The sequence below is a fragment of the Aedes albopictus genome, chromosome 3 (assembly GCF_035046485.1).
Source record: "Aedes albopictus strain Foshan chromosome 3, AalbF5, whole genome shotgun sequence".
Classification (NCBI taxonomy): Eukaryota; Metazoa; Arthropoda; class Insecta; order Diptera; family Culicidae; genus Aedes; species Aedes albopictus.
In genome coordinates, this window is record NC_085138.1 from 178,739,812 (window position 1) to 179,013,372 (window position 273,561).

Genomic DNA, 273,561 nt, shown 5'->3' on the forward strand with positions numbered 1-273,561 from the left:
GCACTAATCAAACTTAAACTCATTTTCAGGACAGACAATTTGAAGAGGTTCTTAAGTTTACTGGAATCCTAAAAATCCTGATAATAAATCTCATCGTTCTGGAATCGATTCTAGTATGAAGAAGCTACAGTGTTCTGTATGCTTCGGACTATAACTCATAATACAGAAGTTTGGGAAAATTAAGGAGAAAACTAAGAGTTTTTGTTAGTTTCTCTGACATAAGCTAAGAAAGCTAAGGTAGATATTTATTACAAACCTTCGCGACCCACTAAAAATCAGCCCGCGACCCACCAGTGGGTCGCGACCCATAGTTTGAAAAACGCTGCTAGTTTGCAATAACTATCAACCCTTTAATGAAAAATTATATGTCAATTGGTTAGTGTACATCTTTCCCATGCATTTTTCATGCATTGCTTAAAAAAATTACAATACGACTAAACACTAGAATGTTAGTGCTGTTTAATGATAGCTAACTTTACTTCATGTCCTGTGTTGCAAGTTACCCCACAGATGGGGAAACTAGCAACAAGCATGTATTTCGCACCTCCTGATTAGGTGGCAACGAATTTATGAAAATCAAGTGCTGCATAGTATTCTGCTCGGGGTAATGAGCGTACACGATGCTTTACAGGATGTTTCAAATGCTTAGATTTTCAATGAAATTGCTTCAAAGTCGAAAAGTGTTGCAAGTTACCCCATTTGACGGATTGTTTTGAAAATTGATGCAAAATAAAAATTCGAGGGAAAACAGGTTAAGAAATTTGACCATTCTGAGCTGTTTGGAAAATTTTGAGGCTCGAAGTCGGCTTTCCAGAGAAAAAAATCGTATGTTAAGGTTTTTGGAAAACTAATATTAGGCTCAGTGTACCAGTTTTGGCTATAGTACCTCGAATTCGTCATAGTTGAATTTCAACCTTTCACGATGCAAATCAACAAGAAAAAATCTGTGAACAAAAGATCACATTACCAAAGAGGATTGCACTCATTCAAACTTCACAATTTGCTCAAATTGTAATAGAAATAAATCATTTTCCTTTAAACTTTGGCTTCCTTTCACCCTATTTCGCCATAGTGTACCAGCCTGATCCCATAAGGAATGCATGTAAATAGTGCGAAGTGGAACCAAAATTAAAAATTGTGTCCATAACTGGTACAGGGTTCCTATCATTGACACACGCTGTAATAATTTTTTTTTCTATAAAGTATGAAAACTAATCAATCATTTGACATATCGACGACATGCGTCGGTCTTCATCTTATTTTATGTAGAAATAATTTATCTTAGGGTGGATATTGAGGGTGATAGCTCAGGTAAAATATTATCTCCTGGGCGCCCATTAAAAACACCACCCCCGGCGAAGACTGGCGCTCGAGCCTAGCTATTTAGCACTGTAGTTGGAGGAAATGCCAATGCAGAACCCGTAGCTTCCGGGAAGGTAAGCCCAGCTCCCTGGGTTAGTGGGTTGGTGTCAGGCCCTGCGAGCCAGCCGTAAAAAAGACTAGCACCGGAAAATCAACAAGAGAAGAATGCGAACCGATACCAATGGCGACGACCACAGCGACGAAAAGGGACTTGCGATTGGAAGCTCGGTACGTGGAACTGCAGATCTCTCAACTTCATCGGGAGCACCCGCATACTCGCCGATATACTGAAGGACCGCGGGTTCGGAATCGTAGCGCTGCAGGAGGTGTGTTGGACAGGATCTATGGTGCGAACGTTTAGAGGTAATCATACCATCTACCAGAGTTGCGGCAACACACGTGAGCTGGGAACAGCTTTTATAGTGATGGGCGACTTGCAGAGGCGCGTGATCGGTTGGTGGCCGATCGACGAAAGAATGTGCAGGTTGAGGATCAAGGGCCGATTCTTCAACATTAGCATAATAAACGTGCACAGCCCTCACTCCGGAAGCACTGATGATGACAAAGACGCATTTTACGCGCAGCTCGAACGCGAGTACGACCGCTGCCCAAACCACGACGTCAAGATAATCATAGGGGATCTAAACGCTCAGGTAGGCCAGGAGGAGGGATTCAGACCGACGATTGGAAAGTTCAGCGCACACCAGCTGACGAACGAAAATGGCCTACGCCTCATCGATTTCGCCGCCTCCAAGAACATGGCCATTCGTAGCACCTTCTTCCAGCACAGCCTCCCTTATCGTTACACCTGGAGATCACCACAACAAACGGAATCGCAAATCGACCACGTTCTGATTGATGGACGGCACTTCTCCGACATTATCGACGTCAGGACCTATCGTGGCGCTAATATCGACTCCGATCACTACCTGGTGATGGTTAAACTGCGCCCAAAACTCTCCGTTATTAACAACGTACATTACCGGCGGCCGCCCCGGTACGATCTAGAGCGACTGAAGCAACCGAACGTCGCCACCGCATACGCGCAGAATCTCGAGGCAGCGTTGCCGGACGAGGGTGTGCTCGATGTGGCCCCTCTAGAGGACTGCTGGAGTACAATCAAAGCAGCCATCAACAACGCAGCTGAGAGCACTATCGGGTACGTAGAACGGAGTCGACGAAACGATTGGTTCGACGAGGAGTGCAGAGCGGTTCTGGAGGAGAAGGATGCAGCGCGGGCGGTAATGCTGCAGCATGGAACCCGACAGAATGTGGAGCGATACAGACAGAAGCGGAAGCAGTAGACCCGTCTCTTCCGGGAGAAAAAGCGCCGCCTGGAAGAAGCGGAGTGCGAGGAAATGGAACTGCTGTGCCGTTCACAGGAAACACGCAAGTTCTACCAGAAGCTCAACGCATCCCGCAAAGGCTACGTGCCGCAAGCCGAAATCTGCAGGGATAAGGACGGGAGCCTCCTGACGGACAAACGTGAGGTGATCGAAAGGTGGAAGCAGCACTTCGACGAGCACCTGAATGGCGAAGAGAATGTAGGCACGGAGGACCAAGGCAGCGGAGGAAATGACTATGTTGGTGCAGCAGAGGACGGGAACGAACCAACTCCCACGCTGAGGGAAGTTAAGGATGCCATCCACCAGCTCAAAAACAACAAAGCGGCTGGTAAGGACGGTATCGCAGCGGAACTCATCAAGATGGGCCCGGAAAAGTTGGCCACCTGTCTGCACCAGTTAGTTGTCAAGATCTGGGAAACCGAACAGCTACCGGAGGAGTGGAAGGAAGGGATAATCTGTCCCATCCACAAGAAAGGCGACAAGTTAATGTGTGAGAACTTTCGAGCGATCACCATTTTGAATGCCGCCTACAAAGTGCTATCCCAGATCATCTTCCGTCGTCTTTCACCTAAAGTAAATGAGTTCGTGGGAAGTTACCAAGCCGGTTTCATCGACGGCCGGTCGACAACGGACCAGATCTTCACCGTACGGCAAATCCTCCAGAAATGCCGTGAATACCAGGTCCCAACGCATCACCTGTTCATCGACTTCAAAGCGGCATACGACAGTATCGACCGCACAGAGCTATGGAAAATTATGGACGAGAACAGCTTTCCCGGGAAGCTGACTAGACTGATAAGAGCAACGATGGACGGTGTGCAGAACAGCGTAAGGATTTCGGGTGAACTATCCAGTTCATTTGAATCTCGACGGGGACTACGACAAGGTGATGGACTTTCCTGCCTACTATTCAACATCGCCCTGGAAGGTGTTATGCGACGAGCCGGGCTCAACAGCCGGGGTACGATCTTCACGAAATCCAGCCAATTTGTATGTTTTGCGGATGACATGGATATTATTGCTAGGACATTTGGAACGGTGGCAGAACAGTACACCCGCCTGAAACGTGAAGCAGCAAAGGTCGGACTGGTGGTGAATGCGGCTAAGACAAAGTACATGCTGGTAGGTGGGACTGAGCGAGACAGGACAAGCCTTGGCAGCAATGTTACGATAGACGGGGATACTTTCGAGGTGGTAGAAGAATTCGTCTACCTCGGTTCCTTGCTAACGGCTGACAATAACGTGAGCCGTGAAATACGAAGGCGCATCATCAGTGGAAGTCGTGCCTATTATGGGCTCCAGAAGAAACTGCAGTCAAAAAAGATTCACCCCCGCACCAAATGTACCATGTACAAGACGTTAATAAGACCGGTGGTTCTCTACGGGCACGAGACGTGGACGATGCTCGAGGAGGACATGCAAGCACTCGGAGTTTTCGAGCGACGGGTGCTAAGGACGATCTTCGGCGGCGTGCAGGAGAACGGTGTGTAGCGGAGAAGGATGAACCACGAGCTCGCTGCACTTTATGGCGAACCCAGCATCCAGAAGGTAGCCAAAGCCGGAAGGATACGGTGGGCAGGGCATGTTGCAAGAATGCCGGACAACAACCCTGCAAAGTTGGTGTTTGCTAACCATTCGGTTGGTACAAGAAGGCGTGGAGCGCAGAGAGCACGATGGGCGGACCAGGTGGAGCGTGATCTGGCGAGTGTTGGGCGTGACTGACTGCAGCTGCAAATCGAGTATTATGGCGGCAAATTGTTGATTCAGTATTATCATGAATTTGATGTTAACTAAATAAATGAATGTTACAGAATATTATTGTCAAAGAAAGCCATTCACAATATTATTATCAGCATCATTTAATGCTGGAACTGAATAAGGATATTTTTAACCCTGCACTTACTGGTTCTGGTTAAATCATTTGATATTCAAATCACTGTTCAAATATTCTATCAGATTTGAATAATTATAAATTAAAGCTTTAGAATATTGCTTTAAGGTGTCTGGAATTCCTCCTGACGAAACAAAGCTCTGAAATAAATATGTTGGCGCGTTTCTGAAAAAAAACTCTTGTCAGTTAAATTATATACTTTACCCTCGAGCAGTCACGTCTTCGACCACAATCTGTGAAACAACGCACACGCCGAGTACGACAAACGAGCAACCCTATTTATTTCACTTAATCATTTTAAAGTTCATTCACATTTCTACTGCAGCAAAAAAAAATCGTGATCAAGTCGCAAGTCTTACTACGTCACACTTAACCACCTTCTAGTCGTGAAACCCATTCATTAAAATCCACACACAATGACCTACACCGTGAACCTCAACCAATGAAACCCAAGCCAAGCTTCAGTGTAGAATGCGGAGGTGCACTCCGAACAGTTCTTAACCAGGTCAATAGCGCCACGCCGACTAAGAACAGCCAAGTCGTTGACTTCACACAATTTGCGGTTGATCGGGTTTGCTATTTGCTATACCGCTTTACCCAACATACCACCGTCAGCCAATTGAACTAGAAGTTATGCGCGCTCCAAAACCTGATCTGTCGACTAACCACATCACGAAAGTCTAGCACAGCACGGTTGGCCCTTCTAGAGAGAAGGTAAAAAGACATGTTAGATAATGCACCACGCACATGTAACCGCCGTTTTTATTTGCGTTTGTCCGAGCATAAGTTAGACCAGCAGAGCCAACCAACGCAGCAGCAGCAGCAGCAGCAGCCGCAGCGCAATCCCAGAGCTCTATACTTGGCTCCGTATGCTCGATTACGATCGAACATTAGCGCTCGGACCTGGTCGGGAGCCTTGCGCAGCACTGGCGAGCCGGGTGCAGGTATCTAATAAATGGTAATGATCGTTTGCGTGCTCCACTGATTGGGTACCTAAACTATTATTAAACAGGGGTGCGCTGAGTTTTCGAAGCTGACCATCCCATTAAATACTCGTTACTCGATGATGCGGCGCGGCGCACATGATCCTCCAAGATAAAAGCCATCTACGATTATGAGTATTTTCGCCTACATTATCGCGACGAACCATCATCATTCGGATGGCTTTAATCCAAAAATGTACGCACGTCTTACCTCGGTGGTCCCCACTAGAGAAATATTGAGTCAATCAATAATATTACGACACAAAGTAATTGAACTAATTGTGCAATGGAAATATGCGAACGAAAATATGGAAAATTCGCGTAACTGCGTTTAGATGTGTGGATATATTTGTAATGTTCCAGTGAGGTTTATCTTGGTAATTTAGACAAGCCACATGAAGACAGTGATCGACGACAGTTTACGCCTTTCCAGCTGAAAACACAAAAATAAATGAAGTGGTCAAACTTGTGGTCAAAATGCGGAGAAAACTCTTTTGATCGAGGAGCTGAATAACTATGCTACAGATATTTCGGAAGGTCACATAGAAGATCAATATTTCAGAGTTCCAGAAAAGTTATCTCAAGCAATAAAATGTCCTAATAATTTAAGTTCTTTTTTCATAATTATCAAACAATTTTTACTCGAAAACCACAATAAATTCCACCAAATATTTCTCCATTTTAATCTTATCATTGAATGTTACCAAATAACAAGCTTAGTTGAATGGCTAAATTTAGTAATGTTTATTCATGGAATACCAAAAACAACATGCCAAATTTTCCAGATACGCCGGAACCAGTTCCAGTAGGGAAAAACAAGAACTTTTGTTTCAGGGTTTGTTCCAAGAAATGACCCAGGAATTCCTCCCACGCACACTAAGACCGCTCAGCAGTGTATAATTTCCTGACTACACCAAAAATGTGTAACACTTACACATTCACAAAATCAGCTCCTGTGTCCGCAATATCGTGAAATTCGCAAAAAAAATGTACGGCAATCTAGCTAGGTTTACTAGTGACCTTGGTAAACAAAAAAAATATCGAAATTTCGCGTCTCGAAGAGTGTACGAGCTGTTTTTTAGCATGTGTAACTGTTACACATTTTGTGTGGTCTGGAAATTATACACTTATGACACATTTTAGGTGCTGAGCGGTTTTAGCGTGTGAAGTATTTCTGCAGGAATATCTTCCAGCAATCCTTTCATAAAATTCTGGAGTCCATCCAAAGATCCATCAGATTTTTCTAGATAATTCTACAGAAGTTCTTTCAGGAATTTGTTTAGAAGGCTTTCTTGGTCGAGTGTAGAATTAGCATTTAAGTTAAAATACACATTAATAAAAACTAAAAAAAAAAAGCTTTCTTGGTATTTCCTAAGGTATTCCTCATGAGATTGCTTCCGGGTTTTCATCCAAGATTTTCTCCAGGATTTCACCCGGGAATTCTTTCTATGAATCTTTCAGGAACAACTCCAGAGAAAATTTAAAAAAACCCTCCTAGGGTTCCCCCAGGACACTTTTTAGAATTCCATCAGGAATTAATCAGGAATTAATCCAGTACTTCCTCTAGAAAATTTTTAGCTATTCCTGGAGGTTTCAGGGATTTCTTCAGGATCTGCTACAGGGATTCTTCAAGGAGTTTCTCCGTGAGCTCTTCTTAGGATTCCTTCAAGATTTCTCCAAGAATTGCATCTGCGATTTCTTCAGGAATTCTTCCTGGGATTCCACCAGGAATTCCTCCAGAAACTTCTTCATGGATTCTTCCAGAAATTCTGCCAGGGATTGCTCTGGGAATTTCTATAGGAATTTATCCAGGAATTCTTCAAGGGATTAGAAGCATCTAGAGATTCCCCTAGGAATTCATTTATGGATTTGTGCACATATTCTTCGAGAGATTCCTCCGGGAATCCATACAGGCATTCCTTTAACATATCCTCCGTGGATTCCTCCTATATTTTTTCCGTTCTCTCGGGAGTTCATTCTGTGATTCTTTCAGGAACTATTTTAAAAATTCCTTCAAAGATTCCCCTAGGAACTCTTCTTAAATTCCTTCAGGAATTTCTCCTTGTATTCTGTAATGAATTCCTCCCGGAACTAACCTCAGTACTTTCTCCAGGAACTGTTTAGGGAATCCCTCAAACAATCCTCTTATAATTGCTTCCGGGAATCTTTCTGAGGTTTGTTCAGGAATTCCTTTAGGGATTTCTTCAGGAACTACTATAGGGATTCCTTAAGGCTCAAATAACCATCATTCAATCATCAGCAATAATTGAATATTAAAAAGCAGTTTTTTTTGCTCAAATTCACAAAGCCACTCTTGAAAATTATTTCACTGTTATCTAGATGGTAAATAGAATGCAGTGAATTTTTAATGACGATTGGTCGAAATTTGAGCGAAAAAACTGCCTTTGAGTTTTTCAATACGGATGATGGTTTGTTTCCTCTTAAGGAGTTCCTCCACGAACTCTTCTAAAGATTCCTTCAGGATTTCTCCAAGAATTCCATCTTTAAAAAAATCCTCCAAAAAATTCTTCAGAAACTCCTTCAGGATTTTTTCAGGAATTCCTCTGGGAATTGCTGCAGGGATTCCCCTAAAAATTCCTCCTGGAAATCATCTAGAGAATCCTCCAGAAATTCCTCTAGAGACTTTTCCAGGAGTTCCTCTGGAAGTTTCTCCAGGAAGTACAACAGGCATTCTACTAGTATATCCTCCAGGAGTTCCTGCAGAAGCACTAGCAGGGATTCCTTCAAGAATTCCTCCAGGGTTTTCTCCATGCATTCCTTCAGCACTTCCTTCAGGCATACCTGCAGGAATTCTTCCTGACATTCTTCCAGGAATTCCTCCTGGAATTGTTTCAGAGATTCTTGCAGAGATTCCTCCTGAAGTTCTTTCAACGATTCCTTCAGGAATTCTTACAGATGTTTCTCCAGGAATTGCTCAAGAGATTCTTCCAGGACTTCCTCCATAAGTTCCCAGGAGTTCTTCCAGGAATCCAGGAATTTCTCCAAGAAATCCATCAGGAATTGCTTAAGAATTTTTAGCAGGATTTTCTCTAGGAATACTTTCTGATTTTTTTTTTTCAGAAATCCATCCAGGTGTTCTACCAGATTTTCCACCAGGAATTGCTGCACCAGATTTTCCTCCACGAATTTTCTTAGGAATACCTCCTGAAACTGCCTCAGGGATTCCTCCAGGGATTTCTCCACGAATATCTCCAAGGATTCCTCCAGGAATTATTTCGAGGATTTCTCCAGCAATTCCTCCAGAAATTTCTCATGAGATTTTCTCCAGGGATTTCTTCCAGAATTCCTCAAGAGATTCCTGCATGAATTCATTCAGGGTCCTCCAGGAATTCCTTCACGGATTCCTCCAGCAATTCTCACAGGAATACCTACAGGATTTTATTCAGGAATTTCTTCAGGAACTCATCCAGGAATTACCATAGGATTTTTTTTAGGAATTCCTCCAGGAATTGATCCAGAACATCCTTTAGAAATTATGTCAGCAATGTTTCCGGAAAATCCTCTAAGGATTCCATAAGAAATTCTTCCAGGATTTTCTTCAGGAATACCATCAGGAATTTTTCAAAGATTCCTCCAGGCATATCTCCAGAAAGTTCTCCAGGAATTACTTCCGGAGGTCCTCCAGGTATTTTTCCATGAATTTCTCCAGAGATTTCCCCAGGAATTCCTCCAGGAAATTCGCCTGGTATTTATCAAGGATTTTTTTACAGAATTTTCTCCAGGGATACCTCCCAGAATTCCTCTGGAGATTTCTCCAGGAATTCCTCCAGGGATTCCTTCAGGAATTCTTCCAGGGATTGATCCAATAATTCATCCAGGGATTTATCCAATAATTTATCCAGGAATTTGTCCTGAAGTTCCTCCAGACATACTTCCATGATTCTCTCTAGAGGTTTTGCCAGGAATGGCTCCAGAGATTTCTCAAAGAAATCTTCCAGCAATTTCTCCAGGAATTTCTCCAGAAATTCCTCTAAGGATTCCTTCAGAAGTTTCTCTAGGATTTCCTCTAGACATTGCTCAAGAGTTTTCTTCTAAAATTTCTCTAGGGATTCCTCCCAGAATTCATCCAGGAGTTCCTCCAGGTATACTTACAGAAATTTCTTTAGGGATTTCTACGGGAATTCCTCCAGGGATTCTGCGGAATTTCATCCAAGCATTTTTATAGGCATTTCTTCAGGGATTCATCCAGGAATTCTTCCAGGGGTTGCTCCGGGGAATTCTTCCAACGATTGCTTCCGGAACTCCTCAAGTGATTGCTTCAGAAATTCCTCTCAGATTCTCAACAAAAACTCATTCAGGAGATCCTTCAGAAAATTTTGAAATCCTTCTATCATCTTTTCCAGGGATGTACCTAAAAATGTCACCAGAATTACCTACAGATTTGTTTTGAATTACTTTAAGAACTTCTAGAGAATATCCTCCAGCGAATTATATTGGAATATAATTTAAAAACGATGCATACAAGAACCTGGAAATTGTCCAGGAATTTCTCCAGCAGTTTCTTCAGAAGTTAACTCAGGGTATTCTCACAATAAGCGAGACAATAAGTCCTCCAGGGATTCTCCCAAGCTACACGCATGTCACAAAACAGTCACGGCAGCCCAGGATTTGGTTGCGCGGAAGTAACTGTGACTTGGTTTAACCCTCAGCTCAGCGAGCCTGTCGGGGTCATATTGACCCCAACATCCTACAAGGGTTAACCATATAAGTACTTGCATGCTAAAAGTGCTTTCAGACATTTCTCCTGGGAATCCTTCGGGAATTCACCCAGGGAAGGCTTTTTCGGAATTCTCTTAGGGATTCCTCCCGGAATTTCTCGGGGAAATGCGCCAGGAATCGCTCTAGGAATTCCTCCTTAAATTCTTCCTGATATTTGTTTTTGTATAAATTCCACAATTTTTCCAAAAAAATCCATTATTTGAGAGCTTTCCGGAAAGACATGAGCGTCCTGAAAAAAACATCGGCCTCATTCAAGCACCCTACGAGGCATTTTCGTTCAGAGTGTTGCACAATGGTGTCTTGTTCGATCCCAACCGGGGCGTACTACTGCTATACTCGGTCAACCCTTCCAGTTTTACAGTAGAAGGCCAAGTAGTGGCGAATGTTGAAAGCTTCAAATATACATATTGGTAGCCAAATGAGGTGCGCGGACCAAGAAGGCAAGCTGCTTTTGCAAGATTAAGAAATGTATAGAACTGCAACCAGATTAGTTGACGCACCAAAATCCGATTTTTTTTAGTCAAACGTGCAATCTGTGCTGCTATACGCCAGTGAAACCTGGTGTGTATCTGTGGAGAATACTCAACGGATGCAGGTCTTCGTCAATAGATGCCTGTGGTATGTTATTCGTGTATAGTGGCCTTATAATTGAATCTCCAAAGCGAAAGGGAGGTGGATCGGCCGCACTTTCCGAAATCTACAAGCATGCTTTAAATTGGAACTAGACAGGGAATCGCAGCAGAAACAAACCCAGGGAGGAAGTCGACCTGGCCACAGGTTTAGGCGATGGCGGACAATCTTCCAAGATGGAAATCTTACATTTCGGCCCTCTGCACCACCATGTAATAGGGTGACGATGGGTATTCTCGGCAGGTTTGTTCTCTTCGTCATGGGGGGTTTTTGTCGGCCAAATTTCCTGAAACTTGGGCACATAATTCAGCTTGGTTGGGAAGGATTTGAGGTCAGCTCTGAGTACAACAGCTTTCAAAAAAATCCCCATGACGAAGGGAACAAAACTGCCGAAAATATACAATTTCCCCTATATCATATTAAACCAAAGAGTAACTTTTGTGTGAAGAATTAGCCTAAGTTAAAACTCACGAATAAAAAGAAATATATAAAAAAAGAGTAAATAACATATAACTTTGTTTTTTGGCAATTAAATTTTCTTCTACACATAACATGTCACCAGAAGAAAAAAATAACTCGATCATCCAATCCTGAATTACTTTAACTACCCGGATAATCAAATAAAACTTGTGCTTATAAGTTCCATGCATTTAAGTGACTTTCAACAACATGTATTTGCAAAGAGCTACCTCATCTTGCAAAACACAAACAAAGAGACCCAAACAACCCACTCGATGAGCTACGGCTACGTGAAATTCGTCACGGCAGGCCAATTTGCGTCTGGTCATGTACATACGTACGTACGATCTATTGATTGCGTGGAAAGCGGACCAAATTCCTCAGCACCACCACACCGGGTTGATTTCAATGTCAACTTCATTGCGAATTCCTTTTATCACGTAACCCATCACAGCGCTATCCAATTACCATCACTTCACAACTCGCATTCGGTTGAGGAGATCCCATATGCTTCGATTTCGTCGCTTGTGGTTTACCCTGCTATCATCATTCATTGTTTGATGTAGGCGAAGAGATAAACGGTACGGTGCGCTTTGAATTTCCAAGATGAGAGCGACAAACAGCGCGGAATCATAATCGTATGCATGTGACAAAAGAGCAGCAATTTCGCCGGTTAGAAAATTTATAACGAGAGGGGCCGAGACAGAGTGAGAGAACGCGGGAGGCTTAACGCGACCTAAACAGACTAATAAACGATTTTTACCTGCTTGCAGATTCATGAAACTATGACATAACTCGAATCCATCTCGACTGGAGAGCTTTTGCCATTGCACCAGCCCGCCGACCGAATGGCCAAACGACGCAGCCGTCTCAGCAGCACACACGTTGTCAGTGTGCAATCACGAGAGCATGGTTGGTGTTTTTCGAGAAAAGTATGCCACTCGCTGCGACTGACTTACCCCGTGCTGTTGGTATGGTTGGTTGTTCGTTCGTTCAGAGGTTACGTACGTGTCGAGTACGCGAACGTGAGCGATGAAAGACCGAACCAAACGTACGCCCTACCAAATGCATTGACTGCGTCGCCGCCGAGTGTGCTTTGGCGGGTAGCTCGACGACGAAAGGGGTCAGCCGATGTCTAAGGCTCAACAATTGACCATCCTTGGATTTAAACGGTAGGCCGGCGCGGCAGTTTATATGTGCAAATCTCCTGAGCAGCATCTCTCATCAGTCGGTGTGGTGGCCTCACAAGTTCAGTCGACCATTAGGGTGATCCACATTTGCATCAAAAAAAAAAAAACAATGTTTAGCCAACATACGAACAGTGCTATCTACATAGCCGTTTAAATCATGCACTCTATCTACAACTGTTTGAAATAAGATAGCTCCATTAATGTTAAAAATACGTGTTATAATCAAAACAGTTTTATTTTTGTTTAACTATACTAGATAAAGCCTGTATCCGCAATAATCGGGACACAGAAATACAGCTGTTACTCTGCAATAGATACATTGAAATTGTCAAAATTTGACCTAATAACATCTTCAGATGTGTTCATTTCACTTACAAAATTTCATGTGAATCGGTGCAGTTCTTTTTATTGTAGCAATGAAAGAGTAGAACTACCTTCTGTGATAATTTCATGAAAATTGACAGATAAATTCAAAAGTTATGATAAGGCTAACATCGCACATGAAAAACACGAAAAATTTTCACTAACACTCACCCCTATCAACACCAGTAGCTTTCAAACCAATTGATCAAAGTTAATGAAATTTTGCAAGAAAATGACTCTATAAGTATCATAACTGCTAACGAAATTTCATAATTATCATCACAGAACTTTGAACTGTAGCGTTAAAGAACCATCTATTATGCGAATGAAAATTGGCCATGATTGTACAAAATGCTGACAACAAACAGACGTGGTTTGTTTTTCATCCACAATTAAAAGTAATGCATCGATTTTTATGAAATTTCGCACAAATAATAAACATACACCAAAGAGTTCTCAGTCAATTATTTGGCCAATTTTACCGATTCATTACAGAGCTACAGCCGTGCTTCTGTGCCCCGATTATTGCGGATACAGGCTTTATTTGAAAAAATCATAACTTTGTATGTAACAGGGCTGGTAGCAGGAACTGATGGTCAAAATAGTTATTTTAGTGACCAAAATCTCTGCAATGGTGACCAAATAGTGACTTTCAGATGGCAAAAAAGTGGCTAAATAGTGACTTTTGGCACAAAAATATGCTTAGTGAGGAAACATTGTAGAACGAATTTGATTCAGAAAACCCTGGAGTACCGCATAATGAAAATGTTCAAGAAAAACTTTCATCTTCCATTCCTCAAATTGTACAAAGCTGCATGTATTTACAATTTAATGGAATACATTGTGCAGAACTATATGAGCATGGCATGAAAATTCTGTCAAGAAAAAATAAATAAATTATGAAACTCTTGGAAAACTTGTTGGATGTTTTCTGTCATGAATTTCACCTTATTGGAAACTTAGATAGACAAATGCTTAAAAATGTGCGAATGAATTTGAAAAAGAATTTTTCAAATATGATTTCTTGAATATTTTTGCAAAAATTCTCTCAAAATAAAATAAAATAAATAACAGAAAGTAGTTAAGTAATTTTGATGTAATATTTGAAATATTTTTCTACGTACCCCCTTGGAAATTTTCAGAATAATTACAAGAAGAAAATAACGTTTTTTTTTTGAATAACCAATGAAAATGTAATACAGTAAAACCTCCATGAGTCGATATTGAAGGGACCATCGACTCAAGGAAATATCGAGTAGTGGAACAAAAATCCTTTGGGAAGCTTTTTAGGGGGGCCATCATAGTAGCCCAGAAATTATTTTTCAGTATGGAAAAATTTACCTCCATGAGTCGATATCGAGTCAAGGAACATCGACTCATAGGGGTTCGACTGTAGAACTCTTAATTTCTTCAAAATGTCCCATATTTACTAATTTATTTGAATTGTCTCATAGTTTCTGGTTAAATTTTCATAATATGTAGTTACAAGCATTCTGGGAGAAGTTGTTAATTTTATTTGGGGACTTAAAATAATGACCAAGCCAGTAAATAGCGACTTGCTATTAGGCCTGCATTCTCACCGACGCATCATGGGGCGGCCCCATACAAAATATGTTTGCGTTAGTTTATAAAACTCTCCAAACTTTATGGAACTCAGTCTTCCAGTATATATAAAAGTTGTTTCGATACACACGTACAGTGATTGGATTCCATTGATGTTGTTTTTTAAGGCATATGTTTTGAAGATTTCTATAACAGTTTTACAACTTTTTGTTCTACATATGATCTAGGTCGTCCCAAAACTCCATGAAATGTAGATGCAGGATTTACGAATGACTATTCTATACGCCCTAGACCAATGACCCTTCTAACAAGTAAATGGAGTATTATATTGAACTGTATACATGGTACAGATTTTACAAGATCTCCATGGAATATAAGCTTTTGTGTCCAGTCCACAAAACAACCAGTGCTTGTGCAGGTCTGTGAAGGTCCGTAATGTCCGTAATGTACTAATGTCCGCGAAGGAATTTAGAGGGCCGCAAAGCGCTGTAATGGTCTTTAAAGATTATTCAAGGCCGTGCATGGTTCACTCTCATTATTTGAGGTGTTGTAAACATTTAAATAAACAATTTTAACACAACAGTTTCAACACTATGAAATTACAAGGGCATTGCTCACTTTGGGGCGTTTATCTGTGCTGTTCCAGTTTACAAAATAGATTCCAATTAGTAAAAACACGCTTCACTAAAAAATCTAATACCAGATTTAGATTCTGCAATGACTGATCTACCGTGAAAAGCGGTCATGACGACCAAATGTTTCCTCAGAGGTATTTAATGGCTAATATAGTAATTTTATGTTGGAATATTTCAATCATCGCCGACAATTTGATTGAATTAAAGGATAGGAGCAAGTAGTAGCCAATATTCTTTCAATGTCTCCCATGGATCCTAAAGAAAGACATAAAAGTAGTTGCGAAGCGATTTTTTTTGTATGGAACGGTTTGTATAGGGAAAATTTGTATAGGGAAAATTTGACTTAATGTGGCATCATTTGAAGGTTTAACATTTTTGAATATTTTTCAATCCGTATTTTATCAATTTCCCAAAAAAGTTGAGAAAAGTGACTTTTTAGGTGAAAATAGTGACTTTAGTGACCTGACCTTGAGAAAAGAGACTTTTTAGTGACCAACCCAAAAAAAGTGACTAAGGCACTAAAAAGTGACTTGCTACCAGCCCTGATGTAACCATGTGATGATGCCATTTGTCTGCACGCCAGATCTCCTAATCGATGCATTCAAATGCAAAATTGAACAGTACATTTGAAAGTGGACGACCTTGCACAATATATCTTAAGTCACAAACGAGGTAGACAGTTCATCTGCGATTCAAACACTTGATCTTGATCCAACAAATGTCGCACGTATCAACCCAATGAGTTTCGTCGGAAAACCGTGTTCTGACATCGTGAAAAAAATATGAGTTTGCTAATGATTCTTCCTCTTCTTCTTTCTTCTTCGACAGTCATTGGGGATGCCTGACCTCGGGCGCTTCAATATGCCGGCATTTCTGGAGCGATTGCTTATGGAGGATAACACCGATAATCTAGTTGGAACCCAAGCCGTGCATGCGACGCCGCGACGGCAAGGTGATCGCTACCCAGAAATGGACGCAACCCGGTATACTGGTGGTATCCAGAAATCTCAAAACTCCGCGCATTCTGTCTAAGAGCAAGTTTACCGGGGGCTACTATCTGGGCGAGTAAAATGATTGCCCACAGAGTTGTCATTTTAGTTTAGTTACTCATCTCCACACCGGTCGCTACTATATTTAGTTACCGGATTGCGTACCGGTCGTTGCCAAATACTGTTGCGGTATAAACAAAATATTTTGAAAACCTATTTTGGAAGAATTTCTTCTGGGATTCCCCAGGGATTCCCTCTGAGATTCTATAATGAATTTTTACTGAGTATCCTCGAGCAATACGTACTAGGATTTCCCCAGGAATTCACCGGGAATTCCTCTAGGAATTCCTCCGCAAATTCCTCTGGGGATTCCTCCGGGGGTTCCTTCAGGAATTCCTCCGGGGATTCCTTCAGGAATTTCTCCGAGTAATTCCTCCGAGGATTCCTCCAGGAATTTCTCCGGGAATTCCTCCAAGGATTCCTCTGGGAATTTCTCCGAGTAATTCCTGCGGAAATTCCTCCAGGAATTTCACCGAGGATTCCTCCACGAATTCATCCGAGGATTCCTGCGGGATTTTTTCCAAGAATTGCTCCAGGAAATCGATTAGGAATTTCTCCAGGAATTCCTCCGGGGGTTCATTCAGAAATTTATTCAGATGTTCCTTCAGGAAATTCCTCCGTGGGTTTTTTCCAGGAATTCCTCCGTGGATTCCTTCCGGCTATTCTCCGAGGATTGCTCCAGGCATTTCTCCAGGGAATCTCTGGGAAAATTCCTTCGGGAATTAACCTGAGGTATTTCCGGATGAATTTCTAGGGGAATCTTCGAAGGAATTCTAGGAGGAATCTCCACAGAAATTTTATATGAAATTCCCGGAGGAACTTCCGGATTAATCCCCGGATAAATTCGTGAGTAATCCTGCAGAATTTCCTGCAGTAATCCCCGTAGGAATAACCGAAAGAATTGCTGGAGAAATTTCCGGAGGAATTCCTGTACGAACTCTTGCAGGAATGCCAGAAGAAATTAAAGGAAGAATCGTAAAATAACTCTAGAAATATTCCAAAAGGAATTTCTGAAGAAATTCCCGGAGGAGTTCCTTAAGGAATCACAGGAGTAATGGCTACAGGAATCTCTGGAAGGATTCCTGGAGGAATCCTAAGAGAAATACCTGGACTGATTTCTATATCAATCTTCGGAAGGATGCCTGAAGAAATTCCCGAAGAAATTCCTGGAGGCACTCTTTGAGGAATTTATTGCGGAATCCAAGGAGAAAATGCTATAGAGTTCCCCGGAGGAATTTCTTAAGGATCCTCCGGAAGAATTCTTGGAGAATCCCCGGAGGAATTCCTGGAGGATTCCCTGGAGGAATTTCTGGAGGATTCCCTGGAGGAATTTCTGGAGGATTCCCTGGAGGAATTCCTGAATGAATCCCCGGAGGAATTCTTGAATGAATCTCCGGAGGAATTCCTGAATGAATCTCCGGAGGAATTCGTGAATGAATCTCCGGAGGAATTCGTGAATGAATCTCCGGAAGAATTCCTGAATGAATCCCCGGAGGAATTCCTGGAGGAATTTCTGGAGGAATTTTGGTCAGGATGGCCGTTTAACTCCGGGTGGACCATTGATCTTCTACACAGTTCCCGAACCATTATTTACCGAAATCCCCTCGACGGGCAGAGCAAGATTTTCCGTTACTCGCTCACGCCCCGGGAGACATCCCACAGCAGTGACACTCATTTCTTCCAGCTTGTCCTCCGGTCGTACTCTGCCCCGCTTCCACTCCTCCTCTATTGTGATGTCGTGCTTCCTTCATGGAGGCTGTCCCTTCCGTTTGGGAGTGATAGGTATTTTCTTTTGATTGTTCCAGCACTTCACTCACCCGAACGCTGCTACGGGTACTCCTGGGCATTTTCGCTTGTGATATTTATTCGCAGCAGATTTTCTCTAACTGCAAGTGTTAACAAAATTTGTTGCTTACCACTGGTGCGTTTTGTTCGAAACAAACAAAAACAACACGACACTTTTGACATATATGAAATAGCAATCGTTTCCCGCGCAACTATCGGGCGCCTAAATTTGTGCGCTCGATGTTCCCCGAAAGCCTCGCTGCTATTTTAGTAGCCCGGTTAGTAGCCCCCTATAAGGTATAGCGCTATGATACTGCGCTATGTAATTTAGTTTAGTCGCGCACCGGTATAGGTGCTCTAAGAGCTAGGAGGAGGGTGCAAAGAGTTCGCACCGATGAGTGTTGAATGGAGCGAAGTGAGCCCTACAGGGTGGCCAAACTGGCACTGAACAAAGGGATTAAGGCGCATATGTGGGCATGCTTCGAAAATCTCTGCCAGGCAGCCAACACGTCCCCATAAGATTATGCCTACAGACTAGTTATGGTCAACTGAAGGACGTGTCAGCAACCCTAGAACGCTCCCCGAAATGCTGCAGAAGATCGTGGAAACGTTGTTCCTGCGCACGGGGGACCATGGGAACCCAGCCCCTATTGGCCAAAGCGAGGTCACACCGGTGACGAACGCCGAGCTCATCGCAATAGCGAAGTTGCTTAAGCTGAACAAGGCTCCGGGTCTGGACGATAGCCCTGACAGGTGTACCTAGACAAAAAAATTGATGGTCTATACCGAGAAATCAGATGGCTCTGGCCTCTCGCATAACTAGTTCGACTTCCGGAAGGATCGAACGATGATGGACGCCATTAGAGCTGTAACCAAAACAGCCGAGATAGCGCTTCAAAAGAAGTGAACGGAAATCCGCTATGCGATGTAAAGAATGTGTTCAACAGCGTCAACCGGGCCGCCATCGAGTGCGCCGTACACCACGTAGGAGCCCCGGTTAGCCTATGCCGGATACTGGAGAGCTACTTCCAGAATAGGGTGCTAATCTATGACATCGAGGAAGGCGAGAGGAGGTTTAACATCACCGCGAGGGTACCTCAGGGCACCGCAAATCTGAACAACAGGCAGTGGTCACCACAGGCGGGTGCACGATCAGCTCTATGCGCTCATTGAAGCAATTGGGGGTTATGATCGACGATATGCTGAAATTCAGAAGCCCCGTAAAATATGCCTGCAAAAGGACAAACATGACGAGGCGATAATGACATTGTCAAAGATAATGTCAAATAACTCGGCAAAAGTCTCGAGTAAGCGTAAGCTGTCGCGATATTCGCGTACGCCATACTACGGTATGGCGCCGCTGCATGGTCGGATGCGCTAGTGGTGAGCCGAAACGTAAAGCAACTCGAGGGTACCCACAGGCCTTAGAGTGGTTAGCACATACCGCACGGTCTACGCGGTATATGTGCTAGCAAGGGTAGATGGACAAACATACCGAGGTGAATGTGTCTGAATGGCGAGGTGAAATTCCAATTAACACAATGTCTGTCAAGCCATGGCTGCTTAAGGTGGTATCTGCACAAATTCGGACATGCAGGCTATCTTGCATGATCAGCAGATTTCCTCATTCTAGCTTCATTCTTCTTCTAGAAAATCTCTCAAATTTACCATACGATCTTCAAATTGAACCTGAACTCCAACAAATACTAAAACAGGAACACATGCAGCACATCTGAGCCATGACAAGCTTGTTAACAGTTGTGTAAAGCCTCCGCATATCGTTCCGATCCATGTTTTCCTGCTTTTTCAGAAATCACGCACTCTCTCCATGATGGCTGGCGACGTATTCTTCTATCGCTAATTCAAATCACTCTTAGTCACATCCCTTTCATTTCACAGCTAAAATTTTAATGTCAAGCCAAAATCTCAAATTTCGATATTTTTGCGTTGCGCTTGAACCACTCTAACGAGCTGTTTAGATAAATGAAAATGGTACAGCTCAAAAGAGACATGGTATAAAAGGATCCGAGTCGTTATTTCCAGAATCATCTTACAGATGGATAGACAACCAACAACGTTGTACACAGCAATTGACAAATTAAGCAACACCCTAATGGACATTTGATGGCAGAAAACGACACCGCAACGTGGTTCTGCGATTTTTTTTTGTTTCGGGTAAGGTTAAGTAAGAAAGTAAGTCATTGGGTTTTTCGCCTTCTTTGCATCCTTTTCGTAACATAAACTTGTCGTCATCGTAGTCGTCGTCGGTGGCAACATCGAGAGCCTGCCCCTACGCTAGCGCTGCTGCGCTGGGTGGATTCACGAGAAACGAAGAGGGGCCCGTCCATCAGTAGGTACCTACGGATTCAGTAGCGGCGTGTGACTTGGAGCACGTATGCCAAAAGTGCGACGGCTAATTCCAGCAGCAGCAGTAACGGTCGGTTGAAGTATGAAAACCGAAATGAAACGACAAACGATTGATGAATCTCTTATTTGAAGAAACGGCACTGTTACTTTGCATATTGCCACACATAGTGCATACAGACATATGAAATGCATGCTGCGTACAAAACGACGTAAAGTACAACTGTTCGGTTATCTATGCGCGCTGTAATGGTTTTGTCGTTTTATGGCTGCGGGCATCGTTATGCCCGCTCGTTTGGCACACCGCCCAGGTCGGTATGAAAACGTATTTTATTTTTCAATTTAGTTGTTGCTCTATTGTTTTTGTTTTTTTTTGGCGAGCATGTGTTTGTATAATAGACTGCGCTGTGGGGGAGTATTTGAACGTAACCCAATGTACCACCGCCGGTTAATCATTCGAAACAGTTGAACATATCGGAGGACATGATCGATAATGGACTGGTAAAACGATGAATTAAGTGGAAAAGACCGTTTGTATGACAAATGTTCAGACAAGAATGACATGGGGTTTCCAGCAGGACTGATGTTGCAACTATTTTGAGTATTTTTGCTAAATTATCACGTGAAGATGACTACAGGGGTTTTTCGAATCGTATCTGACTCCAACAACTCTATACTTGTGAGGAAACTATCTAAGGAAACTATCTAAAAAAACGGCAGATCAATTTCGACCCGGGGATCAATTTGACCCCGGTTTACAGTACCATTTGTAGCTGCTACAAATAAAGTAATTTATGCTGGGAATTTTTATACTTGCCTTTTCTTGCTATGCAAAGCTTAAAATTCATTTTATTTCTATCAGAACAAATTTTAGAAGATATTAGGAGATTTCAGAAGATAGTTTTCAACGTGGCGATTCATTCAAGTGATACCGTATATTTCATCAAATCAACACTTACAAATGCTTTAGAGGTTTGTTGACACTTTTCTGAGAAAAACACAGTTTTTTCGTAAAATTTAAACTTGTACTTCTAGACCACTATACTTCTCAATAGTCTTGAGAGTAATTTGGTTGCAGAAAACAGCAGAAGCATCTCACTTTGAAAATATTTTCAACCTGATGACATGCTTCTATGAAACGTTTAAAACACGATTAAGACAAATCGATCAAATTTATGCTGCACGGATTGATCTGCATTGGTGACCTACACAAAGTTACTGTAAATTATTTTGAAAAATATTGACGTTGAAGTAGTTCATACTTTGGACTTCTTCGAATTATCTTCTTAGTCAAAACTTTGGAGCATATACAGGGGGTGGTTAAAATGTTTGGGATAGGCAACTTTTTTTTTCTCTCACAAAAAAGTTCAACAAACTGTAACTTTTTATAGAGTGCATAAAAAATCTCATTTTGACTGTTTGTCAACCTGTTATTTCATTTATTTAGTTAACATCAAATTCATGATAATACTGAATCAACAATTTGCCGCCATAATACTCGATTTGCAGCTGCAGCTCTCCAACGTCGGTCACGCCCAACACTCGCCAGATCACGCTCCACCTGGTCCGCCCATCGTGCTCTCTGCGCTCCACGCCTTCTTGTACCAACCGGATGGTTAGCAAACACCAGCTTTGCAGGGTTGTTGTCCGGCATTCTTGCAACATGCCCTGCTCACCGTATCCTTCCAGCTTTGGCCACTTTCTGGATGCTGGGTTCGCCGTAAAGTGCAGCGAGCTCGTGGTTCATCCTTCTCCGCCACACACCGTTCTCCTGCACGCCGCCGAAGATCGTCCTTAGCACGCGTCGCTCGAAAACTCCGAGTGCTTGTAGTTGCAGGTTATCCTCGAGCATCGTCCATGTCTCGTGTCCGTAGAGAACCACCGGCCTTATTAACGTCTTGTACATGGTACATTTGGTGCGGGGGTGAATCTTTTTTTACCGCAGTTTCTTCTGGAGCCCATAGTAGGCACGACTTCCACTGATGATGCGCCTTCGTATTTCACGGCTCACGTTATTGTCAGCCGTTAGCAAGGAACCGGGGTAGACGAATTCTTCTACCACCTCGAAAGTATCCCCGTCTATCGTAACATTGCTGCCAAGGCTTGTCCTGTCTCGCTCAGTCCCACCTACCAGCATGTACTTTGTCTTAGCCGCATTCACCACCAGTCCGACTTTTGCTGCTTCACGTTTCAGGCGGGTGTACTGTTCTGCCACCTTTCCAAATGTTCTAGCAATAATATCCATGTCATCCGCAAAACAGACAAATTGGCTGGATTTCGTGAAGATCGTAACCCGGCTGTTGAGCCCGGCTCGTCGCATCACACCTTCCAGGGCGGTGTTGAATAGTAGGCAGGAAAGTCCATCACCTTGTCGTAGTCCCCGTCGAGATTCGAATGAACTGGATAGTTCACCCGAAGTCCTTACGCTGTTCTGCACACCGTCCATCGTTGCTCTTATCAGTCTAGTCAGCTTCCCGGGAAAGCTGTTCTCGTCCATAGTTTTCCATAGCTCTGCGCGGTCGATACTGTCGTATGCCGCTTTGAAGTCGATGAACAGGTGATGCGTTGGGACCTGGTATTCACGGAATTTCTGGAGGATTTGCCGTACGGTGAAGATCTGGTCCGTTATCGACCGGCCGTCGATGAAACCGGCTTGGTAACTTCCCACGAACTCATTTACTTTAGTTGAAAGACGACGGAAGATGATCTGGGATAGCACTTTGTAGGCGGCATTCAAAATGGTGATCGCTCGAAAGTTCTCACACATTAACTTGTCGCCTTTCTTGTGGATGGGACAGATTACCCCTTCCTTCCACTCCTCCGGTAGCTGTTCGGTTTCCCATATCTTGACTACTAACTGGTGCAGACAGGTGGCCAACTTTTCCGGACCCATCTTGATGAGTTCTGCTGCGATACCGTCCTTACCAGCCGCTTTGTTGTTTTTGAGCTGGTGGATGACATCATTAACTTCTCTCAGCGTGGGAGTTGGTTCGTTCACGTCCTCTGCTGCACCAACATAGTCATTTCCTCCGCTGCCTTGGTCCTCCGTGCCTACATTCTCTTCGCCGTTCAGGTGCTCGTCGAAATGCTGCTTCCACCTTTCGATCACCTTACGTTTGTCCGTCAGGAGGGTCCCGTCCTTATTCCTGCAGCTTTCGGCTTGCGGCACGTAGCCTTTGCGGGATGCGTTGAGCTTCTGGTAGAACTTACGTGTTTCTTGTGAACGGCACAGCAGTTCCATTTCCTCGCACTCCGCTTCTTCCAGGCGGCGCTTTTTCTCCCGGAAGAGACGGGTCTGCTGCTTCCGCGTCTGTCTGTATCGCTCCACATTCTGTCGGGTTCCATGCTGCAGCATTACCGCCCGCGCTGCATCCTTCTGCTCCAGAACCGCTCTGCACTCCTCGTCGAACCAATCGCTTCGCCGACTCCGTTCTACGTACCCGATAGTGCTCTCGGCTGCGTTGTTGATGACTGCTTTGACTGTACTCCAGCAGTCCTCTAGAGGGGACACCGAGCACACCCTCGTCCGGCAACGCTGCTTCGAGATTCTGCGCGTATGCGGTGACGACATCCGGTTGCTTCAGTCGCTCTAGATCGTACCGGGGCGGCCGCCGGTAATGTACATTGTTAATAACGGAGAGTTTTGGGCGCAGTTTAACCATCACCAGGTAGTGATCAGAGTCGATATCGGCGCCACGATAGGTCCTGACGTCGATAATGTCGGAGAAGTGCCGTCCATCAATCAGAACGTGGTCGATTTGCGATTCCGTTTGTTGTGGTGATCTCCAGGTGTAACGATACGGGAGGCTGTGCTGGAAGAAGGTGCTACGAATGGCTATGTTTTTGGAGGCGGCGAAATCGATTAGGCGTAGGCCATATTCGTTTGTCAGCTGGTGGGTGCTGAACTTTCCAATCGTCGGTCTGAATTCCTCCTCCTGGCCTACATGAGCGTTTAGATCCCCTATGATGATCTTGACGTCGTGGTTTCTTTCGTCGATCTGCACATTCTTTCGTCGTTCGGCCACCAACTGATCACGCGCCTCTGCATGTCGCCCATCACTATAAAAGCTGTTCCCAGCTCGCGTGTGTTGCCGCAGCTCTGGTAGATGGTATGATTACCTCTAAACGTTCGCACCATGGATCCCGTCCAACACACCTCCTGCAGCGCTACGTTGCCGAACCCGCGGTCCTTCAGTATATCGGCGAGTATGCGGGTGCTCCCGATGAAGTTGAGAAATCTGCAGTTCCACGTACCGAGCTTCCAATCGCAAGTCCCTTTTCGTCGCTGTGGTCGTCGCCATTGGTATCGGTTCGCATTCTTGTCTTGTTGATTTTCCGGTGCTAGTCTTTTTTACGGCTGGCTCACAGGGCCTGACACCAACCCACTAACCCAGGAAGGTGGGCTTACCTTCCCGGAAGCTACGGGTTCTGCATTGGCATTCCTCCAACTACAGTGCTAAATAGCTAGGCTCAAGCGCCAGTCTTCGCCGGGGGTGGTGTTTTTAATGGACGCCCAGGAGATAATATTTTACGTGAGCTTCCACCCCCAGTCAACCTGTTATATGTGCATCATTGGTACAAATTTGAGCTCGATCGGTTATTCTTTTGCGAAGCTAGAACCGTTCTCGTAAAACACTATTTATTTGACAACTTATTTATAAACTGTCATATCTCGGAAACAACTGAATCGAATTGAATAAAATTTTGAACATATATCCCTTTCGTGACGGAGCTCAAAAAAGTGAAATTTCCATACAAATTGCTCAAATTTGGCTCTCCAGAACTCTTAGACTTTTTAATACATCAGCACTTTTTCTTCAGCATTCGCTAGAGCTACTCCTTGTCTTTCGATTCCAAACTTTGTCCAGTTAGATAAATCGAAAATTAAAAATTTGCGACAGATAAAACTTTTTCATGTTTTACGATTTTTGCTCACTTTTTGTTTAACTTGTAGTGGTAAATTTCACACACAACATAAACAAAAGTTTGTTTGCACACATGCAAGTATAAGTAAGGTTCATCTATCAAAATAATTTACATCAGGTAAACCAAAGACTAAACAGCTGAAAAAAATTCACAAAACTGTTATTGCTCAACAGCACAATTGTGCTGGTTCGTCACGAAAGGGATATAAACAATATATTAATGCTTCACAATTCATTGAAACATAGGTACATTTTGAACGTAAAAAAAGATATCATAGGTTTACACTTTTTGGATTTTTCTCTAAAAATTGTAAATTTTCTACACCAATGTCATTAAATTTTTGTATTGATATCTAAAGATTTTCTACTTCTGTTCTCAAGATATTTCTAATAAGGTATGTTAGAGCCTATTTGGATTAAAGGAAGAACACATTTAGTAATTGTTGTGTGGTACTGTAAATTTGACTTTTTTCTATATGAGTGTAAACGTCAAACCAATATAACTTTATTCGTCGCAAGAAAATATTACATTTTATAACGTCGTTTTTAACGTATCAATATCGATTGAGCCATAAATAAATGAACTAGACAAAAAAAAACGTATCAATATATTATTGATAAACGTTAAAAATTTCATCCAATTCAAGTTATTGGTTTCCAAGATATGACAGTTCAAAAATTAGTTGTCTTAAAAACAGCGTTTGACGAGAACGGTTATAGCTTCGCGAAAGATTTGCCGATCGAGCTCGAATTTGTACCAATGATGCACATATAATAGGTTGACAAACGGTCAAAATTTGAGATTCTTTTTTTGTGAGAGAAAAAAAAGTTGCCTACCCCAAAAATTTGTGTCACCCCCCGTATCTATTAATCACTTCCTAAATCGCACGGTACAGTAAAATTCCAATCGGTCAATAAGTGTAGATTGTCTGATTGTATCTTTTCCTAATCTTCGGTACGTATTGTAGGGTGATCCGTTACAATGTTTTTCTCATTAAATGCCGTCAAACAGTTTTCCCAACGTCTCTTTGACATTGTTTTTTTTATATAAATAGCTACATATTCTCGACATAGCAATCATAATAGAACCCAAATCCGGCATTGAACCTCTTAGCAAAGCGCATTTTTATGGAATGGAATTAATTTAGATTGGGACCGATGAGGGGCCCAGAATCAAACGGGTGTAAGTGGCCATTTTGTCGATTTTAAGCTGGCCATAGAGCGTTATTCAGCCAGTTGTTATCCAAATTGGAATAAATTTATTTTTTACGAGTAGATCCTAATATAATATTTTGATTAAAGAATGGTTGAAAAAAAAATCCTTTAAAAATCAGCTCCCATGTTTCTCTTTTGGTCAGGGTGCTTCTTTTTTGGCCACTCCAATGAGAAATACAGCTGATTGGCCAAAATAGAAATCAAAGTTGAGAATATGGCCAAAACTGATACAGTGCTTCTATTTTGACCAGTGCCACCTTTGATGCAAAAATCAAGTATCATCTTGATTCCTGCATTTTTCCTTCAAAATAGATTGAAACCATTCATTTGACACATTGGTAGTTTTCATAGGATTATTGGCTAATATTCTAAAATTTTATGGATCATTCTCCTATTTGATTTGATATTCTCCTGATTAATCGTCGCGATCACCAAGGCAATCTTGATGGATTATTTCATTCGCAATTTTATAAAACATTGTAGGTAAGGCCGATGCAAATAATTAATTTGTTTTATGTCACCCCCCCCCCTCAAAAATCCCAAAATATTGAAGGGGCGAAAAAAAAAAACATGGCGTCCCATGAATGAAGTCAATAGAAAAAATGTTTACAAGCAACTATTTTTCAATAGTTGAAAAATTAATAAAACAATAAAACATAAAACAAATTAAATATTTGCATCGGCCTAATCAGATAATCATGATTAAAACAGTTATTTAATCTGTTTGGTAAATCCCCTAAACATTTAATCAGCGGTTTACGCTGTAGAATGAATCCCTCCAATAAATTATTTGTTTTATATATATTCATAATATTTATTTAGATTTTTTTGTTTTTTTTGTCATTTGTAATTTTTTTTTTTTGGAATCGATATCCATTTTATAACTGCAAACGTTACTACAAGGCTTAAAAAGCATCCAACGGTACATCTACTAATTTGTAGAGAACAGATGAACTGAGCACTTTGTCTCTCTCTCTCTCTTCTTGGCGTAACGTCCTCACTGGGACAAAGCCTGCTTCTCAGCTTAGTGTTCTATGAGCACTTCCACAGTTATTAACTGAGAGCTTCCTCTGCCAATGACCATTTTGCATGTGTATATCGTGTGGCAGGCACGAAGATACTCTATGCCCAAGGAAGTCAAGGAAATTTCCTTTACGAAAAGATCCTGGACCGACCGGGAATCGAACCCGTCACCCTCAGCATGGTCATGCTGAATACCCGTGCGTTTACCGCCTCGGCTATATGGGCCCTTTGTATGGCCATTAGATCACCACTCTCCATAAATTTAGTTGCTAAAGCTGAAACCAAAACGCACCAATGTTGTACCATGCCTTGGTCAAATAATGCCGTCACAGTTTCTGGTCTGTCGTCATACCAAAACAATGATGCTGCTTGTGACCGACCATATCTAGGGGTTGTGTGCTAGTAGTGGACCCTGCGCCTATAGTGGACCCCTACAGAAAAACTCAAATATGAATGCCCAAATCAACTAATTCGAGGCAACTTCCACCGGGGGAACATCAATTACATTGTTCCACAGCAGTTCCTGACAAACAAATTGCCAAATGGTCACAAAAATCGATTATTTTAACTATTTAATGAATGTAAGCACTCAAAAGGGTCCACTATAGGGCACATTCAGGAGGGTCCACTATAGGCTCCGTCGGCAGCATATGACAGATAACATGGAAATCAAATGGGGGTCCACTATAGGCGCCGAGATATGTGTAAACAATCCTATAGTGGACCCCGATGGGGTCCATTATAGGCAACATCGATGCATATTTTCAAATGCGTATTTCACTGGAATAATTTATTATGGTTGTATGTTTGACGATCATAACATAAAGAGGGGACATGAAACTTGTCATAAAATTCCACTTTAGAACAATCCACTGACGTAACATAGCTAAAATCCCGCAGAAGTAAATGTCGATGGCTTAGGGGGTCCACTACTAGTACCCAAACCCTATGTGTAGTACGTGTGCTACATTACATCACAGTCAGAAGTGGGTCCTTCATTGTGGAATGTTTCTCTCACCCACCGCCACGCCGCACCGTGCAGCGCCTCTGTTGGCGACGGTACAGGCTGTGCCGTACTAGCTTTTTTCAATTTTACCAACAAGACAGCAATCATCGTCACCATGTTGCCCCCGGTCCGCTGTCCGTGTCGTTGTACTACAGCGGGTATGTTTTGTTTACATACAGTCAAATAAGTAGTAATTACGACAAAAAGAAACACACAAAAAGAGTCTACTCCAACGACCAATGTTTCAAATGAAAGTGTCTTACGCCTCCTCCAGTTGGAACTGGCAGTAGACCGAATGAATCAGTATGCCTCTGGGTATGCTCTGACCTGATCGGTGTATATATGCATCTCATTTTCAGCATCGTTGATTCTTGAAATAAAACTTACTAACAGGGTTGGCTCTAGCAAAACGGATTCTGAAAACATATTCCTTGATTCGAGATTAGATACGAAATCGTAGACGTCGATCGTAACAATTGTCCGCTTTCATATTTCTCTGTATCGAGCAATAAGAAGGCACCCAAGCCTACGGTGATACGATATAGTCGGGAAGAAATGCGAGTGGCTCGCCACACAATTCTAGACTCCCCCTTCCCCCAAAAATACTACTCGAAAAAACAACGTACTTCTCGTCGAAATAAAATCACTCGGAAAAAGTTCTTGCTCACTATTGAATAAACATGATCAAACAAGTAAATGTCCGCCTAGAAACGACCCTGCCTTCGCGGTGCACTGCCCGCGCGTAGCGACCTGCCACCTGATGATGACAACTTTTTTCGCGCCAATTTTCCGGCTCTCTCCATGGTCACACGGCGGCTTTGCGCAATTCGATCCTACGTGCCTTGCGGCGTGGCCTCGATCCGTAGAGTTAATCCATGCCACTCCGGCAGAACCAGTTCGACTGATCCCGACTGACGCCATCGTCGTCATCCTCCAGTCCCAGAGCGCGCAACGGGTAGCCAGCCAGCCAGCAATCTTAACGGGTAACATTTAAACGAAAGGAAAATGAATTACTTAACAACCAGTCTGGCCAGTTGCAATCTAGCCGTCGTTTGTACACCCATATCGACCAGTACTGTGTGGTGGCATTGGGTCTTTTGTTTACGGTCCCCAACAGAACGAAACGATCTGGGCGATATCCGTGATAGCGAGCGATCGAGAAGTGAGAGCGTAAGGGTTCCACTCTTCTAAAACCGCAGCGAGCCAGCAATGCACAACCGAACAGTCAGATCTGTTGGAGCTCTTCGAAACGCGAAGCAACATAACTAGGGTAAGTGTACCAATTATGGCTATAGTACCAATTATTCGCCATAGTAGATTTTTCACTCTTTAACGATGTATATCAACAAGAAAGAATTGTGAACAACAGATCACATTCACAAAATATAGTTGCACTCATTTAAACTTCACATTTTGTTCAAATTATGGTAGAAAAAAATCATTTTCCTTAAAATTTCGGCTTCTTTGCACCCTTTTTCGCCATAGTGTACCAGTTATGGCTAATCCCATAAGGATTGCCTGCAAATAGTGCGAAAAGGAACCGAAGTTAAAAAATGTGGCCATAATTGGTACAGGGTTCCTATCATTGGCACACGCTATAATAAATACTAAAGGTAGTTTTGGCTCTGTTTCTATATTTTTCTTGTATAGTATGGAAACTAAGCTATCTTTTAACGTATTGATGACATTCGTTGGTCTTGTCGTTATTTTTGTACAAATAGTTTTCCTTAGGTAGTGCCATAATTGGTACAGGCACCCTAATAAAAATATCGTTGTTGACATTTTCCTTATGCCATTGAGTGTGGACAAATTTCTTTCCCAGCCGGTATGGAATTGTGCAACTGAGGCTTATTTGCACGAATGATGTCACTATTGTTTGCTGATGGGTGGAGTGACATCATGAAATGTGTACACACAGTTATGGCAACAGGCATTTTCGTCTATTGCAGGGCCGAGATTGGCTTAGTAATCATTTCAAGACGTCGGAAAAGACGACCATTGTGAATGGAAGACAAGTAAAGAAGCGGTAGTCACATCAGAAAATCAGGTCGCAGCTTATTATTGGATTAGTGATATTTAGAAGAGTGCGCTTAGTATACCTACCAGAGTGTAAAAATATCAAATTGGTACTAATGAAAATTTCCATTCCCGCTCATCAACAACACTCATTTCATAAAAAATGCCTTTGTACGACGTCCGGTTTGATAGCGAAGAATGAACCAATTCTTGGTTCATGGCAGCAGTCCTCCATTCTCAGCCGCGTCTCACATTTGCCAGATAGTTCCACACCTAGTGCGCCCACTTTGCACGCTGCTTTGAAGGTCCTCTTGGATCATTCGAATCTATTGCGAACAACAACTTGGCAGAGCTGTTGTCCGGCATTCTCATCAGATGCCCTATGACAGGGCCCCTGTCCAGCGTTTGATTCCAGCTTCTACCAACTTCCGGATGCTAGGTTCGCCGAAGTGAGCAGCGATCTTGTGGTTAATCCTTCGCAGCCACACACCGTTCTCGTATCCACAGGTCTTTTCAGCGTTTTGTGCCATTATTGTATTTGGTGCAATGGTGAATCATTTTGGACCGCAGGTTCTTATGGATCTCATAGTAGGCAAGACTTCAACTAATGAGGCTTCGTATTTCACGGCTAACTTTGTTGTATGCCATTAATAAGGATCCGAGGAAGACGAAGTCCTCCACCACCTCGAAAAGTGTCCCCGTATATCGTAACATTGCGGCTTAGGCGTTCGCGGTTCATCACCGACCACGAGCTTTATTGATTTTTCAGGCGGGTGTACAGTTACACGGTTACACGGTGTACATGCCACCGCCCTAGTGGGAGTGAAGATTGTCGGAATTGTCGACGACATTATACTTGAAGTCTACGGTGAAACGATCGAGAAGGTGACGTTGACTACCGACCACTCGATCAAGATTGTGGAGGCGTGGATGCGGCCCAGGAAACTGGAGCTGGCTTACCACAAGACTGAGGTGACGGTTGTTAACAACCGAAAGTCGGAGCAGCAAGCGGTGATCAGTGTAGGTGAGTGCACTATCCCATCGAGAAGCGCTCCGTCGAACACTTGGGCGTGATGATCGACGTTAAGCTTACATTCGGTAGCCACGTTGATTATGCCTGTAAAAGAGCCTCCACAACTATTGCGGCACTGTCCCGGATGATGTTGCTCTGCGGTGTACGCCAGTAAGCGTAAGTTTCTGGGTAGTGTCGCTACGTCCATACTAAGGTATGGCGGCCCGCCTTGGGGTACTGCGCTAAGTAGTGAATGCTGCCGATGGAAGCTGGAAAGTGCTTACAGGCTAATGTGCCTGAGGGTTGCGAGCGTGTACCGTACCGTGTCACACGACACTCTCTGCGTCTGGTATGGTGCCTATCGGCAGCCTTATCAGGAAGGACATGGTGTGCTTCGAAATACGTGGCACAAGAGGCATACGCAGGACTGCCAGGAGGGCCTCTATGGTCAAATGGCAGCGCGCGTGGGACAGTTCCACCAAAGGAAGGTAGACCCATAGGTTGATACCGAGGGTAGATAGTTGGATTAATAGGCGCCATGAGGAAGTTACATTCCACCTGACACAGGTCCTTTCAGGCCATGGTTGCTTCCGACAGTATCTACACCGTTTTGGGCATGCGGATTCTTCCGAATGCTCAGTGTGCACTGGTGTAGAGGAAACAACGGAACCCGCGTTTTCGCACAATGCGTGACCGTATGCGGTACAAGAGGTGGTCCAGGGGTTCGGAGTCGGCTTTGTAGGCCATACCGGTGCCCTGCGGTCGAGATCGCAGCGATTAAGAGGCCGTGGAGAGGAAGTCCCGGTAGCGATGCTGTCGTGGCATCGGTCTACTGGGTTGGATCCGAGCCCGCGGTTGGACAGGGGTCCCCGGTAAGGGCCGGGGCAGGTGGAGACCCTGCTGTCTGCAACCTTCTGGTGCATCTGATAGGGCCTGAAGGGTAGTGATACCCTTCCTTTGCGAGCAGGGCAGGTCGGGTTGCACGTGGGCATCAGCCCTTGATGTCTGCTAAGCAATTGGGCGCGGGCGGGGTTGACCCTGCTCGCCTTCCGAGGACAAAGGGAGTGGTGAGGACCACTCGAGAAACTGGCTAAGCGCCAGCCAGCATGCTACCGTGATGGACTCTCCAAAGCGAGCCATCGATGCTCGTTGCTGCAGGCTACGCAGCTAACCTTGAGGGTGTGATGTGCACTAGCCCCTCTCTGAAGCAATGCCTTCTTGGTGGTTCCGGAGAGACGTAGGGTTTGGCAACCATAGGAATGTGTTTAGTGGGTCGAGGAGAGAGTAGTCCTGGCTTTTACTATTGTAGTATGTAATGTAGTATGTAGTAATATGGAACTTTGAATTGATCATTGTTAAAATTTCAGAAGTGCGTTGAAAACTACAGTGGCGCTTACGTCGACTATGCGAATATGGGCAGCTCAGCCCCACACTACCCTAACCTTTTTTAGGGTGCCTGTTTGCAGATTATCCCCCTATGATTTTGAAGGAAAAAAAGGTCACCGTTCCAAACGTTCAAGCAATAATATCCATGTCATTCAAAAACAGAAAAGTTGATCGGATTTAATGAAAATCGTGCCCGGCTCATCGTAAAATACATTCCAGGGACATGTTAAATAGCAGATATGACGGACCATCACCCTATCGTAATTCCCGGTAAGATTCGCCCGGAACCCTTACGCAGTTTTTTTACACCATCCATCGTAGCTATGATCAGTTTAGCGAGTTTCCCGGGAAAGCCGTTCTCGTCTATGATTTTCCACAGCTTTGTGCGCCGATAATATCGTACGCCGCCTTGAAGTCGATGAAAAATGGTGCGTTAGGGCATGATATACCTGACATTTTTGGGAGATTTGCTGCACGGTGAAGACCTGGTTCGTTGTCGAGCAGCCGTCGACGAAGCCAGTTTAATAACTTTCAAATTCACTTTAGGTGAGCGACAACGGAAGATTATCTGAAATAGCACTTTGTAGGCGGTATTTAGAATTGTGGTCGCTCGGAAGTTCTAATAAAAATACAATTTTCGGAGGATTTTTTCTTTTCAAGGAACTTCCGAAACCATTCCTGGAGTATTTTATAAAGGAACTCCTGAGGAAAGTCCTGATGAAACTCTTAGAGGTAATAACATCACAGGAGGATTTAAAGAAAACTTCTGAAAAAAACAGGAATTCATGGAGAGTTTACTTACTGAGCCCCTGAATTAATTTCCAGAGAAACTTCTGTAGGAAACCAACGATTCCTGGTGGGATTTTTTCTACGAAACTCCTGTGGAAATTCCTGATTCAATTCATGCCGAAATTCCAGATGAAACTGTTGAAAAATTCTCGGAGATACGTCTGGAAAATTTCTTGAGAGAATTCTTAGTAGAAGGAAACAAACAAATTCAGAAGAACCACCTGTAGATGTTTTTTATGAGGAATTGCTTAATAAATATCCTAAAAAACTCTTGGGTGTATAAAACCTTCAATTAGGCAATGAGTCGGGACTGCCTAAATATAATTTTACCTAAATGGAATCAGTTTATTACCTAAATGAATTTGAAGATTGCAAAGAATTTTAGGAAGGGCCTGTGGCCTGAAGATTTCAAGGGGTCATGAGGGGTTTCAGAGGGCTTTCCAGGGAGTTCAGAGGCGTTGCATGGGGGCTTCAGGGGCGTTTTCTGGGGGTTTTAGACGATCTCAGATGCGTTACATGGGGTCCGAGGGGGTTTTGGGGGGATTTCGAAGGCATTTCAGAAAGGTTCAGAAGATTTTGGACGGGTTTCAGAGGCGTTTCGATTGTTTCTGAGGGTCTCAGGTGCGTTACAAGGGGTCCGAGGGGGTTTTAGGGAGATTTCGAAGGCATTTCAGACAGCTTCAGAGGGTTTTGGGCGGGTTTCAGAGGCGTTACGTAGGCGTTTTCGGGGCTCTCAGAGGGTTTCACGTGTGTTACATGGGGTCCGAGGGGGGTTTTATGGGGATTTCTAGGGCGTTTCAGGAAGCTTCAGAGAGTATTTGGCGGGTTTCAGAGCGTTACGCAGGCGTTGCCGGGGGTTTAAGGGGGGCTCATAGGCGTCACAGGGGCTTTTGAGGGGGTTAAGCGGGCCTACAGTTTCTGAAAATACAATTTGGATCATTGCTAATAAGTAAGCTTCAGGGAGATTTCAGTGGCGCTTTAATGCGTTTCATAAACGAGGCGGTTTGAGAAGAGGTTCAAGACGTTTCAGACTGTTAACGATTTTAGATCCGATTACCTATACTAAAATGAGCTCTTAGAGATTCTTAAACGAACATTGAACTTAGCATTTGCCAGCACACAGTTACATGAGGCTGTGTAAGCATGACTTTCGTTCAATCATTCAACCACACAATGCATGTAAATTCGATGACTTATGCTCAGGAAAGTTTTTAGGAAACCTTAAACAGTATCCTCCCCTCATCACTCCCCCTAAGCACGTCCTGAACTTTTCTTTATTCCATGCGCTACTTATTTCTCGTAAAACCACCTAATCCCTAATCTAAAGCACTCAAACTGCTCTGAACACAATCAGATTCCATTTAGGTAACCTTTTGTGCGGCTCTGTGGTCGTGTGGCTGAGGTCACCAGGCTCTTAGTCGCATCGTGCTGAAGAGCGCGGGTTCGTTTCCCGCCGCAGCTGTCAGGAAAAGTTTTCAGCTGTGCCACTGGGCGTTGCATGCTAGTCCGTTGTCTAGTGTCGTGCTTCCTTCAAAGAGCGAAAAGCTCACTGGAAGCATTGAACGTGTCCGTGTCTTTTTTTAAATGGAGTGACCTACATAGATTTTACCTAAATGGAGGTTTGGGTGTATGCCGAAGGAACTGCTTGGAAATTCCCGATGTAACTGCTGGAGGAATTCCTGATGGCACTCCAAGAGGAATACCTCATAGAACTCTTTGGGTCTCCAGTTAGCCTAATGGTTAAGGCTATGGACTGGAGAATTATTGAAGTATTTAATTTTTGTATTAATTTTTGAAGAAACTTTCAAAAAATACCCCGAAGGAACTCCTAGAGGAGATTTCTTGAGGGGTTGCGTATCAAATTTCCAAAGAAATTTCTGGAAAATTTCCAATGCAATTCTCGATTGAACGAATGGAAATTTTTCCAAAGGTATTCCTTGAGAAATTCAGGATAAAACTCCTGGGGGATTGTTGAAGCACGTCCTGCCAAAATTTCCGAATCCTGGATGAACTACCTATGGAGCTCCTGTGGGAATTCCTGATGACACTCCAAGAGGAACTTCCTATGGCACTCCTGGAGTGTTTCTGGGATGGAATTCTCGATGTAGCTCATGGAGATTTTCCCAAAAGGAAAGATAGTCCTGGGACATTATTGGAACATATCCTGCCTAAATTCCCGAATCCTGAAAGAATTACCAATGGAACTCCTGGAGATTTTCTCAAAGGAACTCCTTAAGGAATCTACGAAGGAACTCCTGGCGGCTTGTTGAAGCACCTCCTGACAAAATTTCCGAATCCTGGAATTGCTAATGGCGCTCCAAGAAAAAAATCCTATAGAACTGCTGGAGTGCTTCCCAGCCTCTTCTGGAGGAATCCCGAAACTGGAGGAACTCCTGGAGAAGCTTTTGTGGGAATTTATTAACACATTTCCGAAAGGGGATTCTTGAAATTTCTGGGAAATTTCCGATGGAATTCTCGGTTGAGCTCATGGAGATTTTTCCAAAGGAAAGGTAGTCCAGGGGAATTGTTGGAGCATCTCCTGCCTAAACTTCTGAATCCTGGAAGAATTGAAAGAAGGAATTGAAAAGTCCTCCTGGGAGATTTTCCCAAAGGAACTCCTGGACAGGTTCTCAACCTCTTCAGGGGGAATCCCGAAGAAACTACTGGAGGATTATTGAACTAATTCAGCAAAAGTTCCGGAAGATACTTAAAAAAATATCCCGAAGGCCCTCCTGGATAAGTTTTTGGGGGAATTGCTTAACGAATTTCCGAAGAAATTCTCGATTGAACTTCTGGAGATTTTCCCAAAGGAAATCCTAGAGGAATCCACGAAGGAACTGGGGGATTGATCAAGCACTGCCTGCCAAAATTTTCTAATCCTGGGAGAATTTACCGATTACCGATCATTGAGGAATTCCCAAAAGAGATTTTCTCAAAGAAACTCTTAAGAAATTCCAAATGGAACTTCTGGAAGGATTCCCGGTGAATTCTCGAAGTGAATTTCTGATTGAAATCCTGGAGATTTTCTCAAAAGAACTCCTCCAGGAAACCCCGAAGGAACACCAGGAGGTTTATTTTTAGAAATTTTTTATAAATTCCTAAAGAACCTTTTAGTAATATACTGAAGGAAGTCCTGAAGAAGTTCTTGAGAAAACTTCTTAAGGTATTTTCGAAAGAACTCCAGGAGAAATTCTCCTTAAAGAAGAGATACTGGAGGAATTCCTTATGTAACTCCTTGTGTACCCTATAAAACTCCCGATGGAATTTATGGAGAGAGAGAGTTCTGATGGAACTCCTGGAGAAATTCCCAATGCAACTTCTGGAAAAAAAATCCAAATGAACTCCAGACGGAATATTCGAAGAAACTCCTGTAGTATTTTTAAAGAAGTAATTGTTGAAGCAAGTCTCGAAGAAACTTTTGTCAAAATCTTGAAGACATTCCTGGATTCTTAAGGGACTTCCTAAAGAAATTTCCCGAAAAAAAAACTCCTTAATGAAGAGATGCTCAAAACTTCTGAAAGAGCATGAGCATGAGCATGATTGACCGCCCGCGGTTACTCCTCTGTTATTGCAAGGACAACTGCATTTACACAAAGAACCAACAGATGATGCTTGGGATTAGCTTTCTCTTCATTGTGTAAATGCTGGAATCCCAATACTTTTCAATAAGCAATACCAGCGCCGGCCGCGTCCGAATGCAGGTCAATTAAGGATAGGGAAGGAAGTGATGACGTGATTTTCGCTTAGGCCAATAACCGAGGAATTCTCTGCGTTACTACGAGAAATCACTAGGAGTTTGGACAGGGGAAATGGAGATGTGTTGAGGATTTTGTCGTGGTAAACGAATGTAATGTTTTGATTCGCGATTAATAATGCGCTCGCGGAGAAATACCCTTCTAAACCTTGGACGACGAACGCGATCTATTGTGCCTCAAAACTCACCCTACATAAGTTATTCATTCGCAACTAAGGAGAACACAAAGCTAAACACCGACGCATCTGTAGTTTGCGTTTCCGCGCGCGACAATGCTGAACGCGATCAATTCACAAGTATTAACAAAATAACACGTGATAAATAAATCAGAAAGATCTTACCGCATGGTTCACCGTATATCTTTTACTGAGCCTCTTTTTTTCCAGAAATTCATGCAACCTTTATTTGAGTCAAAACATTTATTCATTTGGACTAAAATATTACAAATGTCGACACCGAAGATGACGAACCATTCAAATTTCTGTGTACATGCAAAAAATGAAAGGAAATTATTTATTATCAACTAAATGTGCATTTGGAACTAGCGCCGACACATGACATGACGAACTTTTCAATATTTGTTAGATAAATACACAAAAACCAGAGCAGAATTGTATAAATCCTTTAGCATTAATTATTATGATAAAATGGAAAGAGCTCACCAACTACTGAAAGAGTTGCCAAAGTAACTCCTGGAGGAATTCCCGATAAATATGCTGAAAGAATTCCCGATGGAACCCCTGGATAAACTGTAGTGAAGGGATCCCTAGATTGATTTTGAGGGATCTCCTGGAGAAACTAGTAAAAAATAAGAAGTTTTATAACCGAGAGAACTATTGGAAAAGTTCCCGCATAAGTTTATGAAGAAATTAAAAAAAAACTTCTATTCTTGGAAGAATTTACGAAAGAATATCAAATTGTATTACTAGCTAAACCTCCGAGTTGCAGAGTCATTACTGCATCACTTTAAAAATTCTACACCACTAGCGATCAAAAAATTGCAACAGTTTGAGCAATAATGATTATAATCATGATAATTATCAAACTATTTCCTTTGTGTACACTAAAAAAATGTTCATGGTTATTTGTGTAAGTATCAATCAAACAATCATTGGTTTTAGATTTAAACTAAGACTTTTGAATCTGTAACTTCAACAAAATAACTTCTACGTTACAATTAGTTTCTCTTTGTAGTTGTGTTCGTTTCATCCTGGCGAATTCGTAATTCACTGACTGTTTTATGCATTTGTTAAGTTTCATCCACCTCAAACATGTCAAATAAAATCAAATTATTTCCATAATTTAAACACAATTGGAAACCTTCGCCGAATGGAGTATGCATTTTGAAACAAATATGATAATATATTGGTTTTCTATCAAAAATAATCATGAAATTCACAACACACTTATAGCAATTGCAAAATCCAAGAGAAGCCTGCAGAGGTAAACTCGCAAAACCGGCTAACAAACCACCATGCGATCCACTCTCTTGACATGCTTCTTTAATTATAATTCTACCACTCAAACGAAAGTGAAACTGATGTCGCATCACACACAGTCTGCAACACCGTTCAGCCGGTTGCCCCATGTCGCGCAACAAAACACCGTTGAATCACCAGCCGGCTGAGCAACACAACAACAACAACAGCAACCACTTGCAATGCCCGATCGAGCGAGCGGCCTTGCGCTGCACATGACCGACTGACTGCTGGAGCTGGAGCAGAAGCAGGAGCCGGAGCCGGAGCCCGAGCCGCCGCCGCCAAAGAGCCAACCACGCGCAAAGGTATAGGCGTTGAGCCACCACCATCATCATGAGCGAGCACCGGACTGACTGACTGACTGAACTGCATGCGGCGAAGGCGCGCAGCTCCACCGGCAAGCGCGCGCTGCGGCCGAGGACCAACTTGAGGGATTCGGTGGTACAAATTCGTTAGTTTTATTTCTGAACCCGTGGTCTCAAGACGTACATCGCGGACGCGCGTTCGCGTTCCTCGGAATCCTTGGAACAAAACCCCCAGGCGATTGTTTTCCACTAGAAGAAGTGTGTTGCTACGGAGGGGGATATTTTCTTTATGAGGATCAGGCTTCTAGAACGATTTTCCACTTCTGGATGGGAATAATGGCACTTTTGGAGGATAACGGTGTAGAATGTGCAAGGATGCTGCTGGAAATGGGCATTTGTGAATGTTTTTTTATGGATTATGGAGAGTGCTTGTTCGCAATGGTGTTATGTAATGAAACCTTCTAGTGCAACTCAGACCTGATTGCATAACGATCATAAACAGTGCTGATTTTGGAAGTGTGGTGAAATAACTGAAAGGAGAGAATGTGAACCACGATGAAGAGTAGTCGGTTGAAATATAAGTCGAACAGGATTTGCGAGTAATGATCTTATAAAAGTGATGTTGCATAAAAAATGATAAATAACGATTATAACGTTTAGTGGAAGAATCGATGCTAGTGAACATAACAATTCAGTGAAATGCGGTCGAAACTTGACGATGAGGAATGTTGAACATCTTCGTGAGCAAAATAAAAGTGAATTTGTAGATCGATCAGTATTGACAAAAAGGCATAGCAAAATGGATTTTTATGATAATTTTCGAGTATCTAATGTGCGCCGGATACTATTTTGGTGCATTCCAAGAAACATTGAGTTGACCTGTATCTATATTTCATTTGTTGTTTTTTTGTTAAGAACACATCAAATTTACGTTGTTTCTTCTACACACCGCAATGGTCTTAATTTTATAGGCTTGGGCCAAATTATTCTTTCATAAAAAATATATAAACTTTATTCATTTTGAAACGTTGCAGAGCATCTATTTGTTTTAGAAAAAATATTGGATTAGACCAGGTTCATGAAGATAATGTCAGAGAATAATGTCGAAAATCCTGCTCTCGAAAAAATCATCAACGGAATTTCAATATATTTTTTTCACTCAATAGATAAAATTTATTAAAACTGAATCTAAAGTGCACATTTAATGAAATTTATAGATGTTAAAGCAAAATTCTTCACGAAATGCTCAGCAAAAATCTTGAACAAATTGGTGAAGGTGCAAGAATTTTAGGAGAAAATGCCATATGAAATCTGCTGTCTTTATGGAAATAACATAAAGTAGAAATATCTTTGGAAAGATTCGTCAATAGTTGTAGCAATGCCTCATGAAACACAATGGACTTCTTTGTTTATATCTCTATACTTCAAGCAATACCATTTAAAACGCTACATTTTCTAACAAGATTTTAAAAAACTAACCTATCAACCTATCAGAATTTTATTCAGATGTTTCAACCATTTATTCTGAGATTTCTTCCATGAATTCGGGCCAAATTTTCAAATTTCATGTTTAAATATTCTTAAAAGTATTGTACCGAAAACGTTCAGGGCATTCCTTGAAAATATTTATTAGACACCTAGCATTTATTCTTTTAGAAATCTCTTGAGGGCTTCTCCAAATCTTCAAACATAACTTTACTTAAACTAAAATTCATAATGAAAAAAGAGGTATATGCAAAAGTTGCCTTCACTAACAATACACCCGGAATGTACCACGTTTATTTGTCGAAGTGAATTTCCAAATCCTCTCACAGATTCCACTGAGAACTCTTTTGAAAATTCTACAAAAATGTACTCTGGAAATCTATCAAAACTTCCATAAGCGAACACTCTATCCTGAATTGCCTGTTCGGTACTTTTTTGACAAAAATAGAACAGCAGGACTATTTCGGTAGCTTTGGTAATCGATTTTACGAAGGTTCACTACACCAACTGTCAAAAACTCAACAACAACAAAAGATAAACAATCAATTTTGCAGCTGTTCTATTTTCGATAAAAATTTACCGTACTCGGTATTCAAAATTAAGTGTGAATACTTAAGAAAATTATCCAAGAGTCTCACCTGAAATTCTACTTACAAGCCCTTCGGTAAATATGCTATGGAGGTGTCTATCCATCTCCTGTATTTTACCCTAAAATTTGACTGAGTATTTTTTTCCAGATATTTTATACATACTTCTCTAAAAGTTCAGTACAACATTTTGTAAACAATTTTGCAGAAATTTCTCCTGGAATTATGTCGAAATTCTTCTCCGAGAACAGTCAGAAAGATTTCAAGAGTGCAGAAATTCTTTAGTATATAAGTCTACCAATTTCTTCAGGCCTTTTGTTTTTCTATTAACTTTTTTAAGACATTTCAAGCAATTCGAACTAATTAGCACAGGAATTCCATCAGAAATAATCAGCAATCCTTCTATTCTAGGGAACGTTGTTTTGAACTTCTTCAGAAATTAAGCTTTAACTACTCGGTTATTTCAAGTATAAGAGTAAAAGACAAAGATAATAAGAGATTTGAAATACAAACAATTAAAAAAAAGTTTGCAAATCGTTCAACTGGATTTTGACACAGTTTCGAGGTAATCGCGTTTGTGTTACCCGTTTTACCTTGTCCCCTTGGAGGAGGTGTGCTACAATGGGTTGTAACTTTCATTCTAGAGCTCCGATCTTTCTGAAATTTTGAATGGGACTTGTCTAGCTACAGACTGGACTCGAAAAAAGTGAGACACTCAAAATAATGTATAACTTTTGATTGCGTTCACAAAAATAGCTGATTTTTTAACCAGGAATAGCATGTTATGTGTAGTTAATGCCCTAAAAATTTCATCAAAATCGGTTCAGTATTGGCGCAAATATTGTCGATACAATAAAATGTGATTTTGGAAATTTTGGGCTACCATTTTAAAAATTGATTAGGCTATAACCTGGCTGTTAGCTCATCAAAACGTCTGAAAATTTGACTGTAAGTTCTTCAAGTAAGTGGTGAAATTTCATTATAATCGGTTCAGTACTTTTTTTTAACAATTCAAAAAAAACGGGGTTTCCAAATGTTGGGCACTTTTTAACATTTTAAAATCAGTGTGCATTATTTTGACTGTAATATTGGCAACACTGTCCCGATTTTTTTTGAAACTTTGACAGTGTAAAATCGTTGTGTTAATCTGTTCTCAGTAAAAAAATTCAGCCATTTTGATTGAACATTTTGAAAGTTAGGGCAGTTTGAATGTCACTATACCAAAAACCACATCTGCTTATTGTGACATAGTGATACATATATGGCTATAACTTTTTAAAGGTCAAATCAAATTGAAAAAAATATTGACACAATACATCTACATACATACTTTTTGTACAGACAAATTTTCATTGAAATCGGTTCAGTATTTTTGGCTCTACAGTTTTAGGTAAAAAAATGTGATATTTTTTAAAGTGTTTGTTTGGCCCAAGATTGTCAAATGGTAAGTCTCTTGTTTCGACGATATCTCCGCCAACACTTAACCGATTTTGATGATTTTCTTTATGGAACACATACCTGGTTAAAAAATCCGCTATTTTTGTGCACGCAATCAAAAGTTATACATTATTCTTTGTGTCTCATTTTTTTCGAGTCCAGTCTTTAGTATTCTTTCAGATTATGCAATACAAAAAGTTCGGGTTTTTTAGGGTTTGTAATCCATTAAAGGAAGTCGTTTAAGTATTCGTAGACATAGATAATAATCGCGGTATTTCTTCTTTCAATGATTTCTTCAGAAATTTTCCAATATCCTCTAGAAATCAAAATCAAAGGCGAGAAATGTTCCAAGAAATGCAAGTATTCATGTGTCTATGAATTTTACCAAAATATTTAATTCATTATCTGGGATATCCACCGGAATTTTTTTAATGGAATTTTGCGAGATGCGAGATGTTCAACGTAAGCTGTCCCATGTTGTAATTTTCATCAAAATCTGTCCCATGTCGAGTTTTGCAGTATAAGCTGTCCCATGTGAAATTTCACAAATGACATCAGAATTTCCGGAGAAAATTCAGGATTCCCTCAGAGATGCTCGGATAGCTTTTTATGCGTATTAAGTGAACATGGGATAGCTTTTGATAAAAAAATAAATAAACATGGGACACCTTATGCTGAAAAAAATGATCATGGGACAGATTATGCTGCACAATCGAACATGGGACAACTTAGGCTGACAAAACTGAACATGGGACAAATTGATTTAATGTCGTATTTACAGAGTTTCTGGACCAAGTGTACTAACCGAGAGTGGTTTATGAAAGTATACGCAATAATAGACCATTTGGTGAAAAAAGTCAAAATCGTTAAAAAGTAAGATGGGTCTATTATGCTGCACACGGCAGAATATGGCTACCACAATTTCGAAAATTTGTAAACAGATGTGCCTGATTTGGCTAATCTGACTCTGTTTTGCAAGTTAGCAAAATCAGGATGAACAAATGCAGCTTCATTCATTGTTTTGTTTGTCTGATTTGTGCCTTTAAAGTTTGTATGAAATATTTAATTGGGATTTTGTAGAATTTTGAGAATCCTATATAACATATGTATTTCAGCAGAATGTTCTGAACGACCAATTGATTGATTTTTTCGACAAATTTTCGAAACAATTACCGCAGGATTAAAAAAAATACATATCTTGAAAAAAAAACTGAACTGAACAGAAAAAAACTGTTCTTCATAGTTTTAATTGGTTGGAGTCTTCAGAGAAGCTGCTTACAATCAATTGGTTTGCAAATCAATGGTTCTTTAACCCTCTAATACCCAACCCCGCCTTTAGATGGGGTATAGTTTGAGATTTTTTTGTATTTTTTCTTACCTGGGCAATCAAAATTTTTATATTTTTAATTGATTTTTAGGACATTAACATTTTTTAAACGTATTAACATTTTTAAAATCATTGAAAAATTGATGTTTTGGTAACTTTTCAGATGTCATTGCTTTATTTTTGTATTTAATCGCAATAATTGACGTATTTTGAATTTTTCCTCAATCATTTTATTATAGTAAAAGAGTTTAAGAGAGTGGAATACACACTAATGATTTTCCCAAAAGTTACAAGGAAAATAAAATTTTCAATGAAAAAACAATAATTTAACAATAATCATAAAATCTCAAAATGTTTCATCCTAAACAATTGGTATGCCAAATAGGTTTCCCGGAAAAATATAAAAGTGTAGGGATATTCAAAAATAAAAATAAAAACAATCAAAAACCAAAATTCACAAAATCGAGGATTTAAAAGATTAATCTTCCAAAACATGCTTAAATAGATTTTAGATGACGAAAAATGATATTTAGATCAAAATTAAAAATTTTGGTATTAGAGAGTTAACCTTCCGGCATTCGCGCGGTTGGCCTCTCCCACCGGCACTACGCTAACGCTGGGTATAAAAAGCGAGATTTTTCCGACGTGTTGTAGAAAATACAACAGGGGTATATAACTCTCAAATAAACTTTTTAATATGCGGCTATTGGCGAGCCAGTTTTTCATTTTCATTTTCATTTTGCAGCATTTGGTGGGGCAATGAGAGCGCAAGTCAGTCCAAAGCCGATGATAAGGAGGGGTAATGGCTGAATAGTCTTTGCTGACCACATAAACGCCATGGGATAGGAAAAGGGTATTTTGGTGTGGGATTAGGGTGTTGGTACAGACTTGACAATATCAATGCTATTCAGATGCAAAATAATTTTAAGGCTCAATAGTGAATCGCATACCTTCCAAAACCAAAAAACAATAATTCACAAAATACCAAGCAAGTCATAGAAAGAAAAAGCGCCCGATTGTTTATTTTGTCAATTATAACAAACGGAAACTTCTACCCTCTCCGACTCGCCAGTCACCCCGGAAAAAATGTCCCTTCAGTTCTGGAAAATATATTATTCCCAATTAAGCCTTTAATCGAATTGTCCGCGTGGTCTTGTAGTACCCCTGCTAGGTAAGAATCAGTCATTGCCATACATATTAAATGCTAGACATGACCCCATGGATAGCATTTGCATATGTAAAAGCTTTGCTGATGTGACTTTCCTATTAGGCAATTCTCTCATCTCATGTTTGTCTTCAAAACCTTATCAAGCTTAGAAAATTGAAGTTGATAAACAATACATTACAAGGTTCGAATTCCCATAGAATGAGATCATTCATTCGCACTACAACACCATAGGAGATAATACCACATTGGCTGATTACAGTACAAATGTGAAAAATCTCCCTTTTCCCCCTATCCGCAACCCGGGGACGCGCCCTGTTGGATTTCGAAAGCCTCGGAGAATATTACAAACCTTCAATGGCATTCCCATAAACTAACCCACATTGCCCATTCAGGGGTCTGACTGGGCCTATTACCCTCCCTCAGTTTGTTATATTCTCTCCAACTTGGAATTATATTTTCCCGACACATAAATGACTTCGACAAATGTTCGATATTACTATGCAGCGTCATGATCAGTATAACTATATCAGATGACTTGAAGATCTGATTCTTACAGAATTGTTTGCCATTGATTATACATTCAGCTATTCCAATCATTGCTGCAAAGGCCATCGACCACATGCCTGAAATCAAAGCTTCCTGGAAGATATAATCCAAGCCCAGGGGCTATTGGCGAGCCAGTTTTTCAGTAAAAAAACAATATAATTTCTTCAAGCAACTTTACCAGAGACGCTGTTGATCTATTCATCTCTCAATTCGAACGTACTGGATCGATTTTAACGTTTTGACCTTTTCTATCTTCATCTTTTCTGTTTTGATGATGTAATAATATTTGGAGAGCAAGTAATATAGAATTACTTATATTTGCTAAACATCGCATTCGTATATAGGGGTATGCGGGGCAATATGGACACCCTAAGGTTTTTGCCAACTTTACCTGACAAGATGTCAAAAAAGTTTAGTTTTTTAGTACATGTATCCTTTTAAAGTCTATTTAGCATCTATTGCATAAGAATGCTCACGAAGAAAAATGATTTATCCACTTCAAAAAATGTTATGAAAAATGTTAGTTTTTCATGACAGTCTTCAAGCATACGGGGCAGAATGAACACCCCCATGGGGCAATATGGACACCATGAGACTTTTACGTATTTCGTACATTATTTACACCTATAAAGTCATTTCATTACAAAACAACTATTATGGATGAATAATACGCCGAAGTAGTTCATTTTTGTTAAGTTAATTTAAATTCAGGCTGTTCTGTATAAAGCTTCGTTTTTGTCGGCATGTACAGCTGTGCCTCGAACAACTATTTTCCACTGCTGTCGTTTTTTGACCAATTTGTTTCACCCTATGTTTACTATAGTGAACATTTAACCGAAAATATACTGAAATCGAAGAATTTGGTTGGTTTGTGATTTAGGTTATATTTTTCCCTTGCCGCTTCTTTCAAAAAGGTGAGTGTCCATTTTGCCCCGGCAGCAGAAGATATTTCCAAACTTGATTTTTGATATAATAAAGAAGAAAATATAAACATGTTAAGCATGTAGATACAGCAAAACTACTTGCATGTGTTCTAGAAATATCAGGTTTTAATTGACCTGTAATAAATTAATCACTAAATCTTATTTTAGATGGTGTGAAAATTATAATTTCCATGCACAAAAAACGGAGGACGCAACTTTCTTGTGTAAAATCAAGGTTAATTTTAATTTCGAATGTTTCTTTCCTGAAACTACGTTTTAGACAAATGGACTATATTCTCCATTCATTAAAAGTTCAAAAAAGTTCGCATATTTCAAAATATTGAGGGTGTCCATTCTGCCCCGGGTGTCCATAATGCCCCGCCTACCCCTAATATGGTCGTGTCCTCGATAGATGTTTTTGCTGAACCTAGTATTTAATCTTTGACAGAATTCTTGACCGAATCCATGGATTTCTTGGTGAAATTGCATAGATTTTTTGGAGAAAAATGTATGTATCTTGAGATTATTTATATAGTCTTGTCAGAATTGTATAGCTGTAATTCGTCCATTTCTGTCTTTTTTTTAGAGAACTCATAGTTTCCTCCAAAATGTCTAGAAATCAATACAGAATGTCAATTGCTGTATCGCAAATAATAATAAATAATTTATAATTGCTCTAATTGCTCTTAGAGACTGTGTAACGAATTCCGTCAATATAAATCTGTGGGTCTCAATGCCATGAGCACACTTGCTGAAAACCTTTTTTCACTTCAAATATTTTCTTTATCTAGCTACATTTATGATCGTAGGTTTATTTTCTTTTACAAGAACTTCAAAACTTTTTTGATACGATTATGAAGTTTTTTAAGATTATTATTTTTTTATTTCATTCTATTTTAGAACAAATATTTCCTCTAGAAAGAGGGCACCTCTACTTTTTGGCCCAAGGTCCCACATTTATTTATCCGGCCCTGTGTACAGTCAATATTAATGCAAACAAAGGATTTAAGCGACGAACCCCAACGGGCGAAAGGCAGTGGTGGAAATGGATCGCGAACGTGTGCTTACGCGTTACAAAAAAATGCCATCGCATCGCAAACCTTTGCTGTGCGATTGTGTTCGCACGTTTGTGGCTCACGATCGTACGACACGAACGCCAACGAGTGCATCGCATCTTTTGCAAGCGCGATGCTTTTTTATTTTAGAGGTTCGCGGCCGATATTTTTGTAATGAAATCAAATGTTGGCAAACTTTTTCGTCGATATCATTTATTGGTATGGTACCTGACCAGTATAATCATAAAACACCCAACTAATTACCTTTAAGTGTACAAAAAATGGCAACAAACCAAGTGCTCTACATTGTGATCCTTCTGGTGAACCAACTGCGATTCTGCTCGCTCGACATTTGTTTTGTGTTGGTTCGTCGGTTCGGGAAATCGTGAACCGTTCTCTCTTTTTGGGTTCGCGAGCGCGTGAGCAAAGATTGTGTATGATGCGAACCAAAAAACACGTCAAGCGCATGATGCTTTCCACCACTGGCTATGCTATGACTGTGTGTTAATAATACTTTCTGGGATACGACTGAGGTTATGTACTGTTGTGGTATTGCCTCGCAGTCTTAAGGGTAATGGAAAACGCTAACTTCTGATAATTCCCGTCGTTTCGGTCAAGGGTTCAAGGGTTGTAAAAGTTTTAATACAAACTCATAGTATATTATAATACATTTAACATTTACCATTTCAGAGAGACATGAAAAAAAAGGACCCAAACGAACCAAAAAGTCGGAATTAACAAAAAGTAGCGTTTTCCATTCCACTTAAGACTGCGAGGCCAAACCACAACAATGAATAATACTTAACAGCTTTACAGTCAGGATTCCGATAACACAACACTACCCACTTTATGCTCCAAACACACAAAAATTGGCTCAATTGGATGTGAGATGATGACTTAGAAATTGTGATGGACGTGAAGTAGTTGGCACCGTGTTATATGTTTTCTGATTTTATGTATTAAAATTACGCCGTTTGGTATGAATTTATTAGGCCTAAAACCCGTTACTGCGTACTGCCTGTTTTCTAAGATGGTTCTGAATGGTTCAGTCAGGGCCTACAGGGTTAACAGGATCAAGTCGGCTTCCCGCTTCTTGCCAATTTCTAAGTTGATTGAAGAGTCACTCCCCTGAAAGCAATCCTACGCTTAACACACAAGTAACATTTAAAATTATGTTTTGCTCTATAGAATGTTTTCATTGGCAGTTTTATAAAACTTGTAATAAAACTACATCATAACCTCCCAACAACCTCTTCAGAGTTTTTTTTTTGCCAAGTGGACTACTCTGGAAGAGTTTGAATAAAAACTGTAATAAATCTTTGAACAATTTACCACGTTCTATAAGTGATTATGATAGTGACCGTATTTGACTGGTTTGATGTGTTTCATTTCTACGAACAGTCCAACAGCCCATATTTTTATTATTTTTCCAATCTTGAATTCAAAGATGCCAAAAAGTTCTTCAGTGAGCATAAAAAGTTCATGATTATATGAAACTTGACAATTGAACGTTTTAAAAGTTTATTTATTGTGTGCTTAGACCCTGAGACTTGTCCACATTCAATTCTCTTTTGAACATCAGTGTTTCAGAAGCCTATAATAAAAGTGTCTCAAAAATTGTGGATGTTTTTTTTAAGGTGGAATAAATTTGAATAGAAAATTGGTTAAATTCTCCATGTTTTCGACGTAGTTTTACAGAGAGAGTCCACTGGCAATAATTACAGAACGTTGACATTTTACTCATACCTAAGCTGGAAATGCTCATGAATATCAACAGCACATTTCTAACCATACAGCGTACAATGTCCTCCAAAAGTGCCATTACGTCATATGAACCACACGCATCAACCAATTGTGAACTCCACCGATTCGTAATGCACACACTAACGAGCACTAACAATCGTTGCAAATAAGTCACAATTTGTGCCGATGCAAAAAGAAGCAAGGCCTTGGGTCGGCCATCAGTCAGAACAATCCAGGCACCAAACCGCACCGTAACTCTCGTCACTCAATCATCTTTGAGAACCCTTTTTCCAGGTTTCCAAGCAAGAATCGTACGGTGTATGTGCCCCAAAAGCGCGAAAATCTTCGGTTCGTAGTGGTCGAAGGTGTGATTTCTCCCACAAGAAAGCAACATACCAAACATCAGCAACGTGCACTATTCGTAAAGAGGGTAGACAAGGCGGACTTGGACATACTGTGAGAAAAAAAAATGCAGGTGCGGGACTGACTCCAAAACTTCTTTATGAGCACACACACGTTGAGTGAAGTTAGACACTTTATGGCTTGGCAAAACTTGTCTTGGTGAAAATTGCATCGTGTAACCGCAACCAAGTGGATTCAACCGAAAGAAAACAAAGAAGAAAGAAAATTGTTCAGGGAAGAAAAGCAAGTGACAACTCGAAAGACAGTCAGCAGTAGAGCAGAAAAAACGAAAATCAGCAAGTGTTACAATTATTAAGTAATTCGAGCGATTATCTTCCGAACATACACACACACAGAGCTGGAGGCCCGGCATCAAGCGGATAAGTGGCCGACATTCATCGAGCATCACGAGCTAGTCGTGTGGGGGATCTACTTCTGGAGTGAGGGCGGACTGCATTAGGTTTCACGGCAGCACGCGAGCTTTTCTGGCAACAGCCACAGACAACATGGAGGAAGAAAAAGGCCTGCAATTGTGGATTATCTTTCGAATGTAAGTACCACTTTTGAGCTGAATTCCAAACAGCCGGGATGGGATGAGGCAGCAACAGCAGTGGCAATGGTCGAGCCACTTTAGATCGAATCGTACTACAATGATCGGTAATCGAGCGTAACATTGAAGCGTGCACCGCACAGTTGGACGTTATTCAATCTGTCGGCAATTGCGGGAGGTAACATTAGTAAGATGCAAGTTCGCATTGTGCATAATGTTGTTCCGAGATGCCTGGGTAGTATAGGTTGATCAGTGGAAGGAATGTTAATGGTAAATTCATAGGGCCTGAATCATTTTGTGGTGTGCCTAGTTGTTCTGAACATGGGAACATGAGAGAATAAAATTCAACTGCGAGGCAGTCGAAACGTGTCATAAAGCCGGAAGTTTCAAACACTCGCAAAATTCTAGAATTTTTTAAAAATAGATCACAGCTCTTTCACAGGCCTTCTAACAGGTCATTGACCGAACCGATATCAATTGAAGCTAATTGGAAAAGATGATTTTAATTCCAGTGATGATACGTCAACATGACATAGCAATAAAACTGGGTCATTTGTCACAATAGATCTAAAAACTGGTTGCAGTGACTTATATACCCAACAAGGAATAAAAAATGGTAAATTATCACTTACTTACTAAAATACCAACACCTGCATTGCACTCTGACATCTGAGATTCTTAATTGTACGATTCATACCTGAAATGAGAAGAAAAAACAAAACTTAGAAATTGAGGTCTTTGAAAAGTTTTAAATTAAAAATAAATAAAACTGTAATGAGCATCGATGACGTTAAAAGTATGTAAACAAGGTGGGGCTATTTTGAATTTAAAGTGTGATAAATTATTGCACTCGACCATAGCAATAATATTCTATTGTAACGTTTTTCTCAGTTTCCCATTTTTTTTTAATTTTGATCTAATTCAAACATGTTTCGGAAGGAATTGAGTTCGCGATTTTGTGAGTATTAGTATTGGTTTATCATTTTTCTATTTTTTTATTTTTTTTATTTCTTTTTACTTTTGAACATCTTTAGTCTTTTATATTTTTTCTGGAAGTTTATTTGGTATACCGGTTTCTTTAAACGAAAACATTTTAAAATTTTATGATAATAGTTGAAATATTTTTATTTTTTTTTCCTTTTGAAATTTTATATTCCGTGTAGTTTTAAGGAAAATAATTTTAGAGTGTATTCTTCTCCTCTAAGCTCTTTTACTATAATAGAATGACTGAGAGGAAAAAATAAAATATGTTAATTGTTGCGATTCAACACGCGCTTCTCTAATGAACGATTCACTCCGGTAGTCGACATTTTAAACTATCTGCTACAAATTTGTCAGATCTTGAATTTGTCAAGTTTCATGGGAGTTTCAAAAGGGCTTCGGAAGGGTTCTCGGGGTTTCTTCGGGCTTAAAAAGGGTCTTAAAGGACGTCACAGAAGAGTGCCAAGGCGTACTAAAGTTTTTCAGGGTGTTTGTTCCGGAAGGATTTGCGAATTATTCAGACAACGAAACACCATGAAACGTCCATGATACTCCCTGAAGCCCTTGGAACACCCCTAGAATGCCCCTGGAACATCCGGAAACCCTCTGGGACACCCTCGGATCTCTCAGAAATCCTCTGAAATGGCTTAAAACCCCATGAAACCCAAGAAAGCCCCTGGAACACCCCTAGAATGCCCCTGGAACATCCGGAAACCCTCTGGGACACCCTCGGAACTCCCAGAAATCCTCTGAAACGCCTTAAAACCCCATGAAACCATATGGAACGCCCATGAAACCCAAGAAATCCCCTGGAACACCCCCAGACCCTCTGAAACCCTCTGGAACACCTCTGGAACGTTCAATGAACTCCCTGAAAAGTCCGGGAACACTCCTAAAACCCATTGAAAGGCCCATGAGTGCCCCTGGAACATCTCTGAAACGCCACTGATACCCCCTTAAACCCCCTGGAATGCCTCTTCAACTTTCTGTAGGGGGGGCTTCATGGAACCCATTGGAACTCCTATGAAGCTTCAATTTCTTGAGGTTTGTGCTAAGGTAAGAACCTCGACAATACACATAAAACGCGACGCGAGACAGGACACAACACTAATAGTTCTTACAACAAATGAAAAGGAATTAAATTTACCTTTTAATTTGGCCGGTTTCGGGCTCGACGTTGCTCATCGACAGGACGATGTCCGACCGTAGATCTACATGCGTATACATGTAGATAAGGTAACAATTCACTTGTTTTTACAGTGGACACACACAAACACTCATAATACCTTATTTGGTGCGGCTTCGAAATTATAAGAATTTCACCATATGAAAAACATATAGGGTCTGGGACCATTTGGGCAGGAGCACCTATTTTTGGCACTTGCTGCTTGTTTTTGTTCATTTGGAATAGAATGGAATTAAAGCTTTGTTCACTTAGAATCCGGAATCATGTCACATTTTCTAGTGGCGCTCTCAATAAACATAATCATCATTCTTTTGCAGCACTCTGATCATACACTAATCCTCTTTAAATGGTGAAAATTCCATCGATTTTCTTTCAAAACCATTATGTGTTATGTGCACAGATGTTGTTAACCATGGTATAAGGAAGTGTCCTCATGGGGCCCACATAGCCGAGGCGGTAAACGCACGGGTATTCAGCATGACCATGCTGAGGGTGACGGGTTCGATTCCCGGTCGGTCCAGGATCTTTTCGTAAAGGAAATTTCCTTGGCTTCCTTGGGCATAGAGTATTTTCGTGCCTGCCACACGATATACACATGCAAAATGGTCATTGGCAGAGGAAGCTCTCAGTTAATAACTGTGGAAGTGCTCATAGAACACTAAGCTGAGAAGCAGGCTTTGTCCCAGTGAGGACGTTACGCCAAGAAGAGGAGGAGGAAGGAAGTGTCCTCGGAAGAAAAAAGCTTGGGTTCATTGATAAATCTGCTTTGAATTTGAAGATTTGGCAAGAAGTTCGAACTCTGGGCATAGTTTTTTCGCAACAAGTTCATGAGAACCAATTCATACAAGGATGACAGCCTCAAGAATCGCGTGCTGCTTTTCAAAAACACACACAAGGGATATGTAGAGGTTTTACCTATTTTGATGAGCTGCCATGACAGCCGGAGACGTTCAGTGGTATCGTCACAGATGGGTAGTGTTTATCAACGAAAAAAACACTCAAATTTCGCGTTTTCTCAATTCACTGAGTTGCCCCTCATTTCGCAATAAAAAAAAAGTTTGGCCATTTTTCTTCGGAATCCTAGTCAGACTATTGAAGGCAATCAGGACACTGCTTAGATGACCTGATTGTTGAACAAACGTGCGGAAGGGGTTGTTGCTAAAATTTATCACCGTTGTGCAGATTTTTAGAGAGGTCAACACTGAAAAAGTGAGAAAATGTGTGAAAAAATAAAAATAAATAATTTCAATGATATTTTTCCATGAAAGTACAATAAATAGCCTTTGTTTTGAGGGCTTCACATTTTATGTTTGTAATTCCATCCCTAAGATATACGTGATTTTGTCATTCCGGATTCTAAATGAACATAGCTTTACACCTTTCACTCAATCAGTGATTTTCAATAGTTAGAAAAGTGATATCAAGGAAACTGTGTGAGCATTTAGAAGACAAATCTAGCTTCTTTTCATTCCTGCAATTACTCAAATTGTGTACATTTTGTTGGTTACGGCTTTTTCGCTAATTAGGGTAATTGTTCCCTTCGTTGTGGTAGTACCTAATGTTGCGGTAGTGGCAATTGAGCACTTTTTCGGCTGAAATGTTACCAAAAGGCATTTTTAATAGATGTATGATGATTAATTTATGAGATTGCACCATTTGTGTGCTTAACCCTAAAAGGGATACCTTCATGGCCTCAGTTTCGTCACCTCGCTGAGTGTGTTCCATCAAAGACGAGCTCTGAAAGGCGCCTGGGGTCCAATGGACCCCAGGTATCCCTTTTAGGTTTAAGATTTGCCCAAAAACCTATTAAAAAAAAAAAAATTTCTAAAAATGTTTGCTGCTGTGTTCCTTTTGTTGCGGTATCTCATATGATTTCAATGGGATACCGCAACAATAGGAACCAAAATTAAATTTTACCTCCATAATAGGAACAGTGTGCCTTATGTTGTGGTAAGCGATTTATGATCGAAAACAGAGAGAAACGATAGTTTTTATATTTTTCCAAGCAAATTTGGATAGAAAACTACCTACTAACGTTTTGCAACCCTTTTTTAGATGGTACGATCATTGTTTTTTAAATGAATTTACCATAATACCACAACGATGGGCACACTTACCCTATTACGGATTTGTGCTCTGGAAAATTTGAGGAGTGTCTTCGTCATGTCCACACTATGGAAAAAAAATGTTGCATTTATTTCCAGAGATGAGCCAGCATGAAGTTGCAAATCTCTTGAATACAAATAATTTTAATAACGCTTTTTCATTCACTAACACGCTATTTACTGGATGTTTAAAGGTTTTATACTACAATCATAAATGTTTATGTATACCAAAAATGTCATATTTACTATCAAAAATGTAGAAAACTTAATTTTATTTTGCTTCACATGACTGATTGACTGTTTTGTGTAAATGAATAATGTGAAATAAACCTACCCGCCCACTCTTTTACAGGCCGGTTTGAGAATGATTTCTAGAACAAAACTGACATTACATTGCTGTTTGATTGACTCATGCATGATGAAAGTTTAATTAATCGTGGTAGGATTGTGTGTGGAACGGCAGTACAATTGGATAAACTTAACAAACGGACATTTCCATCGATTGCAATATTGATATCATCTCCATTGCTTTTCAACTTTTCAATACTTCATACACTCCGTACGTGATTGCAAACATTATTATTGATGCAAACAATCTATCCATCGGTGGAATCTTCCATTCCAGTTAAAAAGTAAAGCAGCAACTACAACCAGCCAACATTGGTGCAGCTTGCACCATACATACTGACCATAACGCAAGGGGCAGCAGTAGCACTCACTCGCTCGCTCAGCCACCAGAGAGTCGGTCAATGGGCGGCGTTCGTAGAGCACGGAGACCCCTCTACGTAACTGAATAAACTTTCACGCATTTTGGCAAATATGTTTGTCAAGGTGGAGCTGTTTTGAAATAATTCATCCATTCGCTACGTCGTTAAGCGTCGACAGTCAGTCAGTTAGTGGAGAGGTGACATTCATAGCATGACGGCGACCTTAGGGATCGGCGGAACCGGTTAAAGATGTTTGATGGTGGCTGACTTTGGGCGGTTAATACATGCAGAAATGTTACTTTTTGAAGTCTGTGGTCCGATTTGCATTCGGATTTATGCTGATTTTCATCATATATTGCGGCGAGTTGCTAGGCGTCAAAATTTGTCATTTATTTTCAAGATTATTCAAGATTGTGATTCACCTTCAAGAGAAGATGAGCACACATATGCTGCAATCGATTTGAATTGTTTTTACATGTCGACCCGTTTCTACCGCCAAAAATTTCAGATATTTGATAGCAAAGAAATAATATCACTAGTCTACAAGTGGAGCGGACCTTGTGTGATGGCTAGAACACTTGACTATCACGCCGAGGACCTGGGATCGAATCCCACTCCCGGCAAACTCACACAATGTGAGTTCTTCCTTCGGAAGGGAAGTAAAGCGTGGGTCCCGAGATGAACTTGCCTAGGGCTAAAAATCTCGGTCATACAGATATATAAAAATAAACTAGTTTAGGTACAAACTAAAACGAAAGTGATGATCTTTTACCAACGACAATTTTAAGTAAGAATAGGAATACATTATATACAGCTCGTGAATTAAATTTTCTATTTTAAGGCCGCACGGGACGACGTGTAATTTTTCCTGTCTTCCCTCTCTTTCTAACAATTTTCCTCGCGATTTTGAAGAAGCAAATATCAATTTCCACTGCACTGACGTAGCTGAAACTTTAGTCGATTGTGCACCACAAGTGAGCAAATGAACGATTAAATTTCTAGTCAATAATATGAAGCAGAAGCTGAGATTTGCATCTTCTAGCAACAAAGCAATGGCGGACGATTCAACCACCGTCCCGTACGGCCTTAAACAACTGTAAAACTCGCTTTTCAGGTAAAACTCAAAACCGAGCCTACTTCATAATTTTTGAAACATGATTTCTAAATTGTTATGCATAATAAATGTTGGTCATTGATAGACAGATGTTCATGACTTTCGTTTTATTTTGTGAACAAGTGTAACTAGATTTCTAAAAATAAAACGCAACTTAAGGGGAAGCTTACCGGGCGGGCCGGCAAAACCCGACCTCGGCGCACGTTTCGATTTTTTAAAAATTAACGAAAAGAGATATCGAAATATAAAACAAATCACGCTGTAGCTGAGATGTTGGGCTTCATTTTCATAAAAAAATATTTGATTTTACTCAAAATTTGAAAAAGTTGGACTCTCGAGAACACCAAAATTTTTGGTAGGAAAACCGCTCCCATGCTGCAAATTTTTGTGTTTGCACAACGATTTCTCCCGTAAAAATATGTTTTATCATATAACTATGTACGGTCATTTTGCTCAGAAACTAATAACGAGTCGAATGGTATATAAATATCAGGGGGTTTCATACAAAAATCTACATTGAGAGGCATTTGTATGAAAACATTTCCAAAATTATTGCGCGCCACCGCGATCGAACAGCAGCTAACGGTTTCTTGGCTGGCCTGCGGTGGGCACCCGTGCGGATGATGGGAAAGAACATGAAACGGTAAAATAATATAAAAGATTTGTCGCTATGCTCACATGGAACAAATGCATAGTTCGCGGATGTAATAAAGATGCTAGAACTAGAGGATAATTTGTATTGGTCAATATAGCATATTTTAACGTTTTTTCCGTTGTGTCACATTTTCTACACATAATGTTTAAGAAATAGCGAAGTAAGTTTTCAAACCGGAACATGTGATGGTGATGTGCTATAAAGGTATATTGTAAGTTTTGCTGATTTGTTAGACCATAATCGTCGCGACCAGCCGTCGTGTGGCATAATTTGGGAAGGATAAATTAAAATACTTCTCATACGTTACTCCCAAATGATTTTTTTTATACAACACTAAGAGCAGAGTTGTTGACAAAATTCCTAAAAAACATGTCAAAATTACTGACTTAATATTTTGAGAAATTCAACAGGAGCCTGAATTACTTACTCTAGCAGGAAAACTTGAAAGAATCTTAATAATGTTCATTGAACAATTTTGGTGGCTTTTATGATAAGAGATTTTTTTTAATTTTTATACAGAATAAATACCGATGGGGACCGTGCCCCCCCTGACCGAGCAACTTTATTCTAACTTAACCGAAAAACTTAGATGATCAAAGCTGTTTTTGACTAGTAAAAATAAAATTCTCCGGCATCCTTGTATTTTTTTAATGTATGCAGGAATTCCTTCGGAAATTCTTGGAGGAATATCTTCGAAAATTCCTGAGGGTATTCCTTCGGAAATACCTGGAGGAATTCCTTTGGAAATTCATGAAGGGATTCTATCCAAAATTCCTGGAGGAATCCCTTTGCAAATTCCTGAAGAAATTCCTTCGGAAATTCCTGAAGGGTTCCTTCGGAAATTCCTTGGGCAGTTCCTTGGGAAAATCTTGGATGAATACCTTCGGAGATTCCTAGAGGAATTCTTTCAGAAATCCATAGAGAAATTTGTGAGGAAATCCTTAGGTGAATTCCTTACGAAATTCCTGGACAAAATAATTCCAAACTTCCTGGAGGAATGCGAAATTTCTGCAGGAATTCCTTCGGAAATTGCTGGACGAATGTCATTGAAAATTCCCGGAGGAATTCCTTCGGAAAGTCGTGGAGGATTTTTTTTTTGGAATTCTTGCACGAATTCCTTCGGAAATTCCTGGAGGAATTCCTTCGGAGATTCCAGGAAACTCCGAAGGAATTCTTTCAGAAATTTCGGGAGGAATTCCTTCAGAAATTGCTGGACGAATTCCTTTGGAGATTCCCGGAGGAATTCATTGGGAAATTCCAGGAGAAATTCCTTCAGAAATTCCTGGAGGAATTGTTTCGGAAATTCCTGAAGGAATTCCATCGGAAATTGCTGGACGAATTCCATTGGAAATTTCTGGAGGAATACCTTCCATAATTCTTGGAGGAATCCCTTCGCAAATCCTGGAAGAATTCCTTTGGAAATTTCTGGAGAAATTCCATCGGAAATTCCTGAAGGACTTCGTTCGGAAATTGCTGGAGGAATTCCATCAAAAATTCCTTGGCGAGGTCCTTCGAAAAATCTTGGATGAATACTTTCGGAAAGTTCTGGAGGAATTCTTTCAGAAATTTCGGGAGGAATTCCTTCGGTAATTGCTGGACGAATTCCTGTGGAGATTCCTGGAGGAATTCATTCGGAAATTCCAGAAGGAATTTCTTTAGGAATTCCTGGAGGAATTCTTTCGGAAGTTCCGGGAGGAATTGCTTTGGAAATTCCTGAAGCAATTCCTTCAAAAAATCCCGGAGGAATTCTTTAAAAAAATTCAGAAGGAATTCCTTCCAAAATTCTTGGAGGAATCCCTTCGCAAATTCCTGGAAGAATTCCTTCGGAAATTGCTGAAGGAAATCGTTCGGAAATTCCTGAAGGAATTCCTTCGGAAATTTCTGCAGGAATTCCTTCGGAAATTCCTTGGGGAGTTCCCTCGAAAAATCTTGGATGAATACCTCCGGAAATTACTGGAGGAATTCTTTCAGAAATCTATAGAGAAATTCCTGAGAAAATCCTTGGATTCCTGGAAAAAAATCATTCTAAACTTCTTAGAGGAATGCTTTTTATGATTCCTGGAGGAATTCCTTCGGAAATTGCTGGAATGATTTCTTCGGAAATTACTGGACGAATTCCTTCTGAAACTCCTGGAGGTATTCTTTCGGAAAGTCTTTTTGGATTTTATTTTTGGAAATTCCAAGAGAAATTCCCTCGAAAATTCATGGAGGAATTCCTTTACAAATTCCTTTAGGAATTCCTTCAAAAATTCCTGGAGGAATTCTTTCGGAATTTCCTTCGGAAATTGCTGGACAAATTCGTTTGAAGATTTATGGAGGATTGGAAATTCCTGCAGGAATTCTTTCTGAAATTCTTAGGGGAATTTCTTCGGAATTTCCTGGAGAAATCCCTCCGGAATTTCTTGGATGCATTCCTTCTGAAATTCTTGGATCAGTTATTTCGGAAATTCTTGAAGCAACTCTTTTGGAAATTCCAGGAAGAATTCTTTCAGAAATTGCAGGAGAAATCCTGTCGGAAATTCCTGGAGAAATTCCTTTGGAAATTTCCAAAGGAATTTCTCCATGAATTTCCGATGTAATTCCACCAGGAATTTTGCGAAGGATTTTCTGAATGAATTCATCCATGTATTTCCGAGAGAATTCCTCCAGGAATTTCCCTGGCAATTCCTCCAGGAATTTCCGAGGGAAATCCTCCAGGAACTTCCGGAGAAATTCCTCCAGGAAATTTCGGAAAAAATCCTCCACAAATTTCTAAAGGAATTACTTTAGGAATTTCCGGAGGAATTCCTCCAGGAATTTCTGAAGGTATTCTTCCAGGAATTTTCAAGGGAATTCCTCTCGGGATTTTCAAAGGATTTCCTTCTGGAATTTCCGAAGGAATTCCTTCATGAATGTCCGAAGAAATTCCTCCATGGATTTTCGAAGGAATTCCTCCATGAATTGCCGAACGAATTCCTCCAGGAATTTTGCCAAGGAATTTCTAAAGGATTTTCCGAAGGAATGCCTTCATGAATTTCCGAAGGAATTCCTCCAGAAATTTTCCGACGATTCCTCTACGAATTTCCGAAGAAATTCCTTCAGAAATTTTCCGACGGAATTCCTCTACGAATTTCCGAAGAAATTCCTCGAGGAATTTCCGGAGGAATTCCTTAAAGAATTCCCAAAGAAACTCTTCTAGGAATTTTCAAAGGAATTCCTCTTGGAATTTTTAAAGAATTTTTCATCTGGAATTTCCGAAGGAATTCCTCCATGAATGTCCGAAGGAATTCCTACATGAATTTCCATAGGAATTCCTCCAGAAATTTTCCGACGGAATCCCTCCACGAATTTCCGAAGGAATTCCTCCAGGAATTTTGCGAAGGACATCCTAAAGCATTTTCCAAAGGAGTTCCTCTATGAATTTCCAAAGGAATTGCTCCAGAAATTTTCCGAAAGAATTCATTTACGAATTTCTGAAGAAATTCCTCCACGAATTTGCCATGGAATGCCTCCAGGAATTTCCTGAGAAATTCCTCCATGAATTTCCGGATGAATTTCTTCTGAAATTTCTGGAGGAAATTTTCCAGGAATTTCCGAAGGAGATCCTTCAGGAATTTTCAAAGAAATTCCTTCTACAATTTCCGAAGGAACTCCTCCTGGAATTTCCGAAGGAATTCCTTCAGGAATTTCCGAAGGAAATCTTCCAGCAATTTCCGAAGGAATTTCTCCTGGAATTTCCGAGGGAATTCCTGCAGTAATTTCCGGTGGAGTTCCTCCAGGGATTTTCAAAGGAATTTCACCTGGAATTTTCAAAGGATTTCCTGCCGGAATTTCCGAAGGAATTCTTTCATGAATATCCGAAGGAATTCCACCAGGAATTTTCGAAAAAATTTCTCCAGGAATTCCTTCACGAATTTCCGAAGGAGTTCCTTCATAAATTTCAGAAGGAATTCCTCCAGGACTTTTGCGAAGGAATCGCTCAAGGATTTTCTCCATTAATTTCCGAAAGAATTCCTCCTGGAATTTTCAAAGGATTTCCTCCTGAATTTCCGAAGGAATTCCTCTACGAATTTCCAAAGAAATCCCTCCCGGAATTTCCAAAGAAATTTCTTATCGATTTGCCTTGAAATACCACCAAAAATTTCCGAATGAATTCCTCCAAAAATTTTTGACGGTTGTCCTCAAAAAATTTCCTTAGGATTTTCTCACATAATCCCCAAACGTGTTTCTGAAGGAATGTTTGAAGAAGTTTCTCAAGTTTTCGTAGGAGTTCCACAATACATTTTTGAAGGAATTTCCGAAGAAATTTCTCAAGGATCTTTCGCTAGAATTCCTTGAGGAATTTCGTAAAGATTTATAAAAAAAACGAAAAAATTTTTCAACGAACTTATCAAACAATTTCTCACGAAATTTCCGAAGGTATTCCATAAGACATTTCAGACATATGTCAAAAAAAATTCCAAACGAACACCTTTAACAATTTCCGAATTTTCCTTATCAAGGCATTTTCAAAGGAATTCTTCAAAGAATTTCCGAATGAGTTCCCCTAGGAAATAAAAAATCACAAAAAGCATTTCTTCAGGAATTTCCGAAATATTTTTTCAAGGAAGTTTTGAAATATTTTTAAAGAAATTCCTTATGGAATTTCAGAAGGGATATCTCATGATACTTTTAGTGGATTTTTTTCAATATTTTCTTAAGAATTGCTTCAGGAATTTGGGAAGGAATTCTCACAGAAATTTCCGGATGAATTCCTCGAAGAATTTCTGAAGGTGTTCCTCAAGGAATTTTCGGAAGAATTTCTCACGAAAACTCCGAAGAAGTTCCTCAAGGAATATTTTATATCTATTTCAAAGAAATTCCTCAAGGAATTCCCGAAGAATCTTCTAAAGGAAATCGTATAAGATCCCTCGAAGGAATGTCTCATGGAATTTCTCAAGGAGCTTTAGAAATGAAGGAATTCCTCAAGAAATTTCTGAAGAATTTGTCAAGGAATTTCCAGTGGAATTCTTCAAGGATTTTCGAAATAAATTCCTGAAATTATTTTTTAATTGATTCCTTTAAAAATTTCCGAATGCATTCGACTAGCAACTTCCAAAGATATTCCTCCAGGAATTTCCGAAGGTATTCCTTTAGAAATTTTCAAAGATTTTTTTCCGGTAATTCCTTAGGAATTCATTAAAGGATTTTTCGAAGAAATTTCTCCAAAAATTTCTTAGGGTATTCCTCAAGGAAAGGAATCTTAGTTTGATTGGAATTTTTGAAAGAATTCCCAGAGAAATTCTTAAAGTATTTTCTGGAGCTTCTCAAACGGATTTCTGGTGGAATTAAGAATGATATTTGTAAAGAATTACTGGGGATAATCTCAAAAGAATGCATGGTGAAATTCGTAATAAAACTTCTGGAGGAATTATTGATAAAATTTCTGAAGGTATTGCCAACGGAATTACTGCAAGTTTTCCGAAGGTCATCTACATTAAAATAACCTGGAAAAATAATAGAAAAATTTCTGGAGAAACTGCTGAATAAATTCAAATTCATGATGGCATTTGTTAAGAAATTCCTGAAGCAATATCTTGAGGAATTCCTCAGGATTATAATCATATATGATTCTTCCATTGAACCATTCCTGTTAATCACCCATATTTCATACTTCACTTTTATTTTTTTTAAATGATGAAGTATTTGAACTCCTTACTGCAATTTGGTTTTCAGTGTAAGGGTGCTCGCCTCCCCCTGGCCGAAAAGCTGGCTACGCCCTTGAAAGCAAATATAAAATTGGCATGCGTGCGCATGAAAAAAAGGGTAGAAAAACCTATCACAATCAACCAATATGCGAAGATCCCTAAAATTGTGTTCTTTGGAAATTTAAAGGTAAGTGGCAATTATGTAACAGCTTCTTTAAAATCAGCCTGCCATATCGTTACGGCAACGGAATCAGGTTCAGATTTTTCAAAAATGCGCAATTTCTCTTGGAATTCATGGCCTACTGAAATATTTTTAAGGAAATGCTGAGTAATGAATAGTCAGAAAAAAATCAGATTAGCATGACCATAGTTGACCGAAAAAATCGTAGTACCGGGGTAACATTGAAATTCCTAAAGGACATTCCTAAAAAAAATTCCTAAAGGACGTTTCTAAAGGAAATTCCTAAAGGAAATTCGTAAGGGAAATTCCGAAAGGCAATTCGTAAGGGAATTTCCGAAAGGAAATTCGTAAGGAAAATTCCGAAAGGAAATTCCTAAAGAAAATTCCGAAAGGAAATTCCAGTAGGTAATTCCGAAAGAAAAATCCTAAAAGAAATTCCAAAAGGAAATTCCTAAAGGAAGTTCCGAAAGGAAACTCCTAAAGGAAATTCCGAAAGGAAATTCCTAAAGGAAATTCCTAAAGGAAATTCCTAAAGGAAATTCCTAAAGGAAATTCCTAAAGGAAATTCCTAAAGGAAATTCCTAAAGGAAATTCCTAAAGAAAATTCCTAAAGGAAATTCCTAAAGGAAATTCCTAAAGGAAATTCCTAAAGGAAATTCTTAAAAGAAATTCCAAAAGGAAATTCCTAAGGGAAGTTCCGAAAGGAAATTCCTGAAGGAAATTCCGAAAGGAAGTTCCTAAAGGAAATTCCTAAAGGAAATTCCGAAAGGAAATTCCCAAAGAAAATTCTTAAAGGAAATTCCTAAAGGAAATTCCTGAAGGAAATTCCTAAAGGAAATTCCTAAAGGAAATTCCGAAAGGAAATTCCTAAAGGAAATTCGTAAGGGACATTCCGAAAGGAAATTCGTAAGGGAATTTCCGAGAGGAAATAAGTAAAGGAAATTCCGAAAGGAAACTCGTAAGAGAATTTCCGAGAGGAAATAAGTAAGGGAAATTCCTATAGGAAATTCCTAAAGGAAATTCCGAAAGGAAATTCCTGTAGGTAATTCCGAAAGGAAATTCCTAAAGGAAGTTCCGAAAGGAAATTCCTAAAGGAAATTCCGAAAGGAAATTCCTAAAGGAAATTCCCAAAGGAAATTCCTAAAGGAAATTCCCGAAGGAAATTCCTGGAGGAAATTCCTAAAGGAAATTCCTAAAGAAAATTCCTAAAGGAAATTCCTAAAGGAAATTCCTAAAGGAAATTCCTAAAGGAAATTCCTAAAGGAAATTCCTAAAGGAAATTCCGAAAGGAAATTCCGAAAGGAAATTCTTAAAAAAAATTACTAAAGGACATTCCTAAAGGAAATTCCTAAAGGAAATTCCTAAAGGAAATTCCTAAAGGAAATTCCTAAAAGAAATTCCGAAAGGAAATTCCTAAAGTAAATTCTTAAAAGAAATTACTAAAGGACATTCCTAAAGGAAATTCCTAAAGGACATTCCTAAAGGAAATTCGTAAGGGAAATTCCGAAAGGAAATTCGTAAATAATATTCCTAAAAGAAAATCCTAAAAGAAAAGAAAAAGAAAAAAGAAAAATCCTAAAGGAAATTCCGAAAGGAAATTCCCAAAGAAAATTCTTAAAGGAAATTCCTAAAGGAAATTCCTGAAGGAAATTCCTAAAGGAAATTCCTAAAGGAAATTCCGAAAGGAAATTCCTAAAGGAAATTCCGAAAGGAAATTCCTAAAGGAAATTCGTAAGGGACATTCCGAAAGGAAATTCGTAAGGGAATTTCCGAGAGGAAATAAGTAAAGGAAATTCCGAAAGGAAACTCGTAAGAGAATTTCCGAGAGGAAATAAGTAAGGGAAATTCCTATAGGAAATTCCTAAAGGAAATTCCGAAAGGAAATTCCTGTAGGTAATTCCGAAAGGAAATTCCTAAAGGAAGTTCCGAAAGGAAATTCCTAAAGGAAATTCCGAAAGTAAATTCCTAAAGGAAATTCCGAATGGAAATTCCTAAAGGAAATTCCTAAAGGAAATTCTGAAAGGGAATTCCTAAAGGAAATTCCGAAAGGAAACTCCTTAAGGAAATTTCGAAAGGAAATTCCTAAAGGAAATTCCGAAAGGAAATTCCCAAAGGAAATTCCCGAAGGAAATTCCTGAAAGAAATTCCTAAAGGAAATTCCTAAAGAAAATTCCTAAAGGAAATTCCTAAAGGAAATTCCTAAAGGAAATTCCTAAAGGAAATTCCTAAAGGAAATTGCGAAAGGAAATTCCGAAAGGAAATTCTTAAAAGAAATTACTAAAGGACATTCCTAAAGGAAATTCCTAAAGAACATTCCTAAAGGAAATTCGTAAGGGAAATTCCGAAAGGAAATTCGTAAATAATATTCCTAAAAGAAAATCCTTAAAAGAAGTTTCTAAAGGAAATTCCTGAACAAAATCCTTAAAGAAAACTCCCAAAGAAAATTCTTGAAGAAAATTCCTAAAGAAAATTCCTGAAGGAAATTCCTAAAGAAAATACCTAAAGGAAATTTCTAAAGGAAATTCCTAAAGGAAATTCCTAAAGGAAATTCCTAAAGGAAATTCCTAAAGGAAATTTCTAAAGGAAATTCCTAAAGGAAATTTCTAAAGGAAATTCCTAAAGGAAATTTCTAAAGGAAATTCCTAAAGGAAATTTCTAAAGGAAAATCCTAAAGGAAATTCCTAAAGGAAATTCCTAAAGGAAATTCCTAAAGGTAATTCCTAAAGGAAATTCCTAAAGGAAATTCCCAAAGGAAATTCCTAATGGAAATTCCTAAAGGAAATTCCTAATGGAAATTCCTAATGGAAATTCCTAAAGGAAATTCCTAAAGGAAATTCCTAAAGGAAATTCCTAAAGGAAATTCCGAAAGGAAATTCCTAAAGGAAATTCCTAAAGGAAATTCCTAAAGGAAATTCCTAAAGGAAATTCCTAAAGGAAATTCCTAAAGGAAATTCCTAAAGGAAATTCCTAAAGGAAATTCCTAAAGGAAATTCCTAAAGGAAATTCCTAAAGGAAATTCCTAAAGAAAATTTCTAAAGGAAATTCCTAAAGGAAATTCCTAAAGGAAATTCCTAAAGGAAATTCCCAAAGGAAATTCCTAAAGGAAATTCCGAAAGGAAATTCCTCTGGAAATTCTGTTGAATATTTGAGTTCAATCAGCTTGCTCGAGGGTTCTTGAAGTATTTGTGAATATTTGTTGACGTTAATGATGATCTGGAAATTGTGGTGAATATTTGAGTTGAATGAGCTTGCTCGAGGGTTTGTTGAAGTATTTGTTGATTTTTATGATGACCTGGGAATTCTGGTGAATAGTTGAGTTGAATGATTTTACCCGAGGGTTCTTGAAGTATTTGTAAATAGTTGTTGATTTTTATGATGGCCTGAGAATTCTGTTGAATATTTGAGTTCAATCATTTTGCTCGAGGGTTCATGAAGAATTTGTGAATTTTTGTTGATTTTTATGATGACCTGGGAATTGTGATGAATAGTTGAGTTGAATGATTTTACCCGAGGGTTCTTGAAGTATTTTTAAATTTTTGTTGATTTTTATGATGATCTGGAAATTCTGTTGAATATTTGAGTTCAATCAGCTTGCTCGAGGGTTTGTTGAAGTATTTGTGAATATTTGTTGATTTTTTTGATGGCCTGAGAATTCTGGTGAATATTTGAGTTCAATCAGCTTGCTCGAGGGTTTGTTGAAGTATTTGTAAATATTTATTGATTTTAATGATGACCTGGGAATTCTGGTGAATATTTGAGATCAATGAGCTTGCTTGAGGGTTTTTTGAAGTATTTGTGAATTTTTGTTGATTTTTATGATGACCTGGGAATTCTGGTGGATATTTGAGTTCAATCATCTTGCTCGAGGGTTCTTGAAGAATTTGTGAATATTTGTTGATTTTTTTGATGACCTGGGAATTCTGGTGAACATTCCAGTTCAATGAGCTTGCTCGAGGGTTTATTGAAGTATTTGTGAATTTTCATTGATTTTTATGATTACGTGGGAATTCTGGTGAATATTTGAGTTCAATGAGCTTGCTCGAGGGTTTGTTGAAGTATTTGGGAATATTTGTTGATTTTTATGATGACCTGGGAATTCTGAGAATCTCAGTGAACTCAAATATTCATTAGTATTCCTAAATAATCACAAAAAATCGAGTAATACTCTAAAACTCTTCAAGAATCCTCGGGCAAGCTCAGTGAACTCAAATGTTCATCTGAATTTTTCAATTATCGTAAAATCGAGGAAAACTATTAACATTCTTCAAGAATCCTCGAATAAGCTCAGTGTACTCAAATATTTATTAGTATTCCTAAATTATCACAAAAAGTCGAGGAATATTCTCAAATTCTTCAAGAATTCTCAAGCAAGCTCAGTGTATTCAAATATTCATTAGAGTTCCTAAATAATCACAAAATATCGAGGAATACTCTGAAACTCTTCAAGAATCCTCAAACAGTCTCAGTGAACTCAAATATTCATCTGAATTTTTCAATTATCGTAAAATCGAGGAAAACTCCTAACATTCTTCAAGAATCCTCGAATAAGCTCAGTGTACTCAAATATTCATTAGAATTCCTAAATAATCACAAAAAGTCGAGGAATATTCTCAAATTCTTCAAGAATTCTCGAGCAAGCTCAGTGTACTCAAATATTCATTAGAATTCCTAAATAATCACAAAAAGTCGAGGAATATTCTCAAATTCTTCAAGAATTCTCAAGCAAGCTCAGTGTATTCAAATATTCATTAGAGTTCCTAAATAATCACAAAATATCGAGGAATACTCTGAAACTCTTCAAGAATCCTCAAACAGTCTCAGTGAACTCAAATATTCATCTGAATTTTTCAGTTATCGTAAAATCGAGGAAAACTCCTAACATTCTTCAAGAATCCTCCAATAAGCACAGCAGGCTCAAATATTCATTAGTATTCCTAAACAATCACAAAATATCGAGGAATACTCTAAAACTCTTCAAGAATCCTCGAGCAAGCCCAGTGTACTCAAATATTCATCTGAATTTTTCAATTATCGTAAAATCGAGGAAAACTCCTAACATTCTTCAAGAATCCTTGAATAAGCTAAGCTCAGCAGGCTCAAATATTTATTAGTATTCCTAAATAATCACAAAAAGTCGTGGAATATTCTCAAATTCTTCAAGAATTCTCGAGCAAGCTCAGTGTACTCAAATATTCATTAGAATTCCTAAATAATCACAAAAAGTCGAGGAATATTCTCAAATTCTTCAAGAATTCTCAAGCAAGCTCAGTGTATTCAAATATTCATTAGAGTTCTTAAATAATCACATAATATCGAGGAATACTCTGAAACTCTTCAAGAATCCTCAAACAGTCTCAGTAAACTCAAATATTCATCTGAATTTTTCAATTATCGTAAAATCGAGGAAAACTCCTAACATTCTTCAAGAATCCTCGAATAAGCTCAGTGTACTCAAATATTCATTAGAATCCCTAAATAATCACAAAAAGTCGAGGAATATTCTCAAATTCTTCAAGAATTCTCAAGCAAGCTCAGTGTATTCAAATATTCATTAGAGTTCCTAAATAATCACAAAATATCGAGGAATACTCTGAAACTCTTCAAGAATCCTCAAACAGTCTCAGTGAACTCAAATATTCATCTGAATTTTTCAATTATCGTAAAATCGAGGAAAACTCCTAACATTCTTCAAGAATCCTCGAATAAGCTCAGTGTACTCAAATATTCATTAGAATCCCTAAATAATCACAAAAAGTCGAGGAATATTCTCAAATTCTTCAAGAATTCTCGAGCAAGCTCAGTGAACTCAAATATTCATCTGAATTTTTCAGTTATCGTAAAATCGAGGAAAACTCCTAACATTCTTCAAGAATCCTCGAATAAGCACAGCAGGCTCAAATATTCATTAGTATTCCTAAATAATCACAAAATATCGAGGAATACTCTAAAACTCTTCAAGAATCCTCGAGCAAGCCCAGTGTACTCAAATATTCATCTGAATTTTTCAATTATCGTAAAATCGAGGAAAACTCCTAACATTCTTCAAGAATCCTCGAATAAGCTCAGTGTACTCAAATATTCATTAGAATTCCTAAATAATCACAAAAAGTCGAGGAATATTCTCAAATTCTTCAAGAATAATCGAGCAAGCTCAGTGTACTCAAATATTCATTAGAATTCCTAAATAATCACAAAAAGTCGAGGAATATTCTCAAATTCTTCAAGAATTCTCGAGCAAGCTCAGTGAACTCAAATATTCATCTGAATTTTTCAGTTATCGTAAAATCGAGGAAAACTCCTAACATTCTTCAAGAATCCTTGAATAAGCTAAGCTCAGCAGGCTCAAATATTTATTAGTATTCCTAAATAATCACAAAAAGTCGTGGAATATTCTCAAATTCTTCAAGAATTCTCGAGCAAGCTCAGTGTACTCAAATATTCATTAGAATTCCTAAATAATCACAAAAAGTCGAGGAATATTCTCAAATTCTTCAAGAATTCTCAAGCAAGCTCAGTGTATTCAAATATTCATTAGAGTTCCTAAATAATCACAAAATATCGAGGAATACTCTGAAACTCTTCAAGAATCCTCAAACAGTCTCAGTGAACTCAAATATTCATCTGAATTTTTCAATTATCGTAAAATCGAGGAAAACTCCTAACATTCTTCAAGAATCCTCGAATAAGCTCAGTGTACTCAAATATTCATTAGAATTCCTAAATAATCACAAAAAGTCGAGGAATATTCTCAAATTCTTCAAGAATTCTCGAGCAAGCTCAGTGTACTCAAATATTCATTAGAATTCCTAAATAATCACAAAAAGTCGAGGAATATTCTCAAATTCTTCAAGAATTCTCAAGCAAGCTCAGTGTATTCAAATATTCATTAGAGTTCCTAAATAATCACAAAATATCGAGGAATACTCTGAAACTCTTCAAGAATCCTCAAACAGTCTCAGTGAACTCAAATATTCATCTGAATTTTTCAATTATCGTAAAATCGAGGAAAACTCCTAACATTCTTCAAGAATCCTCGAATAAGCTCAGTGTACTCAAATATTCATTAGAATCCCTAAATAATCACAAAAAGTCGAGGAATATTCTCAAATTCTTCAAGAATTCTCGAGCAAGCTCAGTGAACTCAAATATTCATCTGAATTTTTCAGTTATCGTAAAATCGAGGAAAACTCCTAACATTCTTCAAGAATCCTCGAATAAGCACAGCAGGCTCAAATATTCATTAGTATTCCTAAATAATCACAAAATATCGAGGAATACTCTAAAACTCTTCAAGAATCCTCGAGCAAGCCCAGTGTACTCAAATATTCATCTGAATTTTTCAATTATCGTAAAATCGAGGAAAACTCCTAACATTCTTCAAGAATCCTTGAATAAGCTAAGCTCAGCAGGCTCAAATATTTATTAGTATTCCTAAATAATCACAAAAAGTCGTGGAATATTCTCAAATTCTTCAAGAATTCTCGAGCAAGCTCAGTGTACTCAAATATTCATTAGAATTCCTAAATAATCACAAAAAGTCGAGGAATATTCTCAAATTCTTCAAGAATTCTCAAGCAAGCTCAGTGTATTCAAATATTCATTAGAGTTCCTAAATAATCACAAAATATCGAGGAATAATCTGAAACTCTTCAAGAATCCTCAAACAGTCTCAGTGAACTCAAATATTCATCTGAATTTTTCAATTATCGTAAAATCGAGGAAAACTCCTAACATTCTTCAAGAATCCTCGAATAAGCTCAGTATACTCAAATATTCATTAGAATCCCTAAATAATCACAAAAAGTCGAGGAATATTCTCAAATTCTTCAAGAATTCTCGAGCAAGCTCAGTGAACTCAAATATTCATCTGAATTTTTCAGTTATCGTAAAATCGAGGAAAACTCCTAACATTCTTCAAGAATCCTCGAATAAGCACAGCAGGCTCAAATATTCATTAGAATTCCTAAATAATCACAAAATATCGAGGAATACTCTAAAACTCTTCAAGAATCCTCGAGCAAGCCCAGTGTACTCAAATATTCATCTGAATTTTTCAATTATCGTAAAATCGAGGAAAACTCCTAACATTCTTCAAGAATCCTTGAATAAGCTAAGCTCAGCAGGCTCAAATATTTATTAGTATTCCTAAATAATCACAAAAAGTCGTGGAATACTCTCAAATTCTTCAAGAATTCTCGAGCAAGCTCAGTGTACTCAAATATTCATTAGAATTCCTAAATAATCACAAAAAGTCGAGGAATATTCTCAAATTCTTCAAGAATTCTCAAGCAAGCTCAGTGTATTCAAATATTCATTAGAGTTCCTAAATAATCACAAAATATCGAGGAATAATCTGAAACTCTTCAAGAATCCTCAAACAGTCTCAGTGAACTCAAATATTCATCTGAATTTTTCAATTATCGTAAAATCGAGGAAAACTCCTAACATTCTTCAAGAATCCTCGAATAAGCTCAGTATACTCAAATATTCATTAGAATCCCTAAATAATCACAAAAAGTCGAGGAATATTCTCAAATTCTTCAAGAATTCTCGAGCAAGCTCAGTGAACTCAAATATTCATCTGAATTTTTCAGTTATCGTAAAATCGAGGAAAACTCCTAACATTCTTCAAGAATCCTCGAATAAGCACAGCAGGCTCAAATATTCATTAGTATTCCTAAATAATCACAAAATATCGAGGAATACTCTAAAACTCTTCAAGAATCCTCGAGCAAGCCCAGTGTACTCAAATATTCATCTGAATTTTTCAATTATCGTAAAATCGAGGAAAACTCCTAACATTCTTCAAGAATCCTCGAATAAGCTCAGTGTACTCAAATATTTATTAGAATTCCTAAATAATCACAAAAAGTCGTGGAATATTCTCAAATTCTTCAAGAATTCTCGAGCAAGCTCAGTGAACTCAAATATTCATTAGAATTCCTAAATAATCACAAAAAGTCGAGGAATATTCTCAAATTCTTCAAGAATTCTCAAGCAAGCTCAGTGTATTCAAATATTCATTAGAGTTCCTAAATAATCACAAAATATCGAGGAATACTCTGAAACTCTTCAAGAATCCTCAAACAGTCTTAGTGAACTCAAATATTCATCTGAATTTTTCAATTATCGTAAAATCGAGGAAAACTCCTAACATTCTTCAAGAATCCTCGAATAAGCTCAGTGTACTCAAATATTCATTAGAATCCCTAAATAATCACAAAAAGTCGAGGAATATTCTCAAATTCTTCAAGAATTCTCGAGCAAGCTCAGTGAACTCAAATATTCATCTGAATTTTTCAGTTATCGTAAAATCGAGGAAAACTCCTAACATTCTTCAAGAATCCTCGAATAAGCACAGCAGGCTCAAATATTCATTAGTATTCCTAAATAATCACAAAATATCGAGGAATACTCTAAAACTCTTCAAGAATCCTCGAGCAAGCCCAGTGTACTCAAATATTCATCTGAATTTTTCAATTATCGTAAAATCGAGGAAAACTCCTAACATTCTTCAAGAATCCTTGAATAAGCTAAGCTCAGCAGGCTCAAATATTTATTAGTATTCCTAAATAATCACAAAAAGTCGTGGAATATTCTCAAATTCTTCAAGAATTCTCGAGCAAGCTCAGTGTACTCAAATATTCATTAGAATTCCTAAATAATCACAAAAAGTCGAGGAATATTCTCAAATTCTTCAAGAATTCTCAAGCAAGCTCAGTGTATTCAAATATTCATTAGAGTTCCTAAATAATCACAAAATATCGAGGAATAATCTGAAACTCTTCAAGAATCCTCAAACAGTCTCAGTGAACTCAAATATTCATCTGAATTTTTCAATTATCGTAAAATCGAGGAAAACTCCTAACATTCTTCAAGAATCCTCGAATAAGCTCAGTATACTCAAATATTCATTAGAATCCCTAAATAATCACAAAAAGTCGAGGAATATTCTCAAATTCTTCAAGAATTCTCGAGCAAGCTCAGTGAACTCAAATATTCATCTGAATTTTTCAGTTATCGTAAAATCGAGGAAAACTCCTAACATTCTTCAAGAATCCTCGAATAAGCACAGCAGGCTCAAATATTCATTAGTATTCCTAAATAATCACAAAATATCGAGGAATACTCTAAAACTCTTCAAGAATCCTCGAGCAAGCCCAGTGTACTCAAATATTCATCTGAATTTTTCAATTATCGTAAAATCGAGGAAAACTCCTAACATTCTTCAAGAATCCTTGAATAAGCTAAGCTCAGCAGGCTCAAATATTTATTAGTATTCCTAAATAATCACAAAAAGTCGTGGAATACTCTCAAATTCTTCAAGAATTCTCGAGCAAGCTCAGTGTACTCAAATATTCATTAGAATTCCTAAATAATCACAAAAAGTCGAGGAATATTCTCAAATTCTTCAAGAATTCTCAAGCAAGCTCAGTGTATTCAAATATTCATTAGAGTTCCTAAATAATCACAAAATATCGAGGAATAATCTGAAACTCTTCAAGAATCCTCAAACAGTCTCAGTGAACTCAAATATTCATCTGAATTTTTCAATTATCGTAAAATCGAGGAAAACTCCTAACATTCTTCAAGAATCCTCGAATAAGCTCAGTATACTCAAATATTCATTAGAATCCCTAAATAATCACAAAAAGTCGAGGAATATTCTCAAATTCTTCAAGAATTCTCGAGCAAGCTCAGTGAACTCAAATATTCATCTGAATTTTTCAGTTATCGTAAAATCGAGGAAAACTCCTAACATTCTTCAAGAATCCTCGAATAAGCACAGCAGGCTCAAATATTCATTAGTATTCCTAAATAATCACAAAATATCGAGGAATACTCTAAAACTCTTCAAGAATCCTCGAGCAAGCCCAGTGTACTCAAATATTCATCTGAATTTTTCAATTATCGTAAAATCGAGGAAAACTCCTAACATTCTTCAAGAATCCTTGAATAAGCTAAGCTCAGCAGGCTCAAATATTTATTAGAATTCCTAAATAATCACAAAAAGTCGTGGAATATTCTCAAATTCTTCAAGAATTCTCGAGCAAGCTCAGTGAACTCAAATATTCATTAGAATTCCTAAATAATCACAAAAAGTCGTGGAATATTCTCAAATTCTTCAAGAATTCTCAAGCAAGCTCAGTGTATTCAAATATTCATTAGAGTTCCTAAATAATCACAAAATATCGAGGAATACTCTGAAACTCTTCAAGAATCCTCAAACAGTCTCAGTGAACTCAAATATTCATCTGAATTTTTCAATTATCGTAAAATCGAGGAAAACTCCTAACATTCTTCAAGAATCCTCGAATAAGCTCAGTGTACTCAAATATTCATCAGAATTCCTAAATAATCACAAAAAGTCGAGGAATATTCTCAAATTCTTCAAGAATTCTCAAGCAAGCTCAGTGAACTCAAATATTCATCTGAATTTTTCAGTTATCGTAAAATCGAGGAAAACTCCTAACATTCTTCAAGAATCCTCGAATAAGCTCAGCAGGCTCAAATATTCATTAGTATTCCTAAATAATCACAAAATATCGAGGAATACTCTAAAACTCTTCAAGAATCTTCGAGCAAGCTCAGTGAACTCAAATATTCATCTGAATTTTTCAATTATCGTAAAATCGAGGAAAACTCCTAACATTCTTCAAGAATCCTCGAATAAGCTCAGCAGGCTCAAATATTCATTAGTATTCCTAAATAATAACAAAAGGTCGAGGAATATTCTCAAATTCTTCAAGAATTCTCGAGCAAGCTCAGTGTACTCAAATATTCATTAGAATTCCTAAATAATCACAAAATATCGAGGAATACCGTCGTGCGGGGCTTCTTTATACACTTTTTAATGGTTTTTCAACTTTATGACATTATAACTCCCAGAGTAGTGAATGTATTTCCACAATTTTTACACCTAATAATTGTGAGTATGTATGTAGGATGCATGCAAAATTTGAACTAAATCCATCAATAAACAAAAAAGTTGCCCATACACCAATCGGAGACATCTCATATAGAACCAAAGGGGGGCTACTTTGGACATTTATAATTAAAACAAAGCTGCAGTTAAAATTCCGGGTTTATTTAAAATACTACTTTGTACCAGTACTGTTTTATACTATATCATACATGATTTCAATAAATATATGCGTTTTTAGGTGGTTCTGTGCTACCTTTGGTATTATGAGCAGCGCGATATTTTAATATAGAATTAAAGGCTGTCTGGGCCATCAATCCTTTATTTAGGTTAAACGGTCATTTATAATGTGTATCGATACAAATATTCGATTGTATATGCTACGTCGATACTTTTTGCACGAACTGAGCAACCCTCTGAAATTTATGAACTGTAGAAACAATGCTTACAGAGCAAATGTTCTGATACGTTATGCATATTTTTATGATTCATTCGATGTTTTTTTGCCTCCTGACAAGCAATAAAGGGTTTGTTTGAAAAACAATTTCAACCAAATGAAGGGGAAAATATTGCGTCATAATAGTCCCAAAGACATCAAACAGATTTGAACCATATTTCAAATTCAAAAAATCCATATTCAAAAGTGTCCAAAGTAGCCCCGTGTTTCAAAAGTAGCCCCGCACGACGGTACTCTAAAACTCTTCAAGAATCCTCGAGCAAGCTCAGTGAACTCAAAAATTCATCTGAATTTCTCAGCTGTCGTAAAATCGAGGAAAACTCCTAACTTTCTTCAAGAATCCTCGAATTAGCTCAGCAGGCTCAAATATTCATTAGTATTCCTAAATAATCACAAAAAGTCGAGGAATATTCTCAAATTCTTCAAGAATTCTCGAGCAAGCTCAGTGTACTCAAATATTCATCTGAATTTTCCAGTTATCGTAAAATCGAGGAAAACTCCTAACATTCTTAAAGAATCCTCCAATAAGCTCAGCAGGCTCAAATATTCATTAGAATTCCAAAATAATCACAAATAATCACAAAAAAAGATCCTGGACCGTTCGGAAATCGAATCCAGTACTTTCAGCATGGTCCTTCTAAATATTGGTTAACCGCGCGTTTACCGCTGCGAGATTTCTTCAATCCTATTTATATTCCCCAAAATGATCCTCAGCTGAACTTATCATCATAACTCGTGTAACTTATGATCTCGCCCTAAAAATTATTGGTAACCATGTGTGTAGCTCGTTGTTTCTGTGCAGAATAGCAGGTAAACATTAAAATTTAACCTATTGGCAGATAGAGGACAGTCTCCTCTCGATCAAGCTGGCGTTTAAATTTTTGTTTATTCATTTATCTACTCGGTAGCATCGCGCTACACATTTAGTTACCAATGGCTTTTAGGCCCTTATCAAGAATTACGCGAAATATCGCGTTTTTTTTTCATCAGAAATATCGCGCATTCCTTTCTCAGCCTACTCAATAATAAAATGATTTTTTTTTTCAATATTGTACTGCAATATAAATACGAGTACCATTCCTGAAACACTATATTTGAGTAACCATTGTTTTTTTGTCTAGATGCATTATTTCTATTACTAAATCATCCGTGTATTGCACGTGCATTAACCAACATGCAATCAATTACATATTTTTTCTGAAATCAATTTGTGTCCAACTATTTTACCGGATCAACGTCAGTGAGGCAAATCTGCTGCTTTGTTTCGTTGCATCATCCGCACGGGTGCCCACCGCAGGCCAGCCAAGAAACCGTTAGCTGCTGTTCGATCGCGGTGGCGCGCAATAATTTTGGAAATGTTTTCATACAAATGCCTCTCAATGTAGATTTTTGTATGAAACCCCCTGATATTTATATACCATTCGACTCGTTATTAGTTTCTGAGCAAAATGACCGTACATAGTTATATGATAAAACATATTTTTACGGGAGAAATCGTTGTGCAAACACAAAAATTTGCAGCATGGGAGCGGTTTTCCTACCAAAAATTTTGGTGTTCTCGAGAGTCCAACTTTTTCAAATTTTGAGTAAAATCAAATATTTTTTTATGAAAATGAAGCCCAACATCTCAGCTACAGCGTGATTTGTTTTATATTTCGATATCTCTTTTCGTTAATTTTTAAAAAATCGAAACGTGCGCCGAGGTCGGGTTTTGCCGGCCCGCCCGGTAAGCTTCCCCTTAACGATGGAACTCCTTCTTGGTCGAAAATTGAATGAAAGACCTGCCGAAGTCATCATTTCCCCTGAGAGGGTGGTGGTAGGTTCCAGCTACTTAGCTAATATGGCATAATGAACCTAAATCGAAGCCGATGGTGCAACCCTGGCAGATATTGAATCAACTGATGCGAAAACTTCTCACTGGTGGTGATGATCGCACAAGAACGACCGAGGACTCGTGTGGCATACATTCTACTCTGGTGTTAATTGCTGTCGCTAGATCAACTCAGAAAATGCAAATAAAGCGTGATACAAATTTAATATTCATCTGTTTCGGAACTAGTAGACCGGGAACTCGAGCAGAGTAAAAAAGCTCAATAATAGCATATTTTGATACAGAGATCAAAAAGTGAAATTTGTTTGTTTGAGATAAGAGGTAAAAGTACTGAAAATAATATCTCAATATTACTCCTGGAACATCATCATCATCATAGCACATTTAGCTTTTAGTAAGATCTAACCAATAGCAGTGAGCTATTTGATTTATCTTCAAATATCAAATTTTGCTGTTAGTAAGATGGTTCAAGAAAAAAAAAATTGGTATTATTTTCAGTACTTTTACCTCTTATCACAAACCAATATCACATTTTGATCGTCAGTACTTGATCTCTGCCCAGGAATGGCCTGCACCACTGGTTATGTCTCCTCCAGAAATTACTTCAAGAATTCCTTTATTTATACAGATATGCTCAAACATTATTTCCAAATATTTATCCAACTATAAATTCAAGTGTTCCTTTGTGTTTCTTGCTTTTAGAGACGAACCAGCCAAGGGCTGAAAGTCTCTGAGATAAAGACAAATCAATCAATGCGTTCCTTGCTGCTACCCTAGTAAGAGACGAACCAGTCAAGGGCTAAAAGCCTCTATAATAAAGATACATCAATCAATCTTGCTAATACTCTAGAAATTATTCCAGAGATTACACCATAAGTTCCTTCAAGAATATTTTAAGAAATTTTCCAAGGATTGCTCCAGTATTTTTTTTTTAAATTAGAAATGTTCATTTTTTTTTCAAATAAATTCTGATTATTTAAGAGTTAACAATCACTGAATTCTTTCAATAGCTTTATTTGTAAAACTATTTCGAAAATATGAACAAAAATCAGCTAAGGAATATTTAGAGATTCTTCCTAGAGTTTTATAGGGTCAATTGCAATAATTTACTTTGATATTTTCACCGAAAATGTCTTCAAAAAAGATCTCTAAAGTCAGGAAAGACATTCAGAAGATCAATCATTGATACCACAGACCATGTGACCGTAAAATTCCTAAGACAGTTTTGAAACTGGACTCAAATGTTATCTGTGTTGGTGACGATTTTTTTTCATTAAATCTGTTTTTTATTCGTGAATAGCTGCTAATGATGTAGACATGTTGAGATTTTGATGAAAATACTACGGAAAACTGGAAATTAAGATAGCATATTAACAATTTTCAATAAGAACAGGTGGTATCGATTATCTCGGCTATTCTCAAGAACTCTTTTAAGGATTAGAAATTCTTTCCGATATTTGTTCAGTTATTTGGTTAGAAATAAATCCCGAATTCCTTCCGAAATTGCTTTGAGAATTTCATTGAAAATTCTATTCTTGACTCTTCCTAGAATTCATTCCTGGATTTCTACTTTCCAGTTTTCACAGTTTCTCACAAAATTCTTCCTGCGAACTTTTCCTTGAATTCATCAAAGGGTTTTTCTTCTTCAAGGTTTGTCACGGTTTTTTTCTGGCCTTTTCCAGTTCTCCCAAGTTTCCATCAAGAGGATTTTTTTTGCGTATTTGCTCTCATAAAAACTTCGTTCCGAGGTTTATTCTGTGTTTTTTGGGGATTTCTGCCTGAGTTCCTCCCAGGATTTCTGCAGAAGGTTTCTAGATGTCTTTCAGGGATTTCACGAGTTTTCCCATAGTTCACTTGCAATTCCTAGCAAGATTTTGCCCGTAGTTCCTCCCGGGATTTCCCTTAGAATTTTTCTCAGTTCCTCACAGGATTACTCCCAGAACTTTTTTCCGCGATGTCCCAGTTTTTTTTTTCAGGATCTGCTCTAAAATTCCTCTCAAAATATCTCTTCAATAGATCTTTGCGGAGTTTCTCGCCACCTTCACCTGAATTCCTTTCTATATTTCTATGGGAATTTCTGACAATTATACCTTAAAGTGTTTTGCAAGCTATTTCAGGGGATATCCCGAGAAAAAATGCTGGAAAAATCCCTGCAAGAACTATTGAAAGAATTCCAAAAGGAGCACCCAGAATCTCGGGACTATTTTCGATAAGTATTCCGGGAAGAGTTCTGGGAATAATTCCGAGAAAATCTGTAAAAAAATCAGGAGGATCACTACAATAAATCCTGAAAACTACGAGGAAATGTAAAGAAATCACAGGAAGAACACCATGAAAACTATTATTAATAGCTTTATTAGGGATATTTTCAGCCCAAGGCTGGTTCATCTTCAAGGTTCATAAAAACTATTAGCAATAGCTCATGCAGAAATCTTAAAGGCACCCCGAAAACCTTCTTCAGGTATCAGAAGGCCGGCTCCAGAGGCACGTTATCCTCCATTTGGGACATTTGTGCCATCGCCAAAATAATAGCCCATTTCATCATCTACCTGAGGGAAAAGGAAGGAAATAAGGATAGGGATGGGGATAAGGACAGATAGGGGAATAGGAAAAGTACCCTGGAAGAGGATACTAACGCATAAGGTTCAAACAACGCCCTGAAAAGGGCACTGTAATAACGCATAAAGCGAAAGAGAGCCTATAGCTCTTTACCACAGCGGGTTAAGAACAACAGAATATCCTGAATATTCAGGTCTCTGAAGTCAGTTTCACTTAATAAGTGTTTACCGAATACTCGGAAACGCAGTTGCGCAAAAACTGGACAGTTACATATCAAATGATATGAAGTTCCATAATCGGATACACAGCTATCACAGGCAAATGAATCAGCTTGCTGAATATTCGCCATGTGATAGCTGAGTCGGCAGTGGCCAGTCAATGCTTTGACCAGAATGCTGCAATTCTGCTTTGACAGATTTGTAAGATACTTCGCCACCCTTGGAGATGGCTCAGTACATTACAATTTGGTTTGACGACAGGACTCCAAACTATTCCAGTATTGTCTGTGTTGAGTAGCAGCTCAGGTGTGAATCTGAAGCTTCACCAAACACTTCGATATTGGAATAGCTGGCTCAGGGCCAATAAATTCATGTGATGCTCCAGTGCGAGCAAACTCATCATCCAATTCATTTCCAGCGATGGAGGAATGACCAAAAGGTGAACAGCGTTTGCAGAAATCAGTTCCTCGATTTGAGTTCGACAAGCGATAACTACCTTCGACCTGGAGTTGGCCGAAACAAGTGCTTTAATAGCAGCGTGGCTATCTGTACAGAAGTATATTACTTTGCCCATTACGTGCTGCTGAAGTACTGATTGCACTCCGCAAATAAGAGCAAAGATTTCGGCCTGAAAAACGGTGCAGTATCTACCAAGTGAATAAAACTGATGCAGCCTTAGCTCACGAGAATAAACACCAGCACCTGCTCGACCTTCGAGAAGGGAGCCATCAGTGTAACATACGATGCCGTCTGAAATACTTCTCTCCAGATATCCAGATGTTCACTCTTCCCGGGAAGGGAATTTCGTGGAAAATGTCCTATATGGGAAATTACAAGCAATTGTAAGATCACTTGGAGCAAGGACAATTTTGTCCCAATTCACCAAAAGTGGAAACAACGAGGTGTGTGTTGATGTGCGGTTCACAGGAGTTTCCTCTAGTAGACCGAGTACCCGTAACCGGTAAGTGCAAGAAAGTGCTTCTTGTTTGAGATGAATGTGTAGTGGGGCAACGTCAAAGAGAACTTCGAGCGCTGCCGTGGGAGTTGAAGAGAACGCTCCAGATATCGCCATTAAGCACATCCTTTGGAGATGGCCTAATTTTGATTGGACCGTTCTCACTTCACCCTTTTGCCACCACACAAGACATCCATAAGCCAGTATTGGCCGAACCACAGTTGTGTAAATCCATTTGATATACTTGGGTTTTAGACCCCAAGTTGTACCAAAAGTACGCCGGCATTGCCCGAAGGCCATACAAGCTTTCTTGATTCTGAACTCAATGTGAGGTGTCCAGGAAAGCTTGGAATCAAGAATGACTCCAACGTACTTTACCTGTTCAGTCACATCGATTTCAGAATCAAAGAGACGCAAAGGTCGAACGCCATTATGGTTTCGCTTTTCCGTAAAAAGAACAATAGATGTTTTACTCGGATTAACCGAAAGGCCATATTGGCGACACCAACCCTCAACTACCTGAAGGGCGCTTTGCATCAGGTTGAAAAGGGTGGTGATACACATACCAACTAACAATGCTAGGTAGTCGTCGGCAAAACCATAAGTAGGAAAACCGCTATTATTGAGTTGCCTCAATAGCGTATCTGCTACGAGATTCCACAAAAGCGGTGTCAAGACTCCCCCTTGGGGGCATCCACAAACACTCAATTTCCTAATCCCTGCTAGACGCAATGTCGAGAAGAGATATCCGTTTTTTGAGCATATGATGAATCCAATTGGAAATCATTGGAGATATACCATGACTCCGTGCGGCTTCCAATATGGCATCGAAAGGCACATTGTCAAAGGCACCCTCGATATCTAAGAAAACACCCAAACAAGGTTGATTTTGAGCGAATGCTTTTTCGATATCGTAAACAACCTTGTGTAAAAGAGTCACAGTGGACTTACCAGATTGGTAGGCATGTTGGTTCACATGAGAAGGCACGTTGGCCAGATGAACATCACGGATGTGATGATCTACAATGCGTTCTAAGCATTTCAGAAGGAAAGGGGTCAAACTGATAGGTCTGAAACTCTATGCTTCTTCATACGACGCACGACCCACTTTTGGAATAAACTTCACAGTAATATCCCGCCAGGATTTGGGGATATAGGGTATGTGTGCCATCAGTAATCTCATGCTCCCATTTTCATCCTATCCGAAAACAAGCGATTACGGCACCGATTGACTCCGTTCTTTTTGTTTCCATGGGTGCTCACTTCTAACAAAAAATACAAAAATAAGAAACAAAACAAACAACGCTTCAATCCTTTGTTTTTCGTGGGATGAAAATGGGAGCCACATGCTTAATAAGGGAACCAATACCCTACCCTGTAGCAAAACTGCAACCAAGTAGTTTTTTCGAAACATGTTTGAAATGATCAAATCCCTTCTGAAGTAAAATAGGATAAATCCCATCTGCCCTAGGAGATTTGAAAGGAGCAAAGCTATTAAGTGCCCACTCAATCGATTCTATAGTTACAATACTCCGAGCCGAAGCCAGGGAATCGTAACTACAAGAAAAGACATCAGGTTCATCCGAAGATGTATCCATACATTCAGGGAAGTGTGCGCTGAATAAGTATTCCAGAACCTCCTCATCAGAGGAAGTCAGATGGCCATTTGGCAAACGAATTTCGGTCATTCGGATATCCATAGATTTCGCAAGGATTTTATTTAACCGACTGACTTCAATCAAAGTGGAAACATTAGTACAAAGGTTTTTCCAGCCGGATCGTTCAGCAGACCGGAGAGCTTTCCTGTAGGCCTTGCGAGCCGACCTGAAAGCCTCCAAACCAGCCGAACGTCGTCTGTTCCAACTCTTTCTACATTGTTTCCTGAGTTTCGCCAGATCAGAGTTCCACCAAGGGGTTCCTCTTGTGATCTTCACAGGCCGTAGAGGACATGCTTCTTCAAAAGTTTCCATGATAAAGGTCGTTGTAGTATCAACGGCATCATCTAAAACACTTGGAGTGTCAATAGATGGTGAGTATCCATGAAATTTGGCCGCTACCAAATCAGTAAAAAGATCCCAGTTTGTTGACCGGGGATTTCTAAAACGCAATGTTTGCGAAGTAACATTTAAATGTTCAAAAAAGATGTAGCGATGGTCAGCTAAGGATTCTTCATCTGACACATGCCAATTGGTCAGCTCGTGACTAATTCTACTAGAGCATAGCGTTATGTCTAACACTTCCTCTCTAGCAGATACCATGAAGGTGGGCGGTTGCCTATGTTAAGTAATGCAAGATCTATACAACTTAACTGCCCCTATTCGCATAACAGTCCCATGTTTGCTGGGTTTCCTATTCACATGGGACTGTTGTGCGAATGGGGGCAGTTAAGTACTCCATCAAACTGGAGCCTCTCAAGTTAATGTCTGAGCTACCCCAGATGATATGGTGAGCATTAGCATCACTGCCAACAATTAGCGGAAGGTCTTTTGAAGTACAGTATGCGATGACTTGTTTGAAAGCATCCGTAGGGGATGGTTCATCATGCGGTAAATAAACCGAACAATAGACGTATTTCCTATTGAGGTTTCCAACAGATACATCTATTGTGATAGCACATACATCTCTGGTGGTTAGTTCAGAGATGAGTGTAGCAACTATTGCGTTGTTGACAAGCACACAGGCTCGAGGCATGACACGTGAGTTTGCCATTTCATGTTTACTGAAAGTAGCAAACACCGGGTTCACAAGGTTTCCTATATAGAAATTCCCCTTACGGAAGTAAGGTTCTTGGACCAAGGCCACTTGGGCTGTACCATTTTGCAAGTCTGCAAAGATTGATTGTTGCTGTTCTTTTATGCTGAAGATTGATCTGAACTATCCTAACCGTAGCCACTACCCAAACTAGGCAAGATTAAACTCTTCGCAACAACAGCACAACAAAGAACAGCAGCAACAAAACCAGATCGGTATCGGTTGGAAAACGCCAAAGGCGAGGATACACAGAATACACTGTGTAAATCGCATAATGCGAAGCCATATAGGTGAAAATTTAAACTAATTAACAACATCTTCATAATCCCGCCCTTATTTAGCCTCAAGTGAGACTAAAGAAGGGCAGCCGATTGTCTCGGAGAAACACAAGGTCCACTGCACCATTGCTCCGGTTAGCGTAGTAAGGGCAACATACTGTGGAGGGCGCCCTGGTACTCCACAGGCTCCGTTTGCGGTTAGGTTTTTATTAGGCCCCCCTAGCCATTCATTGCTAGGCACGGTAAGCATGAAGCCGCATCACACCATGAATTAGGGGTCACCTGTTGGTGGACTCTTACCACTGGAACAGGCGGTCCGTAGTGCTATTCTTAGCCAGTTGAACCAACCGCTACCCAGCTGTGTAGTGTGGGTAGCGCTAGGCTGATCGAAAAAAGAAGTTAATATTGATGATCAAGTTCATACGGGCCCGACCAGCCGTTAATTCATTTCCAGCAAGAACTATTGAAAGAATCCCAAAAGGAGCACCCAGAATCTCGGGACTATTTTCGATAAGAATTCCGGGAAGAGTTCTGGGAATAATTCCGAGAAAATCTGTAACAAAAATCAGGAGGATCACTACAATAAATACTGAAAACTACGAGAAATGTAAAGAAATCACAGGAAGAACACCATGAAAACTATTATTAATAGCTTTATTAGGGAGATTTTCAGCCCAAGGCAGGTTCATCTTCAAGGTTCATAAAAACTGTTAGCAATAGCTAATGCAGAAATCTTAAAGGCACCCCGAAAACCTTCTTAGGAAAAAGTGCCGGATTTATTAAAAAACTACTTCAAGAGATATCCCAGGTCCAATACTGGAAGGAATCTTTCTTCCCGAGAAAAGCTCCGAGAGAAATATGTATCAGGTAAAACTTCAACAAAAACACATTTAAGAAATATCCTTCAGGAAGTATCATTTTAGGAAATATCCCAGCTGTAATCCTTAGGAGCTGAATATGAATTAGGAGCTAATAGCTGAAATCCAAGGAGAAACTCTAGAAGAAGGCGCACGGATATTTCTTGAACAATTAACAGGAGAATTCCAGAAGAAATCCCGAAAATGACTCCTGCAGAAAATTTATGAAAAACTTCTTAAGAAACCCTTGGAGTAGCTCTAAATAGTAGAAATCCCAAGAATAAGTGCTGTAGAAACTTTGAGAGAAATGCCGGGAAGATTATCTGGGGAAGTCCCAAATAGAACGCACGAGTTATGTTGGGCATGCTTTCCCACATATTTGTTATACATAACAAGGATAGGTCCACATGTGTAATGGGACCATTAGGTTAGGGCTGAATATAAACTAGTCACCAAACAAAACATAACTGTACAAGTTGAAACATATTCTGGAAAATGGGGGGCGTAAAGTGGGTTACAGATCCGACCGGCATATGTCTTTTTCACCAGCAGTGTCTGTTTCGCATATTATACGTTGAGTAACACCTAAGTTTTTGGCACTTCTCGGACTTGTGACTCAGAAAGTGCAATTAAGCAACAAGGAACTTGAACTGCTTTTATGATGCATTTTGCAGTAGTTAAGTCATAGCTGATGGAGGTAGTAAAGCCAGGTGTAGTCTGCTCATGCTCCATTTCAGAGGCAGAGCTATTTCGCTTTGATAGTTTTTAGGTTAATAGAAGTATTAAACGTGTTATGCGGAGTAGCAACAACGAATTGTGCGTTCATCTATGCTCATGCTCAATAGAAGTATTACACGTGTTATGTGGTCCGTAATTTGAACTATCAATGATTGTCACTGAAATGTATATTACTAACTGCATATAGGATACAAGTGGTGTTGCCCGAGTTGTTTATTAAACAAGATCTTACTACCAAGACCCGGTCTTTTTGTGTCAATAATTATATTATATGGTGTTTATTGATGATAATAACACTGAAAGCTATAAAATTCAACCACGCCGACCAAATTTGATCCCTATGTGAACTATATTTGATGCATCCTGTTGCTTCAGTTAATACCCTACTGTAAAAGCCCATTTATTGCCTCGATTACCTCTAAACATATACTGCGTGCTCACGGGCATTCCGTCTGCATTCACTCATTAGGCATTACGTCGCATCGCTAGTATAATGGAATCTACCCACCGTGCAGCTTCGAGCCACCACAAAAAAACAATAATTGTCGAATTAGCCACCGGTACTTAGACCAGCTGCATTGCGAATCATCGCATTGGCAGGAGAGTTTACTTACTTACTTACTTACATCAGCTGAAAATGTACCCGAAGCAGTACAGACAGAATGGAGAAAATTGGCATCTCTATGAAATTTAGCCGCAGTTGATGGCCGTTGTTCGACGGCTGGACGACCAAATCATTTCAATCATTTCCTGATGGTGATTTTCCCTATCCATAAATCTTGCGAAAGGGTGCATAACGTATAATAGTATCTTTATTTGTAATATGAGTTCAATTTGCTTGAAAAATACATATATATCATTGGTAACAATCTTTCTCTATACTATAAACTCGCTCTTCATCATTCTGTTTAACTTTCTAAACATTATGTCACGTGTGACATAATGATCATAAAGTCGACCATAAGATGCTGATGATCACGGGTTCGATTCCCGGTCATCCGTGGAACTAGTCGTCATGGAAATTTCCTTGATTTCCTTGAAGATAGCATTTGTTTTTTTGGTAAAGAAAGCTCTTAATTAATAACTGTGAAAGTGCTCACTGAGCTGGGAAGCAGGCTCCACTGGACCCCACTGGACTGAAACGTTGGATAAAATAAAATAATCGTGTGTCAAGAGAGAAGCAACAACAACAGAGTTCCAAACAAACAGTAGGACACCAAAGATATGAGAAAAACAATCAAGAATTAGCGATTGGTAAAAAGTTCAATAAACTAAAACAACATAAATAGGATGTCGGTTTCCTACTAAGAATATATACTCTCATTTTCATCCTATGTTTTTTTTTTCAATTGAAGCGCTATTCGTTTTCGTTTGGGTCTCGTAATGTCTTTGTTTTCGAATTGGGTGAGTTCGGGAACGTAAGATAACTATGGGATCCATGGCCCTGTGTTCCTAATTCCTGTGAACCATTTCCTACTCGACTTCCAGCAAAAAAACTTCACTTTCATCCCCAGTCATTGATTGATTTGATTTCCTGGCGCGATACACCAGAAAACAAACCGAATCGAATAGCTTGAAATAGCAAGCCGCCGCGCCGCCACGCGCTGCCTAAGGTGAAGTAAGTGGCGATCGATTGGTTTGGTGTTGGGCTCATGCCGCGACAATCTCAATTGGTACCACAACCTAATCCGATTTGCTTTCGCAAAGGAACAAAAGAGAACGTGACCGTGGCATGATAATGGGCTTTTACCTACTCTTGGGATCAGGTTGTGCGCCCGGCTTCAAGTGCGACGCTTAGCTTATTGAGTAAGATTATGATTATTGTGTCGGGTAAGAATTTGTTTAAATGCTTCCGGAAACGTTGGATCGGTGCAGCGATATCGAAGTGGGATCGTTTCATTGAAAATAGAAACCATATCACTAGAGCTTTCGATATTATTGATCTTAGAAATGATGCTATTGGTGTTAAACATCTTTCTTAACAGATGACTTACGTATTTTCGGCAGTTTTGTTCTTTTTTATGCTTTTTATGCCCAAATTTCAAGCAAATTGACCAACAAAGAAACCCCCATGACGAAGAGAACAAACCTGCCCATAATATTTACTCTTTGTCATCCCATATATTCTTCTTCGGCTTTAGTAGCACTTGCAGCTTATAAATCTCTTGTTAATTCTTTAGCCTCAGAGCTCATGTTGATTGCTTCTCCAGTACCATCTCTCACCAACACGAACGTACTTTGTAGTTTGTCACAGAAAAATTATATCAATCGGTTAAGAAATGAATGAAATATGACAACCTAAAGTTGACTATGTATGGGAAAACAGATTTGGAGCATTTTTATTGTCCGATACTGTAGCTAGACCTTTTCATAAAAAAAATCTGAAATATAGCTAGTCAGTAGTAGTTTTAGTGTTAGGTAAAACAAAGTTTTATTCAAATTTTCATCCAAATTGGTGAAATGTGCTTTTTGTCCAAATTGGTAGAATGTGCTATTTTACCATTTTTCACCTTTAGAAAAGTCCCACGAAGGCTAGGAGCGATATGAAATATCCCGTCAACCACCAAATGGAACATTTTTCCATTCTATACAATCAAAACTTTACTGATTTGAACTGCAGAAAAATAATTTAAAAAAATCGAAAAGTCGTCCGCAAAGTATACAAATCGACCGGATTTCGTGAAAATCGTACCTCGGCTGTTACACGTTACACTTTCAACAGTCATGGTGAAAATAAGCCATGAAAGCTCATCACCTTGTCACAGTTCATGGAGCGATCTGAATGAATTATACACCGGCCAATGGCCATTGCTGCCTTGATCAGTCTAGTCAGCTTCCGCAGAAAGTCGTTCTCGTTTATAATTTTTCATGTATTCCGCCTTAAAGTTGATGAACGGGTAATGCTTTGGGACATAGAATTTTTTGAAGAATTTGCCGTACAGTCCAGATCTGGTTCGTTGACGACCAGCCGTCAATCATGTCGGGTTTCTTCTTCTTCTTTATGGCTCGACGTTCGCATTGGAACTTGGACTGCCTCTCTTCAACTTAGTATTCTTAGAGCAATTGCACAGTTATTAATTGTGAAGTGCCATTGCATGAATTTGTACATTGTGTGGTAAGTACAATGATACACTATGCCTAAGGAATCGAGAAACTTTTCCAGACCGGGAAGGGAGTCGAACCCGCCGTCTCCGGATTGGAGATCCATAGCCTTAACCACTAGGCTAACGGGAGACTGAGGTGAAACATCAAGAAACCCTTTTTTGGCCATTGTGGCAGCCATATTTGTATTCTCTAGTGTTTCGTCTTAACGCTACTGATTTTTTTAGACAATGTTTATCCCCACAGACACCGTGTTCTTTAAAAATGAATAAGACACATTGACACATATACATATTCAAAGAATCCAACATGTGTCGTTTTATTTGCTTAACCAAACAAAGTGTGGGCTACCTCAACATCTAAAGGCAGGTCAGGAGCAATCAAAAGAAGCAAATGCATCTGCAAGATGATGCGAAGCCGCGACCTTCAACGAAATGTCGAGATAATGGTCTGTGATCTTGCTGTATGAATCACTGGCCACCTCGAAATTGTGTTAAACTGATCCGAACCCCGAACGAATGATCAACACAATACAATTTTTCAAGGATTGCAAATGCTTTTTCGGCTATGGGAAACCCGCAACCATGCAATTATTAATCGCCACTGAGAGTCTGCGATGGCAGATCAACATCTAAATAAAAACGACGACATCCTTGCAAAACTGCTAATTCAAAAGCTGATTTCAGCTTTTAAAACACACTGTTCCCATCACGCTAACCGTTTTGTTATGAATCAGAACCAATCCAAATACCAATACCGCATGCACGCGGTACGGTTATGTCACGCCGCGGTGCATCGCCGGCCGACAAGCAAAGGATGTAGCAATAACTGCTACAAAACAACAACATGAACGCAACAGCAACAGCGATTCAGCGAACAACAACAACGACGTGCGACGTGACAAACTGTGTTTGCAGCCGGCTTCTTCGCACGCAGGCGTTAATCTGTTTTCGATGCGGTTGATTTCGTTCGCGCGTTCAGTGGCTTTGAACCGATCACTGCTACTCACCAGACTCAGACACAGTGTTTAACCGGGGTACCGACGACGGGTGGCTATTGGCCTTGGCTTTTTTGGAACTGCTTGCGTTATCGCGGTCAGAAATGCAATCTTGTTTTTGGGCGTTCGTTCGAGATCGACGCCTCCTCGACGGTTCTACGGCGTGCGACAGGTGATCAGTTGTTGCTTAAGTCAAAGCACACAAAAACGCTGTGATGGTGCTGCGAAAATTAAGCAACACTGTCAGGCCCGGATTAAGGATTGTGGGGGCCCGGGGCCCGAGGGGATGTGGAGGCCCCTCGGAGAGATGACCAAAAATGTTTTTCTTTATTTTCAAAACAGTACTTGAGTAATATGAAAAATAAAGCTAATGTTAGCAACGAAAAACGTTTTTTGTGGGGGCCCCTAAAATGTGGGGGCCCGGGCCCCCCGGCCCCCCCTTAGATCCGGCCCTGAACACTGTAAATATCGAGCAATGGCCCAGTCAATGAGAGAAGTCAAGCCGTATTTTATGACTTTATGTATGCATCCGACCCGTCAATAAAATGAAGATTGAAATTAAGAAATGATGATCAGACTGAAATAATCTACATTTTTCACTTTCCTTAACAGCCTTAACTTAAATTGTTTGTTAAAAATAGTGACTGTCTTAGTGCTGTGTTCAAGCTAGAGAATAATGCGAGACAAGTATCATTTTTTTTTGTTTGAGATGCTTGAATGAAATACAAATGCAACTAAACAAACTATAATCATATTCAAAGCTCTTTCTATCTCTTTCGCTTTGAAACCTGAAAAATATGGAAGTTATTCCGCCATTGAAAAAAAAAATCAGGATAAAGAAAAATGTAAAGAAAAAATTTAAAAAAAAATACATGAAAATATGCAAAAAATTGTAAAAAAAAAACATAGACGAACAAGGTCGATTTTTTTCTAACATAGCTTTTTAATTTATATTATTTTTTATTTATTTATTACATATAACAGCAGCGTAAGGACAAACCTTATAAACTACTACATTAGTGAGGATAATGTATACAAAAATTAATTTACAGTAACTCTGTTAACATTAAATCTAATATCCTAATACGTATTATATTAGCATCCAGAACAACTGTGCAAAATGTGTGTAGAACTAGTTAAAAGTAAAAATTTACGAATAAAAAGAGTATAAGACACATTCTACCGTGACATTACAACGTTTCGACGCATTCATAGTAAGATTTTCCACTATAACTCCACGGTGTGTCTAAAACCGTTATTAACAAAATAAAATACCCATCTAAGCGGTACCCACCATTCGAAAGATATAGCATCCAGGTATCATCTCTGAAATTTTGGAAATGTTTCATGGAGGGAATTGATAGTATGAGCGATTTGAAATTTTAGGACGATTTTCAATGAAATTCTCTTTGAACTATTTCAGGCCAAACATGTCTAAAGGTCCTATCTGCAGAAGAGAGGCTCTTTTTGATTTCCCTCTCTTGCGTTAATATATCTGCTGTTTATTTGTATTATGATTGTCTCCTTGCATTGAACGATGATCAAAAAAATCGTCTTTCGATTTGTACTGCAAAAATAGTTAAAAAGTGTACCATTACATTGCAATAATTGAAAGAGAAAGTAAACAAAGAGAGCCTTTCAAATGCAGATAGGACCTATTGAAATGTTTGGCCTGATTTATATTCAACCGTGGTTGTATCACGATCGTGGCCATCGACCTGTCCTTCATAAATTTGGAATTCAACATTCGTAACGTATGGTATTCGAGTATTCTTACTGAAATTTGAGAACATTTTATCTACGGAATCAAAAGTGATCGTGAATTGAATTTATAATCTAAATCCATAGGTTTTCACAGTACAGTCATACCTCGATATAACGTAACTGCAATTTTATTTTCGTTACGTTATATCGAAGTTACGTTATATCGAAGCAAAATTTTTTTTTCACGAATTTCGTTTTAAATACATATTTTGAAAAGAAAATAACCATTATGTTAATCACCCAACAGTGATTTTCTGCCTTTCTTATATATTTTTTTTCATCATTGAATTTTATATATTTTTTTAAAAGTTTGTAAGATCATACATAATTCGAATACTTAGCATATCTCTTTATATTTAACAATTTAAGCCAATGTCACATATATCAAGATTCTTCTTCTTTTTTGCATCTAGACCTGATCAAACGTCAAGCGTTATCTATTGGTGTGATTATAAGTAAGACATGTATGTGACGCAGGCAAAATTATAATCCGATGATGCCTCCAGGAATTCCTCTCGGGATTCCTCTAGAAATAATTCGGGAATTCACCCAGGAGTTCCTGGTTGAGTACCTCATGAAATACATCATGTGATTCATCCTGAAGTTCTCTAAGGATATTTATTCAAGGATCCTTCAATCTTCTATGATTCCTCCATAAATTCTTACTGAATTTTATATCTGCTATGATATATTTAGGAACGCCTGCCTTAATTGCTTCAGATGTTCTTGATATGATTCCTCCACGTGGTTTCTCAAGGGATTTCTGTAGGATTCCCCAAAGAGATTTGCTTTTCAAGATTTATTCTGTCCAAGATTTTTCCAAGGCTTAATTCTGTCGTTCCTCTTAAAATTTCTTTTAGGATTTCTCCAGTCACTCCTGCAAGGATCCTCCAAAAAGTTCCAATATATCAACTATTCCTGTTCGAAGAGTCCCAAGTAACACATTTGTCGCAGAAGACCCACGGCGGCGCAGGTTTTGTTGCGCAGGAGCCACTGTGACTTACTTCTAACAAATGAATTCTTACTTGCTAGAAGTAAAACGCAGTGACTTCTTTTTCTTCTTTTTCTTCTTCTTCTTTATGGCTCGACGTCCCCAATGGGACTTGGCCTGCCTCACTTCAACTTAGTGTTCTTTGAGCTATTCCACAGTTATTAATTGAAGGGCTTTCTTTGCCTGCCATTTCATGAATTTGTACATTGTGTGGCAAGTACAATGATGCACTATGCCCAGGGAGTCGAGAAAATTTTCCCGACCGGAACGGGAATCGAACCCGCCGTCTCCGGATTGGCGATCCATAGCCTTAACCACTAGGCTAACTGGAGACAGTGACTTCTGCGCCATGAAAACCTGCGCCGCTGTCTTCTAAGACAAGTGTGTTACTTGGGATATTCGCCAAGATTCACCCAGGTATTCTTGCTGCAACTCATCCAGCACAATGACGGAGTTTCCAAAAGATTTCCTCTTCAGATCCCGCTAGAAAAACTTCTGTGATTTCTTCATAAGTTTCTCCAGTAATTCCTTGGAAATTTCCTTCTGAGATACAGAAGTAATTCTTTAAAAAAATGCAAGGATTTCTCCAAGAATAACAGATAGAATTCCATTAGAAATTTCTTCAAAGATTCCTCCGGATATTCCTTAGAGTAAGGTGGGGCAAAAGTTCGACCCTAGTTGAAAATTCAATTTTTTTCATGAAATTGAACCAGATATAAATAAATGAATACCGTGTGGTGATTCTACCATCCATGAGCTAAAATTTTGCTGAACAAAGTTACGCCAGATGTCTTTTCAATTTTGGGTTACAACACTTTTTGTATGTGTGTGTCTAATTCGAACTCTTGCCCCACCACTGGGGCAAAAGTTCGAATCTAGTGTTTGTGGAATTTCACTAACCGTAGCACACTATTTCGACGCTTTGGTAATTGGAATACCTAAAACCAATTAATATTTGATGTTGGAACTGGAATACACTTTAAAGTTCGATCTGGATTTTACCCAAATCAGGGTTAAATTTACTTCGCCAAATTCATATAAAACAGCATTTTTTTTTACTTTGATCGAATTTTCTTACTTATTCTATCATTTTTAGAGATAATATGTACATTTTGCAGATTTTTAGGTTTTTGCCTAAAGTTGCTACATGACTCGAACTCTTGCCCCACAATTCGAACTTTTGCCCCACTATGTGTAAAATATGATTTCCAAATCTTTTTTGCAAAAAGTTATATATGCTAAAGCATCTTCAAAATATACCTAGTTACGTCCCAAAACAAAATATCGAATTAGATTTCATTACAATTCCATTACATGCGTTGGAAGGACCATCGCATATTACAACTTTTTGATCAAAAACCAACATTTTGTCATAACTTTTCGAAATATTGATCAATTTTCATAATTTTTGAAGTGAAAGACTCTTTTTCAAAAAGGCTTCGAACAACCTTGACACCCGAAAGATATAATTTGAATTAAGTTCAAAAACTTCAAAAGAAACTCTTACCCCACTCGAACTTTTGCCCCACTTTACTCTATTTGATTTTTCCAGGAATTCTTCCTGGAATGCAGCGCGGATTTTTTTTTAAGTTACTTCAGGAATTCAACCTGAGTTTTTTTCCATGGATTCTCACTGTGACCCTTCTTGAAAATCCAACTAGGATTCCACCAGTGCACGAATTTCTCCAGAATTTCCTACTGAGATTTATACAGAAGTTCCTTATGTAATTCAGGACTGCCCCTGAATGTTACCAGGAATAACTATGTTTATTAGGGTGGGTCATCGGAACATTTTTGTCAGATCAAGGTTTTTTCGACTCCATTTGGGGTCCTTAACAACTGGCCAAAATTTGAGAGGGATCGGTTACGCCTACGTTTTGCGCATCGCGATTGAAATTTGTATGGAAATTCGTATGGGAAAACGTGCTTTTTTGTATTTTTCCTATTTCATCTACTAATTTAACGAAAGTCATAATACTAAACCCGTTAAAGTATAGTTAATGATATACCTTACAACTTTGCCGAAGACAGCAGGGTGCTAAAGTGCTCACAAAAAAAGTTATTATGCTCCAAAGTGAGGTATATCGAAATATATGCTGAAAATGACTTTTTCTGCCATCACTGCCCGCTGGGTCAATTATAAACTGCTATAGCACTTTGTGGATGCATTCTATCAATTTGGTGTCTTCAGCAAAGTTGTTTGGATTTACATGCTCTTTGAATTGCATTTGGACATTAGTTCGAAATTTCACCGCATAGGTGGCGCTGCGATACAAACTTTTTTATTTCGCATCCTAGAGCTTTGGCGTTTTCGGCAATGATGTAGAACATGAAAAGTTATGAAAATTTGTCGAAAACACCAAAGCTCTAGCACTCAACCCAGCGAAGTTATAGCGAAAATAGTAAATCCTATCTCAAAGTTTACGTTTTTGTACTACGTGTGACATATGTACTACATTGCAGCTACCTTGAAAGTAGGTAATTGTACATATTAAAATATATATTTGAGAATACTCCTTCCTTATCTGCCAATATAACTAATATATTACGAATGATATTACTTTTAATCATTATAGTGCGAGGTATACACGGAAAAATATTATAACCCAAAGAATAAGTTTTAAAAACTCAAATTTGGCTAAACTGCTTAAAGTTTTAACTCAAAGTTGGGTTGTTTTCTCCCTCGTCCCACCGCAATGTTGTCGAAAACAAAGAGAGAAGCACCGACGCATCCGCTGCTCTTCCGTGGAAGAAGCCAAATTTGGGTTTTCTTGAATTAACCCAAATTTGCGTCATTTGAGGCCTCCGTTGGGTGAAAATAACTTACCACTGGGTTAATTTTTTTGCCGCTCTCAAACGAGAACTACTCACTCACCACTTTCGCTGTTTAACGCAAATTTGAGTTGTTCCACGGAAGACCGGGATTGCGTCAAAACAACTTAAATTTGGGTTGATTTGTAGTTCAGTGTATGTATGTTCAAGTAGTAAACTCTCAGCGTAAGCGATCTACCAACGCTATTGAGGATGTAGCCCCTTTGATTTGGGGGCTCCCGCACAGATAACTTTGCGAGAAATGTCCCTATGGAGCTGTATGTCAAAAAAACACAGTAGGCAGGCAGTACGACGTTTACGGCGATTACGACGATTCATGGCACTATAAGAAGTATATAAAAAAGTGTAAAAACGTAAACTTTGAGATACGATTTACTATTTTCGCTATAACTTCGCTGGGTTGAGTGCTAGAGCTTTGGTGTCTTCGACAAATTTTCATAACTTTTCATGTTCTACAACATTGCCGAAAACGCCAAAGCTCTAGGATGCGAAATAAAAAAGTTTGTATCGCAGCGCCACCTATGCGGTGAAATTTCGAACTAATGTCCAAATGCAATTCAAAGAGCATGTAAATCCAAACAACTTTGCTGAAGACACCAAATTGATAGAATGCATCCACAAAGTGCTATAGCAGTTTATAATTGACCCAGCGGGCAGTGATGGCAGAAAAAGTCATTTTCAGCATATATTTCGATATACCTCACTTTGGAGCATAATAACTTTTTTTGTGAGCACTTTAGCACCCTGCTGTCTTCGGCAAAGTTGTAAGGTATATCATGAACTATACTTTAACGGGTTTAGTATTATGACTTTAGTTAAATTAGTAGATGAAATAGGAAAAATACAAAAAAGCACGTTTTCCCATACGAATTTCCATACAAATTTCAATCGCGATGCGCAAAACGTAGGCGTAACCGATCCCTCTCAAATTTTGACCAGTTGTTAAGGACCCCAAATGGAATCGAAAAAACCTTGATCTGGCTAGATACGATCGAATTCACGTTTTTCCATATAACCCTTGACCCACCCTAATGTTTATTGCGGTAGAAATTCCTCCGAGGATAAAGTACGATTTTTTTCCAGGCATTCCTCCAGGAGTTCCACCATTTATTCAGGAATATCTTTAGAAATTCCTTCAAGAGTTCTTCTGAGGATTTCTTCGCGAATTTCTCCAGTGATTTCTCAAGAAGTTCCTCCAGGGATTTATCAGAGAATTTCTCTAGTGATTTTCTGCAAAATTTACTCTAAGACAAAGCGGACCGTTACTGGCGTTCTTACACCCAGTATCGCACGAAATCGAGTTCACTACCAATGCTGTCTACTGTCATCTCGTTTGGAGTTTAAAGGCTATGTTCCAGTAGGGATGTGATGTCAATAATGAGTAGAAGATGTAATGTTTGTTCCGGGAAAAGCTATATAACATTTCTTATCAACAGTGACACCGACAATTCTTATAAAACTTTGAAATTTGTCATATAACCCATAACTGGATAGCAGGCTTGGTTCCAGGAGGGGTGTAATATCATATAGAAAATTTTGTAAATCACTCTACTTATTTAAATAGTGAAAAGTTGGATCCAAAAAAAAGTTACGTTATATCGAGGTAAAAGTTACGTTATATCGAGTTACGTTATATCGAGGTTACGTTATATCGAGGTTACGTTATATCGAGGTATGACTGTATTTGTAGCAACTAAACAGTTACTATTTACTACAAATAACCAAAACCAATTCAAATGCCCGCTGTTGTAGTCAATCACGGCATTCAACAGCTGGTTGAAATAGGATTTAGATGTCTGGGCGTACGATATCTCTACCATGTTTCTGAAAAATTGCTGGGAACGCTCTCAGTAGCTTGCTCTCCGAACACACGCAGAGATTTTCCAGTATGTTTCATCTCAGACCAGCAACTTGAACTTCAAAATATGAAACATTGAGAAATTCGGCAAATTAAGGGTCTCCCATATCGTTCTAAACCTAGCCTTAAACGTGGTATAATCTAGATCCAATTTATCTATGAAACAAGCTCTGTAGATGTCTTTGTAGAGTTTTAATGCCTGAAATATAATTATTATTAAACCATCATAGTTTATTAAACGCTTACATTTCAAAGATCGCGTAGCTTAGGACCTCCTTCAAGAATCATCAAAGCGCCCTTTAAATTATGACATGCTTTTCCTGTGAAGCCATACGTTCGTTGCTGATGTCTCACAAGTTGAGTCACAACAGCCATCATGGACCACAACTGTACCTTTTTTGGCGGCTTTGTACAATGCGTTCCTAGAGTTAAGTATGTGCAGAGCAGGTTGGGGAGTGGCAGTCAATATTAATTCCTGATCCATACCGATAACTTACATTTACACAACAAATATGGAGTTTCGCTTGCAAGAATGATGACAATGCTGTTTCACCATGCCGTGAGGCTAATAAAAATCGCCCAACAATGCTTTAATTGCTTCTACACATTACAAAAAATGCTGCTTTTGCTTCGGGTAAGCATTGTGAGACGTCCTTTGACCATTCATATACCACGTTGCTTGCAAAGTTTGATATTTAGCGGTTCTACGTTAAGCAATTCTGAGAATACACTGAGAAATCTCTTGGTGTGTTCAGAGAGCAAGCTACTGAGAGGGTTCCCAGCGATTTTGCCGAAACATGGGGGAGACATTGTACCTCCAAGACATCAAAATCATATTTCATCCAACTATTGAATGCTACAATAGCGGGCATTCGAACTGATTTTGGTTATTTGTAGTAAATGGTAACCGTTTATTTGCCATAAATACTGTAAAAATCTATTGATTTGCATTATACATCCAATTCACAATAATTTTTAAATTCGTAGATAAACTGTTCTCAATTTTTCAGTAAGAATACTCGAATACCATACGTTTCGAATGTTGAATTCCAAATTTATGAGGGACAGATTGTTGGCCACGATCGTGATACAACCACGATTGAATATTAATAGTTCAAAGAGAATTTCATTGAAAATCGCTCTAAAATTTCAAATCGCTCAAACTATCAATTCCCTCGATGAAACATTTCCAAAATTTCAGAGATGATACCTGGATACTGTATCTTTCGAATGGTGGGTACCGCTTAGATGGGTATTTTATTTTGTTAATAACGGTTTTAGACACACCGTGCATGAAAATGATTGTAAACCTCAACTACCGCGCTACAAACATCTTTAAAAAATTCGTTATTCTGAAAATGTCTCCCATCACTAAAAATTATTGATTAGTTCTTCAGTGATATAAAACATATAAATTTCGGATTGGATTTGAAATAATCGACTTTTACATTTCGTGACGTTACAACGCCCGTTCAGTTTCAAACAGGGTTCTGCTCGCGTTGTAACGTCACGAAAATACACATCATGTTAGATTCAGAACAATCAGCCAAGTTTTTCACGAATTTGTGAATTTCGTGCATCATCTTCACTGCTTTGGGAGAACTTGATTGCTATGAAAATTCGTTTTGTGATAAATGGCTCGGAGGGCCAATTTTTTTTTTTTTTTCAACAGCAGGGCGCAAAATTTTCGAGCAGACGAGTTGAAGTTCACCGTGCGGCAATTTTCATTCACTTGCCTGCATATTCATATTCAGCTGCTAGATACTCGTTTGTCAACTGAATGAAAGTCAATGAATAATTGTAAACATCTTACAAAGTGTTTAATTGCTGATGAAATATTAACGTTTCGATTACATTTAGCGATGCTTTACATCGATCTTTTCCAATTTGATTGTTGTGGAGTGTTTTTGGAAGGAATCGTAACCATAAACGTGAGTAATTATGAAGATGTTTCTCGATCGGCTTCATATCCAATGACTACGAATTGACTGACTGTGTGAAAAGACAGAGCGAAAATGAATTTGCTTCTTTTGAATATTCAATGCAGAATCATTCAAATTCGTGCTGTTTTCAGTCAATGACTATGAAAATTTTGCACCCTGGTCAACAGCATGAAATACTTCTTAACGTAATGGCACCCCTCATCGGGCTAGTACCACCCATATTCAATTTATGTTGTCCCAAAGACTAGCCGTAGAGATTTATTACTTCGTACCGATGGATATTTTGAACTAAAAGTTACCTCAATAATCTGTACAATGTCATCGATTTAGGTTAAAACATTTTTAAATATATGCGAGTATTTGATGAACCAAAGGCATACCAGAAGATCTTCAAATTGCTTGAGGCCATCAATATCTGTCATATCAGAGACAAGAAGACCTAACACTGACAAAAACAATCATCCCATATAGCTCAGGGTATTGATTATTTAAAGAGTTGGTGTTTTTGGAAAAGTTGTGTGGTAAGTCAAGAACTTTCAGTTGATTTACCATTAGATGCGAGATTCCGCCATTGCGCGACATTAATAAAGAAAGATGTATTCAGCAGCGCCTTCAAATGATATTTTAGACAAATTTGGTCTTAAACAAAGTTGTCCCTAATAATATGTGCTTCTTTCCAATGTGTCTGAATATTAGGGTGGTCCGGATTTTCAAAGAAATTGGAAACCAAGCTTTTTTATTTGCAAGAAAAGCTACATACATTCTTCGGAAAAGTAGTAGATCTATCAATTTTGAGCAATGAAGACAATTTTTATGTCCGCTTTAAAATTGACCGATCTAGAGATATTTTTCTGAATTAACTTAGGGCGGTTCAAGAAAAAACGGTTTTCTGGCTTTAACATTCGCAGCTTTATTTTCTTATCAAAGTCGCTCAAGAAAACCAAATACTCTGAAAATGCGTCGCTTCGTGCGCGGAGACGGTCGTTATCTCTTTTGGTTCAATAGTTACTGGCGTTTTTTCTCTCTCAAAATCATAGTTTATTGAAAAGGCGTTATTACGGGTTGGGGTTAATATAAAAAATCTTTTTCGCCAGCATTCCAAAGAAAAAAAATAGTGTTATAAAACATTTCAAAAAATTAGAGGGGAGTTATTTTTGTAACCCAAGAAAAAAGTATTAGAAAAGTGTGTTTTTTCTAGAAAATGATCAATATCTTTTGAACGGAATGACGTAGCAACATTCTCAGTGAACAAAAATGTGCGTTTTCAGAAGCTCTAAAAGTGGTTCTTTAACGTCTTCGATAAGGAAATTGAAACAAAAAAGCGATAAAACGATTCGTTCTAGCGTCACCCTATGAAAACTATGGGAAAATGTTCCAAATTTGGGCAAAACAACTTTATCTTTTTTGTTTCAATTCTCTCATCAAAGTCGTCAACCACTTTTACAACTTCCAAAAACGCACATTTTCGTGCGCTGAGTATGTTGCTACGTCATTCCGTTCAAAAGATGTTGATGATTTTCTAGAAAAAATAGGCACTTTTTTACATTTTTTTTTGAGTTACAAAAATAACACACCTCTATTTTTTGATATGTTTTATAATACTATTTCTTCTTTTGAATGCTGGCAAAAGATGTTTTTTTATGTTTGCCATAGTAACACCTTTTCAATAAACTATGATTTTGAGAGAAAACCGCCTGTAACTATTGAACCAAAAAAGATAACGACCTTTCCGCGCACGAAACGACGCGTTTTTTAATGCTCTACAAGTGTTTCTAGGGCGACTTTGATGAGGAAATAAAACTGCAAATGTTAAAGCCAGCAAACCGGTTTTTCTTGAACCACTCTGAGCTAATTCAGAAAAATATCTCTAGATCAGTCAATTTTTTCTCGTAAATCTGGTTAGTGGACCATTGTGCAACGGCGTATCCCCTTCGACAAATGACAAAAAGTTAAAATTCTAGCGGAATGCCTAATTTAAAAAGTGTTCTATGAAATATTCATCATAATTTCATGCTTAATTTCTCATACATTTTTGGGCGGAATCTTCGGGGCATACCGAAACAAATTATTGAGTTAACAAGGTAGCTATTGACAAGGGAATCTTTAAATCTCAAGTTTTCGGTCAACACATTCAATCCTAGGTGAAATGATCTTTACCGAATTTTCGAACCCACTAAGCAGAATACTCTCTTCGAATGAGTGTAATCAGTTATTGTAGCATTTAATTCCGCTTTCTTCCGCTCATCATTTTCCAGATTCGACTACCACTTGCAATCTTTCTCAGTGGATAATTGACACTGAGGAAGATCACAAGTGGCAGTCGAAATACGCGTATCTGTCAAAGGATAAGCAAAAGAGGGGGGAATTAAATGGTACAATAATGATAACACTCATTCGAACCTAGGTGAAAATTCCAAAAAAAATCGAACACAGCCAAATTTTGAACCGCAACTCGCATAATCCCCTAGTTTTGAAAATATATGGGATCAACATTTCTTTGGACTTCTAGATGGAGTAAGGCCGGTGGAAGACTGTGTCAGGTCGGGCAAAAAAATATACCAAGTATGATGTACCATCAAGCCTCACACTAAGTATTTCAATGGAAGTTTGCATATTAAGTTTCTAAATGGTTGTTGGAGTTGCTACCGGCGCGAAGTTAAGTTTCCAATATGTTTTTTTTTTTTGAGTTTTTGGGATATTTCCCACATCTGAACTATCGAAGTCTAAGTCTAACATGCGTTAAGTTCAAATGATGTAAAAAACGAGATGTAGTTCGCGTATTGCCCTCAGATGTCACTACAGTCATCCTCAAAACATCTGTTGTTTTTATAAAAGTCTTTATAATTCTTAGATATCTCGATAGATCGTCCGAAACCGTCTTTACAGAGCATGTGTGATCGAATGAATCTTCACAGACTTTTCTGGCGCCGATATATGAAAAATGGAGTAAATCAACGAGTAAAGCAGAAATCTGGATGACATGTGATGTCTGCCCTTGATTTCCGAGAATTGTAGTTACAGTAATTTGCACGCGAAAAACTAATGTTACCAACAGAAGCTATAATCAGGATTAAGTAACTTTGAAGAAAATGATCTTAAGTATCTGGGATGGCCTGATTGAAGTCAGTCCTTCATCTCCGGTACACATTCACCCGTATTTGAAAAGTTTAACCGGGAGTTCACCCTTCCTAGCAGTCTTACTGTTTATCAGCTTTAGATCATAAATAGAAAAAAAAATGTCTTTAATAAGCTGACGAGACTACGTAGATGTGAATCCAACCACATCATTCCTCTCGACAACCATAACACCTAAGCTTTCAGTTCTCACACAAAACCTTTTCTATCCGAAATACAAATTAAATGCAAGATTCCTATCGAGTATCGACACATTCACATTCAATGTCATTTGATCTTCCCATCACTGCCACAAGCATTGCTTCATTTAAAACAACCAAAAAATCAAGCAACCTTTATCTGTCAAGGTCAACGTCCCCATCAAAAGTTTCGCCATCACGAACCGTTCACACCTGCGTTTGGCAACTTTGTATCACACGCAAACAACGCGTCGTCGTCGTTGCCTTTTCATTCACTTCACATCCAAAAAAGCACAACTCCGACAACGGTTTTGCCCCTCGTCACAGCGGAGCACAACAACGGAGCGCATTGACACAGTGACCGAAGTTTGTTGGTTTCAGTTTCCTTTCTTTTTCAAGGCCGCGCATTTAAATCATCGGCAACCGGCGGCGGTCGCTTTTCGATCACCGCTCACGCCGACTCGCCGCACCGCGTGCCTGCCCAGAGCAACCAGTTTACGAACGGAGGAGCAATGAGAAACCGAAACGACAAACTTCAACCGAACCAAACCAAACAAGCCGTGCAGCAGACTGCAGGCAGAGACTTCAACTAGTCACCAACAACAAGTCTTTCGGTGGTGGAAAGGAGGAGACGATCAAAATTTGACCTAATTTTTCCGTTCGTGGTTCGATGCCTTTTATTATTGTGGAGGCTTGCGCCCATCCACCGGTGCGGTGCTTGAGACTTCAAGTGTAGGGGAGAATGAGGCAAAATGTACTCAAGAATAACGAGGGTACTAATCGTATATTCCAATGAACGTGCATTAAAGGAGCATGATACAAACTAAGATTTGTATTCTTTATCACAATAAATCAATAATTGATGGCAGTGGATGTGTATCGCTATAGGTAAATTTAAAGAACTGTCTTCATAAGATATTGAAGTCCTATACTGCACTCGCGTACTCGTTTCCTCCGCTTTGCTCATCGAAGTGTTACTTCCACCTTTCAATTACCGTACCGTACGTATCTCTGCACATTTCATTTCGTAGAACTGAACACAGTAGTTCTTTTTTCTCACAACCTGCTTCTTCTATGCGGCGTTTTACTCCTGAAGAGGATGGCCCACTCCAGTTTCTATTTTAATCATTTCACATTCTGTCGTATACCATGCTGCAGCATGACCGCCCACGCTTCGTTGTTCTCCTGCAAAACCTCTCTGCATACCTTGTCAACTCAACCGCACCGTCGTCGACTTCGTTCAACATGCCCGATGGTGTACTTCAGCAGTTCTCCCTTCTCGAGCAGAAAAGAATAGCAACAGAATAACATATCAAGTTATTATTCCTAAATACTATCATACCTCAATATGTTCTTCATTTGGTGGACATAAGAGGCAAAATAATAAAAACGAATACAATAATTTTGTTTGAATAACGCCTAGAAACAACAAGTAATGTTATTTTAATAATTAATGCATACCTAACATTTAGAATGCTGTATTTGCTATCCAAAAGGTATTGTTCGGACTGTGATCGGGTAGAAAAACTTCTCTGAAGCGATTGTGGTTTATGCGCTCAAAGCTGCAAATATAGATGTATTTTAATTTCGTTTGAGGTTACGCATTTAGTGAATCTTACATTAATTTTCCCCTTAATCGTTTATCCTACGCACGGCCCGAAAGCGGTTTCTAAACGAAGATCGCACTAAAGATAATAGTGACATGTTAGCTTATTTAGAACCTTTAAAATTACTAGAAACTTACGATTTTATAAGAGAAAAACAAGTGTGAGATTTACACCATCAAATAATTCTTTGCCGCAATCCCTAGCCTACAAAACAAATTCATTTAATATTGCACAAAATCGCGTACTCAGCTCCCACTCACTTCCAAATTTATGCGAACCACCAAATTGTAGACAGTTTTCGCGAAATCATGTAAAATCCAATCTAATTCAATATAAATTCCGCTATCATGAAGCACATCCACATCTCACATGGTCTGCACGTTTTTCAATGCTATACATCATCTGCTTGCTCTCATTGTCAATAGATAGACGTCAGTCTCCTCGCTTACCTACATACTACCTACAATAGCGTGTCAAACACCGAGGGATTCGTCGCCGTACAGGTCAATCCCGTTGGTTTGAACAGTCCCCAGCCCATAAACCCTGGTCAGACTGTCCACCGCAAGTATTCCCAGGTTTATCGCCTATCTCCAGCACCGCTAGTTTTGCCACTGGTCGTCTATATATTCCCCCATCCGTTCTAACTACAGCTTGTCGTATACGTCCATCGACACCAGTGAACACTTCCTCAACTACGCCACGAACCCCTGCAGAACCTTTTCCGTCATCCATGACGAAGACCAGGTCGCCCACCTTCACCGACCTGCCATCCACGTTCCACTTACTTCGCTGATTCAATGTTGGCAGATACTCTTTACACCATCTCGTCCAGAATTCATTCGCCAATGCCAAGGACCGCTTGTAGCTACTCCTCAGTTCTTCTGCTAAAGATACTGGCGGTTGAAAAGGTTGGTGTTGTCCTGAAGAAGACCCGATCAGGAAATGATTCGGGGTAATCGTGTCCAATTCGGCATCTTCTGTTCCCGAGTAAGTCAACGGGCGTGCGTTGACCAAAAATTCTGCTTCAGCCAAAGTCGTGATCAAGATTTCATCGGTCATCCTTCGTCCATCACTCAAAGCCGTCATCGCTTCCTTGATGGACCGCACCATCCGCTCCCATACTCCGCCCATGTGAGGAGCAGATGGTGGGTTGAAGGTCCACTTCGTATTCGTGCCAGTAAAAGTGTTCGCGCAATCCCGGTCGATCCTCTCCAATTCCTCTCGTAACTCTCGGCTGGCCCCCTGAAAATTCGTCCCATTATCCGAGTGCACAGCTCGTATGACCAGACACGTGAAAAGTGCCACGTACCGTTTTTCTTTGCGCCTTCCCACGGTGACGTCGATTGGCCCAAAGTAGTCGAGCCCTACGTAACTGAAAGGTCGAACAAATGGTTGCATCCGCTGAATGGGTAGTGGTGCCATCCTAGGCACAATTGGTTTGGCTTTGCGTAGTCGACACTTCAAGCAGTTACCGATCACCTTGCTCACTGCTGATCGTAGCTTCGGAATGAAATACCCTTGCCGCACTTCGTTCACCACCGTTTCCTTTGAGCCATGGGCATACCTGATGTGGAAGTCCTCCAATAGCTTCGTTGTGATGATGTGATTTCTCGGCAGTATGACCGGGAATCTTGTACTAACCGCTGCGAATACCGCTGGAGCTGTTCTGCCTTCCATTCGAATAACGTCATCATCGTCCAAAAATGGCGAAGTTTTGCACAGCTTGCTCGACCTTTCAATACACACCCACTGCTCAAATGGAAGTTCCCTGTTCCTCTTCAAAATCTTAACTTCGTCCGGGAATGCGTCGGCCTGCGCCATCCGCCACAGCAAACGTTCCGCTTTCGCCAACTCTTCCTACTGTATTTCCACCAACACAACTGGCACAGACGATTTCCTACCCTCAGCGGTTTTCAAAGCTTCGATTGGTAGACCACCACGCCTACGCCTGCAGTTCGAAATAAAGCGGAACACCACAGCCACCGTCCTCAGAAGAATCTTCCATTTTGAAATGCGGGTCACGTCAATGATAGGCTGCGTGATAGCAATATGATGGAACAAATAACATGCTCTGAGCTCCTCGGCCACCGTCGACTTAATCTGAGGTTGCTCCGGCCACAAATCCATCGGTTGATGAAGAAAAGACGGCCCGTTAAACCATCTGCCTTCCGATTCCACTGTTGTTCGCGGCCCCCACTTCGTCATATCGTCTGCCACATTCTGCTTGGATGGAACGTATCTCCAGGTGTTGACCTCCGTCGTGTGTAGTATTTCTGCAATTCGATGCGCTACGTACGGTTTGTACTTCCGGTTGTCTGATCGAATCCACGAGAGAACCGTTGTCGAGTCGACCCACAGATATTGCTCCTGAATCGGAACCGGCAAGGTTACCAGCAGCGTATTCATCATCCTTGCCCCGATTACCGCTGCTTGCAGTTCTAGTCGAGGCGTTGAAGTCAGCTTCAGAGGGGCAACCTTAGCTTTGGAACCCACCAGAGAACAGCGGACATCTTCCGCTACTTGATACCGTAGATATGCGACGCAACCGTAGGCATCATCTCCGGCGTCGCAGAAGATATGTAGCTGAAGCGAAGATATGTTCTTGATGGATTCGTTCCCGAAGAAACAACGCTGAACTTTCACCTTCTCGATGTTTGGAAGAACTCTCGTCCAGCTTAACCACCTTTCAAAGATTTCATCAGTTACCGGTTCGTCCCACTCCGTCCCGCTTCTCCAGGTCTCCTGAATGATGATCTTGCCATGCACCAGCAAGGGAGAGAGGAATCCTACAGGATCGTAGAAGCTCATGACGCACTGCAGAATGGTGCGTTTGGTCGGTCGAATTTCGTCCACAAGGTATGGAATCAGCTTTTCTTTCAGCCCCATAGTGAAGATGAACGCGTCTTCCTGGGGCTCCCAAAGCAATCCTAGCACTCGCTCAGATTCCATCGATTTGTCATAACAAAGTGCCTTAGTGGACCTACTTTCCTCTCCCAGCGCCGTGAGTACTTTAGGTGAATTACTCACCCAATTACGGATGTCAAACCCTCCGAGCGAATGAACTTCCCTTACTTCCCGTGCTCGCTGAATCGCCTCGTCTTCGCTGTCCGCACTATCAAAATAGTCATCGACATAATGACGCTTGAGGATGGCATCTGCGGCGGCTGGAAACTGACCAGCATGCTCACGTGCATTAGTGTCCTTCGTGAAGTGAGCGTTGCACGGTGAGCACTTAGCTCCGAAAATGACGACGTCCATAACGTACACGTCAGGATCTCTGGAAGTGTCTTGTCGGAAAAGAAACTTTTGAAAACGGGTATCTGGTTGACGCATTCGGATCTGTAAAAACATTTCCTTCACGTCGCCTCCAAATCCGATTCGCCGACCTCTGAAGCAGTTGATGATGTCGAGCAGGGATACGAGCATGTCTGGGCCCTTGAGCAGCATATCATTAAGAGAAGTGCCGCCCGCCTTGGCAGCAGCATCCAACGTTAGCCGAATCTTCCCTGGTTTCTTTGGATTGACCACTACGTTTAGGGGCAAGTACCACTCTTGCCCCGGTTTGCTGCTACGAAGTTCACCAGGTAACGCTTTGTGGGCATACCCTTTTTCTATGAATCCTTCGACCGCTTCGGCGACCTTCAGTTGCAGGTCCGGATTCTTCCGGAAACGTTGCTCCAAACTTTGCATTCGGCGGTACGCCATGGAGTAGCTGTCCGGCATCTGAATTTTGTCGGTACGCCACAAAAGACCGGTTTCGAACCGATTTCCGACACGCTTCGTAGTAGCCTCCAATATTTCTCGCGCCCTGCGGTCTTCCTCCGATTCTACGCGATACGGGCAAGCAATCCCAGCCTCTTCCATGGTGAAGTAATTCTTCAACGATTGATCCTTCGACAGATCGCATTGATGCACGCCGCAGTATCCTTCTGAACCGCTTGAAGTAACAGGTCCGCTAATTGTCCATCCAAGCTTACAGCGCAGACCGACTGGTTCTCCAGTTCTCCCAATTCGCGATTCCATCGGAGCCATCAAGTCGATATTGTCTGAGCCGATCAAGATAGTAGGTTCCGCGATCACTTGATCCTCGACAAACAGTTCTTGGAGATGTTCGAACTTCGCAATCAAGTCAGTGAAGTTCACGCTCTGTTTGGGCAAATTCAATCGTTCTACGGTGTGCACATTAGTATGGGACAAATATCAAATCTTCGCTCCAGTCGACTTTTTAGATCCCATTTAGGTCCCATATGAACTGTGCAAAGTTTCAGCGCAATCGGTGAAACTATAATTTAGCGCAAGCGGTTCAAAGTTTTCATAGGATTTACTATGGGAAAAGTTACACTTCCAGATAAAAAATCCCAGAGGGCGTCCCTTGTCCCCTTAATTCAAATCGATCAATGTTTCTTGTAGAAAAATCAATTATGAAACTTTCCTTCGAAGACCGCAAAACAATTGGATGCTTGTGGGAAAAGTTATTGATTTATTATCGATTAGTGATCCAATGAACGGCTTTTTGTTTTGTTTTATTAGCAGCACTGTAGCTGCTGCCTTGGCTGCTGCTGTTTCTGGGGGTGGTGATGCCTCCCGCCACCCCATGCAACAACGGCAGCAGCAGTGCTGCTGATAAAACAAAATAAAAAGCCGTTCGTTGGATCACTGATCGGTAATAAATCAATAACTTTTTCCACAAGCTTCCAATTGTTTTGAGGTCTTCGAAGGAAAGTTTCATAATTGATTTTTCTACAAGAAACATTGATCGATTTGAATTAAGGAGACAAGGGATTCCCTCTGGGATTTTTTATCTGAAAGTGTAACTTTTCCCATAGTAAATCCTATGAAAACTTTGAATCGCTTGCGCTAAATTATAGTTTCACCGATTGCGCTGAAATTTTGTACAGTTCATATGGGACCTAAATGGGATCTAAAAAGTCGACTGGAGCGAGGATTTATTTTTTCCATACAAGCGCGTACCATACTAGTGCACATCTTCCAGCAAATATCGCGTGGGTGATCCTTTCCCTGACACCGTCAGGCGTACACTCATTGATGCCTTTTCAGTCCTGGTAACGCCCGAAGTCCATTTCAGATCCAGTGGTCTGACCGCTCCTTTAAGTCCCAGCTTCTTCGCCATGCTGCTCTCCAATAGTGTTCTGGACGAGCCCTCGTCCAAGAAGGCAAAGGTAGCAACTTCCTTCGACCCGTTGATGAGGGTGACTGGTACGACGCGAAAGACGACAGAGGATTTGTTGATTCGCTGATGCACCATGCAATTCAATTCTTCCGGTTTCTCAGCCTGGTGTAGTAGAGCATGGTGTTTTGCATTACAGCCCGGAACGTTACACAGCATCTTGTTGCGACAACGCATGCTGCCATGACTATACAGACACACGGCGCACAGCTGCCGATCTCTTACTAGTCGAAGACGTTCGTTCGGTGGCAGCCTTTTGAACTCCTCACAATTTCGCGCGCGGTGCCCGGCTTTAGAGCATGTTGCGCACAACTTGTCATCGCCCAACTTAACAGCTTCAGTTTTAGTTGTAACATTCGGCACCGCATCACTGTGCGTGTGTACGAACCCTTTCGGCTTCGTTGACGATTTTCTCTCCGGTTTCATCGCGGGTTCAGGCGGCGTATTTAAAAGTGTCACCTCACTAGCTTCGTCTACCAGCTTCTCCATGAAGTCGCCGAAGGTGCGGATAGACACTTGATTTTCATCCTTCTTGAAGCGTACCCACTCCAACTTGAAACTGGCAGGCAACTTCTCCACCATCTCCTCCAACAGCACGGGATTTCGGAGGTGGTCTTGTTGATTGGCGGCGTCCAAGTGGTCGCACAATTGTTGCACGGCAATCCCGAATTTAATGATAGTATCCAAGCGATCAGATTTCGGCGGATCTATCATTCGTACCTTTGAGATCAGCGAACGTATGAGCACTTCTGGTTTCCCGTAGACACGACGCAAAGTTTCTACAACCTTCGGTACGTTCGCCGGTAGCACCAGCCTGCTGCGGACCATCTCCAGCGCCGGTCCCTTTAGGCTCTCCTGCAGCCTAATGAGGTTTTCCACCTCGGAAAATCCGCATGCGGTGTTCGAGCTCTCATACGAACTAATGAAGATGGGCCACTCCTCCGCCGCTCCAGAAAACGCCGGCAATCGTTTCGGCCATACTTGCCTAGCTGAAATTTGAGCTGGAGTTGGACCACCCTGCAGTCTGATCACCGGACTGGATCGCGATTGTCTCGGAACTAACGACTGATTCATCATCGGCGCTTGCGGATTGGAATTTTCCATACCGGGATGATCCAGCTCAATCGAACCCGGCGGGACTATTTGCTGCCGGGCCGGCATGACCGACGAGCCTCCACGATATGATGCTTGACTTGGTGGTTGACTCCGCCCCAGCCCGTGTGGACTCGACACGGACCCCACAGGGTCAGCAAGGGACGGTATATAACGCGGCATACTACCTTCAAGTGGGATTCCGGCTGCAACAGCATTCTTTCGAGCTGGCAATCTCGATTCCGGGCGACCTAAAGGTGTAATTGTGTAGGACGCTCCGTGGCCTACAACGTTGCTAGGACCTTCATGCGGGATCGAAGGCAAACTATAGGCCTTACCGGGACCAAAATTCCCCTCGGCCTCTCGCTGACTCTTGATCCACTTTCTTGTCCTACTTACGCTGCTGTACACCATACTACCGCCCTCACTATCGTCCTCTTCGTCGTCCTCAAGACACGATGCCATCACCTCATACCGTTTCCGCATGTACTCTTGTTGCAGAGCGTATTCCTCATCCAGCCGTTTAAGTTCCAGCTCCCGGAATCGACGTCTCGATGACGTGGAACTACCTCCGCTTCGATGCCGTCGAGATCTCACCAGCAGGCATCCCTCACAGCACCAGGGATGGTCTTTTATCGACTCGTCGACGTTAGCGCACATGTAGTGGAACCACTTTCCACATTCGTCGCATGCCACCATACCATGATCAGCGGAGGGTGATTGCTGGCACAACTCGCATAGGCAATAGCTGTCGTTCATCGGCTGCTTATGGGCCATCGTGCGCTTCCAAAATTAATCTTTGAGATTGTTCGGACTGTGATCGGGTAGAAAAACTTCTCTGAAGCGATTGTGGTTATTTATGCGAACCACCAAATTGTAGACAGTTTTCGCGAAATCATGTAAAATCCAATCTAATTCAATATAAATTCCGCTATCATGAAGCACATCCACATCTCACATGGTCTGCACGTTTTTCAATGCTATACATCATCTGCTTGCTCTCATTGTCAATAGATAGACGTCAGTCTCCTCGCTTACCTACATACTACCTACAATAGCGTGTCAAACACCGAGGGATTCGTCGCCGTACAGGTCAATCCCGTTGGTTTGAACAGGTATTGAATAACAAAGCTATAAAATGTTTTGTTATTAAGACTTTTTACGGCATCATCAGCATCGGCAGCCATGTTGGATATGAGCCTCAAAATTTCAAAGTGATAATTCTCTGCCACCAAAGCGAATATTCGTATGAAAAAGTATAATCCTATATGCTCACTCGCAGTGATTGCGATGATAATTTTTCTGTTGTGTTGCTGCAGAATTGACAGTTTTTTATCACTTCAAAAATGCGAGGCAAACAATTATTGAAAAGCAAAAAGTCGATGATTCGTTTGAAAATTTAGTGATGCAGTAAGACACCTTAAATTGTTCGATAACTCCATTGTGTAATAGCAAAACATGTTCTTCAATTATTTCTCTGCTGAATCAATAGCGAACTCTGCTCAAATACCTCTAATTGTTATTGTGATGTTCTCATAACATTTTGTAGAACAATATACTAAGAACAATTTTGGGTGTTAGAGCACAGGTTGTTCTTTGCATGATATTTGTAAGGTATACCGGTTGCTTCAGTCGCTCTGGGTTGAACCAAGGTAGTGTAGGTTGTTTTTTGTTGAGCAATAAATTGTTCATTTTCGTTTAAGGACAGACTTGTTAGAATCCCAAAATGGCCGACTTTGGCACCTACTCACGATTTTGAGCGCACAAATCTCTTCGTAAACAAAACCAGCGCACCCGAGCTTCTTATTTAAAGCTTATTACAAGTGAGCAAGAACAGAATAATGAAATGCTTTATTGTTTGAAGCTTGCTTCTTGAGATTTGTGCGTCTGAAGTTTTGATGCACTGCGGAAGCGGGATTTCAAGACGTTTGTCCTTAAACATTTTCTACCAAAAACTTTTCAAAACATATTCTCAAAAGATACTATTTCTAGAATGTTGTACGAAATTCATCCAAAAAAAAACCTGGAAATCTCATACTGTGTAAATAGCAGTTAACAGTCAATCAGAATTTCTCTACGAGTGCCATTAAAGTATATTATTAGAAACAATGAAGGGGAAGCGGTAACTTTCAAAAGGAAGATTTGTCTCAACACAATGTAACAAATTGCTATGCTAAAACCAATTAATACAAGCAGAAAAGTTCTCAAGTGGGTACATTTTGTACCACATTTTCAATAAATGCCAAATGACTAAATGAGCCATTTGTGTGAACGGAAAAAGCTTTGCACGGACTTCACAGCTGTTGAACGTATACATGCACGCACATAGCCATCAAGTGCAGTCTATAGACCATAGGCCGACCAAAGAAAAAAGCTAAACGGTGTGTTTTACATCACATTGTTTACATTTTTTCTCTCTTCGTAGGTACCACGGTGGAGGTGAGTGGTTTTATTCGAGTGTTAATTGATGAATGAATGTTCAACTAGCGTGCGCGGGCAGACAGTTTATGTAATCGGATTTAAACGATCCGCGGCAAATGGAAAATGTACCGGGCATGTGTAGTACATGCCTCCTCCGAGCATTGCATGGTTCATCAAATTGATAACTGGGTTGTTAAAATTCAACACCATTTTGCAATTTTAAACATATGGGTCACGAATTCGTAGGTGTGTAGCAGCTCTTCGTGGATTTGATGCGGCAGACCCTTAGCATGGGGTTGGATAAGCAACACAAACACTTTGTCTTGTGAAATAAATTAATTGGTCGATTTACAATAATGTAGTGGACAACGGGCCGATGATAAATTATTTCACAAATTTCTTTTAAAGACAATGTACGCACCAGTAAATACGAGAAAGAAACATTTCTCGTGGAAAGTTTCGTCGCCGGGATTGAGAATTAAACCCTTGCCCCATATCATGGTGTGCTCGGTGACCTAACGGTAACCTAATAAGCTTCATTATTGCTGTTATCGTTTCTTCTAACTTTAGGTTTTCAAAAACCTCTGGGAAATATTCATTAAGATTTATGTATGGTTTTCTGTCAGGATTATTGTACTGTATTATTTGTTAGGAATGAGCATGATAACAGAGAAAAAACGGGAAATTCTGTGCCCAAATAGTTTGTTTATGTGATAGGATGAACATAGGGGTACAGTATGAAGAAGGATACTCATACCCTAAAACTCTTGAATTATTCATTGCACTGATCAATAGAAATTTATGGAACAAAAATATTCTTATAAAGTTGTTGATGTAAAAATGTCAATTTTAATGCAGTGGGAGTGGGAGAGCATGCCAAGTCAAAGCGACGCGCGAGCAAAAAATATATACAACCAGCGCTAGAGAATTGATGGATACAGCTCATATAAGTTGGTGAGCTTGTTTCATGTTATTGTATTCATGTGTTTTTAGAACAATGTGCATTTTTTATTGTTCTAAATAGTCAATCACGGAGAAGCGGAAAACTACAGTAATTGTACGATCATCAATGTTTAATTTATCTTTATTATAGAGACTTTCAACCCTTGGCTGGTTCGTCTCTCGTGTACGGTCATCATGCTCAAGAAAAGTCGTGAAATATCTTTCTAAAAATATTTGTGAAATGATTGTTTCTGATAATATTGAAAAAAAAAAATACTTCATGAGAGATTTTGGCAGGATTCAGCAAAGGAAGGAAACCATGATTGATCAACAAAAAAGGGGTTTGATTCCATTCCCGGCATTACAGATAAACGAAATTGTTCAACACCTAAATTCACAACGAAACGACCGTTTTCGTCCACTTTTTTCATTTGAATCAGATACCTTATTACGTGAACTTGTTGTTAACAGTGATTGTTGTGAAGATTTTCTGCCGGAAAGATGATTTTGAACAAGTTTACTGCACCTAGTCTAGCACCAATTCTCGCCACCAGTGCCGAACTTCCAGCAAAATCAAATGGGAAATCACTTCAGCGTCCATCTTTGTGCTGACGCAGTGCACTCGTCTGCGTGTAAAAGTTTTTTTGAGCACTTGTGCGGCATCAGAGTGAACGTGTAGCTTATTGACTGTGGATCTTGTTGCGGAAATGTTGCGAGAGATGATTACCCACAGAATTGCGTTTGGAAAATATGCGGCAAATGATATTTTGATTTGTTTTGCTGGTAAGGTGCTGGGAATTGACACGGGTGCCCAAAGTAGTTCTAAACCTTATCGCTACTGAGCATGAGCATGAGCATAGATGACCGCACAGTTCGTAGTTGCTACTCCGTGATTCACCAGAGCAATCGAAATTGCACAAGGAACCAATGAATAGGGCTTGGGACTAGCTTACTATTCTCAATGTACACAGTTCGAGAGCTTAGTTCTAAACCTTATCGCTACTCTCGATAAAACGTGTGCTCCGAAGCACATGTCACCGGCGGCAGCGTTTGTAGTATAATATAAGGCAGCGTCGAAGACGACGTCGTTCGGCGGCAGCGTAATCAGCGTGACTTTTTTGTTGATTTATTTTGATGAATTTCTACTGCTAACTCTTGAAAAATAATCAACACAGAATAATTTGCTTTCTTTTCCCAAATTACAGCTTTTGTCTACCTTGTACGAAAGATTTGAATATAAGGGAATCAGGGGTTAAAAAAACAATCTCCATAAAAAATTGCAATAGATTTTCAAAAGATCCTAAAGGACGTTCACAGGAAATTTATAAAGGATTCCTCTAAGTAGAAATTCCCAAAGTCACACGTCTATTGTAAGGATATTTTGACATTTTAGACTAGTACAGTCATGGTAAAATCAACTGGTTACTCAAGTTTTCCAAATTCCGGCGCTCTTGCGTTTGTTGACGTACAATTGGTCTTAGTTTTTTCATCATAAGGAAAAAACATGACGACGTTATGAAATTATATATATTATATTATATTATATATGTGACTATTTTTCCGCTTCTTAAAAATAAAATATAATTTGATGATTTTTATTATTGATTAAAGAAAATATAAATCGAAGAACCAGCAAGATCGTGGGCCTATGGGTTGCTATGAGGGATTTTCTTAGAAACTTCTCCAGGATTTTTTCCTTCAATTCCTCCAAAAGTCGCTCATGAAACCATTCTAGGAGTTTCTCCAGAGCCATGGAATGGAGAGCTCATGGAATTCCTCTACGTATTCCCCAGGGATTCCTCTAAGAGCTCCTTGAACAATCATTCATCATTTATCATCATCTCTTTAGGAAATTAAAAAAATCTTTTATTCCACCACAGGCATCTTCAAAAACTCCATCAGAAATATCCTTCATGATTTTTTCCAGATTTTTTAATGTAATTTCATGAAGTACTTCTAGTCTAGTCTAGTCTAGTATACACATACACAGCCATTCAATGAAAGAATCCAGGAAAATTATAGGATCGACTACTCCTATCATTTTTCTTGTCATTATAAATTATTGCAGTGCATCAGGGATTCATTTCAAGCATTAAATCGGTCAGGCCTACTGTGCAGCGTTATTATTGTTATTGTAATCAGAAAACGGGGACATCTCGTACCAACCGTTCTGTGAAAAGAGAGAATAATATACCGCTTCGTTGGAAGCGACTTTGCTAAGAATGTTAACCTTCATCCAGCCAACGTACATTTTCCACCTTCGGAAAAGCACAAAAATGGTCATAACTTTTTTGTTTTTCGATGGATTTTAATGAAATTTTCACAACTTCCCGAAAAACTCTTCTAGTTTATGATGCCGGGTACACGGGTGCCTGGTCCACATGGGTTCGGATTTATTCCGGATTGTCTTGGGGTACCAAAATTGGCCACATACTTTGCGCAACGTATATCTCAAGATCCCGATGAGGTAGAAGTATAGTGTCTTCGGCGAATTTGTTCAGCAGCTTAAAAACTAACTGGCAACGGCGACTTTGGTTCGCGATTCGGCCGCTAGGCGGCGCCAGTGTCAAAAATTTTTAAATCCTCATATCTTAGAAACCTGATAAGATAGAATGATGCTGTCTTCGGCAAAATTCTTCAGCAAGCTCAGAACTATCTGATAGTAAAGTCTTTGGTTTGAGAATCATCCGCTAGGTGGCGCCAGCGTAAAAAATCTTCAAACATCTATATCTCAGAATCCTGATAAGATAGAATGATGCCGTCTTCAACAAAGTTCTTCAGCAAGCTAAAAACTGTCTGAGTCTTTGATTCGTGATTTATGCGCTAGATTATTCGCTACACCGTCTTTGATCCCCTGCAGACAAATTTTGTCACACCACAATATTACTCCGTTTTTTCTTCCGGGAATGTCTCCGGGAATTTCTACTGGAACTCTTCTGGGAATTTTTCCAGGAATTTTTCCGGGAATTTCTCTATGAATCCCTTTGGAAATGTCTCTGGGAATTCTTCCGCATTTTTTTCTAGGATTTCCTCTAGGACCAACATCAGGAACTCCTGCGGAGATTCCTTCAGGAATTCCTTCGGTAATATCGCCAGGAATTCTTCTGAGAATTTCTCCAGGAGTTCTCTTGGAATTCCTCCGGATTTCCTCAGAGAATTTTCCCAGGAATACCTCCATGAGTTCCTCCGGGAATTACTTCATGAATTGCTCCGGGATTTTCCTCAGGAATTCTTTCAAGAATTTCTCCAGGATGGATTTCTCCGAGAATTTTTCTAGGAGTTCCTCCAGGAATATCTCCGGGAATGTCTCCGGGAATTCCTTCGGAAATTTATTCAGAATATCCGCCAGGAATTGCTTCGGAAATTTCTTCAAGAAATTGTCCGGGAAATCCTCCAGAAATTCTTCCAGAGATTCCTCCGGGAATTTCTTCAGGAAAACTTCCGTTTTTTTTTTAAATCCACTCAGATTTTTTCTAGGAAGCCTTCCGTGATTTTTTTTTTCAGAAAACCCTCTGAGAATTTCTCCAGCATTTCCTCTGGGAATTTCTCCAAGAATTCCTCTGGGAATTTCTCTAGGACTTCTTCCTTTGTTTTCTCCACGAATTTCGCCGGGAATTTCTCCGGGAATTCTTTCGGGAATGTCTCTGGAAATTCTCCCTGGAATTTCTACAGAAATTCCACTAGGAATTTCTACAGAAATTCCACTAGGAATTTCTTCAGGAAATCCTTTTAAAATTTTTGCTGGAATTCCACTAGGAATTTCTTTACGACTCCTTCAAGGAAATCTCTCCGGGAATTCTTCTAAGACTCCCATCCCATCAGCAATTCCTCCACTGATTCCTTCAGCAATTTCTCCAGATTATGTCCAGGAATTTCCTCAGGGGATTCCTCCACAGATTTTTCCAGAAATTTCCTTCGGAGAATCCCCCAGGAAGGAGGATTCCCTGAAGAATTTTCCAGAGGAATTGCTGGAGAAATTTCCTGAGGAATTCCTGGAGGCAATCCTAGAGAGATTTTCAGAGGAATACTTGGTGAAATGCCCAGAGGATTTTCTGAGAAAATCCCGAAGATTTCCTTAGAAAATTCCCGGTGGAATTTCAGAAGAGTCCCCGGAGGAATTCCTGAAAGAATTCCCGGAGGATTTTCTGGAAATTTTCAAGAAAAAAATCCTTAAACCATTCCTGGAGGATTTCCTGGAGAAATTCTCGGAGACATTCTCGGAGGAATTCCTGGAGCAATTCCCGGAGGAATTACAGGATAAATTCCCGGAGGTATTCGTAAAGAAAATCCTAGAGGAATTCCGGGAAAAATTCTCGAGGGTTTTGTGAAAAAAATTCACGGAAGACTTCCTGAAGAGATTCCTGGAAAAAATCCCAGAGGTTTTTCTTGAAAAAAAACGATCGTTTTCCTTAGAAAAATCCCGGATATATTCCTGGAGAAACTCCTGAAAAAATTCCCAAAGAAATTCCTAGAGAAATTCTTGGAAGAATTCCTATAGAACACCCCGGAGAAATTGCTGGAAAAATTCCCGGAGGTACTCATGGACGAATTCCTGGAGAAATGCTCAGTGAAAATTCCGGAGAAATTCCCCTAGCGAATAAATCACGAATCAACTCAACTAGCAGACAGTAGACATCATTCTATCTTATCAGGATTCTGAGATATAGAAGTTTGAAGATTTTTGACCCTGGTGCCACCTAGCGGACGATTCTCGAACCAAAGACGCCATTGCCAGATAGTTCTTAGCCTGCTGAACAACTTTGCTGAAAACGGCATGCTTGTACCTCATTAGGGTATCGAGATATACGAGTTTGAATTTTTCAAACACAATGCGCCACCTATCGGATAAATCCCAAACCAAAGACTTTACTATCAGATAGTTCTGAGTTTGCTAAAGAATTTTGCCGAAGACGGCATCATTCCATCTTATCTGGTTTCTGAGATATGAAGATTTGAACATTTTTGACACTGGCGCCACCTAGCGGCCGAATCGTGAACCAAAGTCGCTGTTGCCAGATAGTTCTTAGCCTGTTGAACAACTTTGCTGAAAACGGCATGCGCCACCTAGCGGATAAATCCCAAACCAAAGACTTTACTATCAGATAGTTCTGAGCTTTTTGAAGAATTTTGTCGAAGACAGCATCATTCTATCTTATCAGGATTCTGAGCTATGAGGATTTGAACATTTTTGACGCTGGCGCCGCCTAGCGGCCGAATCGCGAACCAAAGTCGCCGTTGCCAGTTAGTACTTAATCTGCTGAACAAATTCTCCGGAGACACTATACTTCTACCTCATCGGGATCTTGAGATATACGTTGCGCAAAGTATGTGGCCAGTTTTGGTATCCCAAGACAACCCGGAATAACTCCGGAACCATGAAGACCAGGCACACATGTCCCCGGCATCATAAACTAGAAGAGTTTTTCGGGAAGTTGTGAAAATTTCATCAAAATCCATCGAAAAACAAAAAAGTTATGACCATTTTTGTGCTTTTCCGAAGGTGGAAAATGTACGTTGGCTGGATGAAGGTTAATGTCACTCCATGCCCTCTGGAATCCTGGGATGGGACAATGTAATTTCATGAAGTACTTCTGTGCAAAACTGTGGCAACATTTCTGAAGGAATTCCTGAAGGAATCTCCGGAGGAATCCCAGGAGATACCTCTGATGGAACCACATAAGATATTTCCAAAAAAAAATCCTCTAGAAATTTCTTTAGTAAATCCTGATAAAATTTGGGAATTGGAAACCCTTGTTAGAATTTCCAAAAGAATGCGAATCTCTGTTTTTTTTTTAATATTATAAAAATAAACATATTAACGCATCTGAGGAAATCTTCTTTTTTCATGAAGAAATACTTTAACTACTGAAGGAGTTTCTGGAGATATTTCTTAAGGCATGCTTGAAGAAATTTTATACAGAATCCGTAGAGAAATTTCTTTAAGAATCCTCGGAGGAATATTTAAATAAATCTTCTACTCATTCCTGCAGGAATCCTTGGAGATATGCACTCCTAAAAGAATCCCTGGAAGAATATCTAAATTAATCTCAGGGGAATTTTGGTAGGAATTCAAGAAGGACTTGCTGAAGAAATTCCTGCATGCAAAACTATATCAGATACCTTTGGTGGAATCCTCATAGGAATTTATTAATAAATATATAGAAAATTTGTCGGGAAATCTCTTACCAAAGTTCATGAAGAATTTATTTAAAGAAATTAAAAACTTCGGAAGTATTCGAGAAATTATTTTAAAATAAATCTCTGAGCTAATGTTTAGAGAACATTAAAACTTCTGCAAAGATTCCCAGATAAAGTCCCCCAAGAGACTTCCAGATCAATTTCTGTAGAAGTTTCTAGGAATTATTTGTGAAGAAATTTCTAAATATTTTAAAGAATCCCACCAAACATTCCTAAAGGTATCATTGGAAGAGATCTCTGTTTAAATAAAAAAAAATATCTGCTGGAATTACTAAAAAAAATCTGCAGGAATTCCTGGAGACATTCTTTGAAGAGGAATCTATGAAAGAATTTTTGAAGGAATCCGTGGAGATATCCCTGAAAGAATTCATGGATAACTTTATAAAAATAATTCCCGGATCTATTTCTGAAAGGTGGACATTCATAAATTACGTCATGCTTTGATGAAGGCGGGAGTTGAGCAAAGTGTTGCAACAAATATCAGAGGACACGTACAAAAAGTGTGCCACAAGGGATGGGGGGTCAAAAATGAGCATTTTTGCGTGACCTAAAGTATGAGCATCAGTGGAGCAATATAAGAAGGTTATCTAAAGGAGTTCTTTGAAAATTTATGAGCGAACTTAACACATTGCTAAAAAATATTGCTGAAGGATTATTTGAAGAAATTCCCGGAGAAATTTCCTTAAGAATTATGAACTCTTAATTTTCTGAGAAAATAATCACTGTCAGGATGAATGTCTTGAATCCACTTATGGTTTCCCGAAAGTATGCCCGGAGAAAGCTCTGAAACAATTTATGGAGGAAAGCATGTATGGTTTTCTAGAAGAATTCATAGTGAAATTTCTGGAGGTTAATTTTGAGAAATTTTAAGAGAAAATTCTGGAGAAAATCATGGAAAACTCTCTGAATGGATTATTCATACACGTATGCCACTTAAGTGGTAAAGTGTCTTAAATATATAGTATTAATAATAATAATCTCTGAATAGAATCAGGGAAGAAATATATAGAAGAATTCCTGTAAAAAATCCTGAATTATCTATATAAAATATTCAGTAGGATTTGGAATCAAACTGTTCGGCGGGTTGTAAAAATATGAACAGCGGAGCGCCGGGTTAACTTAATTGATGGTCGCGGCGGCGTAAAAAACGGAACAGCATTTGAATTTAGCACTGGACAAAATATAGTTACATGAAGCAGTGTGAGCATCAACTTTTTTATACTTAAAAAGGCCTGAAGTCACGATTGTAGATCAGAATACATATCCAAGGGAGTTTTTGAGACCCTTCAGCAGTCCCTTAGAATTGTCAACCCTTTCTCATAAACCCTGCTTGAACCTAACCTTGACTACTCTGATTACAGTTAATTTACCAATTTACGTTATGTTACCTTCTTGGTGGTAGTCAATAATTGTTTATGCAACGAGTTGCAAAATGATGATTTTTACAGCACGATTTGTATAATTATCCAACGAGGCTTGCGAGTTGGATGAATACGACGAGCGCTGTTAAAATCAGCTTTTGCAACAATTTGCATACATTTTTTAGTAATTACGGAAACACCCATCGATTATCACCTTTACTTGTTACATCTTGTTACAAATGCATTCTGAGAAAACAGTCAAGCGGGCTCCCACGTGCATTAGTCTATTATCCGATCAAGTAGGCGTTTCAGTACGCCAACATATCAGGAGGACAGACCTAGATGAGTGTCACAAACTTTCAAGCTTCCGTCCAGTTCGGTCTGGCACTCAGCCTTCAAATTCTGCAAGAAATAACACCGAAAATGAACTGCAGGACGTGCCGGAACATAACATTTGGCTTTTAAAAGAAATATAGGGTCTGGGACCATTTGGGCAGGAGCACCTATTTTGGGCACTTACTGCTACAACTCAGTCAATTCCAAACCGATTGACTTGAATTTTTGTACATGGCTAGATACTGTGCCTAGCTCATTGTGTCTCAAAAATCAAGTCAATCGGTTGAAAATTGACTGAGTTATAGCAGCAAGTGCCCAAAATAGGTGCTCCTGCCCAAATGGTCCCAGACCCTACTTCCGGCAGATTCACTTAGTTTGCAGCGTAAAAGAATAATCCAATTAGCCATTCAAACAACAGTGCCGAAAAGTACTACTTTGGGAACGTCCACAAATTACGTCACGCTTTGAGGAGGGAGGGGGGGTTCAGCAAAGTGTGACGACCCATACATAAATTTTACAGGTCCAATACAAAAAGTATGACATAGGGGGGAGGGGGGGGTTGAAAATGGTCGATTTTTGAGTGACGTAATTTATGGACGTTCCCTTTCCGACACATTTAAAAATGCTAAAAATAATACTTTTCGGTACTGTTGTTCAAGTGTGGAAAAAAGGCCATTTCACTGCATTTACCAAAAAAAAAATGTAATTCAGTAGGGTAAAAGCTCCCTTAGTAGAGGTAGTACCAATAGTGGTGGTAGTGGCATTTTAGCACCATTTTGACCAAAAAGCTTGCAATTTACATTTTTAATAGATGCATCATACTTAAATACTAACATTAATTCAGTTTTGTGTTCAAGATTTGCCGAAAAACCTATTTAAAACAATTATTTTCCTTAATTTTTTTGCTCCTTTGCACCTATAGTGGTGGTAGTGTTCCCATAGTGGTGGGTCCCATAAGAATTCAATGGGATGCGCCACTATAGGAACCAATGTTAAATTTTACCTCCATTATAGGAACCGTGTACCTATAGTTGGTGCAAGTGATTTATTAGCAAAAACTGAAATAAACAATAGTTTTTGCATTTTTTCTAGAAAGTTTATGTGAAAAACTACCGATTAACGTTTTCAGCCTTTTTATTTTGTGGTTTTATCAATTTTATTCAATTATTTTACTACAAGGAACTACTAATAGCACCACTATTGGTACATTTACCCTATCTCAATTTTTATTTTATGCAATTTATTTTTGTATCTTGCAAGGAATCGAGAAGACGAACCGGATCAGGGCTCAGGGGAAGTATCTAAAATAAAGCAAAAAAGAAATCAATTCAAATAGTTTAAATTGTGTCCACCTGAACGTATTAAATAAAAAGTCTTGGCACCCAGAGGACTTGGGACCGAATCCCGCTCCCGGCAACTTCACAAGACACGTGGGTTTTCCTTCGGAGGTAGAGTAAATCCGTGGTTCCCGAGATGAAATAGCCTCTCGTTAAAAATCTCGTTAATAAAAATTAAAATTAAAAATACTTAGGAAACACATTTTTTACTCCTATACGCTTGCACCAAAGGATGACCAAAAATTAAAATGTTACGCTTCCTGAGAAATCATTTTTATTCACTACACGACAGCAGATGCTGCTTTAGCTAACATTCGCTTAGCAGTATCCACCTTCATTTGGAATTCCACTTGCGAAAACCATTAATTTGAATTTATGATGAAATTAACGAGCAGCTAGTCACTCTGCTCTTCTCTTGACAAGTTCACAGTCCAAGAGACTTTGATCTGCTTCGCTGCTGTCGTTTTGTTGGGCTGGATCTTAATATTAATGTACGTTGGAAAACGGAAAATAAAATAAAAATCTAAATTCTACAAAACACATACTGGTGCGATATACATATGTAAAATTAAGTAGTAACTGTATGACCATTTGGCCGAACCCATTATGTTGAATGTCATCCGAAAGAAAGGGCTGTTTGGTCGAATGTCGTTTGGCCGTATTATGATCAGAGGTGGTACCGACACATCATTCCTTTTCTACCAAATTATGATTTCGACCAGATGGCGTTTGAGCAAACGGTATTTGGTCAAATTACCAGGAACCATAAAAGTGTATTTATATTCATGTTATATCAGATGTTTAGCATGAATCTGCAATGATATATTACAAATTAAGTTTGAAATCCTGCTCATGAAAAACTGATCCCACAGCGACTGCCTAATCCGTTCATCATTGGCTCATGATCGAATTACTAATCCGGTAATTGGTTACCGTCGTGGTTTAATCAATCACCCAATCTGGAAATTCAACCCCAAAGACCGGTTTGTTTGTAGCCCTCCACGGTTATATAACCCGCATACCTCTGCGCTACTGTAGCAACATGTTCCTCTCGTTTTTTTTTTCGTAGAGCGCATTTGCATAAAATATAAGCCAAGGTGAAGTTGGAAGCGAAACGTCATACTCCGGGGGCTATGACCTGCCAAGTTGAGAAACATGGAATAGAGAGACAACCGAGAGCAAGAGCGAGAGCGAGAGCTGGCGGCGTGAAATGGCAGGGGACGGAACGGACTGCAATCAATTATCAACGGTGGTCGAGAGCCAATTAATTATCGCTGAGTGGTGTCAGGGGCGAAATAAGTGGTTTTGTCGACTGTGCGTTGAGTAAGTCACGTGAAAGTTCGATAGATGGTGGTGGCCAATCGAAACAATGAATGAGTCTACCACCACCGGATGGAACCCAGGACCGCACTATAAATAAATTGCTCCGCAAAGTAATTGCCGGAGCTCATGGGAGGCAGAACTGCGATAGTGTGTATTATTGACGGAGAATAATTGAATTTCCGGCTAACGTGCCATCAAATTAGGGCACGGCCACGAAATGGGACATATCTTCTGAGTTAAAATAACATAAATTATGATCGAGCTTTTGCCATTCTTGCCAACTAAGGATTTGCATACATATTACTTGAAAAATACAAACTTGGTTATAGGCCGCTTGAATCCTTTTTATACTAAATATGTACTAATAACAAACTACTACAATCAAACTAGTTTTAAGGATTGTGCTGGATGAGTGCGTCCCAAATCCCAAATTAAGATAAAATGTAGGGAATGGCGCCACTTGGGCGGTGGCTTCTAAGGACTGTTCATTTTATAAAGAGGACACCTTATTTGTGGGATGTCTTTTTCATTTTTCAATAAAATCATTACCAGTTTTTTGCATAAACTTCCTTAGTTATTCTACAGTGTAGAAAAAATATAACATTATACAAATTGTCCTTAGTGATGGAACTGGAGCGGTTTTCGTTAAAACTCAGTAAAAACCAATTTCTCAAAATTCTACATAACTTTTTACATACATAACTTTTAAATTTTTATGAACTTTTTAATGTGTTTTGATCTAATACTATTCTACTAAAGGTAGAACGTAATAGTTGGTCAATAATAATGCACCAAGCATTATACAGCTTGATATAGTAAGTTGCCTTGTTATCAATGAAATTGATAAAACATACTTATTTAAGTCCAGTGATGCAATAACACTACGGATTGAGTTCAAAATTTGTCCAGTATAGAAGAAAATCGCATTCTAAATTATACCGAAGAAAAATATGCTTTGAAAAACAATTCTTCATCATAAATTTAATCCTTAATTATGGCCATAGTGAAAACTTCATATTTTTTTGCCTCATAAGTGCAAGTTTTCGATTCTACAGAAGCTTATTATTATTTATTTTCAGCAAGGCTTGATCCTATGTGATTATATACCTTATTTGAAAATAACTACATGTAAAGTTTTATTTTCGACATCATTGTTATGTTGTATTTGCAATGGGTTACATCGTTATTTAGAAGAACCTTCAAAGAACGAAGCTGTTTTTCCTCCGGTAACTGCCATGAAGCACAGTAACCAAGCCAACAATGCTATCAAGAAGCGGTTTTCTGCATTTGAAATTGCATTATTAGTCCTTTCGGCTAGATCCATTGAAAACATTCAAAATGTAATATTCTCATATTTTTTGTTTAATAAATAAATTTTGTTCTGAAAATCGAGACCAACTTGTAACTTTAATATCTCAACAACTAATATTCCGATTAGGTCTATATTTTGCCAGAATATGTATCACTCATACTGCTGCAGTATGGCAAACACTTTTATGAAATTAAAAACTCATCGATGTTTTACAGTAATTTTGTGTTTATCTTTAGTTTTTGGGGATCGAAAAATTGACCTCTCCTAACACTTTGCCACATTTCTATGGAGTCTAACAATTTTAACCCAATTTAATTATAGTTATTATCTGCTAATATAATGTACTGAACAACCAACCAAGGCTGCTCAAATTTGAACTACGCGTTTTCTTTTTATAGCCTTGCAAAGTTGTCCTCTTTATAAAATGAACAGTCCTTATATTCGTCTGTTTTCCACTGTAACTCAGTCAAATTTGAACCAATTGACACAACTTTTGGAATGTGGTGATATAGGTATAGAATCTACCCGTGTACAACATTTCAAGTCAATTGGTTCAAAATTGATTGAGTTATAGTGGAAAACAGACGAATATAGAAGCCATCGCCCAAGTGGCGCGATACCCTACACAAGATTGCGTTCAGCATTATTCTCAGAGTTTAAAATTTTCATTTTCGATGAGTGAAATTAACGTGAATTTAAAAAATTCTAAACTGAGGGATCAAAATAAAATTCTTTTTGTAGAATGAATTTTTTCACTTGTTCATTCATTTTTCTGTCATAGACAATTTTTACTGAGAAATAGTCGAATAATTCGACTTTGTGGACAAATAGAGCAGATGATTAGTATACTAACCATGACAATTATTGTGCGTTTGTTAACAGAAATTGGGCATTTTACGACGTGCAAAAAAATATTCATGACAGAGAATTGATTGAAAAAAGAGAGACATTCAGCTGACAATGAATGTGGCCAGACACGAATGAAAAAAATAGAATCTTGTACCGACTTTCCGAACCCACTAAGCAGAATACCCTCTTCGAATGAGTGTAATCAGTTTTGAGATTACAAGTGATAGTCGAAATATGCGTACATATCGGTCAAAGGATAAGCAAAATAGGGCGGAATTAAAATGTTACAATGTCTAGAACCCATTTGTTGTTTACCGAAAGAATGCCCGGAGAAAGTCCTGAAACAATTCATGGAGGACAGCATGGAAGATTTTCTAGAAGAATTCATAGTGAAATTTCAGGAGCTTTATTTTGAGAAATTTTAAAAGAAAATTCTTGAGGAATTCTTGAAGAAAGTCATGGAAAACTCTCTGAACGGAATCTGTGAAGAAGTTTATAGGAGAATTCCTGAAAAAAAATCATTGAATTACCTACATAAAATATTCAGTAGGATCGGGAATCTAATTGTTCGGCGAGTTGTACCGACTTTTCGAACCCTCTAAGCAGAATCCCCTTCCGAATGAGTGTAATCAGTTTTGAAATTAGAAGTGATAGTCGAAATACGCGTATCGGTCAAAGGATAAGCAAAATAGGGCGGAATTAAAAAATACAAAACTGATTACACTCAAAAATAGAATGTCAATCTTCACTTCGGATCTTCGATTGTTTTACACTCTGATTATTCTATTATGTAAACCAGCATCTTTGGTGGAGCCAAAGTCTACGATCCATACACATTTTGAAAATTTTGTATGAACAAAAGTCTACGGATGGGGAAGGGAGCCCAAAAGGAGTCTACGTAGTTCATGGACAGCGCCAATGTGCTTTGAATATCTGCCGTGACTCGGTAACTCTGTCTAGGTACTTCAATTGCTGAACAAACACTGATTGAATGTTCTGTAGTATTGCAGATGTTAAATAATTCAAACTGCAATGGAAAGTGGTCACTCCCAGATTATAGGAGACCATCATGTAACTGGACTGTAGCTGGCAAATAACTTTCAGGTTCTTCCTAGATCCTGAATGTGTCTAAGCGTCAATGGTTTGTTTTATAGAAAAAAAATCAGACAATTCTATTCAAGATTATTATTTATATTCCTTGAGAGATTTTTACTTGGATTTCTACCGCAGTGCTGTATTCAAATATTCCCAAAGTTCTTATATGAATTTATCTAGTAATGGTTCCTGGAATTTCTTTCTGGATTTCTCTAGGAGTTTTTTTTTTCAAGAATACATCCAAGTGTTTTCCTAGGTTTCCTTGATGGGTTGTCCGCTATTTCTTCCAGGACTTCAGAGATTTCCGCCTAGGATTTTTAACAGAGTTTGTCCTAGGCTTTCTGCAGGAGTTTGCCACGGCGTTTCTGCAGGGAATTTCCTGGTATATTCGGGGTAATATGGCTTCCAGTCTCTTTTAATTAAAAACGGATTCTTATGCTTTCATCCGACGTTTCGGACACATTTATTGTGCCTTCTTCTTGGGATCTGATGGACAACAAACAAATTATGTGTTATGTATTATGCTGTGTCTGTGTAGTGTTGATGTGTACTTACTAACAATGCACAATGGTCCGAATCCACGTTTTAGCAGGAAAAAAAATCCGTATTTCTGTTTTCGTTTATTTTAGGCATTTGGTGTCTTCAGAGAAGTTATTTGAATTTGTTTGCTGCATCTTTTCCAAAAATTTTTGATTAGGGTGGTCCGCGTCTTAACTCAAATCTGGAATAGAACTTTTAAATTTCAAGTCATACGCGATCGAGTTCTTCAGCAAAGTTGTAGGCAATGCTATTTTGAGCAACTTTGCCGAATACGCCGTTTATCTAGCTCTTAATTTGAACATAGTAGGTCAATTTTAAGTTTTGACTTAGGGTGGGCCACCCAAAAACGGTTTTTTCGCAATAACTTTTTTATTTGATTTTTTTTCGAAGATGTGAGCTTCGGAGCATTTAAAGAGCAAGTAATGAGGCATATTTGTTCTGAACATTGCACGTTGCTAGGTCTTGTCATTCAAATGTTATGGGCAATTTTGACTTAAAATCAACGATGTCTTCAAATGCTTATATCTCTAGGAGCTGGTAAAATAAAAAAAAGTTCTTTAAGCGGCATTTGGAAGGTCACATATAAAGCCAAATTTGTAGCAAATATTACAAGAACGTTATTTTTTAAATTGGAATAAATCGACTCCAAAAATCCCCTTAAAAAGTGAAAAAACTACTTATAACTCATACAATTTCATAGATAGAGTCAAACTGTATTCGGAAAAAATGTAGGTTTTTACCATGCCTACAAGTTTCCCATACACGATTTTCTTGCAAAACGTGAAACAAAAGCTTGAAATTGATAATTTGATTTTTAGGGGTACATGCTATGTTTTTCTAGGAAATCAGAACGATTATATTCTTTAAAAACAAATTATCAATTTCAAGCTTTTGTTTCACGTTTTACAAAAAAGTCGTGTATGGAAAACTTTTAGGTATGGTGAAAACCCACATTTTTTCCGAAGACAGTTTGACTCTATCTTTAAAATTGTATGAGTAATAAGTAGTTTTTCGATTTTTTAAGGGGATTTTTGGAGTCGATTTATTCCAATTTAAAAAATAACGTTCTTGTAATATTTTCTCCACATTTGGCTTTATATGTGACCTTCCAAATGCCGCTTAAAGAACTTTTTTTATTTTACCAGCTCCATGCGATTATAAGCATTTGAAGACATTAATGTTTTTAAGTCAAAATTGCCCATAACATATGAATGACAAGACCTAGCAACATGCAATGTTCAGAACAAATATGCGTCATTACTTGCTCTTCAAATGCTCCGAAGCTCACATCTTCGAAAAAAATCAAATAAAAAAGTTATTGCAAAAAAACCGTTTTTGGGTGGCCCACCCTAAGTCAAAACTTAAAATTGACCTACTATGTTCAAATTAAGAGCTAGATAAACAGCGTATTCAGCAAAGTTGCTCGAAATAGCATTGCCTACAACTTTTCTGACGAACTCGATCGCGTATGACTGAAAATTAAAAAAATATTTTTCAGATTTGAGTTAGGACGAGGACCACCCTAATCAAAAATTTTTGGAAAAGATGCAGCAAACAAATGCAAACAACTTCTCTGAAGACACCAAACGTCTAAAATTAACGAAAACAGAGATACGGATTTTTTTCCTGCTAAAACGTGGATTCGGACCATTGTGCAATGTTCCGTTTTATCGTTAAGGGCCTGCAGCATAGGCACCTTTGTCAACGGTTTATGCTCCGACAACTACAGAACAAGAAAACTGGCATTAACAGGAGCACTCGCTTCGCAGGAGGTATTTTTACCGATTCCGATACTCACTTCACCCACTTTGTTCTGGCCGTGGGCTGGATGGGCTGATTTTTCAGAAATCGATCCGGCTCGCAGAAAAGAGGTGCAGTCTGCTTCGCGCCACTTTCACACTTGTTCTGTAGAAGCGTGTGTTTGCTGCTCGGCTCTACTATTGTTTCGTAATGTGTGTAGGATGCCGGCGTACGTACTGCTGAGGTTGTCAGTGTCTGTACGCTTATTGACTGTGTTGGGTGTGTTTATAATGTGACATGTTTCGAGTGTAGGTAGATTCTGTTTCTTACGACTAGAGTCTAACAGTTGTGTGTTGTCGAAATTAAAAGTATGATGGTGGCTAATGGAATGGTCCAGCAGCGCCGTTCGTTCCCTGAGTGTGGCTATTTCTTCATCCTCCGCTGTCTTTCCCCGCTCCCACAAGCTTCGTAGTCTGTTGGAACAGGAGCGGTGACTGGCTAGCCGTGTTCGCAGTTGGTTCGACGTCATGCCTACGTAGCAAGCCGAACAGTCTTCGCATGGGATCCTGTATATAACATTCGAACGGTTGAGTTTTTCTACTGGATCTTTCACCTGAGGCAGCATGTTTTTTTTTTTCTGGTATAGTTCCACCTTGTTGGAATCAGGAGTTCCTACAAAATTACCCCTAAGTTCTTTCAAAGATTTTTCTTAGAGGGCTTTCCGATCTGCAGAAGTTCTTCCAGGTGTTTTTCTTGGAGTGTTTTTTTATTCTTCAGCCACTTAACCTAATTAACAGCTCTTTTGTCCACTAGGGCACTGCGTGAGCGATTTCAATTGGCAGCTGCACTTACACTTTGTACAACGCCTAAATGCATTATATTCTAATTAGAAGTAGATTATATAGAACTGGTTGCCTTTGCGCTGCTGTTACTTTTCTACCCTGTCTATGGTAGAATGATGAGCACGAGGATGTTGATGAGTGGCTCTTGTTCCTTCTTCAGTCCGATCGGGGGTCCATTATGAGTTGCCGTGTAGCCGATATCCAAGTTTCCGGGTCCGTTAGAGCACATGCTCAGAAGAGGGTCACGTGTCAGCTGCTCTCGGGGGAAGAGCAACTGACGAAAAATTGCACCGGGGCTGGGATCTAACCCATGACCATCCACTTATGAAGTGAACGTGTAGCCACTACGCTACGGGCCCCGGCCTTTCTTGGAGTTCCCATGGAATTCCTTCCGTAGTTATTCCTGGAATTTCTCTCAAAGGTTTCTAGAATTTCTCCGGGAATTTCTCTGAGTCATATTTAGACCTGACATTTTTCCCAGAAGCTCTACATATTGCGTTAATTTCTGAGTCTTTAATTACTGTTTTAGTTAACTCTTGGTTAGGGAGTTGAATAGGATTAGTAAATAGTTTACTTTAATTTATACCCTGAATAAATCAGTATTCAAAATCTAAAACCTTCAGAAAGCAGATTGAAATATTTTAACTTAAACATTTGCTTCTTCAATTTTTTATTAATAATATTTAAAATAATAATAATTATGCCCATAATCCCCCTAAAAAACTTTAAATATTTTTTTATTACATCAACATTATCATTAAGAAGAGGAACACTGAGATTAGTCCTGGTAAAATCTCTAAAAAAAAATCAAGGGAGGATCAAAGTAAGAAATTTTGGAAACAACAACGAAGAAAAATCTGGAAAAACCTCTAAAAGAAATCACAGCGAGAAGAGATAACAAATAAATCTGTAGCAATCCTGGAACTCTGAATTAGGCCCCGAATGATTTTTTTTGGAGAAAGTTCAGGAAAAATCCTGAATAACTCTGAGAAACATTTCGAGAGCATATCTGAAGCAATCTTTAATAGTTCCGGGAGTAACTCTGAGAGAAATCGCAGAGAAATCCCACGAGAACTTTTGAAGAATATCCCGGGTGAAACTCATGTAGAAATCCCAGGAGAAACTCTAGGCGAAAGTACACGAAAGTTTCTTGAAAAATCACAAAAGGAGAAATCCCGCGAGAGACTCTGGTAGCAACCTCTGAAATAAATCTCGGAAGGAACTTTTGAAAAAAAAAAGCCATGAAAACTTCTAAAGAAATCTTGGGAGAAAAAAAATGAAAATCCCAAAAATAACTCCTGTGGAAATTGTGGAAGAAATACTTCGAAAATCTCTGAGGAACTCCCAAGGCCGGATTTACAAATGTGGAGGCCCGGGGCCACAGTGTTGTGGGGGCCCTTTAGATAGAGGATATATTTTTGCCCATATAACAATGAAAAAATCTAAAAAATATAATAATCTTTCTTACAAATATGTCAATGAAGGTATTAATTGGGTGGGGGAAGAATTTGCATCTAGAACAAATCTAGGAAAAATGTTGAAATCCACTAAATTTATTCATTACAGATTTGAAATTGTAGCGTAAAAACAACGCGGCATTATATCCCCGATTTAGTAGAAATTCATGCCATTCTTTATGGAGAAATTTAAAGAAGAATTTATAGCTGAAATTATTATGAAATTTCCAGTAAAATTTGTAGCACAATTGGTGGTGTAGTTTGCGAAATCCAAAAGAATTTTCTAAAGGATCCCTGCAACAACCTCTGGAGAAGTTGCAGGTTATCACCACAAATAAAGAATAGGTACTTAACAATAGTTAACTTGTTCTAACACAATTGTAAGGGATGGTTCTAGTGACATCCTCAAAGAATTTTCTACAAAACTCTGAAATCGAAGAGAAAACTATAATAGAGAATGCTGAAGAAATTTTAAAGGGAGTTCCTGACGGAATTTTGACTTAATTTCCAACAGAATTTCCTATTAAATTTCTTGAATATCTTCAGCGGAAAACCCGGACAAAATTTTAACCAATTCCTTCTGAAATTTTCTCCTGGATCTATGGATTTTATCAGGAGTTCACCATGGATTCCTCCTTATTTCAACAAGAAACTTTTTAAAATAATCTGCATCTCCAAAAAATTTTCAACAGTTTTGGTGTTTCCTGATTTGGAAAGATGTAAGCTGTATAAATTAAATGAAATTCAAGAGTTTCAAAACTACAGCTAAATTTCCAAAAAAAAACTTTTAATTCTTCCAAAAACTCTATAGAAAATTCTTAAAAATGTTTTTAAAAACCCTCGACGAAATAAACAAACAAATTTAGTAGCATTTTTTGACTCTGCAATTCATAGAGTATTGGAGTTCGTTTAGAATTGAATCGATGATTTTCTTCAGGATTTCCGGTAATTTTTCATAAGCAATTGCACAACAAAATAAATGTTAGTAAGTTTAGGAGGCAAAATTTAATTTCATAAAAATCTGGACATTTAATTCTTTTTCAAAAGAATTACAACATATCACATGTAGCCAGAAGACAGTAAATAATTCGAAGCTCTTATGACAAAAATCAAATCAAGAGAAGTTTCTTGCACTATCTTTAATAACACTAAATCTAATAACACTTTTTTCGTGAAGTGAAATTTTGTGGGGGCCCCTAAAATGTGGGGGCCCGGGGTCCTGGCCCCCCTAAATCCGGCACTGGGAACTCCTGAGAAAACCTCGGGGGAAGCACCGAAAGAGATTGAAGGAAATAATTCAAGGGGACTCTGGGATCAATACCTCTGAAAGAAAGCTTGAAAAAAAATCTTTCAGGGAGTTCCAGGGAGATTTTCAGGAAAGATTCCAGATTGAAAACACTTAAGCTTAGAGGGATAGAGTATTTAAATAATTCACTCAAGTCAGTACTCACTCTTTGGCGAGCGTTCGTGCGAGACAGTCGCAACTTTTCGTTCGTCCGGTTTGTCTCCCGATAATATCCAGTTCGGTGGCTATTTTCCAAAGTGCTAGTTTCCCGAGTGATCAAGTGTTGAAGTCAAGATCCCTAGTGGGATGCGTGCGGTTGGCTAGGCCACAAGTTTTGCCGCGAAAGTTCGTTTAGTTTGAGTAAAGTTCACGTTTTAATTGTATCACGTGGCGCATTGACCGATTATCGAGCACAGCAGTGCAGCACCCCCCGCACACCGCGCCGCTCGCGCGGCCGTATCGGCTTCTTCCAGTGAGTACCCAAGCTCATCGTCGTCGACAGCAGCAGCCCACCGAGAGAAGAGCAGAGAGCGTTCAACCGCCACACCAACGACGGGCGCTCAGCAGCAGCTCGCTTCCTCCCTGTGCGGGCCATCCGATCGCTCGGACCTGTCGTAGTCGAGCCTGTGGCTGAACAGAGTGCACAAAGATAAGTACTTAAAGTTACCTCTCGTTGTTCCCCCCTCTCCACTGACTCTTTGATTAGATTTAATTTGGTACATAAGCAGTTTTTTCTCACTTTTCCTGTAGCGTTAATTTTGTCCCTTGTTTTTTGATTATTTCTCGTCCCAGTGATAGTGTTAGTGTAAAATTTTTGAGTGTCCCGTGGTGGTAGTTAACTACCACAATGGGCGATGATGACGATGGCGGGGGTACGTCGTACCGCATCAACGAAGCTTTGTTATTGGCATCGGAATGCTCGAGCCAACAAGGCGATTTAAATGCTAACCCCTTTGATTCCCTTCACCCTGGTGCTTCTCCAATGGACACCAACAGTAAATCTGTTTCGACGTCCCCCCGCCTCAAGACCTACCCTCCCGACTTTGGCGGGCCATATGTTGTTTTCTTCCGACCCAAAGGCAAACGTTTGAACACCGTTCAAATCAGCAAGGATCTGACTAAGCGGTATTCTTCCGTTGTCTCCATTGACATGGTCGGTACAGCTAAGCTTCGGGTGACAGTAGGCAACCGAAAACACGCTAATGAGATTGTGGCCTGCGAGTTGTTTACTCTTGAGTACTTCGTGTACCTTCCGAGCGCGTCGATTGAGATTTCGGGGAAGGTCGCCGACGCATCCTTGACCTGCGAAACGATCATGCAAGGCTGTGGTCGTTTCCATAACCCTTCTCTACCTCCTGTCCAGATACTGGATTGCCGGCAACTGCATTCGGTATCCCAGGAGGGCGAGAAGAAGGTTTACACACCATCTGAAGAATTTTCTGTGACCTTCTCCGGATCTGCATTACCAGATCTGCTGGTGATTGGCAAACTTCGGCTACCTGTGAGGCTGTATGTACCGAAGGTAATGAATTGCATCAATTGCAAGCAGCTGGGCCACACCGCCCAGTACTGCAGCAATAAACCTCGCTGTGCAACATTAGGCCTGTCCAGCTTTTCAAAAATGTTCTCTGATTCTCAAGTCCACCCCCATATTTTGATTGGCATCCTAAAAGAAGTAACTGGTCAAAATTTCAGCCAAATCCATTAAAATTAAGAGGTGCATCAAATCAATTTTGTGTTTTTCGACTATTTTTGAACTTCAAAAAATCATAACTACACTAAAACATGTCAAAACTTAATTCTTTCGGCAGAAATTGAAAGCTATACATGTTTGCTACAACTTTTCCGAACAACGTGTACCAATAAAATTGAAGGAAACATGTGTAATTATCACATTTGTAATCAGAAAAACCTTAAAAAGTTGATTTTTTGATAGATTTTGTTCTGGAATACCCTAATATACGTAATAAGTTGGATTTTTCAAAACGGCATCATATTCTCCAATGTTTTTTGGTTATTTGCTTCTTTGGCACCAATGCTGTAGGAGTTGAGCAAAAATTACTAAAATTCGTGAAAGCCAAATGTGGCCTAAAAACTAGCTTTTCGGGTGCTATCACGCTTTGGCGCGCAAAAAGTGGCATCGCGTCAGCACTGATATGATAGCCAACACCTGTCATCGCGCTTGTTTGTTATCACCCGTGGTAGGGGGTAGCCAAGGCAAACTACAAGGAAGCGAAGCTACTACGTTCAGTACAATTTCGCGCCACAACGTGATTGCCTCCAAAAAGCTAGTTTTTAGGCAACATCTGACTTTCACGAATTTTAGTAATTTTTATTCAGCTCCTACAGCATTGGTGTCAAAGAAGCAAATAACCAAAAAACATTTGAGAATATGATGCCGTTTTGAAAAATCCAACTTATTAAGTATAATAGGGTGTTCTAGAACGAAATCTATCAAAAAATCAACTTTTTAAAGTTTTTCTGATTACAAATGTGATAATTACGCATGTTTCCTTCAATTTTATTGGCACACGTTGTTCGGAAAAGTTGTAGCAGACAAGTATAGATTCCAATTTCTGCCGAGAGAATTAAGTTTTGACATGTTTTAGAGTAGTTATGATTTTTTGAAGTTCAAAAATAGTCGAAAAACACAAAATTGATTTGATGCACCTCTTAATTTCAAGGGATTTGGCTGAAATTTTGACCAGTTACTTCTTTTAGGATGCCAATCAAAATATGGGGGTGGACTTGAGAATCAGAGAACATTTTTGAAAAGCTGGACAGGCCTAGTGCAACATGCGGGGAGAGACATGTGGACGGTGCGTGTAAAACGCCGCCCAAGTGTGTTTATTGTGGCAGCGACCGTCCACATGATCTGATTGATTGCCCAAGGTACATACAGCAGAAAAAACATCAAAAACGATCGTTGCAGCAGCGATCACGGCGAAGCTACGCCGAAATGCTGAAAAAAGCTGCCCCGACCGTTGAATCCCGTAACATCTACTCGTCTTTATCTCTCGATGATCAGGGCTCTGACTCTGAGGTCGGGGACGGGGTTCCCTTTGTCTTCAAGGGTGAAACGAGGAAACGGATGAGGCTCCAGAGACCCACCAAAAAACCTCGAAATCTGCCTAGCAGCGACCCCCAACCCACCATGACAAATTTGAAGAGTGGTAAGAAAGTCACAAAACGTTCCCCTCCGGGATTCAAAATCCAGGACGAACGAGACTTTCCATCACTTCCGGGAACATCTAAAATCCCAGATGTCCCACGTTTTTCGAATTCTCAACCGGAAAGACAGCATTCGGAGCACCAGGAGCAACCTCAGGGTGCACCATTGTTTACGCTCTCTGGCATCGTAGACATCATCCTCAGCTTCTTCAATGCTTCAGATTCCGTGAAGAACATTGTAAAAGGACTTCTTCCTTGTGTGACCCCTCTTTTTAAGCAGTTGGCTTCTAAAATGCCCCTCCTTGCGACAATCGTATCTTTCGATGGCTAATTTAACCACCGAGGTTGAAGATACGATTTCGGTTCTACACTGGAACTGTCGTAGTATTACACCGAAATTAGACGTTTTTAAAATTTTTAGTTAACAATTTACAATGCGATGTTTTTGCACTATCCGAAACATGGCTGACACCTGATGTAACCTTACCTTTTCCCGATTATAATATCATTCGCCTTGATCGATCCGACTCGTACGGAGGGGTGCTTCTAGGGATCAAGAAGCAGAACTCATTTTACAGAGTCGATTTTCATCCGATGACAGGCATTGAAGCCGTCGCATGTGAAGTGACTATCCGAGGTAAAACACTCAGTGTTGCCTCCATATATCTTCCTCCGAGAACTGCGATATCTCGCAGGGATCTCGCTCACATCTGCTCGGTTATGCCCGAGCCTCGGCTGCTCATGGGAGATTTCAACTCCCATGGTACAGGCTGGGGGGAAATCTATCGCGAGAAATCCGCGGCGTTCAAAGCGTTTCGGAAACGCGGTTCGGTCGAAAACTTCAAGCGGTTCGCTTCCCTTGAAAGCAAGTTCAAGAACTTGATCAAGGCGAAGAAAAGCGGTTACTGGCGTCGGTTTGTCGAGGGTTTGTCGCGCGAGACTTCGATGAGAACTCTTTGGAACGTCGGGAGAAGAATGCGTAACGCGTCGTCGGTTAACGAGGATCGAGAAAGCTCTCCTCGGTGGATTCTCAAGTTCGCAAAAAAAGTTTGTCCAGATTCCGTACCCGTGGAGCGAATAATTCGTGATGTTTCCGAGGATAGAGACGATATGGATAGACCGTTTTCGATGATTGAATTCTCACTTGCTCTTCTTTTATGTAACAATTCCGCTCCAGGAATGGATCGAATTAAGTTCAACTTGCTTAAAAACCTCCCCGACGTGGCTAAGAGGCGCTTGTTGAACTTGTTCAATCAGTTCCTGGATAACAACATCATTCCGGATGATTGGAGGCAAGTGAGAGTGATAGCTATTCAAAAACCCGGTAAACCCGCGTCGGATCATAATTCGTACCGTCCAATCGCGATGTTGTCTTGTCTACGGAAGCTGTTGGAGAAGATGATTCTCTTTCGACTGGACAAATGGGTTGAATCGAATGGCATGTTGTCAGATACACAATTTGGTTTCCGCAGAGGCAAAGGAACGAACGACTGTCTTGCGATGCTTTCTTCAGAAATTCAACTTGCCTTTCCGCAAAAGCAGCAAATGGGCTCAGTGTTTTTGGATATCAAGGGGGCTTTTGATTCAGTTTGTGTCGATGTTCTTTCCGACAAACTGCACGAAAGAGGCTTTTCACCAATTATGAACAACTTTTTGTACAATTTGCTGTTTGAGAAGCAGATGAGCTTTGCTCATGGCGACTTGACAGTTTCACGAATTAGCTACATGGGTCTCCCCCAGGGTTCATGTTTAAGCCCCCTTCTTTACAATTTTTATGTCAGAGACATTGATGATTGTCTCATGGAAAATTGCACGTTAAGACAGCTTGCGGATGACTGTGTTGTTTCTGTGACGGGATCAACAGCAGTCGATCTGCAAGGACCACTACAGGATACTTTGGACAATTTGTCTACTTGGGCTCTCAAGCTGGGTATCGAGTTCTCTCCGGAGAAAACTGAGATGGTTGTCTTTTCTAAAAAACACAAACCGGCTAAGTTTCCGCTCGTTCTGATGGGTAAGACAATCACTCATAGCATGTCTTCACAATACCTCGGCGTCTGGTTCGATTCCAAATGCACCTGGGGGAAGCACATTGTGGATCTGATACAGAAATGCCAAAAACGAATCAACTTTATGCGAACTATTACCGGAACATGGTGGGGAGCACACCCGGAAGATCTGATCAGGCTGTACCAAACAACCATTCTATCGGTTTTAGAATACGGTAGCTTCTGTTTTCAATCCGCGGCGAAAACACACTTGCTGAAGCTTCAACGGGTTCAGTACCGTTGCCTTCGGATCGCGTTAGGTTGCATGAACTCGACTCACACAATGAGTTTAGAGGTACTTGCTGGTGTACAGCCTCTGACAGACCGCTTTGCGGAGTTGTCGTTCCGGTTCCTCATCCGATGCGAGGTTGTGAATCCGTTAGTCATAGAAAACTTCGAAAAGCTGCTCGAACAGAATCCTCAAACTCGTTTTATGAGTGTGTACTACTGGTACATGACACTGGAGGTAAGCCCATCTCCGGTTAACACCAATCGTGACAACTTCTCAGACTTCGACAGCTCCTCTGTGGATTTTGATCTCTCTATGAAGGATGAGATCACCGGTATACCGGAATCTTTTCGTTCCATAGGTATTCCACAAATTTTTGCAAGTAAGTTCGGGCATATTAGCGGGGCCAGACGGTTCTTCACAGATGGTTCCAAAACCGATGATTCGACTGGATTCGGTGTCTACAACGAATTCCATAGCGCCACCTTCATGCTTCAAAAGCCATGTTCGGTATACATTGCTGAGCTAGCCGCTATATACTACACCTTAGAGTACATTCGCACTCTTCCACCTGAGCACTACTTCATTTTTACCGACAGTCTAAGCTCTCTGGAGGCTGTTCGGTCAATGAAACCGATGAAGCACTCAGCGTACTTCCTGAAAGGAATACGCCAAGTCTTGAGTGCTTTGTCCAAACGCTCATACATCATCACCATAGCTTGGGTCCCTTCACATTGCTCAATTCCGGGCAATGAGAAAGCGGACTCTCTGGCTAAGGTTGGCGCTAGCGAAGGCGATATTTACGAGCGTCAAATCGCCTTCGACGAATTTTTTGAATTGGCCCGTCAGGAGACCTTGATCAGCTGGCAACACAAATGGAGAGATGGAGAGATGGGTAGATGGTTGCACTCCATCATTCCACAGGTGTCGAAGAAGCCATGGTTCAAGGGGTTGGATTTGAGCCGCGATTTCATTCGTGTAATGTGTCGGCTGATGTCCAACCACTATTTGTTGAATGCACATACCTTCCGTATTGGGCTCTCAGAAAGCAATCTCTGTGTCTGTGGCGAGGCTTACCAGGATATCGAACATGTCGTGTGGGGATGCAATGAGTATCGTGAGGTCAGATCTGAGCTGCGTGAAATTCTCCGGGTCCGAGGAAAACAACAGAAACCCGTTAGAGAAGTGTTGGCAGGACTTGATTTGGAATACATGAACCTGATTTACCAGTTTTTGAAACGTGTTGATGTCAGAGTTTGATGTAGTACGTTCCTTGTTTTCGTTGTCCGCCTTTTGGTTTTGTTGTTCGCCCCTGTCTGTCGTCATCCCCCTTCCGTTTGTCCTCTTCTTGTCGTTTTCTACCGATAAAGTCCTTTCTTTTTGGTTCCGTTACAGATATGGACAATTCGTCCCATCAATGTTTAAGTATAATTTAGCAAATAATTTAGTTTTAAACCCATAAATCCCTCCTTCCCAATTTTATTTTATTTTATTTATTTTTTTTTTCTCAATCCTTAACCTCGAAACAGCCGCGAGTACTTCGGCTTCCCAAACTAACATAGTATTAAGGCAGTAATAAATTGTAAAATGTAAAATCATTGTAAAAACAAAAGATTTCGGCTCAGTTATGCCCATGTGGCGCCCGAGCCTCCCAAATAAACGAACAAGTAAAAAAAAAAAAGTCAGTACTGTTGACTTCATTTGTCATGCCGAGTGAAAATATCAGATCGATGGTGGCTACTCGGTGGGACCGAACGTCGAAATGTATTTTTTAACATTTGGTGGTGTAATGACCAAAATTAGGTCTACGTGGCTTATGAATCTTATTGGAAATCATTCAGGAATTAGTGGTAGGTTTACTCCAGAATATTTTTGCTGTAATTTCTCCTGGAATTTCTGCTGGTGTTCTTCATGGAATTCTTCAAGGTCTAGGAATTCATCTGATTTTTTTATAAGAATCCCTTCAGATATGTTCCTAACATTTTCTCCAAACATTCCTCCCGTGTTACCTCCAGAAGTTTTCCTTGGGATTTTTTCAGAAACTCCTGCTGGGATTCCTACAGAAATTCTCACTACAGGATTTTACAGGACCTTTCCCAGGTCTATAGGAACTTTTCTAGGAATCTATCCAAAACTTTCTTCAATAATTTATCCTAGAATTACTCCGTGAAACCATAATTTCCTCCTAGGATTACTTCAGGGGATTTCTACTGAGATTCCTTCAGAAATTCTGCGAATTTTTCAGATATTTCCGGAGATCCCCCAAGGGGTTTCTTAAAAACAATCTACGGATGAGTTTAATTTTGACCAGCGAAGCTGTTCGGTCTAGATCAGTATGTTGCGTCTGATGATGAAGCGTATTAAGCCGAAACTCACAAGAAATACATGCGAGTTTAATTCCAATTCACCGATAAAAGCCAATCAAACCAAATAATAGTGAGTTATTTCTCTAGAAATCAATCATTGGAGCGGACCTGGTGTGATGGTTGGAACACTTGACTATCACGCCGAGGACCTGGGATCGAATCCCACTCCCGACAAACTCGCAAAATGTGAGTTCTTCCTTCGGAAGGGAAGTTAAGTGTGGGTCCCGAGATGAACTAGCCTAGGGCTAAAAATCTCGTTAATACAGATAAAAAAAAATCAATCATTCAATTTATCTCAGTTTATTTCTTCAGGATTTTTTCAATACCGTATGCGTGATAATGTTTGCACCATCGTCAAATAAAATTCCAGTTTGACTTGTGAAGACAATGTATTGGTTTTATTTGCAGGCATTTAAGCTATTACTCATATCCTAGTAGGCTGTGAATAAAAAGTGTTGATTTTCTTAGTTTTACACTTGCATTATGACTAAGTGGCAACCTAGATCGTGATTTGTCCACGCGCAAATGTCGAAAAGTATCCGTGGTAGTGTCAAAGTCAAGATTAACAATTTTTGAATTTATTTTTTTATTTTGACATTGCATAATGGTGTAGACATTGGCACACAAACAAAAGTTATAATAACTATTGATTCTGGAATTTGGTACGGATCGATAGTTTTTCGGAAATCGAAAAAAACGGAGGTTGCGTTCGGGCAAATTCAAGACTTTCTTATATGGCGCTACTCGTAGCTCCTGTGCTGGATGCCATTGGTAATAATGTAAGTTTTTTTTCTATGGTCGATGGATCATAAAGGCCACCGTAATTTTCCTTTTCGATATGTCATACCGTTAAGTCGCTGATTTCGCGTTTCTTTGCCATTTTTCTCATTGAGCGCATAAATTCACCCAAATCTTATTTTTGGTGGCAGCGATAGCTTTCTTAATCCATGTTAACCTTGGACGACCAGTGGACACCTTCGGGAATAGTTGCCCTTGCTTTTTTTTCGGTCTAAGACTGTTTTACGGTTCTCCTGAACACTCCTGAAATGTCTTTTTTAACATTTGCGCGTGGACAAGTCCCGACTACCGCTGCTACCCCTACATGGTGCAAATTTTAAACTTAAGAAATCGGATTTTTTTACCCGCCACATACTGTGATATGAGTTAGAGCTTACGTACATGCAATAAAAACCAAGACATTGTGTGTACAGGTGATATGGGTATCTTATTTGTACGATGGTGCAAACATTATCACGCATACGGTATATGTTTTCTTGGGGCTCCTCTTGGGATTCCTCCAGGATGTCTTCGTGGAATTCTTACAGGAATATCTCTTGCTATTGCACAAGGCACCTCTTTTGTGATTTCTTCCAAAATTCCTACAGATTTTTTTCTAGAAATTGTTGCAAGGAATTCTCAAAAAAAATCAATCCATTTCTGCGGAAATTCATTTAGGTATTGCTCCAGATATACCCCCAGAACTTTTCTCAGCAATTTCTACATGGATTTCTCTGAGAAGTTCATGTGGAATTCCAACAGGAATTTCTTAGAATTTCAATAGGATTTTTTGCCTTTGGTTTTTCCAGGAATAACTATAGCATTTATCAGAAATTCCTCTAGGAATTTCTTCACATATTGCACTAGGGAATCCTTCAGAAGGTACTCAAGGAATTTAACCGGGAAGTCCTCTGGAGTTTTCTGTACGAATTACTTGAGGGATTCTTTCCTGCAGGTTTTCATTCTGTAATTCTTTGGATAATTTTTCCATGAATTAATCCAGAAATTTCAACTAGAATTTCACCAAGGATTACTCCAGTGATTCTTCTTGGGAGGTCCGTATCAGAGATACTTCCAAAGATTTTTTCAGGGATTCCTCTATGAATTTCTGAGCCTTAGGGACTCCTTTAGGAATTGTGCTCACTACTGTGATAAGCGTGCTTCCAGTATTAAGTGTGTCATGGACACTCAATCACTGAGCGAAAAATTCACTTAAATTCTACTGGAAATCTTAAGTAGATTTTTTCCATCTAACTTAACATTTGAAACTTAAATGATTAGTAAGTGAAAATATTCTACTGAAAAAAACCTTTAAAATTTAAGTGAAATTTTTCACTGCCAAATCATATGAATTTAAAATATTTTTTTAGTATAATTTTACTAGTTTTAGCTATTATTATTATTTTATATTAAGGTAAATTCAAAAATTTGGTTCGTCTCCGTGCCATCAGAGACCACCAAATGGTTCCTTTGATAAAGAGGAACATCTGAATTCACAGAACATATTGCCATCATCACACTCATGCATGGTTTGTTAGTGATGGGTGACAACTATGCTTCTATTTTGCATACTTTCGGCTGCAGTAAAATCCACTTGAAAACCATATACAATTTAAAATACGATACAGTGCGAAATTTCCAATAACTTTTCTTTGGAGATTCACTATACTTTCAAGCGGGTTTCACTTAACTCATGTAAACTCGCTGAAAAATTCATTTTCGAAGGGTTACTTGACTTTTTCCAGTGAAATCAAAATGAAATTTCCTCTCAGTGATAGGGGATATTTTTCACTTCAAACATATTGGAAATTAAAGTGGAAAGGCAGCGGAAGCAGAGCCAGCTACTCTGTGAAATCTATTGGGAACATAAAGTTTAAAATTCACAAAATAAAATGCAATATAATCAAAACAAATGGAAAATCCTACTAAAAAGCTGCTTTATGAAAACTAGCAAATGTTATCATTTATAAGTATTACAATGTATTTTCCGTGTATGCTGATATCACTTTCTTGTCAATATGATCACAGTTTTTATGGCACTGTAATGCATATCCTCCTACAATGCCCACTATACATATTAACTTATCACTTCTCCAGTTCGCGCATTCACAGGGGATTAGCATGAAACATTCAATTTATTATCGTACCATGGACATGGACTTGTTGCAACCGACAACAACAAAATAAGAAAGGGGGCATCCATTAAGTACGTCACGCTCATAGGGGGGAGGGGGGTTTCAGGAAAGTGTGACAAGTAATGCATTAGGTATACGAAAAACCCGTACGAAGGGGGGAGGGGGGGTCGAAAATTCCCAAATTTTGCGTGACGTACTAAATGGATGCCCCCAAACAGTCAACATTGTACGCGGAGGTGAACAATGTCTCCTTTTTCTACATGGATTGTAGTAGGTATGACAAGAGCAGCCCGCCCGGAACCGGATTGGCGATGTGTTGATGCAAATGGCGAAAAAAGAGACAGTATATTTACTAGCGGATCTCCATGTCAAACGGCATCGGGCGTCAGTCTGTTAGCGGTAATTGAAGCACAAGATTCAAATTTGTGTAAAACACCGATCGCGCGGTTGTAACCTGGAGTTATGAGGGTCTGTACGCGGGAGAAAGAACTGCCTTGTACCAACAGCTCCGGACTGGTAAGGTGTGGAGACCGCAGGCTGTGCCCCGTCATGGTCATACACATTAATACGCGCGACTGCATTAGGAGTTTCCTTTTATGACACCTTCGGTTCGGTCGGTTTCAGTTTGCTTTTGTTGTGGCACTTATCTGCATGTAACTTGGCACGGTGGTGCGGCGGATTGTCGTGGTTGGAAATGGAATGGTCGTTTGTTTTGCGGCTTGTTATACTATCTTAATCTGAATACCACGCAGGAGTGCTTTCACTGGACAGCGTCTAGATGTTGTATCCTGATGATGGTGGATAGGATTATTGAACGGTAACAACTTGTATAGATAGAGAGGTTGCTGTTTGGTTTGAAGTGTTACAACAACCGGTACAGCTACCAGCGTTTTACATTTGATTAGAGATAAACATTCGAAGCGCTTGTGCGGAATGAAATAAAAAGGATTACCAGAAAATCAAATAAATAATAAATTAATTATAATCCATCAATCTGGACCAACTGAAACAAACGCACGACGCCTTTGCATACGCGCAGGTTGTCAAGGCAGCGTAGCTGAACCAAGGTGAGGTCGATGCGATCCTTCTAGAGGACTGCTGCTTTTACTGCCATTAACAACACAGCCGATTGTACTGGCAAGTATGTAGGTGGAACGGAGTCGAACGGATTTTTTGGACGTGGAACGGATTGTTTAGACGAGGAGTGCAAACAGGTTTTGCCTGAGAAGAACACAGTGCGGGCGGTTACGCTGCAGCATGGAACTCGATAGAACGTGGAACGACATAAAAAAGGCGGAAACAAGAAGTTCTACTAGAAGCTTAATGTGTAAGGATAAGGACGGAGTTCTCTTCACAAATATACGTGAGATGATTGCAGCTTGTAAGGATGATACTACAACTGAACTCATTGAGGTGGACTCAAGAAGTATGATCATCTGTCTGACGAGTTAATAGTCAGGATTATAGAAACCGAACAGTTACCGGAGGAGTGGAAACAAGTGGTAATCTGCCATAAATATTCACAAGAAAGGTGACCATCAAGGATGTGAAAATTCCAAGCGATCGCCATTTTTAAAGCCGCTTACAAAATGCTGTACGAGGTTGTCTTGCGTCATTTATAACAGAAAGCAAATGCAATTTTTAGTTTTAATAATGTGGGGTCTCCAGTTAGCCTAGTGGTTAAGGCTATGGATCGCCAATCCGGAGATGACGGGTTCGATTCCCGTTCCGGTCGGGAAAATTTCCTCGACTCCCTGGGCATCGTGTATCATTGTACTTGCCTCACAATATACAGGGGATACTCAAAATAACTGGGACAGGTAAAATTTTTACTTTTCAAAAAATGTTCAACTTGCTGTAACTTTTCGAAAAGGGCATCAAATATGCTCAAATTTTTACTGTAAGTTCATCAACTAGTTGTCCCAAGCAGCACACATGTCACAAAGGAGTATCGACACCGCAGGTTTTGGCCTGCACAGGTGCTACATTCATGTAATTCCAACCCAAAGGCAGAATAACTTGAAAATGACTCGTGTCCAACCAAAAACCTGCGCTGTCGAAACTCCTTTGTGACATGTGTGCTGCTTGGGGTGTATCAGTGGTTCAAATTTGGAAAATATCGGGATATTCTACACGAAGTTATAAATATTCTAGAAAAAGGTATAATTATCCGATAGCCAACTTTGAGCTGTTATATCTCCGGATTCAATGAACCGAATGCAATGAAATTTTGATCAGTTATGACTTGTTTAATGAACTTTGAAACACAGTTTCCTCAATTTGAAATTATTAAAAAGAAAAAAAAAGTTATGGCGGTTTAGAATAAATGTATGTTTTTTTTTAGTAAATTTATCTATTTTTGAAATGAACGCCATTACTTTTTCAATTTAACCCACGAGCGATCGCGCTGTTGTATTTTGTACAACACGTTGAAAAAATCTCGCTTTTTGTACTCAGCATTAGCGTGGTGCTGACGCAGGTAGTCAACCGCGCGAGTTACGGAAGGTTAATGCCGGTTATTTTGTTACTTCCTTTCAAAACATATTCATATTAAAGTCAATTAGAGAGACTTTAAATGAACTATAATTACTATCTCGAATTTTGAAACGGTGATGAAATTTTGGATAAATTGGTGGTATATTAGAAAAATAATCCAATCGTAATAATTTACTTTCGTGTTAAGACTTTAAGTTTTGTCAAAAGTTTTTAATAGCTCATCATATAAGTCATAAATGATCAAAATTTCATTGCATTCGGTTCATTGAATCCGGAGATATAACAGCTCAAAGTTGACTATCGGATAATTATACCTTTTTCTAGAACCTTTATAACATGGTGTAAAATGGCTCGATCTTTTCCAAATTTTGACCACTGATACACAACTAGTTGATGAACTTACAGTAAAAATTTGAGAATGTTTGATGCCCTTTTCGAAATGTTACAGCGAGTTGAACATTTAAAAAAAAAGTGAAAATTTTGCCTATCCCAGTTATTTTGAGTATCCCCTGTACAAATTCATGCAATGGCAGGCAAAGAAAGCCCTTCAATTAAAAACTGAGGAATTGCTCAAAGAACACTAAGTTGAAGCGAGGCAGGCCAAGTCCCAGTTGGGACGTAAAGCCATAAAGAAGAAGAAGAAGACTCGCACCTTCAACGTATCACTTTAAGCAATTGCGAACACATATTCATTTTAAATTTCTAAAACATCAATCATGGAATATTCAATATTTTGTAAATGCTCATAGTGCAACGTATTTACCAGTGTGTACTATATACAGGAAATGATAAATAATAGGAAAAATCGTCACATACTGAACGCTGGGCACCATCAAGAGATTTTAGTTGAAGATATGGAGCCACATCTAGAATTTTCAAGAACACCAATCTAAAAAACCGAATGTTTGCGCTTAAAATTTAATCGATCGACCAATCGCCAACGGGTAACCAAAAGATCAACTTTGCAGTGCAAATCGATATTCAGTTCTTCATATCTGTGCTCTTAAAAATTCTGAGTGTGGCTTCGCCATATCTTCACCGTAACGTAAAGTAGAGCCCCGAACAGAAAAGCGAGCCACATGACGTGTATACATAGACTGAGTAAATGATTTGAGTATCCACTTGCATGCTCTTGAATGCATCGCAGTTGAAGCAAGTGTTTACACTGCCCATGATCGCATAGTTGACGTAACAACCATTGACAATGCCAGCATTCACAAGCTAATATCTATCACATGTGCATAATTATGACCAGTTTTATTCAATAGAGCACAAGATTCAATCACTAATTAGATGTCAACGTGAACAAAAATCTTAAACTTTCCATTATTGATTGCTAAAATTGCAAAAACGTGTTGATAACTACAGTGGCGCTTACGTCAAGTATGCAACTATGCAGTTTCTAGAGAAATCCTAGGAGGGATTGCTGGAGGAATTTCTGCAATTACTAGTAAAACCCCATCAGGACTTTCTGGAGGATTCTAAGAGAAGTTCATTGGAGAAGTATCTCGATGAACCCATAAAAGGATATCTTGAGAAATCTCTGGAAGAATCGATAAAGGTATTCCTACAGGAATTTTTGGAGGAGTCCCAGAATGAACCTCAAGAACAAATACTTCGGATAACTCAAAAACGGCTCAGAATGATGTATCTTAAAAAAACGAAATTTAAGGTGTCACTTGATGGTATTTGTTTGTTTTCGAAAAAAAATGATCCGGTGCCCCCGGAGCCGGCTTCCTGGGAAATCCGTATATCGGGTCCCAAATGACCAGAAGTATTTCAGACAAGATGAAACTAGCACAGAATGGTGTATTTCGATAACCGCGATGTTTGAAATGCCGCATGACAATATTGAACTATTTTCGAAACATGGCTCCGGAACGGGATTTCGGGAAATCGGTAAACTAGTTCCAACTAGGCCAAACGTATTCTTAGTTACCAATCAACATGATAATATGCTTTAACTTTCAAAATAATAAAGTTTGATATGTCGCATGATGGTGTTTGTTCATCTTCGAAAAATGGACCCCAACCACCGCAACCGATTCCCGTGAAATCCGCATATCGGTTCCAAAATGGCCAGAAGTATTTCGGATTACACAAAAACAGCTCAGAATGATGTATCATGAAAAATCACGAAGTTTGAGGTGTCGCATGATGGTATTGAAACATATTTAAATATTAACCCCGGAACCGGTTCTCCGGAACATCCGTTAAACTGGTTCCAAGGCACTTAGTGACCGGGATGGGCTTTCAGACAAATTTTTCTATCATTTCAGTTCAATTATCTCTTAAAACTAAATTGGTCCTAGGGTATTGTACCATTTGGGCAGGTGTACCTATTTTGGGCACTTGCCGCTATAACTAAGTCAATTTCAAACGGATTGATTTGAGTTTTTGTACGGAGTTCTATATTGTACGTGCCTTACTCTGTACAAAAATTCAAATCAATCCGTTTGAAATTGACTTAGTTATAGCGGCAAGTGCCCAAAATAGGTACACCTACCCAAATGGTACAAGACCCTATATCGAAAACTCACTTTTCCAGATTTTCAATTTCAATGACCCATTTTATTTCCGGAATAACTCCGGAACCAGGTGGCCATTTGAACAATACTCAACGAATCCTTAAATTAGAATGAGATGTGCTTCTTGTGTCTTGTGTCAAAATTTGGTTGAAAAATATTGAAAAATAAAAAAAGTTATAGCGAAAAGAGTGTTTTTCACACTCTCGTTACCAACCCCCCGGTAACGGAAGGGATAAACACCATCATGCGACGTATCAAACTTCATGATTTTGCAAGTTGTAGCATATTATCGCGATGATTGGACACTTAGAATACATTTGGCTATTTTGGAATCGGTTTACTGATTTTCCGGAATTGAGTTGGCAAAGTTTTGCAAATGGACTCGCATGCGGCATTTCAAACATCGCGGTTTTCAAAATACACCATCCTGTGCTAGTTTTGCGTTGTATAAAATACTTCTGGCTATTGTGGAACCGACATACGGATTAGCGGTTCCGGGCTTCATTTTTCAAATGTAAACGAAACACCATCATGCGAGTGTTTCTCCAGGAACACCTCTATTGATTTTTCCAGTGATTTCTCTTGGTATTCATTTATGGATTTCTCCAGATATTCATTCAATGAACTTCTCATAGGATTTCTCCGCCCAAGCAACACACATGTTATATTAAAGTTTTGGCAGCGCAAGTTTTGATTGTATAGAAGTTCATTTGACGTTATTCCAACACAATATTAGAATTACGTCAAATTGACTTCTATGCCGCGAAAATTTGCACTTTCGTAACTCTTATATAACATGTGTGTTGCTTGGGCAGGTATTCTGGATGAAATTCCACTAGATATTCCTATAACCCACGAGCGATCGTGCTGTTGTATTTTGTACAACACGTTGAAAAAACCTCGCTTTTTGTACTCAGCATTAGCGTGGTGCTGACGCAGGTAGTCAACCGCGCGAGTTACGGAAGGTAAAGATTCCTGTAGCAATCCCTTCTAGGACTTTGTACTATGATATCTCCTGACCGGAATACTTCTAAAGAATTCTCTAGAGATTGCTATTAGGATATTTTCTGGAATTATTGGTGAGATTATTCAAGACAATCTTCCTGGTATACTTCCAGAACTTTCTTCGGTGATTACTCCATGAATTCTTTTAGTGATTTTAGTCAGGGATTCCTCGAGAAATATCTAATGGGATCCCTCCAGGAACTTGTTTTTGCATACCTCCAGGAATTCCATCCCAGCACCTCAATCAATATTTCCTGTGTTTTTTTCATCAATTCCTACTAGGACTCCTCCGGTAATTCTTACTCGTTTACATCCATGAAATATTCTAAGGATTTCTCGTGGGATTTCTTCTGGCATTTTTTGTTGGATTCTTTCGGGCACTCTTCCTGGGATTTCTCCAAAAAAATTCTCCTGTGATTCCTTCAGAGACCCTTCCAAGGATTTTTCTAAATTCCTCCATGGATTTCACTAGCCATTCCTTTTGGTATACATTCAAGGAATTTCTTTTAGGATTTGTCCATTCCTGTTAGGATTGCACTAGAGATTTGCTATCTCCAGAAGTTCTTTTAGGGATTCCTTCAGTGAATACATTTGGGATTCCTGCAACTGGAATACCTGAAGGAAAGCCAAGAAGTGTTCCAGGACGAATTTCATGAGAAACTTGTAACGTAATCCATGGATAAAATCTCTGGAGTAATTTCTGAATGAGTCATTAGAAAAATTCCTGGAATAATCATCAAAGGCATTTCTGGCCAGCCCCCCCCAGAATCCGCCAGCCCAAAGACCCCCCCCCCCAGGAATTTTTCATGACTTCATGTATGTATAGATATTAGAAAAACAATCTGAGAGCCACTGTCTTAATGATAAACCTGCCTACCTTGATACCTTGTTGGCTACAAAGTAACTTTACTCCAATGCCGAGCGTATAGTAGAGCACCATCTTCGTCGGTCTTGGGCGATGTTCCTCCAGTTTCCCCGAACGTGTAGGGATCGTAGATCTTCTTCAACCGCGTGCAGCCAGCGAGTTCGCGGCCGCCCACGAAGTCGCCTACCTCTACCGGGTTTTCTGCTGAATATTGTTTTCGCTATTCTTTCTTCCGACATTCGCACTACGTGCCCAGCCCACTGAAGTCTGCCGTATTTTATACGTTTCACAATATTCGCATCTTCGTACACTTGGTACAACTCGTGATTCATGCGTCTGCGCCACACTCCATTTTCTTGTTTCCCACCGAGAATTGTCCGCAGCACTTTGCGCTCAAAAACTCCAAAAGCTTTTCGGTCTACCTCCTTTAACGTCCACGCTTCGTGACCGTAGAGGGCAACCGGAAGAATCAGCGTCTTATACAGAGCGAATTTTGTTTGCGTTTGTAAGTTACGGGACCTAAGCTGGCTACGCAATCCGTAAAAGGCCCTATTCACAGCTGCAATACGCCTTTTCACTTCACGGGAAACGTCATTGTCACATGTCACAAGTGTTCCAAGATAAACAAATTCTTCAACAACTTCAAACACTTCCCCATCAATCACTACCTCAGCACTAACACCACTAGGCCTGCTTCTGTCTCTACCCGCTATCATGTACTTCGTCTTAGTAGAGTTAATCGTCAAGCCTATCCTCGCTGTCTCTCTCTTCAGAGAAGCATAAGCTTCCTCCACTGCCCTACGATCGATGCCGATGAGATCAATATCGTCCGCAAAACCGAGGAGCATGTGCGACCGTGTGATGATAGAGCCATTCCTCTGCACGCCTGACCTCCTGATCGCTCCTTCGAGTGCAATGTTGAACAATAAATTTGAAAGAGCATCCCCCTGCTTCAATCCATCCAAGGTCACAAACGACGTAGACACTTCGTCCGCGATCCGAATACTTGATTTTGATCCATCCAGCGTTGCGCGTATCAGCCTAATTAGTTTCGCCGGAAAACCATGTTCTGACATTATCTGCCAAAGCTCATTTCTTTTCACTGAATCGTACGCTGCTTTAAAATCAATGAACAGATGGTGAGTCTGCAAGTTATATTCCCGAAATTTATCTAGGATCATCCGCAGGGTAAACATTTGATCCGTCGTTGATCGGCCCTCACGAAAACCAGCCTGGTATTCGCCGACGAAGGACTCCTCAAGAGGTCGCAGTCTGTTGAACAGGACACGCGACAGTATCTTATACGCCGAATTTAAAAGGGTAATCCCTCTGTAATTGGCACACTCCAGTCTGTGCCCTTTCTTGTAGATTGGGCATATGAGGCCATCCAACCAACTGGTGGGCAATTCTTCATCCTCCCAAATCTTCATAATAATCTGATGGATTGATTGATGTAGCTGCTCGCTTCCGTGCTTAAGAAGTTCGACCGGGATCTCGTCCTTCCCAGCAGCCTTGCTGTTTTTCAGCTCCAGTGTTGGTGGTTCTACTGCTTGACTGTCATCCATTATGTTAATCCTGTTCCTGGGTGCTCCTTCGCTGCTACCATTCAACAAATCTTCGAAGTGCTCCTTCCACCTGGCTGCCACCATTGTTTTGTCTGTCAGCAAATTTCCTTCCCGGTCATTGCACATGGCGGGCACTGGCGCAGTCTTGTGCCGCGCGCCATTGACAGATGCATAAAATCTCCGCATATCGTTCCTGTCCATACTTTCCTGCGCTTCAACAATAACACTCTCTTCGTGTTGCCGTTTTTTTCTGCGGTGGATTCGTTTCTCTTCTGCTCTTGCAACCCTGTACCGCTCTCTGTTCTGCCGGGTACCGGCCACTAGCATTCGACTTCTGGCGGCATTCTTTTCGTTCGTCGCTCGTTGGCAGTCCTCGTCAAACCAACCATTACGTTGGCGTCACTGAGCGGTACCAATCACCTCTTGCGCTGTTGTTGTCACTGCTTCGTGGATACTTCCCACAAGCTGTTGGCATCTCCAGATCCGTTGGTCTCTCCTATCCTCTCGTCTAGCTTCTGATGGTACTGTGCAGCAACCCCTTCGGCTGACAAGCGCTGGATATTGAAACGCATCGTCCTGTTGTTTCTTGAACTCGTGACGCTGGACAATCGCGCCCGAATTTTAGCGGCTACAAGATAATGATCCGAGTCGATGTTCGGGCCTCTGTAGGACCTCACATCTATGACGTCCGAGAAATGTCGCCCGTCGACCAGCACGTGGTCTATCTGGGAGCAAGTGTCACCACTCGGGTGTCGCCAGGTGTGTTTTCGGATATTCTTACGTGCGAAGTAGGTACTGCTGATTGCCATCCCTCTAGCAGCAGCGAATGTCACAAGGCGCAGACCATTATCGTTGGTAACAGTATGAAGGCTTTCCGTTCCAATGACAGGCCGAAAGAAACTTTCTCTGCCGATCTGCGCATTTGCATCTCCGATGACTATTTTGACATCTTGTTTTGAGCACTCTCCGTAGGCCTTATCAAGGCTCTCATAGAACTCATCCTTCATGTCATCGGGTTTGTCGTTCGTTGGCGCATAGATGCTGATCAGGCTGTAGTTGAAGAACTTGCCCTTCATCCTCAACACACAGATTCGGTCGCTTATCGGCTTCCACCGAATAACTCGCTTCATCTGCTTCCCGATCACTATAAAGCCAACTCCGCGTTCTGCCTTATCGCCGCCGCTGTAGTAGATGTGGTACTTGAATGAAGTGTTGGCGATGGGATCCACCGCTCGGAATTCGCGTTCTCCAGTTTTGGGCCAGCGTATCTCCTGGATAGCGGCCACATTAACGCCGACATTCCGCAGTTCACGAGCCAGGAGCCCAACACGTGCGGGTTCATTCAAAGTTCTCATGTTCCAAGATCCGACTTTCCAATCGTTGTCCTTTATTCGTTGCCGGGTCTGTTGCCATTGAATCAATCCGTTTACTCTACTATTGCTTTTCTGGGTGTTTGAAGGTTTTCAGCAGGCTACCTTACCGGGGCCGCGCTGCCTACATTGCGTTGAAGGGGCTGCCTTCTTAGGTATAGCTGACGCAATACAGCATTTCATACTCAGCCGCTGGATGCCAGAACAGACGCTGTTTGAGCCGCACCTCCTTGGTGAACAGACGCTCGGATCGTCTGATAATAAACATAGATCTATAAAAGACATTGATTTGGCATAATATGCGTTTGAATTGATAGTTATTGGAGACTATTCTTAACTTGTCACATTTTACAAGATCATTGTCCAAAATGGACTATGTGATTGACTCTATTAGTTTTGTTTGGAATTAGGATACCAGAAATATGAATTATAATTACATATATAAATAGCAATTCTTTGTACGACTTCTTTTTTAAATCGCCGAATAATGAAATCTTAAGTTTTCAAAGGAATTCTTTTTTGGGTATCCCAAAGAAGCTCTGAAATTTCTAGCAGCATCACAGAATAATATTGTTAAATGCTTGGTTAAATGCTTCCTTGTGGAATTCAAGTATCATGTGGAAAAAAAACTCTGTTAGAGTTTGAAATGGAATACAGAAGAAGTTTTTGGAGCCCAGAGAAAATAGATGTCACATTATAAAAGGCCCATATAGCTGAAGCGTCCAGGGGCCCATATAGCCGAGGCGGTAAACGCACGGGTATTCAGCATGACCATGCTGAGGGTGACGAGTTCGATTCCCGGTCGGTCCAGGATCTCTTCGTAAAGGAAATTTCCTTGACTTCCTTGGGCATAGAGTATCTTCGTGCCTGCCACACGATATACACATGCAAAATGGTCATTGGCAGAGGAAGCTCTCAGTTAATAACTGTGGAAGTGCTCATAGAACACTAAGCTGAGAAGCAAGCTTTGTCCCAGTGAGGACGTTACGCCAAGAAGAAGAAGAAGAAGAAGCTGAAGCGTAAACGCGAGTGCATTCATTGAAACCATGCTGAAGGTGATTTCTAGTCGATAACTATAAATTTCATAGACTTTCTGCACAAATTCAAATGTTCATTCAGGAAGTTATAATATTTTTCAACGTTCTCATTAAACTACTAGCGATTCAGGCGTTATCCTAGTTTAGACGTTACGCCAAAAAAAAGAGAGGGTTGGATTGAGCAGCCTCAGCAAATTGATACCAACTACCTTTTATAACTAAACGTAACACGATGAAATTGGAAATAATAACATTATATTCTTGAAAAGCATTACTGCACTCTTCAGCATTCACGCTGTTGTATTTTGTACATTACGTTAAAAAGAAAAACCTCACCTATCCTATACAAATCAGTGTAGTGCTGGTAGCGGTGATCAATTTCTGGTTTTTCCATATGAACCTCCATACAAACTTCAGACGAGTTTAGCACCGCCCAATTGTGAATGACTTTAGCTGAAAATCAGAACGAACCGAAAGGATGCCCATCGAACTTTTTGAGATGTATTATCCCATTATCCCATCCCATTGAGGTGTCCTAGTAAGAATCTCTGCAGGGAATCCATGGAGAAATTCTTGAAGAATTTCTTGGAAGTATTATCGGAGAAAAAAATCTGGAATTCCCCTGGAGGAATTCCTCGACAGTTCCTGGGAGAATTCCGAAAGAATCTTCTTTGGATGAATTCCTGAAGGATTACCTGGAGAAATGTCCGAAAGAATTCTAGCATGTAAATACTTATATTTAAAGTTAGTTACAGTGACTGTGTAAGAATCCTAGGATATATTTCCGAAAGAATCGCAGGACGACTTTATGAAGAAACTACTGTGCAGGAACTGCAGGGAGTATTCTTGAAGAAATTCCTGAATAAATCTGTGAATGAACTCCTTAAAGATTTCCCGGAGATAAATTTTAAAGAATACCTGGATGACTGTAAAGAATTTCCTTTCTACTGTATCCCTGAAAAATAATATTGAAGAATTCCAATACAAATCGCTGGAGCAATTTCTCTAGAAATCCTTCAAGAAATTCAAAAAATCTTCAGATAATCCTGGAAAAAAATCTTGGGTGATTCCCTGGAGAAGATGATTGACGGGTTACAGAAATTTTTGAACGAACCCCTGAATAAATTTTTGAAAAGATCCCGAGAGGAATTTCTGAAGGAATCACTACAGGAATTCCAGAAGTAATCCTTGACGGAATTCTTGGAAAACCCCCTAGAGGAATTCCTGTAGGTATGCCTGGAGTAAAAACTGTAGGAATCCCTGGAGGAATTTCTGAAAGTATGCCTCGAGGAATCCCTGGATGAATTCCTGGAGGAATCCTAAGTAACCGCATCAGGAATCCCTGTAAGAATTACTAGACAAAAATCTGGATGGATCCTTTGAGGAATTTCTGGACGAATTCCTGAAAGAATCTCTAGAGAAATTCTTTGAGAAATCACAGAGGGAATTCTTGGAGAAATCCCTGAAGCAATTCCTTGATGAATTTCTGGAGGAAATCCTGGAGAATCTTCTGGACAAATCCCTGGAGGAATTTTTTAAGGAATAATTGAAGGATGTCTTGGAGGCATCCCTGGAGAAATTCCTGGACGAATACTTCGGACAATCCCTGGAAAAAATCCTAGATGAATTTCTGATGAAACCTTTAGATGAATTCTGAGAGAGACCTCTAGAAAAATTCTCGGAGTAATCCCCTTGAGGAATTCCCGAATGAATTCCTATAATAATCCCTGGAAGAATTCCTGTATTAATCCGTGGACGAATTCCTGGAGGCATTCATGCAGGAATATCTGGAGAAATCCCTGGAAGATATCCTAAAGGAATCCTTGGATCAATTCCTGGAAAATACCCTAGAGGAATTCTAGGAGGACTCTCTGGAGAAATTGCAGAAGAATCCTTTTGGGGAATTCCAGAAGAAATCTTGAGAGATACAGTGTATCAAACAATTGTCCGTACAGCAATTTTTTTGTCAAAATAATTTTTCATTCAAATGTTAATAACTTTTTTTTGCGTCAATCAGAAACGCTGAAATTTTGACCAATCATGAATCATATATTAAAGCTCCATTAATAAAATTTTGAGCGAGATCGAATAAGTTTTCTGAAAGTTATAAAACTTTTAGTAAAACTTATAAGATTTTTGAACACATTTTTAAAACATTATATCTCAATATGTACTCGATGAAATTTTTTCATTTTTTTTTGTGTTACATCTTATATCTAAGGCTTTCATATGCAGCCATGTTTGGGGTTTTCACTACAAAAAATATGAAAAATGTACGTATGTATTTGACGATGTTTTAAAATATACCATATTTTGCACTTATAATCTGCCAAACGTTTTCCACCAATAAAAGTGCATTAACTGAACGAAAAATCCATAGGACCTACTCTTCATATGTAGTTTAGTAGGTCCTGTATAAAAATATATCATTCAAAGAGTTTAAAAAAGTTGAAAACACTTGGCACTTTTATTGATCAAAATATGATAAATTTCCAAATGAGACTTTGAACATAAACAGATTTTTCATATTTTTTGTAGTGAATATAAAACCTTGAACAAAGCTGCATATGAAAGCCTTAAGTATGAGCTGTAACACGAAAAATATTGAAAAAGTTTCATCAAGTACATATTGAGATATAATGTTTTAAAAATGTATTCAAAAATTTTATAAGTTTTACTAAAAGTTCTATAACTTTCAGGAAACTTATTCGATCTTGCTAAAAATTTTACCAATAGAGCTTTAATATATGGGTTATAATTGGTCAAAATTTCAGCGTTTTAGATAGATGTATAAAAAAGTTATAATCATTTAAATGAAAAATTATTTTGTCTAAAAAATTGCTGTACGGACAATTGTTTGATACACTGTATTTGTACAGAAATTCTTGGAAGAATCCCTTTAGGAATTCTTGAAAAAATCCCTGAAGAAATTTTTTGGAGGAACCTCAGAAGAAATGCTTGACAGAACTATTGGACAAATTTCTGTCGGAACCCCAGGAAGAATTCCTGGATAAATCCCTAAAGGAATTCTTGGGGAAACTCCAGGAGGAATTGCTGTAGCAATTTCCGAAGAAATCCCTGAATCAATTCCTGAAGGAATTCTTGAAGGCAATTCTAAAGGAATTGCTGGGCTAATGCTGAAAAAACCTGAAGAATTCCTAGAGGAAACCTTACAAAAAATTCTAGATAAACTCTTGGCAAAATCCTTTGGAGGAATGCCTGGAGGAATTTCTTGGCAAATTCCTGTCGGAAACCTAGGAAGGATTCCTGGAGAAATCGCTAGAAGAATCCTTGGAGAAACACATGTGTGATAATTTCCGAGGAAATCCCTTGAGGAGAAATTCTTGGATTAATTCCTGGAGGTAACCATGGAAGAATTTCCGTAGGAATCCGTTGAAAAAATCCTGGAGGAATTCCTGCATAAATTCTGAAGGAATATTTGGAAGATTTCCAGCAGAAATTGCTGGATGAAATGCTGTAGGAATTTCTGAAAAAATCGCGGAGGAATTCCTGGACCAATTTCTGAAGAAATTCCTGGATGAATTCCTGAAGAAATACCTGGGGTAGTTCCTGAAGGAATTCTTGGTGGAATTCCTGGAGAAGTCCATCGAGAAAAGCCTGGAGGAATATCTGAAATAATTCCAGGAGAATTGGGATGATTTCTGAAGGAATCCCTGGAGAACTTCCTGGAGGATTCCTGAAGAAATTCTTGAAGGAATTCCTAGAGGAATCTCAGGAGGAGTTCATGCAGGAATCCCTGGAGGATTTCTTCGAGTAATGGACTACCCGCTTGGCGCACACTTACAGTTGATCAGCAGGAGTAAAGCAATTTTATTTTGTATGGTGAAAAGCATCTAAACTTGAATTACTTGAAATAGAAAGCTTTTACTGAAAAAATATTTGGTAGGCTTAATAGTAGTCACCATTGCGCACAACCAAATATTTTTTTTCGAATAAAGTATTCTACTTCGATACATTTGCCTTTAGATGCTATTCGCCTTACAATATTTTTGCGATTTACTTTTAGCGATTTTTCGCGCATAGAAGCTAGCGCCACATTGGTCGATGCGGAGAGTAGGAAAACAGCCGATGTAGTTAATTCATTCCTGGAGGAATTGTTGAAATTAATTGAGGTAGTAATTTCTGTAGAAAATTCAGGAGGAACTCCAGGATCAATGTTTGGAGGAATTTTCGAAGGAATTCCTGGGGTAATTCTGAAGAAACATCTTGATGAATTCCTGGAGGAATCTTTAGAGAAATTTCTAGAGAAATTCTTGAAGAATCTCTGCAGGAATTCTTGAAAAAAAAAACCCTGGAGGAATCCCTGAAGTAATTTTTGGAGAAACCTCAGGAGGAATGCCTGGAACAACTTCTGGACAGATTTCTTTCGGAAATCCAGGAGGAATTCCTGGAGAAACTTCTGAACAAAATCATGGCGGAATCTTAGGAAGAATTCCTGGAGAAATCCCTAGAAGAATTCTTGGGGCAATTCCGTGGACCTGTTGGGCAGAGGTGGACAAAACACAATGGAAACGAAATAACCAAAGAAGGGAATCGGACTCGGAATCAAACACTTCGTGTGAATGAAACTAGAAAAATACTTTAATCACGTCTGAACGGGTTTAACGTAAGGGACTGAATGAATAATGCTACTCATTGATGCACGCGTGGCGCGCTCGCTCGGCTCTGCTGTGGAAAGTTTTCGCAGGGTTGATCTCGCCTTCGATCTCGCCGAATGCCACACTGAGAGGAAACAGTATTGCATATTCCCAACAGAAACTATCCCTGGGAGAATTCCTGGAGGAATCCTTGAATTAATTCCTGTAGGAATCTCTAGATGAGTTTTGGAAGGAATCCCTGGAGAAATTTCTGGAGAAATTCCTAGAGGTATTCCCAGATAAGTATCTGGAGGAATTCCAGGAGGAATTCCTGGAGGAATTTATGGAGGAAATACTAGAGGAATCATCGGAGGAATTTCTGGAGGAATCTCTGGAAGAATCCTCATAGGAATCCCTGTAGGAATTCCTGGTGTATTCCTGGGGCAATTTTTGGAGGATCCATGAAAAAATTCCTGGCGGAATCTCTAGAGGAATCCCTGGAGGAGAAATACTTGATAAAATTTTCGGATGAATCCCTGGAAAATTTCCTGAAGAAATTCCTTAATGGTAAGTCCTGGAGAAGCTCTTAGTGGAATTCCTGGAGGAGTTCACAGAGAAATGCTTGGATGAAATCCTAAAGGAATACCTGGAGGAATACGTTGAATAATTCCTGGATAAATTCCTGGAGGAATTTCTGGGGAAATTTTTGAAGGAATCCCTCATTTCCTGAAGAAATCCCTGGGGAAGTTTCTTAAGCAATCCCTGGAGAATTTCCAGGAGAAATTGCTGGAGGAACTGCGATAATTATTTTTGAAGGAATTCCTGTAGAAGTTCCTGGGATACTTCTGGAGGAAGTCTGGAATGCCTGGAACATGCCGCCTGTAAGAATATCTCGAGGAATCTCTAGAGAAATTTCTTGAGAAATTTCTAGAGGGGTTCCTGGAGGACTCCCTGCAAAAATTCCATGAGCAATCCCTGAATGAATTCCTGGATAATTCTCTTAATAACTCACTGGAACAATTGCAGGACGAATCCCTGGTGGAATTCCTGGAGGAGTCCCTAGAGGAATCTCTAGAGGAATGCCTGGACGAATCCCTGTAGAATTTTTTAGAGGAATCCATGCAAGGATTCTCAGAGGAATCCTGGAAGAATTCCTTGAGGAATTTTTGGAGAAATCCCTTGTGCAGTTCCCGGAGGAGTTCCTTGAGGAATTCCCGGAGGAATCCCAGGAAGAATTCCAGAAGAAATACAAAGTTTAATTTATGAGGAAATTCCAGAAGAAGTTTCTAAGGAAATCTCAGTACTGAAGAAATTGCTGAAATTCCTAAGGAAATCCTGAAATCGTGGATTAATTCCGTAAAGTTTCTGAATGAATCCCAAGAAGAGTTCGTACAGGCATTTTTAAAATAATCTCGGAAGTTGTTCCTGAAAGAATTGTAGAGGGAATTCACGGGTGATTCCCTGCAGGAATTATTGGAGAAATTTCTGAAGAAACCCCATGAGGAATTCCTTAGGGAATCTCAGGAAAGCTTTCTTAGCGAATTCCTGGTAGCATTTTTGTAGGAATCCCTGGAAAAAAATCTGAAGAAATCCGTGTCTGTAGTAATTTCTGGGCGAATTTTTGAAGGAATACTTGTATGGACCCCTATAGAATGTTTTGTACAAATGTTTTAAGCAATTCCTGGATTATTTTTAAATAATTGCTAATATAATTTTCTGAAAGATTTTTTTCAATAAATTCCTGCAAAAATACTTCGCATCATTATAGATGGAATTATTGGAGCAATCTCTAGCGCAATTCCGGAAGGAATATATGGAGAAATCCCTGTAGATATCTCTGAAGGAATACCTGCAGAAGGATCTCTGGAGAAATTCCTGAAGGAAACCTCAAAAAGGAGGAACTACTGAAGATATCCCAGGACAAATCCTCGAAGATATATGAATTCTCGAAGGAATCTCTTGAGGAATCCATTATGGAATCGCTGCAACAAGCTATGGAAGAAAATCCTGGAAGAATTATTTATACTCATATAGTTTACGAAACTATGAACAAATCTAAAACAGTCATTTTGATTCCTCAAAACTGCAATGCCGATTTGCATATTCACATATCTGGCGCCCATTCCGCTTAAAAGTCATTATAAGTCAGGCAACCCCCCCCCCCCTCCCTGGGCTCCCACCAGAAAAAAAATCCTAGGTACGCCTATCCCATGAGGAAGATTTCTCGGAAAAATTGCAGGATACATTCCTAAAACAATCACTAAAATAATTCATGGAGATACCATAGTCAAAATATCTGGAGGAGAAATTACAGGAAGAACCGCGGAAGGAGTTGTTTGAGGAATCCTTGAAGGAAGGCCAAAAGGAGCAAGAAATCCATGATAAATTTGTGGAGGAATCTTTTGGATAAAATCTTTGGACAATTTCCTTGATGAGTCCTTGGAGAAATCCCTGGAAGGACAATCGAAGGAATTTCTGCTGAATTCCAGGAAGATTGTCTGGAAGGATCCCACCAACAAAAGGTGGAATTTCTGGAGGAAGGTCACGAGGAGCTCCTGGAGGAATCCCATGAAAAATTTCTGGAGGTATCTCTGGATAAAACCTCTGAAGGAATTCCTAGAGGATGCACCTTTTTTCTAAATGTAAAACTCATCTACTAGTTGCACGCCAATGTGGGGAAAAGGATGAAAAAAGATGATTGTAATCGCTTGCCCACGGCAGACCGTAAACATAGATGATATAATTCGATTGGGTAAAACGAAATGTTTTGCATAAAAAAAATCTCATAATTGCACTATAAATTGAAGTACTTTTCAAAGTAGTGACTTGCAGAAGCAAATTTGAGTCCAGATTCGGGTTCAGTGACCCAAGATTTGCTAGATACACATAAGTTTGCTTTCGAGACAGGCCGATTTTTTTTTTTCGCTGTGTTATTGAAAGTGTTGTCCAAAACTAGACTCTGCTTTTAACAAGTTCACAAAACCTTATCTTCAATTTTAGCTATTAATAAATGAAGTGTACCTAGTATTTATCCGTCAATGAACGTCTAGAACACATAAACAAAACAAATACTATAATCTTCAGGAATTGTTGTCAACTTTATGAAAATTTCTCCTTTCGAATTACCAGCACAACCATCATGGGCACATTCACCCTAATGATACCAAAAACGCTTGAAATAAACTCGCCTAGAGGTATGCTTCCACTATGAATCGTGAACGACATGCGGCATCGCATACGGCACGCAGCAGACAATCGCTCAACAGAACAACACCGCTCGCTTCCCATCCAAGCCAAACCTCCACAATTCGCCGGTTCACCGGTTGCTGCAATGCAACACGCAGTCAAAACAAGTTTTTGCCGTTTCTTTTCCTAGTTGAAATAAAGAGTAATGCTTCCCCCACTTGCTGGCCTGCTTGTACTAGGCGCTCTAGCTCTAGGTCCCGGGCTGATGGAAAACCACCCAAACAAACCGCAGACCGGTCTACAGCTGACGTACGTTGCGTGGAAGGTGTAACAGAACACGGCTCACTTCTAACGCCGTCGACGCCGATTGTTCTTTCTCCCCCGTGGTACAACCGCGCAAAATAACTTGTTTGTTTTTGTATATGCATATGGAATATTGATCAATTACATAAATTTAATTTCAATCAAATAGAGATGATTCAAGCTATCGTTTTGTAAACTTTCCAAAGCTGTTTGCCAGTTATCTAGTCGATTATTTGAAGAAAACCTAGAGAATTAATATTGATGATAGGAACGACAGCAGGTCGACAGATAATAGCTCACCTACAGCTAAGTAGCATCTGTGCAATGTGCATGTATCACTTACCGCCATTGAAGAAAAGTCATCACTCATGTATTGCGCATACAGACAAGCCATTCATCCTCACCTGCAATAAAAGAAAATATACGGTAATTAGTTTATGCTTACAGCGGCTCGACTGGATTTAATATTGACTCTAGATGATCAAGTAGATTGACAAATGAGCTGACAACTTCCTCTCTGTTTGATTTCAGGTGAGCCTTTGATGGACAACTAGTGGACGTTTTACCGATGCAGAAAACGTAGCGCCAACTCCGAATCAAAAGCCCAGCGCATCCGGATTTGAACAAAGTGGGAATTCAACGACTCCAGAATCCAAAGGAAACTTTTTCTTCGCTCGCGGCGAAGTAAATTATGTACCGTCGCATCCAGAGTCAACAACACACGAGAGCTACTAGTAAAAATTGGCGCAAATATCCGAATTCGTGAGGCCGGTGGCAGACGAAGCCTATCTATTGTAATTATTAAGTAAATTTTCGATTAGGTTGTTCTTGAATCGTTCTAGCAATGGTATTCAACGTACTTATAGCATCATCTGTGATCAAAACAGCCACTGTAGTAGGCTCTAGTCTATGGCTGATTCCATTTCTACTGGGAGCCATATCATATTACCGCTATGATCGGGTGGATCCAGAATCCCGAGTTATTGACCAACAAAGTCTCTATCCAGAATACGATTTCATAGTAGTAGGTGGTGGTTCAGCCGGAGCAGTAGTGGCCAATAGGCTAACGGAGGTAAGCCGGTGGAAGGTGTTACTGCTGGAAGCAGGTCCAGATGAGAACGAAATATCGGACGTTCCATCGCTTTCCGCATACCTACAGCTCAGTAAGCTGGATTGGGGATACAAAACTGAACCCACAGGTAAAGCATGTCTCGGTATGGTGAACAATCGCTGCAACTGGCCGAGAGGGAAAGTTTTGGGAGGCTCTAGCGTACTTAACTATATGATCTATGTAAGAGGAAACAAAAACGATTTCAACCACTGGGAGTCTCTTGGAAACCCCGGATGGGGCTACAACGACGTTCTGCAGTATTTCATTAAATCGGAAGACAACCGAAACCCGTATCTTGCCAGAAACCCCTACCACGGTAAGGGAGGGTTACTGACAGTCCAGGAAGCGCCATGGCATACCCCTTTGGTAGCAGCATTTGTGGAGGCTGGATCAGAAATCGGTTACGAAAATCGTGATATCAATGGGGCTCAACAAACGGGCTTCATGATCGCTCAGGGAACGATTCGTCGTGGTAGTCGGTGTAGTACAGCTAAGGCCTTCCTCCGGCCAATTCGATTGAGGAAAAATTTGCACACAGCATTGAATGCACACGTTACGAAACTGTTGATCGATCCAGGGACGAAAAGAGCCGTGGGGGTTGAGTTCTTCCGACAGGGAAAGCGACACTTTGTCAAAGCGAAGCGGGAAATTATCATGTCGGCTGGATCCATCAACACGCCTCAGATATTGATGCTCTCCGGCATAGGTCCAAAAGAACACCTAAGTGAAGTGGGCATCAAAACTATAGTTGATCTTCCAGTGGGTAAAAATATGCAAGATCATGTAGGAATGGGTGGCCTTACGTTCCTAGTAGACAAACCAGTGGCAATTTTACAAAACCGGTTAGAGGCTGCATCCGTAACTATGAATTATGTAATCAACGAACGAGGACCAATGACTGTACTGGGTGGATTGGAAGGAATCGCTTTCGTGAACACTCCGTTTGCTAACATTTCACAAGATTGGCCAGATATTCAATTCCACATGGCACCCGCTTCGCTAAACTCGGATGGCGGCGCACGGGTGAAGAAAATCCTGGGACTTAAAGAAAGCCTCTACAAAGAAGTATTCCAGCCTATTCACAACACGTACAGCTGGACCATCATGCCACTACTGCTGCGACCACGATCACGGGGTTGGGTCCGTCTGAAATCTAAGAATCCTTTCCATTACCCTCTCATGAATCCAAACTACTTTGAAGATCCGTTCGATGCACTGACGCTTGTCGAAGGCGCAAAGATTGCGCTGCGGGTAGCAGATGCGAAAGTTTTCAAGCAGTTCGGCAGCCGGTTGCATCAGACCCCACTTCCCAACTGTAGGCACCACAAGTTCCTTTCGGACGCCTATCTGGATTGCCAGGTACGAACGATCTCAATGACCATCTACCACCCAGTCGGGACGGCCAAGATGGGCCCCGAGTGGGATCCGGAAGCCGTAGTTGATCCAAGGTTACGAGTTTACGGTGTTTCTGGGTTGCGAGTCATAGATGCTAGTATAATGCCAACAATTGTGAGTGGAAACACCAACGCAGCAGTTATTATGATTGGCGAGAAAGGCGCCAACATGATCAAGGAAGACTGGTTGGGCATTAGTTGATTACCTACATCGGATTGCATCTTATGTGGATCTACGGGTGGAACGATTTTGTTCAATTCGACTGTTTACTTATAAGTGAATGATGGATAGGTTATGTAGCGTAATAGAAGGAATAATGTGTGCCATTTTGCGATGATGATTATAGCTATGGTGTGTAATGTAAGAAGAAAGTAATTGTAAAACTGAGAAACTACCTGCTGTTTGTCTGATTATGAGATTGTCAGTGCTTTAGAAGTACCTCGAACATAATTGAATAATTAAACCAGAGTTACCCTAGTACCGTAGGAACAAGAAAAACACCAAAAAAGCGACGAATAAAAACAAATATAATTACCATGAAGTAACCAGACGGTCGTCGTCATGCGTGCTCTTGTTTTTTTTTCTTTCCGGTATGACAACTCCCTACACAGAAATTGAAGGTGCAATGAATGGCAAGGAAAAATCTTAACGAGTCAAGTTCACTTCCAAGGGTTTGATGCGGATACAGTTATATATGTACTCACTCGCTGTATCAGTCGGTTAGTATGGCAAAGTGAAAACGTGTGTACGCCACGGTGTAGAGATATGTTGTTTTCAAGGACGAGTCGTATAGTTCTAGCTTCTAGCAAGCGGTGGATTCAGCTCGAACTTGTATTTTATGAGACTCCTTTCCAGTACCTATGCAAATCGTTTACGTCATAAAGCGTTGATGAATGCATCTTTCCAGAGGTTCAAACGTAATATAGATGAAGGAAATAAAGAGATGGGGTGAATGCAAGTTTGTGTTAAGGACAGACTTGTTAGAATCCCAAAATGGCCGCCACAATGGCCGACTTTGGGACCTACTCACGATTTCGAGGGCACAAATCTCTTCAAAAACAAAACCAGCGCACCTGCTCTTCTTATTTTAAGCTTATTACAAGTGAGCAAGAACAGAATAATGAAATTCACTGTTGTTTGAAGCTTGCTTCTTGAGATTTGTGCGTCTAATGTTCTGATGCACTGTTGAAGCGGGATTTTAAGACGTTTGTCCTTAAATGTGCTATGAACAAAGACGACGATTCTAAAAAGTTGACATTCAAATCGCAACAAGGAAAAGAAACTTATGATTTAGTCTGTTCGTATCATCCTGTATTTTAGTCAAACAAGACACCTGACAGCTATACAGGGTTATTTTCATTTTATGATGAACATACTACAATTTTCGCAATTCTACCATTCTTCGCATGTCTGTCTCATTTGTATGAGGAATCTCACAGAACGTGCGACAGTCACAGGTAAAACACCCATACGATGCACACAAAACTTTCGCTCAAACGAAGGCATCATTAATATTGCAGACTGGATATAAGGTGTACCACCGCCGCCATGCCACAGTTTGCTCACTGCAAGCTTGTCAGGTGGAACAGGTTCTCTCCTCATCAACATCACATTTTACAATCGGCCCACCACCAGAATGACGCGGCTGTGCTGTGATTCCCGGGCAACCAGGTGGTCAAGTGTAAAGAAATTGGCCATCAAAAGGTTGTAGCCACCGACCTTGAACTGCAGCGCTTATGAATATGTGGACATGCTGCAGGATAAGCGCAAAGTGATTCTGCAAAAAGATTTATGAAGTGATTATGGATTAGGGTAGGTCTTTCAGCAATAGTACTGTGAGTATTTTAACGTTTATGTCGAATTTGCACTTCTTTATTTTCTAACGTAAAGTTTCAACTGCAATGTTTAGTAGCTAAAATGTACCTATTGGAAAATGCTTTATAGACTGTTCCAGAAATTATAAATACACTTTGTTTATCAAATTGAATGAACTGTTCTAATGATTTTTACCAACTTCTTTCAGAGTATAGCATATTGTACTCCATATTTTCATATTTCCTTACAATTGTCTTGATATTTTAAAGAACAGTCGAGTTCTCTAACAAATAACTTAATTTTTCAATTTTGCATTTGCATAAAGGTGTTTTTTAATTATTACAACATTATTTATAACTAAATACCAAAAATTATCTGAATTGTTATCACATTCGCTTTCTGAACAAGTTGTCCAAGGAATGCCTTTGATAAAAATTTGGGAAAAGTCGATAAAGGCATTTCCACAACATTTTTTCGGAGATCAAGTTTCTTATTTTTTAAGGTTTTCTACGGAACATAAGAGCTACCAGACAGTTTCTTAGCTTTCCTGAACGCATTTAATCTAAACAAACTTATTTTTCTAGCTCATTCGATTCTTCAGATGGCAAAGCTTGTCATACCATAAAAACGAATGCAGTAAGCAGTAGTTAAGACAGTCGTTTGCTTAACGTTTGTTGTTACCGGTGTTGTTGAGAAATTTGAAGCAAAAAAAATTGTATTGAGAAGGCCCGTAATGGTGGTTTTTGATCAAATATTCCAGTAAAAATTACTTTTACTAATCGAGAAACATCTTTTATTTTCGATACAGCAATTTTTATTGTGTTTGGAAATTAAATATTTTATCTGTGAGATTTTTTTTCTTTTCTACTATGCAACAATTTTACACCACTTTGTGCAACTTCAAATTTTAATCATCTAGTTTACAGAGCCCTATTTTTTAACTTTTACCAGAAACATCACCAAATTGGTTTTAGTTAAAAATAAATAAATAAATAAATCAACAAAATTGGTATTATTTGCTTTGTTAGCATGACTACTATAAGAGCTAAATAGAAGAAACATTTTTGGATATTGTGCTCAAAATGAAATAGCAGTTAATCGTTAGTGTATTTATAATATCTGAAACAGTCTATACAAATGTTTTAGTTGGGTAAGTTTTCAGTAATTATGTTTATAGACTTCGTGGACGTGTGGTTATCGAAGTCAGTTGTCTAGGCGTTTCGTAAGCCTTGAAGTGTGAGATCAATTCCCGCTTCAGTCGGTGAAAGTTTTTCGACAAACAAAAAAATCTCCACTGAACAACTGCGTGTTTCGTGTGTTGTCCTGTGTCTCATGTCAGTGATCGTTCAGTCTGGTTGAAGAAGGTGTAGTGTCTTAAAAAAACTAGAGACTGTGCATTAGGAGATAGCGTCGTTACTTCAAATGATGGACGAAACTGAGTGTGCTAAAAATCTACAAACTAAGCACTCTGCAAACATTTTAAGGTTTCATGATAATAGCATGGAACGAGCTCACTAATTTATGTGCATCCATCTATCTCTTCATCGCTAGTTGTCTGGGTTCCCGCCTAAACTCAAAAAAATACCGAACACTTGTGCTACGCTGATACGTGGCCTGCTCTTCAGTTACCAAGCCACCACACTCATACATACATTGGATCTCCCGTCAGCAAACGAAGCACAAACAAGAAAAAACGGATTCGCACACGCTACACTATAACTTGGCATGCTATCCAGTTGCCAAGCTCCCACCCATTCGATCTCTCACTGCTAATTTAGGCTACTAATTTTTTTCCTTAGATACACATAAGATTACAATTCGCTCCGCTGAGTCTACGCCGAATTTCCCATTGATATCAGTCTTGAACCAATTACTTCCAGTTCCCCTAGGCGTTGAAGGCCTTTATGACTGCAGCCCTCGCCATCTTGTTCCGTGCACCTATGTCGATCTTGGTGCCATCATCGGCTGCCATTTGGCTACCAAGATATTGAAAAAGGCCTAATCCCTAGTCCGAAGCGTCGGGAATGTAGATAAAATTCATTCTTGATTCGAAGACTGAGAAAGCCATCCCTCTTTCCGATATTGGAAGCTTTAAATCGAGCTTACTTTGCATATAAGAGCGCCGTTGAGCTAGGAGAGCAACTTCATCAGCCAGTTCTAGGTGCTCTATGGTAATGGGCTGCCAAAGCAATCCACGATTTGGTTCACGGTCAATCGCACAGGATCTCGTCGATTACGATGAGGAACAGTAGCGGTGATAAGATACATCCTTGCCTCACCCCAACCACGACCCGGATGGGATTGCATAAGACACCTTTGTGCAGTACTCTGCATGAAAGCGCCATGTACTGTGCTTTAATGAGGCCGATGATTTTCTCAGGGACACCCTTGCGCCTGAGGACTTCTCACATGGTTTCATGATTGAGACGGTCGAAAACTTTTTCGTAATCAATAAACATCGATGAATGAACATGATCGATTTCATACAACGCATAGCTGTTTCTATCTCCCGCAATGATGGAGCCACGGTGTTGACACAGGTAATGCGTCGATCCCTCGGCGGATCATGCTGAGGTGTTTGTTTGTTTATTTTCGACACTTGACACCAGGGTGGATTCGTGTCGCATCTTATCTATATATATAAAAATGAGGCAATAAAACTCACGAACGGATGAGCCGATCAGGATGACTCTTGCTTGGTATGATTTGTATTCATGGTGGCTGTGTTTATAAGTAGAAAAAGTTATGAAAATCAACTAAAAAAAGTAAGAAAACTGATAAAATACTGTTTTTTCATGAGCTGAGAAGGAAATCAACATGATCGAAATGAAACCAATCTAGAGTGCGGTGCTATATTGAGCACACTAGTTGTCAAACTACCAGATGACGGCAAGACAAAGTTTGCCGGGACAGCTAGTATACTATAATTTCATTATACAATCCTTGTTTCTATTCATGCGTTTGAAAATTATCTCCTCATCTACCGTACTACAATTATTATTTTCCAAGATTGTTTTCGTTTAGCTTAAAGTTGCTTGAATAATCCTGTTTCGCGCAGGAAATTTAACAGTTTTGTCGTTTTTTCTTCAGAGTTGTCCAGAGCGTCTTGTAGTTTGTTGTGCTGATGTCGTTATTCGCTCTTTCCTCATTGAACTTTCTACAGTGCAATATTAAATTCCGCACGTCCACAACAATGCTGAGGTGTTGGTGGCGTGGCCGACACTTGGAAAAGGTTTCCGAAGTGCTCGAACCAGAGATTCAGCTGGTCAACCGAGTTGGTCAATAGCTGTCCAGATCTGTCTTCAACGGGCATTGTAGCATTCATCTTAGCCCAACTAAGGTGACGTAAAACACCGTAGAGGAGACGGATGTCGCCAGTGTTTGCGGCTTTCTCGGCTTCGTCGGCTAGGGAGTACGAACACGCTCTTTTGTCCCGTCTACATGAGCGTTTCACTTCCTTCTCGAGAGCCGAATAGCGCCGACGGGCTACAGCTTTGGCTCCTCGTGTTTTTGCTCACTCCATCGCGGCTTTGACGTTTCTTCGCTCCTCTATCTTCCTCCGGGTATTATCTGTAATCCACTGCTTTCTCTGAGTGCGTAGCTCACCCAAATTATTCTCGCCGGTGGCGATGAAGGCGTTATTGATGGCGCTCCATTGATCTTCTACGCTTCCATCTTCCGGAATATCCGCAGCACGGTTCTCCAGCTCCTCGACGAAGGACCTTTTTACCGCAGCGTTTTCCAGTCGGCGTGTGTTGAACCAGCACCCAATTTTCTCCTTCTGTCAATTTGATTTTCAGTGACGCCATCACGGGTAACCCATGTCACTTTGTGCACGATCGGGAAAGAGCGATCCCCCAATCCCCATGTCATTATTGATGCCACAAAACTCTGCAAACAACTCACCATTCTCGCTCATTTCTCCGAGACCATGGCGTCCCATGACGTGCTCATAGTCTGAGTTGTCGGAACCAACCTTCACGTTGAAGTCGGCCATGAGGAGAGGATCTTGATATTTATCACCTTTTGAAATCTTACTCACGACAGCATTCAATTTGACTGTAAAAGTTTTCTTTGTCTTGCAATTCGGCAGCATCGGTTGGCGCGTAACATTGGATCATGATCATGGTAAGATTGTGAACCCGTGTTCTGAATCTGGCTACAGTTATCCTCTCATTATTAGGTTCCCACTTAATGAGCGTAGCGTGAGCTCGTGCGCTGAGCAGGAAATCAACTCCACGGTGGCGAAGAGTGTGTTCACGTTGTAGGCCCGAGTATAGCAGAATTTGGCCCGACGACAATCTGTTTCCTCCAAAATTTGGCCAACGGACTTCGCTCAATCATAGGACCTCAAGATTCATACGACATGCCACATTGGTTAGTTGTGCCAGTTTACTCTGCTGGGATAAGGTTCATGAATTACAAGTTACAATTCTTGTGCGTTGTTTCGCGCTAAAAGTCGTTGCCGTTGAATCAGTTCGTAATCTTCCATTTTCGGTTTCTGTAACGGTTTTTGGGTTTCAAGAACAGTAGGTTGTTGTTATGGAAATCATGGATGAGAACAGCTTTTCCGGGAAGCTTTACCAGACTATAAGATATGATAAGAGCAACGATGGACGGTGTGCAGAGCAGCGTAAGGATTTCGGGTGAACTATCCAGTTCATTCGAATCTCGACGGGGACTACGACAAGGTGATGGACTTTCCTGCCTACTATTCAACATAGCCCGGAAGGTGTTATGCGACGAGCCGGGCTGAACAGCTGGGGTACGATCTTCTCGAAATCCGGTCAATATGTCTGTTTTGCGGATGATATGGATATTATTGCTAGAACATTTGGAACGATGGCAGAACTGTACACCCGCCTGAACCGTGAAGCAGCAAAGGTCGGACTGGTGGTGAATGCGGCTACGACAAAGTATATACTGCTAGGTAGGACTGAGCGAGACAGGACATGCCTTGGGAGCAATGTTACGATAGACGGGACACTTTCGAGGTGGTAGAAGAATTCGAATACGGCTGTTAACGGCTGACAATAACGTGAGTCGTGAAATACGAAGGCGCATCATCAGTGGAAGTCGTGCATACTACGGGCTCCTGAAGAAACTGCGGCCAAAAAAGATTCACCCCCACCCCAAAATTATCATGTACAAGACGCTAATAAGACCGGTGGTTCTTTGCGGACACTGCAAGCACTCGGAATTTTCGAGCAACGCGTGCTAAGGACGATCTTCGGAGGCGTGCAAGAGAACAGTGTGTGGCGAAGAAGGAGGAACCACGAGCGCGCTGCAATCTGCGGTGAACCCAACATCCTGAAAGTGGCTAAAGGTGGACGGATACGGTGGGCAGGGCATGTTGTAAGAATGCCTGACAACAACCCTGCAAAGTTGATGTTTTCTAACCATCCGGTTGGTACAAGAAGGCGTGGAGCGCAGAGAGTACGATGGGGGGACCAGGTGGAGCGTGATCTGGCGAGCGTTGGGCGTGACCGACGTTGGAGAGCTGCAGCTGCAAACCGAGTATTATGGCGGTAAATTGTTGATTCGGTGTTATCATGGATTTGATGTTGAACTAAATAAATGAAATGAATGAAGGTTGTTGGCCTAAGGTCCACCGTCGTGGGGCTGCTATCTTAGGTATAACTTTCGGTGGAGGAGCATTTCATACAGAGCCGCTGGATGTCAGAACAAACGCTATTTGAGCCGCACCTCCTTGGTGAACAGACACTCGGGACGTACCTCCTCAATCAAGCTGAAGTCAGACATAGCTATGTTGGACGCTCTCCTTATCGACTCACCGTTTTACAGCCCATTTTTACACATTGTCGCACAGAAATTAATAACGATTCCACTACTTCATGAGAGCTTGTCTCGAACACGAATACACCTACCCTGCACGTTTCCATTAAAGCATCGAGTAATAGACAAATAAACAACCTATCATTTGTCACTAGTCAGTGTACGCCTCAGATCAACTCTGACCAACTGGAGGAGGAAATTCTGTTCAACAGGAAATAGGGCTGCGCACTAGGTTGCTGTTGATGCAACAGAGCACGCCCATATGATCGATTAGCTGGGAGGATGATACCGACAATTACTATCCTTTCTTGTAATAAACCATTTAGCATACCAATTAAGAAACACGTATGTAATTAGAGCCCCCGTACGCCGTCGCACCTCTACGAACCGAGAAGAAACAGTGAGGTCATCTGAGTCATGTGCCGACAGACTTCCCAATTACTGATGGGAAATACATACCTTAGCTTCCTAGAGCGAAAGGGAGAAGTCACTAAAGCAAAATCACTCAATAAAATCGATTACCTTTGTTGATTTATAAGGTGCAGAATAAGTACGTGATAAAATAGAATGATGTTGTTGAGAACAGCAAATTAGGGTTTTCGTACATGTAACGGACGCTTTTGTTGATTGACACTGATGTAACAGAAGTTGGATAAAGTTTGATTAAAAAAATATTCTTATTTTAACGTGCAACACTATGCTTTTGTTCAATCAACTTTGTATTTGTTCTACCAGTACATCGAATACTTGATATAACTAGTATCTAAATAAATAAAGTCAGTTTTCACAAACAATTTAACACGCAACTTATGAATGCTATGAACTGACAAATGTAATTGACAAATTATTTCCTGATTTTCATTTAATAGAAATGGACTGAGAAATTGTCTAATCTAACTATCCGCTAGATAACAGAGTATTCCTAGTTAATCCAGCTCGATGTAAGCCGCAAATTACTCTATCTTCTCATCGAGCTACAGTACAAGTTCACCAACTGTGCCCTGACCTACGACCCTAGGACGGAAACAACTGACTCGGTTAATCACCTATAATTTCTTCCACCAGTGAAGGCCAATGTCAGCGCAGCTCGGCTCACGGAACACAACACTCTGTAGGTACAAGTTGTTCCGAGTTTCGCGAAGCATTACCTATGTAAGTACATCGAAAGTGCGTGTAAGTAGGCTCGTGCCATGCACCATCAGACAATGCGACGCGACGACGACGGCAGGCTGAGAGAAATGACATCTCACCTTGGTCGAACTGACTTCGCTGAACTGAGTAACGCATCACACAATCTTAGCAGCGTATAGTCGTTGAATTTCCAGCACAGTCATACCAGGATGCAGACATGGTGATGAAAAACTGATCGAAAATATTGAAAGTTTGCTTTCATCGTAAAGGTACCTCGTTAAGCTGATAAGCCTTACATGATAAAACATTAAATTGTCCATTTTCATACGCCTGAATTATGTTCGCTTTGCAACATTGTTCAGTGTGGGGAGAGGTCACTTAACTACAGGGAATATCATTCCAGACTTGTTCGAACAATGTAACTGAAAATGCTGGAACGAGCTGGGTTGCACAAGCACTGTTCAATTAAATGAACAGACATGTTTGTAAGGCTTAAAAAATGTTTTCCAGAACTGGTGGTCGATCGACTGTAAGGTTTAATCTTATGATTTTCGGCAAAAAAAAAGTTTTCCAGAACATTATGTTTATAGATTACAAACATAATTTAATAAAAAATAGAAATAGTTCGGGTTTTTGTAAATGCGGTACTATTAGGAAAACTCAATTTTTCGATTGCCAAAAACTGAAAACATAAATAAAATAAATTTAAATCTGGTATATCGTTTTCAATATCACAAAAGTAAGCTGCAGAAGTATATAGATAAATATCTAATTAATTGAACTATAATTTGCTGAGATATTAAAATTACAAGTAGGTCTCGATATTATCTGAATAAAATTCAAAAAAAAAAAATTTTAAAAAATAATATTTTCAATGAATCCATTTGAAAGTTTGAATAATGCAACTTTCAATGCAGTAAACCGAAAGTCATGCAAAGATTGAATGCCAATGATTGAAAAATAAAAAAGATATCGCACGAACAAGTTGTCTGTTTAATAAATTGAACAGTTCCTATACATTCCAATCACTTAATCATTGCGGTAGTTAAGTCAAGAAAAACGGGAATTTCAAAAGGAAGCTGATGCCTGCCCACAGATATACCATGTAGTTAGGGAAAATCGGCCTGTAATGATTCCTTTGTCTGCTTTATGCTGCTGCTGCTCTTCAACTAGTACCTAAATGCAATCCAGGTTGGTAACAAAGAACTGAATCACAAAAAGTGGCGAAAACTTGTTTTTTTTTATTTCTCCATTACAAAAGTTGTTCGTGCACTTCGGAAGAACTGCTCCGATTTTAATGCCACACAGGTAATGCAATTCCACTTGACTACTGTTCGATTTTACAGCTTCAAAAACCAGTATTGGGATTTCAGAACACTTACCTAATTTCCTCTGTTAAAAAAATATATCAAATTATTGAATGACCGACAGTGTTGAACCAGATAAATAGATTTTTACGTATGTGAAGCTCCTAAACTGTCAGAGATTTAAACCTCGCTTCAGGTGCACAACACCAGAGAGATTGATCATACCAGGATTCGATGGTCTGCCGCGATGGTATTTATATCGTTCTTATAGCCCAAAACCGCATCTCTGCACACCAGCTTCCATAATTGCTCTTTCAAGCGCCCGCCATGTGTAAGGAGAACTAAAAAGGCCAATGACCGGACTCAGAGTATAATGCAGACTCTAGTTTCGAACCATGGATTAATTCACCACTCGGTAGTAATTTGGCCGATTGTCCATTGATTTCGTAAACTGATTTCATTACGATTTAATAAGCCCCTTTTCCCTTTGTACGGTTCCCTAATTATGAGTGTGTCGTACATAGAAAAAAATGGAGAAGAAGTATATGACTTACCAAACATACATTATTGTAGAAAAACAGATGAACAAATCGCAAACCAGGAGTAACATTTGAAACACTAGCACAAAGTGAAGATACACTTCACTATTACTTCCCTTTTACGAAAGAAAAATCAAAAATTTTTTTAACCCTCTAATACCCAACCCCGTTTTTAGACGGGGTATAGTTTGAACATTTTTATATTTTTTCTTGCCTGGACAATCAAAACTTTTTTATTTTAAGCTGGTATTAAGGACTGTTCTGTACATCTCAAAATGGTTTTTGGTGTCTTTTAAAGCGTATTAACGTTTTTTTTAAATCATTGAAAAATTGAGCTTGAGCTTGAGCTTGAGCTTGGGCTTGAGCTTGATTGACCGCCCGTGGATGCTACTCCAGTATCGCCAGACCAGCTACACTCACACAAGGACCAATGAGATAACTGCCGGGGACTAGCAGGCATCTTCAGTGTGTGAGCGTTGGTGATCTTCTATTTTTAGGCGACAATGGCGCCTGCCACGTCAGGATGCAGGTCAATGTGGGGAAGGGGTAAGGAAGTGATGATTGCAATCGTTTGTATCCACATCTGGCCGAATATACCTCTGCGCCAGCACAAATTCATGCGGATGTTGGAGTGTTGGTGGGAATTGGTTGGCAGAAGGTTCACACATTGGTGTGTGGATACCAGAGGAAGGTGATAGAATTGTGTGTTTTTATTATTTTGAAGATGTGCGGCACAGCTCGCTTCATTGCATAACTTGTAGGCGTTTTTCTAATAGGATTGTGACACTGTGCTGTGAAAGTTTGGAAGGAAGGGAAACGGCTTTTTCAACCCGTTTCTGTTCTAGCGACGGCTATGAACATGTTTATATACATGAGTTGTATATGTAGAGAGCAGAGAGAAAGTATATAGAAAGATACAAAGGGACGGGCCAGGGATTGAACCCAGGACCTTCTGCATATAAATCAGAAGCGGTAGCCACTAGACCACCAAGCCCGTCTCATTTTTTTTTTAAATCATTGAAAAATTGATGTTTTAATCACCTTTACATGTTATCGTTTCTGTTGTTTTTAATCGCAACAATTAACGCATTTATAATTTTGCCTCAATCATTCTATTATAGTAAAAGAGTACAGGGGAGTTGAATACAAACTGAAATGATTTTCTAAAAAGTTACATGGAAAATAAAGTTTTCTATGAAAAAAAAAATTAACGAAAATCATAAAATCTCAAAATATTTTCATCTTTAAAAATCGGTACGCTTAAAAAAACGGTAGGCTTCTCGAAAAACTATGAAAAAGTAGGGATGTTAAAAAAATGAAAAATCAAAAACCAAAATTCACAAAATCGAGAATTATAAAGAATCATCTTCCAAAAAATGGTCGTGGGCTTCGTGGCCGTGCGGTTAGCGGCGGCAGTCGTCTAGGCGTATCGTGTGCCTCGGAGTGTGGGTTCGATTCCCGCTCCAGACGGTGGAAACTTTTCGTCAAACGAAAAATCAATCATTGGGCCACTGGGTGTTCTGTGTTGTCTGTTGTCTAATGTATGTAATGTGTTCAGTCTGTGCAGCCTCTGGCTGAAGACAGTGTGAATTGTCTTTTTTTTTAATCCATTTTAGATGACGAAAAATGATATTTAGATCAAAATCAAAAAGTTGGGAATCAGAGGGTTGTGGAAAAACTAGAAAGAACGAGAAAATACCGTTTAGTTTCAGTGCTGTGCTTATCTTCGGACAGATAGGCCTTTTTCGTCTGCGGCTTACAGACTTCTTCAGTGTCGTGCACTTGACATTATTTACACAAAAATACATTTCTAAAATACATCTAATAAAACTCAAAATGTTAAAACTTCAATTTTTATTGAAACGTTTTCTTAGCGATTTGATTCATGGTAAACATTGAAAAAAAAAACAATTACAGTTCTACATAATATCGCGGAATTTTACTGGCCAAAGTGTTTACCGGGTTTCTTGAAAAAAATCTGAACAATTCTTTGTTTGTTTGAATCTTATGGCAAAAATACTGGAGAAATTTCTTACGGTGTTCCTGAATTTGTATTTGCTTAAGTTCCTTCTGTATAAATACCGTGGGGATTTTTTGGAGGATTTTGATGTATTTGAATAAAAATTTCGGAAAACGTAGTTCATGGACTTTCGAAAAAAAAATATTCAATTTCTGTTCAGAAAAGTCCCTTAAACATATTTATATAAATTCCTGAAGCGCAAAATTTTATCGGATTTTTGGGTAAGAAGTTTAGATAGCAATTAAGATAAGAGTGTTATACAAGTACATGCAGGATTTTTTTTCTGCTAGCAGGCTTGTCCACACTGAGCGCATGCAAATTCTGCTTTTTGTATGTACATAATCACATCATAAATTAGACTTATTTTCATCTTATCAGATGGAAGGATGTTCAAATATCCTAAATGCCATTTCAAACTGTCAAAAAACCGCACCTCAGAACCACCTTTCTGATAAGATAAAAATATTTCTAATTTATGATGTGATTATAAGATTTTCATACGCTCAGTGCGGGCAGGACTGCTTGCAAGTTTGTCAAAACTTCCAAAAGTTTTCCTAAAGAAATTGCTCAGAAAAAATCAATAAATCAAATATTGAAAAACAAATTGTTGCACCATTTTATCAGCGGTATATTTTGAAGAGTTGTTATGTTACTATAAATTCCTATTGTTTTGCCAAGAACTTTCTCTCCAGCAATTTCTTTCAATGTTTCTACAGAAATTTTTCATTAAAAAGTCAGGTACATCGAACACAATCTCTAGAATATTTTAGAAATGATTTTTATGAAAAATCTAGAAAAGAGGGATTTATCCGCAAAGATCTCTAAAGTTGTATCAGATGATCTCTTCTGATTTAATTTTGGAGATCATTGTTAATGAATTTCCATCTTTTCTAGAGCTTAGAGATGAATTCCATGGATGCACCCTGATAAGATTTTTATGGAATTTCTAAAAAATACTCGGCGTAGAGGCCAGATTTCATTTCATTCCTATTAATAGATGATAGGTAATGCCAGATAACTCCATAAATATATATATTATTATTATTACTTTATTATAGAGATTTTCAGCCCTAGGCTGGTTCATCTCTTAAATATGTATAGTAAAAATATGTTTGAAAAGTAACCTAACCATGTTCTAAAAGATATGTATGCAAATCAAATTCATTTATGTGATATATTTAATCTGGATCAGCTTAAAGCGTTGTAGATCAATTTCATACAGTTTCTTACCGATTTTGGCAACACCCGATTTTGTCTACTCCCGATTTTGGCAACACCCGTTTTTGGCAACATTTCCTTCCCGATTTTGGCAACACCCGTTTTTGGCAACAATTTCTTACCGATTTTGGCAACACCCGATTTTGGCAACAATTTTTTACCGATTTTGGCAACAAAAAATTTTGACCAAAAATTTTTACCGAAAAATCGTGTTATTTTATCCTTACTTTTCTTTAAAAAATCAAAATTCATTAAATTTTTCAAAATCGACAATTTTACAAATCATGACGTAATTTATGAACGTCATCTACATGGATCGTTTTATAGCTTGTGAATAGTCCATATTTATAATATAAGCCAAATTGACGCATACAAGTTGAAAATTATCCACAAATTTTTTTACCGATTTTGGCAACACCCCAATTTGGCAACATTAAATTCACCTCGTGTTGCCAAAATCAGTAAGAAACTGTATTGAATGTTTGAAGCCTAATAGCAAAGATCCAAAGGCTTGAGGATTCATGTCTGAAGCAATAGACACTTATTTTTTACGATAAAGTGGTGAAACCTCTTTGGCATACAGATTTTTGACATACGTACATTTGGCCGAAAGGACGTTTGACTATCGTAGTATAACTCGTAGGAACAGCATATTTTTTGAAGAGAAATTCGGGAATATTCGATGAAAATGTTAGTAGTTCGATGCCTACAACTAGCGCAGCGTTGTGAATTATCGCGAGCGACCATCACGACATAGCATGAGCATGAGCATGAGCATGAGCATAGATGACCGCACAATTCGTAGTTGCTACTCCGTGATTGACCAGAGCAATCGAAATTGCACAAGGAACCAATGACTAGGGCTTGGGACTAGCTTACTATTCTCAATGTACACAGGTCGAGAGCTCTCAACTTTAATAAGGTCAATAACGGCGCCGGCCACGTCCTTACGGTCATCGAGGATGGAAGGGAATGTTAGTAAGACAAACGTTGTTATAAAGACCGCGACTCGCTGCATCTCCACGTTTGTCTCAGGAAGGAATTTTTTGTTAGTAGGGTAAGGTACATTGTCAGTCCGGGAGTCACCTATGGTTGGTGATATGATTTGACAATGGATCAATATACACAAATCGCCGTTAACAACCGACCACTTTTCGACGCAAGAACTAGCCATAAAGAAAATTCTATCGCGCGTCTCCACTCCACTAGGGAGCAGAAACCTTTAGTCTATTCCACACAGAAATACACTGAACGCGACTCGCTTGTCGGCGCCCGGATTTTTTCTCGACCGGCGAACCCGAAATAACATTTTTCACTCTTTTGTGTAAATGCAAAAAATGAAAGAAAATATTTATTATCAACTAAAAGTGTATTGGAAACTAGCGCCGAAGGGAAGCAAAAAATTCGGAACCGACTCAACCACGGCGCGCGCACACTCGTCCCGTCGTCGGAGCCCCGCAGAGAGAAGAGAAAAAAAACGCAAAAATCTAGCAAAGCGAGCGCGCGAAACTTTGCTGCTGCCGAACTACCGCACACTACTGACTCTTATCGCGAGCGACCATCACGACATAATCGATAAAGTGGATTTCTGTTAGGGGAACTGAAGGCATACTGCCCTCCGGGGGCAATTCGGCTTCACATGATTTCATGTTATTGTAAATGTTCTCTTAAGATGCAAGCAAATAAGATTTAAAATTGAGCAGTTAAAGCTAGAGAAGGATTGATGTAGTCGAAAGAAAAGCATTGAAAACGACAATTTTCCACATTTGGAATGACCATCTAATCTGTACACTGTAATTATTGGAACAAAGTTCCATAGGCCTTTTTACTATGATACGAAACCATCAATAACACTAGTTTACAAAACAAAACGAAAGTCGTGAACTTCCGTCAACGACCAAAATTTTTGAAGCATAATTTAGCGCTGATTTCGAAACCGTGCTTCAAAAAATTTAAAGTAGAACAGTTTTTGAGTTTAAGCTCAATATCGAGTTTTACAACTTTTTAAAATATGGAATTCAATAAAATTCAAATATCTTGCGTTTTGTTCAACCAATTTTAAATTTTTTTTCCATAAATTAAAAGCTAAATATAATACCATTCGATCATCTGAATACAGGTTCTGCGGCAGATTGATGAAATTGATGGCGAGTTTTGGGGTCGATCTCCTTAAATTTTAGCAAAATTTCCAAAATTATATGAAGAAATGTATTTTTTTTAACAAGAAAAAAATAATTTAAAAATCCTTTCTCAACGTTTATTTGACATATCATATGTAGGCGGGTTACAGTAAAAAAAATCAGCTCAATCGGCGCATTGATTATGGAGAATGACATGTGTGAAGTGAGCGACTTTGCTTAAAAAAAGAACAAAAATCGATTTCAAATCATCAACGTTGTAGGGCATGATTCTACACCAAAAAACAATCATCAGCTTACCGAGTTCAAAAATGCTGTAAACTACAGTATGACCCATAAAAAAATGCGACAGTTTTCAAAGTCATCGTTCCCCTACTTCGAACTGATTTACCTCGCATGTATCTATTGGATAGTATAGTAGAGCCACTAATCTTATAATGGCAAAGGAACATATACTGATTCCATGCAAATACCTTCGGAAATATAACGTTGAACATATGGATGTCGAAATCGTCCACGCGCCAGAGGCCGTTTTTTAAGGATATAATTTTCTTTCAATTGCTTTCAATCACATTCAATCAAATTTTATTTTCAAAATAGTACTTCTATGGCTGGATAAGGTCTTCAGGAGTTGGTTGGTTCGTCGGACAAGCACGAAAAAAATATTAACTTATAAACTAAGAGACATTTTGTGAAAATTGAATTATTTGACAAATGATAATTTTTAGAAAATATTATGTTTTAAGCATGAAATTGTTTTTAAGTACATAGTATTTGTACCTATCATAAAGGTAGGTATATATGCCTTCATCGACAAAAAAATGTTTTGAAAAATGTTCTAACAGTTTTAAGTTTTTTATTAATTTATCTTAAATACGGTTTTCTTTTTTAGTTTTTGTTTCCTAAACATTTGAAATTATTTTTAAAATATTTTTCAAACATGGGCGCATTAAAGAGTACATATTTCTTCATGGTTTCCATGTGTTTAAAAGTTTTTATCTTAGTTCATTTTGCTATGAAAATTATAGGAAAACTTGATTTTATTTAGAAATTGTTAACAATTATAAGGTATCCCATATACGTAACCAATGAATATTTTGACAAAAATTTTAGAGATCCTGTATGACAATGACCTCATTATTGTATCCTAATTCAAAAAAGTTTAATTCATTGGGATTATTTCATTAAAAATCATCAAATACTGCAAAAAAATGGAATGTCGCATTTTTTTATGGGTCATACTGTAGTGTAAACAAATAATAAAACATCTTTAAGTTATAAGACCAATAATACTTTTTTATGTGCACTATAAAACGTACCATATTTTCCGAAAGCTTCAAAACTTCTAGAAGTATTAATCGTATAATCTATATTGCAGTAAAATATTAAAGTTTACTTCAAACCTGTATAGAATTACTAAGCCTCATTATAACCATAGTTTGTTGTTCACCTTAGATGGACGGAAAACCATTCATTAAGTTTCAATATTGCAGGGCAATGCACTACTCAAATTTTTATTCTGAAAGCTTATACCAAACAGAGAATGGGTAATGTGCAAAACTAAATGCATATAAGGTAAAGATAACGTGAGAATGGTACATATATGGTAAAGCAAGTTTTTTTATTCCTGATTAGCTGGAAGTGCATCCGAATGGTGAGTTGTCGTCATCCCGTACTAGAATAATCTTCCGGCGTTGTTTGAATAAGCCTCCTTCATTACAGTCAAGCCTATCAGCATGATTATTAATGCTATTTTTGAGACAACATAACAATCCCCCGAGTAAATTTATGATCCATGAACCTCTGCCACCAGGAGCCAGCGACAACGCTCGGACAAAACACACGTTCTTGATCTTGTATGCCCACTATGCACTATGCTAGAATTCACCTGTACGGTGAGACCGGCTTTTCCGCTAGTGCAACCGGCAACTGCACTATGAAGGGTTCGTTTGGCGGCTGATAGCCCGCCGGTCGCCGCAAGGGGGTGGTGCCAGTCAGTGTGGAGTGAGTGAATGCAGCTCGATGCAATTGTCTCCGCGTGAACTCACCCCGTTGCGTTCGATCGTTTTACTGCCTGCACTGATCCCCGATGGCTTTAGTACCCCATAGTTGTTTAAATATGCAATAGTTCTGGCTGGTCTGAACTAGTCTAATAGTAACCGTGCGCGGGAAAGTACGCGATGCGCGAATTGTTTCTCAGTTGAAGCTGGTAGGATTTAAGGATATTTATGCAGGATGCAGGCGTCTTGTGCGGTACTGGTATGGATGCTGTGGAGTTTCTGCTACCATGCTCAGGCACAGGACAGCATAATGTCTGTGATTGAGTTCCTCCAGGATGGAGGCAAAAGATTGGATAGAGAGCTTCCTGATCGGAAAAACCTGAATGAAGAATACGACTTTGTGATAGTTGGTGCCGGATCAGCGGGCTGCGCTCTAGCAGCCAGACTGTCGGAAATCAGTGATTGGAATATTTTACTCATAGAGGCGGGCGCGAATGAAAACTTACTGATGGATATTCCAATGTTCGTTCATTATATGCAAAGTTATGACGTGAACTGGGACTATCGAACGAAGCCAAGTGATCAGTATTGTCTGGCATTTAAAAACAATCAGTGTAGATTTCCACGGGGCAAAGTGATGGGCGGATCTAGTGTACTTAATTATATGATTTATACTAGAGGGAACCGTCGCGACTTTGATAGTTGGGCAGCTGCCGGAAACGACGGATGGAGCTACAAGGACGTGTTTCCTTACTTCCAAAAATTAGAACATAGTGTTGTGCCTGATGCGTATCCAGGATATGCGGGGAAGAATGGTCCTTTGTCTGTATCTCACGTACCGTATAAATCGAAAATTGCGAAATCATTTTTGGAGGCATCCCTGGAAGCTGGAATTCCATATGTGGATTACAATGGACCGAAACAAGTGGGAATATCATTTATCCAGAGCACTACCAGAAATGGATATCGTGATAGTACTAATGCAGCGTACTTATATCCGTTGAAAAATCGAACGAATTTACATGTGAAGAAGAGGTCCCAAGTTACAAAGATAATCATTGACAAGGAAACAAAAAGAGCAATTGGCGTTAAATTCTACCACAATCGTAAATACTACACAGTGAAAGCACGACATGAAGTAATTTTATCAGCTGGGGCAATTGGCTCTCCCCATCTTTTGATGCTGTCCGGTGTGGGTCCAAAGCGGCATTTGCAGGAAAAAGGAATTAAACCAATAGTTGATCTACCTGTAGGCTACAATTTCCAAGACCACACTGCTGCAGGAGCGCTTACTTTCCTCATAAACAATACGATGAGCATGATGGTTGAACGAGAAATGTCCATCGAAAACTTTATGGATTTTCAACTAAAGCATACGGGACCTCTAACTTCGATCGGTGGTTGTGAAACGATTGGTTTCTTTGACTCAGAACACCCGAACGACGCTGATGGTTGGCCGGATTACGAACTTCTGCAGATCGGTGGAACCATGGCAGGAGATCCATCATTTGAATTGAACTTTAATTATAAGCACGAAACATTTCAAAAATTGTTTGGTGAAATTCAACGCAAGAGTCTCAGTGGGTTTACGGTGTTCCCCCTCATATTGAGACCCCGAAGCAGCGGTCGCGTTTCCTTGAAAAATGCAAGTCCCTTCCGATATCCCGTTATAGAACCGAATTACTTCTCAGATCCATACGACTTGGACATCTCGGTGAGAGCAATTCGTAAAACACTTGAAATCATCGAACAACCAGCGATGCAAAAACTCAACGCTCATCTCCTGCCCGTTTCAATGCCAGGATGCGAGCAATACGAGTTCAACTCCGACGACTACTGGCGATGCTTCACCAGGCATGCCACCTACACCATCTACCATCACGTGGGCACCTGTAAAATGGGACCCCGGAAGGATCGCACTGCGGTGGTCGATCCACGCCTACGGGTGCATGGAATCAAAGGTCTCCGCGTAGTGGATGCCAGCATTATGCCAAACGTACCTGCCGGACACACCAATGCACCGACGGTCATGATAGCCGAAAAAGCGGCCGACATGATCAAAGAAGATTGGAACATGGTTCGGTGATGAAATGGGGGATTGGTGAACAAAGCTTTAATTTATTATGAACATATTTATGAGAAGACTGGACTAATAAATGATTAGTGTGATACATGCGAAGAAACTGATGATTATGTTATTTTAATTCCGAAATACTGACATGCGCTGGACTGCTGAACTCTCTGGAATACTAAGGTAGGTGTTAGATCCGAATGATTGATCAGGGCATAACCAATACACCACCAGTAGTGTGAAACTTATAATACGAGAAGAACTTTGATAGTTTTGTGTATAAACAAATTTATGTGAAATTTAAATATGTAGGTGTTTAATGAATCATCGAGATTCTAAATCACACCAGATAGTTTTCTTTTTAGATTTACAATCATTGATTTGCTTATTCAAATTCTTCTAAAAAGTGTTACAAGTATACGAATTCATGCAATGGCAGGCAAAGAAAGCCCTTCAATTAATAATTGTGGAAGTGCTCAAAGAAAACTAAGTTGAAGCGAGGCAGGCCAAGTCCCAGTGGGGACGTCGAGCCATAAAGAAGAAGAAGAAGAAGAAACGGTAACCACTACATGGTAGATCTTCTTTAGAATGATTGGAACAGGCAAAATTTTCACTTTTCAAGAAATGGTCAATTACTGTAACTTTTAGAAAATTGCATTAAAAATCTCAATTTTTACTGTAAGTTGATCAACTAGCTGTCAATCAATAGTCCTAATTTGAGAAAAAATCTATATTTTATTCTATATTTCCTGCAATTTTACCCAAGATTTCCTTCGCGTTTCCTCTAGAAGTTCTCCCGGGGACTGCTTCAGAAACTCTTCCAAAACTCCGTCAGGGATTTCTTCCAGAAAATCTTTACGAGATTCCTCCCGGAGTTCCTTCTAGGATTTCTTCAAAAAATCTTTCTGAAATCCTCCCAGGAATCCTTCAAGAACTATTCCTCCAACAATTTCTGGGATTGCTCCAGGAATTCCTTCCGGAATTCCTACGATAATTCTACCGGGAACTTCTTCCGGGATTCCTCGAGGAACTATATTTAGGATTCTTTCAGAAGCTCCATCAGGTATCCTCCGGGATTGAGCTTCTGTCAGGAATTGCTTCTGGAACTTATCCAGGAACTCCTTCGTGGATTTTTCTGGAAATTCGTCTGGTACTCCTTTTTGAACTCTTTCTAGAATTCATCTTGGAGCTCATTCCGGGAAGTTCTTCTAAATTTCTTTCAGAAACTGCTTCCAGGATATCTTCAGGAACTCTTTCAAAAAATTATCTAGAAGCTTTTTGTCGGTTTATCCCGAGAGTTTTGTTTGAGATTCCTGTAGCACCTTCTGGAATTCATCTGGAAGTTCGTTCTGCAACTCTTTCAGTTGTTTCTAATGGAAATTCACTAGAAGTTAATTAAGCAATATTTTGATTTTTTTTCCTGCAGTTTTGATTTATAGAATTCTTTCGAAGTTTCTACAGGATTTCCTTGCGAAAATACTACAGCTAGTTGGTTTTCCTCAGAAGCTGTTAGGAGAATCTCGGATGGAATTCATGGAGCATTCCCGGAACTTCAGGATAAATCCAGGAAGAAGCCCAAAAGTCCCAGAAGGAATTTCAGAAGGAGAATGGATCACTAAAATAACTAAAACGGCCGCTATGAAATGAACAGATAGCGCCAACGTAGCCCTGTGTGTTTGACGTAACTCGACTGCTGTCACTGTGTTGCAGTCCATATACAGTGGCGCTTTTGTTTCGAAGCGGTGAGTAGCGGAAAATTTGGGTTCAGTGATCGATTCTGCAAGGAGTTCCTGAGATGGAAACCCCAGCAAGAATCGCAGATATAGCTCCCTGAGCAATCACAGGAGGAAATCATAGAGGGATCCTAGAAAATAATTGTGGAAAAACCACGGAAGAAATTCCTGAAAGAATCTCAGGAAAAATTGCTGGGGTAATCTGGGGTAATCATTTCTAGAGGAATTTCAGAAGGAATGTTTGTAAAAATTCCTGAAACATCTGAAATAACATCAAACGGTATTCCTGAAGCAAACTATGAAAAAAATCTGTGGAAGAATCCCAGGAGTACTTGCCTGAAGAATCCTGGCAAGAGCTCTTGAAGGAATCCCAGACGGAACAGAAGCATCTCTGAAGAACTTCCTGGGAATCCCAAAAGAAATTCCTGGAGGAGCCCTGGAACGAATTTGTGCAGAAACCGAGAAGGATTTCTTGTAGGAATCTCGGATGGAATTCCTGTGGAATCCCAGAAGGACCTCCTGGAGGGGTAACAACGTGCCGTCATCATGCATAAATAATCACACTTTCCCACGCACGCGCACCCCACATTTTGAATTAAATCATACCACCCATGAAAAGCTGACGAAAGTCCGAATCGTAAACAACAAGGCCATGAAACTTCAAAGACTTGGCAAAAAATATCTTAGCAATCGCGGCTTGCAGTGCCCTATACAATTTTTTTAAGATTTTAATACCAAAAAGCGTTGCGGATGGGGGTCAAAAATCTATATTTTAGCGTTACGTGATGAATGGATCCTTATTATCAAGCTATTTAATAGTTATTTAAGTGACCAGTTGCAACAAGTTGATTTTTTCAGTACGAGTCGTACATTTATCCATCGAGGCTTGCCGATAACGTACTGATAACATCAACTTTACATCGTATTATTCGAATCATCAGGACATCAGAAGATTCCAAAAAAATCATTCTATTTAATATGGAAAATAATTAAATATACTGGAAACCGCACGGGACTATCAAAACATAGCACGAGCTATGGTACACAACAGCTGCACCAATTATCACCAAGTTGCAGCGGTTAAAGCACCATCGTCGGATAAGTGTATATTACATTTTCTACTATCTCAATTTCAAACGATCACGACGATATAAAAAACACCATGTCACTGTTAAATAACAGCGTCTACGGGATCCGAGACTCAATCAACGCACTGCTAGAACAGCTAATCCCCGAGACAACCATATTGTCGGACCCCGGCAGTTAACTGCACTTGTTGTATGGAGGTACGCCCGCTGCTGCTGGCTGGAGTAAGTATTGTAGCAAGCAGCCAAGTAACAACCCAACCAAGGGCGCACGCTTCGACTTATTCACTAATCGCTGGAATTTACATGAACGCCCAACGATCGATCGGCTCACGATAAACAGTGCGAAATCATCTTCCGGGAGAGTGTGCTTACATTGCGGGGCTAAGAATGACTATCACGCCGCCGGATAGGGTATGTATACGGTGAGACTGATAAATTTAATCGGCACCGTGCGACATGGAGGGAACAGACGGTTAGCGATTAAATATACTGGAAAACGAGTCCATGTTGTCGTTTGGATGAGAAGTTATCATTAAAATTCCACTGTTCCCATCGTGCTGACGTATGGACACGTTTTCATACTCTATATGAAACTCTCATAGAACTGTCATAAAAACCGCGTCGAATTTGCACGTCTCTGATTCTAAGCAAACAATAGCGCCAAATTGATGTTTAAGTGATTGAATTTCCGTTGGTCGGTGCTATTATACAATCAAATCCGCACCACAACACTAGCTCAGCCTTTGTAATTGCTCGATCAAACCGTGCCTCCCATAGTGATGCTACTGCTACCAGGTCAGTTCGGGAGAATCCAATTGAATTGATCACGATAAATAATCTGATCCACCAGGATCTATCGTCCGGCATCAGGTGGGTGCCAGTTCACCGCAGAAGCCGGGCCGCATAGCAAATTGCATTAATAGGTGAAAAACGTGAAGTGAATGGGAATAATTTTATATAAACGTACACGATAGGTTCTACAGTCCACAACACGATTGTTAAACGGTGTATAATGAAAGCATGTTCAACACCGGGAATAATGGAACACAAAATATGCAAATAATGGAAGATAGTGAATTATTATCAAACGATTCGAAGCTATGTCATAACTTATCTTGGGTGGAAGATTTACTTGTTTAACAGCAACCACGGAAGATTTAGGTGCTATACAGTATGACCCATAAAAAAATGCGAAAATCCATTTTTTTCTTTCTTTGGTAATTTTTGTTGCAATATTTCTTATGACTTCAGTTTTTTTAGATAGGGCTACAATAAGGAGGTGATTGTCATACAGGATATCTCAAATAAGTGTCAAAATATTCATTGGTTACGTATGTGGATACCTAATAGTTGCCATCAATTTCTGAAAAAAATAAATGTTTCCTCGAATTTTTGGAGCTTTACGAATTAAAATGAAAACTTTTAAATACATGTAAATCATGTAGAAATATGTACTCTTAAAAACGCGGCCCTTTGAAAAACTTTTTGAAAACAATATCAGATGCTTAGGAACCAAAAAACTAAAAAATGTGGCATATTTCAAAACCCTTAGATAAGATAGATCCATAAATAACTTCACTCTGTTTGAAAAAAATTCAAAATAATTTTTCGCTAATGAAGGCTCATAAACCTACGTTTATAATAGACACAAATACGTAGTACTTTAAAAGAGTTTGATACTTCATACATTTGTTTTTCTGAAAATGTCCATTTGTCGCACACTCTAGTTTTCAGTAAATGTCACATAACTTATAAGATAATAATTTTTTTTCACCTGTATGAATCACCAACGATCGCCTGAAGACCTTGTCTAGCTATGAAAGTGCTGTTCTTGAAATAAAATTTAATTGAATGTGATTGAGAGCAATTTGACAAAAATTACAACCTTAAAAAAACACCTCTGGCGCGAGAACGTTTTTGAAATCCTTATCTTCAACATTACTTTTTTCAAAGGTTTATGATTCAAATCAATAAATGTTCCTATGCCGTTGATAAATTAGTGTCTTGACTATATTATCCAGTAGAAAAATGCAAAGTTTATCGATTGGAAGCACGTGAGCAATGTCTTCGAAAACTTTCGCATTTTTTTATGGGCCATACTGTAGTTACTTTAATGTACACAGTTTTAAATTGTTACGTCAAGTTCGCTGTAACAAAATGATCTCCATCGCTTTCAACAAAATCCTTTATTGTGGATTGAAAAATCGCAGGTTTTATGTAGAACTGTAAGCAAACGTTACTAGCTAAGGCATTAAACATTTAAAAAATACTCACAGAGCCTCATGCATCTATGTTTGATGAGTTTTAAGTTTTCAGAGTCTCTAGGAGCATTCTTGAGTATAGGTAATCGAATACTCAATATAGTCGAAGCGGTAAACGTAGGTATTCAGCAAGACTACTACTCATGCTGAGCGCTATGAGTTCTATTTCCGGACAGTCCAAGAACTTTTCGTGATAGAAATTCAATTTCTGAACAATTCGCAATCCTAATGTACACAAACGGATTTGATTGGAAAGTTTAGCGCCCATCAATTGACTACCGATAACGGCCTACAACACATTAATTTCGCCACCTCTAAGGAAATGGCCAGGCCATTCGTAGCACCTTCCTCCAGCACAGCCTTCCTTATCGTTACACTTGGAGATCACCACAGCCAACAGAATCGAAAATCGACCACGTTCAAACTGATGGACGGCACTTTTCCGACATTATCGACGTCAGAACCTATAGTAGCGCTAACATCGACTTCGACACTGATCCACTACATGGTGATGTTCAAACTGCACCAAAATTTTCCGAACGGCAATATCTCGAGGCAGCGTTGCCAGATGAAAACGAGCACGGGTTCGTGGGACTGAGCAGACAGATCAAATATTTCCAAGAGAAGTGCAGGCGATTAAAAAAACAGAAAACGTATGGTAAGGTGGGGTAAGATGCCGTTTTTCAAACTTGGATCGTTTTCAATTGTAAAGATCCTTATTTGTTAGGCATAAAAAATTATTTTGCTTGATTTTTCAGCACAAAAATTCCCTGAGTTTTCAGGTTTTCCAGGGGAGCATGTGGGATGTTTTTAATTTTAAAAAATAGACCAAGACCATATACATATGATCATTGAATTTTCAAACTAAACTTGGATGTCTGTTCTCCGTGCTAGTACTAGTGTAATAATGTTGGGAATCTACCCACGATTCTTCCTTGATTCCTTCCAGATTTTCTCCTTGGATTTCTACCGCAATTCCTCCTTTAAATTCTTTCCCAATTTTTCTGTAGAACTCTTCCCGCGCGCTCATCCTTGAAATTATCGAAGGTTTTTTTTTCTGGCTTTCGCCAATTTCCCAAGTATATCCGGAGATTTTTACATATTTGCTTCCATAAACAGTTTCTTCCGAGATTTTTTCGGTGTTCTGTTTGGATATCTGATAGTTATCCCAGGTATTTCTACCACAGTTCCTCCCAGGTTTTCAGCAGAAGTTTTTCACGGAGGTTATGCAAGAGTGTGTGTGTATCTCCCAGGATATCTTCCATAGTTTCTCGCTGGATTCTTCCCGGAAATACAGCAAAGTTTCTCACGAGATTTCTCCAATAAGAGAGACATCCCAGGGCGAGCATCAGACGGTATCTTCTGAGAGAAGCCCCGGGAGAAACTCCAAGTGAAATCTCGGTCGAAACTTCTAAAGAAATCCCGCGAGAATTTATTATGAAATATCCCAGCTCTGGAAAGCTATTGGGGTTTTCATGAAGATATTACAAGAGAAATTGTGAAAGATGAAATAACTCAGACAGAAATTAAGTGAAAAACTTCTCAAAACCCTTGGAGGATTTCTAATAGAAATCTTAGGAATAACTCCTGTATCAACGCAGGGAGAAATCCCAGGAATATCTCCTGGAGAAGTCCCAGGAGAAACACTGAAAAGAATCGCGGCATCGAGAGGAATCCCCATCGAAACTCTAACAGAAATTTCACGACAGTATCTGCGGTATATCCTGAAAGAAACTCTTGTAGAGTTCTCGGAATAAACCCTGGAAAAAAGAGGCCGGAAAAAAACTCTGGAAGAAATTCTCTAAAAATTCCAGAAAAAATAATCGAAATCCAGGACTCCTGCGAGATTTTCAAGCAAAAACCCCGGAAACAAACGTACAAATCTTGGGAAAATGCTGGTAGGAATCCGGAAGAATCTTCGGAAGAAATTCAGTAAGATACAAAGAAAAATGTCGTGGAAACATACGAAAGAAATGTGGGGAAATCATGGGAGGTATACAAGGAGATATATTCAAAGAATTTCCAGGAAGAAACCCTGATGAAACTTCTGGAAAAATCTTTGTAGCCGATTTTCTAGATCGACTGACATCATACTGATATTTAAAAAAAAAATCTACTCTACTTCTAAGTAGATCTACAAGTAGTAAAGTTTGCCAATTTTAATTCATACGACCTGTTCATTAAATTTCCCTTTGTATTCACAATATTCCCTGAGTATTCCAAGTTTTTCTCTGTTAAATAAAATTCCCAGAGGATTCCAGGTTTTTCAGGTAGTAGACACCCTGTTGGTTCGTAAAACGGAAGTGGTGCAAAAAACACCTGCCATAGGGAAGATGCCACTTAATGACGACATTCAAAAATTACGTCCATATTTTTTTTGCCATTGCAGACCCATTTGCCCTCCTGCTCCCATTGTCCTGCTTTTTTGTATACTCACTACATGGAGTGTCACGATTTCACAGACTTCCTATCCCCTAAAAGAAGGTCGTCAAATTTGAACGAATCCTAGCATGGATAGCGCAGGCATCAACAACCTTGCGCCTCAATGTGTTTCTCAATCTCCTCGGAAACACTTGGCTGAACATCACCAGAAAACCTTAATTGCAAGCAAGAAAAACCGAAAGTTGCCAATTTTTATTGTGAATTCAAAAGATGTTCTATGGGTTTGCCTGAATGGCTTCTCGAAGGATCTTGACACCAAATATGATAAAAAATAAAGATAAAGATCAAATCACAATCAGAAATGTTTTTATGAGAGGGGCCACTTTACCCCACCTTGGAATTTTGGACTTTGTTTCGCTAGCGAGGACGATAATGCAGTAGCATGGGACCCGGCAGAACGTGGAACGATACAAACAGAAGCGGAAGCAGCAAACACCTTCATCAGAAAAAAAACGGGTCTGAAAGATGCGGACTTCGAGGAAATGGATCTGCTGCGCCGTTCTCTAGATACACGTAAGTTATACCAGAAGCTCAACGCAGGCCGCAACTGCTTCGCACCACATGCAGAAATGTGCAGGGATAAGGATGGGAGCCTCCAGACGGACATACGCAGTGTGATTAAAAGGTGGAAGTGACATTTCGACAAGCACCTGTATGGGGCGACAAGAATGTAGACATGGGGGATCATGGCAACGGAAGAAATAATTATGTTTGTGCAGTAGAGAATAGGAACGAACTAACTCTCACACTGAGAGAAATTATGGATGTCATCCACCATCACAAAAAAAAAAACAAAAAGGCAACTGGTAAGGGTAGTATCACCCTTATCTAAGTTCTTTAAGTTAAAAACCAGCCTCGTTCTTTCTCTTTTCTATGAATACAGAAGATTTAAAAAAAAATGTGTGTATGTACACCCACGTGATCTTGCTAAACAGCTGCTCGTCTACAGCGTCGGCAAATAGCTCACTCAGTAAAATAATTTAATTTGGTGTCAAACCCTTTAAAATCAACCGAATCGATGAAAATCATTGAACAAACAAATAATAAACACCACGTTAAAAGCATCCACCCTTGTTAGCAGATGGGCAGAAAGAAAATAGAAACAAGCCTATTCTGTCAATCAACACTTAAATTTGATAAACTCATCTCTTCGATCAATTCAACAACCCCCTCTGTCAAAACTACTTATCGAAAGTATTGCTTTTCTCAGGGACCCGAAATAATTAGTAACGGATGCTCGTGTCGTCCGGATAAATATGAAAATTTGAACCAGAGAAAGCAGTCGTCAGTTTGCTTTAATTAACCTTTCGCGACGAAGTGATAACGCAAACATTTTTATCGCTTTCGAAGCCACACGATTCGGCTTCACCGCAGCTTTACACATCTTGCTAACTGAAACAAAAATGCGTAAATTACTTATTTGGCGAATAAATTCATTATGGGTATAGCGAATTCGCGTCAGTGAGATCGGGCTATCTAGTCGGACGACAGTATCCAAGATGAAAGCGGTGTGTTTATTGATTCTAATAGTTGTATACGAAACCAGCAGCATCGTTATCAGCAGAAGTGAAAATTTCGAAGCAATTGGACAGAATGTAACCGAGAGTAAGCAGTTACTTTTGCGGAAGAAACGGTTTCTGCTTTTCCCGGTTGGAGCCGCGTTTCTGGTGAGTTTTCAGGACAGTGGTGCATTTTGGTGATCGAAATTATTCTTAGTTTATGATAGGATGAACGGGACTAATACAGTGAAGAACTGAAGTTCATTCACCAACAATAAATGTGTAGCGTGATCTAAATAAGAAGTTCATACAGTACAGCATCGGCGCAGTTGAAACACAAAAATAAATTTTCCTCCGAATTCATACGTCTCAGCATTTTCTGCTTCGTGCGTTGTTTAGACTACGAAATTTGTACTTTTGGTACCTGCAAAGTAACTGTTGTGACAAATATATTAAAATTGAATGATATGACAGTGTTACTTCTGTTTTGCAGCACGCTCCCAATTAGGACCGTAGGGCTATTAAGGGCCGCCACAATGGCCGACTTTGGCACCTACTCACGATTTCGAGGGCACAAATTTCTTCGTAAGCAAAACCAGCACACCTGAGCTTCTCATTTTAAGCTTATTACAAGTGAGCAAGAACAGAATAATGAAATGTTCTGTTGTTTGAAGCTTGCTCCTGGAGATTTGTGCGTCTGAAGTTCTGATGCACTGTTGAAGCGGGATTTCAAGACGTTTGTCCTCAACTCTCCTTTGGCATTAGGGTCATTTTTGACCCAAACCGTACACTATGTCGGCGATGGAAAAGGAAGGTTAATGGCAACGTGACCATATGCCCTTTATCTGGTATGATCTTAATTGAAATTTTCAAAGTCAAAAACTCAGAAATACCATACCGATATGATGCAATATAAAAGCGATATATCTTGACGTATCAATAGCCAATTACATTTTTTACCAAAATTCACTAGGAAAATGGTACAGATTGAATTTTTGATTCATACTTAGCGCAGGTTTTGTTCCTGGTAACGACCAGCGTAAAAACAATGTGAGAAGATGAGATAATAATTTAGAAAAAAAAAATCTTCAACACTCTGTGGATTTTCTCAGATCCATTGAAGAACTAGATTTATGTACGTCCTTTTGAAAAGTTATTGATTCACAAATTCTATTTTCTCTCAGGTGACGGTAGCGTTTGCCAAAGGATTGGTACCTAAAGCCCCTACGGGCAATTTTGCCATTTTGGAGTTGGATATGTATCACCCGCTTCCAGACTATAAGAATCGCATCACTCAATTCAAACTAGGTGAAATATCTTACCCACCAAAACCCAACGCCAAGCCTGCACTACCACCGACTCCTCCACCACGATCAACACCGCCACCAGTTCCTGCACCATCTCCTCCTCCCCCACCACCTCCTGAAACTGTTAACGATCACCATCACTTTGCAAATGAGCTCACAGAAATGGAACTGCAAGACTACATAAAAGCTCATCCGGATACGTGGGTACCCCCAGGATACGGCAAGGACCGATCCGATTGGTTCCCAGCGGATACCTACAATTCGTACTCAAACTACCAGCAACAACCCCAAGCAACGAATTACATTCCCTTTGACCATACCATGTGGGACGATAATCCATCCAGTTCCTACAGGATGAAACGATCCAGTGACGATGCAGTTTCAGGCTACCATTTCGAAGAAGAGATTGATCGATATAATATCAGCCACCATCGCGATTGGGACCACTATCACCACTATCGGGAAAAGAGAGATTTATTCAACACGCTGGAACGCGCACTTGGAGAAGAGTATGACTTCACATTAATCATAAACGATTGATGATGATAACAAACTTTCCTTTTTTTTTCAGAAACCGTTTCCAGATGAAATCCTGTATCATGCGAGCCATTTGTGAAGCACGAAGCTTACTAGTACCGGGTAGATCTATGATCACGGACATTCTACGGGTCATGTTTAGGTTAGTTGGCAAATTTTAATCTACAAAATGCTCATGAAACTCATTATCAAAACATTGGGTTTGTTTTTAGTGTTCCACTGAAAGATGATCTTCAGGATGAATACAGTGAAGTGATGCGACACGACAATATGGATTGCCATGAGGTTTATGGAAAAGATTGCTCTGTTAGTATATTATATTTGCTTCTGTTTGGGAAGTTTGTGCCTTAGTTATTACAAAAATAGACAAAAAAATACCGCATTTTGTTGAAGAAAGAAAGTCCACCGGTTCGTCGCTATTATCATGCTTCACATGCCGATAAACATGCTTGCATTAAAAAGCATGTCACACTTTTAAAAGAAAATTTCTTAATCACATCGGCAGACGTTTGAGTTTTGTCAGAACAGAATCAGTATCAAATTGTACAGCTCTCTCTGATTGAATCAAAGCCGGGAATAAAAACAAAACTCGGCAGAATAATGTCCGAAGTAACAGAATGTACTGAATTATTAATATACCTACATTTGCCAGTTAGCCAGATGGTGGCAGTAAACTCACAGCTACACGGTCAGAAAATTCACTCATTTTCGAGCTAAAGTGGGACAACTCAAAATTGAGTAAATTTTTTTTCCAGCGATAGCGCTGGCCCAATTGCGAAAATCTCATCAGTTTAAGTCGTATAATATTCTTGATGATGCGTAGAATATTATACGGCCTAAACCAGTTGGATTTTTGCACTTGGCCCAGTGCTATCGCTGGAAATGCAATTTACTCATTTTTTGAGCTGTTCCAGTTTAGCTCAGTTTTGTGTGAATCTTACTCATTTTAGAGTAACATTTTCTTAGCGTGTAGTTCAAGCGTTTGTGTATGATCGTACATTGCATAATGTAAGGCGCAAACAAAAGAGATCAGTCAGTATCAATCAGCGCTGAGTTTTTCTGAAGCAGTAAACTCAGTTTATTGCAGTGCTATTGAATTGAGAAAAGTTCTATACTAGAATATAAGAAATTGTAATTCAAATTTTATAGAACAGTCTATATGATTCCGCGCTGAATTAAGGATCGACCAGACTTGACGAGCGTCAATTGAAATGAAACTTTGCACGTCTTTTCAGAATAGGAAACAAAGCATATTCCGCAATTAAAAAAATTAGGCCCTCAAAAGCATTTTCAAGCTGCTTACGTTTTGCGTGAGAATCAAACTTTTGTTTCCAAAAATTGTTATGTTGTTAAATACATGATAACCAGCATGTCAAACGATCAGATCTGAATGGAAGATTTATTTTATGCTTTCTAATATTGTACTTCGAAAGAAATCAAGAAATAAAGCATACCCGAACAAAGCTTGACAGCAAATTGAAAACTAATTTTGATGTTGTGATATTGCAAATTATGATAACTCAGGTTGTTGTCATTTTGGTCGTTTTAACGGTTAAAACATCAAAAATGAGAACAGAAAAATGTTCCCGTAAAAGCAAGTTGAAAACAATTCCTGCCATCAGTGATATCAAATTGATAACTGTTTTTGCTATCAGTGCGAAAAAATGGAAAAATCGTTAAATGTATAGTTTTTCGAATGATATGAAAACTTAAATGCAATATGTTAATTGCACTGATGGTATAGCATTAGCTGTAATATACAAGGTCGCCTAGAAGTTTTGGAATTACTTAAAAACTTTAATATTTATAATAAGTTGAAGTGACAGCAAAACGAAATCAAAATTTGAAATCAAATTGAATCAAGACAATCTGATATCAAAATGTGATATCAATTTGCTGTTGATTACAAATCGTGTTTTCGATTTGCTATAATTTTGTTGTTAGACTTTGCTCGGGTAACGGGACACCATCGCAAAAAATGACGAATTTTGACCGAACGACAAGAAATTTGCTACTTTCTAGAAGCAGTTTTCAAAGTTTCAGGTACTATTCGAAGAATATAAGCAATTATTTTCATTTTGGTGCAAAAATGATCAAAATCGACAGCAAGAGGCCGGAAATATCGTTCAATGAAGTTTAAAAACCGCAGTTTAGAAGTGCGTGGAATGTGTCTTATACGATTGCCATGATGTAAAAGAATGAAATGTGGGAAATTCCATGTGCAAATTAGGAATCTTGAAGCTGTAGATAGAGGATCGTAAAGAACTTTTCAAATATTTGGAATACAAGGTTTTTAATTGCATTAATCAAATATTAAATATCTACAAAGAAAGTCAACATCCAAGAGTTTTTCATTAGTTATCGAAACTACGGTATTATCGGCAGGTTTGTTCTCTTCGTCATGAGGGGGTTTTGCCGGCCAAATTGCCTGAAACTTGGTCATATCATTCAGCTTCATTGGGAAAGATTTAAGACCAACTTTGAGTTTAATAGGTTTCCCATAACGAGGAAAACGGCCAAGAATACGTAAGTTCCCCAATATTTTTCATAGTAAATATTGAATAGATTTTTTGAAAATGCACTAGCACTTTTTCATACATCAAAATATGTGATTTGACGTTAAGTGTCTACAGGAAAATTGACAAAAATAATAAAAAAAACAATAAATTTTAGGATTTTTCATATTTTTTATTTTTATTTTTTAGTTTGAAAAAATCTCTAAGAAGAATGAAAAAACCTGAATACGTGCAACGAAATGGGTGTATCGAATAGAAATATTGTCAGCCCACAATGAATTCCGGCTAGGTCAGTGATGAAAAATAGCTAAATCGATGCTAAGCTAATTGAATTCACATCGTTGCCGTCTGTCTAGTCAACGCATGTATAGATTAATACCGGCGACTCCTTCCGTCCAAAAATCGGAACAAATTCAACCAGTTTAATTTGAAATTTTGATTTTCTCTAACTATATTTGAACAGCACTGAACTTGACCGGTCGTTCCGCTTCCTCATGCTATACGTCAGAGAAGATGGAACCCCTTTGTCACGACATATGTCACACATGGTTTGTCAGCCGTTATACTGGTTGTACTAACGGCCCGGTTACAGGTGAAAAATACTGTTCCATTTCAGTACATCTGGTTGTTCCTAATGCAGCACATACATAGTAGGTACCAATATTTGAAGGGTCTTTATTCATGTGCTTTATGATCCGAGTCCAAATGAAAGGAATTCTTCAAAAGTGAATGAGTTATTTCTAACAAACATTTTGTTATGTAGTGTTAATAAGTCAACAACATGGAAGCAAAGTTCGATATAACTATTCCACACAAACACGGGTTGAAAATCATAGCATGATCCAGTATTACGCGTCAATCGAAGCTGCCGAACTGCAAGACAAGGAGAAGTTTAACAGTCCACCAAATGCTGTCATGGGTAAGATTCCGAGAGGTGACATCAATAAGGTCTATAATGACGACACGAATCAACATGAAATCATGGCGTCGATTCAATTTCCAAAATAAGATTGCCTGATTTACCACTGATTTATTTAAAAATCCTGGTTGTATAAATGAAAATTCAAATAAATATGAGAATTTTCGAAATTTCAAGAAATTATTGACGAATTTCGCCCCAAATCGTATTCGGAACTGGCAGCACCCTCTCAAATTACATTGAAACTTTCTGGGTGTATAGACCTTGACTAGATAAGCCACTTTGCATACTTAGTTTCTTCAAAAATTATCTAGACTATCTTTTGAAAAGGGCTAAACTTTTTTTACCGATTTTTTTTTTAAATGTGTTTATTAATAAAATGACTACTCCTACAAGAAAGTGTAGTATGGGTGATAGTCACTAAATACGTCAAGTTTCAAGAAAAAAATATTGGAAAAAATCCAAATTGATTCCTACACTGAAAAAAAATTGTTTTTAAAAATTCAAAGTCGATTTACAAAAAAAAACACCATCTTCATTTTCGATGAAGTTTTGTCTCAAGATAGGTAATTAATAATTATGTTCCCTACCAACCGTCCATACACCACCAAATGGGCACTTTTAAGGAAAAAAAGTTTTTCTAACAAAAACTTTTTCATGTCCAAACGATTTTTTTTTTCAGTGTCTTTTGTTATCAAAAACTAAACCAGTGAAGGTCATAATCATCTCAGAATCCAATGAAACACAACTTGTTAACGATGTCTCATTTATTCAAGGAGATTTTGTCTTATTCATTCAATCAATTCAATTTTTATATTTAAATAAATACTTTATTACAAATGGTTTCTCTTAGGAAATGGCGAATTTCGTCCTAAAACGTATTTGGAGTTAGCAGCTCCCTCTCAGATTACAATGAAACTTTCTGAATAAGACTAGATAAGCCACTTTGCATACTTAGTTTCGTCAAAATTCATCAAGACTGTCTTTTGACAAGGACTAACTTTTTTATCGATTTTTTGCAAATGCGTTTAGTAAAAAAATGACTACTATTACAAACAATATTAGTAATAAGTAACACAAAATAAGTCATATTTTAGGAAAAAAATATTGGAAAATCCAAATTGAACCCTAGACTGAAAAAAGTCATTTTTAAAATTCAAAGTCGATTCAAAAACAAAAACACCATTTTTTTAGGCAAACTTTTTTTTCCTTAAAAGTGGCCGTCTTGTGGTGTATGGACGGTTGGTAGGGAACATAATTACCTATCTTGAGACGAAATTTCATCGATATCAATGTGTTTTTTAATCGACATTGTATTATTTTTAAAATATTTTTTTTCAGTGTAGGGCACAATCAGGATGTTTTCAATATTATTTCTTAGAAATATTTTGTGATAATCACCCATACAACATTTATTTCCAGGAGTTGTTATTTTTTCATTGAATGCATTTGAAACTAGTCGATAAAAAGGTGCGACGAGGATACATTTTTAATAAAGTGTTTATGTAAGTAAAATAAAAGAAAACCTTTCCAAATGATTGAATAAATGAGACAAAATCTATAAGAAAATGTGTGTCATTGGATTGTGGGGGGATTCTAACCTGCATTGATTAAGTTTTTAATAACAAAAGACACTTAAAAAAATCATTTGGACACGAACAAGTTTTTGTTAGAAAAACTGTTTTTACTTAAAAGTGCCCATCTGGCCGTGTATGGACGGTTGGAGGAAAACGTACCTCTGGAGCCGACCTACTGATACCTGATAGACGGTTGGTAGGGGACATAATTACTTATCTTGGTACAAATTTCCATCGAAAACGAAAATGTTTTTTTTTTGTAAATCGACTTTGAATTTTTTTCAAATGATTTTTTCATTGTAGGGCTCAATTTGGTTTTCTTTCAATTTTTTTTTTATTTTGAATTATTTTGTGAAAATCACTCATACAACACTTTTTTGTGGGAGTAGTCATTTTTTTACTAAACGCATTTGAAAAAAATTGCCCTTTTCAAAAGACAGTCTTGATAAATTTTGAAGAAACTAAGTATGCAAAGTGGCTAATCTAGTCAAGGTCTACACACCCAGAAAGTTTCATTGTAATCTGAGAAGGTGCTGCTAACTCCATATACGATTTGGGGTAAAATTCGTCATTTCATAAGAGAATACATTTAGGTATTTATTTAAATATAAAAATGAATTGATTGAATGAATAAGACAAAATCTCCTTGAATAAATGAGACACAATCTCCTAACAAATTGTGTTTCATTGGATTCTGAGATGATTAAGACCTTCACTGGTATAGTTTTTGATAACGAAAGACACTGGAAAAAAAATCATTTGGACATGAAAAAGTTTTTGTCAGAAAAACTTTTTTTTCCTTAAAAGTGCCCATTTTGTAGTGTATGGACGGTTGGTGGGGAACATATTTACCTATCTGGAGACAAAATTTCATCGAAATCGAGGATGGTATTTTTTGTAAATCGACTTTAAATTTTTTTAAACGATTTTTTTTCAGTTTAGGGTTCAATTTGGAATATTTTCAATATTTTTTTCTTGAAACTTGACGTAGGGGGATTAGGGGCATAATGGACACCCTAAGCAAATGAGTACGTTAGGCCTGTATAACAGAGTAAAACTTAACATATTATCAGTTGACTTACAACTTTAACTTGTTTCCTACGTCTTTCAATCATTTACAGGAGGTAGAATCTGTTTATTGTGAAGGAATGGATTGTAAACCGTGTGTTTTTCAGGGATGGCAGGAAAGGTACGGGGCGAAATGGACACCCGTCATCGGGGCATAATGGACACCCCTGCATAGTTAATGCTAATTCTTTGGTTACATCGATCAGTTAAGTACTGAGATCAATACCACACACAGAAAAAAATATGTAATTAAAATTCAGCGAGAAATCATGCACATAAAGGGAATGCTAGAGTTAGTGCACTTTTACATGAGATATAATGTAAAATTGCATTACCATCGTGTAAATTTCCGCCAACCATCGCGTAAACCATCATGGACACCAACCGGTTACGTGACTATTAGCGGAAATTTACACGAACGTAACGTAATTTTACATGATATCTCATGTAAATATGCACTTACTCTAGCATTCCCTTTATGTGCATGATTTTTCGCTGAATTTTACATGAATATTTTTTTCTGTGCAGATATAATACTTCATATTAGACGAGTTTACATAACTGCAAAGGTAATTAAATAAACTTTAGGGTAAAATAATCGGATTCATTTAATCCAAACTTTCTAAAACGCCTAACAGTATGCAATGCGCGTACATCCATTCGTAATTGCCAGTGTTCATGTCGCCCCGAATCGACTACAATATTAAAATTGTTATTTTAAGTAAATTCTGATTAAAAACAAAATACTTCATCCATTGTTAAATCTTCGTATACATGTAGATAAGGTAACAATTCACTTGTATTTATGGTGGACATACGTAAACACTCGTATAACCTTATTTGATGCTGCTTCGATATTATAAAAATTTCACCATATGAAAAACATATTTCAAATTGAATGATATGTATTTTGATTACTTGGAGCAAAATGAATGATACTTTTGAAAAATAGAACCATGACTTGTTCCTTTACCCTTATGCATTAAAAGTTTTACATAAAACTCAACGGTTTCGGCAAAAAAGTAGTGTCCATTTCGCCCCGGGTGTCCATTATGCCCCTAATCCCCCTATTTAGTGACAATCACCATTACAACACTTTCTTGTAGGGGCTTAGGGACAAAACGTCGAAAGACAAAACGTCGAATGCCAAAACGTCGAATGCCAAAAGGTCGAATGTCAAAACGTCGAAAGGACAAAACGTCGAAAACGAGTAATGTTAGCAAATAGTGAATTCTTTATTCTTTTAAAGGATACTCATTCTTTCACTTGTATCTGCCAACTAATTCAGAGGGGAGCCTTCCTGAGGCTCCCTGAAACCACACCTCAGGGTGGACATGTTTCTTGATCGATTCTTCGCGGGTAGGGAATATTCGCACTGTCGTATATAAAAACTCACATCACGTCACGTTAAGTATATGTAACATTATTTATTCCCGGACTTTCCCGGCCTTTTCTTACTTCTTTGGGGCCCCTTCTACTGGCACCCAGTGTAGCATTTGAACTAAACGCGAGCCAAAAATGAACTGAGCTTGGATGTATCATCAAATCTTATGTGCGTCCTGACCAAGGTGTTGCCTAATGACATTGTGACGCATCTGCATACATGCGTTGTTGCGCGAAAATATGCGCCACAATAAAGTGGGACATTTAGGCATCGGGCATTTAGATTCTGCACCGAAATCCGGATTTTCCGGTAATCCACGGTGACCGAACCGGTTCCCCTCTCTATTGAGGGTGAGTTTCTGAATCGAATCAGCCCAAGATTGCTAGAATTGGTGAAAGAATGGTAGAAACATGACCATTTCAGTTTACCAGGTACCAGGGTACCATGTTGGCATGTTAGCATTCTGCGGGTGCAGTTCTTATTCAAGTTGCGTTCACTTTCGGGCTCACGTGCGTTCCAAATTTTGAACTGAACAATGTTCAAATATGTTTGATCGTAGCGTGCCGTTTTTGAACTTCAACGCAAATTGATCGCGTTCAAACGCAACACTGCGAAGGGCACAATGTCAGTGGCACCATCCACAAATTACATCCACATTACCATCCACAAAGCATTACGTCATAACTTCCTTCAGGATGGCTACGATGGCGGCCTCTAGCTATCGTCGGCTGAATCTCTGGCTCGTTTAGGGTGACGATAGCGATCATCGGACGCATTATTCCTTCAAGGGCGTCTGGTTTGGTTACGGCTATCCTTCTCCGCAATTCATCCGGGTATTCCAGAATATGGTACTAGCACAACAATGCCAAGAATCCACACGATAATCTTTACACAGCTGGTGGTTTCAACTCGGGTCTGAAGCATCATAGAGTGCAAAATGAGTCACTGACCTTCAGCGCTTGGGCAGTGACCTGATATAATGAGACATAATGAGTGTGTCCCCGTTAATTAGTTCGTCATCCTGCCATCTTGATGGATCTACCGTATCGCCACCACTTTCAGGTTATCAACAGGATTAAATCGATCCACACAAAATCTCAAAAAAAAAAGATCCACACTGAACTGCACACACTATTCGACGTTTTGTCCTTTCGACGTTTTGTTTCTTCGACGTTTTGTCCTTTCGACGTTTTGGCATTCGACGTTTTGGCATTCGACGTTTTGTCACCCATTCTCTTGTAGGAGTAGTCATTTTTTTATTAAACACATTAAAAAAAACGATAAAAAAATTTAACCCTTTTCAAAAGATAGTCTAGATAATTTTTGAAGAAACTAAGTATGCAAGTGGCTTATCTATCCAAGGTCTACACACCCAGAAAGTTTCATTGTAATCTGAGCGGGTGCTGCCAACATTTTTCCGAGTTGGCGTGAAATCCGTCTCTATCTATGCATGCAATTTCCAAATGATCTATGGTACTAAAACTTCTGGTATGTAAATGTTTGGAATACAAGATGTTACGAACACAATAGAATATATTTATATATATATATTTAAAAACAACTACTAAAATGAAAAAAAAAAACTAAAAATTTTAAGACTTAAAATTTAAAGATTTCAGACAACGCATATAAGGCTGTTCAGGGCTAAAATTTCGGTGCGATCGAGCATGCATAAAAAATAACGTTTAGCACCAGTTTCAAAATCTGCGATCGCTATCGTCCAAACATAAAATGTTTGAAGGGCTTCTCATAGCCTCAAAGTCACACGCGCATGGTTGAGTTCAAGGCTATTTTATGGTTACACGCAACAACCAAAAAGAAAACCAGGAAAGCTTTGTTGTGACTCAATTCGGTGGAGATGATAATCCTCTACTCGCCATACTGTAATGATATGTATGACTAAAGCGGAACCAAGAAAAATATAACCTGTTAATCGATGTAAACATAAACATACAAACAAGTTGAGAGTCATCATGGAAATCCAAGCATGAAGACATCATTCAAAACCAAACGTAGCATGTTTTGAATATACGGCCCAAGATCCAAAACGCAGTACGCATATCCAGAAATCACACCAAAACACAGCGAGGCGCTTTTGAATTCCTTAAAAAAATGCACCAACCGCGACATGGGTTTGCCTTGCAGACGCACTAAAAATATGTTACACTTTGTTTGGTTTCTATTTCATTAACAGGTTTTTATCGCCAGTCACCGCAGAGGTCATGCAAATTGGCGAAAAGTTGTGGTGGCTCTAGATCTAGAAGAAAAACATACATACATACATGACACCAGCTGATTAAGATATTGACCCGGAGCTTGTCGGTCGGTCGGTCGGTCGAGTGCGACAAAAATAGCAAAAGGAAACTGACGCCGAGACGCGCGCGCTCGATTCGTGGTCAAGTGTAAGGACTCCCATCGTCAAATTCACAGACCGTGACAAAGTCGAACTTTTATGAGGCTTCGCACTTTAGCCGGAGCATTAAATCAGACCGCTAAAACATGCTACATATGTGTTTAGCAGATGAACAAAAAGTCTACGCTATTGACCGGCTTATTTTTTTAGACACTACCGGATCATGGAACGCTACCACCACTCTGCGACACTCACGTTTCGTTTTCGAAAAATGTACTGCAACAATCTAAGTTGATTCCGATTGTAGTTCAGTCTTTTTCCGGAGCTCAAGATCGTTAGGTGCCAGTAGAAATCGGGTTTCAACAATGATACTGAGATGTTGGGAAGTGGTACTGCTAGTGGTGGTGTTGATAAATGCGGAAACATCCACAGCTGATTCTGAAGACGAATCAAGAGAAAATTTAATTGAAGGCATAGATGAATTCGAAAAAGTGCAAAGTGTGGAAGCGATCAAGAATGATTTCATCAGTGAAATGAAAGATATATACAGTGATAAAAATATTCTGAATCAGTATGATTTTGTGATAGTTGGGGCAAGCCCTACGGGTTGTGTGCTAGCAAACAGATTGACAGAAAATCCGGAGTGGAAAGTGCTCCTTCTGGAAGCTGGAGAACGAGAGAATTTATTCGTGAAGGTGCCTGTTTTTGCTGCCTACATGCAGTCTACCAGTTACAATTGGGGATACGTTGCCGAGCCACAGAACTATTCCTGTTGGGGTAAGTGTATAAGTATAAAGCAGCGATCCTCAAGCCTATTTTTTCAACTGTTTGTATTGCACTTCCTAGATCCATTTGTGAAACATTCAACACCTTATTCTAGGTTATTTTGGGAGTAGAACAACCTCCTTAAGAAACATTTTAAGAAATTCTACAGCAACACAGAGAACTCCGCATCACGTGCGACCCGCGGGCCGCACTTTGGTGATCACTGGTAAAAAGCAACGATCCCTCCGAGAATACCATTAATAGTACAGTCCTGATTCCTACTACACGGGCTCCTAATACACGGCAGCTAACATCAAATTACACCAGATTTAGTTTGTTTTTTTTGCCTGCTACAGGGACTCCTCCTAGAAAACTTGGGGGCCGTTCATAATCATCGTAGACTTTAAGGGGGAAGAAGTGGGTAAGGGTGAACTAAAGTGTACAAAAGAGAAGACTGAGATGACCAAAATTTGGTCTACGTGGTTTATGAACGATCCCTTGCTGAGATTGTTATAGAAATTTATGCTGAGGTTTAGATTTCCTGCTGAGATTGCTTCAGGAGTTGCAGCCGCCATTCGTCCAGGGATTTTTTACAAAAATCTATTCGAAACCCTTCAGGAATTCGTGATGGGATTCTCCGAGAAAGTCTAGCTACGATTCTTTCACGAATTTCACTGGGATTCTTTTAGGATTTTTCGCTGGTGTTCTTCCAGAAATTCTTCCGGAGATTTTTTATAGAAATCCCTTCAGATATGTCTTTACGATTTTTTTCAGGCTTTCCTACAAAAGTTTTTTTTATTGGGATTCCTTTAGAAACTCCTGATACAATTCCTGCACGACCATTCCCAAGAATTTATTCAAGAATTCCTCCTTGAATTATTCCGAGGGATTAATCTAGATAATTTCCTAGAGATTATTACAGAATTTCCTCTGGTTGTCAGGGATGGAAATGCTCTGAACGTGAAGTAACTCGCGAGTGAAAAACCAACCAACGGTTTACTCACGGTTTCGAGAGTAAGCCGTTTGTGAGTCCATTCGCATCCGCCTGCTTCATGAGTTTGAAGCAAAACAAAAACACTCACTAGTTTTTATTCGCGAAGAACTGGTGGAGGTGCGGGAAGTGCCTTTTAGTGCGTTTTTAATAGCAAAAGAAGTAATTATCTATCCTAAAGTTATGTTTTGTGTTTCATTGTTCATGAAAAGCTGAACTGTCAGTCGCGTAGATGCATTTTCCAAAATGCAAAAAAAAAAAATGCTCAGAGCGGCTTCGCGAATCACAGACGAGTGCGTACCATCTTCGTTGGCTCGCGAGTGAAGAAGTGTGAATATATTCAGGCCCCTGTTGTTCACGTGTAGCTTTGCTTAGTTTGTATCTGATCAGCTGCAACCCTCACTATTTTCCATTTCTGCTTGTGATTCCTTCAGGAATATCTGCTAAAATTTCTCCAGACGTCTTACCAGGGATTCGACAAGGGATTTTTTCCAGAAAATACTCAAATAATTTAGCTCCGGGATTTCTAAAGCCCCTCGTGCTATTGCTTAAGGAACATCTCTTTTGATTTCCTCCGGAATTCATTTAGAAACTCTCCCAGAATTCTTTTAGGAATTCTCGTAGAACTTCTTGCTGTGCATTTTCCTGAAATTTTATCTGGAATTCTAACAGTGATTTCTTCAAAGATTTCAATAGGAATTCCTCCTATGATTCATCAAGAACAACTTCTCGAATTTATCCAGAAATCCCTCTATGGATGCCTCTATAGATTTTTTCGGAGATTGAAATAGGGATTTCTTAAAAAAAATACTCTAGGAATTTATCCGGGTACTACTCTAGAGGTTTCTACATAAATTACTTACGGAATTTCATCAGGAAATGCTTATAGGGATTCGTCCTGTAATTCCTCGAGAATTTTTTCATGAATGTTTAAAATTTCATATGATTCGGTTCAATCAATCCAAAAATCTATACAGTAATGTTCCGATTTTATCACGGCCTCCGCGCGTCAATCCTTCATTTTTCATTCATTTGCTATTGCATTTGGGAGAAAGTCTTTCCCCTCTTCTTTAAGGTGAATGTTGTAGGCGAGATTTGCAACGTCAAAAATATTGAAAATGTGTATAGATTTTGTAGAAAATATTTAAAAGTATTTTTGAAAAGGGGCGTGATAAAATCGGAACAATACTGTATCCCATTTCGAATTTCTTGCCGGATCAAAGTTTAATTGTAGCAGATTTCAAAAATTGTTTCCAATTTTCTTCCAGTAGTAATAAAATAATTTTTTGGGACCTGTTCAGCAATTCCGCCAGGATTTTCGTCCGAGAATTCGACCAACGCAGGGTATGAGTGGCATAAGTAATCTCACGCTCCCAAATTCATCTTATTCAACAACAAGCGGTTACGTCACCGGTTGATTCCGTTCTTTTTGTTTTCATGCATGCTCACTTCTAACAAGGAAATACAAAAATAAGAAACAAAACAAACAGCACTTCAAACCTTCGTTTTTCGTAGGATGAAAATAAGAGCAACATGCTTAATAAAGTAACCAATACTCAATAATAAATTTCATATTCTGATAATCTTCCATGTGGTCTGCCAAAAATTAATATCTCAGAAAGGGAACATGAATTCTCCAGAAATTATTATAGAAATCGATTCGTAAAAAAATCTACTAGCATTTTGTGCACAAGTTTTGCTGAACATGTTTTTGGAAAATAGTACAAAATAATTATTTGAACTAATCAAATTGTTATTTAAATTCGAATTCATTAACATAACATAATTTTGGGGAAAATGTTCTGAAAGTGGTGGTAAACTACTATTGATTAGCTTATCAACATCATTCGAGATTTACGTAGTTTACATTGTTTTTCATAATGAGGGAGTATGTGCGTGCAGTTCCCTTTCTTACTATTTCTAGCAAAACATCTTAAAGGGACAGAGTCGGCGACTAGGTTTAGTGTTCTATAAGATTTTCGACACTTATTAGTCCTTTTGTTTTGGTTTATTCCATGTTTTCAGTTAAGAAGGAAATTTCTGAACGAATCCCTGAAGAATTCCTTAAATAATATTGGAAAAAAAAAACACTTGAAAGTTCTGGAGAAACGCTTCGATAAATCCCTGGAAAAGCCTTCAAAAAAAACTCTTGGCGCAATCTTTTTAGAAATTCCAAAAGTTATTCTTTGGAGCAATTAGTGGAATTCTTGGAATAATGTTTAGAAAAATTCGTGGAAAATCCTTCAGAAAAACTCCTGGTGAAATCCTCAAAGAAATCTAAAGATCAACTTCGGGACAAATGATCACAGGAAATTCTGAAGAAATTCTTAAATGGATTCTGTGCAGAATTTTGAAGGGATTTCTAGAGGAGTCTTTGAAAATCCATGAAAGATTCCGTGAGAGAACTTTCGGAGCAATTTCTGAAAGTTTTTTCTGGGTTATTTATGGAAAAGTTTAAAAGAAAGCTGTCGACGGTTTTCTGGAAGAATTGTAAGACAAACAATTTCTGACGGAATCCTTAAATAAATCGATGAAGAAATTTTTGGCAAAATCTTGCAGAAATTTCTGGTGAAATTCCTGTAGGATTTTTTTTTCTTTTTTGTGGATTTTCTTCCGTAGGTAGGTTTATCCAGAAAATTTTCTTGTTGGAATCATCAGAGGAAGTTCAGGAGAAATTCTAGCAACATTATTGGAGGAATCCTTGTAGAATCTAGAAGGAATTTTCAACAAGATTCTTGATTCCAAAGAAAATAGAAGCAACTAAAACGTAGTTCCCAGAAAATTATTATATTATAAACCTGTGAAAAAAATCCAATATCCTAAAAATGTTTTGAAAAGCTGTTGAGGATTCTAAAAAAAATCAGTTTCAGTGCTGAAAGTCAGAAATTGCAATCGATGACCAAATTTTTTCAAGCATAGTTTCGTGTTGATTTTCATCCCGTGCTTCGAGAATAATTAAAGAAGAACAGTTTATAAATTACAGCTAGAAGTCGAAGCTTCTATTATTTAAAAATATAGAAATTACTAAAGTGCAATTGTGTAGCGTTGTAGTGAACCAACTTCAAATCTCTTAGAATGAATTAAAAACAGAATATATTGTTTTTTTTTTCGACCATTCTAAAATATTAACTTTGATGAAAGTGGTGAAACTCTAGTTATTGAAGGATTTGTGAGACAAAGTGATTAATTTTATATAATTAGTATGATACCTGATACCAAGCTACGAGTTTGATACCATAACAAATTTTGTTCTCCTATTATCAACAATAACATATTAATATCATTTTTTTATTGAAATATTTTCTGAATTCACTGTTATTAAGTTGTTATTGAAAATAAATTAAATAAAAGGGTTTTCCATGAACATTTTTTTGTAAAAATATTTGTTATTTTATGACAGACAAGTTTATAATATAATACGTTATGTTAAAAACATATAAGTAACTGGTTCTATTATTCAGTTAGACTGACACAAATTTCGATTTTCTCTTATGTCAACCTCCCCCGCCCCTCGGAAAATTTTGCTCGGAATTCGACTTTTTGAGAGGGGATTATTCAAAATTATTCAAAAAACATAAAAATTTGAAGTGAAATTAGAGTTGCCGAGAAAATGTCTTACCAAATCCGATGAGTTTGATGATTTTGCCTAATTTTTTGGATAATTTTTCATCAAATACATTTATTATTTATCATCCCCCCTTTGACAAGTCAATGAGCAAAGTGACAAAAGAAGAAAATGAGATTTGTTTCGGCCTTATTTTGCTCAAATAACACAGCTCTTCATGCTGTAGTTATTCTCTTCTGCTCGGGAGGGAAGCTATTTAAAAATCGATTTGAAGTTTGTATGAGATCGATTTGTTGAATGACCTCCTGAATTTTTCAATCCGGCACCAACCTTTTAAAAGGGCAGCTTCTCTCAAAGCTATGGTTCGTACTTTATGGAAAACTAACGAAGCTTACTTTTTACTTTTCAACGAAGTATACACCTTTTTCATACACTGCTGAGCAGAAATATTGCTCATCATTCCAATAGTGGCAGTGATATGCGTGGAAGTTAACCCACGAAAATTCCAGATATTTCTCAATAAAAATGAACAACTTCCGGTTTTTCGTGCATGCAGTTAAGGTTTTCTGCTAATTCTATTATCAGCCATGTGATTCTAACGAGAAGAAGACATACATGGAGGCACTTGGTTGTTATTGCCTATGCTGCTCATGTTAAGTAGCATTTCATCCAATGGCAGATGATCTTTTGCACCACTTCCGTTTTACGAACCAACTTTTGAAAACACTTAAAATCGATGAATATGCATTAGAATTAAATTAGACAAACAAAATTATACATTTTTTTATTTCCATTCTTCCCTCAGGAATGAAAGACCAGCGCTGCGCAATGCCTCGCGGGAAGGGACTTGGAGGATCCACGTTAATCAATTACATGATGTACGTACGAGGAAATCGCCACGATTTCGACAGTTGGGCCGCCCAAGGAAACCCCGGATGGTCATACGAAGACGTTCTTCCATACTTCAAAAAGTCGGAAAAATCGTTCCTTAATCAGTCTAATCGCTATCACGGAACTGATGGACCTCTGGACGTACGGTTCGTTCCGCATCGCACCGAAATGTCGCACATTTTTCTGAACGGACTCCAGGAGCTGGGACTACCACTGGTGGACTACAACGGTGAACAGCAACTAGGATCGTCGTTTCTTCATTCAAATCTTAGGAATGGACAACGGCTATCAGCAAGCATCGCATTTTTGGATCCAGTTCTCGACCGACCAAATCTACACATTCTTACCAACTCCAGAGTGACTAAGGTTCTCATCGAGCCGAAGACGAAAAGGGCGTACGGCGTTGAATTTGTTCGTGATAGGAAACGTTACGCAGTGTTGGGAAAGAAGGAAGTCATCCTTAGCGCAGGTGGGCTTCAATCTCCACAGTTATTGATGCTCTCCGGTATCGGACCGAGACAGCATCTCGAGGACGTTGGATTGACAGTAGTTCAAGATTTACCAGTAGGAAAAATTCTATATGATCACATTTATTTTACCGGTTTAACATTTGTAACAGAAACGCGAAATTTTACGCTTCATGCAGATCGAGTTCTCACTTTGAGAATGCTAGGGAAATACCTACAAGGTGATGGTACCTTAACTATTCCAGGGGGTGTTGAAGTGATCGGATTCATAAACACGCAAAATTCTAGTCGAAATGCCGTTCCTGATATAGAGCTGTTTTTTGCCAACGGTTCTCCAGCATCCGATCATGGTAGTGCGATTCGGAGAGGCCTGCGTTTGAAAGATGGCGTGTATGAAACATATCGATCGTTGGAATCTGGTGATATGGATGCATTTGGCGTTAACCTCGTTTTGCTACACCCTAAATCGAGAGGCTACATGGAACTGAAAAACAATAATCCATTTCAATGGCCTAGGTTTTACACAAATTATCTAAAGGAAGACGAAGACGTAGAAACGCTTTTGAGAGGTATCAAAAGAGTTTTGAAAATTGTGGACACTCCCATAATGAAGAAGTACGGCATGAGACTTCACAACGTGCCGCTGCCAACGTGTGCGCGCGAAAAGTACGCCTCCGACGGATATTGGCGTTGTGCACTTCGAACACTTTGCACGTCAATGTACCACCAGACCGGGACCAGTAAAATGGGCCCACCGTCGGATCCCGAAGCAGTGGTTTCCCCAGAACTTCAAGTGCACGGAATTTCCAATCTACGCGTAGCAGATGTCGGCGTTGTGCCGGTAACATTCAGTGGCCATCCGGTAGCCATTGCGTATATGATTGGAGAAAAGCTATCAGACCTAATAAAAACTCAGTGGCAGAAACGAACGAATGGTTCGGCGGATACTAGACAGAAATAAATAAATAAAACTCACCGTTAAAACCATAAATAGGAATAAGCATCATATCGTGTCTAGTGGTTTAGCACCCAATTGTTATCTTCATTTTACCTGTAAATAAACAAGAGAGTTGTTGAAATGATTATTAATAATTGTGTTATTTTTTCAATGACTTTTAGTACTTATAGTGGTGAAAACTGAACTGAATATCTTGATTAAGACTAAGTCTCTGGGTTTCGTGTTCGAAACCGAAATTAGGTTAGCGCCTCCTAGGGGAAACGACAGATTCAAAAGATTCTTAACCTTTTATTACCAAAATGAAACCAAAATGAACCCTTCGCGGACTAGTTTTCAACGAAAAATTTACGATGGATCAATGCCATTACTGTGCCAAACAGAACTTTGGCAAACGGAGACGAATGACTTTTTTGTTAAAACCTCTTTAATAAATAAATAATTATAATAATAACTTTGGCAAAAACTTTCAGGTGCAAATGTTAGATTATTCTTTTAACAGTACAGAAAGTAAGAGGGTGAATAGTTCACAATAAATTTAAGTTGTTCACTATGGTTGGAGTGGAGCATCGTTAAGAAAGATCCACATAATAATAGAGTAACAGATAATGCCTACGGTGATAATCCCAAGGATAATTTCAATAGTCAATACATTCAGTTAATCAAATCCTTTCTTGACGGATATGCAATACGCCCCGCTAAGTGTTCCAAGACAGCGATGTTGTGGTAAAATGTAATGCTGAACCTAAGACCCTAAGATAAGTAAAAGCAAATCGGTTTAAGTACTGTTCCTTTTAATTCCACTAAGTATTTGTAGAGATGAGCTCAGGGCTGAAAGTCTCTAAAATAAAGCAAAAAAAAGTATTGGCAGTTGGGTGGCCCACACTTAAATGAAAAACAAAAATTTCGAAAAATATAAAGTTTTACCTCTTGAATCAGTTGTTTTGGTCTCCCAGAATCTACGTTCAAAATTTGAGGCCACCCTAATTTGCATCCTTTGACAGATACGTATTTCGACCTCTGTTTTTACGAATGAGTGTAATCAGTTTCGTACCTTTTAATTCCGCCCTATGTTGCTTATCCTTTGACAGATACGCGTGGGTCAGTGAGGAAGATTACAAGTGGTAGTAGAAATACGCGTATCTGTCAAAGGATAAGCAACATAGGGCGGAATTAAAAGGTACAAAACTGATTACACTCATTCGAAGAGGGTATTCTGCTTAGAGGGTTCGAAAAGTCGGTACAAGACTCTGTTTTTAGTTTGACACGACTCGATGCTTATAACAAAAACCCGGATTAATCCACCTAGTGGTGATAGTGACTTTATCGTCGATTATGTACTTGTGATCTTCCCGTCGACGTAAGCATCCTGAATCCTGTGAATACTTTATTTATAAAAGCAAGAATTTTATCCAAGCCATCATCGAGTTGGGAAACTTATTGATGGCACATATATCCGACGTTATGTTCAATGTATAAGCAGAGCTGGAAAATATCAGACCTCTTAGTTAACTGCGTGACCACCAATACTATTACTGGAGGCCGATCAATACCAACCCGACTAGAAAATTGTAACAAAAATATAACATAATCCTAACAAATCATGATATTTATATCTGATTGTGATATAATCCTGTTCAACATCCTTGGTGTTTTCAAAATACTATAACTCAATTATATCACATTATGTTATAAATGTTGTTTCATAACTCATTGTATTATAATTTAGTTTTGAATCTTTGATATTTGGGAAATAATGTAACAAAATTATATCAAATTGTGATAGAAACCAGTAATCCAGAGGCTAAAATTCATATCACATTTTGTTATAATTTTGATATGATTATAACAAAATTGGATATAATCTTGATTAGACCAGTGTACTTTTTGTTACAATTTTAGTTATTTTAACATCATCCTGCACCTAGTTTATAACATAATAACACTGTCCGACAAAAAAAAACTTTTGCCGTGATCAGAGACCCCATTAGTAGGGCATAAAAGCGCATGGAAAATGTAGAAAAATGCCATTTTCAAATTTGTTGGAGCACCCCTAGAAACTTTTTGAGATGAGTTTGAATTTTATTCATTTTTGAAGGTTCGACAAGAGCTTTAGAAATCATCATAAACACATTTGAAATACAATATCTTTGAAATGCAGTTTTGTATACCGCTGAAATTTTCACAGATCTGGGAAGCAACTTTGATAAATAACTAGTCAAAATTTCTACCTATTACGACATTCCGTTTCACTGATACATATCCGCGAAGGCCTAACTCTGACTTATATAGTGAAAATCTTTTAGGTTTTTTTTTATTAATCTAATCCCATAAAGCACACCCATATTCATATCTATTTAAAAAGCTTCTATGCGTTAATGCCGTGAAGCGTCAGTCTTTTGGATACTTCGTACGCCTCGGAATATTGGATGGATTTCCGCTCCAGTAGGAGAAAACGTTTCTTTACAAGTTCTCCACTAGGTCACTAGATGTGACGTCCGTTTTCTAGTGGTAATATATTTTTAAGTCTCTGACTGAAGAAGATGAAAATTGTAATTCAAACATCTGGTAACTAAGTATGATTCTAGAAAGCTTTACGAGAAATTTTAGGATATGATTACAAAGGATCCACAGGAAGAAAGTTAATTCATTGAGGTCAACATGAGTATTTTAAGGAAAAACTTTTCCGAATAAATGTAATGTTCTAATTGCAGTTTTCAAAAAAAAAAAAATTGTTGCTTATGAAAATGAACAAAGTTTATTGTAACATTTGACATCAAATGTTACTTTCATAATCATGTTTAAATACCAATAAACAGCGATTTTGAATGCGATGGATTAGGATAACAATTCAGGCAAAATACACTTCGTCTACTTAATTCAAGCAAGTATTTTGTTTTGATCGAATTTCGAGTCGTGCCCAAATTTAAATATCCATATATCGCATATGGATGAGAATGCTTTTCAATGATTCGGTGTGTACCTAAGTAACCGTTCCAGATTGCTTGACCTGGTGGATGTCAAGCTGTTCATGTTCTTAAAAAAATAAATACGATGCGAAAAATATATTCTAATTCCAACGACCTCTGTATTGAAACTAATTTGGACTATAGACACTCTTAAAAAATTAGGATTTTACACGTGACGTAAACCATCAACGTACGTAAACATTTCATGACTGAATGGCAAATTTGACTCAATTTTACATCCATCATGTAAGTTCGAGTTGGTTGCACAATATGTCAACAAACCTATCTGACCAGATAGGTAGAAACAGTTTCACATTTATCGTTTGTCTCGCAACTTGGTGATTTCACCGAGAATTATAGTACGTGCCTCTCAATCAGCGGATCAGAGTTCGAATCCAGTTCATTATTTTATTTACATGTGTTTTATCTCTCGCATCGGCTCTAGCGATTGCTAGCTCGATTTTATTTGTGATAGAAGACGTAAATTTGTGTCAAACGGGCCGCTCCTTTTATGTGCATCCAAGTGAACTTAAATTTACATGATTTTTTCTAAGAGTGTATTTGGACTAAATAAATTATATTAACTCGCCTTAGTGCTTCTGGATAGATAATATTCAACACTATATTTACAAATAGGGTCCAGGATCATTTAGGCAGGCACTTGCTGCTATAACTCAGTCAATTCCAACCCGATTGACTTGATTTTTTGCACATCTAGATAATATGCGTCTCTGATCGTGTCTCTAAAATCAAGTCAATCGGTTCTAAATTGACTGAGTCATAGACAAAAGTGCCCAAAATAGGTGATCCTGCCCAAATGGTTCCAGACCCAGTGCTGAAAAATTCATTTCGTCATATCTAAATTCAATCATCTACAGCTCATTTTAGAAGCTGAACTTGAGAATATGGTATATGAAAAACTTGTGCGGCTAGACCAGACCCTATGCTGCTGGAACTTATAAAGCAATTTTACAATCGTGGAGGACATTATTGAGCTTGAAATTAAGATTTTACTACATGACAAATTCAATTAATTTCATAAAAGTGTCTTCAATGGTAATGCCCCAACATACACATTCTGTATTGTGAAACTAACTAAAATGTGATAAAAGCAACAGTGCTTGTACGATTACTAATAGTAAATGGAGAGTGTTCTCATTTTTGTTTTGCATTTTTTTTAGGGTTGTATTGTTTTGAACAGTAGTGAACTCAAACCATGTTTTCTGCGCAATGCCAGCTTCAATTCATTGTATTGAAATAAGTTTGTTTTATTCAATAAAGTTATCATTTTTACCACCTTAGTATGGCTAGGAGGTTCTTCGAAACATTAAGTGAATATAGACAACCCACGAAAACAGTGGAAACGTTTTTTTGTACTGATCGCAACAACTAAAAATGTATTAGATTTTATTTTTATTTTTACACAGGCTTACCACGTTAGTAATTTGAAAGATCGATCGGATTTTCTTCTCGAAAATTTGAATTCAATTATTTAGATCATAAGTGTAGTATTTCGAAGTCAAATCATTAAGTAAAATAGTTATGTTGTCATGATTAGATAAGGATAGGGGCTCGCTTTTTGTGATTGAATTAAGAGAAAACTTCAAGGATTTGTATTATATAAGTCATATTTGATTCTTCCCGGATATGTATCAATGAAATGGAATGTCGTAATAGGCTGAAATTTTGACTAGTTATTTATCAAAGTTACTTCTCAGATCTGTGAAAATTTTAGCGGTGCACAAAATTGCATTTCAAAGATATTGTATTTCAAAAGTGTTTATGTTGATTTCTAAAGCTCGTGTCAAACCTTCAAAAATGAATAAAATACAAACTCATCTCAAAAAGTTTCTAGGGGTGCTCCAACAAATTTGAAAATGGCATTTTTCTACATTTTTCATACGCTTTTATGCCCTACTAATGGGGTCTCTGATCACGGCAAAAGTTTTTTTTTGTCGTACAGTGTAAGTTAGAGAAAAATATTATAACATCATAACACAATATGATACAAACTTGATATAATTTTCTAGTCGGGAAGACGATAATAACAAGCTAAAATATAATTTATTTCACAACCAAAAATTACTTTGCAGTCTTCGATAAACTTTTTTCTGCACATTTATCATTGGTTATTCATAAAATTTGACCAAACAAATGGAAGCAAGCGAAATTTTCCATACTGAATCTAATTCGAATTTAAAACATATCTCAAAGCGCGGGGAGCAACCAGTCGGATCAAAATTTTGCGCAGTGATTATAGACGCAAAAGGGGATTGAAAAACTTTGTTCGAGGTTCATGCGATTAAATTTCAATTTTCCCATGCAACCCCCATTCTTCTGTATATTTACACCTCAGGAAGTTGAAGAAGTTGATTTGATGAGCCTGCTTCAGTTTTGTCAAGATTTTGTTCTCTTACACATAGGGTCTGGGACCATTTGAGCACGTGCAGCTATTTTGGGCACTTGATGCTATAACTCAGTCAATTTTGAACCAATCAACTTCATTTTTGAGACACGATCAGATACGCACAGTATCTAGCCATGTTCAAAAATTAATAGGTACTCCTACCCAAATGGTCCCAGACTCTATTTATCGCTCGCATTGAATATTTTCGCTGTTTTTACCACTTCCTGTGAGAAACCCGGAACCGGTTCCAAGACTGTATCTATTGGCTTAAATATGGTTTGTGATTAGTTTCTTGCAAACTGTTCAACAGGTTTTCTGAAAAACCGAAAACTAATGTGCATGCATGAATTTGATTCATTTTACATTTTGGTCATTCTGGCGGGACATGCAAAACGGGTTCTGGAATACTACCGGTAGTCTCTAATGTGATTTGAGACAATTTTTTTGTAAACCGTTCATCAGGTTAACAAAAAAGCCGCGATTTAATGTGTCGCATGCATAAGTATGGCTCCCATATGCATTTGACCACTTCCAGCGGGACACCCGGAACCAGTTCTGGAATACTACTGGTTGTCCCAAATATGGTATGAAATCATTTTCTTGCTAACCGTTTATCAGGTTATCTAAAGAGCCATGAATTTATGTGTCGTATGCATGGGTTTGGTTCACTTTTATTTTTGACCACTTCCGGCGGGACATCCGGAACCGGTTATAGGGCACTACCGGTAGTCTCTGCTGTGATCCAAGGCTGATTTCCTGCTTACCGTTCACCAGGTTATTGGAAAAGCCGCTATTTGATGTGTCGCATGCATGGGTTTGGTTCACTTATATTTGGCCATTTCCGGCGGGAACACTACTGGTAATCTCTGCTGTGATCTAAGACTATTTTCATGCTTACCGTTCATCAGGTTATCGAAAAAGCTGCTATTTAATGTGTCGCATGCATGGGTATGGTTCCCAGCTACATTTGATCACTTCCGGCGGGACACATGAAATCAGTTCCAGAATACTATTGGTTTTCCCAAATATGGACTGATTCCATTTTATTGCTAACCGTTCATCAGGTTATCAAAAGAGCCGCGATTTGATGTGTCGCATGCATGGGTTTGGTTCAATTTTATATTTGGCGACTTCCGGCGGGGCACCTGGAACCGGTTCCGGAACATTACCGGTAGTTTTTGGTGTATCAAAGGCTATTTTCCTGCTCACTGTTCATCAGGTTATTGAAAAAGCCGCTATTTGAAGTGTCGCGTGCATGGTTATGGCTCACTTTTATATTTTGCCACTTCCGGCGGGACATCCGGAACCGATTCCGGGACACTACCGGTTCAGATATGGCCTGAGACTATTTTCCTGCTTCCCGTTCGTCAGGTTATCGAAAATGCCGCGGTCTGATGTATCGCATGCATGGTTTTGTAGCATTTTCATATCTGGCCCCTTCCTGGGGTACCACCGGTCCGAAATACCTAAATGGCCATAACTCCGGAACGGCTGAACCGATTCGAACCATTTTCAATAGGAAACAATGGGACCAGATTCCGCGTCGAATGAACCGTCGGTCATTAAAATCGGTTGAGGTTTACTGCCAAAAAGTGATGTGAGTTTTTTTGTACACACCCATACTCACACACACACATACACACACATACATACACACACAGACATCACCTCAATTCGTCGAACTAAGTTGATTGGTATATGTGGCTCGACCCTCCGGGCCTTCTATCAAAAAGTCATTTTTGGAGTGAAAATATAGCCTTTCCAGTGCACTTAGTGTACGAGAAAGGCAAAACCTATTTATCCCAATTATATATACACCGCAGAGGTCCCTAGAACTTTTTCAAAAATACCCTATTTATTACAGGAGTTTACAAAACAAAATGGAAGTTGTGAACTTTTATCAAAGATTAACATTTTTGATGCATAATGGGGCACGTTCGGTGTAGTACTAGATTTGTAGTAATGAGCTGAATTTTAGTATGGTGAGAAGGTCAGTTCTCCGTTTCTGCAATGAAATGGTGCAAAAAGCGTGGGTATTATGATTCCTTGCCTAATTTGATGCTGTTTGAGTAAAACTTTGGATAACTATGTTGTTTATTTTGCAAGAAATGGAGAAAACAACAACACTGTTGCCCAAAGTTTTGCTCAAACAGCATCAAATTAGGCAAGGAATCATAATACCCACGCTTTTTGCACCATTTCATTGCAGAAACGGAGAATTGACCTTCTCACCATACAAAAATTCAGCTCATTACTACAAATCTAGTACTTCACCGATCTGTCCTATTACGTGCTGATTTCGAGACCGTAACTTAAAAAAAAAGTAGCGCAGTTTTAGAGATTTCTTCAGTTTTTAAAAATATGAAACTTACTAAAAAAAATCAATATCGTAATAGCTGCCCTCAGATGCATAAATGTCACATGTTACAATAGAAAAACACGAGAAAAACGCATTTGATATTTCAAAATAAACTTTGGATTTTGTCGAATTTGATTGACGTCAACACAATTCAACTATCGAAATATATATATAAATTCATATGTTGACAAAATATTTCAAAAATGCGTATCAAAACATGACATTTGAAGAAACCTATCTCAACTCGTTCCTAAATAGAGGAACTTTTGTATTTTCGGTAACTTTGTTCTCATGGGATTTTTTTGAAACCTGTTGAACCCAGAATTGGCCTCAAATCCTTTCCAACCAAGCTGGATTATATGGCCAAGTTTCAGGCTATTTTACCGACAACGAATAAAACAAACCTGCCGATAATACCCTATGTCACCCTATATGATTTAATTTTGATAAAATCAAGGTCAAATATGAATGGGGGTTATCGAATTCCATGTGTAACTTTTTAAAGCATCCAAGAGAAGTACCAGAGCAATTTAGGTTTAAAACCAGATATGAAGCGCTCAAGATTTATGACTTCTAACGGAGAAGTCGGACTCGTCCGTCAAGTTTCAAAGAAGACTCTCACCCATTTCCCTTTATCCCACCTCATGCAAGATAAATAAACACTGACCATTCTCAATTTCTTCTGCCTTCATGGGAAGGCATATGAACAAAAACAAAAAGAAAGAAGAAGAACTCATTTTAATTACGGTGGCCATTCACCTGTGCTGAAGAACTTGCGAAAAAGGCGGAAAAGTGGATTTCAAGATATAAAGTAAGGAACCACGCGAGAATGGTCGCCAGTCGCGGTTAGGAACGATGCAGAACGCACCGGCAAGTAGAAAATTTGTTGGATTTGCTGCCTTGTTAGTGGTGCTTGCTATATTTGGTGTTCGAGACGGATACGGTTGGAATTTTCATAAATATGGCTACGGTGGATATCAGACAAGCGGAAGAGAGGACAAAATCAAAAGTGCGTTAGAATGATGGTTGTGGTTTTGTTGAGGAAGCGGCATAATAAGAGTGAAAATTGTTTTAGATGTTCAGAAGGAGTATGACTTCATCATCGTGGGCGGTGGCAATGCAGGGGCTGTTTTGGCCAATCGCTTATCGGAAATATCACAATGGAAGATTTTGTTGATAGAGGCTGGAGGAGAGGATAATATTCTATCGGATATACCTTTATTCGCAGCTTATCTTCAATCCACAGCTCTTAATTGGAATTTTGTTTCAGAAAGGCAAGAGGGTACTTGCCTAGGTCAGTGATATACAATATGGTAACGGTGCAGCAACTAATCGATAAAAACAATAACCTTTTGAATTTTAGGGATTAAGGATGAGCGATGTCCTGCGCCCAAAGGAAAAGGATTGGGAGGAAGCACAATCATAAACTATATGATTTATAACAGAGGAAATCCAGCAGATTTCGATAACTGGGCTGCGGCTGGAAATGAAGGTTGGTCCTATAAGGACGTGTTACCATACTTTATGAAATCTGAGAAGGTGACATTCAAAGACACTAACAAACAACCAAAACATGGAAAAGGTGGACCAGTGAATGTTGAGTATGTGCCATATAGATCTCCACTTGTGCACGCGTTTGTCAAAGCTAACGAACAACTTGGCCGGAAAATAGTGGATTATAATGGTGACTCCCAACTCGGCGTCGATTATCTTCAAGCCACAACTAAACGTGGGAAAAGAGTAACTTCTGCCTCAGCATATCTTGACACAATTCGAGTAAGAAAGAATCTACAAATTTTAACGAATGCGCGAGTAACAAAAATGTTGATCAATTCAAAAACAAAAACTGCAAATGGTGTGGAATATCTGTGGCAGAAGCAAAAGTATAAAGTGCACGCGAGAAAAGAAGTCATACTTTCAGCGGGTTCATTTCAATCCCCTCAACTTTTGATGTTATCCGGTATTGGACCACGAAAACATTTGGAAGATCTGAATATTCCGGTGTTGATCGACTTGCCGGTTGGTGAAACTATGTATGATCACTTGTGTCTTATTGCGTTGTCATTTTTCACCAATACTACCAGGGCCGCTTTCAGTACTGACCGATTGGGAGTTCCAGAAGTGTTCGATTACAAACTTGGAAACGGAGCTCTTACTGTCCCAGGAGCATTGGAAGCATTGGCATTCGTTAAAACTGAAAGTTCCAGTGAACCCCGAGACGTTCCCAATATAGAATTACTGTTTCTTGGTGGAACCCCAGCATCTGACTTCGGAACGGGCACAGTTCGAGGATTTTCATGGAAACAAGATGTCTACGACACATTATATAAAACAACCGAAGGACAGGATCAGTTTACGATTGCTGTCATGTTATTTCATCCAAAGTCAAGTGGCTACATCCGACTCAAAGACAGTAACCCGCTTCATTGGCCTTTGATATATCATAATTTTCTAACTGAACCGGAAGATTTGGATACTATGGTGGAAGGAATAAAGGAAGTGTTACGTCTAATAGAAACATCAGCCATGAAAGCGATAGGAGCTCGTATCAACGATACTCCAATACCCACATGTGCTAGATATACCTTCGCGACCGATACCTACTGGAAGTGCTTGGTACGGTCTCTCGCCAGTACGTTGCATCATCAAGTGAGTACATGCCGTATGGGTCCGGCAGAAGATCCAAAGGCTGTAGTGTCACCACAGCTTTTAGTACATGGAACCAAAAATATAAGAGTGGTAGATGCTAGTGTTATGCCTTATGTTCCAACTGGTCACACACAAGCTGCTGTTTATATGATAGCCGAAAAAGCAGCCGATATGATAAAGGATCATTGGAACTGGGGCATTGATTACGATTAGGATCTCCTCAACGATCTTGTTAGAAAAAAAAAATACATCGAATACTTATTTTTGTCTTTGACGTTTCATTGGAAAGAAATAATGCCTTTATCATGAACCAGAAGAACCAATTTATGCTAACATTCTCGCACACGAAACAAAGAAATCCTGGAATATTTTCCCGACCGGTTTTGAATCTGATATCCGTACGGAGCTTTTCGCATGGATACAAGACGCCATGCGCTGCACCAAAATCACCGTCACGAGAACCGACGAGTTGTGCCATTCTTTCGAAACCAAAACCGATTAGCTGTGCCAGACGGATTCCGTTTTTCAAAATATGTGCAATATTCTTGTTGCGGTTCTTATTGTCATTGACTGTGCTAACCGGTTCCGGATGGTCCATTTGAATGTTTAGAATAAAAATGGGGGCCGGAGTGATGGTGCTAAAATTAGGCAAATCGATGTTTGCATAAAAATTAGGTAAAATATTTATTGCTTTATTGCTGGTACGGCAAAGTTTTTAGCATAGGGTATTAATTCCCTTATTAAGCAAGTGGCTCTCATTTTCATCCTACGAAAAACAAAGGATTGAAGCGTTGTTTGTTTTGTTTCATATACCTTGTTTTGCTAGAAGTGAGAACGCATGAAAACAAAAAGAACGGAATCAATCGGTGCCGTAATCGCTTGTTTTTGAATAGGATGAATATGGGAACGTGAGATAACTGATGGCACACATACCCTAAATAGGTTACCAAAGGCGATCAGTTTAAAAGAGCAAAGACAATATTTTTAAAGAGCGTCTATAAATTATGACACGTTTTAAAAGGCAAAGGGGGTTTAGAAAACTGCAATGATACCTAATCGCGAATCGATTAACTAGATGTAACTAGATACGTGTATCAAGTTCAAGTATAAGTATTATGCAATAATACAGCATCTCTAATGCCAGCATGCTAATGTTCAGTGTAAACAAATTGAGCAGCGCAAAAAATATTTTATTTCTAGTAAAACATATAAACTGGAACGGCATGACATGGTTTGCGTATGTATACACTCAAGGAAAAAAAAATAATCATTTCATTACTGCAACACATGCTATTTTTTACACGAATCACGTAAAATAATGTTTTATGTAAAACTAGGCAATATTCCAATCCAATACAATCGTCTATCTCTGGCATTGTATTCAAGAGAGATAAGACTTCATATTGCAGCAAGTATAACTAGAAAGTCTGATTACTAATACTTTTTAATTGCAACAAAAGGACACGTTAAATGGATAGCCTAAAAATCAATGGTCTCTATTCACCGTGCCCCATGTCGCCTCTTATACCTAGAAAAAATTGAAAATTTGAACATTCGTTTTTCTAAGTAAATCGTGTAAGTTATTACTTGAAATGTATATAAACGAAAAAAAAAATCACATGGCTAGGTTGTTTCGAACATTTTTAAACAACATAGAATAAAGTTTCTGATACACTGTGAATAGGTCCCTACTAGCACGGTGAATGGTGCCCAAGTAACATTTAAAGTTTTGTTCGGCTCTATAAGAGATTTTCATGACCAATTTTATAAAACTTGCATTAAAACTGATTCATACATCAAAACCTCTTGATAATCTGATAACTAAGTTTTAAAGTTGAAAAATTTTCCATACTGGAAAAGAGCTTACAATGTTTGTTTTTTTTTTCGACAAAATTTATGACAGCTCAAAAAGCAGAGAAGCTTTTTCAGTGGCACATTAAGTTAAGGAGAAGGCATCATTCGCAAGTAGAAAGCGATCAATTCAATGTAATATTTTAGTAGTTATTATGTTTCTTAGGTGATCGACTGTATGTTGGATGTCGTCAGTTATGTTGCTGGCTTTTCAGTTGGATCAAGAAAACATATAGTTGTTTTGATTCTCCCAGAAGACTGAAAAGCCAGCAACATAACTGACGACGTAGTTATTATGTTGCTAGACTTATGCGCATTCAATTTTACCGTGAATATTATATTGGGGTTGCAGAAACATAAAATTAATGCGCTTTGAAAATGGTGAGTATCATCATCTTGGAATGAAATAAATCAATTTGTTAATTTACTAAAACTGTCTCGAATTACAAGAAAATTCAGTTGAGCGTAGCATGTAAGCATGCTATAAAAATAGCGGCAATTCATTGCATATTTGAGCAAAACTAACCTTTTCATTTACACTATCTAATTTCTAATTCTTCAATATGATAACGACCTTAATTAGCGAAAATAAAACGAAAGCAAGTTAACTTTTTTTATCTATGTTAACGAGTTTTTTAGCCCTTGGCTAGTTCATCTCGGGATCCACGCTTTACTTCCCTTCCGAAGGAAGAATTCACATTTTGTGAGTTTGTCGGGAGTCGGATTCGATCACGCCAAGTCCGCTCCACGAGTTTACTTTTATGATGACCGCAATAAACCTAGCAGTGTCATAGTTTCTGCTTTTCCATCAACAGAGGTCGTTACTAGTCGAACGCCATCTGCTGAGAATTTGTATAGTTTTATTGTGGTAATAATGAATGCCAGAAGGATTACATATCGGAGAGTTTTAGTTACTCTTAACCCTAAAAGGGATACCTTCATGGCCTCAGTTTCCTCACCTTGCTGAGTGTGCCATCAAAGACGAGCTCTGAAAGGCGCCTGGGGCCCAATGGACCCCAGGTATTCCTTTTAGGGCTAAAATCAGGCTTTATGGGTATATTGATAATTAATATTGATGTTGTAGTATTACATATTATTGGATTGTTGTGACTTTCTCAGTCTTAGGTTAGAAACAGCTTGTTTGGCATAGCCCGACGCACACTGGGGCAGGTTTGAAAATACACGAAAAAAACCTCTAGCTCGTCGAGATGTCGAGATCCACACTTGGTGTCTTCAGAGACAATATTTTTATGAACAAGGTCGATATTCTGAATGGTAACATATTTTTCTAACGTTATTCGCATAAAAGTCCTATAAGTCATTTTGGCCATCTTTCATTTTAGCGGTATGGTGTCTTCGGCAAAGTTGTTCGGCTATTTATGTTAAAAAAGTTTGTCTAAGACGTCAAATTTCCAAAGCCTACTGTTCTTGAGATATTGGTCATTTTATAAAATACCTACCTAAAATCGAGTTTTTTTCATTAAATTACGTTTGTAAACAAATTTAATGTCCGTTTATAGGACTTTTGTGTTTAAGTGCAAAAAATATGCAATTGTTTTGTCTCGGGACCAAAGGGGTATCATGGTTTTATATTTTTATCGGAAAATTCAGGAAATTTGGTGTAACATATTATAAATTCAGAAATGGATGTTTTCTAGTTTTTGAGACATGATTTTTTTTGAAAATAAAAGGCCAAATTTTTCCATACAAAACATTTTTTTAAATTTGATTCTATTTCGAATCCTTATACATGTATGGATACCAAAAAGACCAGGAATCACTCAAAAAAGCAATACAAGGCATAGATTTATGAAGATTTACAATATCAGGCAATTTTAGAGCAGCTAGTATTAAAATATATGACTATCGATATTTAACAATGCATATCTCAAAAACAAAAAAAAAAAACAAAAACACGCATCTCTGATTTTTTTTTTAATGTTGCACCTAATTTCCTGAATTTTCCGATAAAAATATAAAACCAGGGTATGTCTTTGGTCCCGAGACCATGAAATATGTTTGCAATTTTTTTCGCACAAAAACACAATTTTAGCGCATTCAACGTATTTTTCCTTAATACTACAATTCAATAGCTTCAAAACAAAAAAAAAAGAAGTTCAATATCGGTCAACTGGTTTGAAAGTTATGATTTTTTGAAAATTTTTAGTTTTTAAAAACATTGATTTTTAGGACCACCCTATTTGAAAATTGGTTACTCTAATGACGAAATAAAAAAAAATATGGGTCTAATTATTTTCGAAGAACTACGATCCTACCAAGTTTCACGACAAACGGAGTCGCACTATATCGTTTTTCTATGGAATGGCTGTTCTATTACATCTCCTTCATGGAGTAATGGCCCAAGTTGGGAACAGAGCTTGAATCTCCGTTTAATATTATATTAATCTCTGTGCGTAATAGATATTGTATCTATTACTGTCTTGTTTTCCAGCTTCCTGTAGAAATAAGCAGGACATCATTAAAACAGGGCATACATTAAAAGTCAAAAGAATTAACGCAGCTTACAGAAGCCAATGAGCAGTACATTTGAAATACTCTGTGGTAGGCACGAAAATACCCTCCTATACTCAAACATGTAAATTTAATGTTTAGTACAAAAAGCTCCTGGGCCGACCGGGAATAAATCTCAGGCCCTCAAGGCTTGATCTTTCTGAATTCTCGTCCGTTTACTTCTTCCACCATGTGAGCTCTAATGGATTCGTCATTCGAACTAGCTATGCGCCTACAAGTATGTTTCATGCTTGATGATCTCGTTTTTCTGTCTGTCTTCTTTGACTTTTATAGCACATCATCTCTCACTTCCACAGTATATACATATACTAGATTTGGAGTTTTCAGTTGTTGCTCTACAGAGCATTTTTAGATTTCCTTTATTTCAAACACTTCATAAATGTATCAATAATTGATTATTGATTATAAATTATTTATGATGGAATTTCGTCGAAATGCATTTTGTATTTCCAATTAAAATTAATTTAAATTTTTGAGCGAGTCCTAGGTCGACAATTGCTGTTTTTTTCTCAAATGGTCTAACCATTGTAAGTATAGGTTTGAACAAAATCCAAATTCTAAAAAATTGCCATTTGTTATTAATTTGATTTCGCAAATATATTCATTACCACACTGCTCATGATATAGACAAATTTTCTCCAGGACAAACTTCTTATTTTTGATCGTCTGATACTCAGGATCTGTAAAATATACAAATAAGCGGTTTCCACTATGATCTATGGGAAGAGTTGTAATACATGTAAGAGTAGTTGTCAAACCGGAAGTCCATGGTTGAACCTGTTTTTGCCCCGGAAATAAGTGTTCCCTGGTGCAATGTTTTGGTGAGTCGTCCTTGAATCTGGTATTTTATAATAATTCTGAAATCTTTAACAACTTGAAATGGTAGGCCTACGTAAGAACACAATGCTGAGGCTGCTTTCTAGCATGAGTTGCATCTGAAACTATGACACCCAATTTCGTGATTATAATCATTCTGAACCTGAAAAGATGATTTTAGAAGTTTGGTGTATATCAAGAATTTGTTTCGTATATTTGAGCCCTTCTTTTAAAAGTATTACTCATGTGATTAATCCACCTAAAATTCAAACACGGGTCATACTTTTAGTCAACGAACTATTACTAGATCATTGCATACTTTTAGGCGTGATTTTACAAATTGGAAAATTGATTCCAATTTGTAAAAGCACGCTTCGCTAAGAAAATAAAGGCCAGATTGAGATTCTACCTTGATTGATCTACCGAGAATTAACAGCTAATTATTGAAACGTAGCCAAAAGGCAGCTGTAGAAAATATCGCCAAATATAGCACCAGGGAACACTTATTTCCGGTATAAAATCAGTTTCAAGCATGGACTTCCGGTTTGACAACTACCCTTGCATGAAGTACAACACTTCCCATCGATCATAGTGAAAACCGCTTATTTTTATATTTTACAGATCCTGAGTATCAGCCGATTAAAAATAAAAAGTTTGTCCTGGGGCTCTGAGGGTTAACGCAATTCCTAAAAATTAAAATATGCATTTTGCAGGTTCTCTTTCATTCGACCAGACTTCAAACAAATCACCACTATGCCAATTAAAATATATAAGATCAAAATGCATTTTTGTTGTTCAAATTGAAAATGTTTCTGAATATATTCAAGAAACAGGTTTAATAAAGAACGGTATTTTATAACTTTGGGAGATAAGCAAAGCGTCAAGTTCGGCCAACAAATAAAACTGTTTTGAAATAGACATTTTTTTAAATTATGAGGAATTTTCTATCAGATTTTTTTTTTCAAAATCAGAGTCGGGTGGTATGGTAGGGTAGCATAACTGCTAACAAGTATCTTTTTCAGATTCCAACTGCTAACAAGTATCTTTTCCAGATTTGTTTGCATACAAATTATATTCACTACCGGCTATTGAAACCAAAAAAAATAAATGACATTTGAACCAACTGACCAAATTTTCTCCGAAAAAGAACGTTCTAAACATTGCTAATTACTTTTCGATATACTCCTTAAATAGATTTTCATTGACACAGTAGTTATATTTATAGAACTATTTGTATACATTGGGTCTGGGGCCATTTGGCCAGGAGCACGTATTTTGGCTTTGGGCATTTGCTGTTATAACTCAGTCAATTTTGAACCGATTGACTTGATTTTTGAGACACGATCAGATACGCACAGTATCTAGACATGTGCAAAAAATCAAGTCAATCGGTTTGAAATTAACTGAGTTATAGCAGCAAGTGCCCAAAATAGGTGCTCCTGCCCAAATGGTCCCATACCCTATGTTGACTGTTCATAATTCATCATTTTCTTAACATTCAGCAGAGAATCAGCGGAGGTTGGCGAATTCGTGGCAGATTGCGTTATTCCCAGGATGATTGGAAGCGATAAGTCCTGGACCGGGTCCAGTGGAGAATTGGGCGTAGATTTAATAGGGCAAATTGTAAAAAGCCAATCAAGCACTAGATGTATTACATACTTACTGCATGAATACACCGGTGGCTCGGTCAACCTAGGTTCCAAAGAATCCGGATCTCCGGAAAGTTATGTATTACTGATAGTTTAGATAAAAGTACCGAAAACTGTTTATGGCCAGACATGGCCAGTAGGAAAACCGTTTCTGAATGACCATTTCGAAACCAGAACGTCTGTCACTACTTCAATGTTGAGTTTTTAATGTTACAACCGTGTACTAAAAATAGTTGCATTTTTAACATCTATTTGTATCGAGTTCATGAACAGTGATGGTGCTCTAGAGAACAACCGTGAGAAAAAAGGGGTAACAACCTCCGTTTAGAATGAGTTCAAGGTACTTACTACACGCATTAACGATCAGTCATCCAGAAATCATAACTATCAGAACTTTTTTTTATAAATCACATCAAATCTAGATTTTCAATCCAAACGACAAAATTGACACGGTTTCGTTTTCGCCTTTTGCACAGTAAAAGTTCCTAATTAACGAACCATCCATAGTGCCAGATTCGCCAGCAACACGCGAGCAATAAAAACAATCCATGGGATGAATCATTCCCGCGAGAAAACAAAATCCTCCCAACTGGAAGCTATAAAACCACATCGCATTACACATCCAGCAACAATGAATACACTTTATGGTCTACACCAACTTCAGGTACCCAGTTTATTATTGGCAGTGACTTACGCTCGGCCAGCGCACTTAAAATTTGAATACAATTCTGAAACAAAGAATAAAACAGAGGATTCTCAATTCCATACCAGACCAATCTCGATTTCGTTTATGTTTGCTCGGCCAATGACAAGGTTTGCGCATTACCGTCTACCGGTACTGTTGATCTTAAATAAGTTCTACTGAGACAAAAATAAGATAACTTCCAGATGGGCGCCAGAATCGGGGTAACAAACAAAACGAGGCTGTTGGAGGCGGTTAGCTTTTCCTGGTCTCAGTTTTGGAAACGCAAACAAACGGTTCGCGCTTCCATTAGGAAGCGATTACTGCCGTCCATCGTCGGTTATTAGATACGCCCTGCTGGTTATAGGGTATACAATCATCGAAGTTTTTAGAACGGGATCAAAACAAGACGATTGTCATTTTCTAGTCATGTGCCGTTTTGTTCTGAGATTACAGTGACATGTCACGATACCGTTTTGGCGATCCATGTGAAAGCATTTCAAACACGTATGTTTCAACGGTCAACGGGTCATTGTACTTGGACGTATTTTAAACACAGAGACCTCTCTTTGTTTTAAACTATAATTTAGTACTCAACTTTCCTCACTGATTGTCTGTTGAGTTTCTTACTTATACACGGTGTTCAATAAGTTCGGATACACCATATAACTTGAATTAATTTCACATTTGTAATACAAATTTTCAAAGTAAATGTATTTATTGAAAGGTCGTATAACACTGATCAAATACAGCATATGGTTTTGAATAACGTCTTTTTCCATTTTTATAAGGCTTAGGTTTGTTAGCTCCGACACACTAGAATCGTTTTCGAAATGTTCCTCATGCTACAGCAATCTAAAACGTCAAGTTTTAAGTTCACATTCCAAATGTACTAAATTAAAAGAACTAAATCAATAGACAAGAGCTTTGCGCTTCTATTTCACTGATTTTTTGCGATAAATTTGCAAGTAAAGTCAACTTGTGCTTGTTTCTATGAAAAAGGTATAAATACATTATATAAAGAAAATTTAGGTCAAAATTGACCACAATTAATGGGGATATAATCAAGTTTTGGAAGATAATTGTGGATTACACTGACAATTAAATCAAATTTCAGGATCAAGATAAAATGACTCCGTCTTCACTCAATCTGAATCTCATAAATTATTTTGTTTGTCATAGTGGCTACCACTAGTGCTGAGGACAATAACCTAATTTGATTCAACCTAACACCATTATTCAAAGAAAACAAAGACGCAATACCAATGAAAGACTTGCGTGGCGGTACACATTTGCAATTATTACAAAATGATAAAGAACAGTTTTTTTACGTATCTCATCGCGTTCCAAAAATTGTGTCAATTGGTTCAGAATTGGCTGAGTTATAGCAGAAAAGTGCCCAAAATACGACCCCTGCCGAGATGGTTCCACTTCCCTATATATGGTCATATAAGTGAGATGGATATATTTGCGGTGCAAGTTAAGGGAAGGATGAAGTATGATCGATGAGATTTGAATTACCTTATGACAACTAAAATGCCGTGTCATTAATTGGCTCGGTAGCTTAGTTGAAAAAGCACTTGTCTAGCGAATAAGGGTCGTGAGTTAAAATCTCACCTGAGCTGTGGTTTTTTTTCGGAATTTCACAAATAATTTATCCATCTTTTCATGTATATGTTGAGTTCATTAAAAATCATTAACTGACCACACGGATTTGTATACCGAAGACTTTGCCCTTAAGCACAGAGAACAGACGTCCAAGCTCGTGCAGTGTGTTTGTGTAAACCATTGCAACTGTTGTTTTGAAATAACTAAGAATGTGGCCATAACGCGGCGCTGCCATCTTTCGAATCGGGGTGCAAATTTGCCGTTGTTTTACCTTGTGGCGCTAGTGTCGCCTGATGTGCACCCTAGTATAGTTCCATCAAGAGAATGTGTTGGTTTTACTTGGAGAACAATAATTGAATTCTTGTTAAACTGATTTCTTATTAAAAATAATGAAACTAATTGCCGATGTGTTGCTTTTATTTTGTTGGTTAATTAGTGTAATAACAATATGCTTAATATTATTTGAGCAAATACAGCCCAGTATCTGTGTTAGAAAATTAAAAGGTGCTCTAGTGAAATATTTCTTTAGGGAGTGCCATCATGGTGTCGAAATGAGTATTTAGGTGGGAATGTCACCGTCGAAGTCACTACTGTGCTTGTTTTTTTCTTTTCTTTACACAACATTTTGAGAAAATTTTGTTCGAGCATGTTCGTTTGTTCTCTGTGCCTTAAGTCATCTTCTACAGTTTCACAATAATCCTTGGAATTCACTTAATTTTGGAAGAACTGAAAAGGATCATTCAAAATATTCTACAGTAAATTCCAAAGTTATTCCTCCTATAAAAATTCTGAAGAAACTTTCGACTAACTTGACTTAAAAAAAAAACTTGATGTATGGCTGAAAACATCGCTTCAGGATTTTTTTCTAACAAATGGTTGGAGTTATTTATGGAAAACATTATTACAGAATTGTTTAAATTACATAAGAACTTCGAAGAAATTCCAGAAAGATTATTGTTGGATACTTTCCTGAAGTATCCTAAACAATACCTGAATTACTTTCTGGAAAAAGTTATAAGGGAATTGCTGGAAAAACTTTTTTTATTTTTGGAGTTTGTCATCTGCTAATTATCGCGGCTACTTTTCAGGCGATAAAGTTGGATAGCATAAGTGAAAAGAGTGATATCCAGTTATCGGCTATCTTTGATCCTGGACAAACAGCAACGGCCGATGAACATTTCTCACAGGAAAAGTAATAACAGATATGATCGGTTGCTCGCTTGATCGGGCCAAAGGCAATGGAGGATTGCTACGGAGATCTACGACGTTCCCTTCGTTGACGCAATCGTCGGGCCACGGACGAGAAGAGTTCTCCTGGACACTTAGGACGGTACGAGAAATCTCTCACTACGGCGGTTACGGAGCCTGAGAGGTGGTGCTTGTCGGTTATACCAATACCAACGAAATCATTGGTTTGGCCGAACGTGCACAGTTGGCTGGGTAATCTAAGGATTATATAATCCAAACAAAAATCCTGGCTGAACTATTTGCCTCGCCCTGTGATTCACTTCAGGGATACACACGGAACTTTGGGCACTGTAGGCACTCTAATCACTTGGTTCAACTGTCCTGCACGGACGTCGATTTACTAATCGTCAATGGCTGACTCCCCGATATACTACCCAGACCACTGGCTAGGTATGCGGAGTGCGAGAGTAAGTCTCGGCTTCATATAAATAATTCGCTCGTACTTGTCGTTAGTGGGCACAAACATGAATGTGTTGTGGATTGGCATCTAAGCCGAAAAGAAGAGATGAGTTTGTGAAATAGGAGTGTTCACGGTGCGGCTTCGGAGTCAGTTTGGCTTTTTATTCCGCAGAACCATGACCTGCTCTGTGGCTTAGTTGGTTAAAGCGCCGGTATAGCGAATACGGAGTCGTGGTTTCGAATCCCCCCAGAACGCGATTTTTTTCACAAATTTCATCTCTCAATTTGTCAATTAGCAACATTTCGTGCCTTCTAATTACAAGTTTTTCCAGTATGTTTCAGACATACCAGCAAATCTGGTAAAATGCCAGTAAAATGGGCAATATGTATCAATGTATCCAGCCAATCCATTCATTTTCCATTTGTTCCATCCTCTCTTCATTTTCCTTCCATGTTGATAGTCACCACCCTTCCATTTCTAATCCTTTTTCTTCTTATCACAGTTGATCTTATCTGCCCTTTTAAGCCCGTTGATCCCATACATTTATCAAACGATACAACCGCTATCTACTTCCTAATCATGATACAAACCCAACATGAAATACAATCTATAAAAACACTACAGTTTCTCGACAAAGGGCAAATTAAAAATAATATTGGGATAATTGTAACTAAACGGTTACAAAAAAAAAATCTTTATCATAGTCGCTGAATAGTTGCTGTAGGAATTAATGTACAAATTACCCCAGAAGTTTGGAAAAAATCCGTAATGCAATGCTGGAATGATGACAGAAGAAATATAAAATAAAAAATGTTAGAAATACTCTATAGTATTTCTGGAAGTTTCATTCTATGTAGAATTTAATAAAACTCTTAAGGAATTTCTGAAGGACTTCTTAAAAGAATTCTAGAATCACTGTAATCTCATAGACAATTTAAAGAATTTTTGGATAGAACCTTTTGAAGGCCTTCCAAAGGAATTTCATAACATTCTCTGGAAAAAAGTACTACATAGCATACTACATATATAGCATACTAGCTGTACCCGGCAAACTTTGTCTTGCCTACTGCGTTTTTTGACGTTTCAAGTCCCTAGCCAAGCCCAAGTCCCCGTTCAAAATGTATGAAAACCCGATTTTTAAAAACTCTCAATTTTCCCATGTTTTTTGCCTCATAAACCTTCCTTGGGTGAAAACTAATAGAACAAAACTTAGACGACCTAAATCGGACCATCCATTCGCAAGTTATGCGCGGTCCCACGTATGCCACTGCGTTTTTATATATATAGCATATAGGATTTTTATCCAACATTTGTTTCAAAAATTTCTTTTATATGATAATTTCCCAGTAACTAATATGTATAGAAAATATAGATTTGAGGACAGGATTTTATATCTTCTGGAATTTATTAAAAATTGTTTTGAAGAAATTCGAATGAATTACAGTTTAGCCGAATTTTTTACGTATTTTTGAATATAGTCCTTTGCTTTGATCAGTCTGGTCTGGTTTCAGAAAAAAATGCCATACCGAGAAGATTTTGTCCATTATCAGTCGGTTGATTGGCGAAGCCAGCTTGGTAACATTTCACTAGTTCAATCGCGTTAGGTGAAACACAACGGAAGATGACTTGGAAGAACACTTCGTGGATGGCATTCAAAACAGTATTCGATCGGAAGTTCTCACATTTTAAATAGTCGTCTTCCTTGTAGCTCCTTCAAATCAGTTTACGGACGAATCTATGCACCTTATCATCATCTCACATGTCACCACTTGAATCAAACGCCTAAAGCATAGAAACGAAAGAGATTTGCAGTAGCTATTTCAGTATAATATTGTTCGCTACTTGACCAGCGCCCAGGTCAAACGAAATCCGCTTTGCCAGGCACGTGCAACAGCAAAGAGCGAACAATGCCAAAGGCTCCGTTTTGCAGAAAGCGGAAACATTAACACCTTGCTGCACCAGCTACTCCACAGATAAACAGCCAGAGTATTCATCGTTCAACTTTTACCAACAAACACATCCCACGCCCAAAAAGTAGGTAAGTACTTCACACTGTAGCTGCTTCTGCGAAAAAAAGTCAAATCTGTCAATATCAAAGCTGTCCTTTGATGCGTCATGCTTGAGATGTGATTCAACGTAAATGTTGGGGGTGACGAGATGTCCAATTTCTGTGAAGGTTACCGATAATTTGACTAGGCACGACGGTGTACCTCAACCTGAGAATGATGTTCAAGGCCATTTTATTCAATTGAAAAGTATGGATATGCCGTACATAGACATTTCAATCCAAACATTATTCAATCAAAGCATAACATTTGCATGTTTTATAATAGGATTAGAGTACATGTTTGATGCTTTTTGCAACAACATAACGATAAAAATAATGAAAAAAAACTCGCATGAGACTATCGTTGATATTTGCTAAACTAAAACTCCTGCCATACTCAAGCTTTTTAATTAGCTACCGGTGCGTACAAATTCTTGTTCGTCGCTTCTGCCCCTCACGTCAACATGGTTTGAGCAGAGAAAGCAACAGAAGCAGCGCGAAGAATGGGTTTGACTGATAGGTTGAATAGCTTCGATTGAGCCGGTTTATGAGGCGTCTTCGTTGGAACCGTGGATCACACTACGTGCAGAGGAAAGCGATTAATTGCTCTCATACTGAAGTTTGGTAAGATAGAGTTTTGCGTAGCGAGAGAATTTTAAACCTAACGATCAAGGCATAGACAGTAAATACCACAAGTGCGAAGACTGGCAGGAGTTCCAATAGATATGGACAATTCCTACACGTTGAAGAAGTTTTATTGCGACTTTCTTCACAAGTGGACACGCTAAACTTATTTCACAAATATGTCAAAACAAATCCTTCTGCGTTCGCATGTATTTTTTTTTTTGCATAATGAAAAAAAAAACAACTTTATGGCGTCAAATATGTAAACTGGGCCTACATTACTTTAATCACTTACTGCACGACATTTGCTCCAGTTCTGTGTGAAGCCATTTTGGCGTGTGCGTTCTCGATTGGCCATCATCAACGACTCTGAAAGGACGGCGATGGATGGAAAGATGCACATTTTAATGGCATTGGTGTCAATATATGTGCAAATTGCTCTGTTCTAGGAAAAGAAAACAGCGAAGAAAGGTGAATACAGGTTAGTCACCTTCCCGCAGGAAACATGCCCATCATACTAAGCAACGAGAAATTAACGGCGCAAATCTTTACGTGTCACAAATTGAGGTCAATGGGAATGCCACAAGCTATATTATTATTGCATTTATGTAACCGGGCATTATATTTTAGTGTTGTTATTTAATTCATTATAAATAAACATGTTTTAACGCGTTATCTAATTTTTGTCCGATTTTTTCATACATTTAATTTAATTCTTATTAAATTAATGTTTTGCACCATATTGTAAGAAACTCAGGGATATCGTTTTATTTGTGTATCTATTTATAATACCATGAAGACTAAAACTAATTAAACAAAAAAATACTAATTGAGGGGAATGACTTGCAGTAAATAATTGTAAAACCTCATAAAACAGTTATTAGTCCTACAAACAAATAATTATAATTAACACCCTTCGTATCTTCAAAATAAATCTCTAAGATTTCATTATTAGCACACAAATGCTGATCTTTAGCGCCATAGCTACAACTGATACAACTTACTTGCTGATACCGTTACATACCGACAGTAATCCTACCAGTGAAGCCTTCGTCAGCAGAAACCTATTTCTTGCAAGAAACTAACCATCGAGGAAGAACATATGTTCGCTGCGATACTAAATCTAATCGCACGTAACCATGTACGCGCCGATTCATCTTCTGCCGACTGTCATATGTTTGCTTGATCCAAAAGGCATTGCTCGTCTTGGTTTAGGTATTCTTCGGCTTAACGCTTCAAAAGAGCCAACATTCATCTAACCAACCGTCCATCTATCCATCAGCAATATAATCAAGGGGTGGGCCCACTATACCTATGGGGAGCTCCACCGGTGATGAGTTGATACATATGTTGATATCAGAGGTGGCTGAAGGAAGAGTAAGATACCTTGAACCCCTGCATCTTCTACGGTGTTTTTTTTTGTAACGAATATACAGGTACAAACATATGTGTATCGACATTTAAAGCATGTTTTTCATATTAGTATTTTTTTATACATATTCATGTAAAATGGTTTATGCGAGTCTACCTTAGAACGGGCTTGGTGGTTCAATCCCTAAGCCGTCCCTTCCCCTTGTATCAGATCAGATATCACAAGAATCTTTTTACTGTGTAGCGTGCAACGTCCAGTGGCACAGCCGAAATTTTTTCCTGACAGCTGCAGCGGGAATCGAACCCGCGCTTCTCAGCATGATGCGACAAAATGCTTGGTGACACGTACCGCTCGTTCACGAAACCACGCAATCCCTCCAGTAATTATTTCGGTAAATTTATTTGGTAACCCATTTCAGAAAAAAAAAATTCGGCGATTTCAATGACAAATAAAAAGGAAATTCCTGTTTTTTCTTATTTATTTTCTTTGAAAAGGAAATTGCATACTTTTAGGCGTTATCGTGGCATTTTTGTTAAATGAATATGAAGCATTTGTGACACATGTGCAAAATTTGACGCCGTTTTTGTATTTACAATGCTTTATTCTGGTAAAATAAACATTTTCAGTGTTTCACTGACTATCACCGAGTGTGGAAGTGTTGGTGGGTTATGGTTGGAAGAGGGTTCACACATTGGGGTGTGGATGACAATTCCGATATGGTTTTGCAAGTTTTATTGGTATGTACTGTGAGCTTGAGCTTGAGCTTGATTGACCGCCTGTAGATGCTACTCCAGTATCGCCAGACCAGCTACACTCACACAAGGAACCAATGAGATATCTGCGAGGGATTAGCAGCCATCTTTAGTGTGTGAGTGTTGGTGATATTCTATTTTGGGAGACAATGGCGCCTGCCACGTCAGGTTGGGAATTTCTTCGACATGCCCTTCAAAGCTTCATCGTTAATTACTTTGGTAATTGATCTGAAAATTCAATTCAATTTGTTTTTTTTTTTATAATTTGTATAGGAATTTCTTCGGAAATAATTTCAAAAATTATTTGGTAGTTTTTATAGAAATTTCTTCAGTAAAATTAGATAGAATTAGCGATTTACAGGGTGCGTGCGGTAATTTTGCACTAACCTTCAAACAGGAATATTTTATCAAAGGGTTGCAATAAAAATATAAATCCCACATCATCAAATGCACCATATTTCTAGTGAACTGTGAAAAATATAAAACCATTAATAATCAAAACCGTGGTGGTATGAGAAAATATTTTCAGATCCTATGTTTTACACTAGCGCGCCCAATAACATTTCGGGTTCTACTATTTGTTGTGTAAATAAGACGAAATCAGTAAAATGTAATGTGCAAAAGCCCGATAATGATACACGAGACGTAATGGTACAGATATGCTTCAAAAATTATAATTTAAATAATTTTGACGTGGTGATTTTAACACATTATCGAATAGCATCAATAAAAACTGGTTGTTTTTTCGATACACTAAGGCTAGGGTACAACTTTTTTTTAGCAAGCATCGGATCACTTAGCAGTCTTCAACAAAGATGTTCCGCATAGAATTCCCTATAATAATACTAAAAATAAGGGGTATTGAACGCTTCCAGTGCCATCTAGTGGCAGAAAACAAAAACTATGCCATTCTTGCACATATTTGTACCAGTTTTACCATATAAACTTCAGACTAGTCGAGCGATACCTAAGACATTATCTATTCAGCTCAAATTTGTGCTGTAGCTTATGGGAGTCTAAAACAACAAATTGAGGTGGTCAGACTTAGGATATTTTAGTTTTAAATTTTCTCATAAATGTTTGAGCAGCCCTAGTAGAATACCATTGCTCAAATTAAAATTTCCGACCTCTTCCAGTTATTTCTCCGCTATCTTCCATTCCAACGATGTAGTTTTTTGTAGGTAACAAGCCTATGGAATCCCCCAACTGCACTGAAAAATCAGCTTCATAGCGTTCTTGACAGCTGAGAAAATGCAGATAGTATGCAGCTGCTCCATATATTTATACTCAAGTTGTTCGCATTTTCGTCTTCTAGAAACCGTTTTTTTTTCAAATTTATGGGATATTTTTTGAACGGCACACATAACGATGATACCATTGGAGCTCCTCGTACAAAAAATATTCTAGTTTTACCTAAAATAACACAATTGTTGACCAAAATATAGAGAACAACACTAAAACGGACTTGCAGCGGTTCTCAGGATCGTTCAAAAAAGGTTATCGATATTAGGACCACTTTTTTCTTCCTAAATCATTGAAATAATCACAATTGTTCGCGAAAAAATCATTTAGTATAGATCTATTGTCGAATTATTTTTAAAACGTGTTTTATGATTACGATATGATTTAGTGCAAAAATATCGCACGCACCCTTTAGGAGTTATCTCAGATTCGAAATTAACTTTCACTGATCATTATAACGTTATCACTCGCAAAGCAACTAATATACTTGGCTTCATTAAGCGTTTTGGCTACAACTTTCAGGACCCATGCACAAAAAAAACATTATACGTTGCTTATGTAAGATCAGTTGGTCGGCGTTACGTCAGAGTGGACTACGCGATTTTTTGGGCAGGTAAAGATAAGCGAAGGAATTCGAAAACTCTGAACTTTTCGACGTTTCTTTGATGAAGATGGGTCATTACATAAAAGAACTACAGTTTTTCAGAAAATAATGCGCTTGGTTTGATATCCCAAGTGCTTGCAGGACATTTCCCAAATCCATTGAAAAACAGATGGTCCGGTCTGACTGAACGCCGACCAGTTCTAGAATACTGTAGCATAGTATGGTCTCTCTACATGACAACTCATAAGGATCGAATCGAATCAATACAAAAACACTTCCTCTTATATGCTTTACGAAAGTTAGGTTAGACCACTTTCCCCCTGCCTTCTTATGAGACTCGATGCATGCTTATAGATATCTTAACTTTGAAAGAGCGTCGTGAATTAGCCATGGTATCATTTAGAAATGATTTAGTATCTCAATGCATTGACTCTGCTAACCTATTATAAAACATAAATTTCTATACTCCTACTAGACCATTATTGAGGTCGCAATCTATTTGCTCTGAACAATCATCGAACAGATTATGCTAAATTTTAACCTTAAAATCGAATGATGAATCTCTATAATCAGCGCTGCGCATGTATGTACAGATATAACCATGTCTCGAACAAATATTAAAAAAAAATACTTTATTTCCTTGAGAAACCATAGAATATAGCTACACGGTGCGTTGAAACAGGATTATTATCGCACTTTCATGAACCTAAAATATTTTTTCGTTATAAGTTAGCCTTAGCTGTATAGAAAAAGATTCTGGGGGTTAAAAAATCTTTTATCGGGGAAAATTAAAATAAATTCGATTTTAGTATTTTACGACTTTTCTCATATAATACGATATTACGCAAATCTGATGAAACTAAACTCCACCAGAAAAAGTCCCCTTTCTAATAATAAATCTAAAACCATTTAGAGAGAAACGAATGTAAGAGTCTGAAAAACGTGTTTAAATTCGTTCGGCGTTCGTTTCATGTGTCCAGCCCACTAGTCTGCCGAAAGTAATAAATCATAAAAGTCTACATTCCTTCCATATGTTTGGTACAAAGATATTTGTTATGGAGGTAAACAAATATTTCTTATTAGTGCGACTCATACATTTGCAGCACATACTCTCCATGTGTCAATTTGCCTAAAATGGCGGGTATTAGTTGCACATACTTTGCATGTCAAACCACATCCACATTAATATTTGCCAAAAAGTATGAGTCGACTTACTGAACGTGCGTGACTTATTTGTAAAAATGCTGCCTCTGATCTGTTGAGGACTTTTGTCCATATAGTCATCAAATTTTAAAAAATCTGTAGATTTTGTTCAGTGAATAGTCTCACCGGAGTTATCTCCTTGTTACTTATAAAATGATACCTTTAGGATTAACTGGGTTGTTGAGACTCTAATAACAAAAAGTTTACACAAAACACATAAGATTGGCGTTGATTGATTGATTTGTCTTTATTAGAGAGACTTTCAGTAAGATTGGCGTTGTCATTTTATGTGAATGCATTCAACATTTTGTTTAAAATAAGGTACACCGGGGCAAGATGAAACGGGTGGAGTAAGATGAAACAGTGGATTAACGTGATTATCTAGAGTCGTGATAAACAATTTGAATGTCATAACTTTTTTTTTTTTGTTTTTTATTTAAACCGAACAATCATTTGGTCAAGGTTAATTATAGAAATTGTATTGAAATCTTTTTAGAAACATCACAAGTTTCAATTAAGAATTTATCTCACCGAATGTAACGCATGCGATGCCTCATATATGTCAATGTGAATGACATGTTATAGTATATGCCTCAAATATATTGGAAACATATCCATTTGAAAGTAATCTGATAAATTTCAAAAATAGTAGTCTCGTGCAGTGATTTTTTTTATATACGCGTCTGGGCCATCTGTGGTTTTTTTTAAAGGCACTTTGCTTTTGATAAAAACTTACATTTTGGTCTCAATGTTATGACTGCATAAAATAATGCATCTTTTTCTCAAGTAAAATTTTTCCTTTTATGCGAATTATTTTTGACAACATATTCAGTATGAGGAGAAATGTCACTTGTCCTTTCGGAGCATGATAAAAACGAAATCAAAAGGAATAGTGATTAAAACGACTAAGTCATAAAACCGAAAAACCACTGCACTGTACTTACAAAGTGGGAACTAACCATTAGAGTTGAATTACAAAAGTCATTCGTTCATTCGATACCTTTCATCCATCTTCCATGTGTTATAACTATTCAGCAATCAAAATGTGTCAATATCATCCAATAATACCGAAAAGAAGCACAAAAGAACTAATAAAAGTTGTTAAAATGTTGTATTGAAGCCTCAAATTACGTTATTCTTGCTACACTTTGCGCATCACTGTTTGTTGCTTTTTTATATTTTATGACATTTCCAAAACATTCATGTTAAAAAAAAAACATTACATATGCTTACCTTAAAGTACGTGTATCAATGGCGTGTGCCGAAAGAGTAATTAAAAGCTATTCTCTATGGCCCGATTTCTTCACCTCGGATTAACCGGTAACCCATGCTTACCTATATAGTCAAACCTGGTTTAACGCTTAAGCCAGGGTGAAGAAATCGGCCCTTTGTGTCCAACATGTATTAGTTGGATGATTTTTCACTTGTTAGTGAAGCAACGAGCCCTGCAAAATCAGAGCACAATATACATAAAAGTTCTTATTATATTCGAAAATCTATCAGTATTCTGTTAACTAAGCTCAAAAAGCTCAATTGTACAGTTTACATGAATATTAGAAAATAAGCGTGACTAAGTCGCCATATTTGTTTGATGATTTCACAATCGAAGCATCTTTCGTGGCCGTGGGATCAGCAAGCCTCAAATTGTGGTTTAGATTCTCGCTCTACGCACTACTCTAATCTGTAGAAATTTTTAGCCACATGGAAAGTACTCTACTATCCACTGTGTACGCCAAAGGTATCATCACAGACAAACAGACGTAACACTCTTCAAAACGGCTTGGCACATGCATTTAACAATCAATTCAAATTTCATTTGATTTGCGCGATCATTCCACCAGATGCGCTAGTGTTCGATAGATTTGACGTTTGCCAGTGTACACGTTGCTGAATGATGCAAACGAAAATTACAGGTAATTTGTGTAGTAGTGTGCGTGTCAGCAAAACGTCAAATCGAAATCCATCATGGCCGACAGTGTCGCGCGCGGTTCTACCAACAGGTGGCAGTGTGCTCATAAAAATGACACCGGGCAAAAGTTTTTAATGAATTTTCTCTAAGAGTTACGTCTGTTTGTCTGTGGTATCATTTTATAAGTAACAAGGAGATAACTCTAGTGAGACTATGAGTCGCACTAGTAAGAAATATTTGTTTACCTCCATTACAAATATTTCTGTACCAAACATATTGAAGGAATGTAGACTTTTATGATTTATTACTTTCGGCAGACTGTAGTGGGCTGGACACATGAAACGAACGCTGAACGAATTCAAACACGTTGTACAGACTTTTACATTTGTTTCTCTCTAGATTTATTATTAGAAAGGGGACTTTTTCTGGTGGAGTTCAGTTTCATCAGATTTGCGTAATACCGTATTATATGAGAAAAGTCGTAAAATACTAAAATCGAATTTATTTTAATTTTCCCCGTTGAAAGATTTTTACAGCTAAGGCTAACTTATAACGAAAAAATATTTTAGGTTCATGAAAGTGCGATAATAATCCTGTTTCAACACACCGTGAGCTATAAGTTAAAATGTAGTCTATGCTATGTTTGACGAAATAAATAAATAAGTAACTTGTTTGCTACTTCTTCGATAATTCTTTTTAGATTTAATAGTTACATAAAGCTTTTGGCAATTTGTGTCATTCGAAATCCGCTCGACATTTTTTAGAAGATGCTTTCGGCAATTTCTTTATGATATTCTTTGAAAAATGCTTCGGGAAATAACTAGGCGGATTATTGGGGTATTCCGAGTTTAATTTGCTTCTAAGACAAAACCATGTTGCGCTTTGTTACCGTAGCGGCTTCCGAAATAATTGCCGTAAGAAAAATGAAAAAAAAAAGAAAAAAGGAACTCCCAAACACAACGCTGAAGGACTTCCAAGAGTAATAGCGGTAGAAATTTTAAATTAAAGTTTTGAAGAAGTTCTCAAAGCCACTGCTGAAGCATTTCCCACAAGAATTGAATAAAAGAGTTTCCAAAAATATTGCCTCTAACAGAATTGCCAACTAATTATTTCTGATGCAATTCCCAAAGTAAATCTTAAAAATATTTCTAGAAGTATTGCAAAACCAGTTTTTGATATTTACTTTCGAAGATATTAAAAAGGCAATACTAAAAGGATTTCCAAAGAAAAAAAGACACGGACACCGTCTTCAGCCAGAGGCTGTACAGACTGGATGAAACTTAACACTAGACATGGGACACACGGAGCATACACTAGTGGATACGGAGAAGAAACTATTCTCACGAAAAGTTTCATCGCCCAGAGCGAGAATCGAACCCTCATCCCATAGCATGGTGCGATTATAAGCTTGGTGATCCTAACCGCACGGCTACGAGGCTCCACATTTAATTGTTACAAATCAATCAAATCGAAGCGGTAATCTCACGTTCTCTTTCTGAACGCCACATGACCACATGATAGTCATAAAAACTAGTGAGCAAAAACGAAAAATGCGAGAAAATCCGATTTTTCCACTGTGTTATCTCTATTATATTAATATCTCAACTCATAAACAAGATGGCACACAACTTCAGCCGAAATAATCTACATTAAATTTTCTACAGTACTAGGGGAATTATGAATCACAGAAAGAAATAAAATCCATATAACTTGAGCATTTTAGAAAAAAAAAATGGTAAAAATATCCTGTTTTTTAGATATTTTAACTTAGCCATAATATACGAACTCAACTTTGATGGCCAAAATTCTCTAAAAAAAAATTGTTTGCGCGGCCAGAACTATGATTTAGCGAGATCAAGCAAGTTAATTTTTATGTTTTCAACTCATATAAACATTTTTTCGACAATTAGGTACTTTTGTCGTTTTTCCGAAAATCTATACTTGCAAATACTAAATATTTTTTGATTGAGTTTTCGTGTATTTTGGACACCCTAATGCACACCACTTATTTTAAATCTCTGCTTATCATTAGAAAGCTAAACGCAACACTCTTTTCGCGAGGAATTATTTACTCAAATTTAGAACACCAAAAGATTTTAGCATGAAATATCTACACAGAAATAGTCACTTAAAGACGTAAGAAGGAAATATTTAAACTGTAGTAAAATCTAAACAAAGCGATGTGTCAATGTGACTGTTCAAATATTCCAGAATTAGGGCTATGGCATTAATCTTAGCTGTCTCTTCCATTCTGCTAGGACCCTAGATGCTATTTTGCATTGCTTTTTTAACGAACTTGAGCTGAGTACACCACACAATTCTTTGGAGTTCAATCTTTCAAGTTCAAATGTGCTATCTTGAAATTCCAAGAAAACCCCAATGAATTTCAAAAACCTACAACCGCCCATGACGGAATTACCGTCAAGTGGAGGCTCGCGCGCCAAAAGATAGAAACCAGACCCGCAGCTACCATCCTGCCCCTAGCAGGCATGGCATCCAACAACGGATGATGGGTCAACGATGCTAATTTTCATTTCAAGTTCATGGATGGCTGTGGTAGGCTAGCGATCGTGGCGGCTTGCGCACGCTATCCTCGAGACGCGACAGCGCAACTTTAGTCTTAATCGAGACTTCAACCGCGGCGGAAGGATTTAACGGTTAGGTGAAAGACTTCCGAAGGCACGACCACGACCGCTTCCAGTAATAATGCGAATTTCGAAGGTGTCGCTAATATAACGGTAGAATATTAATTAGTTTTATCTGATTTGTGAAATCGGTGTCGAATCGACACATCATCGGAGAGTGGTGGTGATCGATCAAACGGTTTGCGACAGGAGAAATGGCGCTTTCGGTGAAATTGTGTGTATTGGCCATTGCGATCGGGATCTTGTGCATCGGTTCCGGTGATGCGTTTTTCTTCTTGCTAAAATCGTTGGCTCACATCGGGCGGTACGACGACGGCTACGACGACCAATACAACTATGTGCAACCTACTTATGGAAGTAAGGCGACAGTTTTATTATTTTGCTTCCCATTTAGCGTATTCAAAAGTGAAATTTGAAACGCTGGCACGCAAAGCGTGCGCGAGAACAGATTCAAGTTTATTTGCATATGATATAGTTTGTGTTTGTTTTGTTAATAACACATTGCGATGGAAACAGATCCACAGGTGAAGGAGATTCCGGAGTATGATTTTATTATCGTGGGAGCCGGTCCTGCCGGGTGTGTGCTTGCAAATAGGCTGTCCGAAAATTCACGATGGAAGGTTCTATTGTTGGAGGCGGGACCGGGCGAGAACGAGCTGAACAACATCCCGATATTGACAACGTTTTTGCAGAATTCACAATACAACTGGGCCGATGTTGCGGAAGCTCAGAACGACTCTTGCTGGGGTGAGTACGGGTAATGATGAATAGTGTCTCTTTAATTTGAAGGCATGAGGCGGCTCTAAGAGACGATAATTATCTGAACTCCATATGTCGGTGAAGCAGACGAGCCCATAAATATTTGCGCACAAAACAGTCACTCACATAACATTTCGCACTGGCGCGGATTTAATTAACTGACTTTTTTGAATGTCAAGGAATAATTCGGATTGTTTAGTACCGTAATCCGGGGTAACATTGATCAGAATTGTCGATCTTTTTTGAATAATTCTCTGTTAAAGCAAACGTTGCATGTTTTACATTTTTAAAACAAGTACTGACCCTCTGAGTATGCGTTAAGCTTCTCGAAAAAGTATTGTAAAACTTTAAAACATGTTTAAATAGGCTTTTTATTTGAATTTTTGATTTTGTTTATTTGGGGTAACATTGATCAGGTCAGTGATCAATGTTTGTTTGTGTTGAAATACCCTTACTTACTAAAATCGGGGTCGCTGATTTCGAATATGTTATCCAAATTCTTACAAGTTATGTACTTTTTGAGTTATTTTAAGATTAAAATCCTCCAAACCGCGAATAACGCCTAAAGGTAGGCAATGGCTTAAGGAATTGATAGCTTACTTTTAAAAAATCATAAATTTTAATGAAAAATAGAATTATCATCAAAGCTTCGTTTATTAAATCCAACTCTAGGATATCATATTGAAATTCTACAGTGATTTCGAACCTCATATTGCATCTAGTATTCATGCTATGCATGAATGTTTGACAATGTATCTAATTGCGTTACCAAACACAGTTATGGAAAAATCGATTTATTTCAATGTTTATGAAATTCAATTTCCATGAATTACATATCATTTATTAGCTAAATAATAGCAGATAACGATATACTATTCGATAGAACAAAAAGGTTTGATGTAAAATGCTTGTTTGAACATTTCATGGACAGGTCAAGCCGATCAATGTTACCCCGCTGATCAATGATACCCCGTTTTACGGTAATCACAATCTATGCCATTACAAAGTATATGGTTTTCAGAACCAGGAAAAGGCTTAATTAGAATTTAACATTTTGGAATGAATCTCAATTTAATGTATTCTGTATGTATGTGTCAGCATATTTTAATTAAACAATAAACTGTTAGGAAAAATAAGTCGTTTGACTTGAACATAGCTGACATGGCAGGGGTTGTTCTAAGCAGATGTGCAAGATTTTGGCAAAGCTGTTGCGCTAGAAATCCAATTAAAAAAATGTTTGTGCATACAATTGGCTATCTCATAAATCAGCCATTAGAAACTTTGACAAGTCATTTTAAAAAATTAAGAGAAGATGGGATTTCTAAGCACAGTGGAAAACAGAGGAAATAAAAACCACTAAAATTATCTTAATAAGGGCTGCCCTTGTTTGTCTAACCATTGACTAAATGAAGTTTCATGAATACAAAGACAATCTCTTTGGTTAAATGACACAATCTAAAACAACTTAGTAGTAAGTGGCAGCACCAATTCAGAATGTATGAAATCTGTTTGTTTTTTAAGCAAATTTTCGAAACTATTTTTTTCTGCTAGATAATTATTAAGAAAAAACACCAGAAAAACCTAACATAATATTTACTTTAATTTTCAAAAACACATATCACGAACAATCATAGACCAACGCTGTTTGTTTTGTTTATCGGAATGTTTCGCACTTGAAAAAATCCAGAATAATCAAGTGTGCTTTCTGTGTTTTCTATGAAAATTCAAAATTAGATTCCAAGAGATTTCATCTTAACCCTTCAGCGCGCGCGCTGTTGTAAAAAGTACAACACTACCAAAAAACCTCGCTTTTCGTATACAGCGCGAGCGCGGTGCAGTTTCGGTTGCTTGATGGCGCGCGTCCTGGAAGGTTAATAAAGGATTTATGTTATTAGGCGAAAAGTATTTGAAACGGTTTTTGTAGAAAACTGTCTGAACTCATGTGCAAACAATTACGAAAAAAATTATAAATTTTTGGACTAGTCTATGGAGAACATTTTTGAAGGCTATCTGGAAGAATTCATAAATGATATACTACATATTTATTAGCAAAAACATAGGATCTTGATAAAACATACTGTTTTCTCTGGTACGAATTTGTTAATTTATTAAGTAGATGTATGTTAATATTTCTAGTGAAAGTCCTTCGCAGAGAGGATAACTAATATACTCCCGTATTCCTTGAGAAATATAGATGAAACAATTTTCGATTGCATTCCCGGAAAGAATTGTCAAAAGGCCAGTGGAGGAGCTTTTCTAAGAATCCATAAAAAAAATGAACAGATATCAATTGAAATTCATAAAAATAACAGAATTTCTGAGAAAAATTTGCACTGTAAATAAAAATAGTTACTTTTTGGTGATGATTTTCAAAGAATATTGTAGTTGATTTCCTGAAAACAAATACAATCAATGCATAATTTTACGTACGATTCCATAATCGAAGACTGTAAATAAATAAATAATTTTTCAGGAATTTCTGAAATGGAGTCAATTCTGGTCAAAAAACTTGGTGAGTTTTACGTGTAGCACTGGTCCAAGTATGGGCAGTTCGAGGCCAATCTGAATTCAATCTCAGGTCTGGTCAGGCGTAAAAAGTTGTGTAATTTAATAAGTTTATCGTAAAATTCCGGTAAATTTACTTGCGTTAACTAGGAAACCCCGTAGAGAATTTCTATAAATATAAATGGGGTAACCCCTGAAATAAAGGATGAATATTAGATATAACTCCTTATGAGTTTTATTCCAAAATATTTGGCGAGATTCCGAGACGAATTTTCATTTTTGTAATTAATATTTCAGATGGAATTTGAAGAGGAAAAACCTACTGGTGTTCGAATATCAACTGATAGTAGAAAGAAGATCAGAAATCACTATTTTAAATGAAGCAATGAGCTCTTGATGGAATAAGCGCCCATTATAATGTCGACTGCTATTGTGGAAAATTTTTTTAGTAAATTTCATTCCTAAAGTATTCGTGAGGGACTATTTGTTATATAAAAGTTATATCAACAGAAACTCTGGTACGAATTTGAAGAAATTTGAATGAAACCCATGAAAGAATTTCGGAAAAAAAATTAGATGAAAGTCTTGTACCGACTTTTTGAACCCTCTAAGCAGAATACACTCATTCTTAGATGAAAGTATTTAACTTTTTTGTATAAGTTGTTTAAGGAAAATGCATCAACTTTGTAAAATTAAAATAGAAACTTCTAAAGAATGTTGAAAAGGACATTTTTTGGCCATCCTGGGCTACTTGGCAAATTTTGAGGCTGGAAGCCAACTTTCTTCAGAAAAATAATAAAAAAGTATCGAAGGGTAAGGTTTTTCGGAAAATTGGAATTATATGACATCTAACATAGATCCGCGATGAATATTACTTTAAGTATATTCTTTTTACTAAAATTCCTTCAAATATTCTCAAACATCTTCGAAGACAATTTTTCAATTCAACAAACCGTTTTCAAGTTATATTTTTTCAAAGAAGATTGTTATGTTTTTGCATATGCCCTTTTCAAAAGCTAGATGAAGAATATTGCCAAACAAATGACATGAAAAGCATTTTCAGATAGAAGCTTGTAAATGAGCAAATTTCTTTTTAATTGAAAAAGATCACGTCTACGCGATTTGAACGTTAAGATGGAAATTGCGTCATATTTTTGCTGAGCGGTTTTGGCGTGAGGAGGTCCTGCGATGTATCCAGAAATTTCTCCAAAGATTTCATCACGAATTCGTCTATAGATTTTCAAAGTATCCCCTCTATGATTTCTTCAGAAATTCTCACTGAGATTCTTCCAGTTATACCTGCCAAAATTCCTTCAAGGAAGCCTGCTGAAGCTGCTTCAGTGCTCCAGAAATTCCTAATGGTTTTTATCCAGATTATTTTTAATGGAGTTTTTTTTTCAAATTCCTCCTATGATTCTCCGAGAATTTTTACTAGAATTTCTGATCGGAATTTCTCTACGAATCCCTGGTAGGATACCTCCTGAATTTTTTGCTGCTCCAGAATTTCCTGCTAGTATTTGAAATAACTGCTTAGATTCTTCCAGAAAATGTTTGCATGGGTTCTCCCAGGAATTCTTCCTGTGTTCCCGCTAAAATTCCGACTGTGGTTCATTCAGTTATTCCTGCAAGAGTTCCTCTAGGAATTCCTGCCAGAACACCACCTGAAATTCCTACAAAAAATGTCATGTGATTCTTCAGGAGTTCCGGAATCAATCTTGATTGGTATTCCTGAAGGACTCTCCGGAGGAATTCATGAAGGAAACATAGCAGGAATTCGTCAAAAAATCTCCTGAGAAAATCCAGGAGGAATCTCTACAGGATTGCTAGAGATTCCTCCTGGATTTTCTCCGGAGATTTTTCGACGAACTCCTGCTATGATTCTTCGATGAATTCTTTCGGCAAGTCTTTCAGGAATTGCACTCGGGGTTTATTCTGGAATTGCTCTAGAGATTCTTCCAGAAATTCTTCATAGAATTTTTTGTGGATTCCTTCACTGATTTCTCAAGAAATTTCTCCAGAGATTTATCAAGGAAGTCCTGTAGGAATTTGTTTTTCAGGAGATCCAAATCCAAGAAAGTATGCAATTTTCAAAAAAATAATTGTACCACGAATATTAATTCTACCAAAAAAAAAGTTCACACCTTCAAGGAACCTGAATTTTGTTGAAATTGGCAAACCGGAGTATTGATACACAACTTCTTTTTCTACACAAATTAATCCAACTTAAATTAACATTGAACTCTACTTTCAGGTATGATCGACCAACGATGCAGCATACCCCACGGTAAGGGCCTTGGCGGTTCTACGCTCATCAACTACATGATGTACACACGGGGAAATCCGGCTGATTATGATCGTTGGGCCTCCATGGGAAACCCAGGATGGTCCTATAGCGATGTTTACCCATACTTCCTGAAAACCGAACGAGCCTCTTTGCGAGGATTGGAAAACTCTTCCTACCATGGGTACGATGGGGAGCTAAGCGTGGAGTTTCCACCGTTCCGAACGGACCTGGCCCGGACGTTTGTGAAGGGAGCTCGGGAAATTGGTCACAAGAAGATTGACTACAATGGTAAAGGTCAGCTTGGTGTGTCGTATGTGCAGACGAACACAATAAATGGAATGCGGCAAACTGCATACCGTGCATTGATCCAGCCTATTCTGGCGAACAGGCCGAATCTACACGTGAAAGCCTATAGCAGGGTGATCAAGGTTTTGATTAATCCAAACACAAAGAGTGCGTATGGGGTGACTTATACGAAAAATTTCCGGAATTTCGATATACACGCAAGGAAGGAAGTTATTGTTACTGCCGGTGCCATAAATACACCGCAGTTGTTGATGCTATCGGGAGTTGGACCTGAGGATACTCTACAAGATATTAAAGTTCCAGTAGTCCAGAATCTTCCGGTGGGACAAAACATGATTGATAGCATTGTATTCAATGGGTTGACGTTCGTGCTAAATGAGACTGGTCATGCTTTACTTACTGACAGTAGGTTTCAGTTGAATTCTATAGCAGATTACTTCAATGGGCAGGGGCCTTTGACGGTACCTGGAGGAGTGGAAGCTGTCGACTTCTTGCAAACAAGTCGTGCCGAACAGCCGGGCGTACCAGATATTGCAGTAATTTTCTCAACGGGATCTCTGGTATCCGATGGAGGACTAGGCTTACGTAGCGGAAAAAGAATTAAAACTAGTCTATACAATAAAGTTTACAAACCGTTAGAGACTCTACCGAACGATCAGTGGACCGCTACCGTGTCATTACTTCATCCTAAATCCAGAGGCTTTATCAAGCTGCGAAATGCAAATCCATTCAACAGTCCAAAGATATACACAAATTATCTGACGGAGGACAACGATGTGGAAACGTTGCTCGAAGGAATTAAGGAGGCTGTACGGCTATCAAAATCTCCGTCGATGAAGCGTTACGATGCACGGGTACTCGGAATACCGCTCCCCAACTGCAAGCAATACGAGATTAGTAGCGACGACTACTGGCGTTGTGCCATCCGAACGCTTTCTAGTACGGCATACCAACAGCTTGGCACATGCAAGATGGGACCTCATGGCGACCCAACGGCTGTCGTATCAGCAGAACTGGAAGTTCATGGAGTAGAAAACCTAAGAGTTGCCGATGTGAGCGTTGTCCCAACTACAATTTCCGGACATTCAGCTGCCATTGATTATATGATTGGCGAGAAGGCGGCAGACCTGATAAAACAGCGATGGGCAATGTGATCAAAAAATTACAATTTTATTTATTAGAGGTCCCATGCAGCATGACTTCATCCGAGATAGTAAGGATCTTACAATGTAAGATATTACGTTTAACTATAAGCAAGCTAATTTATTACATTTTTTAGAATTAAATGATTTTGATACATAGCATAACATAGCATTACTGTTCCGAAAGATTCCTCAATTTCTGTTACTGCTCCCAGCACAACAACATGATACACCGTATCGAAACAGCACACTTTACCAAACATATCTCCTCATTTACCATGTTGATACCCCTCCAATCGATAATTTATTCAGCTCTGCTGAACATCACCCGAACCACCACGAAGAAGTTCTTAATGTAGGTATTATCAAGAACCACCCACTAGAAAAAGTACACAATTAAAGTGATGCAGCATTTCTATTCACGAGACGGTTGTTAACCAGTTACCCTTCGCGTTCCAAATCATGTTGCCTGCAGCCGGAGTAAATTTAGTTCTGATTCATTCCTCGTGTCGTCCCTATGCAGAAAGGACCCCTTTTTTAAATCAAGTTTTGTTTGAAACGGCCAGACAAAATTCCCCTTCCATTTGGCAACAGTGATTAGTGAATTGTCTGGTTCATATATTACACCAGGAATCGTGGGTTTATTATCGCATATAACACACATGGAATTACGTCACCAAATAAATTCATCATGTTGAAACTACTTTAGCGCGCATTAGGTCACTAAAACAGAACAAAACAAAAAAGTTTACCTTACTGGTGTCTTTCCGTGAAATATGGTTCATGTCTACAAATCAAGAATATATTTTTGATGCATGCACTTACAAACGTTCAAAATCATCAACGATATGGGATGAATTTCAACGGTATGGGGTAAAATTAGAATTTTCCAACATATGTAGAATGTTTTATAAGCATACTCAGAGTGCTGAACATTTTGTATTAGGTTAGGATGGTTTAACCCTGAACCGTATTCTGATCATATACCTTTTAAATTAAGCCTGACAGTTCTTTTAAACAATTGAAAGCTAAAGAACTACTAATATAATAATTTAAAAAAAATAAAGACTTTAAATTTGTTTGATTGCCTGTATTTCACTGAATTTGCTCCTAACGATTGACTGTCACAACCACCCCAATCGGTAATAAGATGCACCCTTCAAAACAAAGACGGCATATGAGAAGCGTATTAATCTTTTATCACAGCGATTAGCAGCCGCGGCGAACGTATCCATAGGTACTCTACCCCTCGTGGTTGATATAAACAATAAAAGCTCAGGAACAGCGACATGAACCATTTAGCACCGCAAAAGGCTGAAGAGGGCTGTTCATTTCTTGAGAGCTATCAACAGTTCTCGAACAATTCAACGGGTACACGGCGAAAAGGTATGTTCGGTGATCCATATGTTCGAACTTCTTCGGGCATACTCCCTCCTGTACACTTGTTTCATTGATGTTTTGCTCGTGAAGCTGTCTAAAGCAGATATGCTTTGCTACAGATTTTTTGCAATCTTTATTTGCATAGTAGGTCTTCAAATAAATATCAATGATTGCTTAATTATTCGACTGGATGATTTTTCAATTTTAACTGGCTCTCGCAGTCTAGGGGATCAAAACGGATAGTTTTGTTCTGACCTGACGTTTCGGCACTTTGTATTTGGCCTTTTTCAAGGGTGGACTAAAATAGAAATTACATTGGTATACAACATTGAACACTGAACATACAGCATAAAACATAATATTTGTTATAACATACACTGCCTACCGTTTTTTCGTATTTAGTACATGCCGTTTTGTGCATTTGGAGCTTTTTGTATGCCTAAAAGGTTCAAATCTGATTACATTGATTGTTCGGGACATGATTGGTACAACTTACAGTTTTAAACATTTATACAATTATTGGTAGAAATTGGGGCACTAACTATTTCTAACGACCTGCAATACACTGTTCTTAGAAATGTTGTTTAACTGCTATTTTGAAGATGGCGTAATAGCTAGTTAAAAAGTTTTCTGTTTATGGTAACTATCCGTTTTGATCTCCTTCAAGAGCCAGTTAAAATAGGTAAAAATCATCAATTTCATCAAGTAGCTTGTTTAGCGGTGTTGAGATAGTTACATCGTTACATATTGTGAATCTAGGCGCCAAACTGGGTCGTAATTATATTTTTTATGAATTTTGATGCCCGGAAACCTGTTTACAATTCAATCCAAAGATTGTAAGGGAGCGATTAGTTGAATCATCCCTCGTTGGATTTTGCCCTGGGCGAAGTTGTCAAACAGTTATCCATCTCTTAAAAGGTTATATCGAAAAACATCTTTGAAATTGATTTTGGTTTATCAAAATCAAGGTCAAAAAAGGTGGATTTTCACAAGTGTTTCTCGCTAGTAATAATCGTCAATGACAACGATGGAAACCAATGAGCACGCTCTTTCGTATTGTGGATCCGAAAGCAACTAAGTTTCGAAAAAAAAAACTCAGTCAGTTTCTGAAGGTGGTTCGAGTAAGGGTGAGGGCAAGGTGAAGAGGTCACAGATCCCTCTGCGAGGAGCAATATCAGCAGTCCGATCAAAGAGCCGAAGTTGATAACTAGCATCGTTGGTCTCCCCAAGGACGATGCCAAACTAGGTACGGAGCGCAGATTGGATAAGAGATTCCAAGGATAGAAGGAGGTGGGGGGCTTCCATCTACGTAAATGAACGTCCAACGGTCTTAAGGTTTTGGATGGAGTCCTATTGGAGGACTTGGCTATATCTAACACCGAGGAAGATAATCTTGAGTCTAATCCGTCGATGATCACCCTTGGCCTGGTTTGGGTGCCAAGAACTGAAAAATCGAAGTGTAAATTACAAATTCCACTGAAATGTACAGAACTTCTGACGAAACAGAAAATTCTCTCCATAATCGCCACTCTATTTGAGCCCACACTGTATTGGTTGGAGCTGTCGTTGGTGAAGCAAAAAATTTTGCGCAGCGGTTGTAGACACTATTGGACGAAGATGGTCCACGGCTAGATTGGGACCAACAAGTACCGTCGAAGACAGGCGAAGAATGGTGCTGATTCTACAAACATCTACCACGGTTTCAAGAGAGCGAAGTCAATCGATGCATTGTCACCCCGGATACAGTATCAATAGAGATTCACTACTTTTCCTATGCCTTAATGATGGCTTACGGCGCTAATCTGTATTTACGAAGGCAGAATGGTTCTGGTCATGTTTTAGGTCACCTTCTTGCATCCCGTTCAAAGGTGGCTCCGGGGAATTTTCCATTTTTCCAATTCGTTTCAACGGAGGAGTTTACTTTTGGGCAGCCTCCACATATGTTCTGCATTGGATCGGCGCAACTCCAGCGACGTGGACTACCTTTGTCACCAATAGGGTGTCCAAAATTCAAGGCCTGTCAGATGGATGCCGTTAGAGACACGTGATGGGAACGGATAACCCAGCGGTTCTCACATCCCACGGCGTGAATGCCGCAAACACCATCGATAATGACGTGTGGTGGTCGGGAAACCTTACTGGCAGAGATGGAAAATGATGAAGATTGCACCTGAGCAGCCACAAACTAAAACAAACATACTCGTGAACAACAAGGGCCCGAGAATACTCGCACTTCTTTATTTGTGAGTAAACGAAGCTGGTAAGCACTCGCATATGATTCGCGAAGCTTCGAGAGTTTTTTTGCGTTTTGACGAAAAATGCATTTTAACGACTGGCAGTGCTGCTTTTCAGCAACAATGAAGCATAAAGCATTAGTTTATGTATGATAATCACTGGGTTTGCTATTATAACCACAATAAAATGCACTTCCCGCACCTCCACTAGTTCTTCACGAATAAAAACTCATGAGTGTTTCTGTTTTTGTTTTGCTTCTTACTCACGAAGCAGGCGGGTGCGAATAAACTCACACACTGTTTACTCTCGGAATCGTGAGTAAACCTTGTGTTGGCTTTACACTCGCAAATTGCTTCATGATGAGAGTAATACCATCACTGCTTACTGGTTACGAATCTCCCAAGAACAGTGGCCAGTAAGTGGTGTCAGTGTGTGGATTTTTATCGCGAACCACTGAATGGTCCATGCTCAGCAAATGATACATTCGCGAATGTAACATTTCGTGAACCAACATGCTCGGGAACGCTCCCCGAAATGCTGTTCATTCTCTTGCCCGGTTCGATACGAGAGCGCAATCAAGAGAGAAGATACTCGATGACGCTAATGAAAGCGATGCATTCGGTAAGAATATTTTATTGCCATAATTCTTCCCTAATAAAAATGTATTATACATGGCTGATAGGGTGAATGATTGTATCATTCCCTGTATAATCAAGATGATAGCCCGAAAGGGTTGTTAAGCACGTTGTATCATATTTTTCTATTAGGGTTTTTATTGTGACTACACAACCTGCAACGTCATGAATACAGTAAAATTAAATAGTATTTCACGTTTTTAAAGCGAAAACGCATTAAATACTGATGAAAATAACGATTATTCACAGTTGCCCCAAGCCAACGATGAGCGATCGTCGGTAAGTGTTACACTTAGCGATGCCCGCTCATCGCCGCAGCTTGTTTATATCGGAGTATCCTCTTTGTGTTCCTTCGTGAACCATGCGACTCGACGAGAAAACATAAACCGCTTGGTAATTGAAACAGAACCAACAGAAGGGAAGAAAAACTGCCGAGTGGTTCACTGATCACTTTTTCGTCCAAACACTGACTAGAGCAGTGGCGCTCTCCAATGAAAAGTCCGTGGACCTACGATGTCGAACGGTGATGGGAGATGCAGAGAGCAGAATCTGCATGTACCTGTACTCGTCGTATCTATGACCATGGAACCAGATACGATAAAATATTTACAAGAAAACTTTAATGTATACTTTATCTAACAGAAAATGTATGAATGTCGGTTTACTGTATTCAAAAATGAAAAAGAGACTACACTGCTACTTACACTCCCGATCAAAAGTTTGGAGTCACCCCCTCAAAAACATGTCACTTTTTAGGCCCATATCTTCGCCAATTTGCGTCCGATTTCAAAACCCCAGGTCTCATTAAAAAGATAATAAGTCAAAGAAACTTTAAACATGATTTAAAAGAAACTTTTTCAAAAAAAAATTGTATGTAAACTTAACTTTAAGTTGACAAATTTTCTAAAAAAGGAATATAAACTTACGGCAGTGTCGCTGGGAATTGGGATTTTAAATTAAGAAAAATGTATTGATTATTTGATTTTATACGAAAGAGCACCTTTTTATGAACCACTATGATTTTTTTCAGATTTTTATAACTTTAGTTTGGTACCTAAAATCGATTTCGAAGAGATTTATCGAAATCACCTTTTGACAGCTGGGCAACTGCTTGACAGCTCCGCCCAGTACAAAATGCGACGAGGGGTGATTCGACAAATCGCTCCCATACAAACTTCAAATTGATTTTTAAATAGGTTCCCGTGCACCAAAATTCATGAAAATTTGGATTTCGGCTCAGTTTTGCTTGCAGATTCAGAATATGGAATTAGCTCAACACCGCTAAAGAAGCCAATTGGGTGGACCAAATTTTAAGATGAGAGCGGTAATATAACCCATTTTCTATTAGCTTTCAACTTCTTTTTACAGAACTTAGCTAAAAAATCTAGAAAAAAAAGTTATTAAGTAAATTAATCCTTGATGTCATCGACCAAAAGTTTGGGGTCACCCCTCAAAATGATATATCGGTCAAAAGTTTGGGGTCACTATCGTAAAACATGGAAAAGTGATTTGTTGATATCTTTGTGATCTTTCATTCAATTTTAATTCTTCTTGGCTTAATTGAAACATAATGAATGATACTTACTGCATAGACATTGAACCACACAAATGTGTTGAAATGTGTTAACTTTATAACTTTTTTTCTAGATTTTTTGGCTAAGTTCTGTAAAAAGCAGTTGAAAGCTAATATAAAATGGGTTATATTACCACTCTCATCTTAAAATTTGGTCGACCCTATTTCCAGCGATACTGCCGTAAGTTTATAATAATTTTTTTAGAAAATTTGGCAACTTTGGGTTAAGTTTACATACAATTTTACATTAGGCAGTCGGGTGCCTGAAACTTTTGAAAGTCTTGGTAAGGTGGTATGAACTACCAACCAAGCCGATCTGTTTAAAAGCACAGGTCGCACGGCAGAAGTTTCACGCATTCGATGTATTCGTTCAATACATGGCCTACTTGCCTAATTTCACCTTCTATAAAATTTTCACACTTGTTCGCTACCTAGCGAATTCTATCATATCTATCATTTCATTATCCACTTTGATCTCTACTCCCTTATACTATGAGTAGAAAGAGACCGATATAGCCACAAAATCATCAAGTTATTTTTCGAAAAAGTTTCTTTAAAATCATGTTCAAAGTTTCTTTGACTTATTATCTTTTTAATGAAACCTAGGGTTTTGAAATCGGACGCAAATTGGCGGAGATATGGGCTTAAAAAAATGACATGTTTTTGAGGGGGTGACCCCAAACTTTTGATCGGGAGTGTAAGTGCATTTTAGATATGTTCAGTTTGATAATAGGTAGAATCAATGTGGACATGAACAAAGGGAACATCATTTGCTCGTAGATTGGTATATTTGTAGATTATCTGAGGATGAGGCGCGAACACTAATCAACCGTTATCAGTGATGGAAGACTAAACGTCGCTGGAAACCCTATCCACAAATCTACGGGTACGACTGACGTTCCCATTCATCTGCCAGGTACATGATTCAACAACTTTTTTACGGGTAGGTAAACCGCGAAAATTGAACTTATGGTTACTTCCGTAATTTGTACATTTAGAATTTCTGGTATCTTCTGCCAATAGACAAACCACCACAAATAATGTATTTTGCATGGATGTAGCAATGTGTCGATCCGTGACCCCACCCTTGGCACTTGCGGAACTGATAAGATGCAATATTTGGATGTCATCAATCAAACAATTCCGTAACGAAAAAAAAGGTATTTTTTAGTATTTAAACCCCTACTTTTATCTCGTATTGTTCATAATAAAACGAATAATTCAAAAATCGATAAAAGAGCACCTATAGGAGCAAATACATCGAGTGCGTACCTTCAGTCTGAAGAATAATGCGTGTGGAAAACATAAATAGAAGAGACAGACCGAGTAAGTAAAAGCCTATGTTCAAACCAATCTACATAATCGATTATTCTCATATGCAAACGAGCAGGAGCTTAAGTTTCGCATTGCAACCAGCTATTTTACTGCAGCAGAGAATCCATATGTATGTAGGTAGAGGCCTACATCAAGTCTGCTTCGAACTTAAACAGTAGTTATTGAATGCAGTTGAAGATGGAAACGCCTAAAAATAGACCGGTAAGTACATTTAAAAGCGACTGCGGTAAGTATGTTTCGAACAATGGGGAAAAGTTACGAAAAAGTTGGTCAAAATGTGTTTCTATTGCGACTGGCATCGCAGATCCAAATGTCCTATCAAGAGATGCTATCTAATCCGTCGTCGAGAGGAAATTTCTTTCATTTCTTTGTTCCACTCCATAGTCTATAGTTGCTACAGCAACATCGACAAGATGCAGAGCCACTATACTGCTCTGTGCTAACATCAGCGCGTCCCGTCATGGCGTCACCATGTCCCGGCAGTAACGTCATCCTTTCCGGTTTTTATGTGTATCTTTCCTCGTGTTTTCCCCCCTCGCTTAGACCAAGCCCACTCATGGGCTCAATCAAGCGTTTTAACGTTAAGTAGAGCCCCGAACAAAGAAGCGAACCGCACCGGTCGCTGCTAAGTAGGGCTCGAAAGCGAAAAGTTTACGTACGGTTCGTAGCAGGGCTTAGAATATAGAGACACGCAAAGTACGGTCTCTATCCATAGGCTCGTGCGCTCTCTCGCGTTTAGCTCTCTGGGTAGCGTAAAGAGGAGACGAAAGAACATGAGTATGGATTTGTTGCCAGGTATATAGTTTCTAGAGATTGAATTTCTTGTTTTGTATAGGTAGGAATTTATTTTAGTTTGCATCAAATATTTGAAATTTTCAACCAATCAATATCATAGATTGTTACACGAATAACACAACAAATTGTCTGACATAGAATTGTGATAGAGTGACAATACAAACGCAGAAAAATAATAGATTTAAATTGACAAGCTTTGCTTAAGTATGTTATGAATGAAGTTTTCGCTTCTTTGCCAATTTTAGGATCATGCATATCGAAAATGTATTGATTTTCTCTTAAAAATAGTTACGATTGCTCATAATCGCACCTTTAGTTTTTGATTCGGCCGATCGTTTCGAAACTAATATTTGAAGAAATGTATAGTGATTCAGTGAGTTTTGCTGTTTTAACACGTACATGTTTGAGCCGGGTTTTCTACGCAGCAAGTAAAGCTTAGTTTCGCACATTTAGAAAAATGTCCCAATAAATAACTCGCGAAGTTCGTTCCGACAAGTTTCAAAATTATCGTCATCCGACGTAGATTCCGGTGAGAAGATGTGCGTATTTTCTAACCCGAAAAGAAACTATTTGACGGTAATAAGTAACCACAAGGTTTTCTTTCTTCACTTTCCGGGCTGAGATCCTCCGCTTTGAAAGAGCTGTGCTTCGCGTTTCGTTTTGTCGTGTATATTTCAAAAAGGCAAAAGAGTTTTGGTTTGATTGCTGTTTTTGAAAATGGTGGTCGTCAGTGGGTGGTTTATTAACTATAAATTTAAAAATATAAATTAAATAAACGAGACATTAGGAAGAAAGTGTGCGAAATGGGTAACTTCACCGTCTACGCATCCTTCCTCCCCTGTAAATTCGAGAAGTACCTTGCCGAAATAAAATATTCTGTACTCCAAGTATTTCGAAGAATCATCTTTGCGCGTAAATACAACGCAGTAGACCAGGCCGCTTTGATGCATGTGTCATATCTCTGATATGGTACAAGCATCAGTATTGACAAGAAAAGTAACACGATTGCTTTCCAGGGTGATTCCGCGTATGTATGAGATTAGATAAGAGTAGTTACGATTTTTCAAAGATGCATTGACTGTACCTAACTCAACTCAGATATCATAGAAACACTGTATTCTTTTTGTAAAAACTGAATCATACCGATAAAAATCTTAAAAAATGTAGTCGAGCTGCCAAGTTTCACCAATTAATATGGGGCTGTCCATAAACCACGTGGTCATGAAGGGGGGGGGGGGGGGGTTCGGCCAATGACTATTTTGTATGGACCAATAAAAAAATTTGTATGGACTAATGATCACGTGGGGGGGGGGGGTGTTAAAAAGTCCCAAAAAATGACCACGTGGTTTATGGACAGCCCCTATAGGCGGTGTGCAGGACTGCCATATTGTAGGTTCCTCGTTATAGAAAAAGCAAGGCGTTGGATGTTAAAATACAACAATTGTTGTATGAAGTGCCAAAAAGGAGAGTGGGCTCATTATGTACTTTGACAAATACGCAGTCTACTTCAAGCGCATAGAATCTGCTTCCAACAAAATATTCATATACCAGCATCCAAAAGATCGCAATATATATTAAGATTTGCGAGTGATGCTTTGTAACTAAAAGGTTGTGACTGAGTATAGAATTAGCTGATGTTAAAATACACGTTAATTAAAAAAGGTGGCGCAAACTTATCGCAGACTGTTAGAAGACAGCTTCTACTATGACCAGGATTCAAGAATCTTGACCTACGCGAAGTTGTAAAGGAGACAACTACTTTATAAATGTGTTGGAAATGCAAGGGATGTAATTATTCAATAAACCTAATTATTAAAAAAGATGCCCATAATCTCAAATTCAGATAAATTTCTTGCGAGAAAGGCAACATGAATATTGAAGAGATGGATATTATTTTAGATAAAAATTCAACCTACAAGTCATACCGTAAGCAACAAACATATAATTTAAAAAAAAAAAAAGATTGCTTGAATTCCGGGATTAAATACAATCATAAATTATTGATAAAATGATATCTTTAAACGCACCAAAACTGGTACAAACCTTCAAGGGAATTATTTATTTGAATTCAATTTTTACTAACAGTTTTTAGTCTTATCCAAAACCCCATCTTTCATAATATGAGCACAAATTATCATACTGAATAAGATTTGCAATAACCCCATAGAAATACACAAAATATTGCGATGATTTACAGAAGTGCAAAAATCCGATGGTACGGAGAGAATAGAGACCACCGGTGCGCAAAGGCGACCGATCATTATTTTACTCACATGGAAACGAACGACCGGTGCGAAAATGGGTTGATAACGAAATTAAAAATCGTTAACGACGTGCTGTTGCGTGTGTGGTATTGAGCCCACGGGTGGGCTTGGTCTTAAAGCACTTCTCGTGTTTTGCGCGCTCGCAGGCTATGGTGCTACCCTAGAAACCATCCACCCAGTGAAGAACACAGTTTTCGCAGTTTTCCCCACACTTGGCGTTGTTGGCATCGTGTTTTCCTCCGCGGGAGTCAACTTGGCACAATGCAGTGGCCTAAATGGGTGGAGCACACGCAAGGATACCTCCAACCGGACCGGGCAATACGATACCTTAGGCGTATTCCGCCGGTTTCACAACATAATCGTCGTAGAACGATAGAAACTATTTTTGGAGAAACGAAAACACAAATATTAGTCTTTCATTCAATCCGGATGCTTTTTGTCTTTTCGCCAAGAGTGGAGAAGAAAAAAAAGCGAAAGCTCGTCTCCCAGTTAAGCAAAGGAAACCCATTAGATAGTAGGACGAAAAATCGATTCATCAACTATGTCACGGCATCACACTATCCTTTCCCCCAAAGCGTCAATGGAGGCCAAACTTGACACGCGATACAGAAATAGAGCCCCAGGAGGCAGTCACTGTCATTTGGAAGTGGCTGTGATTGATAAAGCTCTCCGACACCCTGAGCTACAGGATACCCCCGGTGGACAAGTTGTGGTGCGACAGTTTAGAATTTATGCTTCATTCTTTAGGAATCGACGTGGGGAAAGCCTTTAACTTGCTTTGGAGGTATAAATGTTGATTGGCCATCAGCATGGACCTGTCCCTCCTGCGGGTTTTCAACAGCTCGGGAAAATGCCTACATTCCATGTAGTTGAGATCTGATCAGTGAGTAATATGACATATTCTAGCAGATTTTAGGTAAGCTTTCGGGGCATATTTCTACAGAACCCTGCGAGCAATTTAAAGAGAAATTTAATACACCAGATAGATAATCCAAAACCGCTACACTGGACAAGTAGCTAGCGGAAGTACTGGAGTGTATTCTGATGGAATTCTCATAGGCAATCCAAACTATGAGAAGCTTCTACATAATACTATGCTGCGATACGTAATACCCCTGATCCAGTGAATCTTCTGAAAGCTAACATTTAAATATCAGTTTCGATACGTCATCTAAAGGGTTAGAACATAGGACGTACAGGGACTAGAGTGTATTATTTGGTTGTATAGAATTATGTTACAAGATCAACTAGGCTTATTGGAGCTCATAAAATATTAACAGGAATCTACAGCCGTTTTTTGCTATTTTGATTTTTTCGTAATCCTAAGAACTGTATCAACGGGAAACTCAAGAAACATAAAAAAATACTTACAGGATTTCTTGCAAATATAGGAACTCCATAAAGCTGATGTTATATTCAGAACTAGAAGCTCGTGGTTATAATTATTTCCATCATATTATCCTGTTAGATGTACTGCATCCACTGCAGTTTACTGAGTTTATTAGAATGAAGACACTCATGAGAACCATTGATTAGTCTGGACTATCCTAAAGAACTTTGGATTAGTTCGTAAAAATCTAAACAAGTATTATAGTTGGATTAGTGACATTACATTCCATAATGCAAATAACTACTGTAGCGACTATAGATATCGAGGACTAAACTTCAGGGCAGGGAATGTTGCTGAAATTTTAGTCGGGATTACCTTAATATTTCATTCAGCATTTACAATGAACTTTTCCGAAAATATCTATAAATATCCCCAGCAAGAAAATATTGTAAATCGATAAACTGTGTTACTCGTATTAAACTAGGCAATACATTTTATTTTAAACTCTTTATTATAGGGAAATTCAGCCCGAGGCTGGTTCACGAAACAAATATTGAAGGCATCCAGTCCCACATTTGTGTGGGAAATACACCGGAGAATCACTTTGAAGAATACGACAGATTTTTTAATAAATTTGAAATTGAGTTCTTTGACAATAATGACCAGGTACACCCCGTAGAGATTTATCTCCAAAAAGTGCACCGCAAGCCAAAAGGTCTGAGACCCCTGATCTGTATGATATGACTTGCTCTTCTGAGTAGTTTTGTTGGTCTGCAACATCCCAGAAGACGCAAAATCCCCAGATGTCGAAGACTGTTACGACTGTAGACCAGAAGTTCTGTTCTGCGGAGTAATAGTTTGATTGGTCTGGAAAATCCCAAAAGAACTTTGAAATACGTCATACATCACCAAGGGGTCATAGATAATAGTTGCATGTATTGCTACATCGTAGCGAAAATTACTAATGTAACGGTTGCAGATGTCAACTCCAGGACAGTTTGAACGACACTGAATATCCCAAAAGTATGCAACAATTTGTATCAATTTTATAGTAATTTTCATTGGTTATGATATACGTTACTCTTACTTATGAAATTACTGTTATAGATTTGAAGGACTGAATTTCAGAACCACCTAGAACATCCTAAGGTATAAAAAACTGTTCCATATTAATAAAGATGACTATTGAAATACGTGTACATGTCAACTATATGCAAAATCAATACTTAACGCTATTGTTCCAAAACGCTTGATGTAGGATGTCGATGTCAATGAAATCTCAAACCCAATTTTACGTATTTTTCTCTAATGGACCTACTCATCGTCCTTGCAATAACTTTGTCGAAAACAGAATTTCAAGCAGAATTCATGTCTATCAAGTGGAAGATTTTATACAGGTATTTTTCATTTGAGGTTATATTTGACCCCTCGAAGGTAGGAGGGTTAAGGCAGGAATCAAATTAAGCAGTTAGTTAGTAGCTTGTTGACATCACATTTTACTTGTATTGATCGTTTATGCCATTTTGAGACACCCTTCAACGGTGATCAGAAATCTGATGGAATCGATGCCTCGACAAAATACTGTACACTCAATTTTGCCGCTAATGAATAAGTGTTTTTGTTTTATTTTATTTACCTACTTCCTGTGATTTTAGTATTGTTTTAAATTTTATTTCATATTCAAGTAAACGAAAAAGAATTATGTTTTAACAGTTATAAAATTTGTTTTATTTTTTATTTTTTAACTCCTTTATGCAAAAAAATAAATAAAAAATACCATCATTACCATATAATGTGTTACGTTCAATTTTGCGGTTGACTGTACAAACGAAAGACCGAATAATTTAGACCGAGAAGCAGCTGATCCAAGCAAAGGATGTAGAGGAGGTTTCCGGGAATCTGAGACATTTGGAATTCCATGGACTACGTTGGCAGATCATGTTACCGGAAAAATGGTGAAATCAAAACTGGGATTCAACAGCAAACGGTTTCACACTGGAACAGGGAGTAGAATTTGTGCAGCATCCTTTCATTCATTAGTACTTTATTATATTCATCAGGTCACCTGCTGGATTTTTTTCACAGCATTTCTACAGATATTCTGAATGGAAGTTTCCAGGGATTCCTTTAAAGATCCTTCGGAGAATTCCTCCAGACATGTTTTCAAAGAATTCCTCCTGTGATTTCTCCAATCCCTATTGGAATTCATACAGTTATTGATACTAGGGTAAAATGCTCCATGAGTTAAGAATGAATTCTTTCTGAAATTTCTGCCTATAGATTCCTCCAGCAATTTTTCCTAAGATTCTTTTGATAAATCCTGTTTCAACTTTTCCAGGAATTTCTCAAAGAATTCATTCAGGAAATCCTCCCTAGATTTGTTATCTTGGATTTTTCCTGCCATTGTTTTAGAAATTATGCCTGGGATTCCTCTAGTGATTCCTGCTATATTTTCTCCTAGAGTTCTTGTTGAGACTCCTTCTAGAATGCCTGCAGAAAGTCCTCATATTATTATTTCAAGAATTTCTCCGAATATATTTCCAGAGATTGAATCTCTGGATTACTCCACGAACCATGTTGCCCATCAGAATGAACATATTTTGACACTCCCAACGACCAAATCTTCGATCAATTCTGACTATACATGTCAATGGTTGCCTCTCCGTGATTGATCTGAGCTGGTACCAATTGCACTGAGATCTAACTGAATAAGGGACTGGGACACTCCGCTTATTCTCAAAGTGCAATTTGAGCAGCTCATACATTTTTGATCAATAACGGCGCCGGCCAAGTCCTTATAGTCAGCAGGGAAGGAATGTTAGTGTATTGGTTGTTGCTACTAGAGACCGAGAGCACTTTGCGTCCCCACAACCCCGCACGGTTGTTAGATGGTAAGGATGGGAGATCTGGGAGTCATCGTTGGGTTGGTGATGCGATCCAATGGATAGGGATTATTTTTATAGTATTCGTAAGGTGATAGGATTGTGCGATGAACACTATATGAGGGTCAAGCGGCACAGTTCGCTTTACAGTTGCATAACTTGTAGGCGTTACATACACTGTGCTGTAAAAGTTGGAAGGAAGGGAAACGACTTTATTTTTAAATTTGTTTCTGGTTCTAGCGATGGCTATGAACATATGAATATACATGAGTTGTATATGTAATGAAGGGAGAGAGAAAGTAGATAGAAAAATACAAAGTAAGAGGAAAGGGACGGGCCAGGGATTGAACCTATTACCTTTTGCATACTAATCAGAAGCGGTAGCCACTAGACCACCAAGCCCGCCTCTTTGACACTTCTGACGCATACATCTTATAGAAAAACACCTAATCAAAGATTCTGCGCAGTAAAAATTTAAATTAAGGTCTTACAATATTTTTACAATTCAGTAACAAAACGACGTATAATCAATGGTGTAGCATTGATTATACGTCGTTTTCAAAATTTGTTACTGAATTATCCTTATGATTAAGGTGAAGAGATTATCCCTTCATCCCCTACTGCTCAGTGGAGCTGTCTACACGTAATATGTAGTTTGTATTCGTATCTAAAATTTCTGACCAAAGCTTACCGCTATTTGTCTCATAGTGCTTGCCAATCGGATATGTTTAGTCTATCTTCAGGCGAAAGCCAAACTGACTCAGATTACTCGCAGCAATATTAGCGGCAAACAAATGTATGCATCAGGTATCTCTCATAATGTGTAGTCAGTTTTGTGATTTATACGTAATTCTAAGAATAGAGATTCCACATTCACGAATACCACAAACGACAACCTTGAAATGTTGCGATTTTAACAGCGGAATACATTGAAGGCATCATAAGAAATTTTCAAGTGTTCAAGTGGGTTTGTATTCTGTATTTTCATACCATATGCCACATACGTTTTGACATAGAAAGGAGTTTATCACACTGAACAGACGCTTATTTAGCAAAAGATGACGCTATCATTTTTAGGGAAAATGATTACGATGGTATGCCTTAGTAGTCGTTGGTGTCTAAACGTAAAAAGTTCTTATCTCTTAAGTTATTGCTGATTAAACCCAGGCGAATGGTATTGTGCAATCCGTACTAAAAACAATAAACATTCTTTTTTTTTTCTTTCGACAGAGACATTCGACTCACCTGATACGATAAGAGCCTCGTTTGGTCCAACGGTGTGTATGTTGCCCATGTTGTTGCTGATCGTTGACGACGATGATGATGTTGAAGATGAGGTGTCCTACAAGCTAAAATAATCCTTTTTATTGAGCGCACTGACGGGACCCGAGCAGGGTGTTAAGATCACTTCTTTTTGTGTACACGAAATTTCCGCTAATTAAGTTCCGCACTAATATTCACTCCACGCCCCGCAATACTATGTAGTAAGCATTGAGTGTGAGTTAGATTCCAGTGATAGAAGCAATAAGCATTTTTGAGAATGTGCTGCTGTCTGACTCCGTATTCAATCGATCGGTCTGATCTAGTCGTCTTTGGAACAAAGCTGTCATAAATTTATGAAAATGTAAAAATTTGAGATTTTTCTATTGAAAAATAATGCTTTATGAATAATGTATGAATGAAACAAACAACTTTATTCCAAGATTGTGTTTTATGGGTTTGTCAACTAATAGCGCACATCTATCCCGCTTTGAATCAAACGCATTCGTTGTGATTATAGCGTCGTGTATACAATCAATGTAGATGCAACAACAAAATTGGAAATCCCTGAAAAGCCCTGTAGCACGGGATATGACTGGGTATGGGGAACTAGGTGCATGAGCGAGCACTACAACATTGTCTGCGCTATTCCGAATTGCAGTCCCTTTCCATAAACCGACCGCAACTTTTCCGCCGCAATTCCGTGACTGGCGTGAAATTATCGTCTTTTTTCTGTGGCACGGCTTTCACACGCTTGTCCTGGTGATTGACACTTCTAGGATTTCACCTCCGGCCTGCACTACTGGGCTAGGACTCTCGCGCCTGGCGCCCAACCGAGTGAAGCTTCCGCCACACACAAGTTTTTTTTCACTTTTTTGGAATATGGAGAAACAGCAATATTCCTCCAAATTTGACGATTTTCATTCAACTATTATCAACACTTTGTATTACCACAAATCCTTTACAAATTTTCCGGTTTTATCACGATAGCCTTCCTCCGAGCTAGAGCTTTGGATTTTCCGCCACTAACACGTTTCACTTCTTGGGTCGACCACTTCACGCAAAGTTGTGGCTTATCAAACAAATCCCCGCTTGCACAATCGAATGACCGCGATTAGTAAACCCAATTATTATCCATGGACACTCCCGACGACGACGACAAAAGCAACAAGAAATTAGAACGGACGCGATCCGTCCTACGCACTGCAAATCCGCGGAACGTGTGTGAGACAAGCTGCTGCGGTTCTGTTCTGTAGACCAAGCTGGCTACTTTTTTGGACGAGGCGAGAAGGATCATCAAAACAAAAATCGATAATTTTCTGGTGGTGTGCATGCAAGAAAGGACGATAAACATCGCCGCTGCCGCCGGACGAGCACACACACATATGCATACATGCTTGTTGGTCGAAAGGACGAGCTTTCATCCACACGCTCTCCGGCCAGGCAAAGTCCTTTTTTTTCGTATCGGGCGGCGGACGACGGACCGCATCGTTCGGGATGTGTGTGGTAGTGTGCGTGATAAACACGACCCGTATTTTTGTTTTGATTGAACTTGCTGTTGTCAAAAAAGTGGGCTAACTTTGCTTGCTTACTTCGGTTTCATTTACGTGGGTTGGCACCTCTGAAAAAGGAGAACATAAAAGGCAGAGAAAATAGGTAGAGAAGCGAAGAGTGTGAAGCCAAAAAAACCTTATCGAACCGTCAAACTGGTATCCTATCGAACAAAATCAACAAACCTTGACGATTGCCGCATAATTCATGATAAGTATTGCGATCATTCGAAACATTTTTTTACCAATATTTTTAAATATCAAGGATATTACTGTAAATAACATTGATTCCTTAAATTGACGAAAATTGATCCTTTTTGGTATACATTTTAGATGATTTCTTGTTAATAAATCAACAGCATAAATCATTTTCTAATGCAGTACACGAGAAAGACACTACCCTCGATAGGTGGATTAATCTGTTTTTCGGTAGTTGCCAACATCCGAGTTACGAAATCAAAACAGAAAAAGTGTTGCCGTTCAGACGGCTGTTCACTCTTCGCTTCTCTACCTATTTTCTCTGATAAAAGGGACATTTGGTTGCAGTGTTGCCACATTTTTTTTCGGACGCATATTCGTTATTTTGAATTCTGGCGTTCGATTTGAATATAAGTCGGATCCGTTTCTATCGCTCGCTAACCGCCAATCGACAGTTGATACCCGGAGCGGACGAAGTTTTCGGACCTCTTTCCGACAAACCCGTACTTATTTTTCTGAGTTAGCTTCCCGCACAAAAAAATACAATAGAAAAACCGAGCATTGTATTGAGAGTACAGTGAGGATTCGCTCGTTGGGTCACGACTGCGCCCCGATTAGCGAATCGTGTTCGTTCGTTGGGGCAACTGACAACAGATCAAAATGCTCTAGACACACGCAAGTGACGAGAAATACGTCACGAAACACTCACATACTTGCACAAACGTTCTGTATATAGGAGCTGCGATGCGACGGCGGTCAGACGTCAAACTCGTTTTGACATCGATTTTGACATTGACAGTACTTTTTAATTGGGTTTTGCCCCAACCAGCGAACATTCAACCATCGAGACAGCCCCTCTAACGAGCCGCCAACGAACGAATCAGGACTGTATTGTCTATCCGGTTGGAATCAAGACAGCCATTCAATCAAAAATTGCCATTTTCTTGGTCCACAAGTGTCGCAATCAAGGTCGCAACTGTTTCGAATCTAGTGCGCTGTGTTGCTGACAACAATGGGAAAGATGTGTACTCGAGGTTCAAAAATACCGTACATTGTAAAAAACTGTTGTGTAATATTAGGGTGGGTGTACCACGAGGTGTACCAGTTATCGCTATAGTAGTTCCCTATTTGGCCATAGTGGAAATTCAGAAAGTTTTCAAGCTTTGACTTATTATGAATGTTTTAGTAGTAAGAATTTCACTGCATCTTGTCATTCAAACTCTTAAAATGATGCAAAATTTTGAATTATCCCAAATAAACACTATGGCCAAATAGGGAACCACTATGGCGACAACTGGTACACTCAGCCTACATCTGAACTGCTGCAACCCGATCAATCCTTCGGTTACATGAATATTACATCGGACGATGTATACATAAGCGCTGTTTGCAGTTCAGAAGGAATTTCTCAGCCTATCTAGATGCATGGGAAATTCCTTGCCTGAATCGCTCAAGAAACCGGTTTTTCTTTGATCGCAGTATGCAGTTGCGAAGAAATGACAGTTCAAATGGCAGTCACCGAAAAAAGTTTCTGTCAGGAATCACTCAAGAAGTTTCTTGAGCGATTCCTTTCGAACTCGAAACTGTGCTATAAGAACAAAAGATTTTATTTATTTCATATCCGGGGAAATGTACTTATGTG

General features: G+C 38.9%; 7 protein-coding genes and 1 long non-coding RNA gene across 8 annotated transcripts; 6 read left to right on the forward strand and 2 right to left on the reverse strand.

The window, feature by feature from the left end:
* Nucleotides 1-38,763: 38,763 nt before the first annotated feature.
* LOC115253484 (uncharacterized) lies at nt 38,764-185,712 on the forward strand. The gene is made up of 4 exons (XM_062857613.1): nt 38,764-50,492; nt 163,591-165,761; nt 174,242-174,287; nt 183,764-185,712. The coding sequence occupies exons 2-4, from the start codon at nt 163,904-163,906 to the stop codon at nt 185,613-185,615; spliced, it is 3,756 nt and encodes a 1,251-aa protein (XP_062713597.1). The 5' UTR covers nt 38,764-50,492; nt 163,591-163,903; the 3' UTR covers nt 185,616-185,712.
* On the reverse strand, nt 81,495-108,096 carry LOC134289527 (uncharacterized). Its single transcript, XM_062855446.1, has 2 exons — nt 104,200-108,096; nt 81,495-104,140 (listed from the first exon to the last, which is right to left on the reverse strand). The coding sequence occupies exon 1, from the start codon at nt 108,092-108,094 to the stop codon at nt 105,920-105,922; it is 2,175 nt and encodes a 724-aa protein (XP_062711430.1). The 5' UTR covers nt 108,095-108,096; the 3' UTR covers nt 81,495-104,140; nt 104,200-105,919.
* LOC134290464 (uncharacterized) lies at nt 104,567-105,883 on the reverse strand. Its single transcript, XM_062857612.1, has one exon. It carries the CDS (start codon nt 105,881-105,883, stop codon nt 104,567-104,569), a length of 1,317 nt encoding a protein of 438 aa, XP_062713596.1.
* A 106-nt stretch (nt 185,713-185,818) lies between the features above and the next one.
* Nucleotides 185,819-196,957, forward strand: LOC109403274 (uncharacterized). Its single transcript, XM_062855466.1, has 4 exons — nt 185,819-194,791; nt 195,808-196,439; nt 196,502-196,609; nt 196,680-196,957. Exons 1-4 carry the CDS (start codon nt 194,624-194,626, stop codon nt 196,816-196,818), a joined length of 1,047 nt encoding a protein of 348 aa, XP_062711450.1. The 5' UTR covers nt 185,819-194,623; the 3' UTR covers nt 196,819-196,957.
* Nucleotides 196,958-205,546: 8,589 nt separating this feature from the next.
* LOC109403260 (glucose dehydrogenase [FAD, quinone]-like) lies at nt 205,547-214,011 on the forward strand. The gene is made up of 2 exons (XM_062855455.1): nt 205,547-207,061; nt 212,411-214,011. The coding sequence occupies exons 1-2, from the start codon at nt 206,650-206,652 to the stop codon at nt 213,922-213,924; spliced, it is 1,926 nt and encodes a 641-aa protein (XP_062711439.1). The 5' UTR covers nt 205,547-206,649; the 3' UTR covers nt 213,925-214,011.
* Nucleotides 214,012-222,071: 8,060 nt separating this feature from the next.
* On the forward strand, nt 222,072-224,576 carry LOC115261131 (glucose dehydrogenase [FAD, quinone]-like). The gene is made up of 3 exons (XM_062859903.1): nt 222,072-222,662; nt 222,729-222,947; nt 223,017-224,576. The coding sequence occupies exons 1-3, from the start codon at nt 222,509-222,511 to the stop codon at nt 224,513-224,515; spliced, it is 1,872 nt and encodes a 623-aa protein (XP_062715887.1). The 5' UTR covers nt 222,072-222,508; the 3' UTR covers nt 224,516-224,576.
* Nucleotides 224,577-247,207: 22,631 nt separating this feature from the next.
* Nucleotides 247,208-255,499, forward strand: LOC115261325 (glucose dehydrogenase [FAD, quinone]-like). The gene is made up of 3 exons (XM_029862746.2): nt 247,208-247,843; nt 248,003-248,233; nt 253,002-255,499. Exons 1-3 carry the CDS (start codon nt 247,681-247,683, stop codon nt 254,492-254,494), a joined length of 1,887 nt encoding a protein of 628 aa, XP_029718606.2. The 5' UTR covers nt 247,208-247,680; the 3' UTR covers nt 254,495-255,499.
* Nucleotides 255,500-263,769: 8,270 nt separating this feature from the next.
* LOC134289532 (uncharacterized) lies at nt 263,770-270,607 on the forward strand. The gene is made up of 2 exons (XR_009998552.1): nt 263,770-269,878; nt 270,142-270,607. It is a non-coding gene; the product is annotated as an uncharacterized LOC134289532 (long non-coding RNA).
* Nucleotides 270,608-273,561: the final 2,954 nt, after the last annotated feature.

Excerpts from the sequence above, each read along its gene's own strand:
- LOC115261325 (XM_029862746.2), top strand. The coding sequence starts at position 247,681 with ATGGCGCTTTCGGTGAAATTGTGTGTATTGGCCATTGCGATCGGGATC. Across the intron at positions 247,844-248,002 it reads TGTGCAACCTACTTATGGAA|ATCCACAGGTGAAGGAGATT; the intron begins GTAAGGCGACAG and ends CGATGGAAACAG. Across the intron at positions 248,234-253,001 it reads TCAGAACGACTCTTGCTGGG|GTATGATCGACCAACGATGC; the intron begins GTGAGTACGGGT and ends CTCTACTTTCAG.
- LOC134290464 (XM_062857612.1), bottom strand. The coding sequence starts at position 105,883 with ATGGCGCAGGCCGACGCATTCCCGGACGAAGTTAAGATTTTGAAGAGG.
- LOC115253484 (XM_062857613.1), top strand. The coding sequence starts at position 163,904 with ATGGTATTCAACGTACTTATAGCATCATCTGTGATCAAAACAGCCACT. Across the intron at positions 165,762-174,241 it reads GGAAGACTGGTTGGGCATTA|TGAAGGCCAATGTCAGCGCA; the intron begins GTTGATTACCTA and ends TTCTTCCACCAG. Across the intron at positions 174,288-183,763 it reads CTCACGGAACACAACACTCT|GATGCAGGCGTCTTGTGCGG; the intron begins GTAGGTACAAGT and ends ATATTTATGCAG.
- LOC109403260 (XM_062855455.1), top strand. The coding sequence starts at position 206,650 with ATGATACTGAGATGTTGGGAAGTGGTACTGCTAGTGGTGGTGTTGATA. Across the intron at positions 207,062-212,410 it reads ACAGAACTATTCCTGTTGGG|GAATGAAAGACCAGCGCTGC; the intron begins GTAAGTGTATAA and ends TTCTTCCCTCAG.
- LOC109403274 (XM_062855466.1), top strand. The coding sequence starts at position 194,624 with ATGAAAGCGGTGTGTTTATTGATTCTAATAGTTGTATACGAAACCAGC. Across the intron at positions 196,440-196,501 it reads GAACGCGCACTTGGAGAAGA|AAACCGTTTCCAGATGAAAT; the intron begins GTATGACTTCAC and ends TTTTTTTTTCAG. Across the intron at positions 196,610-196,679 it reads ATTCTACGGGTCATGTTTAG|TGTTCCACTGAAAGATGATC; the intron begins GTTAGTTGGCAA and ends GTTTGTTTTTAG.
- LOC115261131 (XM_062859903.1), top strand. The coding sequence starts at position 222,509 with ATGCAGAACGCACCGGCAAGTAGAAAATTTGTTGGATTTGCTGCCTTG. Across the intron at positions 222,663-222,728 it reads AAGAGAGGACAAAATCAAAA|ATGTTCAGAAGGAGTATGAC; the intron begins GTGCGTTAGAAT and ends AAATTGTTTTAG. Across the intron at positions 222,948-223,016 it reads GCAAGAGGGTACTTGCCTAG|GGATTAAGGATGAGCGATGT; the intron begins GTCAGTGATATA and ends TTTGAATTTTAG.
- LOC134289527 (XM_062855446.1), bottom strand. The coding sequence starts at position 108,094 with ATGGCTCCGATGGAATCGCGAATTGGGAGAACTGGAGAACCAGTCGGT.